Genomic DNA, 265936 nt, shown 5'->3' with positions numbered 1-265936 from the left:
ATAAAAAGATAAAACATTTTAAAAGTTCATAGACAGTTTAAGATAAGGATTCTTTAAAAACTGTATAAAATCCACGTGCTTCTGGGCTCACTGAATGCTGCTTCTCAGTGCCAGAAATAAATACTGTGGGGTGTATCGAGATGAGAGTATACATACTTTGTTTTCTGCACCCAGGAATCCAGAACACTGAGTGGACTTGTGTTTCCTTCTCCCTTCCTTCTGAGAACACAGAACTACATCAGAGCCTTATGAAATATAACCAATGAGGCTATGAGGTATTTCTGGTGAAATACGGCAGAGGTTATTTCTGGTGAAATATGGCAGAGGTATTTCCAGGAAAAAGGTTCCTTCCCCTTAACATAGGAGAGAATTCTGCTTCCTACCCAAGTAGTCTGAAGAAACACTGGTTCATAAGAAGTATATCAAGAAACTGGAAAAATGCCTTTCCTTTCCTTGCTATTCCAGTTCCTGACTGAAAAAAAAAACATACTGGCGACCTCACAAGCTGGAAGTCACTCTGATCAATCTCAGAAGTCTGGTGTGCTCTGCCAGGATCACTATTTTAAGCGTGTTCCTGGGGCTCTGTGCCACCTTTGCCTCCAACAGGGGAACTGAAACCCTTTGCCTTTTCTCCATAGCCAAGGGGCATTTGTACCTACCTCCTCCACTCCTCTTCCCCTTCTCCCATTGAACAGTCTGTGTTTCTCGGCCTGCTGTACCTTCAGTCAAGGGGAGTATCGAAACTCAAAACTCTGGGGAAGACTTGTCTCCCAGTGTGAGAAAGTAAGAGAGGTGAGACGGGTGTGCCCTACATCACTACAGCAGAGGGGAAGGTGTTTCTGGCTGCCCAAAGTGAATGTCTAGGCGTATTTTAAACAAAGCAAAACACGGTTAAACAGTGATTCAGAGTGTCTCCAATTTCCAGTACAGCTTTATATTTTGAAGACGTCACTATAAGTACCCTGGAAGCTTGAATTAGAGGCCTAGTACTGCCTATAGTGTAACATCCCTGTCTCACCTGTGAAGCCACTCACCATTTGTAGCACCGTATGAGAAAATGCTTTCAAAGCCCCAGATCTTAAATAAACCAGAGAAACAAATCAGCAAATCCCCACTACCTTACTCTTACACTGACCTAGGACTCTACAACTTGTTTACTCTGGTAAATGTGCTGACTTCATATATTTCCACTTTATATACGTTTCTACTGCAAAAGACCGAGAGAAAAATTTAAATCTATTTAGAAAAGTTTTGATGATCCTCAGCAACAACAGACATGCTGAGAAATAGGCACACACATAGGTCATTGGTAGAAGAGTAAACTAGTACAACATATTAGAGGCCAATTATGTAATATCTACTTTTTTACTCTTTTTTTTTTTGCCACACCACACAGCTTGCAGGATCTTAGTTCCCTGACCAGGAATTGAACCCACACCCTGAGCAGAGAAAGTGCGAAGTGCTAACCACTTGACCTCCAGGAAATTTCTAATATCTATTTTTTTTAAAGTAATACTTATTTTTTTTTCTATTTTTAAAAATACATATTAGTAACATAAATGTCCATTGGTAAGACTCTGATTAAAGCATAATATAAATAAATAAATATTAGAGTAATATGAAACTAATTTTTTTCATGGAGCAAATCAGTTGTACTGGTGTGTGAAAATGTCCAACAGACAATTGTTAAAAAAAAAAAGCTGCAGAGCAGAATGTATATTATGCTCTTATTTATGGTTCTATTAGTAGATCATATATGTGTGTTTATATACAAGTTCTTTGTTGAAGCATGTATGTGTATGTTTGTGTGCTTTTATTAGCATGGAAAATTTCTAGAAGGATATATAAGAAACTATTAATGGTGATTAAGGACAAGTACCAGGAAATCACGTTATACCATTATTTACACGAACACAGTTTATCATTTAAAATACTGATGAATAAAAAAATATTAGTACATTTAGGATGCTACCTTAGGCACAACTCTGGAAACATAATTAGCCTTCCTTAATGCTAAAAATCAAGAATCTCAGAGTTGGTTCTGTGTTGAACAAAATTCTGCCTTTTCAAGGCAGCTTCTGAGCCCCATTAGTAATTCTGGCTACTGAACAGTCCAACAAGAAACATTAGTGCGCTAAGACCTTCCATGAACTTCTGTGTGTCAGTAAATCGGTGTAACCCTCATGTCTAGAAATGAGAATGTGCCCATGAAACTGTTATAAATCACCATACACACACTGCCTTGCATGCTCTTCAGTTTAGATGTTTAGCTGTTTTCAACACCCTTCCCGTGGGGTAACCAAGTGAGATCCTTCTGGGCTTCTATTCCTTAGAGGAAGGACGGCAGGTAGGTCCCAAGGTGACTCTAGCATCTTCTAATTACTCCATCCACTTTCTAGCTAGCCACTAAGAGACTGAGAGATCAAAGGACTGGGGACTACTGGGGAGGTTTCTCTGTTTTGTTGAGTCATTGTAAACATATCTTCTCATTTCTAAGGCATCAGCTTCTTCGATCCCATCATGATGTTTTATCACTGGTTACTTTTACAGTGACATTTATTGTGTTATTTAAGTGTGTTTACTGGTCCCGGGGAACTCTGTTGATTTAAATGCTACCATCCAGGGAAGACGTTTGTGCCCTGTCCTCCAATTGCCAATGAACGCAAGCTCAGATCCAGTAGCTGCCAGGCTACCGGAGAGAGGAGTGACTGACAGCCCAGGGTGAGGAAGTCACACACTCAGAGCTCGGGCAGGGCGGCTGGCATGAGGAAGGAGAGCTGCCCGCAGAGGCAGCTAGCTCGTGCCCTGCTCTGAATCCTGGAGGGTGGCGGGCAAAGCCCCACTAGAGGAAGAGACAGAATCACACAGCTATCTGCGGAGCTCCCTGCGCCACGGTGATGAGCTCCAGGCTCAAAGAAGGCTCTGAGGAAGGCGAACAAGAGGACGGAGGAGTAGGTGAACATGGAGTACATCTCTCTCCACAGATCCATCAGGAATGCACCTTCAGAGACAGAAGTGCATGCAGAACAGCAGCTGAGAGTCACCAGGAGTACCTGACCAGCAGAAAAGAATATATAGAACCACGCAAAACTCGGTAGGATGAAGGAACTAGGGGGAAAAACAGGAGTGTTAGTAGGACTGGACTTGCCCTCTGTGGGTAGGGGAACTGAAGCAGGGGTCTGAGCCCCACACCACGGCAATTGTCTGACACAGCGGAGAAACATTTAAGGCTGAGAGTGAAACAGCTGATCTGTGGCAGCCTAAATAGAATGAGAATCAGACAGGCTTGCCACAGCCATACATACCCTGGACAGAAACGCTGGTCCTCTGGAAGGCGCAGCAGTTGGAAGCTGGAGTTTAGGGACTGTGGAGCAATCCCACAGCGAGGGCTGCTGTTGACTGAACAGTAGAGAGGCTGGCCCATCAAACCCCTGACACGCTGAACTGCAGAGTAGGACCCCACCCAGGGTGCTCCTTTAAGTGACTGATGCCACGAACGACAGAGTAGGACCCCAGTCAGGGTGCCCCTCCATGTGCCTGACGCGCCAAACAACAGAGAAGGACCCCGGCAAGGGAGCCCTCTAAGTGCCTGAACGAGAGGAGTTACAGAGAAAGACTGGTCAAAGAGGCCTTCTGATTGCCTGCTACAAGGGGCTCAAGAAAAGACTCTGACAGGGCCATGACTCCTACGGCGGAGGCAGTCCGTGTCCCTGCGCACTTGGCGCCGCCAGGGTCCCTGCAAGCCAAGCAGCTGCGCCACCTTCACGCTCAACTCTCCCTGGGGCAGAGCTGCCACAGGCAAAAAAAGTCTTGCGCCTATGCATGCAGGGTCGCTTTGGTCGTGTCCAACTCTTTGTAACTCTGTAGACTGTACCTGCCAGGCTTCTCTGTCAGGGAAGAGGGTTCTCCAGGCAAGAATACTGGCCAATACTCACTGCCATACCCTTCTAGAGCATTGTACTTCCAGCTGCCCTAGCCACCAATTCCCCTGAGTACCTGGTGCTGCCAGAACCTCCGTGACCCAAGCAGCTGCACCACCTCCACACCTGGCCTCACAGGGGCAAACTCAAGTCCTCCAGGGCAGCCTCAGGAGCAAACCCCAAGGAATGATCCACACGTAGAGGTGGAGATAAAACCACAATTGAAACCCAAGGCCTGTGTGGCTAAGGAAGAAGACCCCAAACCTTCCCACCAGCTGTATAAACTGCAGATTAAATCTACACGATCAACTAGGCAGACTCTGTGTCTATGGAATATATAAAAGGTCACTGAGAGCTCCCACAAAAGAAAACGCACTAGTTCTGGTAGCTGTGGACACTGGAGGCAAGAACACACAGGAGTACGAGCAGATTAGAATCTGAGCTGCCCCCACAACAGACCCAGAGATCAGCACGGTGTTGGAGGGCATCCTAGGGAGGTGAGGTGGACTGTGACTCCCAGCGAGGGAAGGGACTCTGACAGCAGTGACTCAAGAAAAACATTTATTATTCTCATTTTTTGACTTGTTCTGTAGATGCTTTTGGATTTTTTTTTCCTTCATTTTATCCCCCTCTCTGTTGTAGCTGTCAATTTTCTTGGCACTATCAAATCCAATTAAGGTTTTGAGCTTTTTTTTTGTTCCCTCAGTCACATTTTTTATTGTTGTTATAAACCTCTGCCTCTACATTGGGCTTTTGCAATTCTGTGGAGTTTTCCTTTTTTCTTAACCTTTTTAAATTTTAATTTTTTAAACCTATTATTATTTTTCTACATTTATTCCTTTGCTTGCTTTTCCTACTGTCCTTTTCCCCTTGCAGTTAAACTTTAATATATATAAATCTTCTTTATCTATCTCTATTTAACTTTGCTTATCCTTGCTTTCTTTCCTTTCCACTCAACATATTTGTTAGTTTTCTCTTCATTGGTTTATTCCCCAATTGGCACCTTGCTTTTCTTTTGTTTTCCAGTTTGTGCTTTAGTTAGTTTTTCTCCAGTAGATACATTTTTGGTTTCCTTTGTTGGCCATGTCAATCTATTGTACTTTATTTTTGTTGGACTGTTTTGATTTTGCTTATGGGTGTATACGTATATGTATATATTCAGTCACACTTTTTATTGTTGTTATAATCCTCTGCCTGTACATTGGGCTTTTGCGGTTCTGTGAGTTTTCCTTTTTTCCCCCTTTTTTCTTTCTTCTTCTGTTTCTTTTCTTTACTCTTTTTAATAATTTTAACTTTTAACTTTTTTAAACCTATTATATTTTTTCTACACGTATTCCTTTGTTTGCCTTTCCTACTGTTCTTTTCTCCTTGCAGTTAATCTTTAATGTATATAAATCTTCTTCATCTATCTCTATTTAACTTCACGTATCTGTTCTTTCTTTTCTTTCTTTTCCTCTCAACATATTTGCTAGTTTTGTTTTCATCACTTTATTCCCCATTTGGCACTTTGCTTTAGTTTTGTTTTCTAGTTTGTGCTTTAGTTAGTTTTGTTCTTAAATGGTAAATATAATTTTTTATTTCCTTTTTTCACAGGATCAGTCTATTGTACTTTATTTTTGTTGGACTGTTTCGACTTTGCTCATGGGTGTATATGTATATGTGTATATTCCATCATTTTAATTATTATTTGCCTGATTTTGTAACTGCTATTTATCCAGGGTTCACCTTTGGTTTCTCATTTTTGGATATTTGTTTTAATCTCACTTAATGCCATACAAACCACTTGTGGAATCTTCGTACCTAACCAGAGATCAAGCCCTGAGCATTTGCCGTGGAAGCACTGACTCTAAGTCCCTAGAATACCAGAGAACTCACCCTAGGGAGTATCAAAAAGTGAGAACTCGCACATACGAAACCACTTGAATACAGACCCAGCATCACCCAACCACCAGCAGAACCCCGTGCAGGAAGCTTCATCTAAACAACAAACAAAACAAAAATACAAATCTAGTCTAGTCATCAGCAGACAGGATTACCACCTCACTCAGCCTTGCCCATCAGAGGTAAAACAAACAAACAAAAACTCAACCCAAATCTCACCCTGTAGGAAACTTACACAAACCACTGGACCAACCTTAGGAGGACAGAAAACAAAAGGAAAAAAGAATTTAACTTTCTTTGAAGCCAGGGAAAAGGAGACTTCAAACACAACAAGTTTAGAATAAAAATAATGAAAAGGCAAAGAAATACTAACCAAATGAAGGAACAAACTAGAAACACATAAGTCCAAATAAATGAAGAGGAAATAGGCAAACTACATGAGAAAGAATTCAGAATAATGATTGTAAAGATGATCAAAAACCTTGAAAACAAAATGGAGAAAATGCAAGAATCAATTAACAAAGACCTAGAAGAATTAAAGAATAAACATGCAGAGACAAACAACAGAATTACTGAAATTAAAAATACTCTAGAAAGAATCAATAGCAGAATATTTGAAGCAGAACAAACCAGTGAGCTGGAAGATAAAATGGTGTAAATAACTTCTGAAGGGCAGAATAAAGTGAAAAGAATGAAAAGAGCTGAAGACAGTCTCAGAGACTTCTGGGACCATATCAAACGCACCAACATTCGAATTATAGGGGTCCCAGAAGAAGAAGACAAAGAGAAAGGGTATGAGAAAATTTTTGAAGAGATTATAGTTGAAAATTTCCCCAACATGGAAAAAGAAATAGTCAATCAAGTCCAAGAGGCACAAAGGGCTCCATATAGGATAAACCCAAGGAGAAACATCGCAAGACATATACTAATCAAACTAACAAAGACTAAACACAAAGAAAGAATATTAAAAGCAGCAAGGGAGAAGAAACAAGTAACATACAAGGGAAACTCCATACGCTTAACACCTGATGTTTCAGCAGAAACTCTGCAGGCCAGAAGGGAATGGCAGGATATATTTAAAGTACTGAAAGGGAAAAATCTACAACCAACATTGCTGTACCCGGCAAGGATCTCATTCAAAATTGATGGAAAAATAAAAAGCTTTTCAGACAAGCAAAATTTCAGAGAATTCAGTACCACCAAGCCAGCTTTACAACAAATGTTAAAGGGACTTATATAGTCAAGAAATACAAGAGAAGAAAAAAAAACAACTACAAAATCAACTCCAAACAATTAATAAAATGGCAATAGGAACATACATATCAATAATTACTTTAAATGTAAATGGATTAAATGCTCCAACCAAAAGACACAGGCTGGCTGAATGGATACAAAAACAAGACCCATATATATGCTATCTACAAGAAACCTACTTCAGATCTAAAGACACATATAGACTGAAAGTGAAACGATGGAAAAACATACTCCATGCAAATGAGAAGCAAAAGAAAGCTGGAGTAGCAATCCTCACACCAGACAAAATAGACCTTAAAATAAAGACGATTATAAGAGATAAGAAAGGACACTACATAATGATCAAGGGATCAACCCAAGAGGAAGACATGACAATTGTAAATATCTATGCACCCAACATAGGAGCACCTCACTACATAAGACAAACACTAACAGACATAAAAGGAGAAATTGACAGTAACACAATAACAGCAAGAGACTTTAACACCCAACTCACACCAATGGACAGATCATCAAAACAGAAAATTAATAAGGAAACACAAATCTTAAATGATACATTAGATGAGATGGATCTCATTGATATCTTCAGGACATTCTATTCAAATGCAGAAGAATACACGTTCTTCTCAAGTGCACATGGGACATTCTCCAGGACAGACCACATCTTGGGTCACAAACCAAACCTCAGTAAATTTAAGAAAATTGAAATTGTATCAAGCATCTTCTCCAACTACAATGCTATGAGACTAGATATCAATTACAAGAAAAAAAAAACTGTAAGAAACACAAACACCTGGAGATTAATATGTTTCTTAATAACGAACAGGTTACTGAAGAAATAAAAAGGGAAATAAAAAAGTTTCTAGAAACAAATGACAATGAAAACATGACAACTCAAAACCTATGGGATGCAGCAAAAGCAGTTCTAAGAGGGAAGTTTATAGCAATACAATCTTACCTCAAGAAACAAGATAAACACTGAATAGACAATGTAACTTTACACCTAAAACAACTGGAAAAATAAGAACAAAATAATGCTAAAATTAGTAGAAGGAATAAATAGAGAGATTCTTAGAAAAGTTCAAGCTCCCAAGACTGAACAAGAAAGAAACAGAAATTATGAACCACCCAATGACAAGCACTGAAATGAAGCTGTGATCAAAAATCTCAAAAAAAAAAAAAAAAAAGCCCAGGACCAGATGGCTTCACAGGAGAATTCTATCAAACATTTAGAGAAGAGCTAATTCCATCTCCTTCTAAAAACTCTTTCAAAAAAGTGCAGAGGAAGGAACAGTTCCAAACTCATTCTCCAAACTCATTCCACCATCACTCTGATACCAAAACCAAACAAAGACAACACAAAAAAGGAAAACTACAGGCCAATATCACTGATGAACACAGATGCAAAATCCTCAAAAAAATTTTAGCAAACAGAATTCAGCAACGCATCAAAGAACTCACACACCATGATCAAGTTGGGTTTATTCCAGGGATGCAAGGATTCTTCAATATATGCTAATCAATCAATGTGATACACCATATTAACAAAGATAAAAACTATATGATAATCTCAATAGATGCAGAAAAAGCCTTGGACAAAATTCAGCTCGCATTTATGATTAAAACTCTTCAAAAACTGGGCACAGAAAGAACCTACCTGATGATAAGCCTACAGCAAACATTATTCTCAATAGTGGAAAACTGAAAGCATTCCCCCTAAGATCAGGAACAAGACAAGGGTGTCCACTTTTGTCACTATTATTCAACATAGTTCTGGAAGTCCTAGCCACAGCAATTAGAGAAGAAAAAGAAATAAAAAGAATCCAGATTGGAAAAGAAGTAAAGCTCTCACTGTTTCCAGATGACATGATACTGTACATAGAAAACCCTAAAGATAGTATCATAAAATTACTAGAGCTAATTTAGCAAAGTTTCAGGATACAAAATCAATACACAGAAATCACTTGCATTTCTATATACTAACAATGAAAATTCAGAAAGAGAAATTAAGGAATCAATCCCATTCACCATTGCAATAAAAAGAATTAAGTATCTAGGAATAAACTTACCTAAGGAGACAAAAGAACTGTATGCAGAAAATTATAAGACACTAATGAAAGAAATGAAAGACAACATAAACAGATGGAGAGATATTCCATGTTCCTGGGCAGGAAGAATCAATATTGTGAAAATGACTATAGTACCAAACACAATCTGCAGATTCAATGTGATCCCTATCAAATTATCAATGGCATTTTTCACAGAACTAGAACAAAAAATTTCACAATTCATATGGAAACACAAAAGACCCTGAATAGCCAAAGCAGTCTTGAGAAAGAAGAATGGAGCTTGAGGAATCAACCTTCCTGACTTCAGATTATACTACAAAGCTACACTCATCAAAACAGTATGGTACTGGCACAAAAACAGATATATAGACCAATGGAACAAGATAGAAAGCCCAGAAATAAACCTAAGCACCTATGGGTACCTTAATATTGACAAAGGAGGCAAGAATATACAGTGGGGCAAAGGCAGTCTCTTCAATAAATGGTGCTGGGAAAACTGGACAGCTACATGTAAAAGAATGAAATTAGAACACTTCCTAACACCATACATAAAGATAAACTCAAAATGGATTAAAGACCTAAATGTAAGACCAGAAATTATAAAACTCTTAGAGGAAAACATAAGCAGAACACTCGATGATATAAATCAAAGCAAGATCCTCTACGACCCACCTATTCTAGAGTAATGGAAATAAAAACAAAAGTAAACAAGTGGGACCTGACTAAACTCAAAAGCTTTTGCATAGCAAAGGAAACTGTAAGCAAGGTGAAAAGACAACCCTCAGAATGGGAGAAAATAACAGCAAATGAAACAATTGACAAAGGATTAATTTCCAAAATATACAAGCAGCTCATACAACAGATTGCCAGAAAAGCAAACAACCCAATCAAAAAGTGGGAAAAAGACCTAAACAGACATTTCTCCAAAGAAGACATACAGATGGCTAACAAACACATGAAAAGATGCTCAATATCACTCATTACTAAAGAAATGCAAATCAAAACTACAATGAAATATCACCTCACACTGGTCAGAATGGCAGTCATCAAAAAGTCTAGGAACAATAAATGCTGGAGAGAGTGTGGAGAAAAGGGAACGCTCTTGCACTGTTGGTGGGAATGTAAATTAATATAGCCACTGTGGAAGATGGTATAGAGATTCCTTAAAAAAAAAAAACTAGGAATAAAACCACCATATGACCCAGCAATCCCACTCCTAGGCATATACCCTGAGGAAACCAAAACTGAAAAAGACACTTTTATCCCAATGTTCATTGTGGCACTATTTACAATAGCTAGAACATGGAAGCAACCTAGATGTCTATTGACAGATGAATGGATAAAGAAGTTGTGGTACATATACACAAGGGAATAGTACTCAGCCATAAAAAGGAATGCATTTGAGTCAGTTCTAATGAGGGGGATGAACCTAGAACCTATTACAGAGAGTGAAGTAAGCCAGAAAGAGAAAGATAAATATTGTATTCTAATGCATATATACGGAATCTAGAAAAATGGTACTGAAGAATTTATTTCAGTCAGTCAGTTCAGTCACTCAGTCATGTCTGACTCTTTGTGATCCCATGAACTGCAGCACACCAGGCCTCCCGGTCCATCACCAATTCCCAAGGTTTGCTCAAACTCACATCCATCAGGTCGGTGATGCCATCCAACCATCTCATCCTCTGTCATCCCCTTCTCCTCCCACCTTCAATCTTTCCCAGCATCAGTCAGTTCAGTTCAGTCACTCAGTCCTGTCCGACTCTTTGTGACTCTTTGCCCCATGAACTGTAGCACACCAGGCCTCCCTGTCCATCACCAACTCCTGGAGTCCACCCAAACCCATGTCAACTGAGTTGGTGATGCCATCCAACCATCTCATCCTCTGTCATCCCCTTCTCCTCCTCCCCTCAATCTTTCCCAGCATCAGGGTCTTTTCCAATGAGTCAGCTCTTTGCATCAGGTGGCCAAAGTATTGGAGTTTCAGCTTCAACATCAGTCGTTCCAATGAACACTCAGGACTGATTTCCTTTAGGATGGGCTGGTTGGATCTCCTTGCAGTCCAAGGGACTCTCAAGAGTCTTCTCCAACACCACAGTTCAAAAGCATCAATTCTTCTGTGCTCAGCTTTCTTTATAGTCCAACTCTCACATCCATACATGACCACTGGAAAAACCATAGCCTTGACTAGATGGACATTTGTTGGCAAAGTAATGTCTCTGCTTTTTAATATGCTATCTAGGTTAGTCATAACTTTTCTTCCAAGGAGTGAAATATTTATTTACAGGGCAACAATGGAGAAACAGACATAGAGAATAAACTTATGGACATGGGGAGAGGGGAGGAGATGGTGAGATGAATGGAATGAGTAACATGGAAACTTATATTACCATATGTAAAATAGACAGCCAAACCAGAATTTGCTCTAAGGCTTGGGAAACTCAAAACAGGGGCTCTGTATCAACCTAGAGGGGTGGGATGGGGAGGGAGATGGGAGGGAGGTTCAAAAGGAGGGGATAAATATGTATACCTGTGGCTGATTCATGTTGAGGTTTGACAGAAAGCAACAAGATTTGGTAAAGCAATTATCTTTCAATAAAAAAATAAACAAACAAACAAAGAAGGCACTGAACCACTGGTTACCACTCAGTCCAGCTATTTTTTTGGGTCTCCCTTTTGAGTATAGCAGAGAATCCCAGCCTGGATCTTGTTTTGAACTGAGTTGTTAATTCAGGTAACAGGAAAGACAGCTGGGACCCTCATCTGGAGGTCTCACATTGTTGCCTTTATGATTTAAGTCAGGATATCCTGTTCTAAGGATGCATGAGGGGCTTGGTCTTATATACACACTGTAGAGTCAGGGCGAGGAAATTCCCCTAAAGGATTTCTTCTCAAGCCCCCTGAATAACTGCAGACATTCATATCCGCCAAATCTGTTAAGATTTTGGATTAGGGAATTTTGAACTGTTTTCCTTCTTTCCCAAGGATCAACTTTCTCACCACTCTTGGTATAAGTAGCATTCTGAAAAAAAAAAGGTAACAGCAAACAGACAAACAAACAGAATCAGACAGTTCAGGAAACCAGAGCGACTGAAAAAACCTTTCTTCCCCTGTAAAGAATATGTGTGTGGGGGAGGGGGAATGGAGGGGGCCACGTGTGTCCTATTTAAATCATAAAAAGAGTTACACCATACATTGTCCCATAACCTTTTTTCTCTCATCTCTGATCTTGTTTCTCTGCCTACCTCCACCCCTCCTTTTTGCTTCCCATTTCCTGTAGCTGCCACTGCAGACCCAACAAGCCATGAAGAACCCTGTCCCCATCCAAAGGCATTGCCACACCTTGGGGCTGTCACCGCTTCCACTAGCCCAGTTCAGGCTCTCAATCAGATTGCTTCCTTCCATGAAGGAGACATGCCATCACGGTGGCACAGTGCCTCAGGAGCCCTGGAAATGACTCACCAAAAGGGGGTGGAGACTCACTCCTAAATATTTGTGAGTCTGGGAACACCATAGGGACTGGAGCATTACTAAACTTTTCTAACATTTTGAATTGTGTTCTTGAAGACTTGGCTCTATTCCCGAACCTCAGAACAAAATCACAGGTACTAGGGAATAGAAAAGGAACATGGAGGATTGGCAAGGCATAAATAAGGTGCTCTAAACATTATTAAGTTAAAAATGGAAGGGGGCTTCACTGGTGGCTCAGCGTTGAAGAATCCTCCTGCCAATGCAGAAGACACAGGTTTGATCTGTGATCCGGGAAGATCCCACATGACGCAAAGCAACTAAGCCCGTGCACCACAGCTACTGAGCCTGTGTTCTAAAGCCCGGGAGCGGCAGCTGCTAAAGCCTGAGCATCCTAGAGCCCGTCCAGCTCAGTCGTTCAGTCATGTCCGACTCTTTGCGACCCCATGAACCGCAGCACGCCAGGCCTCCCTGTCCATCATCAACTCCCGGAGTCCACCCAAAACCATGTCCAGCGAGTCGGTGATGCCATCCAACCATCTCATCCTCTGTCGTCCCCTTCTCCTGCCTTCAATCTTTCCCAGAATCAGGGTCTTTTCAAATGAGTCAGCTCTTCGCATCAGGTGGCCAGAATACTGGAGTTTCAGCTTCAAAATCAGTCCTTCCAATGAACACCCAGGACTGATCTCCTTTAGGATGGACTGGTTGGATCTCCTTGCAGTCCAAGGGACTCTCAAGAGTCTTCTCCAACACCACACCACAGTTCAAAAGCATTCTTCTGTGCTCAGCTTTCTTTATAGTCCAACTCTCACATCCATACATCACTACTGGAAAAATCGTAGCCTTGACCAGACGGACCTTTGTTGGCAAAGTAATGTCTCTGCTTTTTAATACGCTGTCTAGCTTGGTCACAACTTTCCTTCCAAGGAGTAAGCGTCTTTTAATTTCATGGCTGCAATCACCATCTGCAGTGATTTTGGAGCCCAAAAAATTAAAGTCAGCCACTGTTTCCACTGCTTCCCCATTTACTTGCCATGAAGTGATGGGACCGGATTCCATGATCTTAGTTTTCTGAATGTTCAGCTTTAAGCCAACTTTTTCACTCTCCTCTTTCACTTTCATCAAGAAGCTCTTTAGTTCTTCTTCACTTTCTGCCATAAGGGTGGTGTCATCTGCATATCTGAGGTTATTGATATTTCTCCTGGCAATCTTGATTCCAGCTTGTGCTTCATCCAGCCCGTACTCCACAATAAAAGAAGCCACTGCAATAAGAAGCCTGTGCACTGCAACTTGAGAGTAGCCCCCCACTTGTCATAACTAGAGAAAAGCCCGTGCAGCAACGAAGACCCAGCACAGCCAAAAATAAGTTAATTAATTAAATTTAAAAACAGGATTTAGATTATTAAAAACAAAAAAACTGGTAGCTGCAGGGACTTCCCTGGTGGTCCAGTGGTTAAGAATCCGCCTGCCAATGCAGGGGACTTATGTTTAATCCCTGATTCAGGAAGATCCCACATGCTATGTAGCAACTAAGTCCGTGGGCCACAACTACTGATCCTGTATGTCCAACTAGTGAAGCAGGTGCACCTTAGAGCCTGTGCTCCACCACAAGAGAAGCCACTGCAATGAGAAGCCCAAGTACTGCAACAGAGAGCAGCCCCCGCTTGCCATAACTTGAGAAAAGACCAAACAGCAACAAAGAAACCATTCAGCCAAAAATAAATAGACACACACACACACACACACACACACACACACACACACACACATATTTAAATGTCAATGGCAGGAAGTACAATTAAGAAAGTTTGAGTTCTCTATTGCTGCCAACCAAACCACTCTGAAATTTTCGATATAAAACACCAATAGTCTCCTCCTCTCCTGCTCTAGCTTTTCCTTTCTCTCTTCGCCCATCCCCTGCCCCTCCTCCTCCTCATTATTATTATCATCTAAAGGTCCTAGTGGTGGGCTGGGCTCAACTGGAGGTTTCTGACTTGGGTTTTCTCATGCCACTTAAGTCAAATGGTAACTGGGGCTGCAATCGCCTCAAAGATTTCTCTCGTATGTCTGGGGACTGATGCAGCTGATGCTGGCTGTCAACTGGGTCCTCAGCAGGCCAGAACACATACACATGGATCTTTGTGTGGCCTGGGTTTCCTCAAGGCATGGTGGCTGAGTTCTATATGGGAGTGTCCTTAAAAAGAACTACATCAAAGACACATTGCCCTTTTCAGTCTAGTCTTGGAAGTCACACACCACCGCTCTGGCACACTCAGTCCCGTGGAGTGCAATCATGACAGGTCTGTGCTGTGCTGTATTTAGTTGCTAGGTAATGTCCGACTCATTGTGACCCCGTGGACTGTAGCCCGCCAGCCTCCTCTGTCCTTGGGGATTCTCCAGGCAAGAATACTGGAGTGGGTTGCCATGCCCTCCTCCAGGTGATCTTCCCAAACCAGGGATCAAACCCAGGTCTCCCACGCTGCAGGCAGATTCTTTACCATCTGAGCAACCAGGGAACCCCAAGAATACCAGAGTGGGTAGCCTATCCCTTCTCCAGGGGATCTTCCCAACCCAGCAATCAAACTGTGGCCTCCTGCACTGAAGGTGGATTCTTTACCAGCTGAGCTATAAGGGAAGCCCCCATGAAAGTTATAGCCGTCCACATGACGAGAAGAGGGATCAGAATCCAGTTCCTGATGGGAAGAGTGCTTAGGAATTTGATTTGTAGACATGTTTTAAAACCACCACAGTCTTCAAGTTCTGAGTGCTGTGGACTATTTGGAGTATGCCAGCTGGGGGTACTGTGTTTCTGAAATTAAAGGAATATCAGACAGGAAACACATTCACTTCACTTTCACAGGAATGCATCTTTGATCCCATGTTCAAAGGGTCTTCGAGCTCTATAAGTTTCTATGTCTTAGATTATCAGCCTTCCTCTCAGGTCTGACCCCTAGAGAATAGAAGGATGAGCCACATACCACCTGTAGTCCTGTGGCCTCCCTACCAAGTTTCACAACAAACATAATAGCCCTTACTATTCTCATTCAATATTTACCATCCCTTCCTTCTAGGCCTCACTCAAGACTGAGGAATCTGGGATCTGATAGGGCTAGAATAGTCTACAAAGAACTGGACATATACACACCAATCAACATCTTATGTTCTCTCTTACTGAGGTCATAACCAGGAAAATTAGTTGTTAGAAACATGGAAAGAACAAACATACAGAAATTATCTATGCTAAATTATACACTCACACACAACTTAGCAACTGAACACAAATCACACAGAGAATGTGCTGGCTAAGAGCACAAGCTTCCCAAAGACACAGTCTAATCCTGGCTCTGCCACTTACTAGCCATGCATAAAGCAAATCATCTATCTTCTCACCTCCCCATTTATAAAATGGGAAAGATAATAATAATGATATCTACCCCATAATGTTGTCAAGGATTATACAGGATGGTACACATAGGGTCGGTAAACTTAAGCCTAAAAGCACAGTTGTTAGAAGTAATATTTTTAAAATATTTATAATTCTATTTGACAGCTGATTTGCACCTCCCTAACTCCCCCCCGCCCCCCCCCCCCCCCCCCCCGCCCCCAGCCAAGACAGTCATTCTGGGCACTTTGCCTTGCCCATCCAATGGGGTTGTACCAAGAATCACACAAAGTGCTCAGGCCCCAGTGTATGGTAGGTTTAGGTATGTGTATTTGTGTTCTTCTGATCAATAACCACTGATCCACACAGGTAACAGCTGAGGTGTCTGCTGTCTCTGTTTCTCAGCACTCTGAAGTACCTACACCATTCAAGAAGCAAAAGAATTTTCTGCTAAGATTTCCTACTGCCTGTCTGCCAAGGTATATTATGCAACCATTTCTTTCTGAAGTCCCACTGCCTCCCCACGATGGTGCCAGAAAGTAAGATGCTTTTCTTCAGTTCTCTAGAACTTGCAGGTCTTCCTTTATACACCACCTCGGGGAATGCTGTTCAAGCCCCAAGGATAATACCTGCTTTCCCCCTGCTTCTCCAAGAAACACTTGGTCAATGGTTCTCAACATGTGTTTCACAGACCCCGAAGGGTCCCTGAGACCTTTCAATGGTGTTGGTGAAGTCAAAAATATTTTCAAATTACAGTAAAATGTTACCTTGTCCTTTTTACCAGGTTGGCATTTGAACCAATGATACAAAATAGTGATGGGTAAAAAATGGTGGTATCGTGGTACTAATTAAGATGATGGCACTGAAGGGGTCCAGAATTTGCTACTGTGGCATAAAAATTATTTTGAGTAGAAGGCATCGGAGTTCCTGAAGTCCCTTATCTGCTTAAAAGTAGAGGCTCTCAAAGGAACCCAACTGTCATAAATCCCTTGCTCTGGGGCAACTACTATCCTTGGAAATGAGAAGTCTCCAGACCATCCCCCTCCACCAAAAAAAACACCAGACTTTCTCCTATGGGGCCATTCATCTTTCCAAAAGATCATTTGTCTTCCCTACAGTACCCTTTCTCCCCAGACCCTTATTTTTTAACTTTTTATTCTGTATTGGGGTGCAGCAGATTAACCATGTTCTGATAGTTTCAGGTGAGCAGGGAAGGGAGTCAGCCCTACATATACAAGTATCCATGCTCCCCCAAACTCCGCTTCCATCTCGGCTGCCTCGTAACACTGAGCAGAGTCCCATGTGCTATATAATACATCCTTGTTGGTTATTCATTTAAAATACAGCAGTGAATACATGTCCACCCCATATGTCCCTTTCACCCATCCTTCCCCCATGCATTCATAGGTCTGTTCTCTAAATCCCCAGACCCTTATTAAGAAGTCAACTGTTTTCCCCCTAAGTGCCCTTCTCTCTTTCCCATAAAAAGGGGGCATAAGAGACCCAAATTTTAATTTCATCCAAATTCCACCTCCTTGAGTTACATTTTTCTGTGAACTCCAGTGTATCCTTATTTGAATAAAAATCTGTCTTGTCTTTTGCTAACCTGTTTGCCAGTTTAATCTGAAGATACTCAAGCACAGAATCTAAAAGGGTACAGGAAAAGTTTTTCCTCCCCAACAGTACCAAACTACAGTAACAGCTGTATTCTCTCTACCACACACCTGCAGTAAAGAACAAAACAGTTTCACTTAAGACTGTCCTTGATGAGACAGTAAAAAGTATTACTTTCATTAAATCCTGACCCTTGTGTACACATCTTTTTAATACTCTGTGTGATGAAATGGGAAATACAGGGTATGTCCTGCTACAGAGCACTTCTGCTACAAAGCACTCAAACAACTGAGTTGTGAGCTAAACTAGCTGCCTTTTTTTTTTTCCATTGTAATTAAAAGAATGACTAACAGATAGCTGTCTTATTTGTACCTGGGCTTTAGGCTGGTATTTTCTACCAAAGAAAGTTAGCCTGTTAGTTAAATATAAAGAAATAAATAAGTGACAACATTTGTTGCCAATGATAAAATACAGAATTATTGGAAAACCTGTACAGCCTGATGTGTTAATGACTTTTGTGATGAAATCAATGGTGACGACAAATGTATATAATATCACGATTTTGCTATTACATGCTGAAAGATGTTAACATTTGGAAGATCTGCATGATTCATTCACTCAAGGAGCCAATATTTTTCTGAATGGCCACAGAGGATGTTACAAATTCATGAAGGGTAGACAATCCATTCTCAGTACAACACACACAGATGCATGGCTTTTGATGTAATGATAGACAAAAAGTTCATTTATTTGGTTTCAGATTCTACACTGTAACTAGACTATAAAGAAATTACCACTTGTTGAGTTTTAGTATAGTACCTGTTAAAAAACAAAATTCAGCTGAGTGAATGTGAAGATCTAATTGGCTTTACTCAACAATTCATAAACTGGACAACATCCTGTCTAGAAAACAGGGGAGCAAAGATAAGGTTTTTAAAGGCAGGAGGAGGGTGGGGCAAAGTTGCTATTAACAAAAGAAAAGAAAGGACTGTTTGAGGCCAGGTTACCTTCTTTCAGGGTGAGGATAAGGATCTATCATGCAGATTACTTTTTCCTTCTTTCTCAGGGGAAGAAGGATAAATGAACAAGGCCCACGCAACAGATTATCTCATTGGTGCTGACCAACCAGAGAATCCCAAACTGGTAGATTAAGCATACATTCCTGGGTAAAGTCAAAACTGCAATGATATCCTATATTTAATCTAGGTTTGGTATCAGGAGCTTCAGCATAAGTGACACCATTTGGGGCTTGTGATTTTCTCTGAAAAACAAAGTGAAAGCGTTAGTCATTCAGTCAGGTCCGACTCTTTGTGACCCCATGGACTGTAAACTGCCAGGCTCCTATGTCCATGGGATTATCCAGGCAAGAATAGTGGAGTAGGTTGTCATTTTCTTCTCCAGGGGATCTTACCAACCCAGGAATCGAACCTGGGTCTCCAGTATTGCAAGTGGATTCTTTGCCATCTGAACCACTAAGGAAGCCCAGTTTTCTCTTTAACATACCCAAAAAGAATATCCACAAATTATCTGAAAGTAACATGCAAAAAAAAGACACTTTTTGGTTTTAAATAATATTTAAGAATATAAAGAGGTCTTGAGATCAAAAAGTTTGAGAACCATTGCTCTACTTATTCTTACAAATCTACTTTTCCCTTTTACCTCCATAAACTCTCCAAGTTCTTCTAAAGACTCAAGGTAAGCAAAAGACAGAGAAACTTATAGAAATTTATAGACTACTTTTATTATCTGTGTTGATACAACCTCTGTAGACAGAACTAACTGACTAATGAGAATGGGGGGAAAAAAAGGAAAAGAGAGAGAAGAGATAATATCTCAAAATATTACCCAGCACGCATGTAAAGCACTTTGCATAGTGCCTGCTCTAAGTTCCAGTCAACAAGGCCAGTACCACCATCATTATCTTTACCTTCATCACAATTATTATTATACTGTCTTGTCCATGTTTCTAATTTTTTTTTTAAGATCTTTATTTAGTTTTGGTTACGTGGGCTCTTTGATGCTGCATGTGGGCTTTCTTGGTTACAGCGAGCAGTGGCTACTCAGTCACGGTGCACAGTCTTCTCACTGCAGTGGCTTTTCTTACTGTAAAGCATGGGAGCTAAGGCATATGGGCTCAGCAGTTGGGGCTCATGGGTTCTAGAGCACAGGGGCTTCAGGAGGTGCAGTTGGCTCAGAGGCAACTCTAAGCCAGAGGCAATGTGGAATCTTACTTCCCTGGTGGCTCAGTGCTAAAGAATCTACCTGCCAATGCAGGAAACACTGGTTCAATTCTTGGGTCGGGAAGGTCCCTTGGAGAAGGAAATGGCAACACACTCCAATATTCTTGTCTTGGAAATCCCACGGACAGAGAAGCCCAGTGGGGATGGGTTGCATAAGAGTCAGACACGACTTATCAACTAAACACAATAATGTGGGATCTTAGTTCCCCATCAGGGAACCCTCTTACCCCGCTTTTGAAGGCAGATTCTTAACTACTGGACTACCTGGAAAGTCCCCTCTAATGGTATTTATATGCCAATGACTCTTATATTTCCACTGTCTTGAGACAATGTATCCTTGAGTTTTAAATTCAGACCTTTCCATTTCCTTATGATTAAAAATACTGTCACCTCCTCAGACAGAGTGGGGGCCTATGACGCTTATAAATAGGTCACACTTGAGGAAATGTTTCCTCTTTTATCAACCTGGGGAGAGTTTAGGTTTTGAAATTTTTATTTCTCTGAAGACCTTATATATATATATAGATAGATAGATAGATACAGATATAGACACATGTTTTATTGAAGTGTACTTAACTGACAATGCTTTACTATTTATTTTCAGTTGTATCTCTGAAGGTCTTTAAAATCAGGGGATATGCTTAAGCAGAAAGACTGAACTAAACATTATAATGAAAACCAGAAAGTAGCACTGTTACTGAGTCCAAGCTCGCTCTGCTCGCTACACAACAGGCCAATGAATCCGAGAGATGAGGTGTTGAGGCAGGGAAAATGCCTTTATTCGGAAGGCCGGCTGACTGAGAAGACAGTGGACTAATGTCTCAAAGTAATGATCTTCTGGGGGCCTAGATGCCAGGTTCTTTTATAGAGTCAGAGAGAGAGAAGCAATGAGAAAATAAAGTCAAAATGCAGAATAGAGAGGAAGAGGCTGAGGAAGTAAAGCAACATGGGTCTTCAGTCTTGCAAAACATCTCAGGGAAGGGTTAGGCTTTGGAAGACATGTGCTAATCTCTTCTATTCATTGGTGGGCAGTTCAGTTCAGTTCAGTCACTCAGTCTTGACTCTTTGCAACCCCATGGACTGCAGCGTGCCAGGCTTCCGTGTCCATCACCAACTCCTAAAGCCTGCTCAAACTCCTGTCCTTTAAGTCAGTGATGCCATCCAACCATCTCATCCTCTGTTGTCCCCTTCTCCTCCCACCTTCAATCTTTCCCAGCATCAGGGCCTTTTCAAATGAGTCAGCTCTTTGCATCAGGTGGCCAAAGTAATGGAGTTTCAGCCTCAGCATCAGTCCTTCCAAAGAATATTCAGCACTGATTTCCTTTAGGATGGACTGGTTGGATCTCCTTGCAGTCCAAGGGACTCTCAAGAGTCTTCCCCAACATCACAGTTCAAAAGCATCAACTCTTGTCTTTTAGCTTTTCTTTTCAACAACTAGTTTCCCCCCATTTCTCTTCTTTATAAGCATCCCTAGACTTGGTAAAACCATAAAGAGTCCTGCTTCAAAGATTATTGTAGAACCAGTGCTAAGCAGGACAATGGTTACATGCAAAACAATTTTGAGCATCAAAGTCATAGACAAAAGCGCTACTCAATACTGAAAGAAAACAGAATGAGAGTGCTTTGTATAAACTGGACCCTGTTTTTAGCTTTAGGCAAAATGTCTTCACTTGCTTCCATTGTATATCTCATTCTTGGCCATGGTCAATGAAAATCTACTGCTAATTTGATATAAATAATTAAAAGGTGATCCCTAGGCTTCTTTCTCTCATTTTAAAATTTCAAAATACTAATGGACTAAAGAGCTGGGTTTTTCCACTCTCATTCATCAAAATACATCACAATGGGTTCCCACAGAAAGGACTGGTATGTGACCACCAAACCCCACATCTCAGTGCTAAATAAATATAAACAGACTAGAGAATATAGGAATATTTACTAAATCACTTTTCTTTAATTGCTGCCCCTGCTAGGGTAGAACTTCTCAATTTTAGGGTGCTGAAAAGTCATCTAGGGTGTTCAATAAACTGCAGATTCCTGGACTCCACATTTAGAGGTTATGATTTGGTAGGTCTCAAGTAGAACCCAGGAATCTCTCAATTTACTAAATATCTTAACTGATTCTGATTCAGGTGATCAGAAATACTATCCTGGGATTTTTACTACTGACTTGAAAGCTAAACATTCTTATTGGTTCTATTCTTGGCCAATTATTTTCAAATTTTTTAGTTTCTCCAGTTTTCAAAACTGAGGTGATCAGGCTGATCAATCTGATTCCTTGGGATAGGTAAAGTTGAACATAATTATGTTGGCATTTATTCCACAAGACAGAGACCAATATGTTGAACAAAATGAACTGCCTGCTTTAAATGAATGAGTGATTAAAGTAACAAAATACAAATAATAAACTAAAATCAAAACAACTGGGAATGGAGAAAGGAACGGGAGGAGGGTGTGTAACCTTTATGCAGGTAAACCAGAATGATCTCTCTCTGTTAGGTAGCCAGAATAGGAAAAAGGATTCCAGAATGGTGGTGGCTAAAAGACAAGGGAGGGAAAAGCCCATGAAAATAAAACAAAGGAAGGTCCAAGGACTACAGTGAGGACCTCAGAGAAAACAAACAGCACTCCTGGCTAGCCCAAATTACACAGGGCAGGCTCGGGGGAGGAGAAAAAAACATATAAAAAGAGGGGCCAAAATTGGGCCAGGGGGCCTCCCTTCTCTTCAAATCTTTTGGGTCAGCATGCCCTCAATGCCTCGAAGATGTCTTTTCCTTTACTTTCTAAATAAAACTGAGCTGTAACAAGGACCTGTAACACTGTCCATCAGAGGGCTGCAACACTGCTCTGTTGCTTCAAACCTTTGTTGCGACTAGACAGAGCTGAGGAAGTTACAAACTCCCCCAACACTGTGATAAAGGTTCTCAGCTCTAATGCATAACATCCTCATACTGCAGAGAGCTGTCACAGAGTACACTTGCTTACGAGGCAAATTTTTCTTTCATCTGTCAGCCTGCCCTACCTACTGGGGTGTGTCAAGCCTGATAATTTCTGAAGGAGAAATATAAGCCACCAACATCAGAAACTAGTCCTGATAAACATGTAACCTCCATTTACATCAATCATTAAATTCTCCTACAAAGAACCTATCCTAAGGAAAAATCTAAAATATAATAAATGTATATACGTACATATTATAAACAAAACATTTGGTCTATTGGTTATTTCTGCAGGGAAAAAAGAGAAGATGATGCAACTGAAGAGAACCATACAAACAGGCTTTTAAGTTACAGACAAAGTTTTATTTCTTAAGTTGTAAATGGATACTCAGCTGTTCATTTTATTATTAACCTTTACCTGTTCATATATCCTTTATATAAACTTTGATATAAATCACCTGAAACTTTAAAAATTATACTAAAAAGCTATATTTTAAATTGTAGTCATTTCAGAGTTATTCATAACAAGCAATCTATTTGTTGGAATGTTTAAAGTGAACATTGGTTCAGCCATACACTGAATGGAAAGTCATTCAGTTATTTTAAATACGGTTTTGTAGCACTATGGGCAATAGAAAGCTTATGATAAGTTACCAAAAATTATGTGACAAAATCTTTTAGCTGTTAAGTGTTAATAACATGGTTATTATAACCAAGTGAAACAGTTCAAAGAATAGGAAAGTATGCTACTATGATATCATGATTATTTTCAGCAAAAAAAATAATAAGCATTTCCTCCTTGCTTTTTCTAATTATCTTTAGTGTCATTATGTTGTTTTTAATAATTAAACTTTCTATTACAACAACAACAAAAATTCCCCCCAAACCATTTTTTGGTTCCACTATAAATCAACATGACCAGAAATTGCACTGGCTTCTAAGATTTTATACATGTGAAAGTTTTCATGAAAAAGCAATAAAAAGTCAGAAAATAACATCTTTCCTTAGATGCTTCTCAGTAGCCTCTCAGACTCTGCACCTCAAAGGCAAATGCCTTATGCTAAGATTCAATTGTTTGCCAAGAGCTGAGTCTCCCCTCCTTTTGGTTCCTATCACTGGCCAGCATGCCTTTCCATCACTAATGACCTCCAATATCTTGGTCACACACACCTCAGGGCAAGAAGCTGACTAATCCTAATGCTGGGGCGGCAACCTTTCACACAGTGCCCATTGCTACTCGTTGCACAATATATTTGACCGAGAATGATAAATGCCATGGTTTACATTTGAGTCCAGTCACCCTGTCAGTGCCAGCAGCTTAAGTGGGTAAATATCACCCACTGCCTTGAGAAAGTCACTGACATTATGTTTCAGGCTCCCTAGTCGTGTAACATGAGAGAGGGGAACAGGGCAGAATCTATGAGGAAGAATTGGAAGCAGATGAGGATATTAATCAACTTGGGCCTTATTTCTGAAAGAAATGAAAAGCTGGACACATAATGAGTTGTAGCTACAAATAAACTTGTTTTCAAGATTTAGGATTTAAGAACTTGAACAGGTAAATGAATCAACACTCTTTAACATGTTTCTATAAGTTCATGGTAAGAAGTAGATCTCTCTAGGAGGCAGGAATATTTTTTCCATTGACCAAAATAAGTCAAATAGGGAAAAGCAACTGTCCTACCGTCTAAAATTCTGTCATAATTTTATCACTTTTACAATATAGAATGTGTTTGATTGAAGAAACCATTATAAAAAGAAAGTTCTGTGGTTTGTTTCTTGAGACTGCAAGTTGTCTCTTAAAAAAACCCTATAGCCATTCTTGGGCTTCCCAAGCATCTCAAGTGGGTAAAGAACATGTCTACTAGTACAGGAGACACCGGAGATATGGGTTCCATATGGGTTAATTCCTGGGTCGGGAAGATCCCCTGGAGGAGGGCATGGCAACCCACTCCAGTATTCTTCCCTGGAAAAATCCCATGGACAGAGGAGCCTGGCAGGCTATAGTCCATAGTTCACAAAGAGTCAGATACAACTGAAGTGACTGAGCACACAGCACATAGCCATTCTCAGGTGAGGGGGGGAAGACAGGGGAAAAAAAAAACCCAAGTGAGAGGAGAATAAGGGTTTCAATTGTGATTTGTTCTACAAATAAATATTATCCTCCCTAGATCATTATATCTGTGGGAATATGCACATACAGTTCGGTCCATTTACTGAGGCTAGATTAGTTATTTTTAGTCTTCTATCTCCCCTATGTACATAGTGTGGCAGTAACACTAACATAAAAGCCACATGCAAATTTTGTTTGCTAACAAGATTCCAGACCATTAAAGAAAGGACATGGGGTTCTTCAGCTAATGAAAACAAGGAATAGCAAAATACATTTTTTTTTCCGTTGGTTACAAGGAGTGTGTTTTGAAATTGGGTAATAGAAAAAGGCAAAGGCTAGCTTCCCTTTGATAAGGTAGAATCACATGGAAAGTTATTCAATGGTTAGCAAGATTACATTCTAATCTATCTGGCTACATCTCCTCAAGACTGAGGATAAAGGAAGCTCCTTAGAATAAGTATCTTTGTATAATAGGTCTGAATCATACTAAGACACACCAACCAGATTATCTACTTTGACTTGCTCTTTCATTAATATTCAGAAATTAACATGGTTGGAACCTCATCAACTGACAAAACCTGAGCGTGGAAGGTGTTTCAAACTTGGACTTGTTTCCAAAAGGAGCGAAAGCCAAAACTCACCTTCTGCTTGATGAATCACCAACAACTACCCTATTGTTGTAGGTGTAATTGGTGCTCCTGCTAAAATTCAATCCTTAAATATCTGTGATGAAGAATTTCACCTGTGGCCCCTAGGTATACAGGAATTATTTTAAATCTCATTTTACCACAGTTATTATTTTTTAGTGGAGGCAAAGAAAATGGCCAGAATAGATTTCATGGGTTATATTCCAAATGGTGGTGATGCTGGCCCTGGCTTTTTATGTCCAAGGGGAATATGATTATTTTCTTCCATAAAAACAAAACAAAACAAACTAATAGGAAGAACAGACCTCAGGAAACAGGAGACTAAGAAAACATATTAAATCTACTCTCAAGGCTCGGGCTTCCCAGGTGGTGCTAGTGGTAAAGAACCCACCTGCCAAAGCAGGAGACATTAAGAGATGTGAGTTCGATCCCTGGGTCGGGAAGATTCCCTGACGGAGGGCATAGCAACCCACTCTAGTAGTCATGCCTAGAGAATGCCATGGAGAGAGAAGTCTGGCAGGATGCAGTCCACAGGGGTGCAAAGAGTCAGACAGTACTGAAGTGACTTAGCATGCACCAAAGACTCATATATAATCCGTCCCCCTACCTTCACTCGCCCATCAAATTCACTTCAAATAGCTCAGAGTTAGGGTTATGCTGGGTTATGGCTGGATTTTTGAAATGAAATTAGCTGAGGAATAGGTATTCACTATATTGGGGAGTATTCATTATTTGTATTTTCTTCAGAGAAATACACCTAGGAAGCAATTTGCAAATTGAAGGATTTTATTTTTTTTACAAAGCATATTGCAAACAGCAATTTATCATCTGAAGCAGTTTTCATAATTTATTTATTCTCAATCATTTTCTCCCTCCTGTTGGAATACTAGCCTATAATGTTATTATAAAGGTTTTGAACTCCTTTCTGTTCATTAGGTACTAGATTAGAATTACAAGAGAACTTCTGTCATTTGTGGTAGGACCTGTAGTAGGGAGAATGGTACATTTAAAGGGAGCAGTCAAATATGGCCAGATGCTATTCTCTCTAGTTTCAAGTTAAGGGAATCGAAGCCTGGATAAAGAATAAATGGTTTAATCCAGATTACAAAATCAATCAATGGACTGAAAAGCATTAGCAGATGCTAAGACTCTTGATTCAAAACTCAGTCTTTCCACTAAACCACATTACTTTAGATAATTACAGTGTAAAAAACTATTGAAATGGGAAAATATCTGAGGGAAGTAGCAGATGTAAACTGAATATTTTGAAAATAATTTAATAAGAGCCTAAAATAAGCCCATACATGATGTACAAAGCACTAGTAAAGGTAAATACATAGGTAAACTTAAAAGACAGTGTAAATGTATTTTTGTTTGTAACTCATTCTTGCATCTGATTTAAGAGACAACTGCATAAAGTACTGATTATAAAAGTGAGTTGATGGGTATATGATGGGTAAAGATGTAATTGTATATCAATAATAGCACACTGGAGAAAGGAGGAAATAGCTACATGGAATAAAATTTTTGCATACTATTGAAATTCAGTTGCTATTACTCCAAGCTTGATTATTTTTAAATTAAGATGTTAACTCTAATCCCTAGCATAACCACTAAGAAAACAACTCAAAAACATACAGAAAAAGATACAATAAAGGAACTGAAATGATATACCAGAAAATAACTATTTAACAAAAGAGAAAGCAATAATGGAGAAATATACATAAAACACACAGAAAACAAGTAACAAAAGGGCCAATGTAAAAACTACGCTATCAATAATTTCCTTGATTGTAAATAGACTAAACACTCCAATCAAGAAGCATACATTTGCAGAATGGATTAAAAAAATTTCAAGTATATGCTGTCTTAAAAATGACAAGCTAGATTCAGATACAAATAACTTGCCACTAAAAGAATGGAAAAATATACACCATATAAACAGTAACCCAAAGGGAGCTGGAATGGCTATATTGCTGTTACTGCTGCTAAGTCACTTCAGTCGTGTCTGACTCTGTGCGACCCCATAGACGTCAGCCCACCAGGCTCCCCTGTCCCTGGGATTCTCCAGGCAAGAACACTGGAGTGGGTTGCCATTTCCTTCTCCAATGCATGAAAGTGAAAAGTGAAAGTGAAGTCGCTCAGTCCTGTCTGACATTTAGCGACCCCATGGACCACAGCCTACCAAGCTCCTCCATCCACGGGATTTTCCAGGCAAGAGTACTGGAGTGAAGTGCCATTGCCTTCTCCTATGGCTATACTAACATCAGACAAAAGAGACTGTAAGAGAATTCCCTGGCAGTCCAGTGGTTAAGACTCTGCTTTCATTGCCTACAGCCTGGATACGATCCCTGGTCAGGGAACTAAGATCCTGGAACTTGAGTGGCCAAAAAATAAAAAAGATTTTAAGACAAAAATTGTTACTAGAGGCAAAAAGGCAAAGAAAGATATAGTTTAGTGTTGAAATGGTCAGTCTGTCAGGAAGACATTATAAATATATATGCACTTAACAGCAGATCCCCAAAATACATGAAGTAAAAACTAATAAAACTGACGGGAGACACAGACAATTCAACAATAATAGTTGAAGACTTCACTTTCAATGATGACTAGAACAACCAAACAATTGATTACTAAGGAAATAGAAGACTTGGAAAATACTATTAAAAAATACTACAGACCAACTAGACCAAAATGATATTCACTCAACAAAAACAGAATATACATACAAACATCTTCATGACTTAAAATAAGTACAAAACATGTATACTAAAAGCTATAAAATATTACTGAAAGATTAAAGATGAACTAAATAAATAAAAGATATTTCATGTTTATGAGTTGGAAAACGTTATTAAAATGGCAATACTTCTCAAACTGATGTACATACTCAGCATACTCTCTATCAAAATCAGAGCTTGGTTTTGTTTTTAATTTAAAATTTTTTTTTTTTTTTTTTTTTAATTTTTGGCCACACTGCATGGCTTGCAGGATCTTATTTTCCTGAGCAGGGATCCAATCGAGGTCTCCTGCAGTGGAAGCTCAGAGGCCTAACCACTGGACCACCAAGGAATTCTCATCAGACCTTGTTTAGACATGGAAGCAATCTAAATGTCCATTGACAGATGAATGGATAAAGAAGATGTGGTTCATAGGTACAATGGAGTATAACTCAGGTGTAGAAAAGAATGAAATAATGCCATTTGCAACAAAACAGACACACCTAGAGATTATCATACTAAGTAAGACAGAAAGGTAAATATAATATGATACCATGTATATATATGGAATAGAAATAATGCTACAAATAAACTTATCTATAAAACAGAAATAAAGTTACTAATGTAGAAAACAAACTTATGGTTACCAAATGGGAGGGTGGGGAGGGATAAATTGGGACTGATATGCACACGCTACTAAATATAAAATAGATAACCCATAAGGACCTACCGTATAGCACAGGGAACTCTACTTAATACACTGTAATAACCTATATGGGAAAAGAATCTAAAAAAGAGGGGTTATAGTCATATGTATAACTCAATCACTTTACTGTACTAGCACAAACTTGTAAAGTAGCACAACACTGTATATCAATTATACTTCAGTAAAGTTTTAAAAATAAATGGAAGTCTGACACCCATGTGAAAAAAAATGAAAAGTCAGATACCAATGTAAAAACAAAAAAAATCAAAGTCTGTTTTCTTTTTTGAAATTGACAAGTTGATGTTAAAATTTATATGGAAATGCAAACAACCCAGAATTGCCAAAATGATCTTGAAAAAGAACAAGGTTGTAGAGTTCATACTTCATGATTTTAAAACATATTACGAATCTATAGTAATCAACAGAGAGCAGTGCTGGAATAAAGATAGAGATTCAGATCAATGAAACATAATTGAGAATCCAGATAAATCTTTACACTTATGGTCAGTTGATTCTCAACAAAGCTTCCAAGGCAAGTCACAGGGAAATAATAGTCTTTTCAACAAATAGTGCTAAGATAACTGGATATTCATGTGCAAATAAGAATAAAGTTGGACTCCTAGATGATAAACTGAAATATATGAGTGTAAACTATAAAACTCTTAGAAAGAAACATAAATGTATATCTCCACAATCTTGGATTAAGCAATCGTTTCTGAGATTCTGAAAGCACAGGTGACAAAAGAAAATACAGGTAAATTGGACTTCATAAATATTTTAAACTTTTGTCCTTCAAAAAACACCATCAAGAAACTGAAAAGGCAATACGCAGGATGGGAGAGTGTATTTGCAAACTGTTATCTCTGACAGGGGACTTATATCCAGAATATATAAAGAACTCTTAAAACTCGATAATGAAAAGCCAAATAACCAAACCTTAAAATGCATAAAGAATCTGAATAGACTTTACCCAAAAAAGGTATATGAGTAGCCAATAAGCACATAAAAAAATGCTCAACACCATTAGTCATTAGGAAAATGCAAATCAAAATCATGAGATACTACTCAAACCCACTAGGATGGCTATATTTAAATAGACACTTAGGCTGAAACTGACATTTTCCAGTATTCACCAAAATGACACAAAGGGAAAGAGGAGAAGCACCTGCTCTATGTTCTCTAGGCCTTTTAGAAAACAAGTTGCTATTCCTTTGGCCACATACTTGCAAATCTACAGAGAAGGTGATATTGTAAAGCTCAAGGGAAGAGACACTATTCTTAGAGGAATTCCCCACAAATGTTATCAAGGCAAACTGAAGCATCTACAATATTACCCAGCAGGCTGTTGGCATTGTTGTAAATACACTGGTTAAGGGCAACATTCTTGCCAAGAGAGTTAATGTACATATTGGATGTATTAAATACTCTTAAGAGCTGAGACAGCTTCCTGAAACATGTGAAGGAAAATGATAAGAAAAAGAAGGAAGCCAAAGAGAAAGGTAGTTGGATTCAACTAAAGTACCAGCCTGATTCAGCCAGGGAAACACACTTTGTAAAAACCAATGGAAAGGAGTCTGAACTGCTGAAATCCATTCCCTATGGATTTATGGTATGAAAGGTATAAGAAAAATGAACAAAGGGTCTCTGGACTGTTTCTTTAAAATGATTAATTGTTTATTCACTATATTTCAATAAAGCTATTATCAAAAGTATATATATATACACACATTATACACATATGTATAAACTATATATTTAAATATGTATATTATATGATGTACACATCAGGAAATTGACTATAAACCTAAAGGAAGTGAGTAGTAAAAAAACCTTAAAATCATAAAAAGATTTTCAAAGAAAATGAATATCAGTAATGACATTCAAAGAAAACTAGCACAAATAACACTTCCTTGAAAGCTTGGTGGTTAATTTCCTTGGTCAAGAAGCTCTTTGCCTTAATCTCTAGATTATCTCAGCATATATGCATATTCTTACATTAATAATACATATATACAGTCTGCAGGTATTATCAAGCCATTGGCATTTACCTAGTAAATCAAACACTACTTCCTGGGCTCCAAGTTTATATTAAATTCTAATTTACCTTCCTAGGTGTTATAGACAAGGATTCAGATAGGCTACAGCAAATGACCTTAAGGGAAGTAATTTTGTCTCTGAATGACCTAGATGGATTTTTCTGCTAAGCAGCTTTACTTGAATAACTGCTCACCTCTCACTCTACTATGGCAGACATTGATCTCTGAGAGTATAAGTTTCATCCTTAAGGCTGAAGAAAACCAGCTAGTTTTCCCAGCTCAGATAATCAAAGTCTGGCCCTCAGGCTTCTTTAGTTAGCTTATAAAAGGGATAAAAATGACTCCTTGAACAACACATGAGATAAGATGGTACTGGGTAGAAGAATTTTGGACTTTGGTGATGTAAGAAGTCCAAGAAAAGGGCTTAAGACTTGTTTAATGTCATTAACTTCATATTGTTTAATATGGTCATAATATATATGCAATATGATTTTAATATATAAATATATATAACATATCATTTATAATACACATTACATATGTTATAAATATATATTTATGTTTAGGAAAAAGCCATGTAAATGTTATCAAAATCCTAATAATAACAACCTAAAGGTGGCAGGCGATTATTACTGATTTTCTTTTCATTCTATTGAACTTTCTCAACTTTTTAACTGTATATACATATTACATTAAAAATTTCTTTTAATTGCAAAAATAATTGTAAAATAAATTTAGACACTAAAAAGATATATAAAATAAAAATCAAAGGGCTCTCCTTTATTCCCTTTCTTCTGACTCTTTTCAGAGGAAATCATTTAACAGATTGATGTATATCTTCTTTTAAATTCTCCTTTTACACTTATTCATACTACAGAGAGTTTTTAAATGGGATCTTAATGTGTTTATGATTCTGAAACTTTCTAGTTTTAAACATTTGTCATTTTTTAAGTCAATTTTCTTTAAGCATTTGCACAGATTAAGTGAATCTGTGCAGATTTCTTCATGTCGCCATTGATGGGACATGTAGGCTATTTTCAACAGTCAACAAGTTTAAAAACACTGCAATAAATGCCCTCGTGTATTTACTCTTTTATGCTCATGCTATAATTTCTATACGCTTGATTCCTCAAGTTTTTTTTTTTTTTTTAATCATGGGGTGTGTGTGTGTGTGTTGAGGGGGATCATGTAATCTGGAGAAATACAGCTTCTGCAGTCAGGCTTTCTGGATTCAAAACCCACCTTTGTTGTTTACCAGCTGTGTGACCTTATACAGATTACTTAACCTTTACAGGCTTCCCTTATGGCTCAGCTGGTAGAGAATCTGCCTGCAATGCGGGAGACCTGGGTTCAATCCCTGGGTTGGGAAGATCCCCTGGAGAAGGGAACGCTACCCACTCCAGTATTCTGGCCTACAGAATTCCATGGACTGTATAGTATATGGGATCACAAAGAGTTGGACACAACTGAGCGACTTTCACTTCACTTCACTTAACTTTTATGGGACTTCATCTCCCCATGTGTAAAATGGAGACAATAACACTATCTCCCTTGCAGGGCTGTAAGGAGATTAAATAAATTAGTAATCAAAAAGCACTTAAAAGGGTACCTGCACATAGTAAGTAATCTGTATGTTTGTGTGTATGCTCAGTTGCTCAGTCGTGTCAGATTCTTTGTGACCCCGAGGACTGCAGCCAGCCAGGCTTCTCTGTCCATAGTGATTCTCCAGGCAAGACTACTGGAGAGGGCTGCCATGCCCTCCTCCAGGGGATCTTCTCAACCCAGGGATTGAACCCAGGTCTCCTGCATTGCAGGTGGATTCTTTACTGACTGAGCCACCAGGGAAGCCCAAGCTCTGTATAAGTGTTCTGAAGTGAATTTTAAAAATACCTGTCCCTTTCATTATTCTGTATAATGTAACCTCTTTATTATATAACAAAAACATAAGAATAAACTTACTCAAATTATTTTGAGTTTTAAAAAGCTTATGTAGTGGATGTCTCTGGTGGTCCAGTGGTTAAGACTCAGCGCTCCCAATGCAGGAGGCCCGGATTCCATCCCTGGTCAGGGAACTAGATCACACATGCTACAACTAAAAAGGTCTCACATGCCACAGCTAAAGATCCTGGGGAGCGAAATAAATAAACAAATAGATATATTTAAAAAACTTAAATAAATAACTATAGCATTCTCTCCATTGACAATAGGTTAAATGATGCTATAATTTAAAAATTAGGAAACATTTCTCTAAGATTGTCTCAAAATGCCATTATGCTTCCTTTAACCTCTTATACCTCCTAGATAGTTTTTAAAGATCATTTTTATTACAGGATTTTCAAATACACAGAAAACTACAGACACTAATATAATGAATCCCCACTTATTACCCAGATTCAATAATTATCCTCAATGCATGGCCAATTATGTTTCATCTGAACTCTACCCACTATTCTGTCAAACAATTTTGCAGCAAATCCTAGTTATCCTATCATTTCACCTGTAAGTATTTCAGTATGCTTCTCTAAGCAATAGGAGTCTCTCTTTTTTTTTAGGAAATATAACCATCATATCATTATCATACACTAAAGACAATTAGTCCCATTACCTCATGGGAAATAGATGGGGAGACAGTGGAAACAGTGTCAGACTTTATTTTTTTGGGCTCCAAAATCACTGCAGATGGTAACTGCAGCCATGAAATTAAAAGACGCTTACTCCTTGGATGGAAAGTTATGACCAACCTAGATAGCATATTAAAAAGCAGAGACATGACTTGGCCAACAAAGGTCTGTCTGGTCAAGGCTATGGTTTTTCCAGTGGTCATGTATGGATGTGAGAGTTGGACTGAAGAAAGCTGAGCACCGAAAAATTGATGCTTTTGAACTGTGGTGTTGGAGAAGACTCTTCAGAGTCCGTTGGACTGCAAGGAGATCCAACCAGTCCATCCTGAAGGAGATCAGTCCTGGGAATTCATTGGAAGGACTGATGCTGAAGCTGAAACTCCAATACTTTGGCCACCTCATGCAAAGAGTTGACTCATTGGAAAAGACTCTGATGCTTTGGGTCTTTTGGGACCCAAAGTCTTTGGGAGGGATTGGGGGCAGGAGGAGAAGGGGACGACAGAGGATGAGATGGCTGGATGGCATCACCGACTTGATGGGCATGAGTCTGAGTAAACTCCGGGAGTTGGTGATGGACATGGAGGCCTGGCATGCTGCGATTCATGGTGTTGCAAAGAGTCGGACACGACTGAGCGACTGAACTGAACTGAACTGAAAGACAATTAACAATAATCCCTTAATAGCAAGTATACAGGAGAAACTTCAAATTTATACAATCATGATATGTTTTTCTCCTAATACACTTTTAAAAATATGTAACAAAATATGTAATATGTAATAAAATATGTAACATAATTTTTGTAAATCAGATCCTATTTTTCCTTTAAATCATAAAGTACTTATTATGCACATAAGTAGGCTAATGAAGAGTTAACAACTTTTTTTTTTTTTTTAGCTTTGGTGCAAGAACACCTAACTAGGAACATTAAACATAACTTTTACAACTATTATTTGTTTTTTGCCTATACTATCAAGGGACACATGATGGATACAGTGAATTTTGAAAAAAACTGTCAAAATTCTAGAATTTATTTTAAATCTATCATTTTTGAAATCTTTAGAAGAATGATTCCTAGAATGCAGCATTACTAAGAATTAGTCATCTCAAGCTAAACTTATTATCTTCTTCTTTTAACTTTCAATTTTGAAATAAGTTTAGACACACACAAAAAAGAGAGTTCCTACATATATGGTGTTACCCAACTTCCCCAAATGTTACTGGGATGCCATAGTTGAAATAAGTGAGTTTCTTTTTTTTTTTTTTTTATGTGATGATATATTTTATTTTTTTTTTAAATTTTTTTTTTCTTTTTTTGTCATACATTGATATGAATCAGCCATGGATTTACATGTATTCCCAATCCCGATCCCCCCTCCCACCAATAAGTGAGTTTCAAGAAGGCAATTGATAATATTTCCTCCAAAATTTTGAATATATGTTCATTCTATATTACAAGACTCAAATTTGATTTTCATTTTCTTAGCATTGTGACTTTTTAAACAAAAGTACATTAAAATTTCTATCATCAAGGAGGAGGTAAGTGGGTCAGGTTATAAATCAGTTCCGTTCAGTCGCTCAGTCGTGTCCGACTCTTTGCGACTCCATGAATCACAGCACGCCAGGCCTCCCTGTCCATTACCAAATCCCCGAGTTCACCCAAACCCATGTCCAGCGAGTCGGTGATGCCATCCAACCATCTCATCCTCTGTCGTCCCCTTCTCCTCCTGCCCTCAATCTTTCCCAGCATCAGGGTCTTTTCAAATGAGTCAGCTCTTTGCACCAGGGGGCCAAAGTATTGAAGTTTCAGCTTCAACATCAGTCCTTCCAATGAACACCCAGACTGATCTTTAGGATGGACTGGTTGGATCTCCTTGCAGTCCAAAGGACTCCCAAGAGTCTTCTCCAACACAATAGTTCAAAAGCATCAATTTTTCTGTGCTCAGCTTTCTTTATGGTCCAACTCTCATATCCATACATCACTACTAGAAAAACCATAGCCTTGACTAGACAGACCTTTGTTGACAAGGTAATGTCTCTGCTTTTTAATATGCTGTCTAGGTTGGTCATAACTTCCCTTCCAAGTGTCTTTTAATTTCATGGCTGCAGTCACCATCTGCAGTGATTCTGGAGCCCAAAAAATTAAAGTCAGCCACTGTTTCCATTTTTTCCCCACCTATTTGCCATGAAGTGATGTGCCCAGATGCCATGATCTTAGTTTTCTTAATGTTGAGCTTTAAGCCAACTTTTATACTCTCCTCTTTCACTTTCATCAAGAGGGTCTTTAATTTTTCTTTACTTTCTGCCATAAGGGTAGTGTCATCTGCATATCTGAGGTTATTGATATTTGTCCCAGCAATCTTGATTCCAGCTTGTGCTTCCTCCAGCCCAGCATTTCTCATGATGTACTCTGCATATAAGTTAAATAAGCAGGGTGACAATATACAGCCTTGAGGTACTCCTTTTCCTATTTGGAACCAGTCTGTTGTTCCATGTCCAGTGCTAACTGTTGCTTCCTGACCTGCATACAGGTTTCTCAAGAGGCAGGTCAGGTGGTCTGGTATTCCCATCTCTTTCAGAATATTCCACAGTTTATTGTGATCCACACAGTCAATGGTTTTGGCATAGTCAATAAAGCAGAAATAGATGTTTTTCTGGAACTCTCTTGCTTTTTCGATGATCCAGTGGATGTTGGCAATGTGATCTCTGGTTCCTCGGCCTTTTCTAAAACCAGCTTGAACATCTAGAAGTTCACGGTTCACGTATTGCTGAAGCAAAGCTGTTACCTGAACAACTACACCACGAGAATGTTATTTACTGGAGAAATAACTGCTTGGTAAAAGGTTTGTCATTCATCAGAGGCTTTGTTTTGGCCATATTCTGTCCAACACCTTTATCTAATTGACTACTAACAAAGAATCTGGGGGGACCGCTGATACCTTTCACTTCTAGTCAGGATTCAAAGAGATTGCCATAGGATGCAGCATTGACACAGAACTAACAAGACGAAATTTAGTAAGTCTAAACATTAACGACAGAAATATCAACTGCTAAATTAAAAGACTGAAGGAAAGTTGGCTTGGCAGTTCAGGGAGCAAGAAGTAAGGACTTTAGTTGAGCAAACTCTGTATGAGCCAAAAAAGTGATGTGACTGTCACTCTCTGAACCCAATGCAATGGAAGACGGCATTCCTCTGTCCAGGTTGGACCACCTTTAAAGCACAGTTTCAGGCTTAGCAGTTCTTAATTAAAGTATGTCAGGAGACATTAGAACATGACCAAGGAGGGTAAAGCCATTGCAGGAACTAGACTTATTTTGCCAGGAGAAGAGAGGGTATGGGAATCATGACTGTTGTCTTTGTTTGGTGACCTGTCCTATGGAAGAGGGAGCAGACCTAGCATGCCACACCAGAGAGCTGAACTAATAATGTAATATTATTAATAGCAGGCACGTTTGAGTGTTTATTTAATATGTGGTAGGCATTTATATGCATTATCTTGTTTAATATAATCATTCTATGAAGGGTTGGTTTCTATTATCATCTTAATCTTGTAGATTAGGAAAACAAAACTCAGAGAGGCCAAGGCAACACAGACAGCAAGTCAAAGTAGCCGATGTCCATAGTGAATTAATATTTGTAATATATTTAGAAGGGTGTTAGGACATAAATACCTAATAAAATCTAGTTGCAACAATAATAAGTATTATAATTATATTCAAATATTATTGTTGTTGTATTGACTTAGGTCAGTGGTTCTCAGCCTTGAGCCTTGGCTATACATTAGAATCACTTCAAAAAATACTGGTGTCCAAATTCTATGTTCAGAGACACTGACTGAACTGGCCTGAGATATGGCCTGAGCATCTGACATTTTAAAAGTTCCCCAGGTAAAGAAAACATTCACAAAGACACATCTGATAAATACTATTATCGAAATATACAAAGAACTCTTAAAATTCAACAATCAGATGAGCAATCTGCTTAAAAAATGGGCAACAGATCCGAACAGACACCTCACTGAAGAAGATATACAAATGGCAAATAAGTATATGAAAAGATTAAAAGAAAAGTATATACTTTCATAAGTATACAAAAAAAAATGTTCCATATAATGTCAGTAAGGAATTGAAAATTAAAATAATATACTATTATACATCTGTTAGGATGGTGGGCAAAATCCAAAACACTGACAACAACAAATGCTGAAGGGACTGTGGAGCAATAGCAACTTTTACTGCGTATAGAAATGCAAAATGGGGGAAATTCCTTGGCGGTCCAGTGGTTAGGACTCGGTGCTCTTGATCCGTGGTCAGGGAGCCAAGAGCCCACAAGATGTGTGGCAGTGTCAAAAAACAAAACAAAACAAAACAAATGGTACAGCTAGTTTGGAAGACAGTTAAACAGTTTCTTACAAAAGTAAACATATTCTTGTGGGAGGGAGAAAGAATTAGACGAAGGTAGTCAAAGGGTACAAATTTCCAGTTGTAAGAAAAATATGTACCAGGAATGTAATTTATAACATAATAATGATAATTAACAATGCTGAACATTATAAATGAAAGTTGGTAACAGACTAAATCCTAAGAGTTCTTTCTCATCACAAGGAAAAAATATTTTTTAATCTGTAATGTGTTATCTATATGAGATGATGGATAGGTTCACCAAACCTACTGTGGTAATCATTTCATGACATATGTAAGTCAAATAATTATGTTGTATTCCTTAAGATTACACAGTATAGTATGTTAATTATATCTCAATAAAAATGGAAGAAAATAAAAACATATTCTTACCATACAATCCAGAAACTGTGGTCCTTAGTATTTATCCAAATGAGTCGAACACTTATGTCCATGTAAAAACTTGCAGCTGGGTCTTTATAGCAGTACTTTTATTGCCAAAACTAGGAAACATCCAAGATGTTCTTCAGTAGGTGGATGGATAAACTCTGGTACTTCTAGACAACAGAATATTATTTGGCCCTAAAAACAAGCAAACAAAAAAATGAGTTATTAAGCCATGACGAGAACCCTACATGCACATTATTAAATGAAAGAAACCAATATGAAAAGGCTATATATTATATGATTTCAACTATGCAACATTCTGAATAAGGTAAAACAATAGACTCAGTGAAAAGATTAGTGGTTTTCAGGGGCTAGGTGAGAGTGGGATGAATAGGTAGAGCACAGGTGATTTTTAGGGCAGTGAAAATATGCTGTATGATATTACAATGGCAGATATGTGTCAAGATATGTTTGTCATGACCCACAGAATATACAACACCAAAAGTGAACTCTAATGTAAGCTATGGAATTTGAGTGATAATGGTGTATCAACATACATTCATTGTCACAAATGTACTAGGCGGTGGAGCTTTTGACAGCTGTGCATGTATAGGGGCATTTGTAAAACATTTGCATGTATAAAACATTTTTAAGATTTATTTCTTCTCCATCCGAACTGTCTTCTTACTGCCAAAAACTAGGCCCTTTCTCTCTCCACTACTGGAGGAATTTTCCAATCTCCCAGTTAATCTCCTAGTCTGCTGCTGCTGCTAAGTCGCTTCAGTCATGTCCGACTCTGTGCGACCCCATAGACGGCAGCCCGCCAGGCTCCTCTGTCCCTGGGATTTTCCAGGCAAGAGTACCGGAGTGGGTTGCCACTGCCTTCTCCAATCTCCTTGTCTAGGTAGTTCTTATTAGCTATTCTGGACTCTTACCCTATACACCTTTGCAAGACTCTTTAGAACTTTTCCAGTCAATGTTCTAGTCCAGAACTTGCTACTTTACCTCAGCATAAATTCTGTATCCCACACATTTAAGTCCCTGCTGATTTTAGCTCCTATTTTCTCCATCATTGCTTAACGCTGGTTTTTGCTTGAAGCACAGGTCCTCTTTCCTTTGTTTCAGAACTGATCAGGCTTTGCTTTATTCTTTTTCCTTACTTGCAGTGTTCGCATTCTACCCATTTCTTCAAGGTCCAAATTCAATGCCACTTTCCTCCTTGAAGATTGTCCAAGTTACATTCATAGCTCGCAAATAATTATTCTTATGTGCTGTAGTTGGGACAAGATAGTGGAATCCTCAACTCTTATCTCTTAATTTGACCTATGAGCAGGAGACCTAGGAACCTTACCTGCTACAGTGGGACATGTATCTATAGATATTCGAGGTGTAATTTACAAAATACTAGTTCTTCAAATTTATGCAGCAGCTCCTCTGCTTAAAGGAACACTCCTCAAATACTATCACGTAACACTCATTTTTGTTTTTTAAATACAGTGGGTGTATGGGCATCGGTTTACATATCTCACAAACCCAGGGATTCATTTCTTGATTAAAAGAAAAAGAAAGCTATATTCACATTTCCAACTAATTACATCTTAACTGTCTCCAAGTGCGCCTCATAAGCAGACATATTTTGTTTTCAACGCGTGTGAAATAAAACGTTCGAAGGGAATAACTACGGACATACTTAAGATCACAACCCACAGGAAAAAGTCGAAAGCACACTCGAGGTACTGTTGCTTCCTGGGAACGCCAGCGGGCCTGAATTCAAACCTTTTGGAACCTCAGCTCTCTCGTCCGTACAATGGAGAGGATACTCGACAATATTTACCTCACAAGACTGTGGTGAAAGGTTTTCTTTCTGAACTGCCGGGCAGTTCGCCTCCCAGGACCGAAGGGTGGCGCTTTTCTTCCCGCGACGCACTTCCGTGCGCGAGGAGGGGTGACCAGAGAGGCGGAGGAGAAGCTCGCGCCGGAGGCCGGGTCGCAGAGGCGGGAGGCCGGGCCAGGACAGGTTGGGCCGCAGCTTTGACGTGCAGCGTGGGGGCTTTCAGCAGGAGCACGCCAAGTGTGTACACACCGTGCAAAATACGCTGAGCGTGCGTGTACCCGTGTGCGCGCGGTGCTGGGAGCGCGCTTGAATTGCCAACGAAACGTGAAGGCGCAGAGCGTACGATAGGAAAGCCACAGCTGACGAGGCCCAGGGAGCCGGAGGCCCTCGGTAGCGGCGACGAAGCTACCGGTCGCTGTGCGACCCTGCGCCGCGGGCCGACGGGTCTCCGCAGCGCCTCCACGTGGCGGCCGGCGGGGTCGCAGCCAGCGGAGCCCGTTTGCTCCGCCTCCGCGGCGCACTGCTGCCCTCCGCAGCTTCCCCTCCCGGCTCTCCCCCGACCCTCCTCCCTTCCCCCTCCCGGATCGCGATGGACGCGGCCTCCCCCCGCCGCCGCCGCCGGCAGTACGGCGCGGGCCTCTAAGCTGCAGGGCCTGAGGAGCCGCGTGCCGGGGACGGGACGTGAGCTGGCTGCCGTCCGTCTGGGGAACCTCTGGCTTCCCTGTCACCAGGTCCCCGCGGAGGAAGGGGAGGGGACAAGGCGCGGCTTTTCCTGTGCCGCCAGCCCGGCTCGACCTGCGCGGCCTGCGGCTTCCTGGGAACTCGAGGGCCGCGGCCGGGCCTGGCTCAGCCCGCGGCCTGCTTGGAGCTGGATCGGAGCGGTTTGAGACGACAGGCTTGGGTAAGAGCTTGAGGAAAGGGGACGCAGGAGCGCCTTCGGCGGTCGGAAGGGTCAGGCCTGGTGCCGGGACCAGGGATGCCCGGCGGTAGCCCGGGAGCGAGACCCCGGCCCCTGGTGAGGTCGGCAGGCTGCCGCCGACTCACCCGCCTGGCCCCTTTGTTTCCCTCCCCCGACCCTGCCCACGGCGGGCCCCGGCTTGTCCAAGCCAGAGCCCATGGCTGCCCCCGCCTTGTCCTTGAGAAAGGATCGCCTCCCGACGGGGCCAGGGACGTCCCGCCGGGCCTCGGAGTTCCGGGCGCCGCTCCCGGGAGACCCATCGCCCTGCCTGCTCCGGCCTCCTCCTCTCGGGTAGAGAGGCTCGCAGCTCCACCTCCAAAACTTACCCTCCTCCTCGACACAGGTAGCTAACTTAGCCGGGTTTGGTTCGGGAAAACCGGAGCGCCGTTCCTGCGTCTCCCGGCGCCGGGTCGGCTGGGCCCTGAGTTTTGGGTCACCCTTGCGGATCGCCGCCGTTGGGTGCCCACCGGAACCTGCCGCTGGATTTATGCACCTGCAGTTGGGTTACAGGGTACCCAACGCAGTCCTCTCGTCAGAGTGCTTCTGAGTTTTTTGTATTGACTTGCCTGTTGGGGCTGCTTCGCTGTTGTTGTTGATGTTGTTTTTAACCAACTGCCCCATTCGGTGGGGATGGGGAGAGAGGACCGCAGATTGGCCTGTGTTCTGATCTGTAACGTGTTAGTCCAGTGCACTTACTTGTAGCATTTCTTTTTAAACTTTTTTTTTTTTTTTAACTTTTAAGAACAGTTGCTGCTACTGCCGAAATTCCTAATCAAATCTTAGATAGATCTTGTATATCGTTTGTATTTTAACATCTTAAGGATGGCAGTAAATTAAATCAGCAGAATTTAAGAAATTGAAGATAATTTTAAAGTAGAGACTTGATTTGGAGGGGAATTGGATCAAAGTGCTAAGTTTCCTTAAAATACTGAATCTAATCCTTATCAGAAGATCAGCTTTGGGTGACGGGAGGGGGAAAGAAGTTTTCTGGAAAAAAAAAGAACCCTTAGTAAGGTGTTGTTTGCCTTTTGGCAAACACGTTAGTGATAGCAATAGAGGGATCCGAAGCTTGTTTGACTGTCTTTGACAAAGACGGCTCTGGTTTCCAGTTTAAGCAGCAGCCTAATCAGCTTATACTCTTGTGCAAAACTGGTTTTTATTTAGTACGATGTATGAAGTTAAACCCGAGGAATAAGGAAAGTTGGAAAACTATGGTTAAGTACACTATCCAAACATACTTAGGAGTCTTTTCTAATTTCTAGGACACCAAGAAAATCTGGCTCTAGTCAATGTAAAAGAAAAGAAAAAAAAAATTAAGCTCACGCTGTTCAGTCCTAGACATTTAAAGGACTTTTTGCCTTTGCTTTTTAAATTTAAGCAAAGAAGCTTAAAAAACCATGGCAGATGTGGACCCAGATACATTGCTGGAATGGCTGCAGATGGGACAAGGAGATGAAAGGGACATGCAACTAATAGCCCTTGAACAGCTATGCATGCTGCTTTTGATGTCTGACAACGTGGATCGTTGTTTTGAAACGTAAGTACATCCCTTCATCATCTTCCTTTGGGGGTGCTGTAGTGACATGTACATAACATGTTCTCAACCATCTGCTGATTTGAGTTTGTATAGAATTTTTCTTCAGTGAGTTTTAAAACTTATCTTCTGAAAAGTTTCTGTAGTTTTGCATTTACAGTCTTCTGAGACATAAAAATTGGTAGGTAAACTAACTCCAGTAATAATTGTGATGACACAAATACATGTTTGTTGATTGAATAGGAATTAGTAGAGAATGCTAATTCTACCCCATAATCTGATTGATTCAGTTTCAAAACATGTTATGAACTGAGAAAATGCAAATACTGCTTCATTTCTGTATCAAGAAATTGACCTGAAATTGATATGAAAATACAGATAATAATGAATACATTTCCAACTGCCCTTTCTTCATTGGTAGTAAGTCTTAGGACACTGTTTTGTTTTGGCATTGTTGTTTTTGGGGTTTTGTTGTTGTTGTTGTTGTTGCTTTGGTGGCACTGTGTGGCTTTCTGGATTTTAGTTCCCCAACCAGGGATTGAACCCAGGCCACTGCAGTGAAAGGAAAGAGTCCTAACCACTAGACTGTCAGGGAATTTCCTGTACTTTTTTTTTTTTTTCCCCCCTGTACTTTCCTTAAAGCAAATCATGGCTCTGTAAATTTCAGTTTGGAGAGGGTATAAATTGAATGTTAACCACATGGCATAGTTTTTGGAATAGTAGAAGCAGATTGAGATGTGAGAGTTTAAGTAATTTTATTTAGAGGATTATGTGGAATTTGTGCAAAAATGTAAAGGAATCATTACTAGATTGGACATTAATGCCATTTTTTTACTCTTATGTTGTACTTGCCCAGTTAGATTAACCATTCTTCTAAATGCTGAACATGTTTGGTTTTTATTTATTTTATATTTATAAGTTTGAATTCTGGAGATAAGTAAATGAAAACTCAGATGCTTCTATATTGGTTTTAATGCCATTTTGAAGTAATTAGTAGAAAATGTTTGAGATGTTGACAAAATTTGGTATAAATTATCTTAATTTCTTTGAGGTGGGAATAAGGCTGTATTACTCACTAAATTGATGTATTTTTTATCATCTTCATTTTTGAATTAATCACTAATGAAGATGAATTAATAAATGAATAGTTAATCATCTTAGTTGTAAGTCCCATTGAGGCAGTACTATTAAGATAAAAATCCTTACGAACAAAGTTTCCAAATCGCAGTCCGTGACTCATTTATTTCAAGTAGTTATTGTTATTGGCAAACTTTGAGAACATAATAATTTAGCCCCTCTATTAACACTTGTTTTGGTCAGAATCAGAACAGTGAAATAGATTTTTGAGCATTTATAGCTTTCATTAGAGGGTTTTCATTAACCTGATAATTAACTTTTGGTATTTTAAAAAGTCGAATATACCAGTCACATCAACTATCATATCCTCCATTAAGCACTAACATGTAGTAGTAGAGGTATTTGTAATGACATTTTTAATAAGTGTCATTATATTAAAACAATTTTCAAGGAAATTGTTAAAATGTCAAACTCATCAATGCAAAATCCTACCGTCCTAATATAATTGTTATTCTTTTCATTATCCTTTCCAGACTTTAGTCATATTTGATATAATGTGGATGAAATTAAAATCAGATGCAATTTATATTTTTACTAAGTGAAGATATAAGAAAATTTCATATTGGAATGGTTAGCCCTGTTTTATTTAGCATATCAGTAGTTTGTCTATCAAAAGTAGACATTTGATTAAATTTATGACAGTTGTTTTTCAAACCTTTAGCTTGCTTTCTTCATTCAGTAGCCAGATTTTCTTGTTGTCAGAAGGAAAATTATCTTTAGTTTCTTTAAACCAGAGATGCAGCATGGTGAGGTAGAAAGAATGGCTGTGTGTCATCAGAGACCTGGGTTCAGATTCTTGGTTTCCTAATGAAGTTTACCCCTTGAGAGCTTTACTTTCTTCCTCTGTAAAAATGACAGTAATCTTGTATCTGGTTTGCTCCTTGTGAGGAGTAAAGGAAAGAATGTATGTGAAAAGTGTTTTGAGTAAAGTGAGCTAATTTAATGTCATTAAATACCTAATGTTGAATTTTATTTGGAGACTTTATTTCATGAAACTTTGGTGGGTTTTGAAGAACCTTTAAAAATTCTTTGAAACAGTCAACAAATAAGACAGGGGAAAAGCAGGCTGATGTGCACATTTTAAATATGGGTGAAAATATCCCTTTTAACTTAGTTTCATAAGATAGTAGCAAGTAGTCCTTTTAGTTACGTCAGGTAAAGCAAAAGATGCCTATATGTTCAGATAGTCTTTTGTCTGATTAGCTTTGATTAGTAGTTATATGTTCGTTTAGTCAGGAAAGGCATATGATGTTAAAAATAATGGCCTTTGGAATGAGATAGACATGGGTATAGGTTTTCATGGAGATTAAATGTGTTAATACAAGTGAGATGCCTAACATAGTGCTTTTCACATAACAGTTAAGTGTTTTTTCTCTTTAACTTAATATTGTACATGGCTATCCATTTTTTTGTACCCATTCTGACTTTTTTTTTTTAATTTATTTTTTGCTGTGCTGGGTCTTCATTGCTCTGCAGGCGTTTCTCCAACTGTGATGAGCAGGGCCTCCTCTTCGTTGTGTTGTGCAAGCTTCTCATTGCCGTGGTTTCTCTTGTTAGGGAGCACAGACTCTAGGCACTTGGACCTCAGTGGTTGCAGCCTGTCGCCTCAGTAGTTGCCACACAGGCTCCAGAGCTCAGCAGTAGTGGTGCGTAGGTTTAGTTGCTCTGAGGCATTTGGGATCTTTCCTGACCAGGGATTCAACCCGTGTCTCAGGTGGATTCTTTAGACCGCTGAGCCATAAGAGAAACCCCCTGACAGTCTTTTTGAAGTTAAGGGCTATACATTTTCTGTGAAGCTGTGATACTTCTTATTAATGCCTGAACTTAACAAGGTAATGCTCTAGAAAGTGAAATTCAAGTTCTGAGTTAGTTTTTGCTTTCATCTGTGATACATTAGTGAGCTAATAAACTTAATATAAGTTATACATTTGAAATAAATTTAATGAGTTATAAATGAGTGGTTTTGCATTCACATCAAAATAGGTGATCATTGTACATATTCTTAAAAGTAGATAAATCCTGGGCAGTTGTAGATCCTGCTACTAAATCTTCAAATAATATAATTTATGTCTTCTGGGAAGAATCTAACATCTCCCCAGAAGATCTAGTAAATGGAATATTAGGGATAGTGCTTTTAGTCACCAGAAAGCTCATATTTAAAAAATAATCATTTTACTTCATTATGAAGACACAGAAGGATATACAGTAAAGTGTAAGTCTCTCCCTTTCCTGTCTCCTGGGTGACCAGTTCTCCTCTCCAGAGGCAACCACCATTAATCATTTTCCTGGTGTATCCTCCCAGAGAGAAATATCCGAAGAATGGCTGCCTCAAGTTTGGATTCCAATACTAAATACAGTGGTAAAAGCTTCCTATTGTGTATGTACAGTAAAAACTATTTAAAAATACCTACAACAGTGATAAGTCTTTTATTTATTTATTTATTTATTTTTTAATTAATTTATTTTTTTTTCCAGTGGGTTTTGTCGTACATTGATATGAATCAGCCATGGATTTACACGTATTCCCAATCCCGATCCCCGCTCCCACCTCCCTCTCCACCCGATTCCTCTGGGTCTTCCCAATGCACCAGGCTGGAGCACTTATCTCATGCATCCCACCTGGGCTGGTGATCTGTTTCACCATAGATAGTATACATGCTGTTCTTTTGAAATATCCCACCCTCACATTCTCCCACAGAGTTCAAAAGTCTGTTCTGTATTTCTGTGTCTCTTTTTCTGTTTTGCATATAGGGTTATCGTTACCATCTTTCTAAATTCCATGTAGATGTGTTAGTATGCTGTAATGTTCTTTATCTTTCTGGCTTACTTCACTCTGTATAATGGGCTCCAGTTTCATCCATCTCATTAGAACTGGTTCAAATGAATTCTTTTTAACGGCTGAGTAATATTCCATGGTGTATATGTACCACAGCTTCCTTATCCATTCGTCTGCTGATGGGCATCTAGGTTGCTTCCATGTCCTGGCTATTATAAACAGTGCTGCGATGAACATTGGGGTGCACGTGTCTCTTTCAGATCTGGTTTCCTCAGTGTGTATGCCCAGAAGTGGGATTGCTGGGTCATATGGCAGTTCTATTTCCAGTTTTTTAAGAAATCTCCACACTGTTTTCCATAGCGGCTGTACTAGTTTGCATTCCCACCAACAGTGTAAGAGGGTTCCCTTTTCTCCACACCCTCTCCAGCATTTATTGCTTGTAGACTTTTGGATAGCAGCCATCCTGACTGGCGTGTAATGGTACCTCATTGTGGTTTTGATTTGCATTTCTCTGATAATGAGTGATGTTGAGCATCTTTTCATGTGTTTGTTAGCCATCTGTATGTCTTCTTTGGAGAAATGTCTGTTTAGTTCTTTGGCCCATTTTTTGATTGGGTCATTTATTTTTCTGGAAGTGAGCTTCAAGAGTTGCTTGTATATTTTTGAGATTAATCCTTTGTCTGTTTCTTCATTTGCTATTATTTTCTCCCAATCTGAGGGCTGTCTTTTCACCTTACTTATAGTTTCCTTTGTAGTGCAAAAGCTTTTAAGTTTCATTAGGTCCCATTTGTTTAGTTTTGTTTTTATTTCCAATATTCTGGGAGGTGGGTCATAGAGGATCTTGCTGTGATTTATGTTGGAGGGTGATTTGCCTATGTCTTTTAATCTATTAAATTGTCTTCCTACTTTTTATTGTTAAAAAAAAAAATATGCTGACCAAAGCAGATAACAGTCTCTGCTCTTATGGTGCCTAGTAGTTGATAAGGAACACGTATTAAATAATTATAGAAATAAAATTGTGGTTACAAGCTTTGATAAGTGCAATGAAGGAAAAGTTCAGAGTGCTGTGACAGCAGGTAGCAGGGGCATGACCTGGAGGAATAGGGGTAGTCAGAGTGGTCTTTGAGAAAGTGGTTTTTCTTAGAGATATGAAGGATGAGTAAGAATTTAAAGGATGACCTATGAGGTGGTGGGATAGAAGGATGTTTAAAGGGAAGGCACCGTGAAGAATTTTGAAGTGGGATGAGCATGTCGTGGTTGAGGAATTTGGAGAAAGGTAGTATAACTGGGCATAGAAAGCTATCTGGAGAACTGTGCTGAAAGTTGGGGCAAGATCAGATGGAATCTTGTGTATGCTTTTGGTTTTTTCTTAAGAGCAGTGATGTAAAAGAGTGAGTGATGGGATTAAATATGTCTTTTAAAAATACTAATTTTTTCTGCTCTATGGATAATAAATGGATGATGAGGACAGAATAAATGCTTGTAGACTTAGATTTTGGAGGTAGAATAGTCAAATAGTTGAATGATTGGATGTGAGAGAGAGGAAGAAGACAGTACCGTGGATAATTCAGATTGCAATGGATGTTGATGCCATTCAGTGAGAGAGAAAATCAAAAGAGGACCATGTTTTTGTTTTTGTTTTTGACCATACCACATGACTTGTGGGATCTTAGTTCTCCAACCAGGGATTGAAACCGGACCCCTGCAGTGAAAGCATTAAGTCCTAACCACTGGACCACCAAGAAATTCCCAGGAGGACCATGTTTTTGAGAGGTGGAGATCATGCATTTGGATTTGGCTAGATTCTCATATCTGCTTTGCATTTATTGTGTTGCATTATGTTGTTTTGATTACAATATATGAAAAAATTATCATCCTCCAATAGATGTAGCTGGGAAAGGGAGGAATGTGGTAATGATGTCTTTACATAATTATGTATAGTCTCCTTTGATATCATACCCAAAGTGGGCAAAGTGATAGTTTCTTAAGAGTTAATGATAATGTGGATTCTGAAATCATGTCAGTGAACTTGTACTCTTATAGATTAAAATCTATTGGCCTGTTTGGTACTTTGAGTGGGTTTTGTTTTTTTTTTTTAACCCATGTATAAGTTTAAAAGATCTTGCACTGGTCATGTGAAAAATATTGATCTGATGAGTTATACAGATATTCCTAATGTTGCCATATGCCATTCTACACTGTCACAAAGTCATATTTGTTATTATAAGTACTTAATCAGAAAAGTCTTCAAATAATGGGATGCTGTCAAGCTCATGGTGGCAGGAGCAAGTTTTTCAAAGTTGTAATTTTTGCTTGAAAGCTCAAATGTTATCACTGGCAGCAAATATTGTCAGTTGTTTTTTCCTTGAGGTGGAATGCTTGCTTGGTTAATTTTTGAGGAAATGTTAGCTAGATATCCAAGTCTGAGTAACCACAATTTGTCTAAAGTTCTTTCAGGTAACAATGATGTTGCATGAAACAAGTGGCTAGTTCAACTCTCCAGCATTTCCTTGACAGAACCATCTTTCTTGAATATGCAGAAGTACTTTATGCTTACTTCCCATTTGTTTAAGTGGGATATTAAAAAAATATGTATGAAAAGGTTTGAGATTGTGTGACAGAAACCAACACAATGTTGTAAACTTTTTAAAAATTAATTAAAGAGAAAAGGCTTGAGGTTTAGTAAAATATATGTGTATATATATATTTGCTTTATCAAAGTTATTTTGTAGTGAAATTGACCTTTTTTTTCATGCCATAGTTTGGCAGTGAAAATACAAAACAATTACCAATGGTACAGTTTAATGCTGCTGCCTTAATTCATGCTAAAGCACCAGCAGTTTTATCCACCATTGCTTTTACATCATTAGTGCACATGTCAACACAAGAAAGAGAGTGATTAAAGAAGAGGAAGGACAGTTGTGCTGAACATGGGTGAGAGGTCAAGTATGGTGAAGACTCAAAGATGTCCTTTGGATTTAGCAACATTCTCAAGATCATTGATCTTAATGAGAGCTGAGTGGAGTGGTTTGAGGACCAGATTTGAATGGGTTGAGGAGTAACAGGAAGAAATGGAGACCGGAGTGTGGAAAACTTTTTTGAGAAAATTGTACTGGGAAAAATAGTGTGGGGCTTTTTCTTTTAGCGGTCATAGAGGACAGAGAATGGAGAATTCGTAGTATGCAGATTATGAGAGACTGGGAGAGCATTGGCTGCTGTCAATAGCCGTGCTTTTTAAACTTTAATGTGCATACTGTGAATCACCTGGGGATCGTTAAGATGCAAATTCTGATTCATTTGATCTGGTGTGGTGCCTGATATTCTGCATTCCTAGTATGTTCTCAAATAATGCAGAAGCTGTTGGTCAGAAAAATCCCACACTGAGTGTCAAAGCTCTGATGCACTGGTGAAGAGATAGACTTATGGTAATGTGTTTTTTATTGTAAGGCAGGAAAGATGAAGATTTTTAGGTTTGATGGGAAAAACTGAAGAGATTTCTGTCTGATGACATCTATTTTCTCCCTGAAGTAAAAGATTGAAAAGAATGGTAACACTGAGAATGGATTTGGGGAAATGATTATGTTCATGTAGTGCTAGTGACTTCATAACAGATGCCCCTGCCTATAAGCTAACAATACGCAGAGCTACAGTCATAAAATATTTTTATGGTATTTTTTCCCCCAGTTTTATTGAAATGTAATTGGTTATAGTCTGAAATACTGATTTGACTGTATCATTTCCTTTTATAAAATCTTTTGTGCTCTTTACCTAGTGAATACAATTTAGATGCCTTCAAAGACCTCTGCTGTATCTCACACATACATGCTATTACTTTTGTTTTCCATTGCTAAGCATAGTGCCTGGTGTACAATAGCTAATATCCAGATACTGAACACATTGAAGAAATCCTGAACAACAGCAGAGTCTACATACTGGAATTTGACTCCTTTTTCTTTTAGAGGGAAAGCTGTAATTTTTAACTGTTATGCCAGGAGTTATTGTTAGTTAAGAAATACAAAGTCCAGAATGGGAGCAGGGGCAAGAATGGAATAAAAGATAAAGTGGGTCAAAAGATGTTATTTATTATCCTCAGAAAACAAAATTTATTAATCTGTTACATTTAAAATTTTTAGTTTTTAATTTTTAGTTTTTTAAAAGTAAGTGTTCAATTTACAGACCGTATTCAGTAAAACATCACTATTATAGATAACTTTATTTTTAAAATGTTTATTTTCTTAAAATTGTACATCTTCTGAAGTCTTGGCCCAAGTCTAAGTGATATAGTGTGGAAAAAGCATATGGTAGTAATAGTATAGAAGATATTACAGTTCTCAAGGGAAGTTCTTTGTAACCTCATGAAACTTTTTTTGTTCTTGTTTTAAGTTATCTCTGCTTCCATTAGGGAAAGATTCTTTCGTCATTGCAGGTAGTATTTTGGAAACTTGCTTAAGTTGGATTCATCTGAAGATTCTACTTAGTCTCATTTTTGTGGTTGACTGGTCTGACGGTAGTTCTGTGGAGACTGTGAGCAATCTTAAAGTTTCCTAATTTGGCCACCTTTGGGTCTGTAAGTTGGTCTAGTATAGTACTGGATTGGATTTAATATGTAAAAGTAATTTCTACCTATGATATAAGAGGTAAATATTTAGCGAGTTTAAAAGTTTTAATAACTCTTTAATTGTGATTAATCTAAACTTCTGTGCCATAGATGTATTCTTTTAGTACTATTCAGGAAGGACTGTGATTATTTATACATGCAATTTAATTTTCTCTTAACTTTTTAAAAATTACATATGGATTTTAACAAACACAGAGTCGTGTAACCACCACCACAATTGAAATTCAGAACAGTTCTATGGAAAATGAGAGATAAAAGTGGATTTACTTTTTGTGTTGTGGGAAGGTGTAGGGCAGGGGAAGGAGACCTGATAGAGACTGGGCTAGGATGAAGGCTTGTGTGTTGTGGGGGTGGAGACATGTTAGAGAGGGGCTGGGCATCAGGATGAAGAAGCAGATCACTAAGAGAACTGATGGGATCCTTTTGTTTGGTTTCTCTTTCCATAAGCAAGAAAGTTCTTACCTTTTCTTGATATCATTCATTCAGAAATAAAACTTGAGTATCTTCCCATATGCAGAGAACTCTGTTGGGTGCTGTGTGAAATACAGCTCTATTCCCAAGGAGCTTGCAGATTTTAAGGAGAGAGTTATAGTGGACAACAGAAAATGAAATATAAATATAAATTGTCAAAGTAAATTAAGACCAAAAAAAAAAAAAAAAAAAACCAAACCAGGAGTCCTGTTGTGGATAGTTAGAAAGTAAGCCTGAGACTCAGGAGGTGACGTTCAGGAAGGATGACAAAGAAACAGCCATGGGCAGAATTGGGAGAAACACATTTTAGGCAGAGGGAGCATCTCACACATTAGTATCTTTATTTTTATCTTTCTATCGGTTCATCCTGCTGAGTTCATCCCCAGTTCAAATCTAACACCACAGGGTTCATTCTAGTTTTCTTTTTTCTGTGTTTGCGTCTCCAGGCTACAGTGAGAAATCTGGCTCCCATTGTCCTCAATATATTTATGTACTTATTTATTTGATCACTTCCCTTGTCTGTATCAGTTGCTCCTTACCGGGACGTGCCCCTATACAAATGCTCTCTTTGTCTTGCTCATGCTCTTACACGTTATTCCAGACAGACTTCCTCTTCCCTCTAGAAATACCTTCCTCAGCAGTGGTGAGGAAACATCTCTTATGTGAAACATCTTATGTGAAACATCATAAGTGAAACATCTCTTATGTGGATGTCCAAGTGGCTATTTCAGTAGTTTAAGCAAGAGTTTGAAGTTAGTTTAGATTAGGTTTGTAAAAGATGGTGTGGAGAGAAGTGGACAGACTTAGGATATATTTTAGAGAGAAAATTGTTGGGGTTTAACTAATGGATTGGATGTGTAATGTGAGCAAAATTAAGGGGGAGAACGAAGGACGATTGTCAGGTTTCTGGCTTTCTGGATGGTTGTGACATTTGCAAAGCAGTGATTTGGGAGGAGGCATATTTGTTTTGAATATGTTTATTTTAATATGCCTGTGATCATTCTAAATAGAGATAATGATAGTGATTTAGTTGGTCTGGGGTAGAGATAATATTTTGGGAGTTTTCACGGTATGTAGATGAGATTTATATACATACACGGTATGTAGATGAGTGTATAAACAAAGGAAACAGATGAGATCAACTAGAGAAGAGAAGGGAGTTTAGAACTGAGGCTAGAATGGAAAATCAAGGGATCACTAAGCCAAGAGAAAGTTGAAGACAAGGTGTGAAATAACTCATTGAATTTTCTTGCTTATGTACATTTTTTTCTTCGTGTCTGTTAACATGGATTCACACCAAGGGAAAGTTGTGTTTGTGGTTTTTGCCTGGGAAAAAGGAAAGAAACATGAAGGTCTTGTTCATAAGAGCATAGTCAGGTGCTTATTGAATTACCATGAAGCTCAGGTTGAATTTAAAGACCTAGATGAAATACCTATCAACACAGGGTTACTTTGGAAATGATAGAAAGAAATTGATACTAACCAACAAGTAAAAAGATGGTTTTAAGGCCTTATCATGATGACTGTCTTAAAGCATGCTATCAAGCAGAATGTTAAAAAAACAGCACTTGTTAATAATTTGTATTAGTTGCAGTATGAACTTTCAAGTAATATAACTATAGTTCTTTCAACTATTTTGTACTTTTCAGAATCCATTAATTACTCTTGGAATGTTTTCTCTACTTCTTTTGCTCAATTTCTAGTTAATTTGTATTGTTGAGGTTTTTGTAAATTGCTTTGGTTTCTGAATTGAAAAACTAGTGAATATGCCTAAAATACTTTCTCATGATTGAAAAAGTAACTCAGGAGCTAGGAAAACAAAAATTTTTTTTTTCTTGTCCAACAGCCAGAAGTTTACAACAGATATTTTGTACCACACCTTTAAAAAGTTCCCAAAGCAGGTTTTTATTATACCTGACATAAAATAAGCTTTTACTTATGCAGAATACTTTTATTTTCTTTTTGAAATAAAATTAATCACAGTTAAAAGCTGAGAATCTGTGTTGAGAACTTTCTGGTTTTTTGGTTTTTAATTGTCCCTTTATACTTGTTAAAGAACACAAGCAGGGAACATAGCTTATTTCCCCATGAAATATAGGTAGTTACACTAAACATTTCTCTTAAATTTTGTTTTTTGATGACTAGTTTTTTTGTACTGTGTAAGATAGATGAATAATTTTCTTATTCTTAATATAAAGCATATGGTAGATCCATTCTTGCCATTTAATGTGATGACTATCAACTTAAATATTTTATTTTATTCTTTTTTCAAAAGCTACTGTTTTCTCAGGGAGGGGGGGAAACTACTTTTTAATAAGACTGTGTTGTTTCTCAGTAGTATTAACACTTTTACAATCTTATCTCTTCAGTATATTAATACTACATATGCCAATTCAGAGAGCAGTAAAAATGCTTCAAGATTTCAATATGCTAGTCATTCTCATCTTCCCTGAGAACTACTGGACTGTCTTCCATAATCTAATCTTATCCTCCTCCGCAGACAAATTACAAGTAACTAAATTGGGAGAGGAATATGTCAAGGCTGTATATTGTCACCCTGCTTATTTAACTTATATGCAGAGTACATCATGTGAAATGCAGGGCTGGATATGAATCACAGGCTGGAATCAAGATTGCTGGGAGGAATATCCACAACCTCAGATATGCAGATGATACCACTTTAGTGACAGAAAGTGGAGAGAAACTAAAGAGCCTCTTGATGAAGCTGAAAGAGGAGAGTGAAAAAACTGGCTTAAAAGTAAAAATTCAAAAAACTAAGATCATGGCATCCAGTTCTATCACTTCATGGCAAATAGATGGGGAAAATATGGAAACAGTCAGATTTCATTTTCTTGGGCTCCAAAATCAGTGTGGATGGTGACTGCAGTTATGAAATGAAAAGACGCTTGCTCTTTGGAAGAAAAGCTATAACAGACTTAGACAGTGTATTAACAAGCAGAGGCATCACTTTGCCAACAAAAGTCCGTATAGTCAAAGCTATGGTTTTTCCAGTAGTCACGTACAGATGTGAGAGTTGGACTATAAAGATGGTAACGACAACCCTATATGCAGGACAGCAAAAGAGACAAAGATGTAAAGAATAGACTTTCTGACTCTGGGAAAAGGTGAGGGTGGGATGATTGGAGAGAACAGCATTGAAACATGTATATTACCATATGTGAAATAGATGACCAGTCCAAATTTGATGCATGAAATAGGGAACTCATGCACTGGGACAACCCAGAGGGATGGGATTGGGGGGGAGGTGGGAGGGGGTTCGGGATGGGTGGACACATGTACACTCGTGGCTGATTCATGTTGATGTATGGCAAAAACCACCACAGTATTATAAAGTAATTGGCCTTCAATTAAAATAAATTAATTAAAAAAATAGAAGGCTGAGCGCTGAAGAAATGATGCTTTCGAACTGTGGTGCTGGAGAAGACTCTTGAGAGTCCCTTGGACTGCAAGATGAAACCAGTCAATCCTAAAGGAAATCAACCCTGAATATTCATTGGAAGGACTGGTGCGGAAGTGCTAGTACTTTGGCCACCTGATGCAAAGAGCTGACTCATTGGAAAAGATCCTGATTCTGGGAAAGATTGAGGGCAAGAAGAGAAGGGTGAGACAGAGGATGAGATGGTTGGATGGCATCAGCAACTCAGTGGACATGAGTTTGAGCAAGCTCAGTGAGAAAATGAAGGACAGGAGAGCCTGGCATGCCGCAGTTCATGGCGTCATAAAGAGTTGGACGTGACTTGGTGACTGAACAACAGCAACGAAACAATGTGACCTAGGTTGCCAATGATGTTGGCTAATAGAACACACTTGGGTTTAATCACTGCATGCAAGAGATCTGTATCTTTGATAATATTCCTGCTGCTGGACCCCTAAAGTGAACATCATCCAAGCAGAGTAGAAAGGGCAAAGTTACTTTGGCATCCATACAGATATTTTTTAAAAACTACCAAAGTTATGTGCAGACTAAAATTTGGACGAAAAACAATTCAACTGAAATGTTGAGAATACAGTAAGCTCTCTGTATCCACACCACTTAATTTATGAACTTGAATATCCTGAGATTTTGGTGTCTACAGGGGGCCCTGAAATCTTTCCTCTTTGAATATGGAGGGATGACTATAGTGCCTTTTGTGATATCTGTTGCTCATTTAAAGTTTAGCTTATGCAGGTAGGTTCAAGTGTTTGATGGCATATAACTGTGATCTCTACTAAATGTAATTTATGTTTTTTTATCATTTAGGTGTTGAAAAACGTTGATTTAAAAATGTAAAATGTGTTTTTGATAAAGCTGTCATATGCAGGTTTATATAGCAGACATTAGCTATTCATAGGAGGGAAGGGGAGCTAATGTTAATTAGCTTAATATGGTGCCAAGGTACTGAGCTAAGTCTTGAATGTGTATAATTTCATCAAATCTTCATAATATTCATATAAAGTAGATACTGTTTAGATATTACCTTCGGTTTACAAATGAGGAAACAGGACCAGAAAGGTCAGACAGCTGTTGTTCTGTGTCTTACCGTGGTCTGTTAAATCCCAAATCAGCATTTGTTCCCATGAAACATGAATTGAACAATTCCCATAAAATATGAATTGAACAACGTTCCTGGCATTCAGGAACTCTTAATGTAAATAAGGAAATAAAATGATACATTAAACAGTGTGGGTACTGTTTTTATGAGGCTTTAGGAACATGAAAGTACCACTTAACTATTTGGAGAGGTTAGGGAAGGTTTTACAGAGTTGATGTTGGAGCTGAGTATTGAATAGGAATGTTTTTTGAACATGATTTCAAGTTAATGCTGCTACGTTAAACTGTTTACAACTTGATATTTTCAGTAATGATGAAATTAGCATGTGAGTGCTATTAAGGAAACAAAAGCAATATGAGAAATATTAACTAATATACATGTGGAAAGGAGTACTGAACATAATATATTATGTGATAGTTTTTCTTATGTTATATTGGTGACTTTTGGATGTTAAGAATTTAGTAATCCTGAGTGTAATATGATTTCTTTCACTACAGATGTCCTCCTCGCACTTTCTTACCAGCCCTCTGCAAAATTTTTCTTGATGAAAGTGCTCCAGACAATGTGTTAGAGGTAACAGCCCGTGCCATAACATACTACCTGGACGTATCTGCAGAATGCACCCGAAGGATTGTTGGGGTAGATGGAGCTATAAAAGCACTTTGCAATCGTTTGGTTGTGGTTGAACTTAACAACAGAACAAGCAGAGACTTAGCCGAACAGTGTGTAAAGGTAAGTCTTAATAATTATTTATTGGTACATTTGAAGATTTCTCAGAGAGTGAAAAGTACATTTTGCAAAAAAGCTTTTATTGAGAGTGGTTGAGAACAGTGGAAGTCATAGTCCTTGTGGTACAAAAAGAGATCCCACATGCCTTGGGAAAAGAAATCTTTAAAGAAAAATTGTAGGTCACTGGTGGTGCTTTTCTGTGTTGCCTCAGTGCTGTTTGGTTTCTGGTAGCCACTAACCTGTTGATACAGGTTAGTTCTCATCTTATGCAAAATGACTTTATATGCATGTGTTAACGACAACCGTGACAACTAACACTAATCTGCTAGGCATCATTCTAAACACTTTGCCTGTATTAACTCATTTAACTTCATGACAACTCTGTATGAGGTAGGTGCTGCTAATATCATCACTTATATTTTGTAGGTGAAAAAAATACAAGCATAGTGAGATTAAGTAACTTGCTTGGGGTGAGGCAGGTAGTTAGTGACAGAGAGCCAAGATTCAGTGATGAGTAACTTGAAGATTAGGAAGTCTGATTCTAGGGCCTGTGAATTTAATTATTTTGCTATACTCCTGTTAGAGTTAGCTGTTTCATTTTATTCCTGATGGGGCTAATTATTAACTTTATGTAACTCTAAAAGCATCAGTACTGGTAAGTAGTTTATTGGAGCTGCTTGGTGAACATATTTAGACTTTATGTGATTCTCTTTTTTTTTTTTATTCCTAAATGTTTTCATTCTTTTTATGATTCTTGCTGCTCTAGTTCAGCAGTTTTCAAACTTTTTGTCTTAGGATCCCTTTATAAGTCTTAAATTATTAAGGACCCGCTAAGAGCTTTTGTTTATGTAGGTTCTGCTTGTTTCTATTTACCGTATTAGATATTAAAACAGACTTTAGAAACATTTATTCATTTATTATAAAATAACAAGCTCATTATGTGTTTACATTACATTTTTTAATGAAAATATACCCTGAAGAAAGAGAAATTTAGTGAGAAAAGTAGCATTGTTAGGCATTTTTGTGAGTCTTGTTTGAAATGTGTGACTTAATAGAAGACAGCCAGATCCTAATATCTGCTTCTGCATTCAGCCTGTTGCTCTATCACATTTCATATAACTTTCAGAAAACTCTACCTTATGCTCCTAAAGGAATAAGAAAGAAAAAGACAATTACGGTTATAGTATTATTATTAAAAGAAAAAAATCAGCGACCTCTGAAAATGTCTTCCCCCTGCTTTGAGAGTTGTTTTTATAGGTGTTAATATCTTGACTTTCTTCTCTGTGTTTGTAGATGTATTTCTGTCTGTGTCTGGCCTCAGAGGAAGAGGTATCCGTTTTTCTGTTCAGAGTTTTTCCCCCTCTTGCTCACATCACTTCAGTTTTCTTCCAGAACTAGGACTTTACTCCATTGCATATATTCACTGAGCTATACTTTCAAACTTTTTCTTATCTGTTAATACCCTGCTCTCCCTTTCTCTCTTTCTTTTGCAGATTGTTAATTCATTCTTCAATTCTAAAGTGGTAGTATTTCCTAAGGTTCTGTTTTTACCTTCTTAAAGCTATATATTTAAGCTTTAAGATGAGATTTGTCTATTTGCCTAGACAGTCTCATCTGTGAGCATCAGTACCATTCATATATAAATATATGCCCTTTACATCTTTATCTCTAGAAGCGACTTCTCCCTCAAGTTCTAGACTCCATATTCAAAGGCCTATTGGACATATTCACCTGGTTGCCTAAATTCATTGTCTTTCGTTACAGATAAACTCCTCTCTTGATAAGTGGCATCAACTTGTATTTGGTCACTTTAGACAGAAACCTGTACTTTATCTTTTATTTCCTTTTCTCCATTCCACACATGTAATTAATGATCAAGTGCTTTTCTAGTTTATTTTCTTCTGTTTGTTCCTGCTGTTATTGCCTTGGTTAAGCCCTCATCCTTTCAGGAATATTAATGCTTGAGTTTTTGCGTTTGCCTCTACACTCTTCCTATACCCTTTTCCCCCCAGTTATTAACTGGAAATCCAATCATATTATTTCCCTGCTTAAAACATTTTTCTTGCTTATAGAATAAAGTCTAAATTTCTGGTATGCCTGTAAGAACTATGGACCCTAGTTCTAGTTCTACCTGAACATATTAAATAGCATATGATTTAGAAAATGTGATTTTTATTTTTTTGTGTTTAAATATTTATTTATTTGTTTGGCTGCTCTGGGTCTTTTAGGTATGGGATCCTTACTTGCAGCCTGCAAAACACTGCAGTTGCAGCATGTGGTATCTAGTTCTCTGACCAGGGAACCTGGTGCCCCCTGCATTGGGAGTATGAAGTTTTAGCCAGTGGATCACAGAGAAGTTCCAAAAAGTGATTTTTTAAAAAATTATTAAAAAATTTTTTTTACAGTGAAGCAAGTAAGGTGTTTATTAGGAGGAAGAAGAGTGCAGTACTTGTGGATAGACACATGGGTGGGCTCAGAGAAACTTGCCCAAAAAGTGATTTTTAATGTCTTAATATTCATAGAGTGTGTGTGAAGATAATGAATAATGTAATAGTTGGCGTTTATTGATTTGTTTTTTTAATGTCTAGGACGTTTATAGACTTTTGCTAAATTACTTGTAGTTCTTAGCTTGCCATGCAGGTTTTACCACCTAAACCTATGCTGTCTAATATGGTAGCTATATGTGACTGTTGAACACTTCAGATTTGGCTACCCCAAATTAAGGTGTGTTTTAAGTATAAAATATACATGGGTTTTTGAAGACTAAATGCACAAAAGATACCAATAATTTTTATATTGATTACATGTTGAAATAATGACACCTTGGACATATTGTGCTAAATAAAATATGTTAAAATTAATTTATTCTGTTTTGCTTCACTTTTTTTTTTTTTAATGAAAGGTTAAGTGTGTACAACAGCCTCCAAGACTTCATTCTAGCTATTGATAGCAGCATTGTATGGTAGGGAATCCAGTTGTTTAAATAAGGATGGAATTAAAGATCACCATTGCCTCAGGCACAAGGGACAGCTTTTTGCCCAATTTCTTAATTCCACCTGTGGCCAGGGGGCTCTTTTCACAGCCTTTGCTTTTAGCTCCTTGAGTTTCTTCTATTTTAATTTCTGTTTCAACTTGAATGCCTTATCTTCCCTGTCCATCTTGGTCACCTTCTTGGGCTATTTCAGGGACTACTTCTTGCCATCTTCACAGCCAGATATGGCTCCTGCCCCTCACACCCACCCTTTCTCAGACCCTGCCCTTACTTTTTAAAATGTGACTACTAATACATTTGTAGGGTGTATCATGTTCTCTGTAATTCTTGAAAATGAAAATTGGACTTACTGTATTTTCTGTTAATTTTATTTTGCTGTAGGTTTTAGAATTAATATGCACTCGTGAATCAGGAGCAGTCTTCGAGGCTGGTGGTTTGAATTGTGTGCTTACCTTCATTCGTGACAGTGGACACCTGGTTCATAAAGACACCTTGCACTCTGCCATGGCTGTGGTGTCAAGACTCTGTGGCAAAATGGAACCTCAAGATTCTTCTTTAGAAATTTGTGTAGAATCTCTGTCTAGTTTATTAAAACATGAAGATCATCAGGTAATTAAATAGCTTCTGTGTACTTTATTTTCAAAAAGCGATTTTATAGTGTCCACTGGTTATAACTATGGTATAAAGTTGACCCTTGAACAACCTGGGGGTTAGAGGTGCTGATCCTCTGCACAGTTGGAAATGTGCATATAACTTTATAGTCTGCCATCCCTATCTGGGGTTCTAAAGCTATGGATTCAGCCAACTATGGATTGTGTAGTTCTGTAGTATGAATTTAGTGGGGAAAAATATCCACATATAAGTGGCCCCATGCAGTTCAAACTCATGTTGTTTAAGGGTCAACCTTAGTGTAATTGGAACTTTTTGTTTGATGAGGTAAGGATAATTTCTCTTTCTCTCATCTTCTCTCTCCTTTTATATTTCTATATGGTAATCTTTTTGTTTGTTTGTTTTGGCAGTGAGACATTTTAAATTACAAAAGTGGCATGGGTTTATTCTTAAGATTTAAACATTTTAGAAATATATTATTTCTAAAGCTGCACTTCATACCCAGTGAAATTTGTTGGCTCAGCACAATTTTGCTTACTTAAAAGGGTAGCTTTCATTCAAGTAAAACAACAGTTTTTAAAATTTTAAATGTATAAATTTTTGTTAAATTATCATCTTTAGAAAATAAAACTTGAGTTTTAGTGCCTTTTTACCATTTTGATGTTAATTATTTTCCATTGCTATTCATCAGTTATCTTGGCCTAGTTATGTGTAATAATAGTAAAGATTTATTGAGCTTTTTACTGTTAGTCTAGTTTCTTAACATGTATCATCTCTTTTGAGCTCATACAATGAATTATAGGTACTGTTACTATTCCCATTTTGCAGGTAAGAATTGAGGAACAGTTAAGTAATATCCTCAGGTTATAGAGTTACCAGAATGAGGAGTCAGAATTCAAATCTAGACTGGTGGTATCCTTTGCTGCAATTGCCTTTCTTAATAGTTCACTGTTGAAGTAAAGAGTACTAGTCCTTTTTAAGTGAATTTTATTCACATGCATATTCTTTACATCATTAGGTTTCAGATGGAGCTCTGCGATGTTTTGCGTCACTAGCTGACCGATTTACCCGTCGTGGTGTTGACCCAGCTCCATTAGCCAAGCATGGATTAACTGAAGAGCTGTTATCTAGAATGGCTGCTGCTGGTGGTACTGTATCAGGGCCATCATCGGCTTGCAAACCCAGTCGCAGCACCACAGGAGCACCTTCCACAGCTGCAGATTCCAAGCTGAGTAACCAGGTGTCAACAATTGTAAGTCTGCTCTCAACACTTTGCAGAGGCTCTCCAGTAGTAACGCACGTAAGAGTGGTTTTGAATCTTATTTAATCTTTTCAAAGAAGTGTCTTTGTATAATGAGAATAGATTAAAACTTTTTTCCCTCCCATTCTCTTTTTAGGATCTCCTGAGGTCAGAGCTTCCAGATTCAATTGAAAGTGCATTGCAGGGTGATGAAAGATGTGTGCTTGATACCATGCGTTTGGTTGACCTTCTCCTGGTGCTATTATTTGAAGGACGAAAGGCTTTGCCAAAATCTAGTGCTGGATCCACTGGCAGAATCCCAGGACTTCGGAGATTGGATAGTTCTGGGGAGCGCTCACATCGGCAGCTTATAGACTGTATTCGAAGTAAAGATACCGATGCACTTATAGATGCAATCGACACAGGAGGTTGGAAAATATTTTTTAAAATATAAAAAGATAACTGAGATAAGGAATTATTTTTAATTTCTAGGCTTTTTTTTTTTTTTTTTTAATTTTTAAAAACTTTTAGCAGTTGTGTCAGAAAACAGAATGGCCAATGCCTTCCATACCTCCCCTCCCTATGTATATAAATTATCAGTCTGGTGCATGGTAAGATCTGAATAAATGCTTTTTGAATGAGTAAATGAAATTAACCTGTTTTATTGCTGGAAGGAAGTCATACCAATTCTAAGGTTAAGTGCAGATTGAATTGAGGGCTGTTGTTTTCTTAGGATTAATGGAAACTGACCCAAGTGAATTTTCATGATATATAGTACATTTTTTTAGACTGCTTCATGAGCTGATCAGCAAATATAAGCTGGTGACGGATACTCATGGGGGACTCCCTTGACAGTCTGGTGGTTAAGACTCTGTGTTCCCATTGCAGGGGGCACTGATTTGACCCCTGGGGTAGGGAACTAAGATCCTGAATGCTGCACTGCATGAAAGTGAAAAGTGAAAGTATTCATCACTCAGTCGTGTCTGACTCTTTGTGACTCCATGGACTGTAGCATCTGTCCATGGAATTCTCCAGGCAAGAATGCTGGAGTGGATTGCCATTCCCTTCTCCAGGGGATCTTCCTGGCCCAGGGATCGAACCTGGGTCTCCCACATTGCAGGCAGATTCTTTACCATCTGAGCCATCAGCACGGGGAAAATAAGTAAATAGAGAGATGGTATAATAAAAAGAAAAGATCTTCTGGGTCATCAGACTTTTGCTTTGAGTATAGATGTGGTTTGGCTTCTTTTCCTCAGTTACAGCATGAGGCAACTAATACTCTCTAGTTTTATTGTATATTTAGTTTTTTTATTTCTTATGTTTATTTTTAAGGCTTATAGCCTTGTGAATCCCCAGTAATTTAAAAATTTTGGAATACTTTTTCTTAGCAGAATTTATGTTTGCTGATTATTTACTACTATATAATTGACCTAAATGTTTAAAATTGGCCATCTATTTAGTGATTATTAATAACAGTTAATAATACTCTTTAAATGGTTCCCACTTTAGAAAAGTTCATTATTATTTTGTTGCCTTTAAAAAAGATTTATTTTTTTCCTTTAAACTTTCAGCCTTTGAAGTAAATTTTATGGATGATGTAGGTCAAACTCTATTAAACTGGGCTTCTGCATTTGGAACTCAGGAAATGGTAAGCTAATAAATAAAAGTTAATGTTTTAAATCAAAGACAGAAATGTTAATAAGGCAACTTTATGATTCTCCATCATTTTACAGGTAGAATTTCTTTGTGAAAGAGGTGCTGATGTTAATAGAGGTCAAAGGTCATCGTCATTACATTATGCTGCCTGTTTTGGAAGACCTCAAGTAGCAAAGGTAAAATCCAGGGTTTTTAATTATTAATTTAATATTTAATATTTACATTGTTCTAAAACTAGAATAATATAAAAACTTTTATTTGGAGAAGCCATACTTACATACTCTCTTCATTCCCTCCATTTTCCCTGGCCCTCTATAGGTAAGCATTTTTTTTTTTTTTTAATCTTTCCATTTATTTTTTTAATACAGGTTCAAGCAAAAATATTTTAAAATATTTTTTTAAAATACAAAATGTAACATATATACTGATCTATACTTTGCTTTTTTCCTTTAAAAATATAAATTGTTAGTATTTAATTATTGTTTAATGATACACTAGCTTCCCTGGTGGCTCAGATGGTAAAGAATCCTCCTGCAAGGCTCAGATGGTAAAGATTGAACCCAGGTTCGATCCCTGGGTTGGGAAGATCCTTGGAAAAGGGAATGGCTTCCCACTCCAGTATTTTTGCCTGGAGAATCCTATGGACAAGGAGTCTGGTGAGCTACCATACATGGGGTTGCAAGGAGTCAGACACAACTAAGTGACTAAGTGCATATGCAATACACATTGAGACCTCTCCCTATTAGTATATAGAGGTCTTTTTTTACATCTGTATACTTAACCTGTACAAATGTATTCAGCCAGTCAGCTATTGCTGAAAACTTGTTTTTCCCCCCGATTTCTTTCTCCTGGTAATGAACAGCTTTATACATGTTTCTGTTATTTCTGTTTATCAATCTAGCAGATATTCTGTTTGCAGAAGAATCATAATAGCTTTGATTCTTACATTAGCAAAGGACTTTTGTTGTTCAGTTACTCAGTCGTGTTTGACTCTGCGACCCCATGGACTGCAGCATACCGTGCTTCCCTGTTCTTCGCCATCTCCCAGAGTTTGCTCAAATCTGTTTTTTACATTTGTTCCTTTGTTTTATTTTTTAGATTCTTTATATAAGTGAGATCATACAGTATTTATTTTTCTATGTCCAACTTATTTCACTTAGCACAATACCATCAAGGTCCATGCATGTTATCACAAATGGTAAGATTTCATTCTCTTTTATGACTGAGTAATATTTCATTGTATTTGTATATACACCATGGATCTCAGTTCCCGAACCAGGTATCAAACCTGTGCCGCCTGCAATGGAAGTGCCGAGTCTTAACCATTGGACCACCAGGGAAGTTCTTTCTAGCATTATCATTGTGATTAGAAAAAAAATACATGAAAAGCACTTAGTATAGTAGTTGGCACATTGTATGTAGACACTTAAATGGTAGCTGCTATTATTGTCATGTTTATGTTGTTAAGAAAATTCTTTGTTAATAACTTAGCCTTCTAGGTGATCTCTTCACGCTCAACTTCTGTCGGTTTGAATTGGTTAATTTTTAGAGGGAATGATATTTCTAAGGGTAGTAAAAATTTTTACTGAGCATTTATTTTTTTTGAACCCATGCTGTTTTTCAGTTTTAGATATCTGAGAGGGAGAAAGAACCAAATGAATTGTATCTAATCTTAGCCTATTTTGGTTATATATTAGCCCACAATGAACTATAGCTGCCATTACTAGTAATGATATAATAGGTACTCATTAAGCAGTTATTCTTTACTAGCCAGGGTCTTAAGCATTTAACATGTTTTATCGTTCTTCTGGAGAAGGAAATGGCAGCCCACTCCAGTACTCTTGGCTGGAAAATTCTATGGTTGCGGGAGCCTGGTAGGCTACAGTCCACGGGGTCACAAAGAGTTGGACATAACTGAACAACTTCACTTTCTTTCTTTCTGTAGTTCCTTTTGGAGAAGGAAGTGGCAGTCCACTCCAATGTTCTAGCCTGGAGAATCCCATGGACAGTGGGGGCTGGTGGGCTTCAGTCTATGGGGTTGCAAAGAGTTGGACACAACTAAGCAGCTAACACACACACACATCATTCTTCACAGTTTCTTCTGTTTTTTAATTGATTCCAAGATACTACCTCCCACCGTACACATTTCAACATCTTTTAAATTAGAGAGTCTTAGAATTGGTGTTGGCCAGATAGAAGTTAACAGCATAGTTATTATTACCTGTCCATGCAAAAAAATTGTGGAATGGATTTTAGTAACTTGGGTGAAAAATCCTATCTGCTAGGGCACTCTTAGAAACTCTTGTCACTAAACTCTTTATGGCACAGATGACAGCATTCTCTGTTGTATAGACTGAAATCTAGTACTTCTGTTAAAGTAAAGAAATTGAGAAGAGAGGCTTGATGGGGAACATGAAAGGTTCAGATGTGAACATACTTAATTTGAGATGTTAATAAATAACCAACTGAAATCTATACTTTTTTCAAAATATAAACAAACAACTTTAGAGTGTTGTGTGCAAAGGCAGAGATTTGAATTGATAACCTGCCTGATTAAGTAATTCTGTAAGTCTGCATTCTGAAGTATGTGGATGCAATTGAAGGTCACAGAACTGTACATTGAAGAAATAAGGTGTTGATCATTAAATCCATGTTAAATGCTTTTCCTTTCTAGACTCTCTTACGGCATGGTGCAAATCCAGATCTGAGAGATGAAGATGGAAAAACTCCATTAGATAAAGCTCGGGAAAGGGGCCATAGTGAAGTAGTAGCTATTCTTCAGTCTCCAGGTGAGTAGTAGTATCTTTCCTTTTATGCCATCTGCTATTACTTTTCAGCTTCACTACCATAAAAGTAGCTTTTTGTAGACAAATGAACTTCCTTATATAAAGAAATAATTTTCTTGAAGTAAAGTGATTTTATACACACGCTCTTATATTTGACAAACCTATACCAGTGTACTGTTCTGTGTTCTTTGAGACTGTGGCTGCATGATTCCAAAAAGACCAAATCACAAGTTTAAGGGTGTGGGAATGTCATAAAGAATAGTTGGTTATTGTGTAGACAAAATACTTTGACCAAATGTTTAAATTTTCACAAAGTAGATGAATGCAGAGTCTCTGAAATATTTTTGGAATTTTTCATGGTGTCGCAAAGAGTCGGACATGACTGAGCGACTGAACTGAACTGAACTGAGAGTATCCAAAATTATCTCCTTAAGTTGTGATTAAACTCATTGGAGGTACATATGTTCTTTAGTATTTTTATGAACATCTTTGATAGATACAGTGTGCTAATTTGGTTATTGTTAATTAGGATAGCTATCGTTGAGTACATTTTAATATTTTTTCCCTGAAAATTTTTCCAAAAAATGTATTTTATTGAACAATATTTGTCTATAGGTGATTGGATGTGTCCAGTTAATAAAGGAGATGATAAGAAAAAGAAAGATACAAACAAAGATGAAGAAGAATGTAATGAGCCGAAAGGAGATCCAGAGATGGCACCTATATACTTGAAAAGGTTACTGCCAGTATTTGCACAAACATTTCAACAGACTATGCTGCCTTCAATAAGGTAGCTATTCATACTATTTGTGTTTACTATTTATGTAGTTTTATCTATCTCCCTTTTCCAGAAGAATGTGACATTATTTTAATATTGAAAAGGTATGGTAAGAATAAAAATTAGATTGGAGATTAAATCTTTCCTTCTGATGATCTGACTTAAGTAGTTTAGAAAATCAAGAAAACTAACCTGACAGTTTTTGTAACTCTCTGAATATCAACTCTAGAGAAAATTTTTAGGTACAGATAACATTTATTGAGCTTTACAGAGGCCTTTTTGATAGAGTCAGTGTAAATGGGCCACTTAGAGGAGTTACCCAAAGAATTAGGACTTGGCTCTCTTTACACTTGCAAGCTAGTAAGGAAGACATGAGTAATAATACAGAGTGGTAAGTGGTAGATTATATTCCCCGGGGACATAAATGATTTAACAACTAATTGGCTGGGCAAATTGGAGATTTTATGCAGAGATGAGATTTAAGTTGGGGTTTAAAGGATATTCGGACGTTTTCTAGGGAGATAGATTTAGGAGGGTCAGTGAACAAGAATATGTACACAGGCATGGAGCTTGGGGTCATTTCATCCTGGTGTGGGTCCTGGTGGCCCTCCCTCTGCGGTGTGTCCAAAGTCTGCCACGTTTGTCCATCTGTTGCTAGTACTCCGGTCCAAGGTACCATGGTCTGTAGTTTGGCTGCTATAGTTGCCTCTTACCTAGTCTTTCTCCTGTTTTTCTCTCTTGTCCCACTACAGTCTGTTCCTACACATTAGACTGAATTCATTTTTAAATCATGTCACATCACCTGATTTAAACCCTCCAGTAGCTTCTTGTTTTAGTCACTAAGCCATGTCTGACTCTTCTGCAGCCCCATGGACTGTAGCCTGCCAGGCTCCTCTGTCTGTGGGATTCTCCAGGCAAAAATACTGGAGTGGGTTGACATTTCCTTCTCCAGGGATCTTCCCGACCTAGGGATTGAACTTGCATCTCCTGCTTGGCAGGCGGATTCTTTTCCGCTGAGCCACCTGGGAAGCCAAGTAGTTCTTAGTTGGCCTTAAATAAAACCTCACTGCTTAGCTCTCAGGCTTGGAAGGTGTCTTGTTTAAATCCCAATCAGCTCTCTGACCTCATTTAGTACTATCTAACCCCTAGTCTGTTGCACTTAAACTATGCTAACCTTCTTTCTGCTTTTGAAACTTTGTATGTACATTCTTCCTTTGAGGGTTTTGCACTTACCTTTCTTTTTTGGAGATTTTTTAGTCTCCAGAGCTTTTGAATGGTGGGTTGCTTCATTCAGGTTTCAGTTCAAATGCTTATGTCCAGTGACAGCTATCCACCCAATTTAAATTTACCCCTAAGACATCATAATATTTTATTGTCTTCACAGAGTTTACACTGTCTGAAATCTTGGTCTTTGAGCTTTTTGTTTTATTCTCTGTCTCCACTCTAAAGCTGTGTTTAAGTGATATAAGGCAGTATTTGTCTTTCTCTGGCTTATTCACTTAGCACAATGCTCTTGAGGTCCATCCATGTTGTCACTTAATAGATTTTTAAAAAAATCAGTTTGCCAAGTCTGGATTCCATACTGATGCACATTTAGTATGTATGAAAATGTATAGAATCCTGGATCAAAGAATCCCTCTACTGAAGAAATAAAACTGCTCCCCGCCAAAACACTGTTTATTTTATTGATTGAAAAGCCTGTAAGCTAATGCTCACAATTTATATAATACTGTTAAACAGGAAAATTTTATGTTATGTATATTAGGCATGGTGAATTGGTTAAGAGATGAGTTTGAGCTGAGGCTCTACTTTATTAGCTCTCTGACCTTAGTAGACTTACCTTTCTTTATGTCCTTTTTTTTTCATCTGTAAAACTGAGCTAATAAAACTACTTCATAGGATTTGTTAGATAGAGTAAATGACATGCAAAGTTTTTAAAGTACATACAGGTGTTCCTGGCTTATAATGACTCAGCGTGATAGTAGCCAGATAGGTAAACAACATGTGAACATTCCTGTTATTTTAATTGAGATAAATCAAAACATAAAACTATTGTATGTAAATACTGATTCTACATCCATATATACATAGCTGTTAACAAACACTAGAGGGAACTGATCCAGTTAGGCCAGTTTTTCCTCCTTTTGCCTACTGTATTCTATTATGTGCTTGAATTTGTAATAAAGGATATTTTAAATTTAAGGAATGCATAGTGTTATGAAATGCACCTCGGGAGAGTTGTGAAATACGTGAAGGCCACATTCTGAGGGAATACAGCTGCATCAGATGCCTCCCTTAGATCCTGGTAGTGATTTTTGCCGCTCCATCCTTTCTGTGGAGAAGTCACTTCAAGGGCAGTGATATTTACAGCTTGGTGCCCAGACTATTGCTAGATGCTCAGAAAACATGTGTTAAATGAATTGCTAACTTTTATATAATAGACCAGTGTATTACCATTTTGATGTCTGTGGTTATGTGTGTCTTCTATTTTAAAAGAACAAATTGCTTATTATAAAGTTGAGGTTAGTTTATGTGACATTATTGAGTATCTCCTATGCTCTGAGCAAAGCAGTAGATAAATAGAAGGGAAAGGAGTCATGCAAGTTGTTAACAATGGGAATATTTGAGGGCATGGGATTATTAGGATCTCATTTAGAGAATATAGTTATAATGAACATTCTTAAGTTTGACAAAGCACAAAAATGCTTAATTAAAAATTTTATTTCAATATAAATCATCAGGTGTTTTAAGAGTTTTATATTTGGAGTTATAGACACCATTTATCAGTAATTGTGCTATTTTTGATTTTCTAAATTATGGAATTTTAGCAATAATGCTGGTTAAATATGACAGCACATGTAAGTAAATTACAAAAATGATTTGTTTTAATGAGCTCAGTGAATAATAAAAAATGAAATTACCTCAAAAATGAATGTGTACCTAGTTTTAGTATTGTCTTAGTTTGTTTTTGTATTTAAAAAATTTTTTTTATTGGAGTATAGTTGATTTACAATGTTGTATTAGTTTCTGCTGTAGAGCAAAGTGAGTCAGTTATATAAACATATATCCACTTTTAAAAAATATTATTTTCCCATATAGGTCATTACATAGTACTGAATAGAGTTCCCTGTGCTATTCAGTAGGTTCTTACTAATAGTATTCTTATATTAAGTATATTTTTAGCAGACTGTTTAAAACTTAAATTGGATATTTTAATTTTAACTTTTTTTTTTTTTTTTAATTTTAGCTTCTTATCATGGCTACCTAAAAGTTCTTTTTTTTTTTTTACTTTTCAAGGAAAGCAAGTCTTGCTCTGATTCGAAAAATGATTCATTTCTGCTCTGAAGCACTCTTAAAAGAAGTTTGTGATTCTGATGTTGGTCACAATTTGCCTACAATACTAGTGGAAATCACTGCAACTGTTCTGGATCAAGAGGTAAGTTTATTGTCTTTTTGAAACTTCTGTAGTTTTAATTTCATTAAATAGTAGTAAAATTACTTGCATCCTAATTTTATTAAATCATTTTGTCTCTGCAAATGAGTGTATTTGTCTATTCCACGCAGCTAAGCTTATTTTTACCATCTTCTTTTAATTTCCTTCTTTTTCTCCCAGGATGATGATGATGGCCACTTGCTGGCTTTGCAAATCATAAGGGATTTAGTAGATAAAGGTGGCGATATATTTTTGGATCAGCTAGCCAGACTTGGTGTCATTAGCAAAGTGTCCACTTTGGCAGGTCCTTCCTCTGATGATGAGAATGAAGAGGAATCAAAACCAGAAAAAGTGAGTGGTGTTGATTGTAATGGTATCTATTGGGAACAGGGTTTTTGTTTATTGTTTTGATTAATTGGAGGCTAATTATTTTACAATATTGTAGTGGTTTTTGCCATACATTGACATGAATCAGCCATGGATTTACATGTGTTCCCCATCCTGAACCCCCCTCCCATCCCATCCCTCTGGGTCTTCCCAGTGCACCAGCCCCGAGCACTTGTCTCATGCATCCAACCTGGACTGGAGATCTGTTTCACCCTTGATAGTATACTTGTTTCAATGCTGTTCTCTCAGAACATCCCAGCCTCGCCTTCTCCCATAGAGTCCAAAATTCTGTTCTATACATCTGTGTCTCTTTCTGTCTTACATATAGGGTTATCGTTACCATCTTTCTAAATTCCATATATATGTGTTAGTATACTGTATTGGTGTTTATCTTTCTGGCTTACTTCACTCTGTATAATGGGCTCCAGTTTCATCCATCTCATTAGAACTGATTCAAATGTATTCTTTTTAATGGCTGAGTAATATTCCATTGTGTATATGTACCATAGCTTTCTTATCCATTTGTCTGCTGACGGGCATCTAGGTTGCTTCCATGTCCTGGCTATTATAAACAGTGCTGTGATGAACATTGGGGTGCACATGTCTCTTTCAGTTCTGGTTTCCTCGGTGTGTATGCCCAAGAGTGGGATTGCTGGGTCATATGACAGTTCTATTTCCAGTTTTTTAAGGAATCTCCACACTGTTCTCCATAGTGGCTGTACTAGTTTGCATTCCCACCAACAGTGTAAGAGGGTTCCCTTTTCTCCACATCCTCTCCAGCATTTATTGCTTGTAGACTTTTGAGGAGTAGGGTTTCTTTTGAAGAAATGTAGGTCCAATTATGATGGGTTTTGACAATTTGACAAAATAATGGCAATGTGGAGTCATACTGTAGTTTTTAAAAATTTGGTCACTTTTCGGTGGAGTCATACTGTAGTTTTAAAAAATTTGGTCACTTTTCTTTTAAAATGTATCATTGATAAAACTTGCAAAGAAGTTGCAAATAAAGAATATCAGGACATTCTTTATCCAAAATCAGTAATTACTAACATTTTGCCCCGTTTGCTTAATTGCTTACAAAGACAACATGTGTGCATGCTCATTTAAAATATATTGTTTGAGGGAATTTTGTGGTGGTCTAATGGTTGGGACTTTGCGCTTTTACTGCCTTAGTGCTGCATTCAATTCTTGGTCAGGGAACTAAGATCCCACAATCTGCTCAGCATGGCCAGAAATAAAAATAGAATAAAATAAAATATATTATTTAAGAGAAATAGGATAGATTGTGTCCCTTTTTATACCTAAATTATTCACCACAAAACCAGGACATTGTCTTATATAATCCTAGTATAGTTATCAAAATCCGGAAATATAATATTTATAAAAAAATATTATCTAATCCAGAGACTTATTCTAATTTGCTGTTGTCTCTAATAGCAAACCCCTTCTGCGCCTACAACCCTTCTACCTCTCCACCTCACACTTCTAGAATCCAGTCCAGGAGCACATAACATTTAGTCATCATGTTGTTCTATTTCTCAGCTTTCTCTTTTATAGCCCTGGCATGTTTTTGAGGAGGAGAAATCACTTAATTTGGGCAATGACCCTTACATTGTGTTTGTGCCATGTTTCTTCATGATTTGATTCAAGTTGCGTGTTTTTAGCAGAAAGGCTATAGTGGTGATGTTACGGTGATTTTGGTGTAAAATATGCCTTCTAAGAGGCAAGTGATGTCTGTTTGCTCTCCTGCTGATGGTTAACTTGGATCAGTTTGTCACGTTTATCTCTGCCAGGTTTCTGTATTGTAAAGATACTTTTTCCTTTTGTAATTAGTAAGTAATTCATGGGGAGATAATTTGAGACTGTGGAGATATGCTGTTTCTCATTAAATTTTTAACCACTAGTTTCAGTACCTATTGATAATTCTTGCTTTAGGTCGCATGTCAAAAAATACACCTTATCTGTCTCTACCGAGTGCCAGCAAGGGTTAAGTCCTGCCATTTAGTGAATGCTACCTAAGTATTAGCGACTGAGTAATACTATTTTTGAGAGAATGATAGAGTATGGATTGTAGTTGCAGAATCCTTCCTGGTTAAGGATGAATGTGTATATTTCCTAAATTACTGGACATTTAACAAAAACCAAATAAGAAGTGTTATCTGAGTTCATCCCCTTGGAATTCTTTCAAAAGATAGGTTACAGATTCCAGCAGTCTTTGTAGAAATTAACAAACAGATTCTAACATTTATATGAAAATTATGCTACTGCTGCTGCTGCTGTCATTTCAGTCATGTCCGACTCTGTGTGAACCCATAGACGGCAGCCCACCAGGCTCCCCTGTCCCTGGGATTCTCCAGGCAAAAACACTGGAGTGGGTTGCCATTTCCTTCTCCAATGTGTGAAAGGGAAAAGGGAAAGTGAAGTCGCTCAGTCGTGTCCGACTCTTAGCGACCCCATGGACCACAGCCTACTAGGCTCCTCCATCCATGGGATTTTCCAGGCAAGAGTACTGGAGTGTGGGGTGCCATTGCCTTCTCCGATATGAAAATTATAGGAACCTAGACTAGCCAAATTATCCTTTGAAAGAAAGCTGTAGTAACTAAGAAAGTGTGCTAGTGGTGTAAAAATAGATACATATATTGTCAGTTGTTCAAACAAGTGCTAAGGTAATTCAGTCAGGAAAGGGTGATCTCTTAAAAATTACACTTGAACAAGTGGATAACATATGCAGAAATATGAAATCTCGCCCCTTTTAACAGAGAATAAATCATGAACTAACATTTATGAACTAAAACTGTAAGGCTTCTAGAGGAAAAAGAAGAAAATCTTAGTGACCTTGAGTCTGCCAGAGGTTTCTTAGATAGGACATTAAAAGATTATATTATAAAAGAACAACAACAAAAAAAATCAGTAAATTGTTTTCATTAAAATTAAACTTTTATTCTTCAAAATACATTATTTAGAAAATGACAAGACAAGCCAGAAAATTCTTCGAAATTTTGTCCAAAAATATCTTTTTTTTTTTGGCCATGCTGCTTGGCTTGTGGGATCTTAGTTCCCCAATCAGGGATTGAACCTGTGCCGCCTGTTGTGGCAGCTTGGAGTCCTAACCACTGGACTGATTTTGACCCCCTATTTTTTTCAGCTGTATTGAATCTTTGTTGCTGTGCGCATGGTCTTTTCTAGTTGGAGTATTGGGGTGTCTTTTCCTGCCATTCATGGTCTTCTCATTGCAGTGGCTTCTCTTTTTGTAGAGCACAGGCTCTAGGGTGTGTGAGCTCAGCAGTTATGGCAAATGGACTTAGTTGCTCTGTCTTCCCAGACCAGGGTTCAAACCTGTGTCCCCTGCATTGGCAGGTGGATTCCTAACCACTGGACCACCAGAGAAGTCCTGGCCTTGATTTTTAATGGACATGTTCAGTGCCTGCAGGGATTCCTGGCCAGCCATTTTTCTAGTACTTGAAGAGATATTCCATTGTCACTGGATGTGCGTAGTGTTATATACTGTTAAGTTTGCCTTAGTTTTTTATCTTGTTCCTTTGTGTGTATTGAATCTTTTCTTCCTCTGGCTATTCTTAAGACTTTGTAACTTGTTTTTAGCAATTTGTCTTTCATGCGCTTAGCTGTGTTTAGCTTGTATGTGTGCATGCACATGTGGGAGTCAGCCCCGGCTCGGGATTATTTAATTTTCTCTGCTCTGTGGGCTTACAGTTATCAGATTTGGAAAAAGTCTCAACTATTGGTATGAGGATTTTCCACTATGGCTGTTTGGAATGCAAACGTATGATCACCCTGTGTGACCTCTGAAATTTCCAGCTTACCATTTTCAAATCGTTCTTTGCCCAGTCTTATGTGTAACATCACCTGTACACAGGTGGTCTGATACTCAGTAGAGATGTCCTGGAGACCACTTTGCACATTTCTAGAGGTCTTTTTTGCTTGACTCCCTGATCCTGAACTCATCTACCATGCGTATTCCATTTGCCTTAAACTCTTCAAAGACAGATATCCTTACACTGCTGAACTCTCTGTTCCCTTTTCTTAAAACCTTAACCAGAAAACTGTCTGAGCCTAGGGGGCTTACCTTATTTGTTTCTGTTTTCTAGATCACGCAATCCTGTGTTGCTTGTTGTCCAGTATCTGAAAACACTTTTGTATATATTTAGTCTGGTTTTTAATTTGTTTACAATGGATAGTCAAGTCTTAATCCTTATTAATCTATCATGTTCTGGAGCACAAGTACTTACATTAGAGAAATTTATAATCCATATTTTGCAATCTTATTTCAGTGTTATAAACTACTGCTACTTCAGGGAGGAAACATGTGAAAGATGCATTGAATTTTTTTTTTAATATTTATTTGTTTATTTGGCTGTGTTGGGTCTTCATTATGGCACACTGGCTCTTTGTTGCATCATGCAGGGTCTTTCATTGAGGTGCACGTGCTTTAGTTGAGGTGCTCACACTCTGTAGCATGGAGGCTCAGTAGCTATGGCACGGGCTTAGTTGCTCCATGGCATGTGGGATCCTGATGGCATGTGGGTTCCCTGATTGGGGAACTAGGATGGAACCAAATTCCCTGCATTGGAAGGCAGATTCTTAACCACTGGACCATCAGGGAAGTCCCTTAAAGTCTTTTTAAGTATAGTAAGTGTATAAAACTTTAAAAATACTTTACCTATACATGCATATATGCACACATTTGCCAAGATCATATGTTAATGATGAATATTCTTAATATTTACTTGTTATCAACAAAATGAAAACTTTTAGGATGCCAGGCTAGTCAGACAATGTTTACAAATTATTATTTTTTTAAAACGTGTTATAACTAACATTTTAATCATTATAGGAATGATCCAGTACCTTTGATTCACTTGGCTAAGGTTGGGGCCTTACCGTTTATTGATAAAACACATCTCTGGTAGTTTTTTTACACTGCTAGGTTTGGATACCATTGATTTAGTGTAAACATGCATTTTTTACAAATAATCTCTTGGGCCCAGGGATACAGTGAGTTTATCAAATCGTAGATAGTTTGGTTATTGTGTTTAGAGCTAATCCATTTGCTTTCTTTACCTATATACCTGGAAATGTCATAACTTAGGTCATGTGCATTTCTTAACCATTTTTAAGACGGACTTGTAAGATTATAGATAATTAGTTGAATCATAATACATGTTAAACTATAGGCAGATGAATATTATATTCAGGATGTTTTAATTCTAAATTTGATTCATGGTCATGTTTTTATAAATACTTACAAATATTTGAAATATAAATTATTTTCACATTTCATTGAATAATTTTACACATTCAGGAAGATGAACCACAGGAAGATGCTAAAGAATTGCAGCAAGGTAAACCATATCATTGGAGAGATTGGTCCATCATTAGGGGAAGGGACTGCTTGTATATATGGAGTGATGCAGCAGCCTTGGAATTATCTAATGGCAGTAATGGATGGTTTAGATTTATCTTGGATGGAAAACTTGCCACCATGTATTCAAGTGGTAGTCCAGAAGGTGGATCGGATAGTTCAGGTAATATTTTGTTTCTACAAAATCGTTTTACTAGTTTCTATAATTTTGATAATTTGTTTTTCTGCTCATTTTTGCCACCATTGTCAAAGCAGTAGCATATCCTTGATCATATGGCCCTTTCTTTAATATCACCAGAGAAAGTGATTGTGCCATGAAAGCATTTCATGTCTTTCTATTGTCTGAGACAGGGATTACTCTCACCATGCTTTTAGGTAAAGGTGCCTCTTATCATGCAATAATGGATTGCACATGTTTGATGCTGTCTCAAATTGTATATTTTCCCAAATGCCTTCTACTTCAAAAAATTTTTGGCCCGAGGATTGTTTTTATGCCTGAACCTAAATAATAGCAAAATAGAGTATATCAAAGAACAAAACTTTAGTGAATTTTTTTAATAAAACTGATATTCCAGTAGGTAGTTTCATTTTTTTAAGTGGTATATTTGAAAGGAATGAAGTTTTAAAACAAACATTTTGTCTTTATAGAAAGTAGAAGTGAATTCTTAGAGAAGTTACAAAGAGCACGAGGCCAAGTAAAGCCATCTACTTCGAGTCAACCTATACTCTCAACACCAGGACCTACTAAACTCACTGTAGGGAATTGGTCACTAACATGTTTGAAAGAAGGAGAAATTGCTATTCACAACTCAGATGGCCAGCAGGCAACAGTATTGAAAGAGGATTTACCTGGATTTGTGTTTGAATCTAATAGAGGAACCAGGCATTCATTTACTGCAGAAACTTCTCTGGGTAAGTATGTAGGTGTGTCAGTTTAGCAGAATAAGAATGAATGAATATATTAAATTGCACATAAATTGTTAAATTTCACAAAATACATTCTGTGAAATGTCTTTTTTTTTCTTTCTAAGGTTCAGAATTTGTGACTGGCTGGACTGGCAAAAGAGGAAGAAAACTAAAATCTAAATTAGAAAAAACTAAGCAAAAGGTAAATTTGTGGGATTTGGTTTGTTTTGTCTTTTACACTGACATAGAGTTTTAGAGATAGATTATTGGCAGTTCAGAAACTGAGGCATAAAACATAGGCTACCCTCGTCTAATATATTTTTAGTTTTCCTTTTTTGGTGCTCATTACCTCACTTTTCATAATATGTATACATTTAGTTATTTTCTGTGTATACACTAAACACCAATATTAAAATAGAAATAAAATTGATGAGACAAAGAATAAAATTTAAATTATTTTAAAATCATCTTGAGTTTTTAATGTCACCAAAGCTTTAAACTTAATGCTTCAATTAATGATAGAAGTATTTTTAGTGATACGGGGGATTTATTTTATTTTATTTTTTCATTTATTTTTATTAGTTGGAGGCTAATTACTTTACAATATTGTAGTGGTTTTTGCCATACATTGACATGAATCAGCCATGGATTTACATATGTTCCCCATCCCGATCCCCCCTCCGCCTCCCTCTCCATCCCATCCCTCTGGGTCTTCCCAGTGCACCAGCCCTGAGCACTTGTCTCATGCATCCAACCTGGGCTGGTGATCTGTTTCACCCTTGATAGTATAATTGTTTCAGTGCTGTTCTCTCAGAGCATCCCACCCTTGCCTTCTCCCACAGAGTCCGATAGGGGGGATTTAATATGCATTATTTTATTTTGTAATCCTGATTAAATACTTTGTGATGAAGCAGTTTGAATTCCTGGATCTAGACCCAGATAATTTGATACTTAGTTTAATGGCCATCTTAGATGAAGTCACCGTCTCAAAAAGATACAGAAGCAAATGTTATTGACTCATATTACTAGTTTTTAAATTCTGTCCATTTAGTATACATTTTTTAATAAATCCATTATATTTCCATCTGCCATATCAATTATTGAATTTTTTTATTTTTGAAAAAGAAAGTAAAATCTCAGTTAGATTCATTATCTTCTGATGACACATTTTTATTTTACATATAATAATGATACAGTTTTTTTCATACAGTATGTAAAGAATGCCTTTGAATGATTGAGATGGGAGGGTACTTATGTTTGCATGGCTTTGGCCATAGAAATAATAGTAAGGGATTTTACTAGAAGCACTATATATAATATATGAAGACATTAATTATTACATATAATAATTTCCAGTTGTAAATGTAGACTGTTAAGCTAGAGATTCCTTCCGATTCAGAATATCTTAAGGGCATTTGAGGAAGAAATATCTCATTTGAAGGTAGCCATTATATGGTAAAAGGAACTTGGACTAAATACAATTTACTTTTTTCATGGTAGTTATGTTCTGTAAAGTTTCCATGAATTGCTTCTTGGAGAAATACAGGTGTAGGTTCCTGTGAGGCTGTGGTCACGTTTTTTAAGTTTTTGCTGCACTGCATACACATGCCCACAAATGACTGTGAAAAGTGCTACAAGTATTGATTTGTGGATTACACATAAATTTGAGTGACTAGCTGATTTCACAGGTAGGAAATTCTCAAATGATGAAGCTCAACTCTTAAATTCTTTATTAACTACCACTCAGCTATCTCAGGAGTTTTTTGGAATAAAATGTGAAAGTGTTAGTTGCTCAGTTGTGTCTGTATCTTTGCAACTTATGGACTCTAGCCTGCCAGGCTCCTTTGTCCATGGAATTTTCCAAGCAAGAATATTGGAGTGTGTTGCCATTCCCGTCTCCACGGGATTTTCTCAACCCAGGGACTGAACCTGCGTCTCCTGCATTGCAGTCAGATTCTTTACCGTCTGAGCCCCTAGGAAATTGTATTAACCACCCAAATCTAGATTAACCCACAGGGAAGTGAGCTTTATAATACAAAAGAAAAGTAAATCAAAGAGAGCATAATTTCAGTCCTCTAATTTAATTTTCTTAAAAAAGTACAATTATTCATTCAGTTTCTTGAAATCAGTAGTAACTCAGTGAACATGTGATTATTCTTGTGTGTGTGAAAGCTGTATGTATCAAAATATACTAACTTTAGGTAAAAATAATTTTATCTGTTGTAAAGTAATAGATAAAATCATTTTATCTATTATAAAAAATAATTTTGTATACACTCACTTTTAACCTGTTGTTATTTCTTAATACTGCTTATAAAGTTTCTTCACTGTTGCCTGATATTCAGGACTTACTTACCTTTTAATTCTGAGAGGCATATGAAAATAGAATAGTAACATATTAATTCAAGTAGAGAGCAAAATTTTTTCTATTAACATTAGAGCTATGCTAGGTTAGTTTGTGATATAAATGAAATGATAATAAATCATAAAAACAGTGTTACATACAAAATTTCATCAGACTCAAGCCTGGGACATGTGTGGGTTCCTTTCTCAAATAATATTACTTTAATTTAAATGAGAGGTAATTAGTGCCCAAACTGACAATAGTCATTCTTGCTCTTGATGTAATATATAAATACATGAGCATCATATTTTGTGTGAATAATATAATGTAAATAGAAGAAAGACATATAAGTTAAAGTATAGCCTGGACTGTTAAAAGGTTCAACTTCAGTTGATGGAATTATAAATGGTATAATTTTCTTTTCCTTTTTTTCTCCTTTTATTTTTGCTTATTTGTATTTTCTAATTGGTTCACTATAAAACATTGTTAAAAAAGAGCAAAGTTACCCTTTATAGCTTTAATTTTATTTAAATAAAATAAGCTTATATTTAGTATATGAACATAAAGTTTGAATAACCAAAAGTTAAAATTATATGTTCTTTGAGTTGCCTAAAATCTGCTGGTGGTTTTTTAACTGTTAAATCTTTTTGATGTACATGCATAGAAGTAGTAACATTTTTTGGATCTTGAAACTGGCCAAACATCTTAACTTTAAAGGTTATATATTTAAAAGGAAGATTTGGTAAAACTATTAATTGTAGTAAAAATTCACATTTACTATTTTTATTTTGGTAGGTACGAACTATGGCTCGAGATTTATATGACGACCACTTTAAAGCTGTTGAAAGCATGCCTCGTGGAGTAGTGGTAACACTCAGAAACATAGCAACTCAGTTAGAGTCATCTTGGGAACTTCATACAAATAGACAAGTATGTTAGCCTCTAGATTTTATGACACGCAGTGATCTTAATTTAATTTTTCTTCTTTATCTTTACTATTCCAGATATTGATTAGGGAGTCAGCAAATTATCACCCATGGGTTAAATTTTGTATGGTTTTGTTTCTAAATGGATGAACACATATCAAAAATAAGAACAATATTTCATGATTTCTGAAAATTATATGAATGTGTAAAATTGTTGTTTTGTGGTAGTTTTATTGCACACAGCCACACTCATTTATTTCCATGTTGTCTGTAACTGCTATAGTGGTTACAGTGACAGAGTTAAACAGGTGTGACCGAGATGCGTGGCCTGTGAAGCCTAAGATAATTATAATCAGCCTTTTACAAATGAGGTTGCCAAGTCTGGTAGAGAAAATTTGCATTAATAATTTGAATTTCTTAATCTTGTTTAATGTCTAATTTCATGGTAATTGATGTTCTGATAAATTAAGTATATTAAGACCTGTTGGTCTTTTTCATCATCCTTATTTAAAAATTTTTTTTTTCTTTTAGGGTATTGAGAGTGAGAACACTTGGAGAGATTTAATGAAGACAGCTTTAGAAAATCTGATTGTACTTTTGAAGGATGAAAACACAATTTCACCGTATGAGATGTGCAGCAGTGGCTTGGTGCAAGCGCTTCTTACTGTTTTAAACAATGTAAGTAGTACAGAATGAAGTGTATAGTTAGAAAATTATTTGTAGCTACACTTTTGACAGAGCAAGGTTTACTTTATTTTGTGAAGTATTAAAAACTGTAGTAAATGTTAACATCCATAATTTCTCCAGCCATTAAGTTTTACCAGTAGTTTGAGCCAGTTGAATTAAACAGTTGAGTTTAGATTTTCTTTTTAGTTACCTGATTATAACTTATTCAAGATTTGTTTGAAAAAAATGCTTTAACATTATTGACTGCTCTGATTTCCTCATAACTTTTGTAAAATACAGTTAGTAGGCCTTTTTAAATACCTAAAATATTTGGATAAGATTAAGTTATGAGCAGAGACAGTTTAGGAAGTTTATGTGAATATTTGACAAGTATCAATATTTACCAGTAGCCTTATATTTCCCTTCAGTTTAGTCTGTGTTAATATCTCTTTATTATGATAAAATTTTTTTCCTTTATTAAAATTATCTTGATATATCATCACTCTATATCACTTAATGTGTATGAAATCATTGTTTTGATATACCAGTCGTATTTTTTGTAATACTAATTAATGTAAGTAGTACTATTGAAATGCAAAATGTTCATAAATAATCTGAAAGTAGCTTGTATACACTTTGAGGAAAGGAGTGTAATTGCTATCCATTATAACATTAAAGATATTAGCCATGATCTACTGGTCATATAATAAAAACTTTTAATTGAAAGAAAATAATGATTTCCTTTAGATTGTATTGATAATTTTGTAATGTATATTAATATTATTGATTAATTTCAATATCAGCCATAAAATCTTTTTTTTTTTTTTTTAAGACCATGGATTTAGATATGAAACAAGATTGTAGTCAACTGGTAGAAAGAATAAATGTTTTTAAAACAGCCTTTAGTGAAAATGAAGATGACGAAAGGTAAATCCCCAAATTTCTTCTAATTTTATGTTTGAAGTGTTTGTAAGTTGATAGGTTTCTTTTGAAATAGTCTAATATAGTGTTCATATACAAAATAGGAACTTTTTAATTCAGTACAAGAGTAGCTTATAAATATATAAAAAAGGAAAGATTTTTTTAAAGTATTTTTTAATCTAATAGAATAAAAGGAAAAATTCCATGTCTGCTGTGAATGCAGCTGACCACTTATTTAAATTAGATAATCTTTAAGATACAACTGGACATCTTAACACTGATTATATATTTGATGATATTAAGTACTAAGTATTCATTCCCTTTTAGTTGTGGTGATGATATGATTTTATTTTTTAAAACTTCTTCTGTAGAGCTACATACTCAAAAGTATTTCTGGGTGAAATGCTTTGGCATTTTCTTGAAAATACGTGGAAAGGGGAGAAATAATTGGGGATATAGCCAGAAATCAATTGGCCATTAATAGGTAACTGTTGAAGCTGGGTTGTGAGTTGATAAAGGTTCATTTTATGATTTTATTTACTTTTGAATATGATTGAATTTTTTAAATAATAAATGAAATTCAACTCCATTAATTTTAAATGCCATTTTAAATGAGTGTGTATTATATTACATAGATATATAATCATTTATTGGAACATTAGTCTATTAAACGTATTAACTCTTTGCAAAATATTACTAATACTAAAATATACTTGTCTTGGTGGGAATGTTTTTTTTGTTGTTGTTTTTTGGGAATGTCTTTTTATATAAATTGCTTTAAATAGTTTTAGTGAGTTGATGATTTTTTAAAACTTCCTGATATAAGTTGTCCTGTTATTTTCCAGAAATATTATACAGTGTTGCCTCGCTAACAGTACTGTCATTTTCCAAACTTCACTGCTTTATATAGTCTGTTATATGTATCAAATATTATATAATAAAATTGTTTAAGCTTTAAAAAATTAAATACACGTTAAATTATACATTACTTTGAATGCAGTTGTGAACGTTTCATATGAAAAATGAAATATTTTAGTAAGTAAAGAAATTGAGTTATGAGATTATCTTTGCTTACTCAGTTGTAGTCTAATGAAAAACCAAACTTCACTTTGCATTAATACAGAAAGTAGGGGTCTGTATGAATTGGCTGTTGCAGATCCTGTATGAACTTTAGTTTGAACTTATATGGAAGTTCTTAACAATTGTTTTCCTAGCCGACCAGCTGTTGCATTAATCCGAAAGTTAATAGCTGTATTAGAGTCTATTGAACGTCTACCTCTCCATTTGTATGATACACCAGGATCCACTTATAACCTCCAGGTAACCATGAAAATGCAATTGCTGTTATTGCTCAATGCATTTAGAAGCAGTCTTATTTTTCTTAAAAAAAAAAAACAAAAAAAAATTTATATGTTATTAAAGAATGATTGTGATTGTTGAAACAAATTGTGACAGATCATTGTTTAATGATTGCTTGATAGTTAAATTCTTTAACCCTTAGTTCCTTTTGATTGTTCTTTTTAATGACTTTTGAATGTATTAGTATTTTAATATTTATTTTTAGTAGTAAATCATATTTAGTAGATCATAAGTGGAAAATGACACTCTCAGTTGGAAAACAAAAAAGAAAATCCTTTTGTTCTAGAGTTAAGTCCCATCTGTTTATGAATTAAGTCCCTTTGTCTCTGTGTGTAACTCAGCATGTAAGAAAATGTGAAAATGTTTCAGGCACAACTTTTTTTTTCTTGTTTTCTGTATGTCATTGAGTAGAGGTGGCCTTCCTCAGCTATTTCTATTGATCCTTTTGGAAATCTGCCATTATCACATGGTTTTATAAAAAGCCCGTTTTCTTCCTAAGTATTATTTGGTTGTCTTTCTTATTAATTCATTAAATTATCCTTATGTTAGCATCTAGTATTCCAACAGGAACAAAATTCTTACTGCTAATATCCCAAAACAGATCTTTTCCTTTTCTGTAGGTTCCTTTAGCATTTACTTACAGGTTATTTGGGCTTGAGTCTTGCTTTTATTTGACCTTTGCTGCATTTCTCTGCATCAAATAGTTTCTTTTAAATACAGCCTTTAATAAGTGACTAAAAAACTATATTTGTGCTAACAATGCCTACTCAATACAAAAAAACTTAGCATTCCCCCAAGAACCCATTAGTGTTACCAAAGGCACTAGATTTCCAGACTGGAAAGCTTGTTCAGGGAGTTACGGTATTGTTACTATATCTGACATGGTACATATATTAAATAAGTTGTAGAGGTCTACTTTTTGCTTTACTTCCAACAGAACATTATAGAGGAACAAGGGGATTTTTGTCTATTATTTTAAAGGTTTTATCTTTGATAGGTGAATGAGATAGAAATAGTCTCCAAAACTGGAGATATCCCAGGTTATACTTATAGGAGCAGCAACATCTTTTATTGTTTGTATATCATTTCAGGAGACTGTGCAAGATACAAGGACAGGAAAGCTAGGGATGTGCCCTCTGGTAATTTTGGAGTCTAAAATGCTTCCCAAATGTACATATAAATGTTTAATTCTGTGGCTATAGAAATTAGTTAAAATTTGTACAGAAATGAAGCACATACTTGTTTTATTTACTGAAACATTGGATTGGAAGCTATTAAAAGGTCTTGTATTTTTTCAGTTTACTAGACATAGATTATTTAATAATTCTCACTTTAAAAGCATAAGTTAATTAGCTGCTTTTTATAACTTATCTGGAAAATTGCAAGTTACCAGTCAAGGCTGTAATATTTCTGTTAATCTGTTAAGTGATTTATAATAATTTTATTTAAACCATGTATGTTTGAAGTTTTTTAGAGATAAGTAGTTTGTTTCTTTCTTCAGAATATTACTTATTCAATGAACCTCTTTAAAACATTTAGTAGGAAACAGATACTTCTTTATGGTTATACTTTATTAATCTCAATTGCTGTGTTATGTAACATTTCTCATTTTCAAAATGCTAAGATAAAAACACTGCGTTCCCTGAAGCATTTTAATCATTTCTGTGTAGATACTTACAAGAAGATTAAGATTTCGGTTGGAACGTGCACCTGGTGAAACTTCATTAATAGACAGGACTGGCAGAATGTTGAAGATGGAACCCTTAGCTACAGTTGAATCTCTGGAACAGTATCTCTTAAAAATGGTGAGTTTCTGGCAAGGACATGGTGTGAAATAAGCTTTTTTTGCTGTGGTTTAGCCTTTTAGAAAAGTGGTTTGGGAATTCCATTTTAGAAAATAATGTTTAGACTATAAATGGTTTCTTCATAAAGATGTCTATTATAGTTATTTGTACTACTAAAACAGTGAGCAAAACCTTAATGCTAATACGTAAAGGAGTTATCAATTCGGTAATTATTTCAATTAGTTTGACTGTTATTTGGCTATCATAATATACAGACTGATAAGAGAAAAATGTTTTTGTACAGTATGATCGAGACTTTGTTTTATTCTGTCTGTTGAAATAATAGACTAAAGAAATACTCTCTGATATTAATAGTGGGGTGCTGTGGTTAGGGTTTTCTAGTTATTTTTCTTTTTCAAATATTTTTTAATGAATATTGATTATTTAAAAAATCACATTAAAGGGTTAGGAACAAAGTGGGCAGTGAACTTCAAAATATCATCATTAAGGTGTCTTCCATATTTTCTTTGGGTAGGTAGCAAAGCAGTGGTACGATTTTGACCGATCTTCATTTGTTTTTGTTCGAAAATTAAGAGAAGGCCAAAATTTTATATTTCGGCACCAGCATGATTTTGATGAAAATGGAATCATTTACTGGATTGGAACAAATGCCAAGTAAGTCACTCTGTTTAATGTAGATTGAAAATATTCACCCGGAAAAGAAATCTAGGTAGTAGAAACCACTCTGAATATTCTGTCGTTCTAGGAATTTCATCTTTTAGGTTAAATTTAAGACCCCCATCCAAATTTTTCTTTTTATGAAGAAAAGTTGCTTAAATTACTATAGAATTTTTCTAAATGTAATTTTATGTGGAAAAAAGGTAGTCTGAACAAATGCACTTATTTTAAAAGTGTTAACACTGCTTAAGAGCATTTTCTTTGTTTTTATATAGAACTGCATATGAATGGGTTAATCCAGCTGCTTATGGACTTGTAGTAGTAACATCATCAGAAGGACGAAATCTACCTTATGGCCGCTTAGAAGACATATTGAGTCGTGACAATTCAGCTTTAAATTGTCATAGCAACGATGATAAGAATGCCTGGTTTGCCATAGATCTGGGTCTCTGGGTGATACCATCAGCATATACACTTCGTCATGCTCGTGGTTATGGAAGGTCTGCACTGAGAAATTGGGTTTTCCAGGTATCCAAAGATGGACAGAACTGGACTTCTTTGTATACCCATGTTGATGACTGCAGTCTCAATGAACCAGGGTTAGTTGAGGAGTCTTTGTAAATTGGAAAACTCAGTAAAGAGCTTTGTTTATTTTTATAACTATATCCTCTTAGAGCTCTCTATTTTATAAGATACTGAAACAAGATTTTCTTGCTAAAAATATCACTTGATACTGTAATTTAGGTGTTAAAACTTTGAAAAATGACTTTATGAAAACCAAATGCTTTAAACTTTAGTAGAAGCAAACTTATTTAAAAAGAAGTTGATACATAGCTATATATGTATGTATATATAGCACACTGATAAAAGCAAAAAGAAAAGAATTAACTTTTAAACTAAACTATCCATTTATTCACACAATATATGTGAATGACAAATTAACAGTGACTATTGATTTTTCTTATTTTATGTATCTGTTTTCCTAAATTTTATTTATTGATCATTTATGTGCTTTTTAAAGGCAGAAAGTCAGCATTATGTTTCTAAAAAATTTAGTTCTAATACAGTTTAATTGTATATTGTGGCACATTTTGAAGAGTAGGTAGAGTGTAGATTAAATTATTTTTTGTATTTGCTGTATGGAGGGAGCTTCTTAACATGATTAATAGGTAATATTTTCAGGCTTTAAAGTTGCTGTTTTAATATTTCATTTAAAATTTTTCAAAAAATTAAATGTCTTTTTTATCATAAAGATATTTGTTACTCATAAAATTTCTTATTTCTTTGGATTTTATTAATTATAAATCTTTTAGAGTTATGAGTCAAATTAATCATAATACATTTAACATTTCATTTTTCATTTTCTTCTATTTTTCTTCTTTGATTTCTTGATTTTTGTGTAACAAACTATTGACTGAACATGAAAGTTATTTTCACATAATTTTCTGTTACGTAAAAAAGATCTTTGCTACCTTAAGCGTATTTTTCATATATTTAAAATATTACATAATATTTTCCCTAACATTCACAGGTCAACAGCCACCTGGCCTCTTGATCCACCAAAGGATGAGAAACAAGGGTGGCGACATGTCAGAATTAAACAGATGGGAAAGAATGCGAGTGGACAGACCCACTATCTCTCACTATCTGGATTTGAACTTTATGGCACTGTAAATGGAGTATGTGAAGATCAGCTAGGTAAATAGAGAACAGTAGGTTTTTCTAACTTACTAAAACAACTACACTTATGGAAAGTGACTTTGACTGTATCTCTCTAATTTCTACATAATAGGAAAAGCAGCTAAGGAAGCAGAAGCTAATCTTAGACGACAGAGACGTCTGGTTCGCTCCCAGGTGCTGAAGTACATGGTCCCGGGGGCTCGTGTGATCAGAGGCCTTGACTGGAAGTGGCGTGACCAGGATGGCAGCCCGCAGGGAGAAGGCACGGTCACGGGAGAACTGCACAATGGTGAGTAGGTGCTTAGCGTTTGTCGTGTGGAAATCGAGTATTTACGTAACAAAATATTTTTCTTTTGCTATTTTGTGGTAGTATATAAATTGAATAAATGTTCCAGGAATAAGAAGAAGAACCCATCTATTGGTTTTATGTTAAAATGGAAAAATCATTTACTTAAATACTGGAAAATTTTTTAATTGTTAGGTTTTTGACTCAAAACTTACTGCTAATAATTTGAAGTAATTTTTAATAATAAGTTAGTATAAGGTGAATACCCTAAAAGACACATTTTTCTGCTCCTTTTGTGTCTTTTTTTTAAGTTTATTATTCATAAGTTCCATTGATCTTAATTTCTTATGCTTTTCTTTATCTTGTTAGCCTCACAAGAATCAGGCAAAATTTTTTTGTTCAATTATAAGTCATATAGAAGAAAAAGCATTAATGTTTTTAAGTTAAACATTTTTCAGTAAAGGACAGAACAAAAATTGTAGCGTTTTCATTTATTAGTTAATTATATTTCAAAATGTTTCTCAGTCTACCAGTTTTTCTTTGGGATAGTAAACTTTCGTGTTCCATAAGCATTATTTTTTAAAATCCAGTTCATTTTAAAAATTCTGTAGATTTTAAGGAAGTTCATACCCACTTTATGCTATCTATTCCCAGAAGCAACTGTAGTGGCTAGATTTTTTTCTTATAACTTAAGAGACTCATTTATTAGTGGATAATTTGCCTAACCAATGGTGGTTCTTAGGCATTTTGCCTACCATTTAAAAAAGTAAAATGTTCTTATTGTCAATTTACACCAAATATTGAAAGAGATAATAAGAGTGACAATGCTTAAGAGAATGACTAGCATTTGATATCTTAACTATGTGATAAAATCATCTGTTTACTTAAACTCTTTTTGCTCTTACTACATTTAAGATTCTGTCCCTGAAATTACCATACAAAATGCATTTCTGTTTAGTTGTACCCTAATTTCAGATTATCATCATAGCAGGTTTATAGTGAGTGAGCATGTATGCAGCTGCTAAAATTCATAAAAAACAATAATACTTGAATATTAATAGTTCAATTCAGAAATTTCCAGTGTTCTTGTTTTTGCATATCTTAATGATACTTAGTTACTAGTCTTATTTCCCCTACATTGTTTAACTTTTAAGTGTAAGCTAGTTAGGGATATGTAAGTACTGTGTATTTTTCTTGGTTTGGAGTCAAGTGAAGCAACTGCTTAGGAAAATTGGAATCTTAATTTCAGAATTTAGCATATAAGAAAGGCTTATTTTTGCTGACCTGACAAATGTAGAAAAGTCATACCTTAAAACCATTACATTGTACAGAGTTCTTAGCTTTCAAATACTTAAGCTAACCATTTTTAATAATGGCTAGTTGTTACTAACTCTTTTATCTAAAGAGGACTTCAGAGTTTTGTAAATGTCCACTTTTGGATATGTACCCTTTCTGAGTTCTTGTCAGTGATCAGTTTAAACACATTCTGAAGCGTAACTGAATGGTTTACATTTATTAGTTATTTTTCTATACTGTATCAAATCTCTTCCCTTTCTAAAGAAACTTTGTGTTGGTAGGAATATCCATTTTTTAATTTATCACACAAATATGAGTGCCTATTACATAAAGGTACTCTATTAGACTTCAGATACACATTGGTCAACAAAAAAGTATGATCCCATGCTTTCTGGTAAAACATAAAACATACAGTTACAGATTTTGATATGTGCTATGAAATAAGTTATCAGTATATTTTGGGACCAGTTAATACGATACAATGTAATTTTATTCGGGATTGGGGTATGGTTTTGAACTTTTCCTTTTCTCACACTTTTCCATGTTACAGAAGAGATAGTTAAAAGTTGATTCTTCAGAGGTTAATTCAGCATACAGAATAAATTGAGGCAATTGAAATCTCATCTAAACTAGATTATGTAGATTTGGGGCAGTCAGTTTGCTCTCAAACAACTTGTGTGCAGATAATTCCCACAGGTAATTTAATATTACTTAAACCCCTCTGAGTTTCCTTGTAAACATGTATGAACTTGGCATGTGTGTGTGCGCATGTATGCGTGAGAGTGTGTGTGTGTATGGGTGAAGTACTTTTAACGTTTTTAAAGACTATATTTATGTGCTTTTTTTCCCTGAAGTAATTAGCGTATAACACTAAAATAAGATGGTAAAATTTATATTAATTTTATTTCTAATAGGCAATTTATTTTGCTTTTGGAAGTTAATTACCATTTTAAAAAAAGAAGTAATGTTTTCCAAGTATAAGTAAATATAGATTTAATATTATGCTCACTAGTTCTTTTCATGTTGTTAGCTTTATCATATAGGTTCTATCTCATAGAAGAGCTTAGCATACTTTTAAAATTTTGGTTTTAAAATTTTGTGCTTATTCAAATTTATTAATTTTAATCATAAGAGAACCAAGTAACCACTGAACTTTGAGAACACAACCGAAATGCTAACTTAGTGTTATTTGAGCTAGTGGCTTAGAATTTCTCCAGTGATAAATGAATATTTTGTCCGTCAATTATAGGATTTAGCCCAAACTTAGAAATTAATGGTTAAGCCAGCACTTTTTTCTATAAACATTTGACCACATGATCATATTTAGCAACTAAAAAAGCTTTTACTTAGATTTCATGTATACTTGCTGAAGTTGCAATAGTTTACCATTTTTATCCATCTTTTTACAGTTTTTAACAGTTCTTCCCCTTGAAAGATACTCCAGTAGTTATAAACGTGACCCTAATATTATTTTTAAATATTAACAAACAGTTCAGAAATAAGAGAAACAGATTCAATTTTAGTTGGCAGACCTTAGATGACTAGAAATTCAGAGAAGTACAGCACTGATGAAAAGCTGATCCCATATTGTGGAGCTACTGTCTGACACGCTCCTATCTGCTTTCTGCTGGGTCTCACAAACTCCTGTCCCTTTCCAGGCTGGATTGATGTCACCTGGGATGCTGGTGGCTCAAACTCTTACCGTATGGGCGCAGAAGGAAAATTTGACCTCAAGCTTGCACCAGGGTACGACCCTGATACAGTGGCATCACCCAAACCTGTTTCATCCACTGTTTCAGGCACAACGCAATCATGGAGCAGCTTGGTGAAAAACAACTGTCCAGACAAGACATCTGCTGCTGCAGGCTCCTCAAGTAGAAAAGGAAGCAGCAGTTCTGTGTGTAGCGTGGCCAGTAGCAGCGACATCAGCTTGGGTTCGACCAAAACGGAACGGAGATCAGAAATTGTAATGGAACACAGTATAGTTTCAGGAGCTGATGTCCATGAACCAATTGTTGTTCTTTCATCTGCTGAAAACGTCCCTCAAACAGAAGTAGGGTCATCTTCCAGTGCAAGTACCAGCACCTTAACAGCGGAGACGGGAAGTGAAAATGCTGAAAGAAAGATAGGCCCTGATAGTTCTGCTCGTGCTCCTGGGGAGTCTAGTGCAATATCCATGGGAATTGTTAGTGTTAGTTCTCCTGATGTTAGTTCAGTCTCTGAGTTAACTAATAAAGAAGCCGCTTCACAACGGCCCCTTAGCTCTTCAGCAAGTAACAGACTGTCCGTGAGTTCCCTGTTGGCTGCCGGGGCCCCCATGAGCTCTAGTGCAAGTGTACCTAACCTGTCCTCAAGAGAAACATCTAGCTTGGAGAGTTTTGTAAGGAGAGTGGCAAACATAGCACGGACTAATGCCACCAACAACATGAATCTAAGCCGAAGCAGCAGTGATAACAACACTAATACTTTGGGGAGGAATGTGATGAGCACAGCAAGTAAGTGAGCTTTTCATTATAGAACCCAATGCTTTTTCCACTCTGAGGGGTGCAAAGCAGGATTTGTTTAGTGGATTCTGGCTCTAGTCTTTAACCAGATCATTAAACCCTGTTATGTACAACTGTGTCACGTTTAGCACTTCAGGAATATAAGGTTAAGTTCTATAGAATTGTGACATTTTAAGAATTCTGATCAGGACCTGATAAAGAACCTCTTATTCTAATTCTGAAGAAGAAAAGAACACATTTCTGTTTTTCACTCCTCTGATTGTCAAGTATAATTACAGGAGGAAATAGATGGCTATTAACTACCATCAGAGTCAGTCGAAATCAGAACATAATACTGGCATACCTTTTACTTAGGTCCTGAATTGATATTAGCTTATGAAAATTTTTAATTCTAGTTAAAGCTACCAATGGGTCAAAGTAATTCCCTTGGAAAATACCATTGGGAGTAATTTCAGTGCCTGTTTCACTTATTTTAAAAGCTAGGCTTAACATTGTAAAAAATAATAATGCTATAAAAACAAGAATTTCTAGTTGGATTTCAGTTGGGTTCCCAAAGTTGTTGCTTTTCAGCCTTTTAATAATCAGTGTTTCATGACCGCATTCTTTTTTCTAAATATACAACATAGTTTTTCTAAGGTTTACACAGTCCTCCCTTTTTTGTACTCATGTGCTTCGTTTTTATCCTTAGCTTCTCCTCTTATGGGTGCTCAGAGTTTCCCTAATTTGACCACGCCCGGTACTACATCGACAGTGACTATGTCAACATCCAGTGTTACTAGCAGCAGCAATGTAGCTACAGCAACAACAGTTTTATCGGTTGGTCAGTCTTTAAGTAATACTTTAACCACCAGCCTCACATCAACCTCCAGTGAGAGTGACACAGGTCAGGAAGCAGAGTACTCCTTATATGGTAAGTTACAGTATCAAATACTTAGATATTTATATGGTGATGTTTTTATCACATTTTTCTTCTGGAGTGTTTTACATTTTTGATTAGAAAAGGATTATTCTCTCATAAATATGGCAGCTTTATATGTGATGAGAAAACTCAAAGTGATATGAAGAACTGTTATCTGGTTGTAAATAGAAATCTAGGAACTTCTGTGTGTCATCCTTCTCTTGGCCTTTTGTCACTAGTGAAGTTTTATTAGAAGAACTGTAATAATTTGACATCTTTATTAGAAAAGAAGTGTGATAGATTAATAAGCTTCGTAAATTGATAATTCTTTGTACATTGTAATGTAAGAGGAAAAGTACTCCCGTGCGTCTTGTGTACTTTCAGTACCCTGCTGCTTCACTTTGCAGCTCTGTCCTCCAAGTGTGTGTAAAGTTTTCCCCCAATTCTGACACTACCTGCCTACCTGGAGATAGTATGAGATCCCATAGGTTAGTCTCAGTTCTCCAACACTGCCCACCCCTCACCTTTGCCCCTTTAGTCACTCATCACAAATCCAGATCGTTATCTGTGCTTCTCACTGGCTGGCTGTAAACTGGAAGTTTCCACAACCCCCTCTTGGGGTTAGATTAATTTGCTGGAGTGGCTCGCAGGTCTCAGAAAAACATTTTATGTGCTGGGTTACTGGTTTTTCATAAAAAGGATATTTAGGGGATACTCTGGTAGTCCAGTGGTTAGGACTCTGCTTCCACTGCTGGGGAGCTGCAGTTCCATCCCTGGATTGGGAACAAGATCCCATAAGATGCTTGATCTGGCCAAAAAAAGAAGAGGAGAAGAATATATAACTCAGGCACAGGCAGATGGAAGAGATGCACATGGCAAAGTCCAGGAGGTCCCAAGCATAGGACCTTCCATCCCCATAGAGTTTAGGAGCCATTCTGGCCTGTCACTGTGTTCATGTCTACCAGCCTGGAAGCTTTCTGAACCCCCAACCTTTCAGGGCTTTTAGTTTTTGGAGACGTCATGGTTTAGGCACCAGTGATTCAATTACCGGCCATTGGTGACTCAGTCTCCACCTCCTCTCCCCGGAGGTCTAAGGGGCCAGATGAAAGTTCCAGTCCTCTGATTATGGTTGGTTCCACTAACAAGCAGCCCCATCCTTAGGTTACCTCAGGGCTTTCTAAAAGTCTCCTCATTAAAACAACTCCAGTTATAGATAACAAACGACACCTCTATTGCTCTTATCTCAGGAAATTCCAAGAGTTTAAGAAACTCAGTATATAGAACAGAGATGAAGACTGAATTTTCCTTATTATAAACTACCTTATCACAACAGTTATCAAAGTCTTCTGGAAATTATTCTTTATTTAGGAAATATTTTAAATATTCAGATGAATTAGTTCTTGCTTAGAAGGTTTTATAGTTACATTATTGAAGGTCCTATGGTATGTAGTCAGTGATTCAATTAAAATGTTGCTAATCATCATATTAGAATGGTAAAATTTTTTATAGAAGGGAAGTGTTGAGGCAAATAAAAATCGTCTAGTTCCTACCATTGTTGTCATTTGATACATATCATTTGATGTATCTGTTCTTTAAGAAAAAAGAAATTCTATCCTTTCTGGACAGCTCTTTTCACTGTAAAAATATTTAAATATACTTCAGTGAGTTTCTACAACATAGAATGGCTGCCAGATATTCCTCTGGCTGTATGATCATTATTTAATATTGATTGGATATTTAAGTTACAGTTTTTCATTACCATCAGCATTGTTATGAGTGAGCATCCTTTGTATTTTTGTGTATTTCCTTAGGGTAAATTCCTAAAAGAGTAATTGTTGAATTTCCTTCCAAAAAGGTTGTACTCCCATCATTATTGTTTTACATTACCCTTTATCACAATCCTTGATCACCTGTTCTTTTTTCAAAGTTACTTTTGTTAATTTCAAATATAAAAAGTTATATGAGGATATATTTTATTTAAGTACTATCTTGTGTATGCATCATTTTAATATGTTTTCTTTTTTTTTTGAGAATGTGGTCTCTCGTATTCCAAGCTAAGAATTGGATCTGATGATCTATGATTTTAGGAAAAGAATTATATTTCTGTTTCCACCTTATCTGTTACATATGTATGTAGCAAAATGACGATGATAATTACACCAAAGTGTCATAAATTCACCAGAAGCATTTCTTCTTTGGTTTTCCTAATGGAGGCCTTCTGCTTCTCCCTATTACTATGTTAACTTTAAGCTTTAGGTCTGTTAATACATCATGTGAAGGTTAAGAAAGTTGTAGGTATACTAATGGGAAAGAATATTGAGGAGTCAGGGCTACTGACTGCCTTTTAAAAATTATTCTTTGGTGATTAAAATTTCTTTTTCTGCATTTCTAAAACTGGCGGATTCTTTGACAGTGCTGCTGTATGAAGAATCAGAGTGATATCTGCATTATAAAATTATTTCTAAATATGCAAACTTTCACTGTGTTATGTTTTGAGGGACATGATTTGATTGTGTAATATAATCAAATGTATGAAATACGGAGCTTTTTTTAATATATATATTATCCTTGTGAAGTGAAAATGTTAGTCGCTTAGTTGTGTTTGCCTCTTTGTGACCCTATGGACTGTAGCCCACCAGGCTCCTCTGTCCATGGAATTCTCTAGGCAAGAATACTGGAGTTGGTAGCCATTCCCTTCTTCAGGGGATCATCCCAACCCAGGGATCAAACTCATGTCTCCTACATTGCAGGCAGATTCTTTACCATCTGAGCCACCAGGGAAGCCTTATATAATATCCTTATACTAGGATAAAAAAGGGAAGATGAGTAAAACCACTGACTTCAGTGAATTGTAACACAGGAAAAATGGACTTTATATACCTACATATTTTTTCCTTTAAGAAATAAACCTAAAAGTGGAATTGATTTATTTTATGTACTGCCACATCATATTCATGAGAACCATTACCTAAAATGCAGGATGACACTTTCCATGTTTGTTGTTGTTTAGTCACTAAGTTGTGTCTGACTCTTTTGCCACCTCCACGGACTGTAGCCTGCCAAGCTCCTCTGTCCATGGGAATTCCTAGTCTAGAATACTAGAGTGGGTTGCCATTTCCTTCCCCAGGGGATCTTTCTGACCGAAGAGTTGAACCCGTGTCTCCTGCATTGCAGGCGGATTCTTTTACTGCTAAGCCAACAGGTTATGGGTAATATATTTCATCAAATTTAAGATGCTATTAATAATAAGATTATTTTATGTCATTAAGGAAAAAATGTTGCCAATTTAGCTGTGAATATTCTGAAATCAGCATTATCTTATAAGCAATGGCAAGTCATAGTAAAAGGCATTGAATTTTTAGTCTTGTGTAATTGTTAGACATAAAAAATTGTATTTGGTTCAGCAACCTGTAAATGCAAGTTCCTACTAAATAATTATGAATTGTTTTTTGGATATTCTTTTGTAATGTATGTACTGCCTTCTTATCCATAGAAGTTTGTTTGTTTTTTTTTTTAATTCCAGATCCAATAAAAAACTCTTTTGTTTTAGTCCCATTATTCCTCTTTTTATTTTCAGTTCCTATGGAGAATAGCTTCTCACCATCTTCATTATGTGGGGCAGTGTAAATCTTCACTGAAGGATGGAGGGGAGAGAGCCTAACAAGGAGGGAGGCAAAAGGGATTAAAGTTTATTTTTATGTGCTAGATAATTTAGACGATATATAAAGCTGTACCTAACATCATTCCCTAGTAAATAGGCATTATCTTTAAGTAGTCATTATCATTAAGCAGTCTCTCCAGTCACATAGATAAATTAATTCTCTCTGATCAACTTAAATTCTGTTCTTTCCCCTTTCACAGTTTATATTTATGTATTCATTTGTTTACTTTTTAAATGACTCTCTCCCCTGTAAGCTCCATGGGGACTCAAACCATGTCTATCTTGTTTACAACTATGTATACCTAGTGCCTAGTGCAATTCTTGGCACATAGTAGGTACTCAAACAGATACGGGTTGACACAGCAAATGACTCCAAAGTGTTCTCTTTCCCCCATTGTGTTTCCACTAACTTATACAGAGAATGTAATAGGGCTCCTTTTATTTTTTAACATACCGCATATTGTTGACCTTTTTAAAAAATGATTTTGTGGATACGGATTTAGTTTATTACCATCCTTTATCCCATGTCATTTTCTGCCATGCTTGGGACTATTTACTGTTGTTACTCATCCTTTGTGTGTGGTGGTAGGAGAAGAGTGACATCACTAAATGTGGCCTTTATACCTGAACCTTTTGAATTTTACCTGTGTATTATAAAACGGATTCACAAAGTTACCCTGGCATGCTTTGTTAATTGTGTTAAGAGGAAGATTGTTGGTTTTGTTTTCTAGATTTCCTTGATAGCTGCCGTGCCAGTACTCTGTTAGCTGAGCTAGATGATGATGAAGACTTGCCAGAGCCAGACGAGGAAGATGATGAAAATGAAGATGACAATCAGGAGGACCAAGAATACGAGGAGGTTATGGTAGAGAGAGAGTCCCCCATTTTCTTAACTAAGATATGATGTTGATAATTGAAATGAAGAAAAGAAAAGCAACGTTCTAGTTAAACTTTGAAGCAAGAAAATAGAGCACCAGTGTGAAAGATATGCTGATGTTTTTACAGGTTTAAAAATGTGAAGAACTGCAGTAATCCTAAATAATACAATTTTCAGGACTTCCCCTAGCAATTCAACAGTTAAGATAGGGGGCCCAGATTTGATCCCTGGTTGGAGAACTAAGATCCTACATGCCATGTGGCATGGACCAAAAAAAAAAAGCTATGCTTAGAATTTTCTGGTATCTGCTGTTTTGCAGACAGTATCTGTATTATCTCATGCGTCCTTACACAGACCTATGAGATAGAGACATAGAACACATAATTTGCTGTAATTGATCAGAGTTGAGTAGGAAAGTAGGACCCAAGCTTAGGCAGTATGATCCAGAGCCCCTAGTGTTTGTTAACTATGATTGTCTTAAAATTGAACTTTTGCCTGAAAATGCCTTTTATTTTAACTTCATGTATAATTTTAATTTCCTTTTATAAAATGTTAGAAGATTAAAGCATTTTTTCCGAAGTTGGGTTTTAGTGGGGTGGAGAACTCCCAAGAAATGCTTTTGTTTACCTTTCTTGGAAAATATATAGAGCATGGGCACATTTCTTCTGAATGTTAGTATATGATGTATGATGAATTAAAAGCTTTTCTATAAATGGCTAATGAAGCTTTCTAATGACAGTTTTGATAACAGATTTATAGTTCAGGTCAAGGCTGAAGAGGGATATGTATGAGTCACATAATTAGACATGTCTCTTTCCATTTTCTGTATCAGATCCTGAGACGCCCGTCCCTACAGCGCCGAGCTGGCTCCCGCTCTGATGTAACACACCATGCTGTCACCTCACAGCTACCACAGGTCCCAGCTGGAGCAGGGAGCCGACCTATTGGGGAGCAGGTAATATCTTCATGTCTGCCTTCCAGTGGAGTTTTTCCCTTTCACAGTAAAGCACTGGCTGAAATGTCTAGGAAAATCTACAGAGCGGGCAGGGTGAGGGCAGGAAGCAATCAGAGTTAAAAGGAAACTTGCCCAACTACTTGGGTTCCATATACCAAGTAAAGTCCATGATTGCTCTCCCGTAATGCAGACAGGGTTTCCTTACTTGAAACACACCCCTTGGCATTTTTGTGGTAGTAAACATATATTAAAATCAGTTCAGTTCAGTCGCTTAGTCATGTCCAACTCTTTGCAACCTCATGGATTGCAGCACGCCAGGCCTCCCTGTGCATCACCAACTCCCGGAGTTTACTCAGACTCATGTCCATTGAGTTGGTGATGCCATCCAACCATCTCATCCTCTGTCGTCTCCTTCTTCTCTTGCCTTCAATCTTTCCCAGAATCAGGGTCTTTTCAAATGAGTCAGCTCTTTGCATCAGGTGGCCAAAGTATTGGAGTTTCAGCTTCAGCATCAGTCCTTCCAATGAGCACCCAGGACTGAACTCCTTTAGGATGGACTGGTTGGATCTCCTTGCAGTCCAAGGGACTCTCAAGAGTCTTCTCCAACACCACAGTTCAAAGCATTAATTCTTCGGTACTCAGCTTTCTTTATAGTCAAATTCTCACATCCTGACTACTGGAAAAACCATAGCCTTGACTAGACGGACCTTTGTTGGCAAAGTAATGTCTCTGCTTTTTAATGTGCTGTCTAGTTGGTCATAACTTTTCTTCCAAGGAGCAAGCATCTTTTAATTTCATGGCTGCAGTCACCATCTGCAGTGATTTTGGAGGCCCCCCCCCCCCCCGCCCCCAAAGAAAGTCTGCCACTGTTTCCCCTGTTTCTCCCATCTATTTGCCATGAAGTGATGGGACCAGATGCCATGATCTTAGTTTTCTGAATGTTGAGTCTTAAGCCACCTTTTTCACTCTCCTCTTTCACTTTCATCAAAAGCCTCTTTAGTTTTTCACTTTTTACCATAAGTGTGGTATCATCTGCATATCTGAGGTTATTGATATTTCTCCCAGCAATTTTGATTCCAGCTTATGCTTCATCCAGCCCAGCGTTTCTCATGATGTATTCTGCATATAAGTTAAATAAGCAGGGTGACAATATACAGCCTTGACGTACTCCTTTTCCTATTTGGAACCAGTCTGTTGTTCCATGTCCAGTTCTAACTGTTGCTTCCTGACCTGCATACAGGTTTCTCAAGAGGCAGGTCAGGTCATCTGGTATTCCCATCTCTTGAAGAATTTTCCACAATTGGTTGTGATCCACACAGTCAAAGATTTTGGTGTAGTCAATAAAGCAGAAATAGATGTTTTTCTGGAATTCTCCTGCTTTTTCCATGATCCAGCGGATGTTGGCAATTTGATGTCTGGTTCCTCTGCCTTTTCTAAAACCAGGTTGAACATCTGGAAGTTCACGGTTCATGTATCGTTGAAACCTGGCTTGGAGAATTTTGAGCGTTACTTTGCTAGCGTGTGAGATGAGTGCAATTATGTGGTAGTTTGAGCATTCTTTGGCATTGCCTTTCTTAGGGATTAGAATGAAAACTGACCTTTTCCAGTCCTGTGGCCACTGCTGAGTTTCCCAAATTTGCTGACATTGAGTGCAGCACTTTCACAGCATCATCTTTTAGGATTTGAAATAGCTCAACTGGAATTCCATCACCTCCACTAGCTTTGTTCATAGTGATGCTTTCTAAGGCCCACTTGACTTCACATTCCAGGATGTCTGGCTCTAGGTGAGTGATCACACCATCATGATTTTCTGGGTCGTGAAGATCTTTTTTGTACAGTTCTTCTGTGAATTCTTGCCACCTCTTCTTAATATCTTCTGCTTCTGTTAGGTCCATACCACTTATATCCTTTATTGAGCCTATCTTTGCATGAAATGTTCCCTTGATATCTCTAATTTTCTTGAAGAGCTCTCTAGTCTTTCCCATTCTATTAGCCTTTGCCCTGCTTTATTCTGTACTCCAAGGCCAAATTTGCCTGTTACTCCAGGTGTTTCTTGACTTTCTACTTTTGCATTCCAGTCCCCTATAATGAAAAGGACATCTTTTTTGGGTGTTAATTCTAGAAGGTCTTGTAGGCCTTCATAGAACTGTTCAACTTCAGTTTCTTCAGCATTACTGGTCGGGGCATAGACTTGGATTACAGTGATATTGAATAGTTTGCCTTGGAAACAAACAGACATCATTCTGTCATTTTTGAGATTGCATCCAAGTACTGCATTTCAGACTGTTTTGTTGACTAAGGGGTTCTTGCCCACAGTAGTAGATAAAATGGTCATCTGAGTTAAATTCACCCATCCCAGTCCATTTTAGTTTGCTGATTCCTAAAATGTCGAAGTTCACTCTTGCCATCTCCTGTTTGATCACTTCCAATTTGCCTTGATTCATGAACCTAACATTCCAGGTTCCTATGCAGTATTTCTCTTAACAGCATGGTTAATAGCTATTTTCTAAGATTTGTAGTTTTCACAGTAGAGTAATAGAAGTATTAGCCTATTAGCTAACATTTATTTATCTTTAATTATGTACTAGGCACTGCTTATGTATATTAACTAATTCAGTGCTTTCAACAACCCTTTTAAGTTATTATTAGTCCCTGTTTTCAGATGAAGTGATTACTAAAGATCACACATAGAAGTTTTAGATCCCAGATAAAACTGGTTTCAGACCTATCAAATGTCAGATTGATCTGTTGTAAAGGTTCGTCTCAATTAAGTGTTGAGGGGGCTAAATGTGTACATATAAGTATTTACATAATTATTGTTTAAAAATCATTACATCAGACATTTATAATATTTATAATTCATTGAAATTTTTGTTGATAAAATTAATAAAAGAAAAGAAGAGGAGAAAAATGGTCCTTAAAAAAACTTTTATTATGGAATTTTTTAAACATGCTAGAGGTAGAAAGAATATTGCAGTGAATCCCCAAGAACTCATCATTTGAGAAATCAACACTTTGTTGAACTTGAACTATTTGCCCCAAAGTAATTTAAATCAGCTTCAAGCACTGTATCTGTTTTGTATGTAATTTGGCTTATACTTTTTTTTAAAGCGTATTTAAAAATAATTATACATTCAGAATGAGTTGCAGAGACTTAAAAGTCTTGTGTGCCCTTTGTCCAGTTTCTTCCAGTGGTTATATCTTACATAATTACAGTATCAAAACCAGGAAGTTGACCCAATGTGTGTGTATGGTTCTTTATCATTTTATCACATATGTACATATGTGCAACCACCAGTAAAGCTGCTTTTTGTTTTTTAAGAAAATATTTATGTGTTAATAAGGTCTGATTTACAAAAGCATAAGGCTTCTTACAATTTCATTTGTCTTTTCCAATATTTTTGAGAACTTTTTAGAAGAAGCTGTTAAACCCAATTCATAAAACCTTTGTTTATAAACATTTTCTCCAAAACCTACTTACTTTTGATAAATCATTAAGAAATGTGTATATATCTATGTATGTTTGTGTTGGCTTATTTTGTGCTTAAGAAATATAGCTGAATAAGGACATAAAATACCTATAGAGATAAGTAGTCAACATATACCTTTTATAGATAGCATACCACTGTTGCAATAATGAAGAGTTTTAAAATGTTCATCTGTACGTGCAATTTTATCTTAACAGGAAGAGGAAGAGTACGAAACTAAAGGGGGACGCCGGAGAACATGGGATGATGATTACGTACTCAAGCGGCAGTTTTCAGCTTTGGTTCCTGCTTTTGATCCTAGACCTGGTCGAACTAACGTCCAGCAGACAACTGATCTAGAAATTCCACCCCCAGGTATAAGATATTTTATCTTTTGTGATTTAATTTTAATAGATTCCAGATTAAGTAGCAAGTACTATATAGTTTAAAAGGTAAGATACTACTTGTATACGCAGATTATAAGTAACAGGTTTCAGGAAAAACTATATATCAGCCACAAATCCTTAAAAAATACAGCTTTTTTTTTTAAAGGAGCAAAATATAGTATTTTATTGTGTTTTTTCCATTTTTATTGGAGTATAATTGCTTTTCAGTGCTGTGTTAGTTTCTGCTGTACAGTAAAGTGAATCAGCTACACATATATATGTCCTCTCTTTTTTGGATTTCCTTCCCATTTAGAGCACCACATAGCGTTGAATATATTTTATTTTTTATTGAAGTATAGTTGTTTTACAATGTTGTGTTATTTTATACATATATGTATTCTTTTTCATATTCTCTGCATTATGCCTATTTACAGGATATTGAGTATAGTTCCCTGTGCTATGCAGTAGGATCTTGTTTATGTTATACATAGTAGTTTATATCTGCTAATCCCAGTCTCCTAAATTATCCCTCCCCCACTGCCTTTCCCATTTGATAATTATAAATTTGTTTTCTGTATCTGTGAATCTGTTTCTGTTTCATCAATAAGTTCATTTGTATCATCTTTTAGGTTACACATTTAAGTGATATCATATGGTATTTGTCTTTTTCTGACTTATTTCACTTATTTGTCTTTCTGTAACATACTTTATTTAGTATGTTCATATCTAGGTTCATCCATGTTGCTGTAAATGGTGTTATTTAATTCTTTTTATTGATAATAAAATATCTATTATTAATAAATATATAAATTAATAAACATTAATTATTAATAAATATTGATTTATTGATAATTTTTATATATTTAATTCTAGTTCATTGTGTGTGTGTATATATATACAGACACACATACCACCTCTTCTTTATCCATTCATCTGTTGTTAGACATTTAGGTTGCTTCCATGTCTCAACTATTAAATTACAGTGTTTTGAAAATACACCGTTTACATTTGTATAATTTTTAAAGTAAGGCCTCATTTAAAGGTAGATAGTTTGTGTTCTGTTTTCTACTAGATTAAAATTGTTAAACATTACTCCCATTCAGCTTTTCTTTGACAAGCTATGTAGTGGTTTTAGTTACGGCCTCTGGAGTCAGTCAGCCTGAGTGGTAGCTCCATCTCTTACAACTCTGTCTGGATGTGGTAGGCACACTGAGGGCCCCGTGCACTCCACTGCCCTCCCGCCTCCACCCCGAAAGCTGTATAGGTCCTAACCTCTAGAATCTGTGACTGTCACCTTAACATGGGAAAAGACTTTGGAGATGTGATTAAGAATCTTGAGATGGGGAAATTATCCTGATTTTCGGATGAGCCCAATGTAATCACAAGTGTCCTCATAAGAGAGAGACAGGAGGGTCAAAGTCAGAAAGCAGCAATCATAGTGTTGAGGGGACACGAGCCAAGGAAAATGGGAGGCCTCTGGATGCTAGAAAAAGCAAGGAAATGGATTCTTCGCTGGAGCCTGCAAAAGAAACAAAGCCTTGCCAGCCCATTTTAGATTTCTTACTTCTAGAATTGTAAGATAATACATTTGTGTTGTTTTAAACCACTCAGTTTGTGGTCATTTGTTACAGCAGCAATAGGAAACTAATATACTGGGCAATTCCCTACCCTGTACAAGCCTGACTTTCCTCATGTGTTATATGGGGAAAATAGTAGTCCTTGTTTGACCATGTAGTTAAAAGGATTAAATGAGGTAAAATATAGAAAGTGCCTAGCATGGTACCTGATGTGTGTCTCAATAAATGTCAGCTATTGCAGTCAATATATTATCCTTCAAGAAGACTTAAATGTTAGTGTGGAATGTACTTTTTACTTGATAGAAAGATACTTATGTTAAATAAGAAAGTAAGTACACTTTATAGTATAATGTGTGGTATGTGATGTAATAGTATGGTGAGAAAGAGTATGAATAAAGATGTCTCAAATAGGAAAATCTATTCTTTTTTTTTTTTTAAGGAAAATCTATTCTAGGGAGTACAAATAGGAACAGATTTTTGATAGAGCTCTTTAGCAACGTATTTCATATTTTTACTGCTACAAATTGGTATCATAGAAGTATTCACTGTATACAGAGATGATTATAGAAGTATTTTTAAAAACTTGGAGATGACCTTCATTATGTTTTGAGAATGGAATTGTTTCAGTTAAAGTACAATGGAATGTCATGCAGTGAATAAAACAATACCTTATAACACTGTATCATGATATGAGGAAAAGATTCCTGAGATTTAAAAAGAGAGTACATCACTAAATAATTATGAACCTAATTGTCTTTGTGTGTACTTCATAACACACTCATTCAGTATACATAAAAAGTTGACAGGTCTTTAACTGAGTATGTGATTTTCTCTGGATGTAAGATTATTAATAATTTTAGAGTTTTCTCATTTATAAAAATAAAATTTTCTGAAATACTCATATAGTTGTCATGTATATCATAATAAAAACAAGAGATTCATATCATATGCATAAATTCTACTCTAGTACCCTTTAAGTAACATAGGTATATTCTTCTCATTGTTTTAAATTAAAAAAAAAATTGAAAGCAAGAGAATCTTAAGTAGCTGATCTCTTTAACTTATTTATGTAAGAAGGGCTTAGATTTCATGTGACCTGTCTCCTGATGGCACAGTACTCTTTCTGGACTGCTTGTTTTAATGTTTTTCACATCTTCTGTATTTTTAGGAACACCTCATTCAGAGCTTTTGGAAGAAGTTGAATGTACTCCATCACCTCGATTGGCCCTCACTTTAAAAGTAACAGGTCTTGGAACAACTCGTGAAGTTGAATTACCACTCACTAATTTCAGATCAACCATCTTTTACTATGTACAGAAATTGCTTCAGTTGTCATGTAATGGCAATGTGAAATCAGATAAACTTAGGCGTATTTGGGAGCCAACATACACGTAAGAAATTTTAACTTAATATTTTAAGTAGATGTTTTCATAGTACATAAGCCAAGTGTTGTATTTTCTATATTTTGTAATTTAAGAACAGAAAAGATTAAGTTCTCTCAGTTTATAGGAATAGATAAGAACATTTCTGACTCCTGATATATAAAGGTTAAAGCTTACAACTGGAAGGAACTTTAGACTAATTCCTTATGTAATGATTGTTGAACTCTTTGACTAGGATTGTGTATGAAATAGTAAATATTTTCTGTATTTGGAGTCTCTTGGTTAAGCATACCTCTCTTTGTTAATTCATTTATCTATTCAACAAATAATTGTCAATGACTTTGGGTAAAATTTATGTAACATTTTAGTACTTTGTTTTCTAATCTGTAAAATGAGAGTAGTTGTGAAGAATCCGTAAATTAATATATATAAAGTAGATTCAGTACTCTCTGGGATGCAGAGGGTGCTCAGTAAGTATTACTTATCATAATATTTATTATGTAGTAATATAAATTTATATAGTTTAATATTAAACTATTATAATCATCCTGCATGACTTTATTTTTCTTAGTTTCTATATCTGAAGTTCTGTTAACATCATTGATAATCTTATATAATGTTCAATAAAGTAATCTAGGTCTTTCTAGACAGAAACAGAAGGTCAGAACAGAATAGAGACAGAACAGCAGGTCATCATGGTATACTCTTCCTTCAGTTTTAATTGGAATAATTAAAATTTAAAATTTGATCTCAACTACCTTACATCAACATAAGGGCTCTTTATCCTTTTTACTCTTATCCATCTAGATACAAACACATCTCATTTTTATAATATGTGAAAGCTATAATACAAGATATAGCATATTCATTTCTGTAAAAGTTCCAGGCTTGATATATGTTTTCTTCTCAATAATGCTAAATTTATAAGCCACAACCTTTTCAGGAATATGATTTCTGCTACTTTTCCCAATTTAACAGATTAATATTTTTTCTTAATATGCTTGATCTTAGTCAAAAGGCAGAGAAGTAATACATTTTTTCTTAATAAATTCTCCAAGTTCAGTGTTTAAGCATATAGTGACCTCATCATATGTTTTTAAAGAATTGAAGCCTTATTGGAAATAACACAAATCATTTGATTTATGAATTAACTTGAATAATATCTTCATGTTTAGAATTATGTACAGAGAAATGAAGGATTCTGACAAAGAAAAGGAAAATGGAAAAATGGTAAGTCCTTTTAGGAAATGGATCTTTATTCTTGGCTACTTAGTAAAAGCAAAGAAAAACTAACACTGTGTTTCAGTTGAACAATTGAGGGAGAAATCATCAACATGGGATTCTTCAGATTAGCTTAAATGCATGATCTTGAAGCCACCTTATGAGATGCATGTGAAATAGCATAGACTTTATAATCAGGAAAGGCCAACATTTGGTTTTTCCTATTGTAGGGTTGTTGGTCTATAGAGCATGTGGAACAGTACCTTGGCACTGATGAATTACCAAAGAATGACTTGATAACCTACCTGCAGAAGAATGCAGACGCCGCTTTCCTGCGCCACTGGAAATTAACTGGCACTAATAAAAGTATTAGGAAAAACAGAAATTGTTCTCAGCTCATAGCTGCATATAAGGTATATATTGGCATCAAGACACTGTTTTGACTGGGAATGGCTTTGTGCTTTGTTTGCAGCTTTTTAAGTATTCTTGCAGAAGAGCAGTTTGTTGGGACATACTAAAAATGAGGTTGAATTAACATTGTTAATATGCCAATGCTAAAATTTCAAATTTGGTTTGTGGCATAGGATCTAAATACATAGTTTTAACTGTGGCTTTCAGTAGTTATATTTTGTGAACTTTATTGGTTTAGAACACTTTAAGCCTTGACTTGGGTGATACTGTTTTTATTTTAAAAGAAAGCAGTTTTTTTTTTTTTTTTAAAGAATTCGAGCTTTTTCACATTAATACTAACAGGATGATATATTGTTTTTCTTAAAAATGATTAATGGCTGGTTTTCCTGTTTCTGTAGGATTTTTGTGAGCATGGAACAAAGTCTGGGTTAAACCAGGGGGCCATTTCTACTCTTCAAAGTAGTGATATTCTTAATTTGACAAAAGAACAACCTCAGGCTAAGGCAGGCAATGGGCAGAATTCATGTGGCGTGGAAGACGTCCTTCAGCTCCTGCGTATTCTGTATATAGTTGCAAGTGACCCTTACTCAAGAATATCCCAGGAAGGTCTGTAAGAATCCTTGTTTCATTTCTGTGGCATTTAAACAAATAAGTCAGTTTATATTTTTATTAATTCTGTTACTTTTACAGAAGGTGATGAGCAGCCTCAGTTTACTTTTCCACCAGATGAATTCACTAGCAAAAAAATCACAACAAAAATTTTGCAGCAGATTGAGGTAATAAAACCAGATAGTTGAACTCTTGAATCTATTGGACTTTCAGAGTATTACCTCTCCTTCCTTTTCTTCATCCCACCATTACGCCTGTTAAGAATTGACTCCCTTTTGTCTTTTTTAATAATAGGACTTTGTTAATTTGTAGGAACCATTGGCATTGGCAAGTGGAGCTCTGCCAGACTGGTGTGAACAGTTAACCAGCAAGTGTCCTTTTCTAATACCATTTGAAACTAGACAGCTTTATTTCACATGTACAGCGTTTGGTGCATCAAGGTAGGAAGTGTGTCTTTTTATATTTTTGGAATAAATGTCTTTTTTAATGTTTTATATGAGCTTAAAATGTACTTATACTTTATGTCAAGACTGATGCAGAGAATATATTGGTTTCTTGTAAAGAATTGTCAATATTTGGGAATTCCCTGATGGTCCAGTGGTTTGGACTCCACGCTTTCACTGCCAAGCGTGAAGGTTCAGTTCCTGAAGTGGGGGAACTCTGATCTTTCAAGCTCTGTGGCATGGCCAAATTAAAAAAAAAAAAAGAGTTGGCAACATTGAAACATTTTTTGGTTTCCGGTTGGATATAAGCACTCTTAGAACAGTGTGGGTTTAAGTACTGTGTTTTCCGTCAGCTAGCATTTATTGTACAGTATTGTAAGTGGTTTACATAAATTTTTAGTTGCTGAAATTCCCAAGAATATAAAATTTAATGCTTGAAAATAGCTTTGACATAGCATTAAAATATATCTTTTGGCCACTATTTTTCTCCAGCTACCATATAACATACTATAAATTTTACTTTTTGTTTTTCTGTCTCCTTCATTAGATGAAAGTTTCACGAGGGCAGGAATTTCTGGCCGTTTTGTTCACTGCTCTCATTGTACTGTATGTTGTACTGTATGTAATTATGTATATTGTATTGCTCTCATTATAGTTGCTCCGTAAATATTTGTTGAATGATTGCATACCCAGAGTAATTTCACAGTAGATATAAAAAAGTTATAATTTAAATGGATCTGCCTGTTTCCCTGATAAGTTACATTTGTTGTACCATTTTATATCCTTTACCAAGCATTTGTTCGCATAACACTATAGGCAGTGAAGAACCCTGAATGCTAATCATTAGACCACCAGGGAACTCCCTGATTTTTATGTGAGGAAATTGATTCTCAAAGTGTATAGCTGATTGGTCTCAGGGTACCCCAAAAGTTATGGCACATATCGTATATCTTTTATACTGTTATTCTTAGTTCAGGAGTCTTTCTTTCATCCTAGATGGGTTAGCTCTGCATTGTTACAAAGAAAATGTTTCAAACTCACAATACTGTTTCAGTGGTGGATTCAGTTATTTAATAAAGATAGCTTAACCATTTTTTATGTTCTCTGATTTAGGAAATGTTTGTTTATATTATTAGGTATTATGAGTTTGTCAGTATTTTTATGTGTTTTGTGGAATTGGACCACAGACCTTTATCTGTTAATTGCTAAAATAAAAAGGGAAAATACAGACTCAGTATTTCTCTATTTAAGGGAATAAAAAAAAAGATTAGTGTATTTGAACCCCTGATAAAATGCTATTTTTAAAATATTCTTAAATCTTTTGAATTTTGTTGCTTGTGTAGTAGTACAATCAACTGTTGCTGTAGGCTACAGCTACAGAGATGTTTTTCTATTTCAGAGCAATTGTGTGGCTACAAAACCGACGTGAGGCCACTGTGGAAAGAACAAGGACCACAAGTAGTGTGAGGCGAGATGATCCTGGAGAGTTCCGTGTTGGTCGTCTCAAGCATGAAAGAGTAAAAGTTCCACGTGGTGAATCGCTGATGGAGTGGGCTGAGAATGTCATGCAAATACACGCAGATCGGAAATCAGTTCTTGAGGTACCACTATATAAATTTCTTTTAGTGTGCAGGAATGACAACTAGAGAGTCAATCTCTATTCTTCCACCGCATAAAAACTACATTAGGAGGAAAAAAAAAAAAAACTGCATTAGATAGAAGTGTAGAGGGATTCCTCTGCCTTCTGGGCAAACGCCTTCTCCTCTGGCAGGGCATCTTTCATGAGAGGATGTCAGCTCACCTCCTCAGGGTCAGGATCTCATGGCTTAATGAGCAGCAAAGAGTATCTTCACTCATGAAGTGGGAGAGTGCTTGGTCCATTTGAAGGACACTGCTCATTTCTTAGCAAAGCCTGAACCAAGTAATCGTATTCACAAAGGATTCTGATACTCCAAATTTTACCTTTATATTAAGCTGTGCCACAAGATACCTGCTTTTTTGGAGCACATGTGTTTTGTATAATTGTTTAACTTAAATTGTGCTTGGTATTGTATCATGGGTTTTTATTTCTGTATTGAGAAATTTTATAGCAATCGGCAGTAGGAAATTCAGTATATTTCCTGCAGAGATGTTATTGTGGGCATTGTTGATTATATTCCTTATATATGAGAGACAAAGAAATACCTCTCCTGTCACAGATGTCAGTCACCTGATTTATTTTTTGGATCACAGACTGTGGTAAATATGATATATCTCTAGAAAATTTATAAGGCTTATGACTTTCACTTTAAAATTTCTATGCCTGGGAATTCCCTGGCAGTCCAGTGGTTAGGAGTCTACACTTCCGTTGCAGGGGACACAGGTTCAGTCCTCATGTGGCTTAGTCAAAAAGAAGGAAGAAATTTCTGTGCCTTCATCTGTTCTTTTATCCATATATTCCTCTAACATAGATAATTCTTAATTATTATTTTACTATGTACTGTATATTTCTGTAAGCTGCCTCAAATTTTTGGAATACATGGACTGTGTATAAAAATCCTTAAAGTGATTGAGGGAAGTCAGAAATAAGTGAAAGAGTTTAGGTTTTAGTGTCACATAGACAGACACACAAACACACAGATCTCTCAAGCAATGATATAACCTCTTTATCTAAAATTTGGTTTGCTTTGATGTGAAAAGGAGATGATGGTATATTCTGTAGGCTTGTTGTGAGAAGTAAATTGATGTATGAACAATGCTAACCAGAGTGTTTGAATATGGAAATAGTGTACAACAAATCAAATTTGTCTTTAGAAAAACTAAAATAAAAACTATTGTGTGGCTTATACTACTGCTATTTAAAAAAAACATATATTACAGTAGGACTGGATTTTGGCAAGAATGGGATCATTACAGAAATGATTTTTTAAAAGCTTACTTTCCCTCATAAATTTATTTGTTTGTGTTTAGGTTGAATTTTTAGGAGAAGAAGGAACTGGTTTGGGGCCCACGTTAGAGTTCTATGCTCTGGTAGCAGCAGAATTCCAGAGAACTGACTTGGGAGCTTGGCTCTGTGATGACAACTTTCCAGATGATGAATCTCGTCACGTAAGATTTATTTCCTATTTCATGATTTGATTTGCGATTAAGCTTTTAGAAAGTTAAAAATCGGATATGTTTTCAGAATATAAGCCAGGTTTTCTGACTCTGCTTTTATTATTGAATAACCTTGATATTATTAAAAGATAAAATTTAGTCCATAAAACATATTTAATAAACTGTGATTATAGATACTATCTAGCACAGTTAATATGTTTAATGTTTATGGGTCTTTTGATTTTATTTGCATTTCTCCTTCTAAAAAAATCAGGTCGATCTTGGAGGTGGATTGAAACCTCCCGGATACTACGTGCAGAGATCATGTGGACTGTTTACGGCTCCATTTCCACAAGACAGTGATGAGCTTGAAAGGATCACAAAACTCTTTCATTTCCTTGGAATTTTCTTGGCCAAATGCATTCAAGACAATAGACTTGTGGACTTACCTATTTCCAAACCTTTCTTTAAACTTATGTGTATGGGGGACATTAAAAGTAATATGAGCAAACTGATTTATGAGTCACGAGGTGACAGAGACTTACACTGCACTGAAAGTCAGTCTGAAGCCTCTACAGAAGAAGGGCATGACTCACTCTCAGTAGGAAGCTTTGAGGAGGATTCAAAATCAGAATTCATTCTAGATCCCCCCAAACCAAAACCGCCAGCTTGGTTTAATGGAATTTTAACTTGGGAAGACTTTGAACTAGTAAACCCACACAGAGCCAGATTTTTAAAAGAAATTAAAGACCTTGCCATCAAGAGGCGCCAGATTTTAAGCAACAAAGGTCTTTCTGAAGACGAGAAGAACACAAAATTACAAGAACTAGTGCTGAAGAATCCATCAGGTTCTGGGCCTCCACTTAGCATAGAGGATTTAGGGTAAGCTTTATATATGTATTAATTCACTTATACATATACTTAAATATATATGTGTGTGTGTATATATATATACACACACACTTCAGCCTAACGGATGAGTAAGGTCTAAAACTTTTGTTCCTTTGTCTTCAGTAATTTGCAATAAGCCTGGTCCCCAGTGGCTGCATTAACTAACTCGGATACTACAAGAGTTTTCATAAAATTCTATTAATTTGTATCCATGTAATTATTATATCCTTGTTACATGTAACTGTGATTTTGGATTGATTGCAAGGCTTTGCTTTCCTTTTCCCTTCCTTCTTTTGATAATATTGAGAAGTTATGTTTAATATATTTAAGGTTTGATTTGAGGTGAGAATCACAACAGAGCATTAATAACTTAAGTAAAGCAACAGTTCCTGTTTTTTTTTTTTTTAAATCTTATAAACATGTTGCTGCCATAATTCATTGCAGAAATCTTTAGTTCATTAATTTTGTGCCATAAGGAGGAAGTGAAACATGGAAACGTGAACGGTGATGTTTCATGCAACCTCTGCAAAACCAGGTTTGCTAACAGTTGTCCAGATAATTTTCCTGCACAGGGGTTTGCATTTTAAAAGGTCCCATATTTAACATCTAATCTGGTAGAGTGATTTTGCTATTGTTGAGTGAGTGTAGGGAAGGGTTCATGGTTTCAGCAGCAGTGTTTTAAAATTAAACACCAGTGTTAGCTGAATGTTAATCTAATTCTTTTTTTTCTGCCCTCCCAGTTTAAATTTCCAGTTTTGCCCTTCCTCAAGAATATATGGTTTTACAGCTGTGGATCTCAAGCCAAGTGGTGAAGATGAGGTACAGATTTTGCTTTTAAAATGTTTGTAAATTCAGAAAAATCCTCTTAAAATATTCCTAGATATTAACAACTACCTTGACAAATTTTCCTTTGCAGATGATAACAATGGATAATGCAGAAGAATATGTGGATTTGATGTTTGACTTTTGCATGCATACGGGTATTCAGAAACAGATGGAAGCCTTCAGAGGTAATTTTTAAGGGTCTTTAGCTTAATCCCACTCCTAGTACTTTGAGACACTGAAATTAAGGTACTGCTATGCTCAAAAATTAGACTATGCTAGTAATCTCTAGATTTGTCATCTAGTTTTTTGTCTTCCCAACAGTTAGGTCCTACAGGGTACCCAGAACAGATTGAAGCATTTTCAAGCTGTAGCATACCCTAAGCTTGCTCTTCCTGAGTGATGAGGGACCTACTTTGGCTTCTATTTTTTCCTTTGTAAGTGGATATAAGGTTGCATACATGATCAGGATGAATTAAACCATATTAGAACCTAAAGTCTTCAGGTAAAGAGTGAGGTAAAATATATTGAACTGCTTGCTTATCACTTACTAGTTTTAAAAATGAGAACTTAGCTTTGGCTGGCTTGTGTGACATAAAGAACTGGTTGGGAAATTACAAGAATTTGGCTACTGACCATAGTGTCTGAATATTCTCCCTATATATACATCTGTGATACTAAGCAAAGATTTCTGTACTTAAAACCCTAGCACAGTTTTTATTTCAAGCTACTTTAATTTTTATTTGCTTTTTCAAGTATTTATATTTGTCTTCTGTCCATTTAGTTGAGTATTATGATTTGAAATTTGTGATTTTGAAATTGTAACGTGGAAACTCAGTTGTGTTTTGTTTTTTTGCTGTGTGTAACATGTAGATGGGTTTAATAAAGTTTTTCCAATGGAGAAATTAAGTTCCTTCAGCCATGAAGAGGTCCAAATGATTCTTTGTGGAAATCAGTCGCCATCCTGGGCTGCAGAGGATATTATTAATTATACTGAACCTAAGTTGGGTTATACACGTGACAGGTATGTGTTGGTTATTTTCTAAGATAAACAGATTGTTTATGTTTATCGCCTCATATCAGGAAATTGTATTTAGTTTTGATTTATAAGTTTTCAAAGTAATGTAAATGAGAAAGTATTATTATTTTAAACTTATTGTATGTATAGCTTTTTTAACGTAAACTTTTTATTGAAGTACATGTTGCTTTTTTTTAAAGTAAACTTTTTATTGAAGTATAACAGAGAAGTACACAAATTGCATGTAGAGCCTGAAGAATTTTCACAGAACAGACACACCTGCATAATTGGTACCCAGAATGAGAAAAAACTCCGAAAGTCCCTCTCCCCATTTACTATTTCCTAGTCATTAAATCACTATTTCCATTGATTAGGTTTGCTTGCTTTTTGAACTTTAATAAATGAAATTATGCAGTATGTGTTCTCTGAGGTCTGGTTTCTTTATCAGTATGAAATTCATTTGTGGCATACAGTGATACTTTATTTCACTGTAACAGTTACAAACAGGGATTATTTCAGATCCCCGTTGCTAGTGTGGCCATGTTTGGACCAACTAAGCATGCTCATCCTGAGCTTTTCTGATTTGCTAGCTTTGTTGCATATTTGATTCCTATATGTCATTGGTATTTCTTACCTTTATAAGACAGCCTTTGAAGAATATTTTTTAAGTAGTTTGTATCAGCTCATTTCATACTTACCCAAAAGTCTCTAGACAGTGTGGTTCTTTTGACATGTGAACATTCATTTTGAGGGGTTATCACTGGCTTATAAAGTAGTGGTAGTATTTTTCATTTAAATCAGCTATCAGATCACTGTAACTCTGTTTTTCTTCTTGTAGCCCTGGCTTCCTTAGGTTCGTGCGGGTTTTATGTGGTATGTCTTCAGACGAGAGGAAAGCATTTCTGCAGTTTACCACTGGTTGTTCAACTCTGCCCCCAGGGGGACTGGCTAACTTGCACCCCAGGCTCACAGTTGTTCGCAAGGTACAAACTCTAGCTACTAGGCAGTGTAAACCAAATTTAGTTACCTGAGGGTTGAAAGAAATGCATATTTAAAGTCATGGTCTTCTATTATTTTCAATTCTGTTCCTGTGTAGGTTGATGCTACTGATGCAAGCTACCCATCAGTGAATACATGTGTGCATTATCTAAAGTTGCCGGAATACTCTTCGGAGGAGATCATGAGAGAGCGTCTGCTAGCTGCTACAATGGAGAAAGGCTTTCATCTCAATTGAGTTTTGAAGTGCAATGGGAGACATCAGAGACTTAAAATTCTAGTGAAGCCTCTTGTGTTTGTTTGCAGAGAAGTATATGATTCTCCATGCTAATGACACTTGCCTTTTTTTCCACCATTAAGGCTTTAAGAACATGTGGAATAAGTTTGTTAGCTGCTAATGACAAAACAAATCCTTTAACTATCCAGCCAGCAAGTACATAGCACAGAACACTGTGTGTTGCTACAAGGGCTCATGTGACTGGAATAAGGTGGTTCTACTTGACTGTTCCAAAGAGCAGCTTCTCAGATCTTCAGTGTTCACTGGTAAATTTCTAACAGTGTATTTGTGTAAAGTTTGTCATTTCATACTTCATACACTACAGTTGCCATCACTGATCCCTGTTTTGCTGGCTTTTAAGCTACTTGGTCAAAAATCCTGCTTCCTTAAAACATAGAGAGTTAATGAGCATCTCAAGCTTTTTCTTTTCCTCTTTAATGATGCCTGCACTATCAGAGTATATCTAGTGTTCTCTCTTTTGTTTGGCATATAATCATGCACAACCTTTTTATTTCTTTGAGGTGGGAGTATATTTTTATTTCCTAAATGCCATACTATAAAGATCAAATTCTTAAGTGTGTTTGTGCAGTTCAAAAATAAAAGATATATTAAGGGGGGGAGGAAAAAACACTGGTTTAGATGCAAGGCACACTTAAAGCAAGTTTTACTTTTGGTTGTATTTTCTTTGTATATTATAAACATTTATTTAACTTGTTGCAGTTTGAAGTAAAAAAAAATTTCCAAAATGTATGCTCAACAATAATCATTAAAATGTTTGCAGCGTACAAAACTGTGTCATGTGACTGTTTCACTGTAGCCATCAGACTAAGAGCTTAAATAGTTGTCATTTTGAATCACTGACATTTCATTTTTTGAAATTACTACAGGAAGAAATGTTTTTTCTATGTAAATACACTTTACTGAGACTGGAAAGCTAGCAGAAATACACATCCACTTGCTTGTGATCCAGCTCTTACGTTCTGTCTTGAAGTATTCTTCATCTAAAAATAGCCAAATCTGCTACTTCCCATTGTATTTTCAGTGATGTGTAAGTCTAAGATCCAAGAATAATTTTTGAATGTTGTGTTGGTGTGAAAAGAAACCACTGGGATAATGCTGTTTCCTCCTTTTTAAAGGGGGGGCTCTATTTCCATTTCCAAATTGTTTTGATTTATCATATCTATGCATTTAGGTAAAAGTAAAGTCACTAGGCCTGATTTAGCCAGATGGCTTTTATAGGAGTAAAAAGCATTTTTGGGAATCACCCACTATTTACCTGTTTAAAAGGTATGTTCCCTTTCTACATTAGAGATTTCTCCCACTGCAGTCAATCATTTGAGTAGTGTTTCTGTTCTCTGCATGAGAATATTGTGACTGTGTAATCAGAGGCAGCATTTAAATAATTCACCTTATTGTTAGCTTCACAGTTCTCTGTGAGAATAAAAGCTAATAAAGCATAATAGCAATATTTAAACGTATGACCTATGCTTTTATACAAAAGCAGTAGTGGTGATTGTCTCAAAAAAAGTCATGGATGCATGACTAGAACTTTACATTAGCGGTAGAATTAAAATCCAGTTTATGTGTGTAGTATTGCCATTATTTAAGTCTCTAAAACATCTGTCAGTAGCCAACTTTTATCAAGACTTAAGTCTAGTAAGTACATACGTGCTCAGTGGCTCAGTCATATCTTAACTCTTTGCAACCCTATGGACTGTAGCCCCGTCCAACCTCCCCCTGCATCCCTGCCCCTCTGTGCATGGGATTCTCCAGGCAAGAATACTGGAGACGGTTGCCATTTCCTGCTTTAGGGGATCTTCCCAACCCAGGAATTGAGCCCGTGTCTCCTGTGGCTTCTGCACTGGCAGGTGGATTCTTTACCACTAGCCACTTAGGAAGCCCCTAGTCTGGCACAGGGGTCAGCAAACTCTGGCCTGTCATTTGCTTTTGTGTGGGCCATGAACTAAATATGGTTTTGAATTTTTTAAGTGGTTGAAAAAATCAAAAGACTAATAATATGATGTGAAAATTTTATGAAATCCAGATTTCAGTGTCCATAAATAAATGGTTTTATTAGAACATAGCCATGCTGATTTATTTATATATTATCTGTGGATCTTTCTGCATTACAGTGGCAGAACTGAGTGGTTACAGCAGAGACCATATGGCCCACAAAGCCTTAAATACTCACTGTCTGGCCCTTTGCAGAAAAGGTTTGCTGAATCCTGGTCTAGCACATTGCTACAGCAGGTAAAATTGATGAGTCTTGTTATACAGTGAGTAACTCTGAAATGCCAGGATTTCTGTAGAATGAAAAGTCCAAGGACAAGGTAAAACTGCCCAGTCTGAGACATAAATTTCATATGTGAAAATCATTAAGCTGGTAGTCACAGTTGAGCAAGAAACCTGAAATGAGATGACACAGGCTGTCATAGAGTCACATTACAGTTCACTTTGTATGAGTCAAGTATTATGAGACACCTACTTGGGTCTCCACATGGAGTATTTTTTCCAGTGGTATCTACCTAGTATTTTTTTTGTTGTTGTTCTCTCAAGGTACTAAAATCTGTGCCAACATGTTATTTAAATGCTATTTTGGTATGACCCAAAAATTAATTTTATGCACTCCCTCGTTACTTCTGGTGTACCAGTTTCAGCAGTTACCTGAATGTGCTACTGATTAAGTGCCTATCAACTAGGACAGTGTTTTCCAACTAATGTCTCAGAAAGACCTCCAAAGCACTTTGATCTAGACTGGGCTTTCCCCAAATCTTGGTTTCTCGATGCATACCATTCACTGTTCTGGCAGGTCAGAAGCCTTTCCTCTGCCTTCCTGAACTGAGTCCAGAACAAGATCTTTTGGAATTCATTATTGACTGATTGCCTTGGTTTTCATAGACACAAACTTTTGAAGTATATAAGTGAACTTTTATAAACAAAAGAATTTTAACAAAATTCCTCCTACACATACATGAGAGAGTGAGAGAGAAATTAATAGTGAATGAATTAGTACCTAGAGTGTCCATTTTATGTCCTCTTTTGGAGGGTAGAGTGTTGAAGGTAAAGTAACTCTTGAATTCCATAGGATGGCACGATACCTTCATGTATCAAGACTGTATTTGTATTTCCTCCATTGTACCTGCCCTCCTACCCCTAATGTGCACATGAACATGCTTTTACCTAAGGCAGTTCTGCATCTTCTACTGTTGATGAAGCAGCAAAAGCATAATATAGAAAGATTTGGGAGGATTGGGGTATTGCTCTTCTATAGTGGCTTAGCAGTTTTCTTTGCTTTAGGAGAAGGAGAAGGGGTTGAAGGAATAAAAGAGAGAGGGGTAGATTCACAGTAACCTGAACAGAGATTCTCTTGCATTCCAGTTTTAGGCTTTGAACTAAATTTCATTTACCAATAAATTTACTAATAAGGTAAACCCTTTACAGCATGGCACACAGGATAGTCAGTTCTGTGTGTGCTCAATCGCTCAGTTGTATCTGACTCTTTGCAGCTCCAAGGACTGTAGCCCACCAGGCTCCTCTGTCCATGGAATTATCCAGGCAAGAATATTGGAGCAGGTTGCCATTTCCTCCTCCAGGGGATCTTCTGACCTAGAGATTGAACCTGTGTCTTCCTGCATTGGCAGGATTCTTTACCACTGAACCACCTGGGAAGCCTTCAGGATAGCAGTAAGGGCTGTCTTAATGTTTGGCCACTCGTTATAGTAACATTCTTTATAGGGTTAATTACATGATGGCGTTGTAATTGTTAAGTACCTATAAAATAGGTATCAGGCTTTTAGAAACTAGAAAGAATTTTTCACTAGGTACACACATTAGGTAAACTTTTGACTTTTTAAAGATAAAGATAGCATTCAGAAAACTATTATTCAAACTGCTATGCATGTTCAAGTTAATTTTAACAGTTTATTGGCCAACGGAGAGCTCTCACATTTTCTTCCTACCCGGTGGTGCTATTCCTGAACTTATCTCTTTGCAAAGCCAAGCAGAGACCAAAAAGTTTCCCTTAGTACTACTCAAAATCTAAACAAGTGAGGAAAAAAAAATGCTTATGGTCAGAAAATAAAACTTGTCTCTCTGCTTAGAGAAAATTTTTCTTTGTACATCATATTTTAAAATACACTTTTGTTTTCCATTTAGGAACTGTGGAAAACCCCTGTTTAAAAGTCTTTGGAAGGATAGCCTGTTTTGAGATGTTTGGTCTTCCAGGTTCTTGTGGGCTAGCGATGTTAAGAGGTACTCCATGGTATTCTCATTTCCTTTGAGTCGATGTTGTCTGGCAGAGCCTTTCTGTTTTCAGCTGTCTGACATCTTATCAAGAATTAGCAGAGGGGCAAGAATTCTTGCCCGATTTGTTTCCACAATGCAGCCATTTAATACCATCTCATCCAAAATGATGTGTACTTTATCCAAATTAAACATTATCTAGGGTTATTATTAAGGAAATTAGTTATAGAAATGTTAACATTCAGTAAATAACAACTTATGACTTGGAATTTTTCTAGTGTAAATTAGTCTAAGCATGAAGTTTTTTTTTAACAGATTTCCTAAAATTAAAATTCGTGTTTATACTAGAAATTATTACCTTCATGTACACAGATACACCTAGTTTCACCTTGGTTAGGCTAACTGGACAATAGACATAGAAATGGAGCAGCTTTAGCTTTTAACCTTTTAGCCAGAGGGAGAGAAAATGTACTAAGAGCTGGAGAATAAAGCAAGTAAATTTTGGTAAGAGTGTGTGACCTGACCTCGAGAACAATATCTTCCCAGGCAGCAATAACAACAGTAAATAGCTATGACTTACTGAATACTCATTATGCTCCAGGCATTGTGTTGAGTGTTTTACATACATTATTTCAGTCTTCTCTTTGTTTCTGTGATGTAATATCTAACATTATTCTCATTTTACACAGGAACAAACAGGCTCAGCCATTGTCCATGGTCACATGGCTAGTAATTGTAACTTTGGAATTTACACCCAAAGTTTTGGCTCAGCTGCTCTGCTTCCAGACTTCTCAGGAGAGGGCCAAGGCTGCTGAGGATACACCCTCACTCCACCCTCAAACTTCCACCCCCAAAAATGCCTTTTCAACACAGCACCCTTAGCATGAGACAGGCTAAAGAAAAAAACAATCAGTAGGAGAAATGAATGAAGAAAAGCAAGGCAATGCTGACTTAATTCCCAAGGAGATAAAAATTCCAATTTCCAAGGGAGTACTTGTAAATGGAGCGTTCTAAAAATACTCATTTGAGAATTATGGAGCCACTTTAGCTTCCTGATGTTCCTGGTACAAAGTCAGGACAGGACATAGGGGAAGAAGAAAACATTGTTAGACTATGATATCTAGCTAATTAAAAAGAGCCAAATTCTTCCCCCAGGAGCTCCTTCATTTGAGTACCTAACTTTTCCTTTGTGAAATTGAACTGGAAGAGAGAATTAAACTGAGGGTGATGACGGCAATGGTTGAACATTTCTAAAGTCTACACTTTACTATGTTAGGTTTCCATTACCAAAGAGCAGGATCTTGGTCTATTTAAAAAAAAAAAAAAACTGATGGATTATTTCAAATAGACAAACTTCATTCAACAGGGAGTGATTAAATGTACAAGGAGAGTTCATAATTAGTAAATCTTTGTAAAATGAGTCACTAGTAATTCCAGATGTTCAAGGCTATTGTACTTGTTTAGTGAAGTACATCTACAGAGAATGAGACAATCCTGTGAATGACTTTTAAGTTTCTATTAGGTTCTGTGTTAATACCTCATTAAGCTCTGTGAAAATAGTCCTTCCGCAGAATAAACTGTTTTTCAGGAGCCCATGGGAACTGTCCTTAAGTGACCCAGAAAAGAAAAAAAAAAGCTTTACTCTGTTATACCTATTAATAATGTCTTCCAATTAGATGGATGATTGCTTTATCCATGGCCAACTTGGGATTGGAATATTAGGCCTTTGACTTAATCCTGTTCGCTGGACCCAGAAGCCAGAACTTAGAAGCCACAGGAAGGCAGGAATGACCAGTATAAAAAAAGGCAGAAGCACAGGTGGTTGCATGAAAAAATGCCCTATAGAATCCCCCTGTTGTATTTTTTTGGTGGTAAGGTGTTGTTTTTTTAATTATAGTTGACTTACAATGTGTTAATTACAGCTGTACAGCAAAGTGATTCAGTTGTACATACACATTCATACATATGTATGTAACACCAATATTCTTTTTTAAATGTTCTTTTCCATAATGTTTTATCATAGGACACTCAATATAGTTCTCTGCTATATAGTAGGACCTTGTTTTAAGGCCTAGTGCCTTTGAAAATGTCAGTCCATCCAGGGTGATGCTCAGATAGAAGATCTCATTTTAATGTAGTCTATTTGAAAGACTGCGCCATCTCTGGCAAGAAGATGATCAGCAATTCAGATATCCCCTTGAAGAATTAGCCCAATGTTTTGAAATTCAGATTAGAATATACTGCTGAATCTTATCGACCACCGACATCTTTACATTACAAGGTCAAGATCCTTCGGTAAGTTCTGAATTTCGCAACATGCTGGAAACATGAGTTGCTTAATGAGGTCACTCTGTACTGTGGGCATGTGATGGCCTGTCTATCTGACTATCTGGCTCAAACCCCTAATAATCATGCAAGTTTCTGGCACGCTACAGGGAAACCACAGACCAAATCCAATGTGAGGCAAAAGCCTGAAACCTGATTTCCTCTTGGAATCATGTGACGCCTTTAAAATAAGAATCCAGCTGTTTTTCATATCTTGATTTGGTTCATAAGCAACTTGTACACACTGGCAAAGCCAAGAGTAATGGCATTTGGGCTACTAGCCAGGTGAGCGGAACCAAAAAAATGCCCTAAATGCCAAGGCCCATGGCAATAAACAGGCAAACACACCTCAGCCCTGACATTTGGAATAGGAGGAAGCAAGAAAGGCATAGGCTGAAGCTCTATTAATGTGATGAGCTATAATGACTATTTTAAGAGGGTCCAACTTTCAGGTTATACTGAACTCATCTGACTTAAAAAATCCTTGAGGAAATTTGTTTCCTCTCATGGGCACCCTAAGGTTGGGGCTGACAGGAACTAAAAATAGCTTCTCAGAGAACAGATTCATAAAGCTGCATCTTTTCTCAACCCAGAAACCTAAGAGCCTTTCTGAATGCTGGGTAATGTGGATTGGAGTTGAATACTGTAGGGCCCCAGTAATATTTGTGCCACTTAAAATCAATTTTTTAATTAAAGTGATTGAAATGTTTCCAGTTTATATATTGGAATTTTGATCTCTGGATCATAAAACACTTCTTGAACAGAGTATTTTAATACCACCCTGGTGGTCTAGTTCTCCTTTAGGAAGAGAAAAACCGAGCAGCATACATTCAAAGAGGACCTCAAAAGCAATTCCAGTAAAGAACCCTGTCTAGGAACTAAACTTTCTAAGTCTATATTTTGCTCTCAGATCCCTTGTCTTCTTATTTTTCTTTCTTTCTTCTCTTTTTTTAAAGGTCATAGCTAAGCAAAGTTCTTTAAGGAGAGTGGGGGGAAGAAACATACTCATTTTTTTTATACTTCAACTCAATTTCTCATATAATTAGATTAAGTTGCAAAGGGCTAAGTTGTTCACATTTCCCACAGAAAATCAAATACTACTGTAAACAAGATTATCATCTTGAAGATTCTGCATAGTTTTGGATAGATTCTCCCTGTAATAGTCTTCTGTTCACTTTTACGCTTTGTATGGTCTTTTGTTAATTAGGTCACTGAAAAGGAGTGTTGTCTTTCTTTGTTAAGTAGGTTTTCCATAAAGACCCACTCCTATTCTGAGAGCAACAAAGACATTTGTATAATTTTTTTTTTTTTTTTTAGTTTACATAGGCCTATGTAAAATAATACATGTATCAAACTCAGAATTGGGGTCAATGAACCTGTCATTTCTTGTGGTTCTCCCCTGCCCCCGCCCAACTCTCTGTTAACAGCTTCTCATAACTTGCTTCCACTGTCCCTCAGTTAACAGAACCAGAAGCACGGGACCAAAGGAGTGGGGGTGAGGCAGAGGGACCTGGTGAGGAGGGAGAGGAGGAATAGGAGGGGGTGAATATGGTATCTGTAGGACTCAGAAACACATGTAAAGGAAACAGAGATGGGGAAAGCTAGGGAGAGCCAAAACAGTCTCGAAGGCAGAACTGTTTAATCTGGAACTTTCATATCCCTTTCCCAGGTGAATGGCTTGGAACAGTCCCTTGGGGGCTGTTGCTAATTCTGAGACTAACTACTCCTAACCTGACTGGAACTCATGCTGGAGAGGCCCATGGCCCCCTTACCCCTCCATGCCCGCCCTTCCCAAAGACTGGATTAGCTGCACAAATTCCCTTGGGCCCATGGGCCAGCTTCTCTTCTCTTGCAGCCCTGCCTCCAAGGGACATAGTTTTAAAAGGGGGAAAAAGATGTTTAGAAGTCTCTGAGGTGAATTTCACTTTTGGAAAGCAAGCTCTTATCAAGACATTCAGGTACTCTCTTCAAAATGTTTCATGGTTTCCAACTCCTCCAACCAAACAAAGCCCAGTGTTTCTCTAAAACTTCTTCTCTAATTCAGAAAACACCAAGACAACAAATGGTGACAGACACTTTATGCAAGTTTTCTTAGACACTAAATTGCTACCGTCTACTCCAGATGATTTTGAATTTTCAAAAACTGTGTCAAATTTAATCTATCAAATGTATAGCCCTAGAATCAAAGGCCCTGGAAACCCAGAGGCCAACACCAGCCCTGTCGCAAAGCAACACTATGGGTTAGCAATCCACAGAGCAGCTTTGGGGCAGAGCAGGTACCCATCCCTGAGCCTCAGCCTCCTCGTCTAAAAAGTGAGACTTAAACTGATGATTATATCGTTTTCTTCCAGCTCCAAAGTAGGCAAACCCTCTGACTTTAAAAGTAACCTTCAGGGACAAGAAAGCTAGTTTCTCCTTTCTGATATTTTCAAACCATTCCTGATGTAATCACATGCTTCACCATACCTCAAAAGAAATTCTTTTGTAATAACAATTAATTACTGTAAATTTCTGAGAGACCATTTCAGTTCCTTTAGAAGCTGCCGCTTCAGTGTTGGATGACTTGCCTGGAGAATTTCTTTGGTCTTCTTGCCAATATTTCTGTAGCCCCAAGTTGAACAAGTACTTTTGTGATTTCTCATTAAGTCAGGCTGGAGTTATCTCCCATTTGGAGAAGCCCTATTCTGGTTTCTAGACCTCTAAAGGTATTTGGGATTTTAGGAAAGTAATGAAGGAACGACAGACACACACCCCACTGGGACCTGACAGGGCCTGATGGCAAATCTTGGTAGTGTTGCTTACTGTTGACAGGGTCCCTTTGTTCCTCCTGGGGTACACCCTGCAGCTAGCAGACAGGATGGAGGCCTTCCCTACTCCCCACCCTCAGTTGCAGTAAAGAAGGCATGTTCCATATCACCCATATGAGCTTTAAGGTTCTGGAATTAATTGCTCAGGTTTTTGGGCTTTAAGCACTTGTGAAATAAAAACATAAGTGTTCTAAAGATTTTAAGATATTTTTGAATGAAGAAGACGTTTCTGGACTCTAGACCTAGCCTGTATTTGTGGGCACAAGAATATAAATAGGGACCCCAGCCTATTCCTGACTTTTCCTCTCACGCATGTGTGTGGAATACCCCTGTTACCATCCCAGCCTCTCCATCATTCCTGCCCTCAGTCCTGGGTTACGAATGGGAGAGAAGCCTGCAGAGGCCCTGGCGGCAGGCACTGGGATGTCCAGGTACCCACCAAATTCTGAGGATCCAGGTAGCTCAAGGGTGGTCAAGGAGTGGATGGGGGACCCTGCAGGCTCTCGGTGAGTACCCTTATCCCACAGTGAGGGATGCTGCTGAGGAGAGCTAGAGGGGGGGTCCTCTAAAAGCACAGGGCCCAGGAAGGGGACCCTGGCTGTCCAGGTCCAAAGACGGCACTGCTGCATTCCACTCTAGCCCAAATAAACAAAGTGTTTAAGCCTCTTCAAAGGCCCCAAATTCCAAACGGGGTGTCAAGGTTTTCAGTGCCTTCATACACGGCAGGTGTGCCCTGAGCTGGGGAGGAACTGGACTTCTCCCACACAGTGCGGTTCATTGGTGCCACCCTCTGACTATTTAGCAGAAGGGGGCTCGAGCTGCTCCTTTGAATTATGACTTGTCTGGAGAGTTCAGCAAACCTGGGGCTCTGGAGCTGAACACATTTTGAGAGGCTCCTCAGTTGGTTCCTAAGAACTATCTTGATTCGTGGAATTTGAAGTCTTTAATCAGTCTACCAAAGTATCAGGTAGGGCAAACTTTCCTGAGAGAAGCCCTCAGGCACCAACCAGCCCCACAGGTGGAGTGGAATGTGAAGAGGGTCCAGGCGCTGCTACGGTGCGACATGAAGGATTTAGGTCACTGTCCGTGCCTGGCCCCTGGGGTGCAGGCTGCCCTACCCGACACTACCTCTGCAACAGAGAGTTCCCACTCAGTAGAAGGGTTTTCAACAAGCCAGAATCTCTGTCCTGATTTCTGGAGCTTAGGTCATTTCTTTTTAACATTCCATCTGCCTTGTTCTATGACGTTAGTCTTACCAGAAGTAGAACAAGCCTGTACTAGGGAGATATGTAAATGGTACTTTGAATTTCCCAGTGTCTAACCCTGCAGACTCTGGAAAACCACCCCCTCCTTTAAAAGCTACAGGGTGGTAATGTCTCTGGAGAGAGACTGTGAGTAAAGAGCTTCTTGGGAATTCCGTGAGGTTAAATCATGTCTGTACCCCTAGGGACTGACACGGAGGGCTTTCCTAATCTAAGCAAACACAAAGGTCATGACCTGTCCCGGGTAGCTGGCTCCAGGTTGCAACTGGGTTAGCTGCTGGTTCAACGTCTCAAGGCCCAAGGAAGCTACTTTCTGGGCACAATGTTGGTTGCTCTGGCAGGTTCCCAGGTACAAGCTACCAGAGCGCTGATGCAGGATGTCTATGGGCAGCACCTCTAAAGGGCTCCCTTGTTTTCCCGTTAAACACTTGTGTGGAGAAGTCTTCCCTGGAGGTCTTTGATGTGACAGATTAAACAGAACTATGTATGAGGCAGAGTAGAGTTGTGGGTTTGTAATGTGACTTTTTTTCAGATGGCTGAGGGTAAAAACCCTTTAAGAAGGTCAATAGAAGACTGGTGCCCTTGCCCTGCCAGCTGTCATGCTTTTAGACCGTGGGAGGGCCATGTGAACTTCACCTCAAGTAGACATACACTTCCAGATCTGCAGACTTAGCTCCCTTCTCTAAGTGAGGAAAAATTCCTAATCTGTCAAATGGATGTGCCTAAGTAACTGCTGAGGGACAGTAAATAGGTTAAGTAGGTCAGAGCGGAAGAGAAGGCAAAAATGAAGCGAAATAAAATGATGGAAAGAGACAAATTGTGTGCTTTAGTGTGAAAATTAAATGCAAACAAGAATGCTGGAGCTCATTACACTGACCTATACTATACACTAGACAGATACAAAGACAAACCCATCTTTACTTCTAATAAACACCTAGTCACTATATAAGACACATCAACACGATGAGTCCAACTATAATACACGCCCTACTACATCTGACTCACTTGAATTCTGAGTATCTAGACTTGAAAGACTCTCCCATCCTGCTCTAGGTGTAAGGCAACATCAAACACTAAAGCTGAGAGGGTATTAAAGCTCTTCCAGTTTAATTGCATCATTCTGAGATGAGGAGTTTATGTGTTTTGTCTGATACACACACCCAGTTGGTGGCAGGACTGAAAGCAGAACCTGAGTGTCTATATTTCTGGCAAAATATCTATTAAATGCTTTTGCTAACTTACTGTGTGTGCATGCTAAGTTGTTTCACTCATGTCTGACTCTTTGTGATGCTATGGACTGTAGCCCACCAGGGTCCTCTGTCCATAGGATTCTCCAGGCAAGAATACTGGTGTGCTCTGCCATGCCCTCCTCCAGGGGATCTTCCCAACCCAGGGATCAAACCTGTGTCTCTCAAGTCTCCTGCATTGGCAGGTGGATTCTTTACCACCAGTGCCATAACTTCTTAAATCAAAAGGCATTTTTATTATTCCCCTATGTAAGGAGGAAGAGATTTATTTTGAATTGCCTAAAAGATTTAGTTAAAATGGAATATTACATGCTGAATAAAAATACACCCTAGTATGCAGCCTGGTCTTGGGTCTGCTAGGTCAAAAGGACCACAGATTTAGGTCACTCACCACTAGAGGGCACTCAGATTTCCCTGGTTAACTTACAGAGGCTTCCAAACACAGCCTGCAAATGAACTTTATCAACATGCCAATTTCTATCAAGAATAAAAGGTAAATGGCCATTTCCCCGAATATACTGACATACTGGTGCTGGACATAGGTTTCTAATCTGTGTGTGTGTGTGTCTGTGTGTATACACACACACAAATATAGGTATGTATATATGTGTGTGTATGTATGTCTATACGGGCTTCCCTGGTGGCTCAGATGATAAAGAATCTACCTGCAATGGGGGAGACCTGAGTTCAATCCCTGGGTGGGGAAGATCCCGTGGAAGATGGCATGGCAACCCACTCCTGTATTCCATGGAATGGAAATGGAAATGGAAAACCCCCATGGACAGAGGAGCCTGGCGGGCTACAGTCTATGTAGAGTTGGACACAACTGAGTGACTAAGCACAGCACATATGTATATGTACATACATAACGGCTATAATTAATATATACTTATTATAATTAATGTTACTATTTTAGATTCAAGCCTAATGTTCTCTCAAAGAACTATTCTATTTATTGCTTTCAAGTGGTAAGCGGATTTCTTAGGTAAAAATTAAAAGACAACTTGCCTCCAGAGCACTCACACAAAGCTTGGTGTGCTCCTGCCAAAATCAGCAGTATTCTAAGCAAATCATGCTGCTCTTGGGCCCCTTGGATACTTTGATTTAAAAGGGAGAAGAGAAGAAAAGGAGAATTTCCTCTGCTATAAAAGGAAATGAACACAAGCCAGGCAATTTCTTTAACCTTCCAGTTTATCATTCCTGGAAGCCTTCTTGATCATGTGGGGAATTTCTGGAGATTTATACCTGGACCGTGAAAATCCATTCTCTGTAGGAGGACCAAGCCCTTTCTGGCTGTTTTATTTGAATTCTGAAAAAGTCTATCCCATATATGTAAGTTAGATTAATATGTAACAGTGATCATTAAACACCATCACCATATTGCCCTGTATGAAAAATACAAGAATTGTCGTGAAAATGGGTAGAGAGTTTCTGCAAATCACCCGTACCTCTATGTCTTGTCAGAGCTATTGATGGTGAGCCTTCCGGATACTGGATTCCCAGCCTTTGGCACTTACCTGATCGGGACTAGCCTGTCCTTTGCCAACTAGTGTGGAAAACTTGGCTCACAGCACTGAAAAAGGATACATCTAGTTCACTCTGGAAAAGAGAAAAGAGTCCAAGGATGAGAAGGAGACACCGGGACACAATGCAGAGACCTGTCACTTAGCAGAGACAGCGCCTGCTCTGGCCGCCAGCCTGGAAGCAGCGGGGAGAGGCTGCTCTATAAGCAGGAGCTGGAGCACGCGGAGGCTCTGCGTTTGGGATGGTGATTTGAAAAAAGAAATAGGCTGCCGTTTGGAGGACATTTATAGGCCAGAACAATTCACTTTTAGAGTATAGAGGGAATAAACTAATTCATCCTTTATAGAACATAGGTAATTTGATATGTATATCAAAAAATGTAATAATGTGCACACTAGTTTGAATCCATCAGTCTTACTTCTAGAAGTTTATCCTAAGGAAACAATTCAATAATGGCACCGTGATGTGTGCTAGGATATTCAGGGTAATGTTATTTACTGTAGCAAATTACTGAAAACAAGCTAGGTGTCTATCAAAGGAAGGACTAGTTAATAAATTATGGCAAATCCACAAATGATGACACAGATACATAAGTCCTGCCTCTTTTGAAGCTAACTGGGCTGGCTCTGTATTGAAACGTGATGCTAAGATGCTTCTTTCAACCCAGACAGCATGAGACTGATCTCCAAATTTAAGATCTGGAAACTCCAAAGATTAAAAATAGACCAAGAAAGAAAGTTTAAAACTCACAAACCTAAAAATAAATCTTAGATGACAAGGCATTCTCCAGGAGTGGGATGGATTTTATTTCCCATGGTACTCTTCTCTCTCCTCCTTCTCTTCTTTTTGCTACTGTCATCCTAAACCGGGTCATCCCTTAGTACTATCCAAGTCCTGTATAATCAACTGGCTTAAATTAAATTCTAATCTTCACTTCTGTGGTTTATGTGGTCACCGACTCTCTCCCAAAAATACCAGCTATCATTCAGCAACCTGCTATTTATTCTCAGTTACTGAATATCATAATTTTACAAACCTTAGCAATGATAGTGCTTGGACCCTCTCTTCATTCTCCCAGGTTTAAAACATTGCTATTTTGGGAAATTATATTCTACTTGATAGGTGTTCTCTTAAAGTGGCTAACCATGGCCAGCTCTGAATCACAGACCCTGACTTGGAACCAGTCTGTCTTAACAGAGTGGTCGTCAAGAGATAAGCATCTCTTTCAGCTCTGGAGGGCACCAATGCCTTCCTAGCTGGATGCACTACCATGTCACAGGCCACTCAGCCGCTTCCTAGCTCTAGTCGTTGAATTAGGAAATGGCTGACAGCAAGCCTCATGCATTAAGACAGTGGCTCTCAAACTGAAGCAGGCATCAGAATCACCTGGAAGGCTTGTTAAAACACAGTTTGCAGCACCTCAATCCAGACTGACTCAATAGTCTGGGGTAGGCCAAGAGTTTATCCCACGTAATACTTACGTTACTGGTCTAGGAACCATACTTTTCAAACTGAGAACAAACTGCATGAAGGCAATGAAAGCTGGCTAGTTGATTGTCCCACAAAGAAGGAGTTTGCCAAACTTTACTTCTGGCATTAGGAGTTAGGAGAAGATACAACTTTCAACATGAGTTTTGCCCTATAGTGCACTCAAGAGTACTAATTATGGAGCAGATTCCACTCATTGCCTCAAGAGGAAGCAGCTTGGAAACAGTTCCTTCCTAATCTCTTTATTTAAGAGCAAAATGAAATAAACAAAACAAGTTTGAAAAATTAGCCTGTGTCACTACTGCTTGTTAAAAATGTCTAACCAAGTCTCAGGAAAGCCTATGGTAGCAGAATAAAACATCTTCACTGGTTCTTTTTTAAAAGACTGTTGGATTACAAACTAACCACAAAGCTAAAGTCATCAAGATATAGTGGTACTGGCAGAAGGATAAACATACATATCTGTATGCAGAAAGACATACAGAAGACAAGAACTGAAAATCCAGAAATAAAGCCTGTTACATTTATGGTCAAGTGATTTTTTTGACAAGGGTGCCAACACAATTAAATGAGGGTGGGGTAGGGAGAATAGTCTTCTCTACAAATGGCACACGGACAACTGGATATAACATGAAGTGAGACCCCCTACTTCAAACCATATACAAAAATTACTCAAAATGGCTCAAAGAACTAAAAGCAGGAGCTAAAACTATTATATAAATGAAACAAATATAACATTGAAATCAATAAGGTCTGAGTTGGGAAAAAAAGAAAAGAACACATAAAGAGTAAATCTTTATGACCTTAGGTTAGGCAAAAGCCTTTTTAGACATGACACCAAAACATAAGCAGCAGAATAATTTAACTTCTTCAAAATTAAGAACTATTGTGTTTCAAAAGACAGCATCAAGGAAGTGAAAAGAAAACCACTGAATGGAGACAGCATTTTCAAGTCATGTCTGATAAGAGATTTATACTCAGACTACATCAAGAACTTTCACAACTCAACAATAAAAAAGACAAATAATGAAATTCAAAAATGGGCAAAGGGTGTGAACAAACATTTCTCCAAAGAAGATATACAGATGGCCAATAAACACATGAAAAGATGCTCAACACTGTTTTCCATTAGTGAAAAGCAAATAAAACTCACAACTTATTTATACCATTTCATACCCACTGGGATGGCTATAATCAAAAACACAGATAATAACAAGGTTTGGTGAGGATGTGGAGAATTAGAACTCTCATATACTGCTGGTGAGAATTTAAATCATGGAGCCATTTTTGAAAACAGTTTGGCAGTTCGTCAAAATGATAAACATGGCAATACCATATCACCCCCCAATTCTACTCCTAGGTATATACCCAAGAGAACTGAAAACATGATTCCACACAAGAATGTGTATACAAGCATTCATAGTGGTATTACTCATAATAGACAAAAAGTATAAATAATCCAAATGTCCATCAACTGAAGAATGAATTAACAAAATATTGTATATCCACAGAATGGAATATTATTCAGCAATAAAAAGAAAAGGAGTACTGACAGACACTACAATGTGATCAATGTCTTGAAAACATTATGCTAAGGTAAAAAATTCAGTCATAAAAGACCACATATTATTGAACTTTATATAATTCTATTTATATAAAATGTCTAGAACAGGCAAACCTATAGAGACAGAAAGTAGATTAGAGATTATCTAGGGCTTGGAGCAAGTGGAGTAGATAAGTGGAAGAGAAATGCTAATGAGTACGGTGTTTCTTTTTGGGATGGTGAAATATTTTTAAACTTTGTGGTGATGGTTTCACAACTCTGAGTACATACTAAAAACTATATACTTTAAATGGGAATTGTATGTCAGTAAATTACATTTCAGTACAACTGTTAAAATAAAGGACTGTTGGAAAGGAACTCATGTATTCCTTAAGGGGAGTTGGTTCTGATCCTCACAGCAAGGGTTTGCATGGAAATGAATCTTAAACTAAAAGGGTCTTGGTGTCCTAGGAGGGGAAGCAGAAGAAAGAATAAGGGATCGATTTATATAGCAAAATGTCTTAACTGAGAAAAAGACACAAGAGGTTCTTATTCTTATAGAACTGGCTCTGTATAGAGATCTAGACATAGCATAGTTTCGAACACTTTGGATGAGCCAGAAGGAAAGGTAAAGAAAATCTGGCATTATTTGATTTTTAACTTTTAAATATTAAAGCTCTATATTAACACATGTTTTTTATATAGACCTATTTCTTAAAAATTGGGCGAAGGATGAAAACCATTTTTAAGTCATTAGACTTACCACTCGGCTGAAGTAGTCATCTAAAACTTCCACAAAGTTATGGATGAATTCATAAATTGCCATCTCGTTCTGAAATAAAAAAGGAATGGTATAAACAGTTTCAGGGTGACAATATGGGGAAATCAGACATGGAGCCACCCCGTCAGCAGCCAGGTTTTAGAGCATTTGGCTTGGGAAGCAGATAACGTGAGCAAAGGAGCTTCCTATTGACAAATATTCAGAATAATTCTAGGACTTATTTGTTTAAAGGAAGCTTATCAACAGGGGAAATGTAGAAAACCTTAACCTCTAAGATTTTTTGAAAAGTTCGTGATGAACCTAGCTGAACTGAAACTAGACTGAGTCTAGTGATTAGAGTTTTGAGGTTTATTCCCTGACTTCATGACCAACGGCTAAAGCCAGTTGTTTGGTTTTTTTTTTCCCTTCAGGGTCTTCGTGTTGTCACTTTTCTATCTGTAGAAGATGGGGAAACTGTTTCAAAGTTTGGTGCATGGGTGAAAAACAATCAACTGAGATTTCAAAGTATTTTAGATCTTAAACACCCTTTTCAGGGATGCCATGGCCAAAGGGGCTATAGATCTGAGACTGACATTTCTGAAAAGGCGAACTGTATCTGATGAGACGTAATCATAGCACATTCACATTCACAGTTTGCTCTGGCTTCTGTCAAGTCAGCCGAGGTTTAACACCACAATTGTCTGGCCTCTACCCTTGGCTTAGGGCCCCCTTGTACCACACAGAACGAGGGCAGGAAACTGGCATTGCTTAGGGTCAAGGAAGGCATTCTGTGGTCTCAAGCTTCTTCACAAGCTGCTCATCTAATCCAAGAAAAATCCTAGTATATCTCTTCCACATAGCTTTCCCCAGCCTTGACAAAAACCCAATACCCTTAGAACAAAACACAAACAAAACAATATCTTTCCAGAGTCAAGATAAGGCTTGTGGAGGTAAGTGGGGAAGAAAGTGTCAATTTAAAGAGGAATAAAAAGCAGACTGTTATTCCTAATTTTCTTATATTTTCCATAAGCTCTTCTATTATCTTACCTCTGTGTCATTAACTCCAACTACAATGAAGAGAGCTGCGTACTGCCGGTATATCAGCTTAAAGTCCTTATATTCAATGAAAGAGCACTAGACAAAACAAAATTAGATATTAATTCCTAAGGTTGGCAGGGATTTCTTCAAAATGGCATGCATAGGTTCTGATCTGAGTATCTGTCTACACATTCCTAGAAATATACAACACTAAGATGTTACACAGGGCTTCCCAGGTGGCGCCAGTGGTAAAGAACCCGCCTGCTAATGCAGGAGACATAAGTGACAGGAGTTAGGTCCCTGGCTTGGAAATATCCCCTGGAGGGGGGCATGGCAACCCATTCCAGGAATCTTGTCTGGATAATCTCCATGGACAGAGAAGCCTAATGGCCTACAGTCCATGGGGTCGCAAAGAGTCACAAGATGGCTGAGCGACTAAGCACAGCACAGCACAGGCCCTTTTAAAAAATTATTTAAAGATGGTTTTTATGTGACAGATACTAGACAAAAATCATCCATTGTAAATAGTGCTTTATAAGAATTAATAAATAGCTTACCACTATTGACTAGTGGAGAAAACAACTCACTTCCCATTCATCTCTCCCCTAACACCGCTATATAAAAAGGGAGAGGAAGACCCTGGGTGGACAGGAATTCAACCAGCAGGATGAAGGTACAGTGTTGCCCTTCCTTTAGACTTCTGGGTTTGCTTGACCAAACGTGATTAAGAACTGTATCACTTCTTGCACTGGGATACGTTGCTCTATGACATTCAGATATACCTGGGAATGAAGCTTCAAGGTTTTTTTTTGACCGCACTGTGTGGCATGCAGGATCTTAGTTCCCTGACCAAGGATCAAAACCATGGGCATGGCAGTAAAAGGGAAGAGTCCTAACCACTGCTGCTGCTGCTAAGTCACATCAGTCGTGTCCGACTCTGTGCGACCCCATAGATGGCAGCCTACCAGGCTCCACGGTCCCTGGGATTCTCCAGGCAAGAACACTGGAGTGGGTTGCCATTTCCTTCTCCAATGCATGAAAGTGAAAAGTAAAAGTGAAGTCGCTCAGGCATGTCTGACTCAGCAACCCCATGGACTGCAGCCTACAGGCTCCTCCGTCCATGGGATTTTTCCAGGCAAGAGTACTGGAGTGGGGTGCCATTGCCTTCTCTGCCTACCACTGTACTGCCAGGGAATTCCTGAAGCTGCAAGCTTTGATTATGGCATTTTTTCCATGGGAAGCCATTCGACAATCTATTTAATGGAAGGGTTTGAGGTGTTTTTTTGAAATTAGGATAAAAACCATCAAATCCAGGCCCATTCTACAGCTTTAGGTTCACTGCAGAGCCAGTATAATTTCTGCTCAGTCAGATCTTTCAAGGAATCACTTCCTATTTGAAAGAACTGAGGAACATTTTTCAAAGCCTCTCAGGAGTTTCCTACATTCAAAAAAAAAGTATCAAAGTACCTTTGTGGATAAAATAAAAATGAAGCTGAGACTGTGTTACTTTTGGGTTCCCTCTAAGATCTAAGATAATTTAGAATGCTTCAAAAATATCTAATGGTATACTCATTCCAAAGCATATATTTCAGAGGGTAACCTATCAGTGAAAATGATGTTTGAAATTGTGGAGTGCCTGCATTCTGTAGAAAGATTCAAACAGAAATGCTTCTGCAGTCTGTTTACCCTTACTTAAAGTCTATGGCTATTAACACAGTTCTTTAATAGTTTCAGTTTCCTTTTGACAACTGCATAAAGCAGTGTGTGCCATGGCAGGCCAAAGCAGTAATTCAAAGAGGACTGAGATGTTCCGACTGGAAAATCAATTTATATGCCAAGGGAAACATAGTGTCGATGCGTCACTTCTGAGCACTGATGTACCTTAATATTTTATGACTTACCAGTGGTTCCTACAAGCAGCCTTTCTATATAGTCAGTGAAATAGAGAAATGGCAAATTAATGGGTGATTTATATAGACTTTCTGATTTTGCCTTAGTTTGCTCCATGATTTCCAAAGGATTCCAAGTTTAGGGCCTGGACTAAGTAATTCTCCAATTAAAACCCCTTGTAAAAGTAGGCTCAGTTTTTTAAATTCCCATTTAGTATTATTTTAATGATTCAATTTAAACTCAATTTTGGCAGAATGGATCGATTAGTTGTTTCACATGCATTTGCTAATTTTCATTTCTCTCATCTATATAATAAGACAAGTTCAAATCAATTTTGTTTTGTTTTTAAATTACTTGTTCCAGTTTTATGTTGGTGGTAAATTTATAAAAATGATAAGCAGAATAAAAAACACCCTATTCCACATGAGAATCATATTATTATCCTCTGGCACAAAGTGGGTCTTGAGTGTCTCCCTCTATCCTGGTCATTTGACCTCATCTTTTGGCTTAAAGAAAGCCATCTGCTACAGGCACTCCTGCGAGTTCCAAGGGCTCAGTTCTCACGAACAAAAAAAGAAGGTATATCTATTAGCAGGAGTAAATTTGCCACTTCCATAGTGCAATGAGACAAATGTGCTGACCTAAATACGAACCCAAGACTTTCCCTGATTTTCTTTGCTTTTCTTTTCCTTAAGGGGATGTAAAGAGAGCTGTGCGCCAGTCTTCATTTCACTTCATTTGTTATTTTCTCTAATAGCTATTGAAAGAATGGGGTTCAAAGAAAACGATGGCCCTTGAGACTCAGTAATAACAAATCTGCCACACTAAGTTGGATGCAGAGATGAAAGAGAGAATCAGACTTACCTGTTCATTGGATCGAGAGAGACAGCTCTTTATGACTTCTGTTTCCAGAAGCGTACGCTTATTAATCTCCACATGTTCATAATACTTAGAAAGTCGGGTCTGCCCTTGTTTATTCACCATGAGGAAAAACTTTATCATTTTTTTTTCCTCTGGCCACTATTTTTCCAAGTATAATTCAAAAGATATGGCAAGCGGTGGCTGTAACCAGAACCTGAAGAACAAAAAGAACAACAGAAAGACAAGATCAAATTTCTCAAGAATCATAATAAATGTGTTCCACAGATAAACCAGAAGTAAAGTGTCTTCTGATAACACTTGTCTTCACTCCTGTGAACTAAATGAGGTTTTAATAAATAAAGATGGATTTTCACTAGTTTTCCTCCAAAAACATTTTTGAGTATCTACAGGGCTTCTACTCATATTCATTCCATTGTTTCATCAGTCTTCTTGGGTGCCAACTACGTGTCAAGCACCAGAAAGAGATTATGGAGATGAAGAAGTAATGATTTCTGATCTTCCGATTATGACATCTAGCAAAGGCGCTGGGCAGGTAGGTAAGTAACAGCATTACACAGTGTAAGTTTTACTGGGACGGGCAAACTTCTGTGGTGCACAAAAGGGAGGTGCAGGGAGCCTCACCGGAGAGTTGGGAACGGCTTCCCAGAGAAGGGGCATTTTTAAATTGATTAAAAATTGATTAAATTGATTAAAAATTAATTAAAAATTAGGCAAGACATTGAATAATGACCCAGAGGGAGTGACTCTGAGGCACAGAAATTATGGGAATGAAAGCTCTGGGAAAGCTCACCTTGGTTGCATGTCAAGGGGCAGAAAGAATGGTCATAGGAAGCTGATCTGCTCACATAAGACAAAATTAGTTTTAGAAGTGATGCTAAGGAATATGAACTTTATTCTATGGACAGTGGAGACAGGATCTGTACTGAAGTTCTTTCATTAGTGCTGGGAGCCACAGTAACATCAATTATTTGTCAAGGTCCTCAAACAAAACCCTACAAGGTCCGGTACTGAGCAGTTTACATACATTATTTAGTTCTCACAATTTTCTGCAGCAGGGACTTCTGTTATTCCCATTTCAAGGACAAGCAAATTGAATTCTATGGATGTTATGGTGCCCAGCGTCCCTGGATGCCTGCGTATCAGGGATGAGACACAGCTCAGAGGACAAGACAGACCCCTAACACTCCTACTCCTAGGGGTTCACGCTCACGGTTTTATTTCCAACTCAGCTGTGTTGCAGCTCATGTTCATTATTCTTATACTTAATTAGCTTTCCAAATAATCAGTGCAGAAGCACACAATATTGACCAATGGCCAGTTCTTTCATCATGAGCATCAGAGCTGTCTCATCTAAAACCAACACTATAGTATCATATTCACATTTTGCAATATCTTTGAAAATCAGTGTAAAAGACTAAGGTTAAGCATAGTTAGTACTTAAGTGAAATTTTAAAAGTTGGAATAATTTTACAGAAGAGTTGCAACAGATTATAATACTTGAACTAAGGGTTATATTATATTTTTCCCCTCCCAGCTCATCTCTCGTATCCTAAACCCTGTCACACAGGTGGTTATCTCAAAACAATTCCAAACATTAACAGCGGGTTAGAACCGGATCCAGGCTGGCAAAGCTTGGGGCTGCTGCATTCACCTAGAACGGGATGCCATCTAGACCAGCTCAGCTGGGGACTTGACAGCAGGGCCATGGGGGAGGCCCGCGGTCATTCACTCTCTTTTCCAGGAAGATAAACTCACTACTGTAGGTGGGATTGCAACATCCTCTGTGTTATTTAATCATCTGGCAGTAAGTGCTGCTTTTATTCTCCTTACAAATGACTGCCAGTAAATTATGGCAGATGACTAATAAATTAAGATTACCATCCTTTCTTTTACTCCCTTTCAGCAAAGTTATTTTAAAACCATCTTTACGAAAGTTAGAAATATACCTTCGATTCCAACTGCTGAGTAAATGACAGAAAAAAAAAAAAATGTGTCTCAAAGGTATTCATGACCCAACCTTTGCCTTTAAATGCCCTAGCTGCATTAAGTGGTAAAATGAGATGTAAAATGACACCACTAAGATGCTACACCAAGGGATCAAATTGGTTTCTACCTTGTAAGCACAGCATTCCTTCCCACTGACTTCAAGAGGAAGGATGACAAACAAGGACGCGCTGAACTGATACTCATTAGAACGCAAGTTTTGAAAATAGTAGCCGAAGGCATCTAAAGACTTGAACGCATCACCTTTTTTTTTGCATGCCCATAAATAATTACACAATTTATAACTGTAGGATTACACAGTGGTAATAAAGTGGACAAGCAAAACTGTAAACTATTTGTACTATAAAATATACAATACCAAAATATACATTGCAGAGACTCGGAGACAGGTACATGTTTGAGAACTGAAGATGAATGACTTAAGAACCTATCCTGGTTACTAATTATGAGGGAGGAGGGAGATTAAACAACTATGAAACCAGGGTAGGGCAATAAGAAGGAATATGCTTAGACAAGTGTTGGGAGTGGTCAGGGAGCAGGTATGAACTTCCTCTCTTAATAAACTTTGCATTCAACAACACCCAGGCTGGGGAAGATGTTCTGACTGCCAAGAAGTTATAAGATTCTACACCCAAGAACTTGTGTGAATATACATGAAAAATCAAGGAAGAATAAAGAAAAGAAACTTTACTGGGAAAGACATTACACAGAGGGTGCTAGGATGCCTACAGGCCAAGGTTAGGGGAGGCTGGTAGAGTCACAGCAGAATACGAGCCCCCTACATGATGTAAACTTAATGCTTAGAAGAGAGACTGGAAAGATGGAAGTAAATATTGAATTGAGCACAGTTTTTTATATTTCTGATGATATATTTCTGGGAGTTAGAACTGGAAGAATCTTTATAGTTGTCATATCCAAAGATGATAAACATATTTCAACTTGGGTGCCAACTGTGATTAACTGTACTAAGTGCTTCTAGCACTGTGTTGGGAAGGATTCTGAAGCTGTTTTCAGGTTCTGAACAAAACGATGTCATGAATAATTAGTAATGTCAGCTGTGGGTCAGGAAGCAGGGTGTGGCAACATACATACCTTGTATCTCTCATCTCTGATGTGCACTCCCTTATGGGAAAACCAGTAACCTGAGATGTAGAGTGAAGTCCTGAATTCTGCTCTCTTGACTCATAATACAATGCTGCCTTTAATTTATCACGTTGCCTCTGCCTCACTCGGTGTATTAGTGTCATTAAATGTTCATTTAAGCTTAATAAGCATCAACTTCAGGTAGCTGTGGGAATGATCAACTCAACATTATCTTTTCTAAAGCTGCTGCACAACTAATTTGGAAAATACCAAACAATTCACTACTTGAAAACAGTAGAGCAGGAAGTTTCTAGAAACGAAGATGATATTGGATGATGGCTCTCCTGGAGAAGGAAATGGCAACCATTCCAGTATTCTTGCCTGGAGAACCCCATGGACAGAGGAGGTTGGCACGCTACAGCCCATGGGGTTGCAAAGAATCAGACATGAAACTTCACAACTGAACAACATCCTTTCGAGCTCTAAATGCTTTCTATGTACCTCAGAATTACAATATTGTAAAACACACACACTCAGATAATATCAGACAAAAACTTTTTTTCTGGCCCCATGAAACTGACTGAAATACAATCTCCCAAGTTAAAAAGCCAATCTCCACCAAAAAAAAAAAAAAAAATTATATAGTATTCATAGAATGTAATAGTCAAAAGTATGAACTAACTAGACAGAACTTGACTGGCTCTACTACTTATTAGCCTTGTGATTCTGGGCAAATTACTTAATCTTCCTGTACTCAGTCTGAAGTGCAATGGGAATAATATTAGTACTATTAGACCTTCTAGGCTGTGAGCAGTAGTTAGTACATGTAACATTCTTGGAACAGTGTTTGGCAGTTGGCATCAAGTAAGTGCTACGTAAGTGTTGGCCCACATCATTAGGATAAGATATCACCTTTTCCTGAGACAAGCCTTTCCTGGCTATCCCAATCTCTCTTTCTAACCACAAAATGTTGGCTATCTTTTCTTTTAAACCATCACTGCATTTTACAAAATCTGTCACCCTAAATTATCACTATTGAAATACATTCTGAGTTCCCCTACCAGACCAATGAGTTTCACTTTCTTGTCATATATTTTACATTGTGACATATTTTACATATACGGGTACATACATATCTGAGCAGAAGTTCATAAAACAATACTTACTCACACTTTGTGGACTGTACTCTAGTATCTTCTGTGACATTTCATTGTGTAAAAAAAATGCAGTTGTGGGGAGTTTGGATTACATAGACATGGATTTTCTTCAAAACTCACCAAATGTAAAGATTTACCCTTTTATTATATGCAAATTTTACATAAAGAGAAACTAATACTCTAGTTAATGATACATACAGTGAAGTATTTGGGGGAAATGTACTGATGTCTATAATTTACTTTGTTTTATTTGGGGGAGGGCCATGCTGTGTGGCTTGAGGGATCTCAGTTCCCTGACCAGGGATTGAACCCAGCACCACTGCAGAGAAAGCCCACAATCCTAACCATGAGGCCAACAGGAAACTCCTTATAATTTACACCAAAAAACTAAGATAAATTAATGGATGGGTAGATAGATGGGACAGACAGTTAGGTGTATGATAAAGTAAGTACAGTCGGCCCTCTAGATCTGTGGGTTCTGTATCCACATATTCAACCAACCACAGATTGAAAATATTTGGGAAAAAAATTCCAGTAAGTTACAAAAAGCAAAACTTGAATATGCTGTGCAATGGCAACTATTTATGTAGCATTTACATTGTACCAGGTATTATAAGTAATTTAGAGTTATTTCTAGATTACTTTAAATTATTTTAAAGTATACGAAGGATGTGTGTAGGTTGTATGCAAACATGACACCATTTTATATAAGGAACTTGAGCATTCACAGATTTTGGTATGTGTGGGAGCCCTGGAACCAATCCCCTGTGGATACTGAGGGATGGATGAAATAGTAAAAGATTAATGGTGGAACGGAGTGGCAAGGATATGAGAAATCACTGTGAAATTCTTTTCAACTTTGTAGTATATTTGAAAATCATCATAACAAAATATTGAGGAAAAAATGCAAGCTGTGACCCACTGATGTCTTTCAGTTCCATAGATTTTATTTTTTAGAACAGTTTTAGAGTCACAGAAAAAATTTCAAGGACATAGAGTGTTCTCATATACTCCACAAAGAGTTTCCCCTATTATCAACATTTTAGTTAGCATGGTACATCAGTTCAGTTTAGTTCAGTCACTCAGTCGTGTACAACTCTTTGTGACTCCATGGACCATAGCACGCCAGGCCTCCCTGTCCATCACCAACTCCCGGAGTTTAGTCAAACTCATCTCCATTGAGTCGGTGATGCCATCCAACCATCTCATGCTCTGTCGTCCCCTTCTCCTCCTGCCATCAATCTTTCCCAGCATCAGGGTCTTTTCAAATGAGTCAGCTCTTCACATCAGGTGGCCAAAGTAATGGAGTTTCACCTTCACCATCAGTCCTTCCAAAGAACACTCAGGACTGATCTCCTTTAGGATGGACTGGTTGGATCTCCTTGCAGTCCAAGGGACTCTCAAGAGTCTTCTCCAACACCATGGTTCAAAAGCATCAATTCTTCTGCGCTCAGCTTTCTTTATAGTCCAACTCTGACATCCATACATGACTACTGGAAAACCCATAGCCTTGATGAGACGGACCTTTGTTGGCAAAGTAACGTCTCAGCTTTTTAATATGTTGTCTAGGTTGGTCATAACTTTCTTATGTTACAACTAATGAAACTGATACATTATTATTAACTGAAGTCTATACTTTATTCAGATCTCCCCACGGCATGTGGGATGTTCCCGGATCAAGGATTGAACCCGTGTCCCCTGCATTGGCAGGCAGATTCTTAACTACTAGACCACAGGGAAGTCCAAGAGATATATTTTTGAATGCAGCAAAAGGACTTCCTGTTGAACTTTCCTGTTGGTACAGTGGATAAGAATCTGCCCATCAATGGAAGGAACATAGGTTGGATCCCAGGTCCATGAAGATCCCACATGCCACAGAGCAACTAAGCCTTCGTGCCACTACTGAGTCCGTGCTCCAGAGCCCACCAGCTGCAACCAGTGGAGCCCACGCATCTAGAGCCCATGCTCCACAACAAGAGAAGACATTGCAATGAGAAACTGGTGCACTGCAACAAAGAGTAGCCCTAGGTCACTGCAATTAGAGAGCCTGTGCACAGCAAGGAAGACCCAGCATAGCCAAAAAAGAGAGAGAGAGACTTCCTGTTGAACCAATCTAGCTTAGGCCTTCATGGGTCTTTATCCCATTGGTCCAGTGCCTTGGCTCCCATTCCTGCTCTGGGCTCAGTTCTTAATGAAATGGTTTGAATTTCTATAATCTTCTACCACTTGATCTTTGGTATCTGCCCTTTGGCTATAACTCCAAGGGCCTTTGGCACTCAGTCCTTGCACTGTCAACTGAGAATAATAACTAACTTACAAAGTGGTGGCAAGGATTAAATGAAGTAATAATACAGTTCTTGTAAAATATTTAGCATACTGACTTCTTTCATTTCCTTCTTTTATGTGTGTTAAATTAGAAAAAAGTAAAAAAAAAAAAAAAAAAAAAATTAGAAAAAAGTGCTGATAAGGTTATATAAGGAGACAGATATGTTATGTATATATTATTACTGACTTCTTAATTGTTATTAATTGGAAAAGACCCTGATGCTGGTAAAGATTACAGGAAGGAGGAGAAGGGGACAATAGAGGATGAGATGGTTGGATAGCATCACCGACTCAATGGACATGAGTTTGAGCAAACTCCAGAAGTAGACAAGGAAGCCTGGTCTGCTGCAGTCCATGGGGTTGCAAAGAGTTGGCCATGACTTGGCAACTGAACAACAACACAATTAATTTGTTGTAAGTTTTCTATAATGTAACCGGGTAGAATGCAACAAAAACAATCATGAAAATGATTCTACTTTTCAACTCAAGCATTTTAGTCTTGGGGATCTATCCTAAGGTATAAATAAAAATCCACATGCATGAAAAAGTTTAAAGCAATATCATTTACAGTAGTGAAAAATAAAACAAGCCCAGATACTACAAACTAATAATCAAGTTAAATGAATACTAACTTGGTGTCCTTTTACCATTAAAATAAATATGCAGATTATGAGGTGAATGGGAAAATATAGACAACATGATGTTAAGTCACAAAAGCAGAACACCAAATTTATACCCATGTGATTAAAACTATGTAGAAGGAACAGCTGAATAAAGATTAAAAGACCAGACAGAAACCATGCAAAAACAATAAGAAATAAAACAAATAACAACAACAACAACAAAAAAAGAAAAAGATACCAAACAGACAAACCTTAAAAACATTGTGCTAAACTGAAAGAAGCTGTCACAAAGAGGACACAGTCTATTTATATGAAATGTCCAGAAGAGGCAAATCTGCAGAGACAGAAAGTAGATAAAGGGTTGCCAGGGGATGCAGGCTTGAAGGGTGAGTTCTGAGAAGTGTGGGGTCATGGTGATGGTTGCACCAATATATGAGTACATTAAAAGAATTGAATAATATACTTTAAATGGATGATCTTTATGCTATGTGAATTATATCACAATAAAGGTGCTAAGAAGAGACAGACTGATACATCAAACAATGTGGAAGAGCTTCCAATAGCCAAAACTAGAAAGATGTGAATAGCAAATAACATAGTACTGGATTATAACTCAAAGTATAAAATAAGTATACATGAGTGCTCGCGTGCGAGTTCACTCTCTTAGTCGTATCCATCCAACTCTTTGTGACCCCATGGACTGTAGCCTGCCAGGCTCTCCTGTCCATGGAATTTTCCAGGCAAGACTACTCAAGTGGGTTGCCATTTCCTTCTTCAGGGGATCTTTCTGACCTAGGAACTGAACCCACATCTCCTGCATTGGCAGGTGCATTCTTTATGACTGTGCCACCTGGGAAGCCCTATACATGAGTACATACTGATTTAAATAAATAAATGGGACAGAAGAATCCCAAACATACATTTTGATACTCTCTACTGCAGGAGGTGGAGCTTAATTTCACACCCACTCCCCCATCCGTTTGAGAGTGATCTGAATCGAGTGATTCACTTTCAAAAAACAGAAGATGGGAATGGAACCTAGTAACTTTAGGAACTTCCCTGGCAGTCCAGTGGTTAAGACATCATCTTCCAATGCAGGGGGTGTGGGTTCGATCCCTGGTCTGGGAGCTAAGACACCACATGCCTTGCAGTCAAAACACCAAAACATAAAACAGAAGCTATATTGTAACAAATTCACTAAAAGACTTAAAAAAAAAAAAAAAAAGTACCTTTACAGTTGAAAATCTGGCACACACTACCTGAGCCAAGTAATCATCAATGAAGGCTAAATCATCAATGATGTCATATCCCTCCACCATTTGACATGGTGAGAATGCTTCACCTCTGTGATATTCTTTCCTAAAGCCATAACCCATTCTAATGATGAGAAAATACAACAAACCCACATTAAAGGACGTTCTAAAAAATATCTGAGTTGTACTCCTCCAAACAGTCAAGATCATGAAGAACAAAGAAGGCAGGAGAACCTGTCACAGGTCAGAGAAGATTAAGGGGATAATGACTACATGCAATGCGGTATCCTGCAGGGACTCACAGAACAGAAAAGGACATTGATGAAAAACTGAACAGCCTGAGTCTGGTTAATAATAATGCTACCTATGTTTTTTTTTTTTTTTTTTTTAATGACAAATGTACCACAGTAACATAAGAATATAACACTGGGGAAGATAGGTGAGGCTATACAGAAATTCTCTGTACTATCTTTGCAACTCTTTCATGAATCAAAAATTATTATAAATATAGGAGGTTCCCTTGCAGCCTAGTGGTTAGGCTATCCAGGGTCTTCTGTGTTTCCATACACATTTTTAAATTATTTGTTCCAGTTCTGTGAAAAATGCCACAGGTATTTTGATAGGAATTGCACTGAATCTGTAGATTGCCTTGGGTAGTATGGTCATTTTAACAATATCAATTACTCCTACCCAAGAACACAATATATCTTTCTATCTCTTTGTGTCATCTTCAGTTCCTTTCATCAGTGTCTGCTGGTTTTCCAAGTACAAATCTTTTACCTCTTAGGTAGGTTTATTCCCAGGTATTTTATTCTTTTTGTGCCATGTGACTTGTGGGATCTTAGTTCCCCAACCAAGGATGGAACCCACATTCATCCCCAGGGCAGTGGACTGACAGGGAATTTTGATGTGATGATTAATGGGGTTGTTTCCTTAATTTCTCCTTCTTATAGTTCACTGCTAATGTTTAGAAATGTAACAGATTTCTGTATATTAATTTTATATCATGCATAAATGTTATAGCTCCTATGGAAAACAACCTGGCAGTTTCTTTAAAAAAGTTAAAGATAAAAAAATTAAAAAAATAAAAATTAAAAAGTTAAAGATGAACTTACCATATTATCCAGAAATTCTACTTCTAAATATATACTGAAGAGAAATGAAAACATATATCCATAAAAATAACTTGTACATGCATGTTCATAAAAGCATTACTCTTAATAGACAAAAAATAGAAACAAACCTAATGTCCACCAGCTAATGAATGGATTAAAAGAAATGTGGTATATCTACCAACAGGGGAAAACTATTCAATAACAAATAAGAAAATACTGCTGTGCTATTAATATAAAATGGATGAACCTTTAAAACATTACATTAAATGAAGGAAGCCAGATGCAAAATACTATTGCATAAAGTCTTTTAATATGAAATGCCCAGAAAAGGCTAATCTATAGAGATAGAAAGCATATTAGTAGTTAACCTAGGGCCAGGAAAGAAAGTTTTGGGGCAAAACAAGGATGGGGTTCCTTTTCAGGATGATGAAAATCTTCAAAATCTGGATTTAATTGCACGGTAATATCTACACAGCTTTGTCAATTTACTAAAATTATATATGCACATGTATATTATATGAAGTTCAGAGCTACTATAATAAGCATGAAAGGAAGCAGTTATACCAAAATGTATTTGCTTAAATCTGGATGGTAGAATTAAGGGCAATTTTAATTCTCCATCCTTACTTTGCTTTCTTCCCTAAGTTTTAAGACATGTCTTACTTAATGTGTTATACATTAAAAAAGTTTGTTTAAAAAATGTTGCACTGCATTATATAATTTTACAAAATTAGCCAACTCAAAACTAAATGTTTAATAATGAAGCTATTGTTTCATTTACTGTGGCATTTCTAAATGCCATACTTCTTTAAAATACACACTGTTTTTCAAAATCGATGTGCTGAGAGCATCTAATCAGTATGGCCTAACCCAGGAAAAACATAAATAACAAGTGCTAGATACTATTTGCCACACCGTGTTGTTTTATTCCATAGGCCTCCAAGTTATTTAGCTGTTTCTGAATTTCTCCATCCATAAATGAGAGGAAACAATACTGGTCAGTAGCAGATTTGCATTTAATTTGGAGTACCTTCCTTGGAATTCATATGTTATATATTCTTTTTTTATACACTGAAATGGCTTGTTTCTTTGCTTACTGGAATTCTATGATAATTCAGTTTTCTTCATCTACCAACTGGGGAATAAAGACAGCTGCTTCACAGACTTTTTGTGAGGACTTAAAGAGATGAAGGAAACGTAAAGCACACAGTCCCCCTTTTCCCTCCTCAAGACTTCTTCCCCAGTGTAGGCTGCCCTCAAGAAATCCATCACCATCTGCTTTTCTTTCCATCCATTCTCCTCCTTGTTCCCGCTCTCTCTCTAAACCTCTCCTTTATGATTTAGAATGCATGTTGCAGCAGCTTCTGCTGAAACTTTCACTTTCTGCTAAATCCATGGGTCACTCAAGAAATATTTCAATCACATTTGACTTATCTTGCTTGCAGGCTGCTATTTTACTTAAGTAGTTTTAAAACCATTAAAACATTTTAAAGTGTTAAATTCCAATCAAATTCAGGATTTGTGGGAACCCTGAAGCTGACAATTTTGCAGAAAAATTATGAAAGTACTTTGAGAATAAACCTTAATAGTCTTGTCTACCATTTTTCTGGTAGTATATCTGAAAATTTTCTAAAGCTTCATGTGACCCTCAAATCTTGATCTAAAGCCATTTTGGTAAATTAATCAAAAAGTCTTATCATAATTTCTCTGGTGGTCCAGTGGTTAAGACTCTGCACTTCCACTGCAGTGGGCACAGGCTCATCCCTGTTCAGGGAACTAAGATCCTGCATGCCCTGCAGCATGGTCAAAAAAAAAAAAAGCCTCATTGAATTCTGGTTTAAGAATTTAAAATCCAAATAAGCATGGTTATTTGTACATCAACATCATTAATCCTTAGGAAAATGCAAATTAAAACCACAGCAAGATACTACTTCCCACGCATTTAAAACACATACATAAATAAAAGCCGAGACAAGCTGAAAGTTTCAGTGAAAAGGACAGATGTTGTATTTTTGGAGATGTTCAAGTATCAGACTTTCTATCCTAAATCAAGGGGTATCTTTACAGCAATGTGATTGAAGCAGGGGAGAAAAGCCATATTTCAAAAACTAAGGATGAAGACCTTATATACTATAAATAGACCATTACATTGTCCCTTTGAAAGTACTTGTTTTATTTTTATTCATTAGTCATGGGTGTGTGTGGAGTGGGGGATGGAGGAATTGAGAACGGACTGTTAGTCATTTGCCAGAGAGGTGCTATAAGATCTGGTGGTAGGGGAGCTGTGAAGTTTAAGGAAACAAAATGTTAAAGGCTGGAGATCATAGTCTGTTCTTATGGTTGTTATCTTACCTTCCACTCTTCTTAGAATAGAAAAGTTGCTTTCAGGTAAGTAACCAGACTCAAGCTTCCCATTACTACATAAAATGGAGATAACAACAGGCATCTTTCAAAATCAAAATAAAAATTTGTCTTCTAAAATTATATTCTTTTTGGTTTCAATGTTGAGGATAACTTATTCTGAAACTAAAAATAACATTATAAAAGGGAACTAAATGTTTACTTTGACAAAACATGGGCATGGGCTAGAAACAGTGAAGAGATACTTCTGGTAGTTAATCTTATTTCAAATTGTTTGGTTAAAATCAGCCACGCAAATTAAGTATTTGTGCTTAGTAACTAAAAATCTTCATAGAAGTTTTTGATTAATAAAGACACTTAATGTCTTAATTTTAGAGAGGAGGCAGTTGGGGGCAGAGGCCTAGGGTCTTATAGATGGGCTCCTTCCAGGATTTGATATTATAATGTTACAACGTGTCAGTAAGGAGGAACTCCAGCAGGCTGAAGTAGGATTACTATGTATTACTTTCCACTCCCATAAAATCGTGTATCAAGTTATTTCTCAGATTGGAAATACTTCTAACAAGATGTTCTGGATTTTGAAAAATTTAACTCTGCATTTCTTAAATTAGGTTTGTTAAACATTGTTAGACATCTGATTTCCAATGAAAACTGTGAAAGACATACGGAGAAAGATTATTCTTACACATTTTTCCCTCTCTCAAATAGTTCTGTTAGAGTTCAAGTGATAAGTGTGTAGGTACTCTTACAAGGTCAAATACAATGTTACAGATTTTAAATTGAAATCAAACTAAAGGAATTGAGAATTAAATTTTGATTTGCTGATGGCTCCTACAGTTTTGGGCTTCCCTGGTGGCTCAGAGGTTAAAGTGTGTGTCCGCAATGCGGGAGACCTGGGTTTGATCCCTGGGTTGGGAAGATCCCCTGGAGAAGGAACTGGCAACCCACTCCAGTATTCTTGCCTGGAGAATCCCATGGATGGAGGAGCCTGGTGGGCTACAGTCCACGGGGTTGCAAAGAGCCAGACATGACTGAGTGACTTCACTTTCACTTTTCACCTACAGTTTTATGTCAAACAAAGAAGAAACAAACAAATAAACAAAACCCCACTGGGACACAGAGGAATCTTACTTTATACAAATGTCTATCGACTTTCCTGGCAGTCTTATGTTCAATGTCCCCTACAAGGGACCCAGGTTCAATCCCTGATTAGGGAAATAGGATCCTACATGCCATGCAGCCAAAAAAAAGGGAAAGAAAAAGAAAAATGTCTATAGAACTATTAAGTCTATAGAAAAGACAATTATAAATTAAAGCACAAAACTCAAATTATGGAAAATGTTTCTTTAAAACCATCACTCCATTAATTTATCTGCAATTAATTTGTTTCAACATTATAAAGTCTTTTACTCTAATGTTCACATTACCTGTGTGTGTGTGGGGGGGCAAATTAGTAATGATGTGGATATTTTCCTTAAAAATATGTAAGAAAACAATACTATAAAACTACATTTATACACTCACATTATTAAGATCTTAATTAAAGTGTGTCCTACGTCAAAATGAAGCACTATTAAAAGTTACGTGAACATTTTTTAGTCCTAAGGATATCACTAGAGAATGGCTCCATTTTGCAGATACGCACTTTAAGAGAAACAATGGAACATAAAAATGTCTGTATTAAACTTTATTTTGGGGATCAGTTTACTCAATCAACAGGATCCATGTTTTTTGTTAGTTACATGGCCACAACTAACTCTAATTCAAATAAGTAATTAATGCTCCTAATATTTGATGGTGGTCATGAAAGAACTCCATGGCTATAACCTGAGAGGCATTACTCACTTTTTCTCATGAGATGTGCTAAAAACTCAATAAAACTACTCTTAAAGACAGATAATAACAATAGAAAACACTTACCCAGTGTTTACCAATCAGACAAGTGCTATTTTGAATACTTTACCTATACTCATTTAATTCACATAATAGCTTTATGAGTTAGGGACTGTTTTTATCTCCACTTCACAGATATGAAAACTTAGTCACTCGCCAAACGTCACCAAGTAAAATGGCTGAGGAAGGACCCAATCAGGTTAGCTGGGCTCTAGCATCTATGCTCTCACTCACTGCTCTTTATTTCCAGGCTTGCCTCAAGACTCCAGTGATTCAGTGACAGCTATTATTATGACCATGGACACACAATTTCAATCCCCATTCACTACTGTAAATCAAGTTCTACCCGGTTGTATCCTCGATCCAAAAGCTTTCACTGGCTAATATGCATATTTTGGCAGTTTTCATCTTGACTCCAGAGTATATCACAAAAGGTGTAATTCTAACAATTTGTTCTTAGTTGATCTCAACATGGAGCCTAAAGTCTGAGAAGTGGCTCAATCAGATAATGTGCAACTTTAAGACAGTAAAGCTCCTACTGCTGCATTTGTAACAGTGTGTTTAACATTTGTGATCAGACCTCAACTTCCAAAATTCTTCTGTCTGACTTACCCTCTTAGCGAGTTCAGCTAATCTCCCTTTCTATTTCCAATAAATAAAACATACCGACAAATGCTGTCCAGGATAAGTTTGCAGACGTGTATCTGAATTTAGTATCATTCTTGTTCAGATCTGGTGTCAGGGCAAACACAGAGCCTTTCAGGTGGCCTGCTTGGCGGCCCTTAACCCAGAATCACTTTTTGCTTTTCTGAATTTCACAACAAAGTATAGCAACTTGGTACAGCTCCTGGCTAAAAATGTAAACAAGAGGTTAAAGCTGTCAGATGAGAGCCTGCCCAACTCTTTCCAGAGGATAGTCATACTTAAATTTATACTGGCTTATAGCACACAGCTCAGACTAGAAAAAGTCACAATTATTTTAATAGAAGTCAAATGAGCTAGTTCAATAGCAGGAATCCGATAAATAAATGTAGGCCAACTAGCAGGCAACTTAAACTTTGAAACACCAAGAGTGCAGAGAAGTGAGGGAGAGGAAACAGTAGCAGAGCAGTTTTGGAAGTTCCTAGGATCCTCTCACAGAAAACAGTAAGAGCCAAGAGGAATGCAGAAAAAGAAAAAACTGTACAGTTACATCTTTACCAAAAACCAAGTGAAAAACATCCCCTGGAACTCTAGAACACAATCTACTCTTAACACTAGAATGAGGGAACCACAGCTGTGCTATTTTAATGGCAGAAGTGGAGGTCTGAAAATGTGATCTACTTAAGGGTCACAAGAGGCTTCCCGGTGGCTAAGTGGTAAAGAATCCATCTGCCAATGCAGGAGATGGGGTTTCGATTCCTGGATGGGGAAGATCAAGGAAATGGCAACCCCCTCTAGTATTTTTGCCTGGACAGAGGAACCTGGACATTTTTTCCATGGACAGAGGACCCTGGTGGGGCTACAAGTCCATGGGGTTGCAAAGGAGTCAGACACAACTTAGCAACTAAACAATAACAACAGTCAAAATAGCCAAGGAAAGTACCAAGTCATCATTGAAAGGAAGGGTGACCCCCTCCCCTCCCCTGCTTGAAGTGGGAACCCCAGGACAGAATCTGAGTACCACACTGAGAACTCGAAGCGGGGCCTGGCAGGATCTCTTTTGCCAATGGTGGTGGTGGTGGTTTAGTGCTAAGGCAAGTCCAACTCATTGCAACCCCATGGACTGTAGCCCGCCAGGCTCCTCTCTTTATGGGATTTCCCAGGCAAGAATACTGAAGTGGGCTGCATTCCCTTTTCCAGGGGATCTTCCTGACCCAGTGATCAAACCTACATCTCCTGCATTGCAGGCAGACTATCACTGAGCCACCAGGGAAGCCCCTCTTTTGCCTGAGTTCCAGGAAAGGTCCCATCCAGGATCCTGGAGTCTCCACAACATCCAGTGGAAGCTCTTTTATAGAAAGACAGACACCAAACTGAGCTGAAACCGTTGGAGTAGAACGCGATAATGTGTTTCAAAAGACAGTTAGCTAGCTCAGCTAACACTGACAATAGCTAGATCAGGCTGATCAAGTTTAGTACATTACAGCAGTAAAATTGAGACAACTGGGTGTTCTGCACTGCCTGCTATGGTGCAACAGAAAGTACACTGCTGCCCCAATGGAGAAGTATTTTCATCCCCAAATATTAAAACCTGAACCAAACCCGGTCTCTCGACCTAACTTCCAGTTTATAGACAATATGGAGGAGAAAGGAATATGCTAAATAGTACCCCCAAAAAATGCAATCAGCCAAATGAGGGAAATTCTACAGGATAAATAATTTCATCTCTTCAACAAATAAACAACATGATGATGTGGGGCTGAGAGGAAGACAAGTCCAAAAAAAAAAAACCTAAAGATACAGCAAATAAAGGAAATATGTAGATTTTGTTTGGATCTTAGTTTGAAATCACCAACTTTAAAAAACAATTTTTTTTTTTTTAAGATAATTGGGGAAACTATGGACTAGGGATTAGACTGTATAACTGAATCACCATTAATTTTATAGATGTGATAATGGTATTGTGCCATGTTGCAAAAAAACAAAAGGTCCTACTGTGTTAAAAACACTTAGAGAAGTATATGCCAATGAAATAATACGATGCCTGGCATTTACTTTAAAACGTTCCCAGGGCTGGGCATGGGAGGGAGTGTGAGGGAGGCCGTGAATTCCATTTCAGGGTATCTTTGAGCTTGCTGAGTATATACCATAAGCAAGGCTCACCCTCAAGAGTTGAAAAAAATTTATGGACAAGAAGTTATCACAGAAATCAAACGGTGATGGACATGTCCAAGAAGTCTTTGGGGATTTGATTCCTTTATGAATCATGCAGTATATGCATGTGTAGAGATGGCAATTGGTGGGTGACAGAACAAAACTGGAATGGCAGTAATATGAGAAAATTGTCTCATCAGTTTTAGAAACCTTGGATTGAGTATAAACAGAGGTTGTGTGTATCAAAGAAATCAACTGCTTCCACATGTCCCATCTCTAAAGGGCTGGATTTACTACCATATAAAAATCAAGCAGTGTATATTTTCATAGTAAACTTTTTTGTTAAACTTTTGTAACAGACAAAAAAATTTCTCACTCAGAAAAAAAAAGTGAAATAGGTGAAATAAGAATGGCAAAATATTGATAACTGTTGAAAATGGCAGTTAATTAGACTTTTTTCTATTTTTGCAGGACTGAATCCAAAATAAAAAAGTTAAATAAAAAAGTCTACACACAATACAATTTATAATATCCAATTACTATATTGAAAGCTATAATACAAAAGGAGGGATAAGAGTTAAATATGTTCAAAGGAATTCTTGAATCTTTTTTTGTAGGATAATTGTCATGTACTTTAGGTTGGCCTATTAATAGACAAAACTAGAAGTTACCATCTTTAAAAATGTGTTGTTATAAAAAAAAAAATAAGTTTCTGTGAATGTTTGCCAAATTTAAAATATTTTCCAAAGAAAACACTATCTTCAGCAGAGATTGCCCAGGCAAGGTGTCCATGGCTGGTACCATTCTTCTGAACCTTCTCCCTGCTGCTGCCACAGGAGACAAACCATATTTCCAAGATTGTTAAATTATTACCGAGGAAAGTTTTGGCAATGTCCCATTGTCACACTTTCCAGTCATTTGGTTCTCATGTTTACAGACCTGGTCGTTCATTTTAAGCCAACATTCGGGAGGGACTGGGTTCTTGACAATCCTTTTTTTCCCCTTCAGTTTTGACATCTCTATGAGTTAGCTATTATACAGTATTATCACAGCCTACTGCCTTCTGACTCATATTACCCGGGAGACAATTCAGGAATGAACTTGGATTGGAATTTTATATAGCATGCTGAATTTCCTAAAGGTTTTGGTGCCTATCTTTCTATAATCTGCGAAGGTGCTTTGCCTTTTCTTTTCCACACAATACACTATTTGAATAGTTCAAGTATTGTGCATACATTTTTATACTGTTCCTAGCCACAGGCAGCAGCTTTAATGAGAAGTAGGTATCTGATCTTATTATGCAGGTTAAACTACAGTGCAGGTCAAAGCTGCCTGCCTCCTTTTCTGTTCCTTCTGCTCCTTTGGTTTTGGAACACATGCCAACTTTTTTCTCAAAGATCTTTCTCTGGATCTAATATTGGTTTGTTGTCTATATTTATAAATGTAAATACTACACAATTTTCCCAAGTGACTGAATCACCCCCAAACTACCTTAAAAGTGATTTCAAAAGTGCAAATAATTTGTGAGCCAGACTTAGTAAATACTGAATCCACTGACAAGACAGGAGGAGGCAGAATTGTGAAAGAAAACCTTATTTTTTATTTTCAAATAAACATGTACACTCACTGATGTGAGAGTAGAAACACTTCCTATTGTACTAAGGGCTGTGGAAGTGACCCAGAACTCTTATTTCAGCTTTCTCTCTTCATGGAGATAAGAATATTGTCACAATCTTTACAGATGATGGAAAAAGATGACTAGACCAGTGACTGTGAACCAGTCTGAGCTCTTTGTTACAAGGATGTCAGGTACATAGTCAGCAAGGCATGAAACTGGATGTTCAGGTGAGTAATTACAGGAGGTCATACAGTTCTGCAAGTCAGGGTCAAAACACTTTGTATATCAGGAGGTATTGCAGTAATTAGGGAGAAAGTATCTGAGTGTAAGCCACTCTGACTTATTTAAAAGCCAGAATTCTTTAACATACTTTTGCTGATATATGCACATGAAATATTAATATGACAAGTCTCTTTTGGTCAGATATAATAAGCACACAGGTGTCTAATGTTAGCTAATGGGGATAGAAGACCCTTAAAATTCAAAATTGATTAAAGATATAAATAGGCAGGCATTCTTGAACATCAGCAGCAGTATACTGAAACTGGGAGAATCAATGGGAGTGGAGGAGGAGATCAAGACTGACAAAATGATACAACAAATAGCAAGTTTCAAAGGTTGATACTGAAGACAGGAAATGACTCAGCCACAGTTTAGGGAGGACATTCCAGTCAGGTGAGTTGTAGGTGAACTTGGGAAAGCTTATTACCTACAGAGGCCAAGATTCTGGGAGCTTGCTGCAGAGTGTCCACAGAAGTCATGTACACAAAGAACAATATCAAAGGTGTAAAATATATTTTCCCAAAAGAGGAGATGATTTTGGTGTCTTTTAGTACTCAGGACAGTTCTGGTCATTGAACCTCAAGGGACAATTGGTACAATGGTAGCAAAAACTTAGAAAAATGATTGAGGTGAAGAAAAAATATTTATATAAGTCCAGTCTGAATTTATGTTATTCATCAAACATTTATTGGGGATTTCACTGTGCCAGGTACTGGGGGTACCATTTCTAACAACAGAGGCATAGAGGGATAGGTCCTGCCCCTCCAGGAGGCTACAATCTGCAAATAAATGACTATGATCTGGGAAGAATATGGTTTAGGATTGCATTGTTGGACATTTATGAAGCCATAGACAAAGTGAATGTAGAGAAGTTCAACTGGAATTCTTCAAATAGAGAGCACAAGAGACAGTTTTAAGACAGATCTGGACAAGATTTTGAGAAAGTAAGAGAGCTTGGTGCTAAGTAATTTACCTAAAACTAGACTGGAAAGTCTGTGAAGGCAGAGATCATGTCTGTCTGATTCTCAGTGGATCACCAAGAACTAACAGGAGTATCTGAAAAATAGCAGCCAATTCAGAAATTAAAAAAAAAAAAAAAATACAAGAGCAAAGATTTATAGTAACTGATATGCACAGGTCTTGCTTTCACAGTGTTAGTATGAGTGTTACTGAGGAATACATATATAGACAATTTAAATACAATGTATATTAACAAATTGAAGGATAAAAACCATATGATTATCTCAATAGATGCAGAGAAAGCCTTTGACAAAATTCAACACCCATTTATGATAAAAACTCCCCAGAAAGCAGGCAGAGAAGGAACATATCTCAACATAATAAAAGCCATACGTGATAAACCCACAGCAAACATTATCTTCAATAGCGAAAAATTGAAAGCATTTCCCCTAAAGTCAGGAACAAGACAAGGGTGCCCACTCTCACCACTACTATTCAACATAGTTTTCGAAGTTTTAGCCACAGCAATCAAAGAAGAAAAAGAATAAAAGGAATTCAGATTGGAAAAGAAGAAGTAAAACTCTCAGTGTTTGCAGATGACATGATCCTCTACAAAGAAAACCCTAAAGACACCACCAGAAAACTACTAGAGATAGTCAATGAATATGGTAAAGTTGCAGGATAAAATTAATACAGAAATTCCTTGCATTCCTAGACACTAACAATGGGAAAACAGAAATTAAGGAAACAATCCCATTCACCATTGCAATGAAAAGAATAAAATACTTAGGAATAAGTCTACCTAAAGAAACAAAAGATCTATATATAGAAAACTATAAAACACTGATGAAAGAAATCAAAGAGGACACAAATAGATGGAGAAATATACCATGTTCATGGATTGGAAGAATCAATATAGTGAAAATAAGTATACTACCCAAAACAATCTATAGATTCAATGCAATCCCTATCAAGCTACCAATGGTATTTTTCACAGAACTAGAACAAATACCTTCACAATTTGTATGCAAATGAAAAAAATCTTGAATAGCCAAAGCAATCTTGAGAAAGAAGAATGGAACTAGAGGAATCAACCTGCCTGACTTCAGGCTCTACTACAAAGCTACAGTCATCAAGACAGTATGGTACTGGCACAATGACAGAAATATAGATCAATGGAACAAAATAGAAAGCCCAGAGATAAATCCATGCACCCATGGACACCTTATCTTTGACAAAGGAGGCAATCATATACAATGGAGAAAAGACAATCTCTTTAACAAGTGGTGCTGGGAAAACTGGTCAACCATCTATAAAAGAATAAAACTAGAACACTTTCTAACATCATACACAAAAATAAACTCAAAATGGATTAACAATTTAAATGTAAGACCAGAAACTATAAAACTCCTAGAGGAGAACATAGGCAAAACACTCTGACATAAATCACAGCAAGATCCTCTATGACCCATCACCCAGAGTAATGGAAATAAAAGTGAAAATAAACAAATGGGACCTAATTAAACTTAAAAGCTTTTGCAATACGAAGGAAACTATAAGCAAGGTGAAAAGACAACCTTCAGAGTGGGAGAAAATAATAGCAAACGAAGCAACTGACAAAGAATCAAACTCAAAAATATACAAGCAGCTCATGCAACTCAATACCAGAAAAATAAACGACCCAATCAAAAAATGGGCCAAAGAACTAAACAGACATTTCTCCAAAGAAGACATACAGATAGCTAACTAACACATGAAAAGATGCTCAACATCATTCATTATCAGAGAAATGCAAATCAAAACCACAATGGGGTACCATCTCACACTGGTCAGAATGGCTGCTATCAAAAAGTCTACAAACAACAAATGCTGGAGAGGGTATGGAGAAAAGGGAACCCTCTTACACTGTTGGTGGGAATGCAAACTAGTATAGCTACTATGGAGAAGAGTGGGGAGATTCCTTAAAAAACCAGAAATAGAATTGCCATATGACCCAGTAATCCCACTGCTGGGCATACACACTGAGGAAATCAGACTTGAAAGAGACACGTGTACCCCAATGTTCATCACAGCACTGTTTACAATAGCCAGGACATGGAAGCAACCTAGATGTCCATCAGCAGATGAATGGATAAGAAAGCTGTGGTACATATACACAATGGAATATTACTCAGCTATTAAAAAGAACACATTTGAATCAGTTCTAATCAGGTGGATGAAACTGGAGCTTATTATACACAGTGAAGTAAGTAAAAAAGAAAAACATCAATACAGTATATTAATACATATATATGGAATTTAGAAAGATGGTAACGATGACCCTATATGCAAGACTGCAAAAAAGACACAGATACAAAGAACAGACTTTTGGACTCTGAGGGAGAAGGCGAGGGTGGGATGATTTGAGAGAATAGCATAGAAACATGTTTATTACCATATGTAAAACAGATGACCAGTCCAAGTTCAATGCATGAAACAGGGCATACAAAGCCAGTGCATTGGGACAACCCAGAGGAACGGGATGAGGAGGGAGATGGGAGGGATGTTCCGGATGAGGGACACATGTATACCCACGCTGATTCATGTCAATGTATAGCAAAAACCACCACAATATTGTAAAGTAATTAGATTCCAATTAAAATAAATTAATTTTAAAAATAAAATAAATAAATAAATGTAGTGAGTATTAGAAGTTCACCATGGGATACTATTATTAAGATAGGGTGTCTAAATAATAAGCTTCTTGGAGGAGGAAATATTTGAGTTTTGAAGGAAGACAGGAAGGAAAGCCAGCTAGGTACAGCATGTATTAAATTCTTTGAAATGAAACAGCATAATACATTTTCCTAACTCAAAATGGTGCAGTTTAGCTGGAGAGAAGAATGGGGTACCATGATGGTGTGATGGTAGATTAGGCAATAAGATAGACTTTTATATGCTATGCTAAAATTTGGGCTTTATTCTAAATCTGGTGGCCATTAATACAGTGTAACCAGGGAATGACAGGATCAGACCTACCTTCTCAAGATCACTCAGATATCAGTGGTAGTGGAGGTGGGTAAAGAGTAGAGGTGGAAAAGTTTAAATTAAGACATGTATGAAGATAATGGGATAGATATAAGATATTACTGAGAAAGGGATTGGAAAGTACTAGAATGAATGACTACCAGGCCTCAGGTTTGAAAGCAGTGCCACTTAACATGATGGGTAATAGAAGAGAGTTTGTTGTTTTGAAGGTGGGTGAGGAGGAAAAATATAAACCCAGTCTTTCAGCTTGATGTACAGTCAGGAAATGTTAGTGGGATATTCCTCTTCTTTTGATGCCAATTTAAGAGAGGTCAGCACACCTTCTCACAAATTCCTCTTGGTGTATAATGGGTCTTGAGGCAGTATAGTGTTTGTAAACTTTTTACCTGCTATGAGGCCCCTTGAAAAAGAACAAAATTGAATAAGCAGGTTGTATGTTGGTTGCTATAAAATGGAGAGAGAGTTCTTAACGCTGTGATCTCAGACCTTATTTCATATATAAATAAAATATGGCAGCAAGGGTAAGAAGTCCAATCTGCTTTCCGTTAAACAATAATAGCAGCAAAGCAGACATGACAAAACAAGATGTATCACTTTATCTCTCTGAAATTACACTCTAAATGGTCGTGAAAATTTTATTGGTAGTAGAGAAGAAAAGAAATTAATGCAGTGAGTTTTAGACGTGATTTCCTGGCACAGCTGTAATTAATGAATCTTTTCTCATAAGTTGTTAAATATTTTTGTCCTATTTTTGAACCAAATGATTATTAGCTACATTAACTTTTAGAAGCTTACTAGTTCATTAAGGATGTTTTCTGGCAACCTAAGTACATAAAAACACATACTATGGTACTTAAAAAGGTTAACCTTGTCTTTTATGTGTATATTATATTCACGCAAACAACCGAAAAAAACATTTTTAGCCGCTCATCTAGGATTTTGTCTTTACAATGCTCTTATTTTCTATTTCCATCAAAAGATTCTGCTATGAATGGCAGTATCTGTGAGCCCATCCACTTCTAAAACGTCTGTTAATCAGCCTCCTTGAAGTTTTCTTTCTTCCTCTACCCACTATCAAGACCCCAAGTTTTTCACCTTCCCTTCTCCCAAGAGAAAAATGAAAACAATCGCTCCTGCTCCTCTCTCAAACGCCCCAAATACAACGCAGCCCAGAACTGGAAAACAGGGAGGCAAAGTGGTACAGGTTGCAACTTGCGACTGGGAGCAGAGACTTTGCAACCAGAGCCCGGAGACAAGGAATCAGTCTTCACTTGATCTGAGGAGGATCTGAGCTATTTGTCAAAAGAGAACGTCCCCAAAGCCCCGGGACCTGACTGGTGCTAGGAAACCAGAGAAAGAGCGGGTGACAAGCAGAGAAAGAGGCCCGATCCTCTGGGACTGCCAGAAACACGCAAGGAATGCAAAAGAAACGTCAGGAATCCGGGACCGGCTGCGGCCGGCTAGAGGGACCCCTCAGGTTAAAACCCAACTCCAAAGGCAGGAGCGCCGCTGAGACTCTTGAGTGGGAAACGGCGCTGAGTGGGTTGACTGAGCGAGGGCAACCCACTTCTGGGACGGCAGAAACCGATTCACTCCCAAATGTCGGAGTCGGTGGCCCACAATCCGGTCCCGGCCACCAGACACCTCCAGCAAGCCTGGGGGCGGGCCTAGGGGCGGGGCCGAGTTCTCTCCCCGCCTCTAACGGCAGGCCGACTGCTTCCTCAGTACGCCTGCGTAGGGTGAGGCCGGACTCTATTTGGCTACTAGGCGAGCGGCGGCATCGGCGTTCTCTACCCAGCATGCTGCGCGGGAGCGGCGGCCCTACGTCTATCCCCTTCCCAACCCTGCCCCCGCTTCCCACTCCCGCCGCGGCCCCCCCTTCCCCTAAAGTGAGTGAGTGAGACGGGCAGATGGAGGAGGGACTGTAATGGCGGCGGCCGGCAGCTCCCTGCTCTGACCCACGGCAGGCATACAGCAACGACCCCCTCCCTGCCCCTCTCTTTGCCGGCGTCCGCCCCGCCGCTAGCGCGGGGCCACCGTCTCCGGCCCTTCCCCCAGCCGTCGGCGTCTCGCCCTGCGCCCCGGCCGGGGCCCCACACACAATGGACGAGCTCGCCGGAGGCGGTGGTGGCGGCCCGGCGATGGCGGCCCCTCCACGGCAGCAGCAAGGACCCGGGGGGAACATGAGCCTTTCGCCAGGGGGGAATGGAGCGGCGGGCGGCGGGGGTTCTCCGGCCGCCGAGGGAGCGGCTCCCGCGGCAGGCCCGGAGCTGTCCCGGCCGCAGCAGTACACTATCCCAGGGATCCTGCACTACATCCAGCACGAGTGGGCTCGGTTCGAGATGGAGCGGGCGCACTGGGAGGTGGAGCGGGCCGAACTACAGGTACCTCGCTGGGCTCGGTATGCGGGACGGCTGCGGCGGCGGGGTTCCCGGCCGGGGGTGGGGGGGTGGGGCCGGGACTCTCCTTATTCGGAGCTCGAGGCCTTGGGAGACAGAGAGGAACCTACCTGTGCGGCTCGGGGGGCGATGGTTCTGGAGACGGCTCTTCCTAGACCCCCCCGCCCCCTTTCCCGCAGAAGCTTGTTACCCAGACCTCACTGGCTGCGCGGTGCGGGCTTCCTTGGGGCAGCCATTTTGGCTTTTAGTATGGCGTCTGCGGGGGCTCCTCCGGAGGCGTTCTGCGCGGGCCTCCGGGGCTTGGGGCCGAGTTCCTCTCTGTGGGAGAATCCGGCGTGGGGCTATCGGGCACTGCGCTGGCTCCTGTTTGTGCCTCTTAAGATGGAGAACCCGAGGAGAGGGACTGGGTTGGGGATTTTGCCACCTTTCCCCGGATCACCCCCCTGTTTCCGATTTGGCGTGACTGCCCCCCTCCCCCGGAGTTGGGAGCCCTTACTCTTTGACAGCCACGCTTCTTTCCAGGGCTGCTGCCGCGTACAATGGCTTGCGGCTGACCTGTGAAGTTTTCATTTCCTGCCGCCAACTTTTAAGTACCTTTTTACCTGGGATGCTGCCTTATTCACTTCGATTCCGTTTGAGTTCGACCTCAGTGACTGACTCATCAACGCTGCTCTGGACTGACTTTTTCTTTTAGAGTACCCTTCACCAGGCCTTCCCCTCCTCCATTCCCGTCTTTACACACAAAAAGCCAAACCAGACTATCTGTGCCGTCTTCAGGAAACGATTGAGAAAAGATTTAATGTTAGCTTGGAGTAAAACGTATTTGTTTCATATTACCAGCTCGCACACAGGAAGCAGAGTTAAATATCCTTAGGATCCTTCATAATTGAGCCGGACTCGGTCTTAAGGTGAAACTTGAGATACTGGTTCACCTAACTTTTGGAAGATGTTGGTAGTTTAAGGGCTTATGTCTTGGATTTCGGAAGAGCTCCATCTTTTTACAAGGATTGTTCAACTCTTTCGGATGTTTGTGTTTATTTTAAAATCACTTTCCAAGGCAAATTTAGGCTTAGAAGGAAAAAAGCATGCATCTAAATAGTGCTGCACCTGTTCTTCACGCTGCTGTATATTTAGAGTGTATGTGGTATTGTTCGCTGATACACATGCTGTATATGTCTGGGGTGAATGATTAGGGAAATGTAGTGTTGAAAGAAGATTGGATTAGCTTAAAAGAGTTGTCCTCAAACAAACACATACATCTTCAGTTTGATATTGAACCAGTCGACTTTTTGTCTCTACAAAGTGGGGAAAATCAAACTTTTAAAAAGTAAAAAAGCAAATATTTTGACACTTTATCAGAAAGTGAATTTAAAAAAAAAGTGAATTCACTTTATCAGGTTGGCAATTCAGTGTTTTAGTGCTTTGGTATACTATTGGGCTTTTAAAAATATAACATGTCAAAAGTGTTGTTACTTTTGTGTGTGCTCTGCTTTAAAGTATCTGGGACTTACAGAGTTCTGTTGATGAACAACTTTATATTACACCATGTGCAAACTTAATATTCAGTGTGAGGCATTTATTTTTGAAAACTGCATTTACAAATGCATTGATGCCTAGGCTCACTAAATAATACTTCACCAGTCCCTAATACAGTGTTTATAATCTTTGTACTGTTGTGGAAAAACTTTAAAAACTTTCTAAGTTAGTAAATGCATTAGTCATTGGTAAGCTTCACAAAATGTCTTACTTGTGTCTGAATTAGTAAAATCTATGCAACTTGAGATCTATATTGTTTACCTTAGCTTTTGGTTTGCCTTCTAATTCTCCTCTTGACAGAAGTCTTTTAAGGAAAATTCGTTTTGCTTGCTTGCTTTCAGTCTATCTACTGTTGGCACGTTAGTTCAGATATAGCCATTCTTTTTGTTTACTTTGAAGAAGTTCTACGGTGTTTATCTAGACTCTTGATTTTTTTTTTCCCCCTAGGAATTTTTATTATTTCACACTGATTCTTTTGGAACAAAATGTTCATGATTGTGTGTTTTTGTTCTATATATTTCTCTATAATGTTTTATTGGGCTACTTAGTTAATTTAGAATATTGAATTTGTTTTACATGTCTAAAGTCTTTAGTAAGAATGCTTGTGAGATGTACATTCTAACATGTATGAAAAATCTATTGGGAGAGTTTAAGTGAAGCATGAATAGATTTAAACTGTAAACTTAGACTTAATTCTGAGAAAGGTAACATAGAAGTAAGAGAACTTGCATATCATTTGGTATACAGCCTTGTATACCGTTCATCTCTACATTACTTCAAGTGTTTAGTACTAAAGCTAGTCAATAATGACTGCAAAGAGGCTAAGGTATGCTTGCTTTTGATGTAAAATTTCAGTGTGGATTATATTTTTCCTGGCTTTGGAAAGGTTTTTATATATTCATTTATTTTTGGAAAGATTTTTAAACCAGAACTTTGCAGTATGGTTCTCTTTTCTGTAAAAGGAATTTTGGATAAAGGTCCTTTTTAGAAGATTGGAACTAAACCAAAGAATGTCTTAAAACTCTTATTTTTGTGAGAGTTCCTTACCTGGGATTCAGGTAAAAACTTTGTTATGTTAATAAGGCTCCAGGACAGTGATTTCTAGGTGAGAGTGCTGCTGATAATCACTGGTAATCCCCACCCCCCCCCCAACCAACCCCCTTATATACAGGCCTCTGTTTCATCTTCCAGAGATTTGGATTGAATTGGCCTAGGACTTGGAAAAAAAATGGACTATTTGTAGGATTTAGCCAGTTGCATTATGTAGAATGGGACTGCCCTTTCATCAGTATTTTAAACTGATGAGGTCGATATCATTCCTGTTTTACAGATAAGGAGACACACTTCAACAATGTAAGTAACTGTTTGCCATCTATAAGTATTGCAGCTCAGATTTGAACCTGGGTTCATCTGAATCCAAAGCCTTTGGTCTTCGCACCACTCTTGAAACCGCTGTTATTGTCTTGATATTTTTTGTAGAAGTAGAATCTGACTTACAGTTTATTATAGAGATGTGGGTTCAATCCCTGGGTGGGGAAGATCATCTGGAGAAGGAAATAGCAATCTACTCCAGTATTCTTGCCTGGGAAATCCCATGGACAGAGGAGCCTGGTGGGAAACTGTCCATGGGGTTACAAAGAGTCACACATGACTAAGCAACTAAACAACAACATACACCACTGTTTCAGTATGTTTCGAAAAAGTTTTATTGAGCCCCTGTGACATGGGTAGGTCTAGTTTATATACATGGCAAATATGTCCTGATTTTTTTTCTGTAGTTAGTGTTATAAATGCACTAATTATGTATAAAATGCTTGTTGGCCAACTATAAAAATATGACACAAGTGATAGGTAGAAAATATAGTCCTGGTGTTTGTATTCTCAAATTACTCATTCTCCAGCAAATGTAAACTTTTAGCATTTGTGTTTGCATACTCTGGCATACAGATTTGTCATAACTAGACAGATATTGCCACCTAAAGATCCTAAGTTAATAGGAGATATTTCTCTCAGACATAACTTGATTTCTTCCTTTTGAATTGGGGGCAGTGTTTCCCTTCTAATCTATTATTGTCAGAGTTTCCTTCGGATAGTCTAGAATAATGATTTGTAAATCCTGTTCCTTTTTTATTACAAGATTTTTGTGAATCTACTATGAAATTACAAAAAAATAACAATATAGAGATTTTTCATTAAAATACTCTCTTATATTGAGAGTTTTAGCCTTCATAAAGTCTTGCTGTTATGCAGTTTTCTATTTCAAATGATGGTGACAGAAAAAAAAATTATTTGATAGAATTAGGAGTCCATAATCTTATGTCATATTCTCCCTGTTTTTTAAATCTTGGCAACAAAAAGTCTGGGGGCCATTAATATGTAATTCTTTTCTCCATTTACTTTTTAATCCTGTATAATCTTTTTGCTCTATTGTCTCATTACTCCTAACTGAGCTTAATAGGACATTTTTTTCTGTTGGTGGTTGACCTTCAAATTGCCAAATCTTGCTGCCTTCTTAACAGATTATAAGTACTTCACCAACACGTTCTGCTGTTGACAGTTCTTCCTCAAAATCCTTTTCTTTGGCCTCTACTCTGTAATCCCTTATTTTCCTTTTGATCTACTTATCATCTTTCTTCATATGTTTCTTCTACTTTAGTTTCAGTTATTGTTACCTGGGCTTCTGGTTCTTTTTATTTTTACTATAAATTCTGAAATACACAGTGGGTTTTTGTTGTTGTTGTTTGCTTGCTTGTTTTTGCTACGTGTTATTCCAGTGCTTCAGCATTTAGTCCTTAAATCCTAAAAACCCAATGAGTTTGGCACAGTTGGTTTCTTTTGTTGCTGGTATTTTGTTTAGTTTGATGCTAGGCTGTTGGGCCCAGAGGTGAAGTAACCTACGAGTAGCAGAGCTAGAATTGAAACCTCGGCAGGCTGCCTCTGGAAGCCATGCTGCTAGTCACTACTGTGTCTTTGACTTTCAGATGTCTCAGAAATGTTTCTTAACTTTGTTTAAATTTTCTGCTTCAGATTCAATACATCCATTCATTTCATCTCAAATGCCTGCCTCTTCCCCCACCGAGGCACACTTAACTTGATCATTCTCCTTTATTCCCTGTTTTCGTTAATGTTTATTATCATCCTTCTCATTGGTAGATACTAAAGAGATAGGTAGGTTCTTCTAAAAACGTTGAGTCTTTGGGTTTATTGATTCTAGTATGATTATTCAGTGAATATATTTGAGTGTTACTTTGTGCTATGTACTGGATATATAGTGATGTATGAAACAAGGAACTTGCTGTTGTTGGAGATTGTACTCTAGATATAATAAAATGTGATAAATCAGAAATTAACAGGATGTTGAGAAAATAAATAGTAATGGGAAACCTCTGTAGATAGTGAGGTTTCACTAAGCAATTATTGAGCAGTTTTTATATGCCAAGAATTATTTTAAGTTAATACACACTTTATTGTTTAGTCACTAAGTCGTGTCCGACTTTGCAACCCCATGAACTGCAGCACGCCAGGCTTCTGTGTCCTTCACTATCTCCCAGGGTTTGCTCAAACTCAGGTCCATTGAGTCAGTGATGCCATCCAGCCATTTCATTCTGTTCCCCACTTCTTCTCTTGTCCTCAATCTTTCCCAGTATCAGCGTTTTTTCCAGTGAGTCAGCTCTTTGTATCAGGTGGCTGAAGTATGGGAGCTTCAGCTTCAGCATTAGTCCTTACAGAGAATATTCAGTGTTGATTCCCTTTAGGATTGCCTGGTTTGATCTCCTTGCTGTCCAAGGGACTCTCAAGTTTTCTCCAGCACCACAGTTGGAAAGCATCAATTCTTCAGTGCTCAGCCTTCCTTATGGTCCAACTCTCACATCCATACATGACTACTGGAAAAACCATAGCTTTCACTGTATGGACCTTTGTTGGCAGCGTGATATCTCTGCTTTTTAATATGCTGTCCAGGTTTGTCATAGCTTTTCTTCAGGGAGCAAGCGTCTTTTAATTTCATGGCTGCAGTCACTGTCCGCATTGATTGTGGCAATATGAAATTTGTCACTGTTTCCATTTTTTCCCCATCTATTTGCCATGAAGTGATATGGCCAGATGCCATGATCTTCATTTTTTGAATGTTGAGTTTTAAGCCAACTTTTTCACTCTCCTCTTTCACTTTTATCAAGAGACTCTTTAGTTCTTCACTTTCTGCCTTTAAAGTGGTATCATCTGCTCATCTGCATATCTGAGGTTGTTGATATTTCTCCCCGCAATCTTGACTCCAGCTTGTGAGTCATCCAGCCCAGCATTTTGTATGATGTACCCATAACTCATTTAATTTTTGTGAAGCTTCTGTGGGGATATGGATACTTGTAGATCTCAAGTATGAGTACCTAACCATAGGTATTTCAGAGGAAAGCAACAGCATTAGAAGAAGCTCTGAAACAGGAAAGATCTTCATTGGATGTGTGAACTTGATTATAGTGATTCAAGGGACTATCTTATATAGATAGTCTCAATAGCCTAATACATATATTTTAATTCAGTGATTGTTAATTTTTTGGAAGTAGTCTCCTTTGCATATAGACTGAAAGCTTTGGAGCGTTTTCTAGTTAAAAAACAAATTTTTTTGGCTTTTAATATCTTTGACGCCTAACCACTGACCTGAGGAAATAACCCTGATTTAATCCATGCTTATAATTCCTTCACTACCGTTGTTTTAGTTTAGGGTGTTCCTCCTGCGTGATTTCTCTGAAGAAATCTAGCACTTTTCCTCCATATATGCTCCTCTCTTAAGAGTTTATCCTTTATATTGTAAGTATGATTGTATTACATATACTCTCGCTTTAATTTTTAAAGATGATGGAGAGTTTTAAACATATTCAAAAATATCATAGTTATCAGGACTTCCCTAGTGGTGCAGTGGATAAGACTGCCTGCCAATGCAACGAACGTGGGTTCAATCCCTGGTCTGGGAAGGTTCAGCCGTGCTGCAGAGCAATTGAGCCTGTGCACCACAACCACTGAAGCCCTCGCTCCTAAAGTCCATGCTCTGGAACAAGAGAAACCACCACAATAAGAAGCCCAGAAGCTCTGCAACGAAGAGGTGCCCCCATTCACCAGTAGAGAAAGCCGGAACAAAGCAATGAAGACCCAGCACAGTGAAAAATAAATACCAAAAAACATATATATAGTTATCTGTGACCACCCATAAACTTGCCACTCATCACTCAGTAACAACTCATGACTATTCTTATTTTACTTATACTTCTGTCCACTACCCTATCCCAAATGATTTCAAAGCATATCCCAGAAATACACAATTTCATCCATGCATATTTCAGTATATATCTAAAAGAGAAGGACTTTAAAAGAGAATTGTTGTAGTTGCATCACCAAATTATTAAGAAAAATGAGTAATTTCTTAATACTATCAAATACCTGCTGTTTGAATCCTGGTTTTCACACTTATCTTTGAACAGTTTGTTTGAATCAGTGTCCAAATAACACATTGTGATTGGAACCGCCCCCTCCATCTTTCTTCCTTTTCCTTGCTACTTCCTGTTGAAGAAATCAGTCTTTGGTCCTGTAAAGATTCCCAGAGCCTGTGTTTTGCTGCATGCTTCCCTAATACAGTTTAACACATTCTATTGTCCTGTTTGTTTTCCCCTGTAATTTAGTTAGTTGGATATAGGGGCTTGATCCAAACTGGCTTATTTTCTTCTTTGGGGTGGTGTTGGAGGATGAGAATACTTCACAGGTGGTGATGAGGTCTTCTCTCAGAAAGCACAAAACATCTTTCCTGATGTCAGCTGTTGATGTTAAGTAACTTGGGAACATTCATCCATTAGAGCCACCCTAAGTTTTTCTGAAATAACGAAATTGTGATATAATTCACACTTGTCCCTCAGTATCTGTGAAGTCATTGGTTCCAGGACTCCCCCACCCGCCTTGCCCCTCTATCTCTGGATTCTGAAGTCCTTTATAAAAAATAGTGTATTTGCATATGCTTCCTATACTTTAAATTATTTCTAAATTACTTATAATACCTAATACAATGTAAGTAGTTGTAAATACAATGTAAATAGTTGCCTCTTGTTGCAAATTTAAGTTTTGATTTTTGGAACTTTCTGAAGGTTTTTTTTTTTTCCTGACTATATTCCATGCACAGTTGGTTGAATCTACTATGGATGCAGAACCTGTGGATACAGAAGATTGACTCCGTTCTGTGGTTTTTAGTCTGTGACTAAGTTGTGTCCTCATCATCACTCTGTAATCTCACATTTTTCTCATGTGCAAATGAACCTAGTTTAGCAGTTAGTCCCTGTTAGCAATTGGTCCCAATTCCCCCTTTCCTTTGGCAATCACTAATTTCTGTCTCTATAAGAGTCATCTTTATATCTCAAGGATTTGCCTATTTTGGACATTGTATATAAACGGGATCACACAGTATATAGCTTGTGAATAGATTCTTTCACTTAAATGTTTTCAAGGTTCAACCATGTGTAGCAGATAACAGTACAGTACTTTATTTCTTATTATGGCTGAATAATATTCTATTGTATGGATACATACTACATTTTGTCTGTCAGTTGGTGGATATTTGAGTGTTTCTGTTACACTTTTTACTAACATATATGCACAAGTTTTTGTGTGAGTGTATGTTTTCAGTCCTATTATATACCTAGGAATGGAATTGCTAGGTCATGTTCAACTTTTTTGAGGAACCTGCCAAAATGTTTTCCAATGTGACTGCCTCATTTTACTTTCCCACCAGCAATGCACGAGGATTCCAGGGCCCCTGTTGCTTTTTTTCAACTTTGAAATATATTTCTGTTATTAAAAAAAATTTTTTTTACAAAATGTCTTTTAATTTTTTTTTGCAAGTTGTGTTTTCTTTCTCTCTTATAGTTTTTAGAGCAATTTTGTTTAGTTGTTTAGACTTTTGTTTTTTTTGTTTTTTGTTTAGACTTTAGTTTTTAGGGCAATTTTGGCTTTATAGCAAACTTTAGCTGAAAGTACAGTTTCCATATAACGCCTTGCCCAGCAAAACGTCCCCTTACATTAGAAGCTCCACTGGTGTGGTACGTTTGTTAAAATTGATGAACCAACGCTGACCCAGCATTATCAACTAAAGTCCGTAGTTTACATTAGGGTTCATTTTCTGTCCTGTGTATTCTTTGGGACTTGCCAAATATATAATCACATGCATCCACTTTGATGGTAAACAGTGATTTTTCACTGCCCTAAAAATCCACTATGCTCTACCTATTCCTTCCTCACTAACCCAAATGCGTGACAAATACTGCTATTTTTATTTTTGTTTTGTTGTTTGGTTTTGGTTGCACTGCACAACATGTGGATTCTCAGTTCCCCAACCCGGGATTGAACCTGTGCCCCCCGCAGTAGAAGTGTGGAGCGTCGACCACTGAACTGCCGGGGAAGTTGTGACTGGTGCTCTTTTTAGCTGTCTTCCGTAGTTTTGCCTTTTCCAAAAGATCATGTAATCAGAATCATACAGTATGTAGTTTTTTCACATGGACTTCTTTGACTTGGTGGTGTGCATTTAAGGTTCTTCCATAATTGTGTTTTTGTGGCCTGATCTTTTTAGTGCTGAATTAATATTTCATTGTACATTTGTACCACAGATTATTTGTCTCCTAACCTTATTGAAGGACATCTTCATTGCTTCTAAGTTTTGGCAATTATGAGTAATTGCACATCGACATTTACTCATAATTTAGGTATATAGCAAGGAGCTTGATTGCTCCAGTGTATGGTAAGAGTATGTTTTGTTTTTTTAAGAAACTGCCAGTTTTCCAAAGTGGCTTTACCTGTTTTGTATATCACTGATGGACAGTTTTTGTTGCTCCATATTTCGTCAGCATTTGATGTCAGTGTTTTGAATTTTAGCTATTCTAATAGGTGTGTAGTGATACCTTGTTTTAATTTGAAATTCCCCTAATGGCGTATGGTGTTGAGCACCTAATTTGCCATCTGTATGTTGTCTTTGGTGAGGTATCTGTTCAGAGCTTTTGCCTTTTTAAAAATTGAATTGTCTGTATCTCTTCCTCTTGACATTCATGGGATGGAATGGTATTGGGCATTGTTTCCAATCATTTATGAGTAATTGTTCAGTAAGTGGTAGTCATTACTTATAACATGTATTTATCTTAAAAGATGCTTTAATGACATAATTTAAATGAATGAGTAATTATAATATCACCTTCCCTTTACTTGTCCTTCCAGTGAAGCTACCAAAGGCAGTGATTAAATTTATTTTATCTGAAGATAAAATAGGAGTCTCTAATTTTAAGTGAGTAAGATCTGTGGTGTTTCCAACACCTAGTTAATAATCATGATACAGATTCTCACAGTCGTTCGCTGGTCATTGTGATTCAGCAATCTGGAGGTGGAATCTATGTTTTTAAAATGTATAGCTGGTGATTGTGATACTCAGCCAGATCTGGGAACCTGCATGATAAAAGTCACTTAAGGATTTGGTAGAACTCAGTTCTCTAACCTCTTTCCCTTTAAGATTGTCATTCGTTCTACTGATAGGTTAACTGAGCAATTTATCACCCCTTCTCTGCACTCACAGTGGCTTGCACTGTGTATGTTTACATTGTTGTATTTTTTTAAATTTTCACTTCCTGCTTTCCAGTACATTGAAACTTCTTGTTAACAAGAACTTACTGGGTTTTGAGTATGCCTCAAGTTTTTGTTGGATTCATTTGAAATACTGTGGTGGTTGATTACATAGATGAAAGCAGTTTGTGTCCATAACAGAACTGTTTAAGAATAACACCCGTTAACGTTTTCAAAATTTTTTATTTATTTTTATTTGGCTGCACCAAGTCTTAGTTGTGAGTGCAAACTCTTAGTTTCAGTGTGTGGAGTCTAGTTCCCTGACCAGACATAGAACTTGGGCGCTCTGCATTGGGAGGATGGAGGCTTAGCCAGAGGACCACCAGAGTGTTTTCTGTATGTTGGGAATCATTCTAATTTTTATGCCCTCCCTAAATCATAGGTAACAAGTATTTCTGTTTTAGAAGGAAACATGGGCAAGGGTTTAAATGACTTGTTCAACATAAAAACAGTAAACAGGTAATGAATCCAGGTGCTGTTGAGTTGCTTTTGACCAGTATGTTTGCCATCTTAAGGTACTAAGGTACCATCTTAAGTACCAGCTTAAGGTACTCTGGGGCTACCTCAGCAGTAAAGAACTGTAAACAAATGACTAAATGAGTAGGCTCAGTGTCACAAGATTTAAAAGGCTGTATGTAACTGAGCAACTATAAATGCGTAGTGAAATTTTGGATCATCTTTAGACTTTGTAAAAGTTTTTAAACCTTTTTCGGACTCTTTTTTTTTTTTTTTTGGTTAGTACATGGTTCAAAAATTAAATCTTGTATGTACCATGAGCCTGTCCACCCTTAGTTCTGCATTCGTAACCACTTTTATTAGTACTGTATGTATCCTTCCAGTGTATTTTTTTCTTTAAAAAAATTTTTTTTATTTACTTATTTTTGGCTGTGCTGGGTCTTTGTTGCTGTGAGGGCTTTCTCTAGTTGTGAGTGGGGGCTACTCTTCATTGTGGTATGCAAGCTTCTCATTGCAGTGGCTTCTCTTGTTGCAGCGCACGGGTTCTAGGCACGTGGTCTTCAGTAGTTGCTGCTCCTGGTCTCAGTAGCTTCAGCTTGTGGGCTTTGGATGGTGGACTCAGTTGTGTTGAAAAGGCCTCGTTGCTCCACAGCAGGTGGAATCTTCCTAGATCGGGAGTCGAACTCATATCTCCTGCATTGTCAGGCGAATTCTTAACCACTAGCCCACCAGGGAAGTCCTGCCTCCAGTTTCTGTGTCAGATAGATGTAAACAAATAGGTATACTGATTTTCTTCTGTTTCTGATAGAACAGTTCATAAACTATATACCTGTTTTTCACTTTGCATTTTCATTTAACATTTCCTGGAATTTGAAGTCTGTTAGTGGAGAACATTCTCAATTTTTTTTTTTTAAAAGCAGCTGCATAGTAGTCTACATTGTGTACATGCCATAGTTGATTTAACTACCTCACTATTGTTGAATGGTTGTATTGAAATTTCAGAAAACATTTGTATCTGTTTTTTTTTGTTGTTGTTGTTGGTTTGTTTTTAGTATTTATTTATTTATTTGGCTGTGTGGGTCTTAGTTGTGTCGTGTGGGATCTAGTTCCCCGACTAAGGATTGAGCCCTGTCCCCCAGGCCACCAGGGGTGTCCCTGCACTGTGTTCTTAAATGTGTGAGCAACCAGCTTTCTGCCTCAAAATAAACTCTGTTATGTTGCTTTTTTGTGTTGTAATATTTAAATTAAATTTTGTATGATGCTTTGTTGTTTCATGGCTTGCATTTAAGTCTGAATTTTAAGTTAGGGATCACAAATGTTTTAGCTGTGAAAGCCATTAATTAACCAGTTCTATTTAAGCTGTAAGTCTGTTACTGAAGTCCTGAGGAAATAAGTGAGAAAGACAAAACAAAGAAAGATGAAATAGGAAAAAAGGGATGGGTGGATGAGAAGAGAAGTAAACACAGTGATAGAGAAACAATGGATGGGTGTGATAATATGCCACCAACAGTTGTCTCAGACAATAAAACTATTTCAGAGCGGCCTAAATTAACCTTTGTTGGTTTTTTCCCCAGAGTTTTTTTTTTTTTTTTTTTTTTATTATTATTATTTTTTTCCAGTGGGTTTTGTCATACATTGATATGAATCAGCCATGGATTTACATGTATTCCCAATCCCGATCCCCCCTCCCACCTCCCTCTCCACCCGATTCCTCTGGGTCTTCCCAGTGCACCAGGCCGGAGCACTTGTCTCGTGCATCCCACCTGGGCTGGTGATCTGTTTCACCATAGATAGTATACATTCCCCAGAGTTTTAAAAAGTAGATCAGACTTGTGTAAGCTTTTATTAAAAAAGGGTGGGGTGCAGTTGAGATTCTAAAAAGTATATAATTACACATCTTTATACTTTGCATATATCACCATACCCTGGTCATTTTGTTCTTAATATTTACTGTAACTTGTAATTTTAAAAATACTCCTCTTCCTCTTTAAGATTGATTGTAAACTTTTTTTTAAAAAACTCATATATCCCTAATGTGACAGTAAAGGGTCTGGCACATAATGGTGGTAGTGGTTGTGGTTTCGTTGCTAAGTTGTGTCTAACTCTTGGAACACCATGGACTATACCCCATCAGGCTCCTCTGTTCATGGGATTTCCCAGGCAAGAATATGCGATCCAAGGGGGTTGCCATTTCCTTCTTCAGGGGATCTTCCACACCCAGGGACTGAACCTGTGTCTTCTGCATTGCAGAGGGATTCTTTACCACTGAGCCACCAGGGAAGCCTCATAATAGGTGTTTGCTAAATGTTTGTTAAATTGAATGAAGTTGTTGAGGACATTCCACTTAAGTTGTTAGATATGAGAAACTGAATTGTAATTTTTGTAGTACGTAATACGGAAAAAAGCCCACCAGATAGAGATAACACCAGTAGTAAATGATTACTCTTCCCTTATCTCCTCATTTGATAGTGGAATGAAACCAAACTTGGTTTTTTATTATAAGGTATTCAGAATACCTTTATATAAGGTATTTTTAAAAAAATTCTGTCTCCCCCTTGTGGGAAATAGAGTGTAAGAGAGATCACAACTTCAGTTAAAATGAATCTGTGCTTGGGATTAATGCATGGGAGTGGGGGTTACTATTTTCTCTTAAAAATAGTGAATGATTTTTATGAAGAATGTTTAATGACTAGACAGTGTTTATGATAAGCTAAAAAGCAGAGGTCCATGTTATGTGTGAAATCAGCTATGTTAAAAAATATTTTGAACAACCCAGTACAAATGTTTTAAAATAACCTTTGTGATCTTTGGGTCATAGGATTATTGGCAACTTTTCTGTTTTCCTTATTTAAAAAAAAAAAAAAAAAGGCCCAGCAAACATTATAAAGTAGGTATTTTCTTTTATTGAAACAGATATTTCAGAAATGAATTGTTTATTTATGCATATGTGTAAAGAGAGGAGAGGAAGAGAGGGAGACACAGACACTGTTGAAGGGTACTTTTATCATGAAACAGCGAGTTGAACTTGGTACTTATAATGAGTTATCTTTTCCCCATTTTGATTGATTGCTTTAAAAGCTTAACAAATACCATTATTTATTCATGAAGATCTTATTTTATGATGTTTTGAATTTTTGTTGTGTGGTTGCACATAGTTGCTTTTATTTTGTAAATTTTTTACATTAGTTTTTAATTCTTAGTTATTGTTAAAGTAATACATGAAAGTAAAGGCTACAGAAATGTCAAATATAGTGACTTTTTTTGTAATCTTAGTTTTCTAGGAACAACACTGCTTTGGGGTGTATATCTTTTCAGAACTTTTTCTCTATAGTAGTCCCCTTTTATCAGCCGAAGGTACATTCCAAGACCCCCAGTGGATGTCTGAGTCCATGGATAAAGGACCTAACCCTGTATATGCTGTGAGGGTTTATCACACTTCTCACGTCTCCTTTTACTATATTTCAATATAGGTAATAAAGGTAGTTAAATCATTAACTTTTATGTTATTCAGTTCAGTTGCTCATTCATGTCCGACTCTTTGCGACCCCATGGAATGCAGCACGCCAGGCCTCCCTGTCCATCACCAGCTCACGGAGTATACCCAAACTCATGTCCATTGAGTCAGTGATGCCATCCAGCCATCTCATCCTCTGTCGTCCCCTTCTCCTCCTGCCCCCAATCCCTCCCAGCATCAGGGTCTTTTCCAGTGAGTCAACTCTTCACATGAGGTGGCCAAAGTATTGGAGTTTCAGCTTCAGCATCAGTCCTTCCAATGAACACCCAGGACTGATCTCCTTTAGGATGGACTGGTTGGATCTCCTTGCAGTCCAAGGGACTCTCAAGAGTCTTCCCCAACATCACAGTTCAAAAGCATCAATTCATGTTATTATGACCATACAAATAATGAGTCAACTATAATAATTTATGTATACTTTGTGGATAAAAAAGTGTACTATGAGTCCTGTTTCTTTTCTGTAAAGTTTCTGTTTTTCTTGGAGTTACTTGCCCTCCACCCCTTTTTTAAAATTTGCTTAGTTTCCTATGTACCTATTGCTATTTTTCTAAAAGCTTTTACTAATCTGTCAGGGTTTTCAGACTCCAGCACATCACATTGTCTGTTAGTTCTGCCTCTTTTTGTGGAGGAATTGGAATGGGGAGAACTTATTTCAGAACTGTCATTCTCCTTGCTCTGATCTAGACTTTTGTGTATAGTTACTGTTCTGAAACTTCTGCCCTTTTCATAAACGGGAATCCCCTGCACCACCACCACCCTTCCACCCACCCCTTTTTATATTGGCTCCCTTTCTGCCTCCTGTTTGGCTTATTTAGTCCTTTAGTTGGCTGAAATATGTTATCTGGTTGTTTCTTGAGAAAAGTTGCACAGGAGGTAAATTTTAGGGATTTGTATCTTTTAAAGAAAAAAAAAATTTGTTTTATTTTCATACTTGATTGGTAGTTTGATTGGAAAGAAGTTTCCGTCAACATTTCGAAGACATTTCTCTTGTCTTTGAACTTTTCAGTATAGCTTTTGAAGAGTCTCATGCTGTTCAGATTCTGGCTTTTTGTTTATTTTTTTTGGAAGCATTCGTTTACTTGATTGCTCCAGGTCTTAGTTGTGGCATGCAGAATCTTCAGTCTCCATTGTAGCATGAATGCTCTTTTAGTTGGGGCACGTGGAATCTTGAGTTGCATCACACGGGATCTAGTTTCCTGACCAGGGGTGGAGCCTGGGCCCTGTGCATTGGGAGTGCAGAGTCTAAGCCGCTGGACCACCAGAGAAGTCTCTGTTCAGATTCTTGGTCCTTTTTTTTACTTGTATGTGTTATTTGAATTTTTCTAGGTATCTTTTGTTTGTACTGGTGGTGATAAATTTTATGAAAATAGATACCATGTCAGGCATTGAGAGAATTTTCTTTTGCTCCATAGTCCAGTATTTCTCATGGGCATTTAGGTAGTACCATTTTTGTGTTGGGCTGTATTGGGCTGTGGGGGGCGTTGAGCACTCTGGCTCCCAGGAACTAAATGCCAAAATAACCCACTAGTTTTGAGGACAACTAGAAATGACCCCAGATGTTTCAAACACCCCATTAGGGGAGGTAGTACTTAGTACTCTTTTTGAGAAGGGTTATTGCAGTCCAGTCCTTAGGATGATTTTTTTGTTCAATTGATGATGGACCTACTGATTTAAAGTTTTTCTTCTGTTTTCCTGAATTTCTCATTTTGGTCTTTTTTCTGAGATATTTTCTTCAACTAATATTTTTCAGTCCAATATTTTGAAATTGGAAAGGCATTTTCTTACTTATTTTTGTCTGTGCTGGGTCTTCATTGTTGCATAGACTTTCTCTAGTTGTGGTGTGAGAACTTTTCATAACAATGACTTCTTATTGCAAAGAACGAGCTCCAGAGTGTGCAGGCTCAGTAGTTGTGGCTTGTGGGCTCTACAGAGCAGTCTCAATGGTTGTGGCCCATGGGTCTCGTTGTCCGGCAGCATCATGTAGGATTTTCTCAAGCCAGGGATTGAATGTGTCCCCCACATTGACAGGATTCTTATCTGTCAGACCACCAGGGAAGTCTTGGCCCTTTTCTTAAAATTCATTTTCATTTCCATTTTTTCCCAGAATGGCCTTCCTAACACTGGTTTTTAAAAGTCATTGATTGTAATTTTAATCTTTGGCCTTTCCATAAGTTTGTTTTCTTAAATCTTTAAATTGTTTGTAATTGGTCTCTCAGTTGTTGTTCTCTGAGTTATTCAGATAACTTCCTATATAGACTGCTGTCAGTCTCAAATGTCCATTATTGTCATTTTTTCAAATTTCCTCTATATGGAAATAATTTACTGTTCTTGTGTTGCATTTTGCTTAGAGTCTACCTGCAGGATAGTATTCTATCTCTGCTGAACTTTTTGGACTCTAGTTTTCTTCAAGTCTTCTTGTTCTTTCCAGAATCTTTCTTACTTATGTCTTCTGTTATGGTCATCCCTAGATTCTTTTTTTCGCTGTGCTGAATCTTAGTTGCAGTGCGCAAGCTTCTCCTTAGTTATGTTGCACACAGACTTAGTTGCTCCATGACATGTGGGATCTTATTTTCCCGTAAAAGGGATTGAATCCACATCCCCTGCATTAGAAGGCAGATTCTTAAGCCTGGACCACCAGAAAAGTCTCTCTTCCTAGATTCTTACCATTTTCCAGTTTACCAGCCTTAAATAAACTTTAGGTGCTTGACTTCTTTAGTTACTCCTGTAGCCATGCTATTTCTTTCTGGTTGTAGTGCCCTTGTGTTCTTTGCTGCTGTTTTCATTGTTTCTGCTGTTTGTAAATATTGGCTTTTCTAAACTAGGTGTTTTCTTTTTTTTTTTTTTTTAAATCCCCTTCTCTAAGTCGGTATCTCAAACCTTTAGTGTCTGTTTTGCTATCTGATACAAACAAATATATGACATCTGGTATAAATTTGTTTTATTTAACTCGGTCTCTGAAGAAATTTTTTTTTTCTTTTAAAATAACTATGTTATCTATGCTGCCCTTTAATACACGATCTTCCCTTGTGGCTCAACTGGTAAAGAATCCACCTGCAATGCAGGAGACCTGGGTTCGATCCCTGGGTTGGGAAGATCCCCTGGAGAAGGGAAAGGCTACCCCCTCCAGTATTCTGTCCTGGACAATTCCATGGGCTGTATAGTCAGTCCATGGGGACACAAAGAGTTGGACACGACTGAGCAACTTTCACTTTAATACATATTAAAATAACTGACTCCCTCACCCCCCATTTTTTATTGTGGTAAAATACACATCATCACTTGGCCGACAAAGGTCCGTATAGTCAAAGCTGTGGTTTTTCCAGTAGTCATGTATGGATGTGGGTGTTGAACCGTAAAGAAAGCTGAGCATGAAAGAACTGATGCTCTCAAACTGTGGTGCTACAGAACGTTCTTGAGAGTCCCATGAACAGCAGGGAGATCAAACCAGTCAATCCTAAAGGAAATCAACCCTGAATATTCGCTGGAAGGACCGATGCTGAAGCTGAAGCTCTGATACTTTAGCCACCTGTTTCGAAGAACCGACTCATTGGAAAAGACCCTGATGCTGGGAAAGATCTGAGGGCAAGAAGAGAAGGGGGTGACAGAAGATAAGATGTTTGGATAGCATCACTGACTCAATGTACATGATTTTGAGCAAACGCAGGGAGATAGTGAAAGACAGGGAAACGTGTTGTGCTGCAGTTGATGGGGTTGCAAAGAGTGGGACATGGCTTCGTGACTGAACAACACAACAAAAACACAGCAGTTTACTGTCTCAATCATTTTTAAGTACGTCAGTGGTATTAAGTACATTCATATTGTGCAACCGTCACCATAGTTCATCCTTAGAACCCTTTTCATCCTGTAAAAGTGAAATCCTATATCTGTTTAATGGTAACTATTCATTCCCCTGTCCCCCTACTCCTGGCAGCCATCATTCTATTTTCTGTCTCTGTAAGTTTAATTATTCTAAGTACATCATATAAGTCGAATACATCAGTATTTGTCTTTTTCTGACTGGTTTATTTCACTCACCATTAGGTCCTCAAGGTTCATCCACATTGTAGCTTGTGTCAAAATTTCCTCCCATTTTTAAGGGTGAATAATATTCTATTAAATACATTACCACATTACCACAATTTGCTTATCCATTTGTCAGCTGGTGGAAATGTGGGTTATTTCCACTTTTTAGCTTTTATGATAACACTGCTAAAACATGGGTGTACAGATATCTCTTCAAGACTTTGCTTTCACATCTATGGATATAACTGACTTTTACTTAATAAAACTGGTACATTCAGTACTTCAAGGTTATAGACTGGTGTGATGCTTTTTTTAAACTCTATTCAAGGCATTCATTTCATTTTACTGATCCTTCTGAATCTTTTTACTGAGCACTTTTTAGTTATAAGGATGCATGAAATTTTGGTGTACAGTTTATGTGGAATCACATGACTGCTGTTATAAGGCGTAGTGCTCAGAATTTGAATCTGATTTATATTTTAATTTCAATAGAAATGTGCAAGGCAACTAGCTACTCTCCATAAGTCTTCAACCCTACTGTCTCCCCCTATGACTCAGCAGTTGCTTTTACCTCCTACTTAACAGAGAGCATAGAAAACATATAAACTTCCTCCTTTTCAATTTACAAATTGTACATGTGCACATATTTCCTTTCTCTTAGGCTACTCTTAATGGGAGACATTTCTTATAAGGTTTAGCTGTACTGACTGTTCATTTGGTTATTTTTGGGGTGTTTACCTTACTCAGTAGATGTGTGTGAGGCACTGAGGAGCCTGGCAGGCTACAGTCCATGGGGTTGTAAAGAGTTGGAGATGACTGAACAATTAAGCACAGATATCTTTTAGTGTACTACTGTAACTTCCTTGTTCTTTTACTGTATTGTTGTTACTTTTATAGTGGTTCTGGGGCTTATCATTACCATTTCATCTAGTTGGAATGCTAGTTCAGTTACAAGAGCATATAAAGACTTTCTTCCTATAGAGCTCCATTCCCTTCCCCCTCTGTTGTGTTGTCATTATCCTACAAGTTACATCTTTATCCACTGTATAGTCATAAACCATCCTTCTAATTATTACTTGATGTTTTTGTCTTTTAAGTTAGATAGGAAAAAAGGAGTTACTTATGAAGTTACTTGTACTGGTGCTTTGTATTTTCATAATGGATTTGATAGTGTCATTTCATTTCAGCTAAAGTGCTCCTAATAGTATTTCTTTTAGGGCAAGTCTACTGGTAACAGCTTATTCAGTTTTAATTAGTTAGGAATGCCTTCTGTGATTCTAAGGGAAGTCTTGTTGGATGTAGAATTATTGATTGACTTTTTTCCACACCACTTTGAATATATCGTCCCACTGTCTCCATGATTTCTGATAAATCAGCTGTTAGTCTTGGGAGGAGCCTTTATTTGTGATAAGTTGCTTTTTTCTCTTTCAACAGTTTGATCGTGCGTGTTGGTGTGGATCTCTTTTGAGTTTAACCTGTTTGAAACTTTTTGAGCCTCTTGAATGTGTATATGTTTTTTTTTCAAATTTGAGAAATTTTTGGCCTTAATTTCTTCAAATACTCTGTCCTTTTGTTTGTCTCCTGTCTATTATATGTAAATCAGTTTTCTTAATGGTGTCTCACAGGTTTCTGAGTCTCTGATCTGTTTTTTTTTTCTTTTCTATTCTGTTCTCAGACTGACTGATGTCACTTGATCTGTTTTCAAGTTTGCTGGTTTCTTTCTTCTGCCAGCTTATATCTACTATTGAGCTGCTGTGTCGACTTTTTCATTTTATTATGTATTACTCAAACCTATAATTTCTATTTGATCTTTTTTAGAAAATATCTTTTGTATAATATTGTCAATTTGGTTGAGACATTGTTCTCATACTCTCCTTTAGTTGTTTTAAAATAAATGATTTAAAGTCTTATTCTAGTTAAGTTCAGTGTCTGGGCTTCTTCAAGAATAGTGTATATTGCCACGTGTGCTCACCCGCCCGCCCCCCCCCCCCCCATTGTGTTTGTGTAGAATATACTTTCTTGTTTTTTTGCATGCTTTTAATTTTTTGTCAAAACTAGACATTTTAAATAATGTGGCAGCTGTAGAAATCATATTCTCTCCCTGTGATTGTTTATGTACGTGAGTGACTTTTTGGTATTAATACTATAAAGTCTGTTCTATGTGGTTACTAAAGTGTCTGCATAGTTAGCTTAGTAGTTAAAGTAATGAACAGGCATAGGTTTCCTTGGATGCCTGAATGATGTAAATCTTCTAGTCTTTTCTAAAGGCCTCAATGTGTATGTTGAGACATGCCTTCAACACTCAGCTAAGCAATTTATAGGTTTGTTTTTTCCTGCTTCTACAGAGCCTAAGTGTTCGCCAGCGGTGAGCATTTAAGGGCTTTCACAGCTCTTTCCAGAGAATGTGCACAGGTTATGTGTGAGTATGGCCTTCTAGAGTCCCAAGAATGTGCTGGAGCTTTCCAAAGCCCCATGCTGTTGTTTGCCTCAAAAATTGTCCATAATCTCAGCTGCAGTGTTTGACTATTGCTTCTAATTGATTGTTTTTGAACAGAAAGAAGGCTGTTTACTCTGGATGAGCTCCGAGTCAGGTCACATAAAGATAGCTTTGATAGTAGAGTCTTCTAGGAACTACCAGACATGTCAAATAATGACAGTTCTCTGGGAGTAGGACTTTGAAGATGCTCCAGTTCTGTTGTGCTGCCTCTAGTGTTTGTTGATATTCACTATGATTGCAGGTTTTCACGAAACTGTGAAGCGGTTAGAATGGAAACAGCCACAAAGCCTGCTCTTCTTACCAAGATTTAACCATATTGCTGAATACACATTCCCCAGATTGCTTCAGTTTTTTGTAATTTTCATAGTTTGAAAAAGATGAGTCTTCCAGCTTTTGCCGCTATTCTCACTGCTTTTATGAAGAAGGTAATTTTATATGTCTTTACTTGGTAATTCTTGCTGATGGGAATATCAACTGCATTTACGAATGTGTGGATTCCTTCTCCAAGCTCAGAGGACTCAAGGAACCTGAGGATTGAGAACTTGCAGGTTAATCAGTCCGTGTCTCTGTATCATTTTTTCAGGATTCCAATTTGTTCTTGTTTCGTATGCAGGCCTTATCCTTGGCATAGCAGACATAGACTTTAACTTTCTTTGAAGCCCTGCTACTTTTACAATAAGGGTTGACTCTTAGCCTTTTTTAGAGATTTTATGCTACGAAAGAACCTTCTGGCTTTTTGACATTTAGTTTTTAATTCCTCTTACTCATTTTTACCTCCCGCTATGTTTTTCTGAAGAGTCAGTTGCCTTTAGCAGCAACAACCCGTTTTCATGGTCTTGATAATTACTATTTTCTTTATATTTCTCAAATATCTGGTACATTGTACTTTCTAAGTTCAGGGATTGGCAAACTGACTTGCAGGCCAAACCCACTCTGGGGCCTGCCTATTTTTGTCATGCCCTATTTTTAAAGAGTTGTAAAGCAGAAACAACAAAAAAGAATATGAAATACTATCTGGTCCTATTTAAAAAAGAGAAAAGTTTGCCAATATCTGCATTCTCTCCACAGGAAAATACCCAGTTTACCAACAGTTGAAGCTTCCTGGGAGGAAGCTTTGCACTGCCACTTTGTGCTAGGGTTCTGTATATTCATCACCAGTGACAGTGTCCTTTGCCAGCTGGGTGGCTGTGTGTATGGTGACCCAACTGCAAAGCTTTATTTTAGCCTATTCTATCATCTCCTCACCAGTGGCTGCAAGTTGGGTTCCTAAGTATGTTAACTGTGATTAACATACAGAAGTTTATTAAGGAATGTTCTTAGGATCAACATCTGTAGAAGGAGTAGAAAGGAAGCAGAAAGGATAAATTGTGCTGAATTGTATTATCAACAAAAGTCACTGTTACCCCCTTGAGACTCTGAAGCTGGAATAACCTGCTGAGTTGTTCAAAATTGTGACAAGGTATTGGGCCCTTAAACACCTGTTTGATCAGCTACTCCATGAAGGCTGCTCAGGCATGCAGCTGTCTTTAGCTGAGGCACTTCCTGAAAAGACCTGACAGGTGAAGGCTGTTTTCCAGCAGCTGGACAAGAAATCCTTCACTTCTGAAAGGAGATCTGCATAGCACTTCAGTATCTGCTGCATATAGCTTCATGTGAGTTCTTCTGATTATAAATTTTTTTATAAAATGTTTTAAAATTGTTATTTTAGTAAGTTTTTTATGAGAGAGCTGTGAAATATAATTCAAGAACTATATACATTTTTATTCATAATAAGATGGACAATTTTTCCTAAGGCATTTTTGAAAAACTGAGCTAGTTTACCGTTGATTTGTGTAATTAGTTACCATTTTAATAACTAGAATGTCATCATAGAATCCTGAAATGCTAATATTGGAAATTGAAATTTACAACTAGCGGGTCTTAGTTCAGTTCAGTTCAGTCTCTCAGTCGTGTCTGACTCTGCAATCCCATGGACTTCAGCACACCAGGCCTCCCTGTCCATAACCAACTCCCAGAGTTTACTCAAACTCATGTCCATTGAGTTGTGATGCCATTGAGCCATCTCATCCTCTGTTGTACCCTTCTCCTCCTGCCTTCAATCTTTTCCAGCATCAGGGTCTTTTCCAGGGAGTCAGTTCTTCGTATCAGGTGGCCAGAGTATTGGAGTTTCAGCTTCAGCATCAGTCCTTCCAATGAATACTCAGGACTGATTTCCTTTAGGATGGACTGGTTGGATCTCCTTGCAGTCCAAGGGACTCTCAAGAGTCTTCTCCAACACTGCACTTCAAAAGCATCAATTCTTCAGTGGTCAGCTTTCTTTATAGTCCCACTGTCACATCCATACATGACCACTGGAAAAACCATAGTTTTGACTAGATGGACCTTTGTTGGCAAAGTAATGTCTCTGCTTTTTAATACACTGTCTAGGTTGGTCATAAGTTTTCTTCCAAAGAGCAAGTGTCTTTTAATTTCATATCTGCAATCACCATCTGCAGTGATTCGGGAGCCCCCAAAAATAAAATCTGTCACTGTTTCCATTGTTTCCCCATTTATTTGCCATGAAGTGATGGGACCAGATGCCATTTTCTTCGTTTTCTGAATGTTGATTTTTAAGCCAACTTTTTTACTCTCCTCTTTCACCTTTATCAAGAAACTCTTCAGTTCCTCTTCGCTTTCTGCCGTAAAGGTGGTGTTATCTGCATATCTGAGGTTACTGATATTTCTCTGGGCAATCTTGATTCCAGCTTGTGCTTCATCCAGCCCAGCATTTCTCATGATGTACTCTGCATATAAGTTAAATAAGCAGTGTGACAGTATACAACCTTGATGTACTCCTTTCCCAATTTGGAACCAGTCTGTTGTTCCATGTTCAGTTCTAACTGTTGCTTCTTGAACTGCATACAGATTTCTCAAGAGGCAGGTCAAGCGGTATGGTATTCCCATCTCTTGAAGAATTTTCCACAGTTTGTTGTGATCACACAGTCAAAGGCTTTGGCGTAGTCAATAAAGCTGAAGTAGATGTTTTTCTGGAATTTGCCTGCTTTTTCCATGATCCAGCGGATGTTGGCAATTTAATGTCTAGTTCCGCTGCCTTTTCTAAAACCAGCTTAAACATCTGGAAGTTTATGGTTCATGTACTGTCGAAGCCTGGCTTGAGAACTTTGAGCATTACTTTACTAACGTGTGAGATGAGTGCAATTTTGCGGTAGTTTAAACATTCTTTGGCATTGCCTTTCTTTGGGATTGGAATGAAAACTGATCTTTTCCAGTCGTGAGTTTTCCAAATTTGCTGGCATATTGAGTGCAGCACTTTGACAGCATTGTCTTTTAGGATTTGAAATAGCTTAACTGGAATTCCATCACTCCTGCTATCTACTAGCTTTGTTGCGTAGTGATGCTTCCTAAGGCCCACTTGACTTGGCATTCCAGGATGTCTGGCTCTAGGTGAGTGATGACACCATTGTGATTTTCTGGGTCATAAAGATCTTTTTTGTACAGTTCTTCTGTGTACTCTTGTCACCTCTTCTTAATATCTTCTGCTTCTCTTAGGTCCATACCATTTCTGTCTTAAGAAGACATCTAATTCTGCCCTCTCTTTTGACAGATGAGGAAGCTGGGAATGAGTGAGCCTGAGGGGTTTTGAAGCTAGTTAGTGACAAGGATTAGAATGTAAGTCTCCAAACTCCTAAACTAGTATCCTTTTATCAGTACTCCTTACCTTAATTAGTTTCTTATAGTAATTTCTAAGAAGAGACTATCAGGTTTCTGAAACTGAGCAAGAGATTTTTATAGCCTTTAAAAAAGTCATTTTCTTGCTCCTCCTGAGAATAATGGTAAATAGTTTGTAAATGCTTCAGTGACAACAGCATTAATAATAAAGTCAGCTTTTGGAGTATATCGTTTTCATCAGTCCTGAATTCATTTTGGACTTAGGTTTGGAAATTTCTTCATGATGGCTGTGGGTTACCAGATAGTGGAAACTCTTCACTTTTTTGCTGCTAGGATCATACAGTGGACATATGATTACCAGATAAGGTCTGAAAGTGCGGTAGAATTTTATTTTATTTGTTTTCATTTATTTTTGTTAGTTGGAGGCTAATTACTTTACAGTATTATAGTGGTTTTTGCCATACATTGAAGAATTTTAAAATTTACCAATTTTATTTTCTGTGGTAGATTGTCCTAAACGTGTTCTGGATTATCTGATTCACAATTAAATGCTTTCATTTAATGCTGTGGTTAGAATGTGTATTTGTATTTGGTTTTGGTGGTGCCAGGTGTTACTGTTTTGATTGTTAGGTGGTAAAAGTAAGGAAAAGAATAGAAGTACCAGCCTTAATGAGTAAGAGGCCTTTGAGTTTTTAGTGGAGACCAAATGCTTTTTCAGCATGTTGAATTAATGTTTTATTATAATGTGAAATTGAGAACATTTTACATGCCTTATTATCACGAGACATTTAGTACAAGCATTACAATCTAAAAGAGGCTTATGGTAATGCAGTTAGTGCCATTTTTGTGTTATGAGCAAAGATTTATTCAGCAAAGCCATGCCATTTATTTTTAAGTGTTTGTGTTCAGTTGAATTTTGTTAGATGGTTTGTATTTAGTTTTTGGTTTATTTGGCTTTATATTTATGTAAGATTTGTATGTGTAAAAGAGTTTACCTAAATATTTATGTTTATCAACTCTATTCCAATGAAACTAATTTTAAAAGGTTTATGTTTGTGTTGGTTTAAGTAACAGTAGAATTATAATTTTTACAAACTGAAGAAACATTTCTCCTTTTTTAAGAGGTATGTATATTGTTGTAGTTTGAGAATCTCTGTGCTTCAGAGTTGTAAGTTGAAAAGGTTGATGTTAGATTACTTAAAAGTACCTACTTAAACTTTATGAACATTTTAAGGAAGGTGCAGGCATAGTGTGTGTGTGCGCGCGCACGCACGCAAGCAAGGAAGGAAGGGGAGATTTCGTGTAGAAGAAAAATATTATCAGTTATAATGATAGGAATTAGGTTTCTTCTGAATAAAGTGTTTGATACCATCAACTCTTGGGAGGAAATTTTGATCACTTCAATCTTCAAAGATTCACTTTGCTTTTCATGTTATATTGAATTCCTTTGAATGCATTTATTAACTTAAAAAAAAAGTTCCATAGTGAGTCTTGTAATGAAAAACCTCCTAATTTGTTTTGTAAGTTGCAGTTTTCACAGATTGCTGTTTAGTATAAGTATTTGTGAAGGACTGGTTATGATCTACCTGGTGAGATCTAGTCAATATAAATCTGTTAGTAGATAAATACTTGTTTTGGGGTCAGGCACAACTCATAGTTCACTCACATTATTATATAATAGAGAAATACAAATGTGTATGAAGGTAATTATGATGAAAGCAGCTGAGTATAGAAGTTCTGAATCCTTACTCTTGAGAAGATATTTCACTAATTTTAATTTATAATCTTAATAAGATGCTGTTTGTCACCATAATTTTCTGTCTAATTCTCATCCATCTCAGTATGTCATTGAACTTTGCACAGGCCTTTTTTTTTTTTCCTATCCTTCTTTCCCACCCATCCCATCCCCTTTCTTTCTGGCCTGCTAGTTGCCCCACACTTTTCCAAATGTTTGGGGTATAACCATGAACTAAGCAGTCAAAGATTGCTGCTCTCATAGAACTGAAGGGAGGAGACAAGCAATAATATGTCAATAAGTTAATTGGAAAACTGTATGAATAGATAAGAAATTATTGTTAGAAAACGAAAAAGTGTTGTGGTAAGAAAAAAAGTAGAGGAGGGTTAGAGCAATTGAGAATATATGGATATGTGGGGCAGTTTGTAATTTTTAAAGGATTAGTTAGGATAGGTCTCATTGAGAAGATGATATTTGAGCAGAGTTTTGCCAAGGGAGTTATTTATGTGAAGGACTGTTCACACACTGTGTGTGTGTGTGGGGGGGGGTGTATCTTGCATGCTTAGACAGGTGCATTGCACATACACCAGTGCTAAGGGAGTTATTTATGTGAAGGACTGCTCACACTGTGTGTGTGTGTGTGTGGTGTATCTCACATGCTTAGGTGCATTCCACATACACCAGTGTATTGCATATAGACCACTACATATTATGGAAAATGCACATATAAACTCTATTTAGCCAGGGAACAAAAGTTGGATTTTAATATTCATTTGTTTTAACTAGTAACAGAGCTGTTCAAAACCTGAAATTCAGCAGGAGGACAAATTGTGTGGGAGAAAAAAGTTATATTTTTATTAGTGTGAGCAGAGAGAAGATAAATGAATCTTTAGAGAGCATGTTAAAATTGATAGCAATTTTTTTTTTTTTTTTTGACTGCGCTGAGACTTACATGATCTTAGTTCATGGAAAGGGATTGAACCCTGGGCCACCTCAGTGAAAGCCCCAAGTCCTAACCACTATTGGAAGTTCCCAATAGCAACGTTCTGTGTGTGTGTGTGTGTGTGTGTGTGTGTGTGTGTGTGTGTGTGTGAAATATTACTTTTTCATTTATTTTGCAAGCCTTCGAGTGTGCCGGCTTCATTAGTTGCAGCACTCAGGCTGGGTAGTTGCAGTGCACATGCTTAGTTGCTCTGTGGCGTATGGAATCTTCCCCAGCCAGGGATCAAACCCGTGTCCCCTGCACAGCCAGGCATATTCTTATTCACTATGCCACCAGGAAAGTCCTAGTGGCATTCTTGATTTTTAAAAATATTTTTCTTTTAATTGTGGAGAACTGACTGTAGAAACGTCTAGACAAGAAAACAAAAATTGCTTATCCAGGCACCCAGAGATAATATTTTGGCATTGAGGTATGTGTTGAGTGATATTTTTAATGTATTTCTGCCTGAACTTGTAAATTGAAGTATAAATTATATTCATTTAGGAAAATACTCCAGTCTTAAACACAGATTGATGAATTTTCACAAATTGTGCACCAGTGTAACTACCACTCAAATCACGGTAATGTTGCCAGTGCCCCAGATGTGTCTATCTCCTTTTCACTTAGTCAATCTGCACCAGCATCCCCCCACCCGCACTGGCCCCTAGAAGTAACTACTCTTCTGCCTTCTATCATCACAAATTATTTAAGATTCCCCCTCCTTAAGAAACATAACAGATTACAACATGTGGACATGATTTGACCAAAAAAGCCTAAATATACATTTTTTTGTTTAGTCTCTTTTTTCCCCAAAGTATAGTTGATTTACAATGTGTTAATTTCAAGTGTACAACAAAAAGATTCATTTTAAAATATGTATATGCATATACATGTATATATGTATATTTTTTCAGATTCTTTTCCATTATAGGTTATTGCAAGACACTGAATGTAGTTCCCTGTGCTATACAGTAGGTCCTGTTGTTTATTTTATATATAGTAGTTTGTATCTCTTAATCATAAACTCCTAATTTATCCCCACACTTCCCACTTGGTAACCTTAAATTTGTTTTCTGTCTTTGAGTCTGTTTCTGTTTTGTAAATAAGTTCATTTGTATAATTTTTTAGATTTCGCATGTAAGTAATATATAATATTTATCTTTCTCTGAACTTGGTATGATATTCTCTAGGTTGATCCATGTTGGTGCATATAGTGTATATATTTATGTAATATTTCAGTGTGTATTCACTGTATATATATATAAACACACACACAATACATCTTAAATCAGTTGTCTGGTGATGGGCACTTAATTACTCTTAATAGTGTTGCTGTGAACATTGGGATGCACGTATGTTTTCAAGTTAAGAGTTTTCATCTTTTCCAGATACATTACCAGGAGTGGGATTGCTGGATCATATATGGTAACTCTGTTTTTAGACTTTTTTAAAATATAATTTAAATTTAATTAATTTTTGGCTGTGCTGGGTCTTTGTTGCTTTGTGTGCTTTTCTGTAGTCCTGGTGAGCAGGGGCTAATCTCTAGTTACTGTGTTGGGCTTCTCATTGCCTTTACTTCTTTTGTTGCAGAGCATGGGCTCTATGCACAGACTTCAGCAGTTGCAGGGTCTTTTAATAAGCTCAGTTCATTACAAGGTTCTTCAATCTTTGTTACTACCCCTGACACAAGCTCCTTACCTAAAAGAATACATGTACAAAAATTTTTGTTTTTATTTTGGAAATTCTGTTCTTTAAAGTTACCCACTGCCCAGTAAACAGTCCGGTTCATGTCATAATCAGCCGTGACAGAAACACCAATATGGGTCTACCTTACATCCTCAAGGATGTACCTTTTAAGCAAGTGAAAGTCGCTCAGTCATGTCCGATTCTTTGCAACCCCATGGACTATACAGTCCATGAAATTCTCTAGGCCAGAATACTGGAGTGGGTAGCCTTCCCCTTCTCCAGGGGATCTTCCCAACCCAGGGATCAAGCCCAGGTCTCCCACATACATTGCAGGTGGATTCTTTACCAGCTGAGCCACAAGGGAAGCCCGAGAATACTGGAGTGGGTACCTGTCCCTTCTTCAGCAGATCTTCTCAAACCAGAGACATGGGCTCAGTAGTTGCAGATCGCAGGGCTCTAGAATGCAGGCGCTAATAATTGTGGCACATGGGCTTAGTTGCTCCATGGCATGTGGGATCTTCCCAGTTCAGGGATAAACCCGTGTCTCCTGCATTGGCTGGTGGATTCTTTACCACTGAGTCATCAGGGAAGCCTCTGTTTTGAGTTTTTTAAGGGACTTCCATACTGTTCTCCATGGTGGCTGTGTACCAGTTTATATTCCCACCAGCAGTGTAGGAGAGTTCCCTTTTCTTCGCACCCTCTCCAGCATTTATTACTTGTAAATATTTTGATGGCCATTCTGACTGGTTATTGATTTGCATTCCTGATTAGTATAACCATAATTGATTATTAGAAGTACTTTGAGAGGAATGATAATAAATTAAGCTATTCTTGAAAACTCACTTATAAAATTCTTATTTGTAATTATTTTCATTAAAAAGTTAGAAATCTCTCTTAGGGGGTTAAAAAAATTTCAAGAAACATAACAGTCTTGAGAACAAAAGTTTGCCTTCCAGTAGTAACAAGAAAAATGTTCCCTTCCTAATTGTAGTCATGTAAAAGCCATTTTGCTCTTTTATAGTAGTACAGTAATCTTTCTTTTAAGTCAACCTTCTTTTGTTACTGGTTTCCCCAAAGAATCAGTCTTGTCAGCACAGATATGAAGCAAATAATAAAATCTGATAGTGGCTTATATAGAAGCTTTCCCCATTTAGTTTTTAAAAAATTTATACTGAGCTGTATTCTTAAAAGAATTTCGTTCTCTTTTCAAAGATACATAAGTAGCAATAAAGTATGTCAGACAAGTAGTGTACATTTATTCTTATCGCTTCCTAGTCTGGTACAAAATAGGATAAACTGATAAGGTTATAAGCTAATAAGGAATGGTTCTGTGCAGCTAAGGGGATGTGTCAATCTATTGTTATTCTGCAGATCTAAATCACTGCCATTAACGTTACTGGCTTTCGCAGTATTTTAGTCTCTTTATGAATTTGTATTGATGTTATTTGTAACATATCTTTTTTTGGAAAGGTAGTACTAATTTTACTGTTTTTTTTCCAATTAAACTTGTTATTTTGTATTGGAGTATAGCCATTTAACAATGTTGTGATGGTTTCAGGTGGACAGCAGAGGAACTCAGCCATTCCTGTACATGTATCCATTCTTTTAAATTTTTAAAGCTCTGCCATGTTTGTTTCTAGTGGGTGCCAGTGGTCACCTGCCAAACTCGCAGCAGGTTTACAGGTAGCCAGCGAATAGAATCTGGCCGTCAGCATACCCCAGGCCAGAGGTACATTGGGGAGGCTCTGCCTTGCTACTGGTATTGATAACTTCTTGCTTCAGTTCATCCAAAATGATTTTGCCCTCCAAGTCCCACTTCTTGATGCTAGGGCCAGTAGCAGTTGGGACTGAAGCACAGGGCATTCATTGATCATGTCACCACCGTCTAGTGTGTAAAGGTGCTTGCCTTCATTGATGTCTCACAACTTGGTTATCCATTTTAAATATAGCATTGTGTACCTGCCCATCCTAAATTCCCTAACTATTCCTTTCCCCTGCCATTCCTCAACCCAACCCTCCAGCCCCCAGCAACCATTAAGTTCATTCTCTTAAGTCTGTGAGTCTGTTTCTGGGTTTTGTTTATATTTTTTTTGGTGTTGCTGTGAAGTCTTCGTGATGTTGATGATGTCTGTGCTGGTTCTCTTGTGGAACATGGGCTCTAGAGCACGTGGGGTTCAGTGGTTGTGATGCATGGGCTTAGTTGCCCGTGGCATGTGGAATCTTCCTGGACCACGGGCTGAACCCGTGTCCCCTGCGTTGTTGGCAGGTGGATTCTTAACCTCTGGACCACCAGGGAAGTCTGAGCTCTGCTTCTGTTTTGTAAATAAGTAGATTTGTATAGTGTCTTTGTAGATTCTGCATTTAAGGGATGTCATACGATGTTTCTGCTTCTCTGTCTGACTGACTTCACTCAGTATGACACTCTCTAGGGTCCATCCATTGTTGCTGCAAATGGCGTTATTTCATTCTTTTTAAAGTCTGAGAAATGCTTCATTGTACATATGTACCAAATCTTTATCCTGTCAGTGGACATTTAGGCTGCTTCCATGTCTTGGCTATTGTAAACAGTGCTGTAATAGACAGTGGAGCGCATGTATCCTTTCAGGTCGTCTTTTCCCTGGATATATGCCCAGAAGTGGGCTTGCCCGCTCATATGGTAGCAGCTCTATTTCTAGTTTTTTAAGGAACCTCCATACTTTCCTCCATAGTCATTGTACCAATTTATATTTCCACTAACAGTTTAGGAGGGCTCCCTTCTCTCCACACCCTCTAGCATTTATTGTTTGTGGATTTTTCGACTGGTGTGAGGTGATACCTCATTGTAGTTTTGATTTGCATTTCTCTAACAGAGATGGTGAATATCTTTTCATGTGCATCTTGGCTATCCTTGGAGAAATGTCTATTTAGGTCTTTTACCCATTTTTTGATTGAGTTGTTGGTTTTGATCATATTAAGCTTCATGAGCTATTTGTAAATTTGGGAGATTTATCCCTTGTTGGTCACATCATTTGCAAATATTTTCTCCCAGTCTGTGGTTTTTTTCGTTTATCGTTTCCTTTGCTGTGCAAAAGCTTTTGAGTTTAAGTAGATCCCATTTATAAAAGGTTTTTAAATTAGTCAAGATGTCACTAAACATGTGCTTTTATTTTTTCTATATAAAAAAATTTTTTTTTAACTTTACTTATTTATGAATTTATTTATCTGTCCATGCTGCACAGCTTGCAGGATCTTAGTTCCCAGACTAGGTGTTGAACCTGGGCGATGACAGTGAAAATGCATAGTCTTAACCACTGGACTGCCAGTATGGTGGTGGTGTAGTGGCTAAATCACATCCGACTCTTGCGACCCCATGGGCTGTAGCCTGCCAGGCTTCTCTGTCCGTGGGATTTTCCAGGCAAGAATACTGGAGTGGGTTGCTATTTCCTACTCCAGAGGATCTTCTGGACCCAGGGATCGAACCCTGGTCTCCTGCGCTGCAGGCAGATTCTTTACTGACTGAGCCACCAGGGAAGCCCAAGGAGTTCCCTAAACGTGTTTTTTAAAAGTCCATTAAAATGGTTTATGGTTTTACACCTTGAAGGATAAATTCTTCTGTTTATAGAAAATGGGCTTATACCTGGAGATTTATGCTTTCAAATGTCAGATAAATGAGACCTTAATGAAATACAGATTTGATTGTTTAAAATTGAAAGCCTCTTATGCCTTAAACCAACTCTTACCATGTAAAATTACGTTGGAATTTTAGAGGATGGTTGTAGTATTTCTGTTAAATTTTGTATTAGGCTCATTTATAAATAGCAGAGATTTAAAAAGTACAAGTTTTATTTGTCTCTGGAAATCTTAGTATTTTGTGTTTCTCATTTCCTTCTAATTGTTCAGTTCAGTTCAGTTGCTCAGTCATGTCCGACTCTTTTCGACCCCATGAATTGCAGCACGCCAGGCCTCCCTGACCATCACCAACTCCTGAGGTTTACACAAACTCATGCCTATCAAGTTGGTGATGCCATCCAACCATCACATCCTCTGTCGTCCCCTTCTCCTCCTGCCCCCAAACCCTCCCAGCATCAGGGTCTTTTCCAATGAGTCAACTCTTTGCATGAGGTGGCCAAAGCACTGGAGTTTCAGCTTCAGCATCAGTCCCTCCAATGAACACCCAGGACTGATCTCCTTTAGGATGGACTGGTTGGATCTCCTTGCAGTCCAGGGGACTCTCAAGACTCTTCTCCAACACCACAGTTCAAAAGCATCAGTCTTTCAGCACTCAGCTTTTTTCACAGTCCAACTCTCACATCCCTACATGACCACTGGAAAAACCTTAGCCTTGACCAGATGGACTTCTGTTGGCAAAGTAATGTCTCTGCTTTTTAATATGCTATCTAGGTTGGTCATAACTATCCTTCCAAGGAGTAAGCGTCTTTTGATATCATGGCTGCAGTCACCATCTGCAGTGATTTTGGAGCCCTCAAAAATAAAATCTGACATTGTTTCCACTGTCTCCCCATCTATTTCCCATGAGGTGATGGGACCAGATGCCACGATCTTAGTTTTCTGAATGTTGAGCTTTAAGCCAACTTTTTCACTCCCTTCTTTCACTTTCATCAAGAGGCTTTTCAGTTCCTCTTCACTCTCTGCCATAAGGGTGGTGTCATCTGCATGTCTGAGGTTATTGATATTTCTCCCGGCAATCTTGATTCCAGCTTGTGCTTCTTCCAGCTCAGCATTTTTCATGATGTGCTCTGCATATAAGTTAAATAAGCAGGGTGACAATATACAGCCTTGACATACTCCTTTTCCTATTTGGAACTAGTCTGTTGTTCCATGTCCAGTTCTAACTGTTGCTTCCTGACCTGCATACAGGTTTCTCAAGAGGCAGGTCAGGTGGTCTGGTATTCCCATCTCTTTCAGAATTTTTCACAGTTTATTGTGATCCACAGTCTTAATTGTTAGCTATATATAAAATTGGAAAAGGTTATTTTTACGAAAAATCTTACAGGCTATTGCAGGCACGCTTTTTTGGTTCATTCTTAAAAAGATAGTATACTTTTTTAGTATCCTGTACAGTATACTTTTTGAGTGTACCGTACCTTGTTAAGTGGGGACTGAGTGCTTGAATTTCAGGATGGTTATACAAAAATTTCTGTGAAGTTCCAGTTCCTCAACACACTGAATCATGAATCTAAGTGTGTTTGTGTGTGTAAAATCTAGCCTCCTTGATATTTCTAATTAGCTGTTTTTTGAAACTTCTATAAATTACTTTTATGTATTTTGCATTCATATAAAATTCCATGGGTCACCTGACTCCATACTTGTACCTTGAATTATTTACAGTTGAACACGGCTTAACCCCAAATATTTAAGTGCTTAGAACAGAATCACCTGTATAACTTGAGTTGCCCCTTAAGGGAAGAAGGTACTAACATTTGTTGAGAGCATACTATTTTAAATATTAATATTATGAATTTATTAGTTGCTATAACCTGACTTTGTGTTCAGTTTTCTTCCATATCTAAAGTATTTAACACTTTTCAGTTCCTTATCTGTTAATTTGAGCTTAATGATGTTGTAGTTTCCAAATATTTCTGTTTTTTTAATGAATTCTAAAGAATGTTTTAAAATCATTAGATAAAATCACCTATATCTAGTGTTTGCATTCAGTTTAAATGTTGCTTAAAGTAGGAAAAATCTTACAATAAAAGGTTTTGTTAAGTTTTTATTTTAAGTAAAATACTCTTATTTTAGAAATGTTGGAAACTACACTAACAAATACTTCAGGTTGATAGTATTTTAGCTGAGTCAGTGCTAGATGTTGTGCACTAGTGACCTCTAGTGGTCTTGCAATTTAAAAATTGCTGTGCTGTCAGTGTCAAAAAAATTTTTTTAGATTAATATGTGATAATCAGTATATACTGATTGTTGGATAGCTCAGATGATAATACATAGACCCAGTGAGTACCTTGGGATTTTGATAGAAATTTCACTGAACCTGTAGATTTGTTGGGTAGTATTGACATTTTAGTAATAGTCTTCTAACTCACAAATGTGGAATGTGTTTACACTTATTTCTGTCTTTAATTTCATTCAGCGATACTTTTAGTTTTTATTTTAGCAGTCTTTCACCTTTTATAAGTGTTACATTAAGTATTTTGTTCTTTTTGGTGCTTTTGTAAATGGAATTGTTTTCATAATTTTCTTTCATGGTTGTCCATTGATAGAGTATGGGAATGCTGTTGATTTTTGTGTGTTGACTGTGACCTGGTATTTTCTTAATTTGTAGTAACAGACTTGTGGAATCTTTTGGATTTGTTTTACATATAGCATCATCTGTACAGAGATAATTTTTCTTCTTCCTTTTTAACTTAGGTCCCTTTCATTTTCCTTGCTTCATTGTTCTGTATATGATTTCTAGTACTAAGTTGAACAAGTGTGTTGTAAGCAGGCACCCTTGTTCTGATTTTTGAGTAGAGACTTTTAGTCTTGGTATGATGTTCATTGTAGTTTTTCATAAATGGCTTTTATTATGTTGTGAGAGTTTCCTTTTTGTTCCTAGTTTATTGACAATTTTTTTTTTTTCTTAAGAAAAAGCTGTTAGTTGCATCAGATTCTTTTTCTCATCAGTTGAAATGGTCAGTTTTTTTCCTCCTTTATTCTTTTCATGTAGTATTTTATATTCATTGGTTTCCTTATGTTGAACCATCCTTGCGTTCCAGGGATAAATCTCTCTTGGTCATGATTTGTAATCTTTGTAATATGCTGCTAAATTTGATACACTGGTATTTTCTTGAGAATTTTTGCATCAGTATTTATACTGATCAGTATCTGTGTTTTCTTGCAGTGTTTTTTAACTTTGTCTTTTGGGGCAGTACTGGCTTCATTGAACTAAGGAATGTCCCTTTAATATTTTGGGAGATGTTTTAAAGATTTGTGTTAAATTTTTAAATGTTTGGTAGAATTCACTAGTAAAGCAATCAGCCCAGAGATTTTCTTTGTAGGGAAATTTTTAATTATTAGTTTAATCTTTTTATTATAGGCCTTTTACAGTTTTTCTCTTTTTTTCATTATTCTTTCTTGGTGAATTCTATGTTTCTAGGTTATCCAATTTGTTGGTTGGTGTACAGTTGTTTGTGGTACTATACAAGTATAATCCTTTTTATTTATCCTTTTTATTAATCCATTTTATTTCTGTAGACTTGGTTGTAATGTCCCCCCGCCTTTCTTTTCTGAGTTTTTCCTTAGTCAACCCAGGTAACTGTTTGTGGATTTTGTTGATCTTTATGAAGAACTAAGTTTTGATTTTGTTGACTTTTTTTTTCTATTTTTCTCTTCTCCATTTTGTTTCTGTGCTTTAATCTTTATTATTTCTTTCCTTCTGCTAGCTTTGGGTTTAGTTCATTTTTTGAAATTTCTTAAGTTTTAAAGTTAGGTTGTTGATTTGAGTTCTTTCTCGCTTCTTAACGTGGGCCTTTATATATAAGCTGTAAGTTTTTCATCTAGCACTGCTTTTGCTGTGTCTCATAAGTTTTGGTAAGTTTGGTGTGTTTTATTTTCATTCCTAAGTATTTTTTAATTTTCCTATTGATTTCTTTGTTTTATTAGTTATTTAAGAGTGTGTTGTTTAATTACCAAGGGTTTGTGGCTTTTTCAAGTTTCTATTTCTGTTATTGATTTCTAGTTTCATCTACTGTGACCATAAGAATTTTAAAAAATATATTTATTTATTTGGCTCTGCCGGGTCTCTGTTGGCGCATGAACTTGAGTTACAGCGAGTGGGGGCGCCTTTCTAGCTGCGGTATGCTGGCTTCTCACTGCAGTGGCTTCTGTTACTGCCAAGCACCGGCTCCGGGGCAGGTGAGCTTCAGCACTTGTGGTGCATGGGCGTTAGTTGCGTGTGACATGTGGAATCATCCTGAACCAGGCATTGAAACTGTGTCCCTTGCAGTGGCAGGTGGATTCTTAACCACTGGACCACCGAGGAAGTCCCACAGGAAATATTTTTAATGCTATTTGTGTTTTAAAATTGATTAGGCTTGATTTGGTATTCTGATGTGTGGTCTGTCTTTGAGAATATCCCATGTATATTTGAGAAGAATGTATTCTGCTGTTGTTGGATAGAGTGTTTCCTATATATCTGTTAGATCTAGTTGGTTTATTGAGTTGTTCAGATCCTCTATTTACTTATTTTCGGTCTTGTACTTCTATATGTTACTGAAGTGGAATATTGAAGACTCCAGCTATTGAACTTTTTCTCCCTTTAATTCTGTCAGTTTTTGCATCATATAGTTTGATGATATCACTGGGTACGTAAATATAATTGTTGTGTTTTCTTATTGTCAATTCAGTGGCTCAGTCATGTCCGACTCCTTGCAACCCCATGGACTGTAGCATGCCAGGCTTCCCTGTCCATCACCAACTTCTGGAGCTTCCTCAAACTCACATCCATTGTGTCGGTGATGCCATCCAACCGTTTCATCCTCTGTCATCCCCTTCTCCTCCCGCCTTCAATCTTTCCCAGCATCAGGGTCTTTTCCAGGGAGTCAGTTCTTTGCATCAGGTGGCCAGAATACTGGAGTTTCAGCTTCAGCATCAGTCCTTCCAATGAATACTCAGGACTGATTTCCTTTAGGATGGACTGGTTGGATCTCCTTGCAGTCCAAGGGACTCTCAAGAGTCTTCTCCAACACCACAGTTCAAAAACATCAATTCTTTGTTGCTCAGCTTTCTTTGTAGTCCCACTCTCACATCCATACATGACTACTGGAAAAACCATAGCTTTGACTAGACAGACCTTTGTTGGCAAAGTAATTTCTCCGCTTTTTAATTTGTTGTCTAGGTTGGTCATAGCTTTTCTTCCAAGGAGCAAATGTCTTTTTAATTTCATGGCTGCAGTCACCATATGCAGTGATTTTGGAGCCCAAGAAAGTAAAGTCTGTCACTGTTTCCATTGTTTCCCCATGTATTTGCCATGAAGTAATGGGACTGGATGCCATGATCTTAGTTTTCCTGTTGTATTGAATCTCTTATTAGTATACAGTGTTCTTTGTCTTTTGCAGCCTTTTATCATTTAAAGTCTGTTTTGTCTAATATTGGAAGTTTTGCAAACCTTAATAGTAAATATACTAGGCTTTGGAAATCACATTGGGTCTGTGTTGCCTCTTCTAATTTTTTTTTTTTAAACCATTTTTCACTTGGGATTGTCCAAAAGGTTGCCTGCCAGTCCCTGCTTTATCTTGAACAGAAGGTCTTTAATTGTAGTGGTCTTTATTGTGGCAGACAGGGTCTTCACTGAGGCATGTGGGATTTTTTAGTTGTGACATGTGGGATCTAGTTCTCTGACCAGAAGTTGAACCTGGGCCCTCTGCATTGGGAGCATAGAGCCTTAGCCACTGGACCACCCGAGAAGGCCCTAGTGTCTTTATCTTATTCAAGAAATCTTTCCTTAATCTGAGATTATGAAGAGATATATCATATAAACATTTGCTGCACACCTCATTTTATTGCACTTTGCAGTTACTGCATTTTTTACATACTGGAGATTTATGGCTACCCTTCCATCAAGCAAGTCTGTTGATGCCGTTTTCCCAACAGCATCACTTCTTTTATATTTCTGAATATGACATTTTGGTAATTCTCGCAACCTTTCAAAGACTTCATAATCAGCTTTTCTAGTTCTGTACACACACTTTGGGAGTATATTGGAATTACATTAATTGTTTTGAATTACGTTGTTTTGGTTAATGTGTGTGTGAATATTGATATTTTCCAGTAGTGAGTTTGCTAGTCCATTTATCTTTTATGTCTCCGTTAAAGTTTTAAACTTTTTGTGCAGAGATTTTGTGTATCTTTGGTTTATTACTAGGTACTTTTGGTTTTTGATGCTATTGTAAGGATTTTTGCAGTTACTTTTTAAAAGGTTATTTGCAAAGATGATTCTATTAATGGTGCATCATGACCTGTAAAAACAATTGAAAAATCTGTTGTTCTCGATCCTTTATTGCTGTTGTTGTTCAGTTGCCAAGTCATGTCCGACTCTTCACAACTCCATGGACTGCAGCACACCAGGCTTCCCTGTCCCTCATAATCTCCCGGGGTTTGTCCAAGTTCATGTCCATTGAATCAGTGATGCCAATCCAACCATCTTATCCTCTGTTGCCCTCTTCTCCTTCTGCCTTCAGTCTTTCCAGCATCAGGGTTTTTTCCAGTGAGTCAGCTAACTATTCGTATCAGGTGACCAAAGTATTGGAGCTTCAGCTTCAGCATCAGTCCTTCCAATGAATATTTGGGGTTGATTTCCTTTAGGATTTACTGGTTTGATATCCTTACTTTTTAAGGGACTCTCAAGAGTATTCTCTAGCACCACAGTTCGAAAGCTTTGGCACTCTGCCTTCTCATTGTCCAGCTCTCACATCCATACATGACCACTGGAAAGACCACAGCATTGACTATACAGACCTTTGTTGGCAAAGTGATGTCTGTGCTTTTTAACACACTGTCCAACACACTGTTTGTCACACTTGTATGTTTAACACACTGTCATAGCTTTCCATGATCCTTTACTAAATGCCAAATCTGTTATTTAGTTGGTCCTTATTATCACTATAAGACATAATCTTTACCTTTTTAGTCTGTACGAATTGTAAGGTCAGTCCCAATAGTTATGTCTTTTCCATCATTAATCTGTTGTTTTTACCCCCCTCTTCAGGTATTTTGAGTTAGACTATGTCCTTTTAAGATTTCATTTTAATGAATTCTTACCATTTTGTTGTCTTGTATCTTTGTAAATTATCCCCTTTCGGCTCCTGTTCAGAAACTGCTTCGGTGTTCCTGTTATTTTACATGATTTGTGCGTCTTTGTTTCATTTATTGGATTCTCTAGGTATGGATGATTTTTTAGTACCAAAATTCCAAAAAAAGATTTTTTAAAGTTTTTAGTGCCTTTTTCAACCTGAAAATCTCTAGTTACTTATTAAGAAGCAGAATAAAATGAACTTCTTTCATCATCTTCTGGTGCTAATTGTAAAATACTTCTGAGATCTGGAATTTGGAGTCAAGTATAGTATGTGATTCTTTTTTTTTTTTTAGCCAATCCAGAAGAAAACCCTCCATCAGAAATTCTTGATTCTGTATCAGTGAAATTGACATATTTTACCTTTGCTTCACAGCTTAAGAGAGAAGTTCTTCTTTTCTCTTATGGATCTTAGACTATTATTAGGCTTTGAATCTTTATCATTGCTCCTAGATCTTTATTTTTGTTTTGAAACTTCCATTTAGACTATATGTTATATAGCTGTGTATCATTTTCAGGTCTTCTGGAGTTGTGGGTGATTTTTCTTAATTTTCCCAAACTTAAATGTGTTAAATCATCCAGATGAATTCATTTGTTCTGATTCCATGTTCACTGAAATTAAAAAAAAAAACTTTTTAAATTAACCATAATTTAGGTTATTGAGTAGCTTACTTTCTCTTAATGAAGAAATACATCTATTGCTCATCTCAACAAAACCATGAAAGTTGATTTTATTGCACACATGTTTTATAACAGGAAATACCTCATACAGATGCCAGTCTTCTTAAACGTATCACACTTTCATGTGGGTAAATAAAGGAGGCTGACATTCTGGGAAGGGCCAGAAAAAGATGAAAACTTGTCTCCCTAAGGAAATAAGGCAATTAAAAGGGAAAAAAAATTAACTGTAGAAAAATAATGGTAGAAAGTAACAATGTTGTTGAACATATAACTTCACTTGTTAGATTGGTGCAAGAAGTAATTGCAGAAAATAATTGCTGTTTTGCATTCTTGAACTTTACCATTGATATTGGAATACATTCTTAAATGTGATTGTTATACATCATTTTAATGCGCATTTTTTCTTATTAATGACTCATTACTTACTGTTTATTTTATATGTATTTTAGACTAGGGAATTGATGTTAGAGAAAAAACAAATTTGAATGATTTTCTTATTCAAGTTCACAACGAGTTGTAAAGCAGTTCACAACATCATCCGTGCATTTGGCCCAGGAACTGCTAATGAAGGTACAGTGCAGTGGTGGTACAAGAAGCTTTGCAAAGGAAACTAGAGCCTTGAAGATAAGGAGTGCAGTGGCTGGCCGTTGAAAGTTGACAAGACCAACTGAGGATCATCAAAACTGATCCTCTTAAAACTACACAAGTTGTTGCTGAAGAATTCAGTGTCAACCATTCTACAGTCATTCAAAATTTGAAGCAAATTGGAAAAGTGAAAAACCTTGATAAATGAGTGCCTCATTAGTTAACCCAGAAATTTTAAAAATTGTCCTTTTGAAGTGTTGTCTTATCTTATTCCATTTAACAACAACAAACAATTTCTTAATCGGATTATGACGTGTGATGAAAAGTGATTTTGTACGACAGCTGCTGACATCAGCTCAGTGGTTGCATCAAGAAGAAGCTCCAAAGCACTTCCCAAAGCCAAACTTGCACCAAAAAAGGATCATGTCACTGTTTGGTGGTCTGCTGACCGTCTGGTCCACAACAGCTTTCTGAATCCCAGTGATGAAACCATCACATTGGAGAAATATGCTCAGCAAACTGATGAGATACCTGCAGATCTGCATCACCTACAGCCAGCATTGGTCAAGAGAAAGGACCCAGTTCTTCTTCACAACAATGCCTGACCACATGTCACACAACCCACGCTTCAAAAGTTGAATGTACTGGGCTGTGAAGTTTTGGCTCATTCAGCTGATCTCTTGCCAACCAACTACCACTTCTTAAAGCATCTTGACAACTTTTTGCAGGAAAAATGCTTCTACAACCAGCAGGATGCAAAAATGCTTTCCAAGAGTTTGTTGAATCTTGAGCTCAGGTTTTTATGGTACAGGAATAAACAAACATATCTATCGTTTGCAAAAATGTGTTGATTGTAATGGTTCCTGTTTTGGTTAATGAAGATGTGTTTGATAGTTATAATGATTTTAAATTCTGGGTCCAAGCTGCAATTACTTTTTCACCAACCTAATACTTGTGATACTTTGCATAATTGTTTCAAGAGTTGAAACATTTCGAAGTGTGGTGGTCAGAAAGGGGAAGATTATCAATTTTTAAATGTTTCATGAAAGAAATGCTTTTGAGGTAATATGACTTTTTAAAACAACTAATATATAATTTGAGGAAAAGTGTGAATATGATGACTTTCTGTTCTTTGTAACTTGTTTGTTAGGAATTAAGTGTAATTTTTGCATATAAAATTTCCTTTTAAAATTATGTGAAAATTGTTAGTAGTAGAGACCATAAGGATTATAGGTAAATAGCTAATTTATAGTTATCTTTATTTTAAAGTGACTATTTTCTAACAAAGTTTTATCAACTACTACTATGAATTTTAAATCTTGCTATCATGAATAAAAGTGCAGAATTGTATGCTTATTGTTTTCCTTTTTACAATTTCCTGTGTATAGTTAAAAAGTAAAAATAAATGAACTTTTTATATTTTTAGGCTCGGATAGCATTTTTGCAAGGAGAAAGAAAAGGTCAAGAAAACTTGAAGAAGGATTTAGTAAGAAGAATAAAGATGTTAGAGTATGCATTAAAACAAGAAAGGTAGGTGTCCCTTATTTTCTTGCATGAATAAAAGTATAACTATTATTCTCACATGTTATTGTACAGTGTATTTGAAAACTCTGAAAGATATAAAGATTTGCCCAAAATAAAGGATGATATTTTGATTCGATCATTACATGGCAAAAAAAAAAGATTAAAATCTTTAAATTGAAGTAATATATTTTTTTGTAGAGTCTAAGTTTCGGGGGTTTTTTTGCCCTTTTTTTTTTTTTTTTTTAAACAAATTAAGAAAAAGTTATCTTTACTTGGGTGTATACCTTATTTGGATAATTTTTTTTTTTTCTTGTACATGCAGTGTATTTTTTTCCTCTATCTTGTTTGCAACTAAAGTTTAAAGAAACTGACATTCATATGATTTTTTAAAATTTGTCATTGAAGAAATATATACCAGTAGTTATTAAACTGTGTAGAAAGGAAAATAAAACTTTTTTTTTCTTTCAACAATTTATTATTAAATTTTCAGGGCAAAATATCACAAATTAAAATATGGCACAGAACTGAACCAAGGTGACTTGAAAATGCCAACCTTTGAATCAGGTAAACTTGATTCTTCTGTTAATCTCTGCCCTCCATCCTAGAAAAACTTGTTTAAGCTCACTTTTGTTAACAGGCATGTTCTCTTTACCTCCGTTTTGCTTTGATAGCATTGGTTACTTAAATAACTATTATAATGCATTCTAGAATTTGAGGGAAAATAATAAATGAATAAAAGTTTCATCTACCTCCTCATCAATCCTGAAGTTATTTGTCTTATTTTTCTTGTTTTGAAACCTCTGTAAAACTGGATGTATATTTGGTCACAATTAGAAGTGAAAGGGAATGAGTAACTCTCTGTACCACTTGTAGGCGATTTTTGTTTGATTCTACTTAAGCTTGTGTGTGTTAGTTGCTCAGTTGTGTCTGGCTCTCTGAGACCCCATGGACTGTGGCCCACCACAGTCCTCTGTCCATAGAATTTTCCAGGCAAGAACACTGGAGTGGATTGCCAGTCTCTTCTCCAGGGGATCGTCCCAACCCAGGAGTCGGACTCTCCTCTCCTGCACTGCAGTCAGATTCTTCACTGTCTGAGCCACCAAGAAACCCCTACATAAACTTAATTTTGTATTATTAAAAAGTTAACTGTTTTTTCGTAGAGAAGCTGTGATTAACTCAGTTTAGTCCTAAAGGAATTAGAAATTTGAATTTGGGGACTATGGAGGCAGCCAGATAAAGACACAAGAAGGAAAACGTTTTCTCCAGTTGACCTTACTCTTTACTAAAATAGTGAGTGTAAGAGTAGAATGTGATGAACAATTATGCAGGGAAGAGAAAAGCTGGATATAAGAAAAGGCTAACAGTTCACTGTTTATTTTAGGGTTTCATATGATTGCAATTTGAGTAGACTAAAAGTTTAATAAGGAACGAGTCTTTTGATTTATATAATATTTGGGTATATTACTATAATTTTCTTTTTCTGATATATATATATAGAGAGAGAGCCCATTTATATATGCATTTTGCTAGTGCAAGCAAACTGAATTCTATACTGTTCTTGACTGCTGGTTACTAAGATAAGGAAAAACGATGTCTTCATTTGAATATACAAATTTTCTCTTCTGTAGTTGCTTTCTTATTGTTCAGTCACTCAGTCATAGCTATGTCTTTTGTGACCCCGTGGATGGAGCCCACCAGGCTCCTCTGCCCATGGGATTTCCCAGGCAAGAATATTGGAGTGGGTTGCCATTTCCTACTCCAGAGGATCTTCCCAACCCAGAGGTCAGACCTGCATATTCTGTAAGTCCCCTGCATTGTAGGTGGATTCTTTATCACTGAGCCACCAGGAAAGTTATAGTTGCTTTCATACCTAATAAAGTTAAAGCATATTTAATAGGGAAAATAAGAAAAGTATGAATTTTTATTTTTACAGTTAAATGTTATAATAGATTTGTAAAAATTTAGCTGATTGGCTTTTACTTTAATATTGAGTACTTGGCAGAAACACCCTATATGTACAATCTTCAGTTGATTTATTTTTAGGTCTTCTCCACTTACCAGTTTTAGCACCACACCGTATCTTCCTGTCTTCCCTGATGGCTCAGAGAGTAAAGAACTTGCCTGGAGTGCAAGTTCGATCCCTGGGTTGGAAAGATCCCCTGGAGAAGGGAATGGCAACCTAGTCCAGTATTGTTGGAGAATTCCACGGACAGAGGAGCCTGGTGGGCTATAGTTGATGGGGTCACAGAGTCAGACACAACTGAGTGACTAACAGAGACACACACACTTATTTTCCTAGTTGTTGTCATATATAAAATTAAGAGAGTAAGATAGTAGTGGCATGGGTTTCCTTTGATCTAGCTTGTAAGTGGTTATGAAGACTCACTCTGATGAGTCAGGGACAAGATTGCGTCTTCCTTGGAAAAGCGACAGTAAGTGATATAAGATGTGAAACCTGTATATTTTCAGTAATACTTTCTTTACCATAGCAGTCCTACCATAGTTTGAGGGAGTACAGTGGTTCACCACAGAGGAAACTTGATGCCTTCGTAGCTTTCCTTTAACTCATTTTCTTTCTAATATGGCTAAAGTAGTCAGAAAATAGTCACTTTCTTTGTTTCGCCTGTGCTGTGTTGTGTGGCTTGCAGGATTAGTTCCCTAACCAGGTATTGATCCTGGGCCCTGGCATTGGAAGCGCTGAGTCCTAGCCAATCCCCTGGACTGCCAGGAAATCCCCTGCTTTCTGTAACTTGAGGACTGTTCTCCTTATTTGGTCTGTGTAAATGTGAAGAGGCTAGTTGCAGCCCCATTGTTCCTAAAGCTAGAGTCACAGTTGGCTAACTGGTTTTGGTGCAAGTTTGTATAAAGTCAAGTCATTAGCAGATAATCTCTCCTGCCCACAGCAGAAATAGGATAAAGACACATCTGTTTTTATCTGTATAAAGTGAAAGGGGCTCAGTCGTGCAACCCCATGGACTATACAGTCCATAGAATTCTCCAGGCCAGAATACTAGAGTGGGTAGCCTTTCCCTTCTGCAGGGCACCTTCCCAATGTGAACTTAAATATTAAACTTCCTTAAATTGAAGAGTAAAATAGCATCTTGAGTATTTTATTTATAGGGGCCACAATGATAACAAAATAAATTATTTTTACTGATGTAGAAAAGCTACTCAGGATATTTAATGGAAAACAGACAAAGGAATGGGCAGAAATACACCGTGCCGACAACAGGACAAAATTATTTATGTCAAAGTATAGATAGAGATAAACACTGAATCAGTATTGCCTTTTTTATACTCAAATCAAAATGTTAAAGGAAGATGTACAAAATACTGTTTTAAGAGAAGCACAAGATGTTTGTGTTTTTATACACTTGTCCAAGTAATACCAATACATATATCCTAAACTTAACCCTATAAAAGAATATGTATCCAGTTCTGTAAAGAACTCCTATTTCCCTCCATTTTGGGGAAGATTCTAAAACAGGAGAAATAGGGACAAAAAGACTTGAAAAGTCACTAATAAAAGAAATGGCCAGTAAGTATATGGAATGATGCTCAAATGTATTAGTTATTGAGGAAATGGAACTTAAAACCACAATACATTACCTATCACAATGGTGAAAGGAGAAAAAATGTCTTTTTTTTTTTTTTTTCAGTGTTGCTGAGGGTGTGGATCAGCCAGGAATTTTGCACCTACTGGTATTGGAATTCTAAATTGATAAAACTGCTCTGAAAGTGATGTCAATACAAATTTCCCCCACTATCCAAAAATAGAACATTCCCGTTCATAAGCCAAGGTGACATAAGGCAAAGGTGTAATTTACCTTTGGACACATCTTGCTAATGGTGCACAAAATAAATGAAGATAAAGCCCAGGTGTGGGGCTCAGTATGGAGCTTGGTGGTGCCTCTCCTGCTGCTTGTGGTGCGTGCTGCCATTTTTCATCAGCTCACTGCAAAACAAATGCTAAAGAGGCTGTTTTCCTTTCTAACCTTTTTTCATAAAAAGTGAAAAAGGTCTCTGAATTTTTTTTTCAGTTAGGCTAGTGAAAACAGGTATTACACATGCAGGTCTTTCAAAAAAGTGATGTGAGAGCTTTGCTGGTGGTCTAGTTGGTTGAGAATCTGCCCGCCAGTGCGCAGGGGTCATGGGTTCCATCGCTGGTCCAGGAAATGACCACATGCTGCACATCTGCTGAGCCTGTGTGCCACAGTTACTGAGCCCCCACACTGCAGCTGCTGAAACCCATGTGCCCATAGCCTGCGTTCTGCACCAAGAGAAGCCTAAGCACCATGATGAAGAGGAGCTCCCACTCGCTGCAACTAGAGAAAGCCCGTCCGTATACAGTGAGGAAGACCCAGCACAACCAGAAATAAATCTTTAAACAAGAAAAAAAGTGAAGTGACATAAAGCTTTTGAAAAGTGGAAGATAACTGTATTGCTAAAGGGAACACAAGCATGTCCTATGGTACAGTAATTCCACTCCTTGAAATGTTCATCACAAGGCTTGTGTAAGAATGTTCATAGTATTATTACTTTTAATAATTGCAAACTGGAAACAACTCATATGTTCTCTATTGATAGGATAGATAAGTATTTTGTGGTATTTTAGTGTAAGAAAATGTTATTTAGCAAGAAAAGTAAGTAAATTATAATCAAACTGATGGATAAATAGCATCACTGACTCAGTGGATATGAATTTGGGCAAACTCCGGGAGATAGTAAAGGACAGGGAAGCCTGGGGTGCTGCAGTCCTTGGAGTCGCCGAGTCGGCCACAACTTAGCAACTGAACAACAAACCTGACAGCTTCCACTTTCTCCCCTTCTGTTTGCCATGAAGTGAAGGGACCAGATGCCGTGATCTTAGTTTTTTAATGTTGAATTTCAGGCCAGTTTTTTCACTCTCTTCTTTGACTCTTTAGACGATGTAGTCAAGACTGGTTTTTCCAGTAGTCATGTACGGATGTGAGAGTTGGACCATAAAGAAGGCTGAGCAAAAAAAAAAAAAATATGAAGGCTGAGCACTAAAGAATTGATGCTTTTGTGCTGGAGAAGACTCTTGAGTGTCTCCCTTGGGTTGCAAGGAGATCAAACCAGTCAATCCTGAAGGAAATCAACCCTAAATATTCACTAGAAGAACTAATGCTAAAGCTATAATACTTTGGACACCTGATGTGAAAATCTGACTCACTGTAAAAGAGCCAACTCATTTGAAAAGACCCTGATGCTGGGAAAGATTGAAGGCAAAAGGGGAAAGGGGCAGCAGAGAACGAGATGGTTAGATAGTGTCACTGACTCAGTGGACATGAATTTGAGCAAATTCTGGGAGATAGTGGAGGATGGAGGAGCCTGGCATGCTGCGGTCGATGGAGTTGCAAAGAGTTGGACAGGACTTAGCAAATGAACAGCAAACTTGACAACATGAGTGGGTCACATAAAATTTTGAAAATTGATATAAATGGTTTCATATAGATCAAAGTCAAAAGTTAACCTGTGCTGAGAAACCAGGGTAGTGTTGATACTTTCTAGGGAGTATCTAGTGAGTTGGAAAAGGGCATTTTGGGGGGCACCCCAGTTTTCTGGGGTGCTGATGGTGTTTTGTTTCTTAATCTCTGTACTGGTTACATGTGCGTGTTCAAAAATTCATTGAACTATATGTGCTTGGGTGTACTCAAGAATATCCTTTAGCAACAGTGAAAACGAGCCAAATTTCAACAATAAGGGACTGGTTAAATAGGTATATACTCTCTATAAAATACTATATAATTACGTGATGTTAATCTATATTTATTGTGATACAGTGTTTAAGATCTATTAAGTGTTAAAAGCAGCTTGTAGTGCAGTTTAGGTCACGCTTTTTTTTTTTTAATTTGAGGAGTGGAGAAGCTCACATATGTTATCTTCAGATAGAAAATATGGAATAAGAAAATCTCAAATATTAACACTCTCAGTGATGGGATTTGGGTCAATTACATTCTTTTTTAAAATGTATTCTTTTGGCCAATGATTTTATGTTATATGTGATTTAAAAATAAAATGGTATAAATAGGAAAAAGTCATAAAAAATGGGGGCTATAAGAAGGAGATAATTCTAGAAATTATAGATATATCTACATATAGGGGAAGAATGAGAGGATACTAATAATGGATTGTTAGGGCTAGAGAAGTTATGCCTTCAAAGAATATTTGAATTCCTGCCAATAACTATTTGTTCACATGACTCTGAGGAATCTAGGAGACTAATGACAGTAAGCCATGGTAAGAGTTTTTAACATTCACTGTGAGTGCTTGTCGTCTGTGGCCCTATATTCTTGCTTTATCTTCATTTTTATAATGGGAAATTACAGGAAACTATTTCTATATCATTAGTGCCAATAAAGTATTAAGAACCACTCTGGAGATACTTGTTGAGAAGTTAACTCACCTGAAGTTACACTGTATCATTAAACTCTTTTTTTAATGTATACACTGTTACCTGAGAATAAAATATGACTTTTTACATACAGTAAAAATGTTTTCTGGTTTAACTTTTTGTTCTAAAAATGAAACTGACTCTATTGAGTCTTGTATAGACTTAGCATCTACTGATACAAACTCTAAGTTACTCATTTTATACACACACACACACCCAGTTTCTTAACAGTGTTGATTTATGTAAATAGTAAATATTTTAAATTTCAGAAGCATTCAAATCAGCAGAATTCTGGTAGTAATTGATTTTAATAATATTTCAAATCCTGGGCTTTTGTTTTTTTAATTTCTTGTAGTAATAGTAATATACACTTGGCTTTTCCCAATTTTAAAACAAGGAGAATGGTGCTTAAGTGTTTGGTATCAGGATAAACAGTTAAAATGAATAACCCATGGTAAACACTCAATAAAAGTTAATTTTCTTATATCCTTTATAAAATATTTTGGTATGTTTTTGTGGACTTTATGATAACTTTGGCAGCATTATCAGGAGTTGAAGTAACATGTATGAAACTTGTCTTGTTTTGTTGTTGTTATTAATTTTTAGAAGAAACCAAAGACACAGAGGCTCCCACAGCACCTCAGAATAGCCAGTTAACGTGGAAGCAAGGCAGACAACTGTTAAGACAGTGAGTAATGGTTCATTTTCAGCTTTAAGGATTTAGGTATGAAAGTGTTTACTCAGTCACTTGGCAAGTGAAAATTATTTAATGATAGTGGGACAATGTGTATAGCTCTCATATTGTTTCTTTTTTGTTTTGTTAGATTTTGAATCTTTTTGAAGTTTGCATCCTCTGAATGTTTCTTTAAACATTTCTCAGAATGATCTTATTTTCTTATTTGTGGAATAGAATGTCAGAAACAATAGGGAATTCATACTTATGTACACACTCATTCCTGTCACTGCAAAATTCACATATTTGGTTTTAAGTGAGATTGTGACTGGTTTAGAGAAGGAATTTAACTGGTTGTCAGAAACTTTTCAGCGCTGGCTTGCTTATATTTACTTGAATTTTTGAGGAACATTATTGATATTTTAATTCTTTGCTCTATTAGAAGTACTTCTGTGGCAAATCTTTTTACTATCAATTAGAATAAATAAAACAAAGATTCATTTGTTCTTTTCCCTTGTGTTTGGAAAACTTTGGTACTTGAATGCACCTGAAATCTTAGGTAACTTGTAATTATTCACCCTTCTCAAACCTAGGTATCTTTACCTTTGCTTCAGTAACCCAGTGAAGTGTGGTCCGACCTTTGGTCTTATTATATCTGACAGTTCGTATTCCACTTCTCTTAACCTGGTTCCCCTGTTACTTGCCCTCTGATCTGATTTTGACTGCTTCATTTTCCATATCTCCTCCACCAGTGGTTGGTTTGATTTTGTTTTTTTCTTGTGGTAGGGTTTTTTTTTCTTTTTGTTACTTCGTTAGCTCCTGCTTAGACCCCATGATCCTTTACCCTTTTGCCAGTACCCTTAGCTTTCTTGCTGCCAACTTGTTACCCCTCCTCGTCCCACCAGTCATTTTACTATACCTACCTGGAGGATCTCAGCCCTAGTTCAGTCATACTATCTGTTGCTTCTGTTTCTGATTAATTCTTGGAGAAAAGTCATAGAATTGTGTGAATGCCATTACACATGCATGGTTTCCTGTCCAAACATTTCATGGAGCCTTTTTCCATATCCCTTGTCATCTCTTGCTCCTGTTGCCCTCAGTTTGCGCTCCTAAACTTGCACTGCATCTCAACCCATTCTTCCTTACTCTCATTAGAGCACCTTAGGTTCTATTTCACTGAAAATATGAAGGCTATCAGGTGAGAACTCTTCACTTCTTGCTTTTCTTTTTGTAAATGTATTTAAACCTCGTATTTATAATCTCAGTTTCTAATGTTCTATTCAGAGAAATTTTTATCAATCTGAACTCTTGGTGACTAAAATCCAAGTTTTAATAAAAACAGATTATTGCTTGGAAGGATGCTAGGGTAGCTAGCTGAGTTAAGGGAAGTGCTGATTGATTAAGAGTTGGGAACACAAGAGCTGGAGCATCACTTGAGGATTTCTCAGGGAGTGGAGCATCCAGGATATGATCTGAAATTCTTCATTTTCTACTCCTCTGTGTATCAGTTTTATTCTTTTCTCCTGAAAACCACTTCTCTCCAAATAACAGAGGATCCCTTGTTTTATTAAGAATACTTTCTGAGGATTAAATTTGTCTTCACTTGATTGAATAACTACCAAGTCAGTTGTTTTTACCTGGTTTGTTTAAGATTTTGATGGCCTACTAAGACCAGATGGTTAGAATGTGGAGTTGTTATTTCCCACCCCCTCCAAAGAGGACCACATTTTTTAGAAGAGTTTGATGGCTCTAGGGAAAACAGGTACACAGAATTTCTCACATAAATGCCTAATCCCATTGTCTGGCTTCATAGTCTGTCTCTTTTTACCTTTCTCTAAAAATAGTTTATGTGAATAGTTTTCTTTGTTCATTTCTCAGCTAGTTTTCCATTTTCATATTTCCCTGAAGCTTCTATCACAAACATATTTATGAGACCCTTTTGTTCACTTGATCCTTTGGAAATACTTGACATAAACTCCTCATTTCTTTTTGAAACTCAGTTTTTCTTACTTTCATGAAGTTACTTTTTGCTGGTTTTGTTTTTTAACCCTAATTTCTCATATTCTTTCCTTTGATTTTCCTTTGTGCTTTTCTTTTCCAGCTTTTTTGTCCCCAAGCTTTCTGTTTTTATTTATGCTTTTTCTCTGGGTAACTTCATTTAAATTCATGGCTTCAAATATCACCAAACACTAATGACTCCCAAATCTGTACACCCAGTCCATTCTTTTCTGAGCTTTTGACCTTTCTTATCACTGTACCTAATAAATGTTATCACTTTGATAGGTACTACATGATTATTTGATGGGTACCCTGTAAAACCAGATTCTGGCCCTTTATTACTCATTTTATTGAGTAGAATCACCATTCAGTCATCTCAGCTAGAAACCTGAAAAATTTCCAAAATTCTCATCTTAATTTACTGCTATAGTTACTTTTGTAGCAAGTTACTTGGGTTTTCGCTTATTTTTCTCACATTTTTTTCTCTTCTCCAGTTTTAACTTCTTGCTGTGTTAGTGTCCTAACCAGTCAGTGTCCCTGTCTTTAGCTTTCACTTAGAAATCTTTTGTTATTTTGTCAGTAATATATAAGGCTTCTTTTTAACATCTTCCCTTAGGCTGTCAAATATCAGTACTTTGGTAAGAAATTTTAAAATTTGTCACACAAACTCATTCATTACCCATTATCTGTATTTTAGGTCTCATAGTAGGTCCTTGTTCGGTAACCTGGTTTAGCTAGGAAGGAAAGTTTGAAAACCACAGGTCTACAGGACTGCAATGAGATCTTAGATCTTAGAAGGAGAACTGAACTACCCATTAACCTCTCGCTAAGAGTCAAGCTTTCAAGGTGGCCTATCATTGTTCACAGGTTTAGCTCTATTCATCTTTTACAACTTTCTGGAATTTTTTTTTTTTTTTTTTAAGTAATACATATGATCGGCTCCTAAAAGCTCTAGGGCTTTTTAGGCTTCAGGATGATTGGCTCTTAATTAGTATTAGCTGTCTATATGCTTTCTCAATTAAGTTTTGGTTTGTAATCAGCCCTTTAAAAAAAAAAACAAAAACTTGAACTAGTCTATAGAGAAGAAAGGTATTAAGGAAAGGAAGAGTATATTTTGGAGTGTTATGGAATTTTAAAAATCCTCTGATGTGATTTTCATTTAACGAGTTTGCAGGTATTAACAAAGTATGGGATTTAATATTTTTAATTTTCTCTTATAGATACCTTCAGGAAGTAGGTTATACAGATACAATATTAGATGTACGGTCTCAGCGGGTAAGATCATTACTTGGACTGTCCAATTCAGAACCAAATGGATCAGTAGAGACAAAGAATTTAGAACAGATCCTGAATGGAGGTGAATCTCCTAAGCAAAAAGGACAAGAAATCAAAAGGTATGAACTATACTTATTTGTTGTTGCTCAGTCGCTGAGTTGTGTCCAACTTTTTGCAACTCCTTGGATTGCACTACGCCAGGCTTCCCTGTCCTTCACTGTCTCCTGGAGCTTGCTGAAACTCATGTTCATTGTGTCATTGATGCCATCCAACATTCTCATCCTCTGTTGCCCCCTTCTCCTCCTGCCCTCAATCTTTCCCAGCATCAGAATGTTTTCCGCTGAGTCTACTCTTGGCATCAGGTGGCCAAAGTATTGGAGCTTCAGCGTCAGTTCTTCCATTGAATATTCAGGGTTGATTTCCTTTAGGAAAGACTGTTTTGATCTCCTTGCTATCCAAGGGACTCTCAAGAGTCTTCTCCAGGACCACAATTCGAAAGCATCAGTTCTTGAGTGCATAGGTTAACATTTGTATAACAGGCATTATGAATCTCTTTAGCTTTTTGTTACTATTGTTAACAATTTTTAAAGCATGCAGAGGCTCATCTTTGGTGGGCTAGTAGCTAAATCTCCATGATCCCAATGCAGGGAGCCTTGGGATTGATCCCTAGTCAGGGAACTAGATCCCACATGCCACAACAAAGAGTTTGCATGCTGCAACTAAGACCTGGCACAGCCAAATAAATAAATAGATGCCTTTAAAAGAAACATGTAAAAAAAAAATTCTGTAAAAAAGAAGCATGTAAAATTCAGGTTTAAAATGTTTTTTCCTAAATGGAATAATGAACAGATAAACTTTTTATTTAGGCACTTTTTAAAATTTATGTATCTTGAAGTTTTGATGCCAAGAGAATGACTGAAGTATCTCTGAAATAGGTGCAAAATTAAAACTTGAGAGGGTAGCCTCCAACTAAAAAAATAATGAATGCAAAACAAAAAAACTTGAAAGGGATTTCATGTAGTTGAGAGTTATTTGAACACCTCGATTTTTAGATTTTTGTTAGAGTGTTTTGAATAAATTTTAATACTATGTGTAATGATTGTTCAGTCACTGTTGGGAAAGAAACAAGGCTTTGCATTGTGTTTGGACTCAGAAAGCTACCAGATATAGTTTAAAATTTTAATGTCTTTATTAAGATACAATTTGCCATAAATTTCACCTGTTGAAGGATATAAGTTTAACAGTTTTTAGAGTATTCACAAAGTTATTCAACCATTACCATAATCTAAGTTTTGAAAATTTTTATTGCTCCGTAAAGAAACCTTGTACTCATTAGCTGCCACGCCTCATCTTTCCTGTATACCTCTCACTCACCAGCCCTAGGCAACTGTTAATCTGCTTTGTCTCTGTAGATCTGCCTATTCTAGATATTTTGTGTAAATGGTTATTTTGTGCGTAGCTACTTTGCATTAGCATGGTGTTTTTAAAATCCACGTTATAGCGTGTGTGTCAGTGATTCATTTCTTTTGTTGCCAAGTGACACTCTTTTCTGTGGATATATCACATTTTGTTTATCCATTCTTTGTCCAACTCATGGGCTTACCCATTGGTTCCACATTTTGGAATAATGAATAATGCTGCTTTGAACATCAGTCTGGAAATATGGACATATGTTTTCAGGCTTCTTGAGTTTATACCTAGGAGTTGAATTGCTAAGTCATACAATAACTATGTGTTTACCTTTTTGATGAATTTCCAAATTCTTTTCCAAAGTGGCTGAACTATTGTACACTACCACCAGAAATGTATAAGAATTCTGGTTTCTCTGCATTCTCATCAACATGTCTACCAAATATACTTTTGACTATAGTACAGATTTGATAAATGCAAGTAGTCAAGCAAGTGGAACTTTTTTCACTTCTACCATTAGGTATTACCTTGAATTTCATAGGTCGGAAGGAAAAAGAAAAGGAGAATGGAAAAAATAAAACGAGTTTATGTAGAGCTTAAGAAAATAATATGTACAGTTTATAAACTAGCATTACTTCATACCTTAGATATATATCGTGACATTGTAACTTTCAGGTTAACATAAACCTTTAGTTTTGGGATTTTATTTCTGAGAAGTAAGGTCTCTAATAAAAACAATTTGACATCTAATAGAGTTCTTATTTTCTTTACTCTGGATTTCAGGAATCAGTTTTCATAGCATATGAGAAAAAGCAAGGATATTACTATGTGTTTTAAAAACTAAATTTGTCAGTTAACCAGGCTAAGTAGTTAATAGGATTTATAAATACTTGAGGGGAATGCAGTTTACTGTATCACACCTGAATCTGAATTAAAGATCCATAGCAGACTATGTCTTCTCCTTGTAAAGCTTCTTATCTTTACAAGATTAATAGTTTTTTGTTTTTTGTTTTCTGTTGTGGTAAAAAGCACATAACATGAGATCTACCTTAAAAATTTTCAAGTGCACAGTGCAGTGTTGTTAACTATGTAAGCACGGTATTGTAGAGCACTTCTCTAGACGCTTTTCATCTTGCATGACTAAAACTCCATACTCATTGAATAGCGACCCCCTATTTCCTCCTCCCGTTTAGTACCTGGGAACCACCATTTGACTTTTTCTGTGAGTGACTACTTTCAGTATGTAAGTGGAAATACACAGTATCTATCTTTCTGTGCCTGGCTTACTTCACTTAGCATGATGTCCTAAAGGTTCACTCATGTTGTAGCATATGACAAGATTTTCTTGTTTTTTTTTTTTTTAATTCTGATGTCAGTAAGGATTTTATTTATTTATTTTTAAAAATCATTTATTTATTTGCAAAATTTTATGTAATTGATGGATAATTGTTTTGCAATCTTGGTTTCATTTCTGCCAAGGATTTTCTTTTTTATGTCTAAATAATAATTTGTTGACTGTATTTACCATATTTTTCGTATCCATTTATCTGTCCACAGACTTTTAGGTAATAATTGTTTTTAATCAAGGCCAATTTCCTTCTTAATGAGTATACTTGTATTAGGTTGGTCCAGAAATAATTATAATCTTGTACTGTGAATTTTAAATTACTATAACTAGGCTCAAACACATCTTTATTAATCAAAATAGGAACCATTACACTCAACACATTTTTGTCAACAAGAAATAAGGTTGTTTACTTCTGTAGCTTAAAAATCTGTATTTTGGGATTCAACAAACTATTGAAAAGCAATTTTCTACATCCTTCTGGTTGTTGGAAGGGTTTTCCCTGCAAAAAGTTGTCAAGATGCTTGAAGAAGTGTTAGTCAAGAGGTCAAGTGAATGTGGCAAATGAGGCAAAACTTCGTATCCCAATTTGTTCAACTTTTGGAACATTCGTTGTGCAGTGTGCAGTAAGATGTTGTGGAGAAGAATTGGGCGCTTTCTGTTGACCACTGTCAGGTGCGGACATTGAAGTTTATTGTGTATCGCATCAATTTGCTGAGGAGACTCCTCAGATGTAATGATTTCTCCAGGATTCGGAAAGCTGTAGTGGATCAGACCTGTAGCAGCCCACCAGACAGTGACCATGCCCTTTCTGTGCGTGTTTGGCTTTGGTCCACCCGCTTGAGCTGGTTGAGCCTGTTGTTGTAGAAAATCCACTTTTGTCACCTGTCACAGTCCGATTAGGAAATGGTTCGTTGTTGAGTAGAATAAGAGAAGACAACACTTCAAAAGAACGATTTTTTTTATTTCTATCAGCTCATGAGGCACCCATTTAATCAAGCTTTTTTACCTTTCCAATTTGCTGCAAGTGCCGTACGACCATAGCAGGGTTGATGTTGTTTTCTTTAGCAGGTTCTTGTGTAGTTCAGGAGGATCGGCATCGATGCTGTCACTTGGTCACTGTCAGCTTCTGACGGCTGGCCACCGCTCCTCTCGTCTTCAAGGCTCTTGTCTCCTTGCAGAACTTCTTGAAACACTGCTGCACTGTACATTTGTTATCAGTTCCTGGGCCAAGTGCATTGTTGTTGTTGTGAGTTGTCATCGCTGCTTTATGGCCTATTTGAATAAGAAAATTGCTCAAATTTGCTTTTTTGTCTTAACATTATTCCCATAGTCTGAAATAAATAAAAAACAGCATTTTATAAGTCATTAGCAAAAATGCACATTAAAATGATGTAAAACGTAACCACATTCATTTAAGGATGTATTCCAGTATCAGATGGCAAGTTTCAGTAGTGCAAAAACTACAATTATGTTTGTACCAGCATAATATATGTCAAGTCTGTATTAATGTAGGTGTGTATGGTTCAGCTAGAATCAGGGCCTTTGAAAATTCTAAGAAATATGATCTAATATATTGATAGAGATACCAACAAATAGATATCTGTCATATTCTTACTTATATAACAGTAAAAATTTGAACCAGTCTTCATGTTCAACAGTAGAAAAATGATAAATTGTAGGCTATAGTGTTAGAAATAGTATGGTCTGATTTACCTCTCAGCCTCTAGTAGTTGCTCTTTCTTTTTACTCGGACAGAATTTTGCCATACTTGTGGGGTTCCTTCATTTCTAGAAAATGCACTGACTCCTTTTTACCCTTTTACTTACCAGCCTTACTCTTGACTTCACTCTATGTTCCCTTCATCTGGATGTATAATTTTAAAAATTCTGTTGATCATCTTTTTAGAATGAAAAAGGATAGTAAACAGATAGTTGGCAAAGAAAAAAGATATAAAATTCCAGATGTAGATGTCCACTTAAGGATGGTGAATTAAAGAGACGTTTTACTTTTGTGCCTTATGGATCCTCTAAGATGTTCGTTAAAGACTTTTTAAAGATACATTAACACATAAGAGCAATAAATTGAGTACATAGGAAGAATGAGAGGATATGCTATTCATCAGATAGGGAAGACTTAATAATTTCGGAATCTGGAAAGAAAAAAAAGAAGCAAACCAATTCACGTCCCAAAATGCAAGTAAAGTTATAGAAGCTAAGGAATTAGCAGTATTAGGTACATCTGGAGTCAGATTTAGAAGGAGTTATTAATAGAGAATTAGTTTTAAGTTTAGGTAAGAGGCAAATTTCAAATTTATGAAAGAATTTCAAACTCCCTCTTTATATATATATTTAAATTAATTTGTATTTTAATTGAAGGATAATTGCTTTCCAGAATTTTGTTTTCTGTCAAACCTCAGCATGCATCAGTCATAGGTATACATATACTCCCTCCCTCTTGAACCCCATTCCCATCTCCCACCCCTCCAGGTTGATACAGAGCCCCTATTTGAGTTTCCTGAGATATACAGCAGATTCCCATCAAACTCCCTCTTTTGTCCTGTGTAGCCATTTGAAAACCCCTCCCCTATCCCAAAGAATGTTGGTATGTTTTCAGTGAATTCTGATTTCTGACAAATTCCAATGATTTCTGATTTCTTAAGGAGTCAGGCACCTGTAGGGTGAGCTATGACTTTGAAGGCAGGAGGTTGATCTGAAAATATCTAGCTGAGCAGTGAGATCTCTTGTTTTCTTCTGCTTGGCTTCTGGTATGTTGGCAGCTGATCTTAAATCCCTTCCAGGCAGAAATATGATCTGTTAATGGTAGAGAAGACTTTCTGATACTGACAGTTGGGATCTGCCAATGAAATGTTTTGGTTTCTGCCCTTTTACACAGATGTGAAGCTAGCTACTTGACAAGCCTCACCCATGTATACAGTATATCCAGTTAGCTTTTCTTTGCTTCACTGTTAAATGCTAACAGTTAAGGAGAGACTTTGATGTGAAAATTGGAAACCGAAGGAACCAAATCAAAAAATGGAGCTCAGAGAAGACTTTCAAAAGTTTACTCTTCTGTAAGCACTGGGAAAAATAATACATCCATAAAACAACAAGATGTTTTATAAGCTATTTTATAAGGTTTGATGAGAAATCAAAAAAGAGCTAATAGAAATCTTAAAGTGTGATTGAAATAATTTTTATGTAGATCTTGGATGATAAGGTTAAAAGACTCTCCCAGAAAAGAGCAAAGGGGAAAGAAAGAAAGTAGGAGTGAAAAGATAGGAAAATATAAAGATGGGTCCCAAAAGGCTAACATCTGAATAGGAGTGTCAGAAAGAAAGAACAGGTAAAATGGTGTTGAGAAGACTATTAAAGTAGTAATTTTTAAAAATTTATGTAATATATTTACAGAATGTATTTCCAAGCATTTTTGTTTCCACATTAAAAGGATTTTCACTGGTTACACTATAAAATTAATTTTAAAAAATCCATACAAAGGTCACCATCATGAATGCTAAAAAGAAACATCTCAAGAGTAACAGCATATTAGCTTGCAAGTGGGGCAAAGTCTCAGACCCTTCACAGTCCCTGGTTGCTTTAATTTCCATTTTCCTAAAGACTAATGATGTTGAGCATCTGTGTATACCATGCACATGTCTTTTTTTACCGAAATTTTTTGAATGATCTCCCCATGGTCATTGTTTCTTTGATACTGTTAAGATGTAAATGTTCTGTATATAGTCCTTCATTAAACATATGATTTGGAAGTACATTTTCCCAATCTGTAGACTTTTCTTTAAATTATCTTGGTGTCTTTCAAAGAGCAAGGGTTTTTAATTTTGGCACAATTCATCAGTTATTTCTTTTATTGATTGTGCTCTCTTTGACTTTTTAAAGTCTTGTGCATGTATTGCTGTGATCAAATAGTTTTAAAAACCTAAAACATGAGTTTTCATTTTAGAGACGGGAATTCATATACAAGAAATGACAGTACTTAATTTTTCAAAGTTCAGAAAAAAACTGTAATGTCTTAAATTTATGATTCTTAAATTTTTCTGTTATTGATGTGCTGATTTTGAAACATATTATTGATGTTGATCTGAAAAGTATGTGTTTTGTTACTATGGTAGTTTTTTGTTTGTTCTTACTGATTTGCACTTGGAAAAAAAAGTATCTACATTCAGTTTTTATACAGGTCCTTGAACCATGTACTGGATTAGGCACAGTATAGTAGACCTATTAAGGCCCTATATCAAAGTGCTATTAAAAACTAGTCTGAATTGTATTATATCCTTAATTTAGACTAATAGAACCAGTCAGAGAGAGGGGGGAAAAGCCTAACTTTTAGACTATTATTCTTTTTGTTACCATGTACTGTTCGTATTGGTCAGGATATTTGAGATCATCTAGTTTAATTCCCACAGGTAAAGAAATTGAAGCCACAGTGTTTAAATGACATGGCCAAATCCAGGCAGCTAGTCAGTGGGAGAATTGAGACTTTCATTGTGAGAGACTATGTTCAGCTGAAGTTGTCACTGTTCTGTTGTAGCCTCTGTTTTTAGACATTTAAATAACTATTTGAAAACTGTTTTTTGTACATAGATGAGGAATTCAGATTATAGTTTTAAAATGACTTAATAAATAGATTAAAATAGATTATGACTGTTAACCTATTGTAAGAGTGGTTCTGAAACACTTGAAAGTATTTCTTTAGTATATTAATAATCCTGTTTTGTAGTTAAGAAAAATCTGTGAAAAGGATTGGAATGTTCTATATCTGATTTACCATTACTTTAAATCTGAGTAGCCTCATAAATTAAACTTCAGTTTTAGTCCTTAAACATTTGGGCCACATTGTAAAAGGTTGTAGGGCTAAAAGAAATGCTGAGTTCAAATTCAAGTTTCTTAATTACAATAACTTTTATTTTGAGAAATAATACTACATTTGAGTGCCTAGTAACTATAGGGTTTTTACTTTGATGCTGTAATTACTTAAAGTATTATTGTTATAGAAACTTAACATCTTTTAACTGTAGAACATAAATGATCTTTCATTTTTGGGTAGAATATTTAGATAATACATTTTAAGTAAGTTTTAATTTGAATCTGTCTAGTACCTTCAAGTGCTGTTTAAAAATAGGCGACGGAAAGAAATATTTGTCATTGGAATACTTGATTCATCTTTTTCCTCTCTTATAGGACTTCTGGTGATGTTCTTGAGACATTCAATTTCTTAGAAAATGCTGATGACAGCGACGAAGAAGAGGAAAATGACATGATTGAAGGCATCCCAGAAGGAAAAGACAAACATAGGATAAATAAACACAAAGTAAGAATTCTCTTTTCTTATTAACTATAATGTATTTAGTCATGTGTATGGAATAGAAAATTTCAAGATGTCTTAAATTACATTGGAAGTTATTGATGATTTTTTATTATGTCATTTGAAAGTTTTTTATATAGTTCTTATTGAATTACCCTACATATAGTAGAAATTATTATCTACTCTATTATTAACTAACTGGCAAAAAAGGGTCTGTTTTTATGGGACTAGTCCAGTGTTTTGGAACTTTTTTGAAGGAGAAAAAAAACAGGATCACAATTAAGAATCACTGCTGTAGAGTATCTCTTGAGGTACAGTAAACAAGTGATAAGTTGTAATTGATGTGGGTTGATACTCCTACTCTGGGTGAGGGAATAAACTAAGAATTGTAAATGTTTGTGTCAACACTCTTCACTCTTTGTTAAGGATTACTGAAAGTCTTCTTTTGCTTATAACCTGGGAAACACATTGATGTATTTTAGTGTTGATACAGATTAGTTATAAGAGCAAAAATAGATTAGATGATCCATATGTGAATTATCATAGTAGTATACATTATTTCAGCTGTGGTTTTGAATTCCATTGTAGTTCTTTGGGATTTTATAGTAATGTGGGGAAAATTGCAATGTTCCTCAAAAGCTTCCAGTCCGTAAAAGCAGTTTTCAGCCTTTCTGCCACATACTCATGTGAAACATGGGTGAATAGAGATTTTGATTTTTTTTTTCTGGCTGTTGTTGTTCTGAGAAGCATTACTATAAATACCACAGCTATTGACTTGCATTAATGTCCTTATTAACTATGCCATATCCTTATGAGTTATGGCCTACAAGTGCAGTTCTCAGTGAATGAGGTCAATTCAACACAACATACTGGAATGTAAGTGACTGCACAGGTCTTTAATAGAGTTACCTGTAAATCTTTTGTAATTAAGAGATGTTCTTTGTGAGGATCATCATACTTAAAGATCAAGATTTTAACCATTCTTACTGCCACATTATTTGCATCACACTTTGGAGCACTGTTGACAACCATTTATCTAGGATATAATTTGAGATTGTTTAACTTTCTGGAAAATCTTAAGATTTTTGTTTCTAAATAACCTAAAAATGGAAGTGCAAAAGTAAAGATAATTGTGTGAAAACATAAAGGATACCTTTACAGTTCAGCATAAAGGTAATTCTTGGCTTTTGTTCCCTTTACAGATAGGTAATGAAGGTTTAGCTGCTGACCTAACTGATGACCCTGATACTGAGGAAGCACTGAAAGAATTTGATTTTTTAGTAACTGCTGAAGATGGTGAAGGAGCTGGAGAAGCACGAAGTTCAGGGGATGGCACAGAATGGGGTAAGGTGATAAAGAAATATGGGGGTGGGAAAACATCTAGGCCTTAAAGATGTATTTTATTAAATAGTGTATGTGGAATGTGTGTATCTGAATGTATGCTGGCAGTTAAACTGAGAGCAAGGAGAAAAGTGGTATTCAATAGTTTCAGAGTATTTGCATCAGTTTATTTAGATTTGGTGGCTAAACTGTTTAATATACGGCTTCTGGTGGATTTTGATTTTTGAAATTTGTCTTGATTTAGAATTGAAACTTTCAGTTAATTTAGAAATCCAGTTCCTTCTCAGATTTTTTTTAAGCATGTACATAGTTTTAAACATTCCCATGATTTAATTTGGTAATGGATTTGGGTTTCAAGAAGGTGTCTCTCTTCTGTATGCCTGTATGGTATGCCTGATCAGATAATACCATACAGGCATACAAAAAAGAGTCATCTTCTTGAAACCCAAATCCATTGGGTTGCAAATAGTCAGACAGGACTGAGCTCGCATACACACAATAGAGCTATTAATTCTGAATAATAGCTCTATAATGAACAAGATTTATTGACACTTAAACTTTATTACATATAATCACTGTACAGACGTGTTTAGAGCCTAGCCTTTGGAAGTGATCTACTGCTAATAATCATCTAGCTATAACTAAAAGGGTTAAAACAGTTCTATTTATACAGGGTTTAAAAAGCCCATTAGAAAGTAAAATAAAAGGTGTACAAAGTATTTTAAGATAATAGCTGAGGTCCAGTATGATGTTTCAATTAAAAATGTTCATTCTGTACTTATGGCTGATTTCACATTGTATGGCAGAAACCACAACATGGTTCAACAATTATTCTCAATTACAAATAAATTTTAAAAACATGTTAATAATAGACACACCAAAAAAAAAGTTCATTCAGTCAACATTTAATACCAACGTGTACCTGGTAGGGAGAACTCAGCTTTATTGGAGAAGGGTATTAAGTATTTTAATGCATATTTCACATGAATACCAAAATTGCTTAGTTACTAGCAAGAGGGATTATCACTGGATTTTTAAAAACTACTTTAGTGATAAGGAGACACACTTCAGTTTATAAAAATGCCTCATGTATATATTTAAGCTGAATATTGCTAATAGCAAGAGAGATAGAACCTGAGAGATAATGTTTATTGACTGTCCTGATACAAATTGAGTACTTAAAAGGTTTGGATTTTGTTATCAGCATTCTCATCGTTTGTGATTGTCAAGCATGATTTTTCAGATCTTAACTTCTCCTCAGTGGAGGGAGAGGAGGCCTATTAATTGAAAATTTAAAAATAAAAAACAATTTCCACAATTGTCTTCTAGACTTTGAATATACATTTTGGTACTTTTTGAAAATTGCTAAGTTATAGAAGTTTACCCTTCTTAAGAATTAGTCTTGCTCAAGAGGACAGTTAAAAATATCTAATTTTCCCAAAAAAAAAAAAAAAAAATCTAATTTTCTTCTTACTTTCCTGTACAACCTATCAATGTTGGAAATACCTTATTTTTTTCCAATAGTTTCTAAAGTACTATTTATTTTTTTCTAGATTTTAAAATAATTATATAAATATTTCATTATCTTATAATTCATTTGGTTTTTTTGGAGGTTTAGAACCCACAGATGGAAGAAAATTAAAAATCATCAATAACACTGCTATGTAGAGAGAACCGTGATTAATAATTATATCTATCTGTCTGTATTTAACAGGATTTTGCTGTGTGCTGGTTTATAACCCACACTTCCACTTAATTATTCTTCTGTGACATCATTTTTAATAAGTGCATAATAATCTGTTATTATGTTTGACTATTTATCTGGGCATTACTGATGCTCATTTAGATATCTAAAGGGAGGGAAAAAAATCGAAAGCAGTTTTCAGACATTTATATAGCTAAATCTTGGCACATTTCCCTTCCTATTGTCTTCACCTAAAATTGCTGGAAGTTTAACTGTCCATCAGAAGAATATATAAAAATTTCAGGAATTTGATTTGTATAAAATGGCATTACTTCTATCATAAAAAGTGTACAGTTGATTGGTCCTGTCCAAAAATTTTTGACTGTAGAACAGTTTCAAGAGAGGACCTAATTAGTGAATGACAACTCTCGACACTTTTATTTACTTTTGCTTATTAATATTTGAGAGTGACCTGAATCTTTTTGTGTAATGGAAGTAACCAACAAAGTCTCTTCCTTCCAGACAAGTCTAAAGTATCTTTAAAGTATTTTAAGTTCTTAAGAAGGAAAGGACTCTGTTAAGAACAAAATGATTCAAGTAGTTTCTTTCCCTAAGAAATGAAAACTATCACAGGATCTGTGCGGTGTTTTTTATAAAGGATCTATGCAGTGTTTTTGAATTTTTCATTTTTACTCAATATGTGTCATACTCAGTTTTTTTCCCCAAAGCAAAGAGACTAAATATACAAATATCCCTTTATATTTATTTACTTAAAATTTGAGTTTACTTACAAATGGGAAAGTGATTTTCCGATTTAAGTTACTGGGTAAAGAACAGGTTTTTTTTTTTCTTTCTTAATAGTGTGTCATAATAAAACATCCCTGTATTCACCCACATTGTATAATCTGTCTTATTTTTATTTTGTATACTAGCATAGTACTCAAATATCTCTGATTTTGGATTCTTTTGTTCTGTGAAACTACTCCTTTTTAGAAAGCTTTTAAATCTTTTTCGTCTGTCAGGGTAGTCTCGGTTTAATTTTAATAGTTCTTAATTCTTGGCATAATCAGAAATATTGGTGAGCATTTCTAATTTTGCTAAACATTTTAAAGATGTTTAGTTATTGTCTGCTACACTTTGAAACTGTGTTCTGTACAATTTATAGGACTACAAATACTGTGTTTAAATGGATAAAGTACTAAATATTTGAATAAAATTAGTTTCAAGTTTATGGTACATTAAGTAGATTTAATTCCTTTGCTTTGGTAGTTAGAATCACCACAATAGAATTTTAGGCTTTTGTGGTTTTGAGTTGTCAAGGATCAATTTTTTTGTGTATATTTCTGTTTTCTTACTGAAAAAAAAGTTCCCGTAACTTATTCAACCTCATTTCTTCATATTTTTCCCCCTAGATTTTTTTAAAACAGCATTAATATGTAGAAGATTATGCTGTCTCTTCCTTTTTGCTCTTAACTATTTCTTATAAGCAATATCAAATCAGCTGTTACTTACCAGGCAAGTTTCAGGATGTTTGTGCACATATGCATTCACCAACCTGTTCTCTGCACTGCCTTAAGTTTATCTTTGTTTTCTAGCTTCAAGGTTATCTTGCAAGTAATATTTCTTTTTTTCTTAAGCTTATCCTTTTTTCTTCCCTTTGCTTTCTCACTTCACTACCCTTTGCTACTCCAGTTAGAGCATTCATAGCTTTAGTTTTTATACAGATGTCTTTTTAAAGAAACTCCTGTTTAATTTCATGTGTAAAGTTTATACCACTGAAGTTTTTTGTTGTCGTTTCTATGAGGTTAACAAAATTTGTTCCAAATGTGTCAGTTTTTCCCTTTTAAAAATAAGAATTACTAGCTTTATTAAGGTGAGCACAAAGCAATTAATTCTTTAGATCACATTTTTCTTAGCATATTAGATGAATTGACAGAACAGTTCTTGTGTTTTCAGGAAATTCATGAGTAGAGTACAGGAAAAGTGAATTTTCTCTTTGAATCAGTATTATGACAGTATTACAGTTTGCAGATTTGATAATCATGTGTAAATCTCAGGCTTTGATAACCTAGTTTCACCTAATTGAAGTTAGCGTATTAAAGTTTTGAGTTTAGCTTTTTACACACTGACTACCTAAGATCATAGTACCACAAGGTAGAAACTGAGGGCTGTTAGAGTAGGAAAAACTCAAGGTACAGAAAATTGAATTTCTCTGTACCCTTTTTTTTTTCCCCTAAGAGGCTTGCAGAATCTTAGTTCTGACCAGGAATCAAACTTTATAGGCCGTGAAAGCGCCAAGTCCTAACTACTGAACCACCAAGGAATTACCCTGTGCACCATTTAAATGAGGATCTTTTATATTTGCTACAAATAACTGTCTGTAAGGCAAAAGGATGTTTTTTATGTCCACCATACATTGAGGCCTATGGAATTTATAAGACTTAATAAGCCAGAAATATAATAAGTTATCAAAAATTGTGAAAGTATATTTTCTCTAAAATCTTCCTTTTATATCAATCTTCTTGATTGACTTAACTTATGTGTTTTGGTATAATTTTTATTTAGTAACAGGTTTATGTAAACTAACTCTTCATTGATCTTTAACAGAATATCAAACTTCCAAATAACAACTTTAAACTTAAGAAGTAATAGTTTAAAACTTAAAAGATGGAAAAGCCTTTATTACTTAAATTAATTCAAATAGACGTATTTTTGTTTCGCTTTTTTTTAATGCTATTTTCCTATAGTATTCTATAGGGTAAATTTTTTTATAGGCACAAGTATTTACTTAAAACAAATATGGATTTGTTTATTCAGCTAAAATAGTTGAAGTACCATCTGTAACAGATGTACAGCAATATATGTTTTCACTTTTCCATGCTTGTCACTGCTTTTATCTTACCCTAAAAATACCAACTCTTAAAAAGTTCTTCAGTGGAATTTGAGTTTTTTTTTTGTTTTTTGTTTTTTTTGCTAATCTTAGTTGTAGACCAATGGAAGAAGGTAATGAGATGTTGAACTATTTGGATGGGGTGGGGGCAGAGGTGGGATTCTCTGAATGCTTTGTATGGATTATTTGAGATGTATTTTGGAATTCCATGTATGTATTATATTGGACTAGAATGCCTCTCCACTAGTACAGTTACCTTGTGCATGCAGAATCAGTGTGACAGAAGGTGCATGAATATTCTCATCAATGAAACAGCACTGACCTTTACAGCTTGCACTTTTATGAGTAGTTCGCATGTAATTCATTCATTTGCTTTTATGATGCTGGCTGAATAATTTTTTATTAACATTTTTATAAAGATGCAGTGATCTATTTTTTGTAACATTAGATTTCTAATGTCAGTCCTTTGTAAAAATATCAGTTACCACAAGAATAATAACCTTCAAATTTGTAGTTCATAGAAATGAAGCACCATTTAACTATTGTTTGTAGTATTAATGTTTAGAAACTTATGAGATGGGCTTTCAGTGTTGGACTTGTGAATACCAAAACTGAGACTGCACCTTTAAAGTACTTTGAGTATATACTGTCAGTACATTTTTATTATGATTATATAAAGCTATAACAGTTTATTGCCAACAGCTTGCATTGCCAACTGCTGATTTTTTTTCTTTTAATAATATGCTGCATGTAGATAAAGATGACCTCTCCCCAACTACTGAGGTTTGGGATGTAGACCAGGGACTAATAAGTAAGCTGAAGGAACAGTACAAGAAGGAACGAAAGGGGAAGAAAGGGGTGAAGAGTAAGTGCAGATTCTATTATAATTCTTGTGTTCCAATCTTTGAGAAAAAAAATATCCTCAATTCTGATTTTTTGTCTTTAACTTCTTTATGTTTCATACAAGGGGCAACTAACTTTAAACTTTGTCTGTTGTATATTTGAAATTTATTTGAATATAATTTAGGAGGTATTATGGGAAAATCAAGTGGGATATTATTTTAAATATGTGGGTAAGGATGAAGGAAAGATTTTAAGGTTTTTGACTATATTTTAAACTTATTATAAGTTTGCAGAACTCTAAGGAATATTGGCCTTTGGATGAAAAATAATAGAAATTTGTTTAAAAGGAAGAAAGTATAAATTTCTCTATTCTTGATAATTACTGCTGTAACTAGGTCTTATCCAGGTTACATTTCTTAGTTTCTTAGAATTCTGAAATACAGTGAATGGGAAAGCCCTTTCCACAGTTTTTACTTTGTACTCTTAAGCCAACCACAAACAGTAACAGTAGCAAAAGAAAAAAAGCTCTCCTAGGTAGTATTTTCTTGGCTACTCTGGTGGAGTAAGGTCAGGGGAGTAAGGTAGTGGTGGCAGTGGGGTTGGTTTGGTTAATAGCTAAGTAGCTTTGGGTGCCTTGCTATATTTTTCACAATTAATATCTTGACCAATGTATTTTGAAAGTATATATTTAGCTACAGCACTTCTCAACGAAGTAATTTATTTCCATTTTGTAAATCAGGCATAAGAACAGCCACATGAAAATCATCTTCAGACCTAAAAGTATTAAATGAAGAAACTGAAATTTACTTTATTTTGAACTGGCTGGCCATTGATCCCTCTAGTCTAACTTTTTTGATTGTGTCTAGGAGAAAACAGTAGATGACAATGGCAAAAACCGTATAGACATTCTTTCATGTTCCTTTCTCTGGTGACAAAAAATTAGTGTATGAAATGGCAGTTGCAGTGGAAAAGGGTATAAGTTTCTTCCAGTAAAGCAGTTTTTGAGTGGTTTAATGTAGAGGAAAATAAGGAGTTTTGGAAATTTTACCTGTTATGCACTTTTCTTTTATAACCTTATGCTAATTTATGTTGTTGCATGTGAATACAAACTGTTCTCTAAGAAAATTCTTACTGTACATTGAATTGCTTAGTGTATTTAAAGATGTTTAATGCTGGGCAGGGACTGTTTCAGCTTTAACATCTCTTCCCTATATAATTAATGCATGTTGAGTATAAAAGTACTTTTGCATGATTGAACATTGTAATATAGATGCAATGACATTAGAATTTTAGGGTTTAGATTTTTTTTTTTTAAAGAAATGAGGTAAAAAAAAAGAAATGAGGTAGTTTACTTAAATATTAGGCTACTTATTTTGTGTATGTTATTCATAAACTGACTTATATGCTGAAGATTTCTTTAGAAAATGTTAGGTAGTGTTACTTTTCATTTCAAATATAGACACCCCGTTTTTTTCCTGATAGAATGTTTAGATCTCTTATCTGTTGCTGTTTAGTTGTTAAGTCGTGTCCAACTCTTTTGTGACCCCATGGACTGTATAGCCCGCCAGGCTCCTCTGTCCACAGGATTTCCTAGGCAAGAATGCTGGAATGGGTTGCCATTTCCTTCTCCAGGGGATCTTCCTGACTTAGGAACGAATCTGTGTCTCCTGCCTTGGCAGGAGGATTCTTTACTACTGAACCACCAGGGTTGTTGGTTTTTTTTTGTTTTTTACATAAAGTGAAGGTTTCTGACAACCCTGCTTTTTTTTTTTTTAATGAGTATTTTTAATTAAGACGTACTTTTTTAAAGTCGTAATGCTGTTGCATACTTAGTACAGTATACTGTACACATAACTTTTTTTTTTTAAGTATTTATTTATTTTTGGCTGCACCAGGTCTTACATGTGCGATCTTCATTCTTCCTTGCAGCATGTGGGATTTTTAGTTCCAGCATGTGGGATCTAGTTCCCTGATCAGGGATCAAACCCAGGCCCTCTGCATTGGGAGTGAAGAGTTTCAGCCTTTAGACCACCAGGGAAGTCCCAGCACATAACTTTTATATGCACTAGGAAACCAGAAAAATCTGTGTGACCCGTTTTATTGTGACTGACCCTCAACGTCTCCACTTCATGCCCGTCCCTTTTTGAGGTTTAGAAAGAAGATATAAGTCAACTTAAGATTTTTTTTGTTTTAGGTTTTAAATTTTTCTAAGATTGTTTTTTATTGAAAAAAATAAATCTGTTTAAGAACTGTTGGAAACTGAAGAACTGAAACTAAAGTCTGAAATTCCCATACAAAAATAAATAAATAAAATTCTCATAAAATTTTAATTAATTTTATTTAGTAGGATCATAGTATACAGTTTTGTTATTTGCGTACTCAGCTAACAGTTCACAGAAAATATCCTTTCATGTCAATAAATATTCTGCCATACAGTGTTTTCAAATTTCTTTAAACAAAGCTACCCTGTTGTCAAACAGAATATTTCAGAACCTGATATGAGAAATGGGCAAAAGGGAACTACTGTGATTAAATCAGGAGCTGGCGACCTTGGATTCATGCCCTGAGGCTTTCATGTCTCAGTACTGTTTTATCAAAATGTGTACCGTGTTATTCAACCAATCCCCTTTAATTTTTATTTTGTGTCTGATTTTTTAAAATAAGCTAACTTTGTTTAAATAGCCATAGAAGTAATATATGCTTAACATAAGTACTATATTAGAGACACAAAGAAAAAAGTAAAAATCACTTGGAGTTCGATAACTCAGAAATTCTATTTGGCATATATTCTTCCAGCTTTTTCTAAATGTCTTTCTACATAAACCTCCTTTAACAATTTCCAACAAGAATATCATTGTTTTTAACTCATTTTTTCTTAATTGTCATTAGATTAGATGACAAATCTAAATACAGTTTAACTGGTTAGATAGTATTGCATTTTGTGGATTTAACCTAGCCTCCATTAGTTAATCCATTAGACTGTTTCTCATTTTTAGTGTTTTTATGAACACCAGTGCTTTTAAGGTTATCCATGAAAAGATGAGGTTTCCAACAGTGTCTCAAGAATGAATAATTAGGAAATAATTGTTTCTTTTTATACTTCCTTTGTGAATTAGTTAAAAACTTTTACTCTTAAATAGAGAGTTCACTGTAAAAATGGTGGCTTTGAATCCCTGCCGTGGAAATAAATTTTTCTTTAAATTGGTGGGTAGTAAATTTAGGTTTTAGTCCAGGTAGACTACCATATTAATGCTAAGATACAGTTTTTCGTGAAAAGATTGAATTCATGAAATCTACTTAGCATTTTTATTATCTGTTTTCATTGGGTTTTCTCATGTTTTCCCAGATACGGCTTTGTATAAGTTAGACTAATTTATAAACTGTAGCCTTTTCTTTTTTTCCTTTATTCCAAAGTGTGGATTAGTCATACCTTTTGGATCATAGCACTCCGTTTCTACAGATTTTTCCAGCTTCTTAGAAGAAAATTATTTGCTTAACTTTAGCATGTGAATTCAGCATATGTAATCCAATCTAAATGCCTTTTTTTTTTTTTTAATGGGAAAATTGGCGAGAATGCCAGCTTTTTAACTTTGTAAAGTCTCAACCATGATTTGACTCTTAAATGGAAAGAGTTCTGAAATCAGAAGCCGGGAAGGTGATGTTTATCTGTCTCCCAGCTTGTTCACCCCATTTCCCCCTTCTTTTTTCCCGCCTTAGGGAAGGGAACAGCTTTGCCTTGGACTGTAAACACAATTCAGAGTTAATTTCTTTCTGAGTGACATATGCTTTTTCAATTAGTATTTCTAAAAATGAAGACTATGAAACTAAAGAGACTTGTTACAGTTATTTTGGTCTCAAGCCTCAGAAGAGTTAAGCTTCCTTTTCCTTGTAACATTTTCTTTTGACATAACTTCAAACTTAAGGAAAAGTTACAAGAATTTCATGCACTTTCACACAGTTTCTTTAAATGTTAAAATTTTACTACGTTTGCTTCATCCTCTTGTCTCTTTAAATATGTACATTTATTATTTTGAACGCTTCAGAAAACTGAATAAGTAGTAGACATGTTGCTCCTTAGGTACGTTAGTGTGTGTGACTTTACCACAAATGCATTCTCTCATGTGACCACAGTACAATGTTGGAAACCAGGGAATTAACTGATACAATACTATTATCGAATCTAAAACTTTGTTTTCTGTCATCTTTAAATATGTTATAAGTTTCTGTAATTGGGGAAGAAAGTGAGGGGATCGTTCTGAGTTAATCTTTTGTTTAAATCTTTGATAGGAATTTTCTAGCTTTCTGTGGTCTCTCTTTTTTTTTTTTTTTTGCTGTATTTCATGTCTAAGTAAAAACATGTAAATCAATAACAAATCACACTGTATAGCAACTGAAATAAGGGTAAAACATCTGAAGTTTGGAACCTTTATTTAGAATATGAAGGAGGAGGTAATAATCTTTTTAAGACTTCAATATTTCAGTTTTTTCAACGTGGAAAGTTTAAATTATGGATTATAATATGTTTTCCTTTGATAAATGCTCTTATTCTTGCTTTTTGTTACTCCTGTACTATTTTGTACTTACGGAATTGTGGCTTATAAAAGATTAGATTATTTCATATCCTTTCTTCAAAAGATTTATATGCTTTTCCCATTTCAAAGATAGGGAAAGATCTCCATTTCAGAGGTTCACATTCTGAAATATGTATGTTTACAGATGTGAGTCTTGGTCAATGAATTTGTCTTAATTGTTCTTATTTATCTTAACTTTCCTGTCTTCCATGTGTAGAATAAGATTTGTCATTCCCCTTCTTTACTTTACCCTTGTTATTGAATAGCTATACATCTCCTGACTTGTTTATCATACATTGGAAAACTTTTTCATTACTTCTTTTAATACAGATTATAAGTATCCCTGGATAATTTTCTAGTTTTCCTTTTTTTTTTCTTTTTTTAGTTTCATATTAGTATTTGTCATTTGCTATTCCAGATTCAGGATAACAAACTTTCAAGAGGGAATGAAATTATTGTAGAGTATGACTTTTTATATTAGGCATTATAGAACATTTAAAGAGAAATTATTTTGTATCAGTAACTTTCAATAGGCCTATAAAAGTACCTTGACACATACTATAAAGTGACTATGATGATTAAGCTGCCTCTATTTTGGAGAGAGTATAAGGAGTCCATAAAACCATTCAGTATCCTGCATCAAATCAAAGACAAACAGTTGTTTCATAGTAAAGGATTATTACTTTTTCAGCTAAGAGATGCAGTTGTTTTTTATTTCTGGCTTCAGTTTCACACTGTTAAAACAGACCATTCAGTTCTTCAACTTGGTTTCTCTTTTTTTTTTTCTCCCCCAAAAAATAATTGCAGCATTTTGACAAGGGGCAGAAAGTATTGGTTAGATGCTGTTTTCAGTGGGTGCACATTTTTAAGCTGCAGAATCACTTTGCAGCTAACCTAGTTTTTCCTGAATGCCATGATGCCTTTTTTTTTTTTTTTTTAAGATGACAGTTGTCATGTAAAAACTTTCTTTCAATTAGGATGATAGAACATATAATAAATCTAATAAACATGATATAACTAAACCCTTTTATTCTAAAATAAACTTAAACCTTTTCCAGATTGCTTCACTTCAGAATATTGATTAACAAAGGGAGGCATATTTGAGAAGGGAAAATGTTAGATTCAGTTAAAAAAAAATACTGTTTTACTATAATAATAGAGTAATGGAAAGATAAATTTCATGTCATGAGTGTGTATATTGTGAGTATGAATTTCAAAATGCTAGCAACAGCAGTTGTCAGTCCATCCATAGTTTGGCTTTTACACAGCATACTGTTTTTCATTTTCCTAGAATCTATTCAGAGAATTGTGCATTGGTATAGACTTGATGGCTGTGGTTGCGAGGTAGATGGGTTGTTGTATAATTCATGAAGAATTCATGAATTGTTGTATAATTCATAGAAGAACAGCTTTTCTTGCTGTTTAAATTAGGAAGAGTATTTCCTCTATAGATTATAGAGCAGTAATTGAGAATTTTTGTTTCATACCTAGTGAGTTTTCTTCAGTTATGCCATTGAGAATATTTTAATAACATTATGTATGATCTATTACACTAATACCATTACAGTTTTCTCATTGTGAAACAGATTTCAAAACTTTTATTTGAAATTGCATTCATTAGAATTATTGTATTTGGAATATTAGATTTAGAAAGAGAATGAAGGAGCATTAAATGTGTTGTTAGTTGAAAGATATTCTACATGGCAGGTGCTGGATAAGACTGTTAACTTCTGGTTAAGAAATCTGCTTTCATCTTTTAGCAACTTTTGAGAAACTAGAATTAAAGCAGGGACAATTCCGTCTTTTTCCTAAACTTACCACTGTGCCACACAGAAACTAATGTTTGGTTATAGTAAACAAAACAAAAAAAGTAATAATAATTATATGATTTGGGAACCTTTGTTGGAATGTTGCAGTAAGGGGGGAATCCCTTCCCCAGGCCCAAGAGTGGACTCTTGTCTAATACTTAGGAATGAATTGTCAGAGGAGACACACATGCTCACAGAGCATGAGACTTTATTTTTGGAAAGGGGCCCCTGGCTGGAGCACAGGAAGGTATGGGAACCCAGGAAGACTGCTCTGCCACATGGCTGATAGTCTCGGGTTTCTTAGTGGTGGGATTAGTTTCCGGGTTGTCTCTGGCCAGTCATTCTGACACAAGGTCATTCCTGATGGCCTGAGCATCCCTCAGCCAAGATGGATTCCAGCAAGGAAGGTTCTGAAAGGTGGGTAGGACATAAGGACTGGCGTCTCCTTTTGACCTTTTCCAAGTTCTTCCAGTTGGTGGTGGCTTGTTAGTTCCATGTTCCTTACTGGGGCCTCCTGTTGTAAAATAACTCATACAAGTGGTTACTGTGGTGCCTGGCTAGGGTGGGCTGTTTCGGTCAACATTCCTACTAACATGAACATTAACTTTAATGTTGTTTCCTACTTTCCTTTTCTTCCATATTTCCTGGTCCATGTGTTCAAGAAGATGTGACTTGATAGTATCTGTAATGATAAAACTTTTTCTTGTCTTTATTATATTTATCATATGATGAAATTATTTATGAGTAGTATCTAATGAAGTAAAAGTTTATGGTTTACATACATATAATAGAGTGAGCAGAGGAAGATCAACAGAAGCCTCACAGAGGAAATGGAATTGGGTGCAGGAAGTATTCTCACCTTTCTGGGGAATAGGTAAAGACATATGAAAATACGGTAGAAGAAACCCTGGTGAATATACTGTAGGTAAACTGCTCTGACATGAAAATTAGGGAGATCTGTATTATGTAGCACTAAAAGATGAGATTGGATAGGATCAGCATGAAGCACATGCAGGGTTAAGTACAGGATTTTAATTAGCTTTGATTCAAAGAGTGTTGAAGTGCTGCTTTTGGTTTCAGAGTAAGGAGTGGTAAGATCAGTGTGATGATTTTGGAAAACTAATCTAGCCAAAGTATTCAAATGTGATGGAAGGCAAATGGAATTGGGAGATAGGAAAACCAATTAGGAACCCTCTGTAGTAATTTGTAAGAATGAAAGCATTGAGTAGAATAAAGTCAACAACAAGAAAGAGATTGATCTGAAGAGCACATAAAAGGAGGGTTTTTTTTTCAAAACGGTCTCTTTCATCTCCGCTTATAAGGTGAAAAGGAATTCTTAGGATGTGGTTACAGGATTTTAAGAACAGAAATCTAATTGTGGTGTTAGTACTCATAAAGGAGACCTATTTTGTGAGAAAGGATGATGTTTATCTTCTTTCATGTTGACTTTCACTGATGGTTAGACATCCAGTTGGCAGTTTTTCATTTATTAGAGAATTTATTTAGTCACTTTGTCAGGGAGAAAATCCTCAGATAATAACTGAGTTTCTCCAATATATACTGTAGAAAATTCAGACTACTTGACACATTGTATCCAGAAAGAGTTACTTAAGCATTTCTAAAAAGTTAGGGATTGCTGTGAAATAGTTAATAAATGAAAAGAAAAAAATAAAAGTAATAAATGTATAAGATTCCACCTATTTCCATTAAGTCTTACCATTGTACTACCTGGCATTCCCTTAGGGATACATAGATGAGTGATAGTTCCTTTGGAATTGCTAATATTCTAATAACTGTAGTAAAATTTAGTGATTATATAGTCTTAATTAGTCTGCCAGTATTAACGTTAGTAAATATAGTCTTATTTGTGTGGGCTTGGATTTGCCTGTTTTAATTGTTTTACTTATATGCTAACTATAAAGCATTTTCTTTTAAAACTATTTTGTTTCAAAATACATAAGAGAAATGATTCTCCTGTCATTTCTGAAGTTCATAGTTAAAGAGATCCCATGATATTAGATGGTCCTGAGCTTTGCATATTTTGGCCTGAATTATCCATGTACCAGTTGAAATTCCCTCCTTAAGCTTATGGCCTGTGATCGACGTTTCATACTATGACAAGAAGCTGAGAGCTCATGGGTGAATCAGGTTTTTCAAATTTGGGAAAAGAGAAAAAACATTTGCGGAAAATTGGAGTTGATTTGTTAATGACAGATTTGTGTGACTATAGCAGGAAAATATCCACATAAACACAGGGAAAGTTAATTGTTTGTTGCACCCTCATAAAAATCATTTTTACTTATTTCTTTGTTAACATTTTAAAATAATGGATTAAGTTGGAAAACCTGTTTTATTCTTTACACTGTTAAATGTTAACTTAAACATCAAAATTTTTTGTTTTAATGGTATCTTCTGTGTCTGAGCTTACAGAACTTGGATTGAGTGATAAAAAACTCAATTTTGTGTATGTATCTGCTATTTATATATATGTATCTCCTCAGAAATAGGAAATATCTTAAATATTAAAATTCCATATTTTGTTGGGGGAGTTGATATGAAAAATTGAAGATGTCTTTGATTAGATGAGATCTTTAATAACTGCAACTTCTTAAAAATAACCTGTTTTGGTAGTAAGTTGGTTTTTAAGGGTGCTAGCAAGTCAAGCGGTAGCTGTTAAATGAACCTCTACTGCTGACGTTAATTTACAGGGGTCAACAGGACAAAACTCTACGACACGATAGCTGATCTGGGAGATGATGAGCTGCCCCTCTTCCCTTCAGGAATCATAAATCAGTCTAGGTCAGCCTCTACTAGAATGACTGATCATGAAGGTGCAAGAGCAGAGGAAGGTACAAAATTTAGCTACCATGTTTATTTACATTGCAGATGACATTAATTCCAAATCACATCTCCTTAATATTATAAATTTGCTGCTGTTTTAAAATGCTGAAGATCAGCTTATATGATCTTCATAGAAGGTTTTGGGCAAGTTCTTGGTGTAATTGTCTTAGAAATTTTGAAATTTTTGACTTTTGCTTCCTTATGATCTTTTTTTTGCTTTTGATGTTAGGTGGAATTGTTTCTATTATGTATGATTTCAAAGCACCTTTCTGAACTGTGACTTTAGTTTACAGATCTAGCATTAGGAAATTAGTATTTTAAAAAACACTTAAAATAGTACATATGGGAAAGAATTATTTAGTTATTTGTCATATTGGTTAAATTTAGCAACTCATAATAACTATCACTTATTAGGAGACAGCTAAGTGCCAGACATTGTGCTTGAAACTTTATGTATATATATTTCTAAAAATGTATATAATGATTGACTAATTTAATCATTTTATAGAATAAGGCAACATCATTATTCTTTAACCTGGTACCAGGCATGTACAACTTGGTAATGAATTTTTAAAATTTTGCCTAAATTAGAAATGGGCAGAAATTGAAACTACTGTTTAGGCTTTTTTTCCCATAACTGATTTTAGCTGAAGATAACAGATATACTTGAGTACTTTATAAATCTAGGTTGAGAAAGTTGTAATTCTAAGTTATGAGAATGAATTTTAAGGTTTATTGTGACATATTATACATACATAAAGGATAATCCATTATCTAATAATTTGACATATATATTGAATTTTACTGGTATTTCTGCTTTGCTTTGTAAGGTAATTTCATGCCCCAGTCAAAAAATTTTTAATACATCTTATTCTCTTCTGAGTTCTTTACTAGCACATATGGCTTAAAGCTAAATAACATTACATTTTCCTTTAAAGTTGTCTCTGAATCTATATACCACGCATCATAATCTAAGAATATCTGAGGAGGGGTGAAGAAAAATTGGTAAAATAATAAAAACCAAAACAAACCATATTAAATCATGAAAAACACTAGGACAAGTAAAATTGTTGATTTTCCCTAGATCTCTTACCACTGTTATACTATTTTCCTGTTTTACCTTAGAGAGTATTTTCTAAAATACACATACCACCTCCATTATTCTTCATCTTATGCATTTAGTAATGGCTCAGCTTCTTTAGCTTCTGATGTATTTTACCAAATACTGCATAGGATATTTTGCTAAAATTTTTGTAGTAACACTATACATTTAAACTGTAGATTTTACACCTTAAGGCAATACCATATTAGCAGAAATTAGGGACCCTTTTAAATGTTTCAAACCAATGACCTACCTGTAGGGAAAGAAAAACCAGTTAAGACCTGTACTACTCAAAAATGTAGAACGTGTATGTATATGTCTAATTGTGCTTTTTAAAGAAAAAATGTAAGTGATCTGACTCTCTGTTAGTAGTGGAAGGATGAAGAGGTGGAAAGATAAGCATGAGCCTTATTACACTATTTAAAGGGTAGATACTATTAGAATTTGTTACTACAAAAGATTTAAGTTCAGCTTTGACTTAGAACTAAGAGGGGAACATTAGCGTTCATAATCTCTTATTTTCAGGGGCCATCTCCAATTATGCATTCCTATTAAAGGCTGTGTCATACTTCATTTTGTAAAGGGAAAAAGTTTGTTTTCAGGGAGAGAAACTTATATGTTACAACCTTTCAGACTATTTTTGGTAAAGACTTAAGGTGTATATATACCATGTTGCCACTGGCATGAATGGAATCAGTTACTGAACTGTGTTCTTTAGATTTTATAAAAATTGAAGGAGATAGGAAGAGCTTGATGTATTAGCAACAGGTTTCCTTTGTCATTATTGTCCATAAAAAGAATAATTAATTAAAGAAGTACAAAAAGGACCTTGTTGTAAGACCTCATTATGTAGACCCTAAGATTTCCATAAAGGGAAATGCTAATATGATAATAGCTTAAATTGCTTGATGAAATCTTTTAGGCTCTCTAATAAAAGGTATCATAGTTTCTATCATTAAAAACTACAAATTTTAGTAATTTTATTTCTCTTTGAATTGCTAATATTTCAATGCTACGTGATCATATGCTGCAGGTAATTATGTTAACATTAATAACATGAATTTATAGAATAAAAATTAATTCCTTCTGCAAGAAAAACAAGGGTAGAGTATTTACTGTGCTTACTATATGCCACAGTAATGGGTGATTGTGGAAAGTAGAAATATAGCTTAAAAGATTTTATTCACTGAGATATATACGCAGTATGCCAAGTGAGCAGGATAGTTTGCTATATATAAATGAATATATATGTGTATATATAGATAGATGTAGTTTAGGTGATTCATTAGAAATTGGTATAATACTTTTGCTTAATATAATTAATATAAAACTCTAGTAAAACTAGCTAATATTGGTTAGACATTTCCCTTCACATGCTCTTAAATTGGTCAATAACTGATCAAAAATATCTCTGCATAAAGAATATATAATGCAGAATAATTAGTTATTATGGTAAAGTTATTTTATTGGGCTTTTATGAAAAGTTCTTTTATTGAGTGTTTGTGAGTGGGAGGAATTTTGGCATTTTATTCTAACTTGTTTTACAAACAAATTATGTGCATAAGTGAAAAACATGTACTGGCTAAAAATGCTTTGAGAAAATATTAAATTAATGAATTTATATAACTGTTCTTAAACATAATTTTAAACTATTGGTTTTATAATTCTCAGTGTCTTCTCACATTACAAATAACTGCATACTAGATACTGGTGGGAAGGATCTGTGCTACAGGTTATTTAGATTCAATAGGTTTAACTTACAAAATTAAATACTACTATCCCTACATATATTTTCTATCAGATTTACTCTGTGTCAGTTGCTGACACATAGCTTCATTTTATGAATGTCATTCAGGACCCTATTTGAATCAAATTATGTAGTTTACTTTGATATTAAAGATTAATAAATAATAAGATACTGTAAATAAGGATAAATTTTACTTTTACCATGGTATATATCTAAAAGAAGCAGACTTGTATCTTCTTAGAATGTTTTCAGTAGTGTTAGTGATGACTGATATTTCATTACATCTGTTTCCTATAGTGTTCTAAATTTATATCATGTTTCATGAAAAAATTTTCAGAATTAACAGTTAGCTTGAATGTTTATGTTTCCCTTTTGTTGCTCATGGATTTTAAATGTGTTTCAATATGTTGTTTTGTATTACAATGATTTATGTACTTTCCCCCTTGTATCTTAGGTTTAAAATTTTGCTTTCAAAGCATGTTTGAAATGATAAGGAGAATTGTTGCTTATACTGTAACTGTAATAACAGTACATAGTAGTATTTGATTTTAATGGGTCAAAGTATCAGAAATTTAAAGTGCTATAGTCAGTATAGATTATTTATTTTAGGAGTATATTCAGTAAAAAGTCAAAATTAAAAAGCATAGACAGAGTTTGAAAACTGGAAGGAGTTCTGAAGATCACATGGATTAATCATTTAGGGAAAAGAAACTGACACTAAAGGTAGAACTGCCCTTTTCCTAGACCATTGAGAAATCTGAGCAAATTTGAGGCTTTCCTTCAGTAAGCTAATACACCATATAAGAGACTGGAAATTATTAACATGTGAATACTTGTATTAAATTTTTATCAGGGACGAGAATATCTAGCACTTTCAAACAAATATGATGGAAAGCGAAAGGACTTAGCAACAACCTATTATGTTTAAAAAATACTATAATTATAGTTGTATCAAAGGGATATAAATAGACAAAGCTCCCACCCTGAAATAATATATCAAGTGCATATTTTATTTGTGGGAAATTATGCTCAGTTCTGAAATAAATAAAACACTTGTTTATTACTACACAGTAATAGGATTTTTTGAGTAGAAGAAACAAGGAGGGTAGTGGGAAAATAAAAAATTAATTATATTACTGAATATTATAACTGTTAAGTGCTTACATTTCCCCACAATATTGTCTTGTACTGTATGATTTTTCAGCATTTAAGAAGCGGTTTTGTTCTTTATAGCTGAACCAATAACGTTTCCATCTGGAGGAGGCAAGTCATTTATTATGGGTTCTGATGATGTTTTGTTAAGTGTACTGGGCCTTGGAGACCTTGCAGACTTGACGGTAACAAATGATGCAGACTATAGTTATGATGTAAGTGCAGTTTTATTTTTAATTTTTTAATCATTTAATAGAAGGCTCCTTATTTTTTGGAAACACTTATAAAACAGAATTAATGTCAAGGTGCATGGAAAAGATAAAGTGTGACATTGTGTTTATTTGAAGTGATACATAGTTTTTTTCTTACAACTACTTTCTTTGTGGTATTTAAATTTTTCTTGGGTATTATGGTGTATTAGGAGTTTGGGGTGATTGATTACCTAAAAATATTGGTTGATAAATACCTACCTTTAGTAGTCAACTCTCAATTACCTACTCAAATTAAGCCATACTTTGCTGTTAACAAGAGAAAAATAGGTAACCTGAATCACTTATCTGCTTTCAGGATAATTCTTAAAACACATTTTAGTTTTGAACTTGTTTTTAAAAGGATAATGTTAAAGTTAGTTTGTCATTTCCTAAATACTTAAGTCTTTCATTTGAGGAATGGGGAGAGGATAAAGAGGGTATGGAAAAAGACAGTGTTAGAGGTGAAACTAGTCTTGGATTAAATTTTTTATAGACAATAAATACTCAATTGAGAGTTAACTATACTTACTTTGATTTTGTATTAGTGAATTTGCAGATTCTCAGCAAATTAATTTTTCCTTTTATAAACTTTTTCCTACATTTTATACTTTTATTAGAATGCTTTTTAGATTTTGTTAGAATTTTTAGAGACATCAGCCTTGGTGGGCTGGATTATTCTCATTAATACCTTTAAAGTATGTAAGCAAATAAATTCTATAATAACCTTTTGACTGCTTTAGAAGTGGTTTCACAGCCTATCTTTACAGATGGAGAAATGAAGGTAAAAAGATTAACCTCTTATCAGTATCAACAAAGTGTCTTTAGTTCAGACTTTTGAAAAGTACTTTAACTTGCTGCCTTGAAAAATGTCACATGCTGATTTTCTAAATGACAACTGTATTGTTAATATTGTACCCTTGGATTTTTGGTAGTAATTTATTTCATTTTTGTTTCCATGTAAAATGTTGCAACACGGTAGTTTCTTTGTGTGTTTTGTTTTTTCCCTCATTTTAATGTTTAGTAGGACTTCGGGTTTACCTTGATGATTAGGTAAAACAGATTAAAGGACTCATTTGATCTAAGTCTTTGAAAGCTAATGAAATGATTCTTCTTAGTTCTTATTAAATGATAAAGATATAAAGTTTTTAAGGTGTGCTAAATTTCCACTGGACATTTTAATTTTTAGCAAAGCACTTGTGAATGTATATTTTAAACACATCAAAACAAACAAAAACTCCATATGCCTATCAGTTAACCACTTTTACCACTGAATATCGTGCTCTTTCTTTTTAGTTGCCTGCCAATAAAGATGCCTTTCGAAAGACATGGAATCCCAAGTATACACTACGTAGCCATTTTGACGGAGTTCGGGCATTAGCTTTTCATCCTGTAGAACCTGTGCTGGTTACTGCCTCTGAGGACCATACTCTGAAACTTTGGAACTTGCAAAAAACAGTTCCTGCCAAAAAGCAAGTATTTTAATGTTAGCCTATGTTTTTTTCTTCCAAATTTGCTAATTATAAGTAATTATTCTTCTTTATGGTCCGTATCTTTTATGCACTTATTTGATCTTTCCTAATGACTCTTGTATATCAACCAGTGATTTGCCATTATTTATCTTCTCCCCTCCCCTTTTTTCTCCCCTCTTTTAGGAGTGCCTCTTTAGATGTAGAGCCTATCTACACATTTAGGGCCCACATGTAAGTTTTATTGAATTAGTACTTAATTAACAACCATAATTATTGTTAACTATTATTTATCACTCCTAAAGACTTGTAATTTTTTCATAATGTTTGTTTTACATTAAGAAAGACATTAGCTGAATAATACTACATTTGATTAATAATTGTATTAATAGGAATATAATTAGTACTGTTCAAATGTACATGTTAAACAGTTTTAGATACCACATACGTTTAGAGGTTGGGAGGGGTGCAAATGTAAGTTTCTTTATAGGCTTTCTCAGTAATTTTTCCCCTCTTTTCCTGTGACAGTGGTCCTGTTCTGTCACTCGCTATTAGTTCTAGTGGAGAGCAGTGTTTTAGCGGTGGTACTGACGCAGCTATACAGTGGTGGAATGTGCCGAGTCCTAACGTGGATCCCTATGACACATATGGTAAGTGGAAGGCTCAAGATGTATCGTTTTTTTTTTTGTTTTTTTTTTTAATTTTTTTATTAGAAGATGTATCTTTTTAAGTGAATGGTGCTGACAGAAATAATCACCTCAGATTTTAAAGATTTAAGAAATAACATGCCATGAATATTTTAACCTGCAAGTTGGTATTTCCTATATTGCGTTCAAAACCTTTTTAAAAACTATATTAATTAAAACATTAATTTCAGTACTAGAAAAGAGAAATTTAATGTAAAGAATAATCTTTACAACTTGGCTACTTTATGAAATTCAAAAATATTTAGTGCAAGACTTGAGAAACAAATGGGAATTCTCAGATGATGCAGTGGTAGGGCATCCACCTGCCATTGCAAGAGACTCAGGTTCAATCCTTGGGTCGGGAAGATCCCCTGGAAGAGTAAATGACAACCCACTCCAGTATTCTTGCCTGGAAAATTCCATGGACAGAGGAGCCTGGCATGCTACAGTCCATGGGGTAGCAAAGAGTTAGACATGACTTCATGATTGAGCATGCATGTAGAAACAAATAAGGACATAAGGGTATAAATCAATGAACTTGAGGGACAAAAAAATTTCTTAATTTAAAAAAACTGAAACTTTCATTCATGAATGCCATTTTTAGAATCTGGCCAACAGAAATACCTGTGCATATATTTAAATATAAGGGCATTGTTTGTAACTATAAAAAATTTAAATGAATGTTTATTAGTATGAAAATAGTTAAAAAATGGTTTACTTAATGGTTCATTTTAAAAGAATTTAAGAACTCTTCAGTCTTTTATTTAACACACACTGAGCACCTTAATTTGCCAGATATTAAAGCATACATCAAGAAATGAGAATTAGTCTAATACAAAAAAAAAAACAGATTAAAACACATAAGCAAGGGGATGGATAGGTACAAATTGTGATAAATGATATGAAGATACAGTAATGTAAGAGAGTAACAGCCAAAGTCGTCTTTAGATATAGTCTAAAATAATCACATTCAAGCCAAAATCTTTATAAAAGTTAACTGTCAGTGGACCATTTTAAGCCAGTGAGTGACCTGGAGAGTAGGATTTAAAAAGATAACTCTGACTTTTGCAAGGAGAATAGATTTGGAATGAGAAGAATGGAGAAAGGATTACCAAGGTAGTATTGTAAAGTTGTAACATGGTGATCTGGTAGATAGGTGAGAAGATGATGTTGCCAAGAGTAGAGTGGAAGGAAATGGAACAGTTAGAGAGAAGTGGATTTAAGACATGCTGGGGAGATAGAGTAGAATAAACAGAATCTATTAATCAATTGGATTGAGTGGATAAAATGATGGATTAGTCATCTTTTTTTTTAAACAGCTTTATTGAGGTATAATTCCCGTATGATAAGATTCACCCTTTTGAAATGTAGTTTATTATTTATTAAGTGCAGTAGTTTTTACCATATTCGCAGGGTTATGCAACCATTACCACTAATTCAGAACTTTTTTCCATCACCACTTCTGCATTTTTGACATGATCAACTGAGTATATGATGGTAGCTTATTGAAATGGGAATGTGAGACGATAAAGGATGCTGAGTTTGGTTTTTAAGCATGTTAAGAGGAAGGCAGTATCACGTAGATGCCATCAGTTTTGACAAGGCAGACTCCTGAGGGACTCTGACATGTGGGGGTGGGGTGACTAAAGCAAGAGAGTTAACCAAAAAAAAAAACTAAGAAGGCGTGCCTGTGGGGTAGGAGGGCATTCAGGAAAGTGAAATCATGAAGCATACCAAAAGAAGAAGCCATTTTGAGAAGAAAGAAGCAGTCTGCACTTTCAAATGTTGCTGAGAGTCTAATAATACCAGGCTTTGGCTGGACGGATGTTGGGGCTGAGACCACAAGGTAAAAGGACCTGTGGATGACCTTCGAGGCATATATGGTATATGTGGATGAAAAGCAAAGTGATGAAGGAAAGAAGGAAGGGAAATTTTATTGGATTTGATAGAACTCATCATTGATTATTTTAGCAAGGGTTGTTGTGGTGATAGTATCAGATGATTTAGAAAGTAAATGGAAGGTAAGAAAGCATATTTACTGATTATGCTTCTCTGCTATTTGGTTGAAGGTTGATGTAAATTTTGTTTGTTAGGTTTAGAGATTTTGAAGCATGTTTGCTTGCTGTGGTACTGTTCCCAAGGAGGAGGGTAATCTGTATAGTAGAAAAACTAAACACAAAAGCAAATTAGTGTGGGAAATGGAATCCAGAATAACCAGTGGAATTGCCCTTTCAGGAATGGAGGGTAATTTCTTACTTATATCTGGAAACATGGAGAATACGGATTTAGACACTAGTCGATTCATAGGTTGGGTGACAGAAGGGTAGAGGAAAGGTTCCTCTTTCAATGCTGTATTTCCACAGTGAATTTATTATGAGAGGTAATTATTCATGTGAAAGGGAGGTTATGAACTGTGAGAAATATGTGTGGAAAGGGGGAATTCAGTAGAGAAACAGAATTGTAGGACAAATGATGATCATCATTATTAGCCCCCATCATCAAATGATGCATGGATAAATAAAATGTAGTGTATCCATACACTGGAATAGTATTTGGTGGTAAAAGGAAATGGAGCACTGACACATGCTGCAACACAGGTGAACCTTGAACACATGCTAAGTCAAAGAAGGCAGTCAGAAAAGGCCGTTTGTATAAAATGTCTGGAGTAGGCAAATTTATAGAAACAAAATACGTAGTGGTTGCCTAGGGCTGCAGAAAGGCAGAGAGGACAGTTGGGGAGAAATAGCTAACAAGTGATAAAGATGCCCTAAAATTGATAAGGTGATGACTGTGCAACTTGGTGAATATGTTAAAAATCATTGAATTGACACTTTAAACTGGTGAGTTTTATGGCGTGGAAGTTGTATCTCACTCAGTAAAGCTGTTTATTTAAAAGTGGATGTTCCGGGATCAGGATGGGGAATACGTGTAACTCTATGGCTGATTCATATCAATGTATGACAAAACCCACTGAAATGTTGTGAAGTAATTAGCCTCCAACTAATTAAAAAAAAGAAAAAAAAAAAAAAAAGTGGATGTTCCTTTTTTAGAAAATTGCAGAAATACAAGAAAGTATTAGAAGGTAGCATATAAATATCCCATAACTCCACAACTTAGAGATGGCCACTGTGTACACATTAGTTTATCTTATGACCTTTATGTGTAGTCTTTGTACTTAATTATGTAGTTATCTTTATATACAAAAGCATTTCTTATAAACTTCTTTTAGCTAATTTTTTTTCTGTTTCTTTCCTTACAGAGCCAAATGTTCTAGCTGGCACTTTAGTTGCTCATACAGATGCTGTCTGGGGTCTTGCTTATAGTGGCATAAAAAATCAATTACTGTCTTGTTCAGCAGATGGCACTGTTAGATTATGGAGTCCACAAGAAAAATTGCCATGTATTTGCACTTACAATGGAGACAAAGGTGAGTAAATTTTGCCTCTTTGAAAAATATCTCTGTTTTTTTTTTAATTTAGAAGATAAAAAGAACAAAGTAGTTTCACTACTTCCTACTGCTCAAAAGAGATACTGAAAGAATTTTATAAATCTGTGATAATCTTTTTATTCCTAGTCATATTTTTATAAACAAGAAAGATGCTTTGCAGGGATATCCTGTAGCGGAGTGCCTTTTTAAAAAAAAAATTTTTTTTTATTTTTGGCTGCACTGAGTCTTCATTGCTGCGTGTGGGCTTTCTCTTAAGTTGCAGCAAGCGGGGGCTACTGTAGTTGCAATGCTAGGGCTTCTCATTGTAGTGGCTTCTCTTGTTTCGGAACACAGGCTGTAGGGCACATAGGCTTCAATAGTTGTGCTTGGGTTTAACCCCAAGACATGTGGGATCTTCCCAGGTCATGAATCGAACCCATGTTCCCTGCATTATGCTTTGCAAGTATATCCTATAGCTCAGTGCTTTTTTGACCTTTTTCAGGACTGTCCTATTTAAAGAATAGAACTATATGTGTCTAATAATAGAGTAGGCAAATGAGGCTACTCACAGAACAGCAGAAGGCCCTCCAACAGCTCCAGGACAAAGATGGAAAGGCTTAGGGTCCCAGGTAAACCTGTAAACCACATATGAGCACACTGGTTGAGAAGTCTAGCTATAATCATTGCAATAGCACCCTTAACTGGGAGGTGCGAACTGAGTTAGTTACATGCTTGATTTCAAATCTTTTCCTGTCAAAGTAGGGTTTAATATACCTCATGACAATATGTGCATCTATTTATATTATTTGTATATTGGCATTATTTTCCAAGTTATTTTTTTTTTCTTTTTTTTTTTCCAAGTTATTTTTAAAAATCATACCTTTTACTATAAATAAATGTTTTGTTTTAAAACATTTTAGATGAATGTTTGAACATTTATGCTTAATTTTGTTGAATCTCTAGATACTTCAGTGATTACTAATTTTTTAATTTACTTAAGCTTTTTTTTTTTACTTAAGCTTTTGAGGTGAAAATTCATTTAGGTAATTTGTTTCTTGCTTACTCCAGAATTCACATAATTGTGCATTGATCTGGACAGTGGAATTTATTAACATGTTAGAGAAATTGCTTTAGCTACTTAAGGATAGTACTACATCAGTGAGTTCCAGAGTCCAAAGCTTCATTTTCACAGATCCAAAAATATTATTTGCATTTGCTGCTTGAAGCTAACCAGTGTCAGAGAGGTGAACAGTCTCCCTAGGTAGTGGTGTACGAATGCTATTTTATCATTTTACAGTCAGAAATATAATGGCAGGACTTCCCTGGCAGTCCCTGGTTAAACCTTAGCCTTCCAATGTCAGGGGTGCAGGTTTGATCCATAGTCAGGGACCTAAGATCCCACATGGCTTGTGGCCAAAAAAAAAAAAAAAAACATGAAAAACAACAGAAGCAATATTGTAACAAATTCAATAAAAGAGTTATTAAATGATCCACATTAAAAAAACTTAAAAAAAATTGCAGGTGGGCCAATAAACTCACCTAGGATTTTTGTCTCTCAGAAGAAAATGCATAGGCGAGCAATAGCTTTTGTTTGTCTCTTTCTTTAAGGGCTTTCTAGATGTATTTTTCTTATAATGTTACAAAAACTTCTAGTAAATGAGAATAAATTACCTATTATATCTCACCATCCTAACACAATTGCTTTTTCATTATTAACATTATTTCAAGAATACTCAAATTCCTTTTTCTTACTAGAAAAGCAGAGATTTCTGAATTATTGTGTTTACCTTATATCTCTTTGGGCTCCTTTCAGAACATGGAATACCTACATCAGTTGACTTTATAGGCTGTGATCCAGCACATATGGTGACCTCTTTCAACACTGGTAGTACAGTAATTTATGATTTAGAAACATCACAGTCATTGGTGATGCTTTCATCACAGATGGATTCTGGTAAGTTTTCTGGTAAGGTTGAAACCTTAAAAAGGATTGTTTTACAATAGAGGGTAACCTGTTACTTTTTATATTTTGACTGTTTGAATTTAGAATGAAAAAAGAATAACTTTCAATGTGTACTTACTTACTTTATTTCTGCTATTTTCTCAAATTATGTTTAAAAACTTGGATAAGTGTGTGGGGACAGGTAAGTGAGTAGAGCAAATGTAAGGGTAAAAGAAAACAAGTGAAATAATTTTAGGTTTTTAATGAAAACACATGTGGAAGTAGAGAAATATATAATGAACCCATCTTCCAGCTCTAGTAGTTCTGTGTAAACGGCCAAGGTTGTAAGTATAGAATGTGGTATATGTATTTTACAGTTTATTCAAATAAGGTTCCAAATAAGGCCCATGCACTGTGGTTGGTTGGTAGGTGTCTCACCTCTGTCTTCATCTGTAGATTCCCCTTCTGTCTCCTATATTCCCCTTGCATTTTTTTTTAACTGAAGAAATTGGGTCGAGTTTCCCATAGTTTGAATTTTACCAGTTGCATACTTGTGCGGTCATTTAATGTGCTCCTCCTGTTCATTTTATTTCCTGTAAATTGTTTGTAGATCTAGAGGTTTATTCAAATTCAGGGTCAAAATTTTATTTGTCTTCATTTTAAAGTTTTTAAATGTTTTTGGCAAGACTATTTTGTAAAACTTTGTGAATTTTTATCAGAAGTAAATGTTCTTTGGTCTTTCTCTTAGTTTCTAGTCATTGCTTGGATCCATTAATTCATTAACTGTTCAAAAATTATTTTCTAATTTTATCATTTCTTTTACACTTATTAGCTAGATTGCTTCTATAAGAAGGGACAACCTTCATCAGTAATTTGGTTACCTGGAGTTAGCAATTATAAAGGAAAGGCAAGATAAATGATTACTTCCCACTCCTCCTCTTTATTTACCAGTTTTAAAACGATGAAGTGATTCCCTAGCATCCTCCAAAGGTGACCAGTGAAGTGAGTCTTTGGGGTGTTGTTTTTCTTACCATTATAATCTTTCTTGGAATAAGTATATTTTATCTATTTCAGTCTGTTAACAGGTATCATTTTTATTGCTACTCAGATTATTTCATCTTTGGCCAGTGGGAGCTTATTCAGGTTGGCTCCTGAGTCTCCCCTTATGACATAACCCTGTTAGTTGTTGATGCTTTTCTTTCTGGTATGACAAGATGTTTTAGGTTCATCTTGTTCATTTTGCACCCCAGATCTGAAATGGGCCATTTCTCTAAGGAGCCATGGTTTCTTTTAGTGGACAATGACATTTAGAGACTACAAGATAGGTGCTCTGCTCTTGAGTCAGTCCTCATGGCTTTCATGGCTCTTGAGTTGGCCACTGGTTTAGATTTTTTCAGTAGATAGAGCTGAAGAGTGCATTTTTAGTCAAGAAAAAGACTGGAAAAAAAAAAAAAAGACTGATAAATTTTATTCAGATGCTTCCAATTCTGATTCAGATTTATCTCATTGGTTTTATATTTTTATCTTATTTTAACAAATATAAAAACTCTTGATTCTCTGCAAAATGATCACAATTTCTCATTTAATTTATGTAACAGTACAGATAAAGTCATCTCAGAATAATTGCAATACCACCAAAAAGAATTTCGTTACTAATAGAGGGTATATTTTACTAGATACAGACAGTCTAATTACTGTGCTTTTAAAAGTCACTTGTGCTTATAATACTGATTGGCTATACAGTTAAGTTCATTTGTTTAGTTTTTACTTCTGATTTTTCATGATTGCTCTTTTAAAAGTCACTTTATAAAAAATATTTAAATGGGCTGTGATCAAATCTAAAAACAAATATATATGCAGTGTCTTTTTTCAACCCTAGTTTCTTCCTCTTACATAGATTATTTTTTTCAATGTGTTTGAGTTCAGTGAAGAGTTCTTGTATACGTATAGAATGATCAGTTTACTTAGTCTAATAAATGCTGACAGTATTTTCCCATTAGTTTTGATCTCTCTTTTCTCCCTCATCACTAAGCTGAATAAAAATTAAGAACTTGGTAGTAAAGAAAAGGTCTCATTCCTAAGAATATCAATTCCAGTTCTTCTGTATTTTTGGTCATTGTGGGAGGGGATAGGGTTTGTTCTTGCAAACACCTAGTTATCACTTATGATTTTTTTTCCTTCATTAATTGACTCAATTCTTTTATGGACTACTTATTAAAAGCAATGATTTGTGGATTTGGGATAATTTAAAAATTCTAAACCACCCTATATTGACAGTCTGCATTAAAATACTTCCAGTTTTTTTTTTTCTAAAGTTGAGCATAGTGCTATCCATCCACATTATAAGACATACTAGCTTATATATTTTTTTAGAAATTGTGTATCTTTAGAATCTTAGTTTTATTTCTCATATTTTTTGTTTAATATATAAAAGCTTTAGTTTTTAGTGATTCTTATGTTTTGGTAAGAGTGCAAAGGCCATCATTTAACTTCCAGTTGAAGTTTTTGTTTCTTTTTTATTTGAAATATAGTTAATGGACAATATTAAACTAGGTGTACTACATAATGTTTCTCATTGAAATATTATTGACCATATTCCTTATGCTGTATATTATATCACCTTGGCTTATTTATTGTGTAACTGGAGGTTGTACCTCTTAATCCTCTTCACCTCTTGGCCTGCCGCTCCCTCCCCTCCTGTCTGGCAACTATCAGACCTATGTGTTTCCTGTGTCTGTGAATCTGGTTTTGTTTTGTTTGTATGTTTTTTCTTTAGATTCCACATTACATTGAAGGTTTGAATTTTGGTATGTTTTCCTCCTTTGTTTTTTAGGTTTACAATCCAGTAATCACATTAACAGAGTAGTAAGTCATCCCACACTTCCTGTTACAATAACTGCTCATGAAGATAGACACATCAAGTTTTTTGACAATAAAACGGGTAAGTAGGTTATCTTATTTTCTGTACTGACTTCCTACCTTGAAAATTGCCACGTTAAACTGTCTTTAACTCAGATTTTTGCTTTACTTAATGCAGCACACTTAGAATGTTTGTTAATTTTTACCCTTGTGAGTGTTAGTTGCTCAGTCATATCTGACTCTGCAACCCCATGGACTGTACCTGTCAGATTTCTCTGTCCATGGAACTCTCTAGGCAAGAATACTGGAGTGGGTTGCCATTTCTTTCTCCAGAGGATCTTCCTGACCCACGGATCAAACCCCGGTCTCCTACATTGCAGGCAGATTCTTTATTGTCTGGGCCGCCAGGAAAGCCCAAAACATCTTGCTTACCTATTATGATTTCTTCATGTGATGACAGTTATAAACCCTTCTGTTTGAAATTTTTATCTTTATATTCTGTTGTAAATTAGTGTAACATAGAAGATCACTTTCTGGTTTGGGCATTTTAAATATGTTCTTAAAATTATCAGTGGATGAAATGATGATATAGTGGCAGTTGTTTATTGTCACCTTTCCTGTACTTTTTGTTTGTAAGGAAACATACCAGTTATATAGAAATCAAGTTAAATTTTAATTTGGCTATAGACTTGTTTGTTTAAGGATATCTGTATCATTTGTCGTTACCCAAAATATTTCGTATTGTTTGCTCTCTTTCGGGAAAAGTCTGATAGCAAAGAGAGGCTTCTTTGATAAGCTGAAGCAATTAGAAGTATTGAAAGACTTCCAAATAAGAAACTAAAGTGTTAATTGAAACATTATTGCAGGGCAACAAATTATCAAGCAAGACAACAAGTCAGAACTACAGATTTTTCTTTGTAGCTTATATAGGACATGGTTGTAAATTTTAGTCTTTCTGAGTTTTAGAAATATCTTTCTTCAAATAACACTTTTCTTGGACAGGTTCCTTTGAACTCAGTAGAACAAGTTGAGAAGAGAATGGAGACTCATAGGGTCTATATGTTGCACGGGAAAGAAGATTCATATTCATGTGAATGTCTCAGTTTAAGACTCAGTTTAACATTTTTATGAAGCTTAAAGATCTTCCCTTGCTGCAAGAGCAGAGAGATAATTTCCTTTACTCTGTTTCTAAAAAGATTCTTTGTATTAATTGTTGAAAGTTTACATTTGTAAGGAAAGGTTCAGGAATTTTAGTAGTTATAATAAAAGGAAAAAGTGGTTCTTTAGAGCTTTTTGTCTGGCAGAAATCAGAAATAAGGTGCCTATAGACTTAGATTGTTTACAGATTCTACCAATTAATTCTCTGTGTTAACTAGCTAGTACCTTATCTTTAATGTGAAGATAATGTGAAGCGCTAGACTCTAAACAATGGAAAATTTCACTCATTTTCTCTCTCATACACAGAGATACACATATATACAACACTTGAGTTAAACTGTAAATTGAGTTCATGTGTGTTCTTTTTAACGAAATTTGTCTTGAAAACTGGCAATTCATTTAAATACGATACACTCAAATATCCCTATAACTGGTGTTGGTGGTTAGCTAAATTTTTAATAGGATAGTGTTCTATCAAATGATTAGTAATTTATTAGGTTTCTTATCTGAAACATTGTAGAAATTGATTGTATGAATGGACTCAGTGAGTATTTAGGTTTTAACAATAAAAGTACATTTAGTGTTTTGCATTGACTGGCTACTATCATGTATAAGTTATTTCTGCTTTCCGAGGTCTTATTGTTGCCTGGGGAAAATAGTGTGAGTGTACGCACACACACTCATACATACACATGTTCATGCATAATGCAGTAAGATAAAGGAGTCTTCGTAAAGTTAAGGTTTGAATTTTTCCTTGCAAGGATGATAAGGTTTTTGTTTGTTTTTAAGTGAAGAAGTTAGTAGGAAATTCCAGATAAGGGTATATTTTGAGTAGAAGCACAGAAGTGGGAATTTGGGCTGGAAACAGAAGTTTCTTAGAGGTAAAGCCAAAGAAGTAAGTAAGTTTGGAGAAGGAAGGCAGAAACTACTGAGCCAGATTTTTCAGAGCCAAGCTAAGAATAATGGATTTTTGTTTACACTATGCACTATGAAAACCACTTGAATATTTGACCAGGGATCTGCAATACTGGTTTAGAAAGATACTCAAGTCACACTGTATGGTAGATCCTTGACTACAGAGGATTTAGAAGTTTCCATTTACAGTAGTTGTTTCAGAGAGATCTTCAGGGCTCGTGGTTTTTGAAATTTCGGTAGAGACACAAATTTGAATTGCATATGCTGTAACCAAGAGACCAAAACTTAGCTAATGGGTGAACCTGGGAGGAGTGCGGGGGGAGTTGGAGGAAGAGGGTCCTGAATTCAGCAAAACTGCCATATCCTCACCACATTTCTTGATCTTTGGTGAATAAAACAAAGTATCCTGTCCTCTTCAATCTTACAGACAAGTGGTATATTGCTTTCTGTAAGTGAGACATTGGTATCGGTCTGTTTCTTCATTTTATAGATTGCACAAGTCAAAGGGCTTAAGGTGCTGGGGAAGAGAGAATCAGAGCCTGCATGTGTCCTCTTTTTCCTGAGTTACAGGAAGAAAGAATCTTGGTGGGGGAAGAGAGATGGTAGCAGTGCCGTGGAGCAGAGGTGGATTTGGTTCAATGTGAGAAGCTGCGTGTATTTGCTGATGAAGGAAGGGCCAGAAACTTTGACTTCTGTGGTCAGTAGTGGAAACCCAGCATCCAACTTGATTCAGAATTGCACCTCCTTATAATTGGTCCAATCTGAAGGGTCACTTAAATTTTGAAGTGACTTCATGACTATGTAGACAAGGGTTGACTCTAATATGTCATAGTTAGGGATGAAAGAATTCTTTGGTTTAAGACATGATACACATAGTAGATGTACAGTCATTTTCACAAGAGAAGTCAGAACTAGATCTGTGAGTTAAGAGCCGCCATCGCAGAATTAATGTTTTAAGGGAAGCTAATGATACTTCATAGTTATCCCCCTAATGTTTTGAGATCGTTGGGCTGGAGGCCAACTCTTCATACTCTGAATTTTTTCTTTTTTTCTTTTTTTTTTTTAATATTGAGAAGAATAAGAGTCTAGAACCAGTAGATGAATTATGTTGGACTAATAGCATGTTGTGATGTCTCCCAGGTGGCGCTAGGGGTAAAGAACCCGCCTGACAATGCAGGAGACGAAAGTGACACGGGTTCACTCCCTGGGTCAGGAAGATTCCCTGGAGTAGGAAATGGCAACCCACTCCAGTATTCTTGCCTGGAGAATCTCATGGACAGAGGAGCCTGGTGGGCTGCTGTCCATAGGGTCGCAAAGAGTTGGACACAGCCGAAGCAACTTAGCACAATAGTATGTTGAATGATTTTTCTGTTTCTCAGGATAGTAGAGAGAAACTGTTACAGTTACTCTGTTAATATTGATGAAAAACAGACAGATGTGGCCTAAATGACGAGAGACTAATTTTGTCTTTAATTGATAAGCATTTAGTATTGCCAGAAAGTCGCAGGCTTTTTATGTTCTTCAGAGTAACTTTTTGCACATTTGATTATGTTGTGGGTTTGTGTTCGGGTCAGTGACCGAAGCCCCATAGCAGATAACAAAAGTAGGTCTGTTTCATGTCTCAGTGTGGAACGTTTCAGGGGACAAGCAGCATATCAAATGACTGTAAATAGAATTCTGGAGAAAGACGTCCATCTCTCATTAGGAGAAGCCCAGGCATTTGAGTAATAAAGACTCATTGCTGAATGAGAGGAGAGGAAATTTTTTTAACTTGTGATTTTATATTGGAGAATAGCCAGTTAACAGTGTTGTGATAGTTTTAGGTGGGATAGTTTCAGCAAAGGAACTCAGCCATATGTATACATGTATCCATTCTCCAAAAGGGAGGAAATTTTTTAAAGATATCAGTATTTGCCATCTTATTGTTTCTTGAGTGAATCAACTTAAATCGCCTTTCAACCATCAGAAGTGTATATTGCCAGTGCAGAGGCTGATGCCCTTGTCCCAAAGTATGCAACACAATTTATATTCACAACTTGTTTTTAAATTTCAACTCAGTATTGAATCTGTTTGCTTGCCAAGAATTCAGTGAAGTTAAATGACATTTTCTAGAATAGTGCTTTTGTTACTATCTAGGGAAATCCAGAGTAATTTCTCTGATGTACTCCCACCCTTCTCCCCTTTCTTGTTTCTTATATATAAGATAATTGACATTTCAAAAGATAAATGATGCTATCAGAATGTTTAGATAGGAATGTATTCTCTGGTGATTTAACATTAACTCTGTGTATAAAACAATCTCTTAATAAAGCATCTCTTAATGAGAAAGATTCTGTTTTCACTCTTAATTCCCCTTTTTATGACCTTAAGCTTTTAATGCAGCTCTATAGTCATTGTTTTCCACTGTCAAATACCATCAGTTTCATGTTACACAGATGTTTTTTGAAGTAATTGGAAAAGTTCTGCATTAGAATTAAAATTCTCTTTAGAATATTATTGTAGTGGAGGAACTAAATGACAGAAGGCAGACCCAAAAAGCCACATGTTATTGTATGATTTCATTTGTATGAAGCATTCAGAATAGGCCAGTCCATAGAGAAAAGAGATTGGTGCTTACCGGGGACTTGGAAGGGAGGAATGGGGAGTGACTGCTTAATGGGTACAGGGTTTCCTTTTGCAGAGATGAAAATGTTCTGAACTAGATAATGGTGATGATTGTACATCATGATGAAAGTTCTAAAAGCCACCGAATTGTACCCTCTCAAATGTTTAAAATGGTAAATTATATGTTGTTTGTTGTTGCTGAGATTGTTTTATGTTGCTGTTGTATTATGGTTTCTGATTGCCCAAGTTAGTAACTATTTGAAAACTTAATCTTCTCTGTTATGTTTTATTTAGGTAAAATGATCCATTCTATGGTAGCTCATTTGGATGCTGTTACAAGTCTAGCAGTAGATCCTAATGGAATCTATTTGATGTCTGGAAGTAAGTCTGAACTTCCTGTCCTGCCCGCAAATTTTATCATAGAATTATTACCCAGTAACATTTTTTATTTATTCTTTTACAGGCCATGACTGTTCTATTAGATTGTGGAATTTGGACAGCAAGACATGTGTGCAGGAAATAACAGCACATAGGAAGAAACTAGATGAATCAATTTATGACGTTGCTTTCCATCCATCAAAAGCATATATTGCTAGTGCAGGGGCTGATGCCCTTGCCAAAGTATTTGTGTGAATCAACAAAAACTCTCATCATAACAGCAGATTTGCTTGGACACAAAGGGTCTGCATCACTGCCATCAGAAAAGTTAATGATATGACACTACATATGATCTGCCTGGTGAAGGCTATTTGGGCAGGCATAAATTGGTGGAAATCACATCTTAACGTCAGGCTCATTAATTTAATTGTAATTACTGTATTTCGTGGGACAAAAAAAGGACTCCATTATTTGTGGCCTGTACTGGATATGAACTGAGCGTATGTCTGTCTTTTAGGTATCTCTAAGCCAATGTGGAGTCTGATCTGACAAAAAGACTTTTGTTTTGGACTCTGTGTGCTGCCTTAGGGTTAGGAATGTGGTGCTCTTGTTGGGGGGAAGTGAGCTCCAAGAGTAGCTTTTTTCATCTCTTAGTGATCTTCTGTTTATCGGTTGAATGCCACAGATTCCCTTTTAAACTTATTTTGCTTTAAAAAAAATAAAGAAAATTTAACTTAAGATATTTTAGCATTAGTTGCACAAAATGTTTGGATAAAATTCTAGTTTTTATAAGTCTTTTTATATATTTAGCCTGTCACAACAGTGCTCAAGATTGTATCGAAGTTTTTCTGCATTATACAACCCTGAAACACAGAGATCTCACTGACCCGCTGCCGTGTAACCACACTCTTTCCTTCTTTTGCATAATACAGCTCAGCTAAGTCTTTCCATAAAGATGCTAAATCACCATCATCATCACGTAACTGTCTTCTTAAACCAAGGACTATTAAGTGTATTAAAATGAAACGGTGGGGTTTAGTACTCCAAATGAACTCTTAAAAAATAAAAAATAAAAAAACTAATCTTGGCATCCTATCACTATGTGATATTTTGTACATCTTACTGTATTTACAAGTTTATTTATCAAGGATTATCCATCTTGCTAATAGCCTATTATTTATTTCACTTTTTGTTGGTCTTTATATCCTTTTATTAATGTGCTAAAGGAACCTGTATATCTATTTTGGAACTCTTTGATAGTCTAAAATAGACTAAAAATGGAATATTTTATAGTTTAAGTTACAAACCAAGGTGACTCCCCCTAGATACATATCTTGGTTTACCATGATTCCAGACAAAACTATCTTGTTTTAAAGTATTTGGAGTAAAATTTGAAATACAAATAGGATACAAAAATAGTTGAATCAGGATACAGAAATCTGCTGTGTTTGGACTAGTTATCCCTGTTTTATTTTTTCAGATGTGCTTAATTTTATGGTGTAACTAAAGATTTTGTTTGTGTAATGCATGATTAAGACAATAAAGTATTTTTTCTAGTCTTCCAAAAAACTTTTCTGATCAGTTTGCGAGTTTTGATGAGTTTTGTAAGGTTTTTGTTTTACAAACTATGAATCAGCAAATTTTTAAGATTGTACCACATAGCGAACGTACCGCTGTTGAAAAATAATGTATATAAAATGCATATAATAAATATTAAATTGTGTACCTGTATGTTACTGTTGGCTACATTATTTTGTGTTAAATAATAAAGTGCAATACTTTACTCTCCATCGTTAAACTAGGTAATGGAGATGATTTCTCAGTGAGTCCTTCATTTTTATGCTCTTTTAAATTTTATACTGTTTATTGATAATCTTCAACAAGATTATAATAGTTAATACTATTAAGAATGTTTTTTAAAAGTATTTCACCCCATTTGGGGATTTAAAGAGAAAATCTTCTATTGAAGTTTAGATAATTAAAAATAACCCCCCCCCCAAAAAAAAGTTGCAGAGATGCAGTTTTATATCATATCCTTAAGATATCCTACTACTTTATTAAGTCTGAATTTCAGTTAATAGTGTTGTTTTTCCTATCTAGCCAAACATATTTCCCACAGAAGAGTTCAGCAGAGAATAAACTGTATTATTCATTAATTAAAACTTATCCTCATAAGTGATGTTAAGTATTAGTATCTTTAAACTTTTCCTTCAACAAGTAATATCCTTTTTTGAAGGGAATTGGAAATGGATTTAGAAGGTAACATTAGAAAACTTTGAAAACATTAGAAAAATTTGGCAAATTCTATTTTAATATGCCTAATAGTAGGCATCTTATTCTATTTGAATGCCTACTGCAAAAAATAATAATACATTATACATACTTTGAGATATTTTGCCACCTACCATAAAAATTCAAGTGGCAATTTTAGTCATGGCTGGTGAAACACTAAAACTTTTCAGAAGTTTTCCTTAAAATACTGGGGTTTTGGTTTTCTCAGTTGAAGATCCAACTTAGAGGTGCATTTTTGTCTTCCTCTCCCCCCCACCCCTTTGTTTTTAAAATAATTGAAGAGCAAGCTTTCCTAAGCTTAGTATTGTTTCTGGCAGCTGTTCCAAGGCAATGATTACTGTTTTAACTGAAATGTGATTATCATTATGGCAATGCATAAACATTCACCATTTTTGGAATGTATTAAAACTGAAATGCATAAAAACAGTATCATTATATGTTTTTCTCATCTACTTTGGTTGTATTTTCTCTACAATATTAAACATTTGGAAGAGACTAAAAGGATGCAAAAAGAATATCTTATTTTCATTTTGTGTGCTTTCGTTTGTGACTTATGGGAAATTATGTAGATTCATTTGACTATTAAATGGTGACTTATATGTAAAGTTTGAGGATATTTTTATATACAGACTTTCACATGTTAACTTTTTCAGTATTTAATATTTTCATATTATTCATGTACTTTTTTCATATTTTCTAAGTTATCCACTGAATACCAAGGTCTCATTTAATACATTAAAGGTTATAAATGAGCTAGCATAATTGATATTAGGCATACCTGGAAAGTTTAATTATATGGTTTTAAAAATCCTCTTTTAGTTGTTAACCCTTTATCCTGACTATGTTTACTTCTAAAAAGTTGACAGTAATTTAAAGTGTTCATTTATGCTCTCTTGTTGCTCTTCAAGTCAAAATATAAGCTTCCCTGTTTACCTCAAAACTTTTGTTCCTGATAAAATTTTTAAAAGAGCTAATGACTAGAGCCTGGACATTTGTTTAAATTTTTTAAGGATTGGTCTTCTCAGCTGAAAGTTGTCTATTGTGGAAAAAAAAATGTTAAACCTGTTTTTCTGTTGCTAAATGAAAGTTCTTGTTACATGAATTGGTCATATTTGTGGCTTTATAATAAGGGGCAGGGGGTGGTGGTCAGGGGAGTCATTGACTTTGCATTCTCCCTTTTGTCAAATTTTTATGTAGTGTCAAAGACAATTTCACTTCTGCCTCTGATACATAGTCCTTTCATTCGTTTTACACAAACTAAAATTGTTAAATTCAAAAGATTTATTGGAGTAATATTCCAACCAGTTAACATCTTTTCCAGGTTAACTAGTTTGGGTGGTTGTAAACCATTTCAGATAGGATCAGTGTATGTGTGAGTAGAAAACACGGTCTTTAGAGAAGATGGGATGGAATATGACAGCACTTCTATCTGGGGAGAGTTCTTGGTGGGGTAATGATAGTTACATTAAGGGAGTTTGGATCACTGTTCTTAGGAACCAACTTCACAACAGTAAAAATACTGTTAATTACAAAACAACTTTGTTGAACCATGTACTCGAAAATATTTCCTAGTGTTTAACCTGGTACTGGCTATGAATAATATCTAGAACAGATGGCATTCAATAAGTAATTGAAAAAAAAAAAGGTCTTATTGCATGATTTTAAGAAGAAACTCAGTTGGTCTTTTCACATGAAGTAGTTAATGTTAAAGAAATTTTACCATGCCCTAGGGAGAGACACACAGACTAGTAAGTCAGACACCTTAAGTCACTAGCTGTTTTATTGCTTAAATAGTTTATCCTGCAGTTCAGCTGTTTGGAAGATGTGCTTTTCTTTAAAGCTAAATGCTTCTAAGTGGTAAGTAAAACTGTACCAACCTAATTTTTTTTCAATACATTGATGACTTTTAGAGTACAAGCCAAATACATCAATACACAATAAAATTAAGGATATAAATAGAAAAATACCAGGCAAATGCTGCTATCTTGTTCAGTGTGATACTTGCTATAAGTTATGAAAATACAAAAGAGGCTTGATAACCTAAATCGCTTCCATTTCATCTGTAATTACAACTTTAGGATATTAAGTAACATCTATATTATTGATGGACTAAGACATCTACTTGGGTCAAAATATATTTTAACTAAGTTGAGCTTTATTCTGTTTGTCTTTCATTTTCCTTATATATGTAATAATTAGAGAAGGAATGTTGCGTTTGGTCTAAATATCAAGTTCTTTTATTGAGCTATGTAGAATTTGCATATTTATACATTTAATATGCATGTTAAAATAGAACTCTTAATAATCTACACTGTCTCTTTCCTGAGTTTCTAAGGATTGTGATTATGAAGCGTTCTGAACAATCAAGCCTAAAATGTAATTAGAAGGTATCTTTAAATGAATGCTTATTTGCTTACATTTTTGCCATCTTTAATAGTTTTCTCTGATTTTAGTATGCTATGTAGTATTTCAGTATTACTAGAATACAACTTATACATTATATCCCCTTGCACTTTTTCTTTCAGTTGTCAAAATGTCACGATTATTGCTGGGATTCTAAGAAATCTCTACAGATGCCTCTGATCACATCAGAAACAATTGGTTCTAATCCTGTGAACTCTCTTGTGAAGAAAGCATGCGACTCCTTTGGTTTAGAGGCCATATCTTTCAGGTCATCCAGAGGTGCCCAAGCCACACCAACAGAGAAGATGGTGATACCTACAATGGAAGTATTTTTAAGTGAATTAAGAACAAGTTACAGTTGCATAAAATTACAACATGAGTTGCTCAGTCGTGTCCGACTCTTTGCGACCCCATGTACTGTAGGCCACCAGGCTCCTCTCTGTCCATGGGGATTCTCCAGGCAAGAATCCTGGAGTGGGTTGCCATTCCCTTCTCCAGGGGATCTTCCTAACCAAGGGAAGCATAAAATTACATGTATATATTTTTCACACATAAGTACACAGTTGGACACGAAACTGCCTTAAAATGCCTGAACAAGTAAATCCCCTGTATCAAGTTTTTGGGTAGGTTTTTAACAGTCATTGTAATGAGACTGGCTAACCAATTTAGTCAGAACCAGAAGTTTTGCCATCAATGTAATTTACCATCTTAACAAATACATGATCACTGAAAGGAAAAAGTAATTTGATAACAAAGTTCAACATCCATTCATGACAGTATGCAGCTAGAAAGAGAAGGAAGCTTTCTTTACCTGATAACCTAAAAACAAGAACAGACATTTAGTGAAATGGTGAAAACTTCCCCTCTTGAGTTTGGCATGAGAAAGGACTACCTGGTGTCATCACTTCAGTTAATCATCTTTCTGGAGTCATGGCCAGTATAATACAGCAAGAAAGAAGGACACAGAAGGTGTGGCATACAAATAAGGTAAGTCTTCTAAAGCTCTTTTCTGGGGAATGATGACTAGTCTGTTGAAAACTTTCTCCTATTTCATTCTGTATGTGTTACATTAGCAAACTGGCCAATAGTTAAAAAAAAAAAGTCTTTAATCTCAAAGCAAAAGTTTTCTGATAAAAACAGCCAGGGACTTCCCTGGCAGTCCAGTGGTTAAAGACCACATGTCCAAAAAAAAAAAAAAACCACACGTCCACTACAAGAGGTGAAGGTTCAGTTCCTGGTTGGGGAACCTGCATGCCATGTAACATGGCCAAAGTATTAACATGAAAACATCCAGAAAGAAAGATCTGTGAAATGGAGACTGCCATCTATATCTACTGAGTGAAATCGCCATAAAGTTTTTGAGTTTCTAAAATAGCTACTCCCCTCCTATCCAAAGCTTCAGCCTCCTCCTCACTATATAAAGTACTCAGAGTTGTGAATACTTAAGATATAAATAAAGCAGGTTTAGATGATGTAAAAGCTACTTGAAATAATTCTGATTTATAACAATAACTTTCATGAAAATAGTGTAGCCCAACTTCTTAAGTTCAATTAATCATATAGGGAGGATATATTTGAATTTATTTAGTTCACTTTATTAAGCCTAAATCCAATCCTGTTAGCATAAACTGAGTAAGCTATACTTTTAAGGAGTATGATAGCAAACAGATCTTCACCATAAGTTAGTTGAGGAATACATTAAGCCAGATGTATAGAACTAAGCCAATGTATATATAAAATTTCATGTATCCATTATCTGTCCTACTTAATATTCCATCAATACCTATAAAAGTACACAAATGCCTTAGCAGAGGTGCTAATAAATGTATAAAGTGAAGTGAAAGTTGGTCAGTTGTGTCCAACTCTGGTCTCTGGCATTGCAGGCGGATTCTTTACCAGCTGAGCCACCAGGGAAGTAGGAAATATCATTAGGAATTAAGTGGAGAAAAGGAAGCACAGAGGAGTGTAGGAAAATGTAAGACTCTTCATTCCCTCCTCCAAAGTTAGTGGTTTTGTATTTTAAATATTTTTGGACTCCCAATCACTCAGTTTTTATCCCAGGAAAGGGAATCTCAGCTTTTTGTTGGCCTGTTTTATCTCAGCAGCACACATGCTTAATGTTTTCATGAACTAGTGGTCTTTGCCAACAGTAATGTTAAGGTTAGGGTAAGAAAAAGAAACTTTTTATATCCTTTTATAATAGAATTTCATTATCTCAAAGTAGGGGGGTGGGGGAGGAAGACTCTAAAAACGAAATCTAAATAGACTAGGATTAATCTTTATTGGTGATCTTAGAAAATCCATGCCAGATTGAAAAGTAAAAGGATAAATGAGCAAATAGATTCGTAGTAAGCTATGATAAAACTGTAATTGCCTGGGTTTTTTGTTTTGTTTTGTTTTTTAGAGGATTGCAAAATCTTTTATTTTTTTCCTTTAATTTTTTTGGGTCACATCACACAACATGTGGGATCTGAACTCCCCAGCCAGGGATCAGAACTGTGCTCCTTGTGGAAGCACAGAGCCTTAACCACCCAATCCCTTGGGGTTTTAATACTCTGCCTGGGTTTTAATATTGGCCTCATCACCTACTAGGTGAGGTTTGAGTATGTTTCCTTATCTATAGTATGAGATTTAGTAGGGCTGCTCTGACAATGAAATCAGTTAATACTGGGGAAAACTCATAGACCAATGACTGCCATCCTGTAGATGTTCAAACAAGATTTAAGCTTATATTTACCCCTAAATTTGACTGAAACCCTCCCAGTTCCCTTCCCATACAAAGGACATGGACCTTACCTGCGTCATGTGCAGCAGCAGCAGGCCCTCGAACATCATCGTAGGACTGCCCATCTGTGACTATTACCAAGAAGTTCTTGTTGGGGCTGTCTCTCATGGGACCAAACACATTTCTAACAGTAAAGGAAATGGCATCCCCAGTAGCTGTCCCACCACTCATGTAGCGGATGTTTCTGATAACAGCTAGGACATTCTCTTTGGTGCTGTAGTCAGTGAAACTGAACTCTGTGCGCTGATCATAGGTGAACTGTACTGCAGCTATCTTAGCACCAATGTCTGAGATTTCAAAAGTCTTAGCTATGTTGGAAACAAATTCAAGCATGAGGCGGAAATTACTTTCTCCAACACTACTGGAGCCATCAATCAGAAAGGCAATGTTCACTGAGTTATAACAGGTCTTGCTGCACATCATCTGCTCGTGGGTGCAGAGCTTCTGTACCAGAGGTTTCACGTATTTTGTGGTGCCAAACCAATTGGGCATGTGGTAAGAGAAGAAGCCGTTATTCCGACAGACAGCCTAATGGGAGAGACACAAAAAAGATATCCAAAGGAATTACAATTTGTTTCTTTAAAATTATGAAAATGTTAAATCTTGAATGTTCAAAGTTAATCCAGATATGGGCCAGTCAGCACTACCCCTTGAGGTCCAAAACTGAGTCACTACTATAACAAAAGACATCTCTCAACTCTTTACCTTGTCAACAAATGCAACATCCTGAACCATTCCCAGTTCCTCGGGGATAGGCTTAGCCACAGAAACTATAAATACATTGACGCCAAACTCTCTGGCCACAATGCCTGCTTCCTCGATGTCATCAGAAGGCCAGCCATCAATAAATACCACCACCACTTTGGGAATCCCTTTTCTCACTCCAGTGTCTGCAGTGAAGAATTTCTGGGCGGTATGCTTCAAGGCTTTTCCTAGGTTTGAAAAAGAAGCAAACTGGAACAGCACCACTGCTCAAATGACATTTCTCTGTCCCTGTACCAACTTCATGCTTTGAAGTTTAAGAATTTAACTTACAAAGAGCTCAATTCTTTAACAGATACATTGGTTGGGAAACTTTAATTATCCATCAGGCCTATTTTTTTGTCTTCACAACCCACACTACATCCCCCATCACCTCCCAGAAGCCTCACATTTCCTTTCTTTACATCAATCACCAGTCAGAAACACAGAACTGACTCCCACTTCTGTACCTGTTCTCTCCATCTAGCCCCTGAGTGGCTGATTAGTACCACTACAGACTCAGAACAGGAAGTCTCCCCTCAGAAGGTCCAGAGTTCTGTTCTTGTTCTTTCTGTCACATCTGCATTCATTAGATGAGTCTGTTGATCTTCATTTCTTTTAAACATTCTAAACAGGTACTTCTAATGTGACATCTGCCCTATCTAATATGAGGATTGTAAGTCACAACGTCATGTTTTTGTTTTTCTAATGAGCAATATCAGTAAACTCTTTGGTACGTTTTCCATTAAAAATTAAATAGATGATCAAGTGCAGACCTAACCAAGATCAATTCCAGGGGGAAGAGGTTCACATCTGCTTA

General features: G+C 36.6%; 4 protein-coding genes across 20 annotated transcripts in view; 2 read left to right on the top strand and 2 right to left on the bottom strand.

Moving 5' to 3' along the window:
• The first annotated feature begins 40992 nt into the window (after positions 1–40992).
• On the top strand, positions 40993–115373 carry HECTD1 (HECT domain E3 ubiquitin protein ligase 1). Of its 5 annotated transcripts, none has more exons than XM_061159058.1 (43): positions 40993–41131; positions 42567–42725; positions 56775–57009; positions 60380–60607; positions 61626–61907; positions 62005–62275; positions 63419–63495; positions 63581–63679; positions 66178–66292; positions 66905–67079; positions 70365–70503; positions 70681–70851; positions 76208–76430; positions 76916–77179; positions 77299–77375; positions 80313–80447; positions 80975–81121; positions 81942–82036; positions 83245–83350; positions 85060–85194; positions 85709–85848; positions 86127–86450; positions 87383–87549; positions 87644–87820; positions 90913–91608; positions 92306–92527; positions 96908–97041; positions 97886–98008; positions 101694–101850; positions 104607–104829; positions 105996–106050; positions 106272–106454; positions 106851–107058; positions 107143–107228; positions 107374–107501; positions 108904–109105; positions 110454–110591; positions 110854–111461; positions 112211–112289; positions 112387–112480; positions 113166–113316; positions 114149–114293; positions 114407–115373. In XM_061159058.1, the coding sequence occupies exons 2-43, from the start codon at positions 42586–42588 to the stop codon at positions 114542–114544; spliced, it is 7692 nt and encodes a 2563-aa protein (XP_061015041.1). In that variant the 5' UTR covers positions 40993–41131; positions 42567–42585; the 3' UTR covers positions 114545–115373. The 5 variants fall into 5 exon arrangements, with proteins under 5 accessions (XP_061015041.1, XP_061015040.1, XP_061015039.1 ...); XM_061159057.1 differs by having other exon boundaries at positions 90772–91608; positions 96908–97035; XM_061159056.1 differs by having other exon boundaries at positions 90772–91608.
• Positions 92534–163160, bottom strand: AP4S1 (adaptor related protein complex 4 subunit sigma 1). Of its 6 annotated transcripts, XR_009695438.1 has the most exons (7): positions 160598–160935; positions 135574–135784; positions 132829–132915; positions 131785–131853; positions 128054–128065; positions 116775–119023; positions 109044–109183 (listed from the first exon to the last, which is right to left on the bottom strand). XR_009695438.1 is itself a non-coding variant. In XM_061159083.1 (6 exons), the coding sequence occupies exons 2-5, from the start codon at positions 135709–135711 to the stop codon at positions 127994–127996; spliced, it is 366 nt and encodes a 121-aa protein (XP_061015066.1). In that variant the 5' UTR covers positions 135712–135784; positions 160598–160936; the 3' UTR covers positions 92534–93323; positions 127984–127993. The 6 variants fall into 6 exon arrangements, 5 of the variants coding, with proteins under 5 accessions (XP_061015066.1, XP_061015064.1, XP_061015063.1 ...); XM_061159083.1 differs by lacking the exons at positions 109044–109183; positions 116775–119023 and adding an exon at positions 92534–93323 and having other exon boundaries at positions 127984–128065; positions 160598–160936; XM_061159081.1 differs by lacking the exon at positions 116775–119023 and having other exon boundaries at positions 109045–109183; positions 127984–128065.
• STRN3 (striatin 3) lies at positions 159937–258683 on the top strand. Of its 6 annotated transcripts, none has more exons than XM_061159068.1 (18): positions 159937–160472; positions 202695–202798; positions 203283–203356; positions 209814–209895; positions 213099–213272; positions 221107–221236; positions 222433–222574; positions 227900–228010; positions 237076–237216; positions 241291–241424; positions 242754–242929; positions 243113–243160; positions 243455–243576; positions 246872–247039; positions 248853–248993; positions 251815–251922; positions 256812–256898; positions 256981–258683. In XM_061159068.1, the coding sequence occupies exons 1-18, from the start codon at positions 160191–160193 to the stop codon at positions 257148–257150; spliced, it is 2394 nt and encodes a 797-aa protein (XP_061015051.1). In that variant the 5' UTR covers positions 159937–160190; the 3' UTR covers positions 257151–258683. The 6 variants fall into 6 exon arrangements, with proteins under 6 accessions (XP_061015051.1, XP_061015052.1, XP_061015053.1 ...); XM_061159073.1 differs by lacking the exon at positions 159937–160472 and adding an exon at positions 182780–182802; XM_061159072.1 differs by lacking the exon at positions 159937–160472 and adding an exon at positions 188605–188961.
• A 2266-nt stretch (positions 258684–260949) lies between these two features.
• The window catches only part of COCH (cochlin), a 13897-nt gene continuing 8910 nt past the window's right edge, over positions 260950–265936 (bottom strand). For all 3 annotated transcript variants that reach the window (XM_061159078.1, XM_061159077.1, XM_061159076.1), the window contains exons 10-12: positions 265081–265307; positions 264387–264903; positions 260950–261905 (exon numbers count right to left, since the gene is read on the bottom strand). In XM_061159078.1, the coding sequence (XP_061015061.1) occupies positions 261730–261905; positions 264387–264903; positions 265081–265307 (920 nt within the window). In that variant the 3' untranslated portion in view covers positions 260950–261729. The remainder of the gene's footprint in view (positions 261906–264386; positions 264904–265080; positions 265308–265936) is intronic.

This window comes from Dama dama, chromosome 13 (genome assembly GCF_033118175.1).
Source record: "Dama dama isolate Ldn47 chromosome 13, ASM3311817v1, whole genome shotgun sequence".
Lineage (NCBI taxonomy): Eukaryota > Metazoa > Chordata > Mammalia > Artiodactyla > Cervidae > Dama > Dama dama.
Note: the sequence above shows the minus strand (reverse complement) of the source record. Positions and strands in the feature narration are given on the sequence as shown.

Excerpts from the sequence above, each read along its gene's own strand:
- STRN3 (XM_061159068.1), top strand. The coding sequence starts at position 160,191 with ATGGACGAGCTCGCCGGAGGCGGTGGTGGCGGCCCGGCGATGGCGGCC. Across the intron at positions 202,799-203,282 it reads TATGCATTAAAACAAGAAAG|GGCAAAATATCACAAATTAA; the intron begins GTAGGTGTCCCT and ends TTAAATTTTCAG. Across the intron at positions 237,217-241,290 it reads AGGTGCAAGAGCAGAGGAAG|CTGAACCAATAACGTTTCCA; the intron begins GTACAAAATTTA and ends TGTTCTTTATAG.
- AP4S1 (XM_061159080.1), bottom strand. The coding sequence starts at position 135,711 with ATGATAAAGTTTTTCCTCATGGTGAATAAACAAGGGCAGACCCGACTT. Across the intron at positions 132,916-135,573 it reads TCTCTCGATCCAATGAACAG|TGCTCTTTCATTGAATATAA; the intron begins GTAAGTCTGATT and ends TGTTTTGTCTAG. Across the intron at positions 131,854-132,828 it reads TTGGAGTTAATGACACAGAG|AACGAGATGGCAATTTATGA; the intron begins GTAAGATAATAG and ends TTTTTATTTCAG.
- HECTD1 (XM_061159056.1), top strand. The coding sequence starts at position 42,586 with ATGGCAGATGTGGACCCAGATACATTGCTGGAATGGCTGCAGATGGGA. Across the intron at positions 106,051-106,271 it reads AAAAGGAAAATGGAAAAATG|GGTTGTTGGTCTATAGAGCA; the intron begins GTAAGTCCTTTT and ends TTCCTATTGTAG. Across the intron at positions 109,106-110,453 it reads ATCGGAAATCAGTTCTTGAG|GTTGAATTTTTAGGAGAAGA; the intron begins GTACCACTATAT and ends GTTTGTGTTTAG.